Raw genomic sequence first — 287,256 nt, 5'->3', positions numbered from 1 at the left:
ACAACCCCAGAAACAGGGACAGGTATTTTAATAAGTTTACTAATATTAATTCATTTCTCTGTTTCATCTCTATGTTTCACTAGCTGACCTATAAAAAGAATTCTTGCGTACTTGATATGAGTCATATTAAAATGTATTAAAGTTATTACACCTACATATTAAGTTATTTTCATAACATCACATAAACACTTACCTGACATTCCTATATTCTATTCTAGCTAGAATATTATTTTCATTCAGCGCTAATATAAAGCGCAGACACCAGGTATAACCTAATGTAGCTTACTTTAAGCTACAGACTACAATTTACTATAGAAAAACCACAAAGAGGCCGAGTCCTCGTTTTTTTTTACACTGATGCTCGAGTTCAGAAGAACTCAGTGAACCCAAATTGCCATCCAAGAGCTCATGTGGGGACACAGTCTCTTTCTCGTTCTCAAGGATGATCAGTGAGGGTTTTGTTGACGATTCCTCGTACATACATGACCCAATAAGAATATCAATGTGAATATGCTGATATGCTGACTTTTCTTAGGTGTTGACATACAGTGCAAGTCTGGAGGGTTTTCCTAGAATTTATGCAAGCACATGCTTCTAGTCATGTTCCTGTTTTGCGAGAACAGAACATACCTGCCGGTGTGAATAACAGCTATAAGAAAGATGGTAATCTGCTATCAGTGGAATGCTGAGTTGTTTACAAATCAAGTGAAATTTCAGTTTTGCAATGATAACTTATAAAAGAGTGAATATGTAAAAAAAAAAAAAAAAAGATCAAAGGAACAAAAGATCTGTAAACTGCATATTGGCATGTACTTGTATGCATGCCCGTGTATCATTGTGTTTGAACCTGAGATGTTATCTAAGTGTGTTTCAGTGTGAATGATGTGTGAGGAAAGAATGAATCAACTATGGTTCATTTGCCTCTTTTGTTTAAGAAGTACTGGATGTGATCGAGTTACACTAGTAAGCTGAAGTTCGATTTAATTATCAGATGAAGAATGATGTGAGGATGCATCACCATGACGCAGGTGGAATTCATATAGGTGTATAATTTGGACATATGAGTTAGTAGTATGTCTAAGCAGAGGGACAGACAGGGACAGAAATGTCTCTGTATGGTGCTTGAAACAGGGAGAGAAGGAGCAGACAGAAACAGACTACTTACCTGTTTAAAAAATATTTAGAAATATAATAGTATAATTCCATAGATTATTAGCCGTGATATTAATTGTGGTGTAGGTTTGGCATAATCCTGTAGAAATAGAAGAATTCAATTATTTTTAATTATTTAGAGGCAAACATATATATATATATATATATATATATATATATAATGGTGATTGTTAATTATTCAAAAATGATTTCCACAAACATAATATTGTAAGTGTTTTATTTCCTGTGTGTGTGTGTGTGTGTGTAGATAAACAAGTTCTTTGAGTGCAGTCCTTGAGTAATAGTGTGTATCTCACTGGACTCAATGTTCTCTTCTCTGATTTGGTTTTGGTCTTGTATCTTTTCCGTCATTCTTCTGACTTTAGATGTCTGAGACACATATCTTTACTGTCTACAAGCCTTATTGCCATCCAAACAGTGTCTTTATCTAAAACAATGAGTGCAGTTTGTTTCTTGCTTTGTGTGATATGGTATGGATATTATGGTACAGTGATATATGATTTTCATATTTGGTAATGTATAATTTTATAGTTAAATATATGAATGGTTATGAATTGAGAATTATGTTTGGTTTAATATTTGGAACTGAAATGACAGAAAGTGGTCTCTGAGACCCAGTGTGAAGATAGAAATTTGGTATACGCCACTGGATTGTGCCAGGAACTGTGAATAGAGGGAACATGGTGTTCCCCAGCACACACTCATGAGAGTACACTCACACACACCTCCTCTTACCAGGGACACACACACACACCCACGCAGAGAGTGAGACAAAGTGCCTCTGGATAAACATATATACAGATTGGAGAAAATCAGATAGAAGACAAAGACACTATGCCACTCTGTCTCTGTGTTTCTCTGTCTTACATAAACATATGCAGATGCTTAATTGAAAATCTGATCAGATCATGAAGAGGCTCCTTGTGTGTGTGTGTGTGTGTGTGTGTGAGAGAGAGAGGGAGAGAGAGAGAGAGATTAAAAAAAATCTATAATTAAAAATGAATGGTTTGAAGAGTTTTTGTTATAAATAATTTGGGGGAAAATCAGTAGGAAAACAGTACAATCTGTACAATGAGGACCGATAACAGAAATTATTGATCCATTTTCACAGTCTGAAGCTGATGTGGAATTACAAGATGCTGTAGATGTTAATGTTTAGAAGCCCTATTAATTAATTAATTCATTCATTCAGTCACTCATGAATTAATCTAGTCATTCAATAATTTATTCCTTCATTCTCTTTTCTGTATTGTAGGATCCTTTCAACTGTAGGTTGAATTAAAGACAGACATTTGGCTATTCCACTGCATTTATTAGTGTTTTTTACGAGTGTTTTAAAACAGAAAGCCAAACAGGAAGCTGTAAAACGTTATGAAGATTGGGTATGCTACAATGATAGTATAAAATGCAATTGCAGCTGTTCTCTACATAGTTTGCAGCCTTATACAAGTTTAAAAATAAAAGGTTTCAGACTGTGTAAGCAAGAAACTCTACAGTCACTCAGGGTTTTTTGAGAAAACACATTTTGCTAAACCCCTGTATACAACAGGATACAACAGGATACAACAGGAAGCAAACCTTTGTGTAATAGGTACAGTTGTGTATCTGTTGTTACACACTCGGAATGATGCCAAATAAAACGTGCTTTACTCTGCGTCATACAGATGAAGTCAGGCTTGTTACCAGAAGAGGGAAGAGTAACAAGCGAACAATGTGACATTTAGTCATTGGTAACTTTTAGTAGCCTGGTAACGACTACATCTTAATCTCATAGATAATGACTTAAGTTGTATAAAATGTGCAGTATATATTAATAGAGATTCTGGTCAAAACAAAATCTCCCAAATACCATACTATATATTTTTATATTGTACATTAATTTTGTTTGGTTTTACACAATGGCCTATTTTATAATCACATCAGTTCACTATACAATATAGTGGTAAGGAGGCATTATACTGTTATAGTACATATGAGAGCATTTCATACTGCCTGTAAAGGTTATGTGTTTGTATGTGTATTTGTTTTTTTTAGGGGAACAAGGGCCTGTCTTGAGGAGATGGCCAAATCTCAGGATGTGTGTCCAACTGCCCAGTCTCTTATTGCCCTATTCGCCTCACAGGGTTTAGACATCACTCCAAACAAAGACCGGGGAGTGTGCAAGGCCAGTAAAACTGTATTATATCACTAGCACTCTTTCTGTCCATCTCAGTCAGGATTTCTCAACTGACATAATATTTTCATTGTGCCCAAATGATGACTCAGTCTCTAAGAAACGAACTGAGAAATTATTTCTTTTGATTTGGAAGGTTTTTTTTTTTTAATTGATTTTTTCCTGTATATAGGCACAAAATGACTGTATGTAGCTTGTCGCTGATATTGATGCTGATAAACATCCACCACAACCAAATATGTGGTTTGGGGATTTATAGAATTGTCAGATTAATAAGGCTTGATATTATTAATCCACGTGAAATGTGCTATTTAACCAGTGTGCATTATGCATTTAATTTAGAGTGGAATGTCGTGATTACTGTGTTGGTGTTGGTAGAATGCACAATTAAAGCATAATTTTTTACATATTATTTAACCAATAATATCAATATTTTCCAGTCAATTTTGGAAAAAAAAATCTTTTAAGTTAACATCCCTACATCCCAGCTTTTGAAAAGTAAGAAATATAGAGAGCCCCAAAAGGTGGTGTTTACAAGGTGTTTTAAAAGAACCCTCCAATTCAAATCTGTGAAAAACATGAATGAGAAATAAATAGTGGTGAAATATCTCTTTAGCCAATATGTCTGTTTTCTCTACAGCAGTTAAGTCAACACAGTGACTTATTTTCAGGCATCAGATTTTACCTTGCTGGTTCAACTAAAGTGCTCAGATCTGAATTACCTGATTTCTTAAATGAACAGTGATGATGAGGTCTCTCTTTCACAACCTCAACAGATTGTGAAGCGGCATGGTACAGAGGGAGAGAAGCCTATGATTGGGGACAAGGTGCATGTCCACTACACTGGAAAATTGCTTAATGGGAAGAAGTTTGACTCCAGTTTTGACCATAAGGAGCCTTTTGTCTTCAACGTAGGCAAAGGTATTGCAGTTATATTGAGCAGTTTCTCTTAAACTCACTAGCTAATAATTTAGCTATGATATTGTTTTTGTGTATGTGTGTTTTTTTTAATAGCAACAAGGATTTAAAAATCCCCAATATGCAATTATATTAATAATCATGTAATTATAAGCATAAACCATAAATTGCCACAAAATATAAAATATTGTTTATACATGAGCCTTTATCCAACTTTTTTCTTTTTCCACAAACGTAACTGATACAGATGTCACATAGTAGAAACATTTCAACAGAGATGTTGAAATGTTTACATCAGTGATAATTTAACTCCTAAACTATTGGCTTGTGTCCATATACATATTGCATATTAGTACTGTGGAGAACTAGCCTACCTCAATGTCATGACATGTTTCTGCTCAGTACTTCTGGGAATCGTATGTTCTCTTTGGTCTGGGAAGCTAAGCCTTATTTTTTCTTATTTTTTTGTAGTTTTGTAGTTTAGTTTTAAACACCCACACATTTGTACTAGGAATTAAGACAGAGTTGAATTTCCTGTGACCTCATAAGCCAATGCACTTAGTCATATGCCACATAGAACCTAGTATTATTACGCCATAAGCAGTTTCTCCCATATAAAATGATGCTGCTGGCATACAGTGTTCTAACTGTTTCAGTTGCACCTCCCTGGACAGCATCTGTTTATGTCCAAGTGCAAGTTTATTTTACATGTTCATTCTTTGAAAGAAGCATTACAGAAGGGTACAATACTTATGTCTGGAACACTAATGGCACACAGGAATGTCTTTTATGATGGCATTATTGCCGTCAGATAGCACTAGCTGTTCATGGTGTCCTCTCTGTTGCTATCTTAAAGGTCAGGTGATCAAAGCATGGGATATTGGTGTGTGCTCCATGCAGAAAGGAGAGGTGTGTCTGCTGATGTGTAAGCCAGAATATGCCTATGGCTCTGTTGGCAGCCCCCCAAAGATCCCTCCAAACTCTACACTATTGTTTGAGGTGGGCAATTTGTAGAGAAAGGCTTTTCATTTTGTTCATTCTTTTCTGTGTGGCTAGACAGGGTGAGATTTGTTGCATATATTCTCTAGAAGATTGTTTTTATGCTGGAACGTGTTAACAGTAGTTGGCTAATGTATTTAACCCCCCTTGCTTTTCAGGTAGAGCTGTTGAGCTTTAGAGGGGAGGAGCTTACAGAGGATGGTGGAATCTTAAGGAGAATAAAGGTCAAAGGGGAAGGCTACAGTAATCCTAATGAAGGAGCCACAGTTCATGGTATATATTTAATTAGAAGTCTGGAATTCTTGATTTATGTATTTTTGGATATATGTTCATTTAAGACAAATCTGTAATTTTTTTATGTGCTACAGTGCACTTGGAGGGAAGGTGTTGTGGCCGTTTATTTGATTCACGGGACGTCACATTTGTGGTGGGAGAATCTGAGGACATGGGTGTTCCTCTGGGAGTGGATCGGGCCATGGAGAAGATGCAGAAAGGGGAATGTTGTCTACTATACTTAAAACCCAAGTAGGTTCCAAACATGGTGATTCACCTTAAGTCCTCATGAATGCAACCAAAATTATATATATATATGTATGTATGTGTGTATATATATATATATATATATATATATATATATATATATATATATATATATATATATATATATATATACAGTGATCAGCCATAACATTAACACCACTGACAGGTGAAAGGAATAACGTTGTCTTGTTACAATGGCACCTGTCAAGGGGTGGGATATATTAGGCAGCAAGTGAACAGTCAGTTCTCGAAGTTGATGTGTTGGAAGCAGGAAGAATAGGCAGGTGTAAGGATCTTTCCAAAGAAGAGCTACTATAGCACAAATTGCTGCAAAGGTTTATGCTGACTATGATAGAAAGGTGTCAGAACACACAGTGCATCGCAGCTTGCTGCATATGGGGCCGCATAGTCGCAGACCGGTCAGAGTGCCAGAGCTGACCCTGTCCACCGCTGAAAGTGCCTACAATGGGCATGTGAGCATCAGAACTGGACCATAGAGCAATGGAAGAAGGTAGCCTGGTCGATGAATCACATTTTCTTTTACATTATGTGGATGGCCGGGTGTGTGTGTCGCTTATCTGGGGAAGAGATGGCACCAGGATGCACTATGGGAAGAAGGCAAGCTGGCGGAGGCAGTGTGATGCTCTGGGCAATGCTCTGCTGGGAAACCTTGGGTCCTGGCCTTACCTACACAATATTAAGCAGGTGGTTTTAATGTTATGGCTGAGTGGTGCGTATGTATTTTTTCATGTATGATAAACAGTATATTGTAATATAATCATGTGTGCCTTTTTATCTATTTGCAGTTCACATGTCTAGTGTTGACATGATGTGTACTGTATTTTGCAGATATGGCTATGGTAAAGAAGGAAAACCAGAATTGGACATTGGACCAAATGCAGAACTTTTGTATGAAGTGACACTCAAAGATTTTCAAAAGGTGAGGCCTTGAACCAAATAACCTCTATTTAGGTTATTTATCGAAAGTTTAATGAGTTCATATCAATAGCATCTTGAACAGTGTATCAAGTTACTTGCAAAGTAATCCAACAGAACGTTATCTAAACTTACACTCCATATTAGCCCAAAATGGCAAATATAAAGCTTTTAATGGTCTTAACAACAAATCATTGGTCAGAAAATTTGCAAGAATTAAAAAAATGTACTCCTGAGACCTCCTGTGCCACCACTTGCTCGTTTACTTTTGCTGCAGTGAACTGTTTGTGGAAAAGCTAGAAACAGGGAAAATTCACTTATATAGTCTTCTTGTGTGCAAAGGTAAAATCAGGATAACGATTAAAATGTTTGATGCAAAGTTCACATGTCAGGGTGTACAAATTGTTCCAAAAATAATCTTCTGGGATGTTTTTTTTTTTTCTTAAAAGATTAGTCATTTGGTTATCTGCCACACCTGATGCAGTCTATCAACGGCCACAAGGCTTAGACATTTAAAGAAATCAAGCAGAAAAGTTTTCCCAAACTAAGTTCTTTTCCACAAACAGTTCACTGCGGCAAAAGTAAACGAGCAAGTGGTGGCACAGGAGGTCTCAGGAGTACATTTTTTTAATTCTTGCTTATTTTCTGACCAAGGATTTGTTGTTAAGACCTTTAAAAGCTTAATATTTTGCCATTTTTGCTTGGCCCATATTTTTTTTTTGCCCAGGAGTGTACACCATAGGGGTTTGCATGTAAGCAAGTATTAATGTAGATCAAATTCCAGGACCTCTATTTGTACTTGTATGGAATTAAAATTGTTATTTAATATAGAACAATAGCAGTGCTGTGGGGCAATCAAAGAGAAATCACTCCCTCTAGTGTTCATAGAATAAAGGTTTAGAAAGCTGACATTTTTCTCCTCAGGCCAAAGAATCCTGGGAAATGGACTTGAGCGAGAAACTAGAGCAAGCAGTTTTGGTCAAACAGAAGGGAACACAGTACTTCAAGGTGAGAAGTCTTTTGTTAACCCTTCGGTTTACTGTATGTGTGGCAGCCTGGAACAAACCCTTCCCATGGAGAAACTTTGACATTTTCTACTATATATAGTTCTGAAAACTACAGGCGTTCCTGAACTGAAATTTTTCGCTTTTGCCTGTACCTCAACCACAAGTATAGCATTTTAATATCTGGTTACCCCCAAAAGTGAAAAGAGAGAAAATTGAAATCATGATCATTTAAAGACTCCATTCCAATTACACTGAAAGATGTGAAAACCAATTGCCCAAAATAAATGTTATTTAGTAATTTCATTTGGATTTAATATGTAATAAATAAGATTAGAAATTACAATAACTATGAAAATTATTTTTATATTCATACAAGCATTTATTTGTAGAGTACTGCCTGAGAGGCTTTTTCAGATATCCTGCCTATCCAGCAGTCAATTCTTGTTTAATAATAATATCCTTTATTGTACATAAAAAGCAAACAAAATTTGTAGATTATAGAAATCATTATATTTACATCATAAACAATTTTATGAATAACTCAATAACTGTCATCTCAAAATTATCTCAGTTGGAAGTTCTCTCTCTCTTGCTATATATATATATATATATATATATATATATATATATATATATATATATATATATATATATATACTTTATTAGGAACACTATACTAATAGGGCCCAACTGCATCACGTAATTCCTGCAGATTTTTCAGATGCACTTTCATTCTGTGAATCTTCCATTCTACCACATCCCAAAGGTGTTCTATTTGAATTCAGATCTGATGACTGGGAAGGCCACTGAAGAACACTGAACTCATTGTCATGTTCATGAAACCAGACTGAGATGACGTTTGCTTTGTGACTTGGTGCAAGTAGCCATTAGAAGATGGGTAAATTGTGGCAATGAAGGGATGCACATGGTCAGCAGCAATACTCAAATAGACTATGGCATTCAAGAGATGATCGATTGGTGTTAATGGGCCTAAAGTGTCCCAAGAAAACATTTCACTACACCACCTCCACCAGCCTGGACTGTTGATACAAGGCAGGTTGGGTTCATAGATTCATGCTGTTGGCACCAAATTCTGACCCTACCATCTGTGTGCTTCAGCAGAAATCGAGATTCATTAGACCAGGCTATGTTTTTCCAGTCTTCACCTGTCCACTTTTGTTAAGCCTGTGCCCACTGCACCCTCACCTTTCTGTTCTTGGCTGACAGAAGTGGAACCCGTCTTCTGCTGTTGTAACTCATCCACCTCAAGTTTTGATGTGTTGTGCATTCTGAGATGCTTTTCTGCTCACCATAATTGTACAGAGTGGTTATCTGAGTTACTGTAGCCTTTCTGTCAGCTCAAACCAGTCTGGCCATTCTCCGTTGACCTCTCTCATCAAAAAGGTGTTTCCGTCCACAGAACTGACGCTCACTGGATGTTTTTTCTTTATTGCACCATTTTGACTAAAAACAGTGCAGTGCTGCAGTGCAGGGCAGTGGTACAGGGCAGTGGTAGCTCACTGCTTAACATGCTGGACTACTAATGGGAAGGTTGTGAGTTCAAATCTGAACCCTGCCACTGCTGGGCCATTGAACAAGGGCCTTAACCCTCAACTGCTCAGTTGTATAAATGAGATAATATGTAAGTCGCACTGGTAAGGGTGTTTACCATAAATGGTGTAAAATGTCAACTCTAGAGTCCATTGTGTGTGAAAATCCCGGGAGATCAGCAGTTATAGAAATACTCAAACAAGCACATCTGACACCACCAATCATGCCCCAGTTAAAATCACTGAGATCACATTTTTCCATTCTGATAGTTGATGTGAACATTACTGGAAGCTGCTGGCCCGTATCGGCATGATTTTATGCATTGCACTGGTGCCACACGATTGGCTGATTAGATAATTAAAATATGTGTATATATATATATATATATATATATATATATATATATATATATATATATATATATATATATATATATATATATATCATTAAGATGACCGCAGCACACTACCCCATCAATGATTGTTTTCCTATAACAGCACGTCCCATTGTGTTTTATTTCTTAATTACGTGTTGATCTGGTCTGTCATGTGACGCTACTTAAAAATGTGCCAGAATGTAACCTCAGTACTTAATAGATGATCATTGTTATGAGTCATGGATTCACTATATTGATTATGATGTTGATTTTTAGATTTTTCGTAATATCACTGTACATGCATGTCAGTGTGGCTTTTGCACAAATTGTGACATTTGTGAATATGCCTGCGTTGTTGTTTCAGGCTGGGCGATACTACCAGGCTGTCATTCAGTATCAGCGTATTGTAACATGGCTGGAGATGGAGTGTGGGGTTGGAAAGGAGCAACAGCAGGCCATTCAGGCCCTCCTGCTTGTTGCCCATTTAAACCTGGCTCTGTGTTACTTACGCCTCCGGGAGTACTCTCAAACTGTGGAAAGCTGCAACAAGGTATAGCATTGGATAGCCCTCTATACATAGCTCAACATCAGATTAGCTGTACAATGAAGATTTAACTGTATCACTCTGTGAATGTGTACTGTTTGAACTGCTTTGGCCTTTGCTAGGTGATGGAGCTGGACTCTGCGAATGAGAAGGCGCTGTATCGGCGCGGAGAGGCTCATCTGTTGAGGAATGAATTCAGTCTGGCCCTAGTGGACTTCCGGCAAGTTCTTCAGGTCAATCCCACCAACCGTGCAGCCCATTGCCAGATCGCTGTCTGCCAACGCAAGATACGTGAACACCATGAGCGTGATAAAAAGATCTATGCCAACATGTTCCAGAGGTTTGCTGAACATGATGCCAAGGTACATAAACTGTCATGATCTCTATTTCTTTATAACTTGTCACAGAGCTGTTAAAATGGATAGTTAAGTTAAGTTATTTTGCTGTTCACTTCTACTGAAATTAAATAGTAAGCAAATAATTTCAGCCAAAAGTACCAAGGTTAAACTCTTAAAGTATGTGTCTGAAAAGTACAAGACAATTTCAAATAACACTAAAGATACTTGATTTTATGACTTGACATTATGCTTGGCGTGACCAGTTAAAAAATGATCTGGCTGCATTGAAAGCACTGTAAAAATCTATATCATGCTGAGATGTCTTTACATCTTTAAATAATCACCTGGGACTAGAATTATTTTCTGAATATTCATGATATAATATGTTTGTGCTGCCACAGGTGAGCCGATTAAAAAGGAGTAAAGAAGATTGTGGAGTGCTAGATCAAAACTGCAAGGCTATGAAGAGGCCACGGAGGAGTCAGGACTGCCCCTAATGGTCCACAGTCCTCCCCACAATGCCTGTAAAGCTGTGCAGATGCAGGCTGGTTCTGACTTTATGTACTTTGTGCTGAGTGCAGTACCGATACGCATGGACAGCCCCTTTTCACACACCGTGACATGACTGCTATCTCTCAGAACCCAAAAGACGAAGGCTCGGAAAAGACTAAGTATAAGAGCAAGGGTCTCTGAAGAAGTTATAAACTTAAATGGCATTCCAACAGACAAAATGCACACATGACCACTGGTATTCAACATCTAACCTCCATCACATACATCGTGATCCAAAAGTCTAAGACCACACTGAATATCTGGGATTTTTTTTACATTTAAAATTGGAGTAATAAACAGAAATATTCAAAACAAACAAAGTAAGTGTTCAATATCTTGAATATTTAACATTAACATTTAAATAATATCCCTATTTAAATGTAAGCCAATTTGTGATATTGACCATGTTATCTGCTTTGTACAAAAGCTCAGATTTTCCTCATGCATAATCTCTTCTGTTGAACCATGTGTTCAGACGACACTCTGATGGATTTTATCTAAAATGGATCATAAGGTTTTGCACAAACTTGTAGAGTCCATGCCAGCCTGAGTGCCCAATGTCATTAAAGCAAAAACGGGACATAACAAATACTAAGAAACTCTGAAATTCATGTCAGTATTCCAAAGATTCTGCCCTTCATTCAAGCTGTTGTCAATAATATAATTGTAATCACTGTATGAAATTAGAAAAGAATGCAAAATATAAGTATTTTCACTAGTGGTCTCAGACTATTGGACCCCACTGTACATCTGAACCTAGCAAGGCATTTGTATAATGTAAAGATCACTGATAAGAATAAAAGTTGGTACTGTATAATGTGTATTCTGTAATGTGGTAAAACATTAGTGGCTTTGAATGATTTCAATATTAGTCTTGAGATAGATGTTGTGGGGAGGTTTGTCAGCATGTTTAGACAGTTAACTACATTGTATAGCTGGACTCAAATACTGTACTGCCTGTCTAGCCAGCTTTATCTTTCCTAATCAGTTGACACAAAATGCAACCTTCCCTATGGGAACATGGACTAGTGACTATCTGGCCAACTGAAAGGCCGTGACTTTAACCTTTTTTTTTTTTTTTGCACACTCCCTGTTCAATGAATAAAATGTCTGAAAGTCTCCATGCTTTGAATCTCCCTGTCTGGCATTTCATACCAGGAAATGCCAATCAGGATCTGGGACTGTATTCACAAAGAATCTTTGTAAGGGGAGAAATTCTTAAAAATTGATGTTAATTATAATATTGAGACTTAACACAGTACCAGGCACCAGGCACATACACATCCACACCTAGGGGCAATTTAGCATAGCCAATCCACCTACCTGCATATTTTGGGGTGGGAGGAAACGCACAGATACACCTGGATCAAACTGGGGATCCTGGAGCTGTGAAGTTGCAACAATATCTATCACACCACTATGCCACCCTCTGAAGTGTACAGTATATTTATGGGTAACAGACAGATAACTCTTAGTCAATAGAGGGCAGTATCTGCACAATCTGGAGAAAAACACTGGTTGTCATGCAAATAACCCTTCAAGCACCAGAGAGGAATCAGAAGACAAAAATGTGGTCCACTTCAGACATTGCAGACCTCATCATTTCTATTCTAATTTTTTCCCCACTTTATTTGATTTTCCTCATTTTTATGAAACAATTTCATTAAAATTGAAATGACCCTGAATATTTTTAAAAATATTATCTTTAATATTAATATCATTATTGAATGAGAGATTTCTGAGAGACTACTTTCTGTATATTTCAGCCCTTTAGAGTGCTTTTTTGTCCATTAATTTAGACACTGCTGTTAACACAATGTTGATAAAACATCAAACAGAATACTCTAAATTTAGCATATTAAAACTGCATTCAGGCTGACAAACAATCATTTACATGATATGACATACTGCCTACTGCCAAGCTTATCAAAAGACAAAATCATATATACTGGACTCTTAAGACAACAAGTCATAGTTAAAATCGTTGGAGAAAAACAGTACCTTTAATTACATAACAGTGTTACTATGTACATCTTACTACATTAAGGACAGTGTAATGCACCTATAATTTAGATCAATACAAAACTCTATAATACAATACAGCACAATAAAGTAAATAGCATAATAACCATCATTACACAAAATCTGCCAAATACTAAATGGAAATCTAAACATTTGTCATTGATATCGGATATTTTAGCAATCATGTACATCACAATTTACAACAAATACTTATTTTCAAAAACCTATTTTTTCAAAACATCTCTAAGATTTAATGTTTCAAAAATAATTCCACATAGTCATTATATATATATAAAATAATATAAATATATTTTAGCATAGAAGCATCATCGTTCCAGTTAGACTGCATTGTGATGAATCACACTGGCCACATTGTGTCACATTTCTCATGTGCTTTTTGAGGTGCTCCAAGGATGTGTACTAGTGAAATTTCCAATGGGCAACAATCAACACCTAGCTAGACTTCTCACAATTCTATACGAGCAAAGACATTTACAAAGTACATATTACAAATTACATTCAACTGCATATATGAGTTTTTGAGGGTTGCACTGAATTACTTCACAGAGACGGACTGGCCACTGGGACTGCTGGTACAATTCTCCCTGTGCTGTGCAAGCACAATTTTAGCAACACTAGTCAATCACACAATTCAACCAATAACCAAGCTTATTTTACTTTTTAATGATTTTAGATTTTTGTCCCCAGTTAACTTTAATGAAAAACACCTATCAGGCATTCTTTAATGTCAAAGACAGTGCTAGTAGTGTTATAATAAAAACGCTACTCCAATCAGTTCACTTGTCACTGTCTAACATCAAACAGTGCTGCCTAAAATTTGTTAGTGTGCCATTAAAAACAATATTAAAAAAAAGAGTCATACAGTTCACACAATTTAGGAGGTGGATTTGGTGGAGCAGTTTGAGCTTTCCTCAATGGGCCACTGATTTCTACGCTTACCTCTTTGTGTACTGTAAACTATAGTTCCAAAATGATTTGGTGTTATTTTGTGAAATTAGGTTCAGAAGTTTCATCATCTGCATTGTTTTCAAAGTTTCACAGTGTTTCTAAATCACATCCAGCCTTCTGATTAAGTAACAATGGAAAGTTTGCATATCAATACACTGTATTATATAGTTATTCAGTCATACTCAGTTCTCAGTTCATAACATGAATAGCTGTGGTGTTCTATAATTTTTTAGATAGACAATCAACATTTTTCAATTATGACCCAAAACGTAGGAACTAGAAACCGTACAATAATGAGGTAACACAACTTCTGAATTTGAATCTTTATATGAGAAAACACATTCTCAGTAAAGATTAGCAAGCACCAAAAATGCCAAATATGGCTGGAATTCTCTTGTGAAATCGCTGCATAAAATCTGTCTGGAATGGTTGATATATTACTAAAGAAGTTCTGCTCTTTGTAATCTGGTTATACAGATTCCCTAAAAGGCACTTTGAATCTCAGTAATATTGCTATTTGCATTTCTATAACTGAGTAGGTTATTAAAGAGCTCTGAACTGTTACAGAGCATAGGTTTTGTTATTAGTGATTTGTCTACAATTCATGTTTCATTTTACAGACTGATAGTTACAATTGTGCGTATATACACCAACTTCACAGCATGTCCATTTGAGGAGAGGCCAAAGGCCAATATAAAAGTGCATTTTTAAAATATGCATGGTCGACTTTATTATTGCCCTTTGTGATTCAGGGACGTCCTTGCTGTTGCAATAGGGCAAGAAGTCCTCCATAGCTTCCAGTTGCAAAGTGTTTACCTAAGGTCACTTGCTGGGGTGCAGAGAGCACGTAGTCTCTAAGGAAGGTCAAATGTTACAATAGGTCAAAAAATTTCAATATACAGAGAACCAGGCAGGTTATTGTATGCATAGACAAAGTTATTGTTATTTTAACTGTCTACCACAGTATATTGGAGATGAAATTAAATAATGAATATAATAATTTTCAGCTTTAATTTGAGGGTATTTACATCCAAATCGGGTGAAAGGCGTACGAATTACAGCACTTTTATATGTAGGTCCCCCGATTTTAAAGGACCAAAAGTAATTGGACAATTGGCTGCTCAGCTGTCCCATGGCCAAATGTGCATCATTCCCTCATTATTTCACTTACAAATAAGCATATAAAAGCTCTAGAGTTCAAGTGTGGCATTTGCATTTGGAATCTGTTGCTGGTAAATCTCATCAGACCTATCAGAGAGATTCAAAAACATTAGGTGTGGCCAAGTCAACTATTTGGTCTTAAAAAGAAAGAATGCACTGGTGAGCTCAGAAACACCAAAAGCACACCCAGAACACCATGGAAAACAACTGTGGTAGATGAGAGAAGAATTCTTTCCCTGGTGAAGAAAAACCCCTTCATAACATTTGGCCAGATCAAGAACACCCTCCCTGAGGTAGGCGTATTAGTGTCAAAGTCAACAATCAGCTGAAGCCTTCACCAGAGTAATTATAGAGGGTTTACCACAAGATGTAAACCATTGGTAAGCCTCAAAAACAGGGCCAGCAAGTTTGCCAAAGAACATCTAAAAAGGCCCGGAAAGTTCAAGAACAACATTCTACGAACAGATGAGAAAAATATGAATTTGTACCAAAATGATGAGAAGAGAAAAGTATGAAAAGGGAAACATACCATCTTATCTTATGGCATGGGCATGTATGGCTGCCAATCGAACTGGTTGCCTTGTATTTATTAATGATGTGATGGCTGACTAAAGCAGCAGGATGAATTCTGAAGTGTATAGGGCTATATTATTGGCTCAGATTCAACCAAATGGTTCAACACTCATTGGACGGTGCTTCAGAATGCAGATGGACAATGACATGAAGCATACTTCAAAAGCAACCCAAGGCAAAAAATTGGAATGTTCTGCAATGGCCAAGTCAAATCACCTGACCTAAATCCAACTGAACATGAAGACGGAAGGTAAAATGTCCCAAGAACACAACGGAACTGAAGATAGCTACAATAGCAGCCTGGCAGAATATCACCAGGGAAGAAACCCTGCATCTGGTGATGTCTATGGGTTCCAGACTTCAGGCAGTCATCGACAGCATAGCATTTGAATTAAGAATGACAATTTAATTTATGATTATGGTAGTTTGTTCAATTACTTGCGGTCCCTTAAAAAGGGGATATATACAAACTGCTGTAATTCCTACACCATTCACCATTCATATTTCATTTCAACTCCAATATATTGTGGTAGTGTGTGTGTATATGACTAATTACTATAACATGATCTGGAATGGCAGTAAAGCCTTACATTTCAGTTTTGTTCTTTTAGTGGTAAAAACCACTTTTAATAGTAAATCATGCAGCATTCTGTCTGGAATGGTACATACCTGTCTCAGCGAGCCACTGGAAGTGAGCAGCACATAGATCATCCAAAGAGGAACCAACAGAGTTGAAGAGAGTGTGAACCACCAACCAATAGCGTAGCCCCACCAGGGGTATTCAATAACATTGTTATACTTCAGAGGAGTGAATTTGATCAGAGAGAAGACAAATGTACCCTAAAGAAAAAAAGAAACCTTGAAAAAGGGGTTCTTCAAGGGTTCATAAAATTGTTAAGGTTCCAAAAAAGGTTGTATTTGGAAATCTTTCTTGTAGGGAAACTTTGCCATACGATCTACTTAGAACCTTTAAGGGTTTAAGGACAATCCAAAGAGTGTAACATTGCATATGTAACTTATAAATTTGTACAATTTTATTATCTTTACAAATAACACAAATGAAGTACTTTAAAAATAAAGCATATTATGCAATAACAGCTGTGAAGAGCAGTAAAACTAACAGAGCATTAAGTTTACTAGTGTAAGTAAATCTGGATCCATTAATGGGTCCCTGTAACTTTCAGAAGATCGTAATAAGTCATATTATCGGAATTACAAACAATATATATTTAGTAGCAGATGTGCTGAGTCAGATTTGTTCAGTAACCAAAATGTAAGAACCCATGTTGTGTTACAGAGATACTCACAGCGCAGAATAGAGGGGTGAGGTACTTCCAACAATACTTTATTAAGAACAGTGGCTTATATCCAATCATGTCCTCAATATTATCATAAAGACGATCAGCACCTACGAGAAATGAATAGGACTTTAACATGTTTCACAAAACTACAGCAATATACCAGGGGTGTCCAATCTTATCCACAAAGGGCCAGTGTGGGTGCAGGTTTTCATTCCAATCAAGCAGGAGCCACACCTGATTCCATCTGTTTAATCAGCTGACCTTGGCTTTCAGTAGACTCGAGTGTGACTTCTGCTTGGGTGGAATGAAAACCTGCACCCACACTGGCAATTTCCAGAGAAGACTGAACACCTCTGATATACACCCTACCATAGTGTAGGCCCCTGGTTCTCTGGTTGCCAAAGTGGAGCCTGCGGATAAATATTGAGGGGTCCCTAATTGCATTGCTTTAAAAAAAAAAAGAAAAAGGAAAAAAAAAAAAAAGTATAATGGTTATAATTTCATTATCATGATTATAATCCTATGACTGGTCACATGAAATGAAAGGGGTTAATCTAAAACTCAGTAACTAAATAACAAGTATAAATAATTTTAATTAAATTTAACTGCAATTTTAAAACCAGAAAGTGCTGCTAATATGGTATACAGTGTTTCAAATTATTGGAACATTAAGGAGTAAAAAGATCTAATGGCTCAAATAAAATGATATGCAGATAATATGAGGATACATATTTGCTCTATATTGTAATATCAAGTTTGCACTGTGTACAAGGTCCTTGGAACTTATTTTACTCTGGAAAAAGTTTGAGAATCCCTGCTGTGTGCAGTATACATATAACATATCTCCAAAAGTATTCAGACATTGCTTCTAGAAAGTGGATTTGGCTCATTAGTCAGCCTAAGTTTTTAGAGCCAGGCTCACGCACCCCACAAAGTCTTTTTTACCATGCTGAAATGCCAAATAGTGAAAATCACTGTTAGACAAGTGACTGAAAGAATAATGGTAACCAACTGTGAACTTCAGCCTGATAAAATGTGTGTACAAGTAGTTATGAACTACAGTCTGAATTTTGTAAAATATTCTGAGATAAATGACAGGCAAAGGATCTAAATATAAAAGTATATGTCATTTAGTTGTCAGTAAAATGGTTTGATGATTTTACAGTTGGCAGTTTGTAGATCAATTTGTTTTGTGATCACTAATGGTGAAAAACCCATGCATTTAAGGGTTGAAGCACATTCGTTGTTGACACAGTGTTAAACTGTTTGTGCAGCTACATAATCTCCAGGAAGGCACCTTTTTAGTAATCTTGTTCATCAAATTTCAGCATTAACCTGCAAGTAATGTCATTATGAAGTATAAATGTCTTATTGCACAACTCCACTGCCAAATGGTATGACACGACATGCAAACCCAGAGTTTAGGGCCACAGTATGTAGTGTATAAAGATCAGTTGAAACAACTGCCTCTGACAAAAAAGTCAGAGGTAGGAAATTTGCTATCAGAGTAAATCACATCACACCTGACAGAACCTTGCATTTTGTGAATACCTTGAGAACACTGCATGCCTGGATATGCAAAGGCAACTGATGAGGAAGGCTTTTAATGGTTTGGCATTCATTGCTACATGCTTTGCTTCTCCTACTATGTGGGACCAGACCCTGTCTGGACATTTTATGACGAACTGGAATGCTGTTTGACAACCAGAAAAGTTTCTGACCAACAAGATATTTGAAGTCGGCGGGAATGCAGTGTGATCCCTTGGGTCTGGGTGTGTGGTAATTTCAGACACTCACTCTCTATATGTAACAAAAAAAGGGGTCAAAGGTTTTGAACTCTCTTCAAGTTGTTTCAATATTGTTTCTGCTGGTATTTATCAGATTACTTACAAGCTCCATTTTACAGAGTCGACTATTTTGCCTTGACTACCTCTCATTTGAACCTCTCTCTTTTTCTCTCTATTTTGGCCTGTCCATCCTACTCTTTCATCATACTCTGATTTGTGTCACTCTCTCACACACTTCACTTTTCTATTTTTGCATTTTTACATGTAAGGGGGCAATCTCTCTGTTCTTATGCAATGCTACATGCAATACTGTCTATTTTTCCAACATACACATATAACCTATTTGCATAGTGACCTGTTTCTTAAAAGTTAAGCTGGTTACTAGTCAGCAGTAGTTAAGCTAATGGTACTAAAGGAGTAAAACTACTTTAGGGTGAACTCATATATATAAAATGCATAACTTTTATCTTTAGAGAATAATTATTGATATGCTGGCAAGTAGCTTACGTCTAATACATCCATATAAATTCCACCTCTCCTGCACTTCAGATTTCTGCCACACCTGATTTTGTCTTGCTGTGTTTTGGCGTGCTGTGTGGCCTCATAAGATCAGCAAAGCTCAAATAAACACATGAGTATAGCTGCTGTGTTACGTTTAGCCAAGTACTAGATGCTTTAGTTTAGTTCAAACCAAGCAATATGTAGTGGAGAGGTCTTTACAATACTTCTTTTATAACTAGAAATTGTAATTATTTTATGTGGAGTACTCACCATACACCCACCCTATACACACTGACTGCAGAATGGCGAATAACAGAAGTGTCATCCCACTGCAGCAATAGTAATCAAACAACTGGAAAATATACAAGCCGCCCTAGAGGACGAAGCCGAGAGTCAGAATATTCAAAATTTACTTTTTTAAAAAGTACTTTCACTATTCAACAGTTATGGGACCTGTCTTAAAAAGGTTATTGGCATAAAAGAAATTCACTTTCATGTTAATCTAATGTTATTCACTTTCATGTTAATCTAATGTTACTGCAATGTGCTTTTATATTGACTGTTAAAATACAATGCTAAGAGTTTTATAATAAGTCTACATTTGTCTATGAAAATGAAACGTAATTTCAAGATGACTTCTGAGCCCAGGGCAGGAATGCATAATCACCTCCGTTACCATAACCAGGCCAATCAGGAAACACCCAGAACAAATGATGAGCAGGAATCCTTTGCGACGATGACCAAAGAGGAAGAATGAGGGGTACATGTCAGTTACAGCAGTCATCAGTGCCTCCAAACATACAAACTGAGGAGTGTTAGACAGAACAAAAGTGTTCATGTGAATTTACACTCCGATGAACTGAAGTTAACAATGGTAAGATGTGCATAGGACTGCTTTTAATTGCCTTTTTTGCACTCACCTCACTGTCCAGTCCTAGCAGAATAATCATAATGAAGAAACAAATGGCCCATAGTTGTGGAACAGGCATCATTGCAACTGCCCGGGGGTATGCAATGAAGGCCAAGCCTGGACCTGGGAAAACAAACTACATTTTTTAGGGACGATACTTTGTCACCACATCAAACTTAGCAGATAGGTTAGATCTTCAGTCACCTGACTCTGCCACTGTTGAGATGTCTGTCTTCTGCTCATAGGCCATAAAGCCCAGCACAGAGAAGATGGCAAATCCAGCCACAAAACTGGTTCCACTGTTCAACAGGCACAGATAAATACAGTCCCTGCAAAGATACATACATACATATATATTATATGTGTATGTGTATATACTGTGTGTGTGTGTGTATACATATACACATACAGACATACACCTATCAGCCATAACATTAAAAACACCTGCCTAATATCATGTAAGTCCCCCTTGTGCCACCAAAACAGCTCTGACCTGTCAAGGCATGGACACCACAAGACCTCTGAAGGTGTGCTGTGGTATCTGGCACCAAGACGTTAGCAGCAAGTCCTGTAAGTTGCAAGGTGTTGCCTCCATGGATCGGACTTGTTTGTCCAGCACATCCTGCAGATGCTTGATCGGATTGAGATCTGGCCCCATACGCAGCAAACTCTGTGTTCTGACACCTTTCTATATTAGCCAGCATTAATCAGCAAATTGTGCTATAGGAGCTCTTCTGTGGGATCGGAACAGACTAGCCTTCGCTCCCCATGCGCAACAGGTGAGCCTTGAGCGCCCGTGATCCTGTCGCTGGTTCACCGGTTGTCCTTCCTTGGTAGGTACTAACCCCTGCATACTGGAAACACCCCCACAAGACCTGCAGTTTTGGAGATGCTCTGACCCAGTCGTCCAGCCATCACAATCTGGCCCTTGTCAAAGTTGCTCAGATCCTTATACTTGCCCATTTTACCTGCTTCCAACACATCAGCTTTGAGAACTGACTGTTCACTTGCTGCCTAATATATCCCACCCCTTGACAAGTGCCATTGTAACAAGATAATCAATGTTATTCACTTCACCTGTCAGTGGTTTTAATATTATGGCTGATGTGTGTATACACACACATATATATACATACACACACACACACACACACACACGGTGTGCGTATGTATGTGTGTGTACTGTGTACACGCATGCATGTATATACACTCAAACACTTTATTAGGAACACTATACTAATACTGGGTAGGGCCTCCCTAACGGGCCAAAGTGTCCCAAGAAAACATTCTCCACTCCATTACACCACCTCCACCAGCCTGGACTGCTAATAAAATGCAGGTTGGGTTCATAGATTCATGCTATTGGCGCCAAATTCTAACCCTAGCATCTTTGTGCCTCAGCGGAAACCAAGATTCATTAGACCAAACTACATTTTTCCAGTCTTCAACTGTCCAATTTTGGTGAGCCTTTGCCCACTGCAGCCTCAGCTTTCTGTTCTTGGCTGAAAGAAGTGGAACCCGACTGTTGTAGCCCACCTGCCTCAAAGTTTGATGTGTTGTGCATTCTGAGATACTTTTGTACAGAGTGGTTATCTGAGTTATTGTTGCCTTTCTGTCAGCTCTAACCAGTCTGGCTATTCTCCTTTGACCTCTCTCATCAACAAGGCATTTCTGTCCACAGAACTGCCACTCACTGAATGTTTTTTCTTTATTGCACTATTCTGAGTAAACTCTAGAGACTGTAATGCGTGAAAATACCATGAGATCAGCAGTTATAGAAATATTCAAATCAGCCCATCTGGCTCCAACAATCATGCCACGGTCAAAATCACAGAGATCACAATTTTCTCCCATTCTGATGGTTGAGGTGAACACTGCCAAAAGCTGCTGGCCCATATCTGAATGATTTTGTGTACTGCACTGCTGCCAGACAGTTGACTGATTAGATAATTGCATGAATGAGTAGGTGTACAGGTGTTCCTAATAAAGTGCTTGGTGAGTGTATATATTCATTTTATTTTATTTTTTTCCTATTAACTTAGTTCACTCACTTGTAGCAGTTATTATTGTACTTGTTGTAGCTTCCCAGAGCAGTGAGGCACCCAATGCAGAGAGCGTAGGAGTAAAAAATCTGCGTTCCAGCATCCATCCACACCTACATACCATGAAAGAAAGAAAGAGTCTTCAGTACTCAGTGACCATCTGACAAAGCAACAGCTGCAAACTCTTTAATGATGCAATGAATCCCTAATCATTAAGGATTAATTTTATGTACATTTGGAGTCCAAACCCTTCTTATTCATAAATTCTCCACAAAATAGCCTTAGCTTATACAACTATAATAACAATACTCTTTTTAATGAAATGTTAATTGCTGGTAATAGTAAGAGAGGGAATATTTATGTTTCTCCCCATCCAGTCTATTTTATATCTAACTCAGTGTCTCCACATACCTGTGGGTCTGTGAGGCGTGTAGGATCTGGGTAGAGGTAAAAAATGATGCCATCGACAGCCCCAGGCAACGTGAGTCCACGCACCAAAAGCACTGCCAATATTACATAAGGAAAGGTAGCAGTGAAATAGACCACCTGAGAAAGTAAGAGATATCAGTCAAAGTAAGTAAAAGAACATGCCACAAATTTATAAAAAGTTACTAAAGCCATAATGAACATCTGAATTTTCTGAATAAGTCTCTTGAGGCTCTCACCTTGCCTGTAGACTTCACTCCCTTCCACACACAGAAGTAGCAGATGATCCAAGCCAAGAGGAGACACAGAGCCAGCTCCCACCTCACATTGCCCAGCTCATACACACTACCTGTGAGATTTAGCACTCTCCTCCTGGAAAACACAAACCATACTTGGGCGATTACCTTCTGATACATGTAATAATACAATAGATTTATTGTAAATAAAGTATAAAATAACTCACTCCCAGAACTCTTTAACAGGTGAAGTTGCATTCTCTGGTATACTCGAGTTGCATAAATCGTCCATTTTGTCAAATTCAGTGCATGTTTCTGTTGATGAGAGAAGACACAACCAACCATTCATGACTTTTTTCTAATACAGCACATGCACATAGGGCAATATTCAAAAAAATATGGAAAGACATTTAAGGGGCAATATTAATATTATTAGAAATAAATTAGAAATATGACGTTATGAATTTATATTTATATGAATTGTCTTCAAAGTGCGGGGGTTCTTAAATGTTTTGCAGCCAGGTATCCTTTTAACTGTTAAACTAGACCCCCTCAGTACAGATTTTATTTCATTAACATACTCCAAATGTTTAAATATTAGGCATATTATTTACATGTGTACAGTTATAATTCCAGTTTCTTATTGGAGCCAGAATTTTTTTTTAAAATTAAAATAATAATTATATTGTAATTTGCAGCCTAACTTACGACATCAGAATACAAAATTAAAAGAAAAGAAAGCTTTGTGTGATCTCTTCTGTCACTTCTCCTGCAACTCAACAGAAGATATAGCACTTTTCACACCTATTATACAAATATTAGGCTATTTCTACTTCATCATGTTAAAAACAATGTGCTGTATAAAATGCATTTTTGTCAAAGTTGTCAGCCAACTAATGTTTGTGGAATATACATTGTTAAACTGACAAATATGCAGTGAAATAACATGATAATCATGACCAGGCTCTTTTGCAAATCCAAACTGCCAACTCCTAATATAGCCCACAGTTATTTTATTTGTACCAGTTGTATTAATTATGAGTGGTATATGTTAATAATATAAAATACCGGTATTCCAGGTATTGCTGCAGGTAGCCCATGGCACCTCAGCACTAAAGGAAGAAAAAAGATAGAAGAATGCCCAGGCCAAAATGATGATGTAGTAGATGCTGGAGTACAACACGACCACTTGAGTACCATAGCCCAATCCTACAAAAAGAAAAAAAAAAGCATCATCTGACATTTATTTTTTCTACCACCCTACATACAATGGAGGTAAAAAGTCCACACACCCCTGTTAAAACAACAGGTTTTTGTGATGTAAAAAATGAAACAAAGATAAATCATATCAGAACTTTTCCACCATTAATGTAAAAATTACAACCTGTACAATGCCACTGAAAACCAAACTGACACATTTCAGTGAAAAAAGATAAAAATAAAAGACTTAGAATAACCTCATTGCACAAGTGTGCACACCCCTGAACTAATACTTAGTTGTAAATGTAGCACCCTTTAGTCTTATTACATCACTCGGTCTGTTTGGATAAGAGTCCATCAGCGTGGCACATCTTGACTTGGCAATATTTTCCACTCTTTCTTGCAAAAACATTCTAGATCTGTCAAACTGTGAGTGCATCTCCTGTGCACAGCTCACAGGTCACCCCACAGATCTTCAGTTGAATTCAGGTCTTGGCTCTGGCTAGGTCATTAAAAAACATTAATTGTGCACAGCAATACAGTCAGTAATTGTACACTTACACACTGCACGTCTATAAAGCATCTTCAAGCTTATCCATAGTGGGGCTGCAGGCTATCATTCCAACAAAATCAGAGCCACACTTTCTCACTGACTGAAGATGAAGACCAGCATGTACAGTCAGGCTTCTGTACGGTTTGAATGCAAACCTGCAGCCAAGTTGCAGTCCTTTGAAGATATGGTTCCCTGATCTATATGTATGTTAAATATGCTGATAAAATGGCCAATGAGGTTCACTGTATTGTATTTATTCATTGTAGGTTTTCGATAATTGTTTTTGAGGATTTTCTATGTTTAAGTAATAAAGGGGCCAATGAGTGGTCACTAGAATGTACAAAGTGACATACAATAAACTTAATAACTACTAAAATATTTCAGGTTTCAAGTTGATGACTTCTGAATAATAGTATGCATGAGTAAAAGGTACTCACGTATACTACCCCTTAATACATTAGAATACTCATTTATATTGTTATTACTTATTTTCTATCCACTAACACAAGACTGTATTTGACCAGATGCCTTAATAAGAACTATAGCAAAATATTTTGTAAAAATACAGTTTCCTTTAGTTCTACAGTTTCCTTTAGTTTTTGTGGGTCTGGAAGTAGATGCCAATTAATCCTATATTTAAGGAAAAAGCTAAAAAAATATTCATACACTCATACACACATACATTCATACATTTTAGACCAGATTTATTTAAGGCTCATTTTTTTTAAAAGCATAAAGCCTCACCTTCAAACAAGGGGCAGATTTTCCTCCAGCAGGTGATGCTACCCTGACTGGTGTACTGACCCAATGATATCTCCATGAGGAACAGTGGAATGCCACAAGCAAACAGGAAGACCAAATATGGAATGAAAAACACTCCTGAAGAGCAAAGTAACAATTTTAGGCAAGGCAAGTTTATTTATATGGCACATTTCATAAACAAAGGCATTTCAAAGTGCTTTACATAACTAAAAGCAAAATAAAAGAGGATATGGAGGGCTTACAAGAGATACATAAATAACTAAAAAGAAGTTTGAGGTATGGGAAAAGAAAAGTGTTTCATGTTTGGCCATGCTCTCTACCCTGTCAATCACAGTGACACTAGTCAGTCGTGTGATCTCACATATGCAGTAGAGGGCAGATAGGGCTTTCCTCCGAATGTGTTACGCTGCCCTCTGATGCAGCATAAACGGCAGTTCAAAAAGATGCGGTTGGCTCTAAAAAAGCTCCTGTATGATAGAGGAGAGCTGACTGGTGAATGGGAATTTGCAGGTGATCAAAATGGGGAAAAAAGGCCAAATCTGTCATATCTGAGATCATCTGGAAACTAGTTAACCAGTCCCTAGTGAGTCTTCAAGTAGATCTGAGATTTTGGTCCTAAGTGATTGCATGATTTATCCTATCAAATCAGCTCAAGGAATTTGAAAAGGAAACAATGTCACTTTGGGGTGGCTGGAGGATTCCCGAACTGACATTCACGCCATGCTGCATGCCACCTGTGTACATTGCCACAAATGCCCGACAAATAGAAATGGATCATGAGGTGGAATAGCATTTCCTTGTGGGAAATGATCTAGTCTCTGTTTTTCCACTAGGAGGCAAAATTGAGCAATAATCTCATGGCCATAAATTAAGTTACTGGCAAAATGTCCTAATCATGCACATTTGCAACTAATGCAATTCTTCATTAGTAAGCTAAAAATATGACCATGTATCTTTCCAAAAGAAATAATTTAGAGGTTTCAGAGCCAAGGAGGATGATATGGGATGATAATGCTTATGCAATCAAATAATGACCAAAGATTTTTTCACCACTTTAATATTATGGCAATAGCAATAATAATTTAATAATAATAATAATGATCTGGCCCATTTGAAATCGGACCAAGTTTAATGTGGTATGTTACCTAAAATATGTTTTACACTCATGGTCTAAGATTATTTTATGATCTATGGTGTTGAATGCAGCACTGAGACCAGTAGCACCAGCACTGGTGTCTTGCCAAATATGGTTCACAGAGATATAATTTTGAACCTTTTATAAAGGTAGCAGTTTCAGTTGTTAAAAAAGTTCAAAGTGTAGAAGAAAAGGGAATTCGTTTATTAATTAAATCAAAAAGTTATGTGATGTATTTCAGCTATGTATTATACACTTTATATCATAAAGGAACTACTTTCTGATTTCTTGATGATCTGAATATTGCACAAAGAATTGTTAATTCTGTACACTTACCGCCTCCATTCTTGTAGCACAGGTATGGGAACCTCCACACATTTCCTAGACCGATGATTTGCCCAGCGACAGCCAGGAGAAATTCAACCTTATTTGACCACTGGCCTCTCTCTTGAGTTTTGCTCTTTCTATTAACTCCTGATTCTGGACAAGACAATTTTAACTGCACCTCTGGATCATAATTCATCTCCATATCTCTGAAAGAAGGTAAAACATTAGATATCTCCATTGTTATGGCTACACAAGCATATAAATTAAAACAAAATAGAGGAAAGAGAATCCCCAGTGACTGAACTCTCTCAGGTTGCAATCATTTCATGCTTCTTAGGTGGAGTTAAGCCTTTTAGCTGTTGAGTTACCTTTAAGAAAAAAAAAACACTGCTGAAACTCCTCAAAAGTTAATATTAACTTGAGCGATGTTTGAAGACTTCAGCGGATGATGCGAATTAAACCATGAACAAACCTTTGTCTTTATAAGCAGCTCCCTACACTGTCCCTGTGTACAGCTTTATATAAGAAAGCATTCATCAGATTTTTTCTTAGGTTTTCTAAGAAAAGTCTTTGATACTACATTTAAATGTTTTTTAAGTAATGCTGTTTTATGTAAAGAGTCTATTCAATGACACAGATTGCCTGCCGACCAAATTACACCCTGCTTTAGCAGTATGTGGTTGGAGTAGCAGCCAGTATTTTAGACTCCGATCCAAATATTTGCCACATTAGTGCAGGGCTACAGATGACAAATTCAGCAAGAAAACAGTACAGAATTTGATGTGCATAAGGTTTTTTTTATAGCTCTGCAAAATGCACAGCAATATGACCTTTGCTTTTTATATTGTGGTAATTTTAATATAGATTATGGAGACAATCATAAAGCCAGAGGTCAGCTTGTCCAACTCCTTAAACATCTTTTATAGGTCAAATAGACTGCTTCTTCTTGAACTTCAGCACTCAGTGCAATTTGTTAATAATTCATTCATAGCCAAACTGTATATTATTTATTAACAGATTTCTGTTTTAAATAAGGTTTCATAGGTTTCATTTCAAACAAAACCTTGACAATGTGTAATAATCTGTGTTATACCTTATGTGTTCCACTGATATGCAACATACAAATATCTCGTAATTGTGGGTCTAGATAATTTTCTTGGCTTACAGCCACACAATATTTTAACACTTAATTACACCAAGCTTCCATTTAAATTGGTTGTATCTTTGGAAACAAAATGGTATATTTAGGAACATTACTACTGGCATTCCTTTAACTAGCAGAATCATGAGAACACTATTAAACATAGTCTGCCTTAACTATTCACTATCACCAGACCATTTTCTAATGTTTCCCTCTCTGTAATGACCCACTCAGTTGCACTCTCTAAATACTGTTGCAGAATATACATGCTAGCACAAAACAAAAAATACCTACACACATACACAAGAGAAACCAACAGGAGAATCAGCACAACATTGCAGGAATGTATACTTTTGGTTTGGATGCTATTGGTTTTGGTTTGGTTTCACACTGCACATAATTAAATGAACCAAAAAAAGGAAAAATACACAGGCTGAGGGTGTGTGCTTCTAAAAACATATTTGTAAAATTCTTTCATTTATCAGAAACATGGTGATAGAAAAAAGGTAATCAAATATTTGCCTTTGCACATAGAGGTAAGAAGAATCACCTGAGCATGGAGAACACAGAACTGCCACTCAAAAAAATTACTAGATCATTGTATAAATAACTAGTTTAAAAAATGTTGCATTTTGTATCCATTGTTTATATTCTCTTTTTGTTTGCTGGCCCAAATATCCAGAACACATCACATTTCTGCAGTGCTACAGCTCTGTCCTTTGACTCAGTTTACACCTTGTGGATCAGTTCAGCAGCTTTCATCTGCAAAATATTGCACACAATCCAAAATACACTGCATGTTTGGTTCTCCTCCTCCAGGTGGTTTGACTCAAAGTCAAATTGCCTTCTCAATACAACCATGACTGAGTGCTTTGTTCTCATCTGCCTGAAGGAACCACACCAGAGGGAAACACATCAGGGTTTTAATCAAAAAGACAAACCTCTGCATATGAGAAAGCACCCTAAGAAATTTGATAACTCATAAGCCCTACTGTGATTTGGAAGTATTTTTAGTCACATTTGATTGCTTTTCACTCTGGCACTGACATGAAAGCATTCAAAAACTGCACCCTCACTGAATGTGTGTAATGACAATCACTGCTGCACTTCCGGTCAGGGGTGTTTTAGAGGTCCTACAGGCTTTGTCATTAGCAAAATTGACATAGCAAACAGCCAATCCTACGTAAGGAATAAACCACAACGGGGAGTGGTGTTATAGGAAAATAATCCATGATGGGGTGGTGTGATGCCCAATGCAAAGCAGAGCTTCTGTTACCATTTTGAAGTTGATAATAGCAACTCCTGAAGTGCTTTATTACTCTTATACCACAGCAATTTCACAACTATATATAGGTGTCAAATTGCTGTGGTGTAAGAGTAATAAAACACTAATTAATATATATATATATATATATATATATATATATATATAATAACCTCCTCGAAGTAAGTTATAACACCAGCCTCCCACTCCCTTTAGTTAAGAAAAACAAAACAAAACAAAACAAACAAACAAAAAAACAAAAAACCCTCAGCCTGTCACTTCACGTAGAAACCACAGAAATGTGCCTTGGAACAACACTGAAACCCAAGATTCCTTCTGCCTTCCATAAACAAGCTTCTTTTTTTAAATTCATTAAATAACTTTTTATAACATAAACGGATTTAAAAAAAAAAAAAAAGACTTGGGCTGTGGACCCAATTAATTGTGGGTCATTACAGAAAGAAAGTAAACTTCATCAAACTTCAGCGATTAGTGGTTAACAGCTTTATGTAAGGTGAAATAATAATCATTATATGACGCATTTCCATTATTACTTGTCATTATTATTGCCCACTATTCAGGCAGCACTAAACTAGCTGGCGAGGCGTTTCAGTGATAAATGGTACTAGGATGATGTCATAGCTGACTTGTTATCTAATGTGACACTCGCATGTCGTTGTACAGTTTGTGCAGGAAGGACGTGGAATTGTCCGAATCACAACTAAACACAATGTCGGATTTACAAAGAGACTTTTTCCTCCTGGTGAGAGGTACACGGTTATCAAACGACCCACTCGAAATCAACTACGTGACTCTTAACAACACGCTATTTAGATAAAGTGTAATTTGCTGTCAGTTTACGTTTGATAGAGGCACTATAAAAGCCAGGAAGAAACACAATGAGTAACAGCGCCTTCCCCGTGCCCTTTAGCCTACATATTCGGGGCATAGGGACACACACACACACACACACACCACAATAGGCTACAATTCACTTCCTTAAGTGACGCAGTGCAAAAGCAAATGCCCCCAAATGTACGCTACATACTTACAGCTAACGGTGAGAACCGAGAGAAAGCGAAAGAATAGTGCTACCTGATGGAAGCAGTTGTACAGAAGTTGAAGAAGCCACTGCTGGACGAGTTTGGCTGGGCATGAAAAAGCTGAAATAACAGCTGAATTGATCTGGTATAGTCGCATGAACAGCCTGTCTCTCTTTTCTGCTCTGACCTCGAGTTAGTTCATAGTCAAGCTTGCGAGAGCGGCATAACACGTGCGTCTATTTGAAGATGCATTTGCGCCTGGCTGAGGCGGGGCTTATTCAGAGGCTGCGGTCTCGCCATCAGAGGTCCCTGGTCTCAGTGTGATCTCCGTAGGAAAACAAGCTATTAAAAGATATTAAACATTTCCACTGAATTGTTTTATAGGGATGCTCAGATATCCTGAGGAGAGCTGTATTTGTGTCGCAGGGCTACCTTTCGGCCAGATACCGGTGTAAATTATAGGAAGTAGCGTACGCGAAGCGAACCTGTGACTATGGAAAGCCAAAAGGGTCAAATAGAAACCCTTCAGGTTTATGGCTCAATTACTGACTCAGCCTGGCACCGTAAACTGACTACACAACCATACTTGTTTATAACTGTAATGAATATTATATAATAGAGGAGATCCAGGACTGTTTCCATAATTCATTTTAGACCATTTGGTTGTCAACAGTCAGACTTTAAACACTGGCTTTATTGCTTAATTACATACATCTACAACCAGTTTTGGGTATATCTAGGGTAAGATTAATTTCAAATTCCATATTCAGACAGCACTAAACTAACTGGCAATGCATTTGAAGTGAAGTGACTTGTGGCCAAGTATGGTGATCCATACTCAGAATTTGTGCTCTGCATTTAACCCATCCAAGTGAACACACACACACACACACACACACACACACACACACACCCGGAGCAGTGGGCAGCCTTTTTTTGCTGCAGCGCCCAGGGAGCAGTTGGGGGTTCGGTGCCTTGCTCAAGGGTCTCACCTCAGTCGTGGTATTGAGGGTGGGAGAGAGCGCTGGTCATTCACTCCCACCACTTACAATCCCTGCCGGCCTGAGACTCAAACCCACAACCTTCAGGTTCACTTTCAGGTTGCAAGTCCGACTCTCTATCCACGACTGCCCCAATTATTGCTTAATTATTGTAATTTTGGAGAAATTGCACCATAAACTATGGCTAGATTACTGGCCCAGTAAGTCATGAATGGCTGTAGTTAGCAAATTTTGCATACCTTATGAACACAGTGAACAAGGTGTGGTACACAGCTTAAAATTCCATCCCATGATCACATTATTTGGTCATCTACATCATATCTGAGTCTCTTTTAAGAAACCTTGGAAGAGACGACTTATTTATGAATATATGAACATTGAATTTTTTTTTTTTTATGGCTGAATCATTCCCTGACATTGTTTTTTCTACCATTAATATTTGCTATTTGTTCGTTTTGTATCCTACCTGTTGAATATTCAAAATACACTTTGTACCAAATGTATTTTCTCTAGTGTTTACCATAGCTTGTCTAGTCTTGTGATTTTGCAATCCTGTATAATCCTGTATTGATTGTTGCTAGTGATTTTAATTGGCTGGTGTGGCAAATGTTCTAACCAGAGGCGCAGCTACAGGAAAACATCAGGCACAACTAGTTTTGTGTGGATCCCCTGAAGGCTGAAACTAAGTCCATGAAAATTTTGCCTAAAAGAGTTCTTAAGATCCTTTCTGCATTTTAGGGTTTTACACAGAACATTTAAAGATCCTAAAGGTGGTTCTACATGTTACTGAATTATAGGGTGCACTTATTCCTTGCCATCTGATTTCTGATTGTTAGTTTACTTTTTGGAAATAATGACTACATATTGAAATCTTTTGTGTTTTTTTTTGTTCCCACATGCAGGTATTTGTTTGTTCATAGAAGTTGGTGACGACCACATAAGTGTTATTTAGGCCTTGATAAATAAAAACATAGAATTGAAGAAGGGTGTACTTTCTTTTTCCCATGACTGCATATGCTTTTATTTATAGAGCCACTGCTCCATATAGCCCATGCAGACCACATGCTGTACTTAAAGGAGCATTTCTTTGCTGGAGCCTCCATAAATTAATCATTTAATTACTTTAAAAATATTATTCATTCATTGCATATGATTTTTCATTTTATCATTATTAAAAGAAAAATCTTCCTGGAAAATCACACATGCATTATAATGAAAAGGGCCCCATTTTGACTAGCAGCAGCACTGCATTGCAATTTTGTAGTGGATTCTGATAGTGTGTCCAGCACACCTTTTTGATATATAGCAAACCCAAAAACTAAGTTGATTCCACAGGGTGTCTGGTTACAACCAGTTATGAACCTGAATTAAGCATCTAAGGAACTGTACAGGTAATTGTAACTGTACAGGTGTTGCAGAAATTATGCAAATTTCTTTTCAGTGTTTTCCAGTTTTTCTGGGGACATAGGGTTTGGACTCAGAAAAACAGAATTCTTTCTATCTTTCGTAAGTAGGAAGCACTGTCACATCACCATATAGCCTAAAGCTACAGTGCCTTGTGAAATTATTTACCCCCTTCGTGATTTTTTTTTTCTGTTTTGTCGAATTACAACCTGGAATTAAAATTTGGTTTTTATTTGGATTTTATGTATTGGACCTAACAAAATAGTCCAAATTGTTGAAGTGGAATGAAAAAAAATACCTTGTTAAAAAAAATTAAAAACTCAAAAGTTGTGAGTGTATATGGATTCACCCCTTTACTATGAAAGTCCTAAATAAGATCTGGTCAATTAACTTCAGAAGTCATATAATTAGCTGATTAAAGTTCATCTGTGTGTAATCAAAGTGTCACATGGTCTGTCACATGAGTTATAAAAAAAATAAATCCCAAACTTTGAACATTCCAAGGAGCACCACTTTAATCCATTATAACAAAATGGAAAGAATATGGCACCACTACATATTCTTGTATTTTGGTGTGTTCTGGGAAATTGAGTTCATCGATATAGTTGGCCTAAACTTCACAATCCGCCAGGAACAGGGAGTGAAATTACAGGTACAGATTAGCCACAAATGGAAAAAATGATTTAAGCTATTGGTCATAATGGGCAGTCTCAATATTTCAATATTAAGATAGTGAGCTTGCACTAAGTAAATGCCATGGTTTGATTTAGCATTGTTGCTTAAGACCTTATTTGCTTTGTGTTGTTGTGGCTTCTGCAAACTGCAGTACTGCAGTCATAGTTTGGATAGAATAAGGGAGCTGAGATTAAATCAGGTGTAGAATAGTAGTTACTATTAGAATTGCACACAAAAAAGGAACAATGGTATTTCACAACATTCATTTTATTGTTGTGAATACTAATGCAACTCGTGTTTCTTTTGAGATACTCACCAACCAAATTATTAGGAACTCCATTCTAAAACTGGGTAAAATTGTGTGTTCAGAGATGCTTTTCTGCTCACAGCTATTGTAAAGAGTGGTTATATGAGTTACTGCAGCCTTCCAGTCTGTCCAGTCTGTCCAGTCTGTCCGGTCTGTCCATTCTCCTTTAACCTCTCATTAACAAGATGTTTCCACTCACAGAACTACTGCTCACTAATTCTTGTCCCAGTCTGGCACTGGATGGAGGGCTTTGTCCAGCCAATGCCTAATCTCCTCCATTTTCACAGCAAGGAGTTCCCAGTTGCCAAGATCACAATTCCTCTCAGATGATGTAAGCTTCTTGGAGTAGAATGCAACCAGTTGGAGTTTTGGAGGGCTTCCATGCTGTTGTGACACAATGGCCACAAGGACAGCTGAGAAAATCATTGGGGTCTCTCTTCCGTCCATCTCGGACATTTACACCTCTCGCTGCATCCGCAAAGCCACCAGCATTGTGGATGACCCCACACACCCCTCTCACACACTCTTCACCCTCCTGCCGTCTGGTAAACGGTACCGGAGCATTTGGGCCCTCACAACCAGACTGTGCAATAGTTTCTTCCCTCATGCCATCAGACTCCTTAATACCTAGAACTGGACTGAAGGAAGGAACACACATACATATATACACATACACACAACTGAACATCCTCCATGCACATGTTTTATTCTGCTGCTGCTACTATTATGTTTACACATAATACAATACCATTATGTTTACATTACTTCAGCTATTTATATCAAACTCTGTATTATTTGCACTATTGTCACTTGGCCACTTTCAAACAGAACTGCGTACTGGTCGGCGTTGTAGTTATTGTACTGTCTTGTTCTGTCTTGTGCATCCGCACGTTTGCACTTGTGCACTTTATGTTTAATTTATGTAGTCCCCGTAGTTCTGTGTTGTTCTGTGTTGTTTTATGTAGCACCTTGGTCCTGGAGAAACGTTGTTTCGTTTCACTATGTACTTGTATATGGTTGAAATGACAATAAACTCCACTTGACCTGACTTGACAAAAAGTAGCTCAGAGTCTGGCTGACATAAGAGATGGTCATGGGAAAATGCATGTTTGAGATTGGTGAACACCTCATCGGCAGTTGTGACCCAGAAAGCCTATGTGGAGTGCTTCTGAGAAGCACGGAGGCGGAATGCTAGCGTGCCGAAACCTCTGATGAAGCAATGATAGAAGTTGTGAATCTTGCTGGCTCAAGGCCAGTCCAGTACAGCTTGCACATTTTGTCCCTCCATGCAAAGCACTCGGAGGATAAGATATATAAATAACAAAATGGCATTCAAATGATCATTTAATAAGAGTCTAGTATATTTCCAATACGTTGCTGCATGAATAGTACTTGTAATTATAATATTAATCAAAGCAAATTAGTCTTAATTTAACAATATGGCTTCCCTTATTATTTGGTAGTTTTAAAAGAGAAGTAAATGTACAGCAGTAGAAAACATGAAGCTTAGCAAATATGCAGAAGAAGACTAAACAGAACTCAGTGATTTAATCTGCATTTTGGTGTGAGATATAAATATTCAGCTGACGTGACAATATAGTCCTCTCTTCTCCCCCACAATAATGTCTTTTGTGAAAATAGTGCAAAACAGCCTTCATAATCGTTGTTAATATATCTGAGTAGTTTTCCACAGAACTAGGGGTTGGGCAGTAATGGGTGAGTCATTTTGAAGTAGCAGTTCCATGCCAAATAAAATGCCAAGTGAGGAGAGAACAATGAGGCTTGTGTTTAAATGCAGTAAGTGACTTTTACCTCAGATATTGGGACAAAGGCTGATGAGGCTGATCATCAAAGTAATTTCTGAGTGAGACCTTTCCTATGATTACCTTGGAATTATTTGATAATGTATCTATCTTGTTTGGCTGTTTGATATGTCATTAAAACTGGAACATCTAGTGAATACTGAATGAATAAAAGCTGATATAAAGATAGACTCTTTTTAAATTGTCATTATTATCATCTGTATGTTATTTATTACATACTAATTTAAATGCAAATGAAATCAAATAAGAGTTGATTTTAGACACTCAATGTTTTGGTGTCTTTCAGTGGAGTTGAGAATCTTAAAAAGTAATTTTCTCTTTTGTCACTTTTAGGGATAACCAGAGTTTAAAATGTTCTTACTTCATTGTGGTTGAGATATGTGCAAAAGAGAAACATTTCAGTTCAGGGAAGCTTGTAGTTTTCAGAGCTTGATATATAGCAGAACATGTGAGGTGTTTATGACAGGGAAAGGGAGAGAGAGAGAGAGAGAGGTTGTATGTCTTGCCTCCCCAATCCTACTTAAATTTGCTAAAATAGCTCAGAGTAGGTGACAAGAGGCAATCGGCACTTTCCTCTATCATTGTGTCCTAAAAAAGGGTCGCTTATGGCTCTAATGTGGAATCACTGATATACAAACCATGTGGGTCTGGTCAGGAAAGGGATGATATTTGACTTTCAAAGAAGGTAAAGGAGGAAATATCTGTTTATTCCTAGATAGTCATGGGAATAGAGTAATATGTAGAGTCGTTTTCTTCATTTACCCCTTTGTACTCTGGAATAAACGTGATAAACTGTATTTCCAGAATTAATCGAACTGTTTGGAAACTGGTAAATAACACAACAATAATGTTTCTTGTGGAAATAATAAAACAGCATTGATAACTGTTGCTCATATACTGTATATTGCCCAGTAGTTTTCCACTTTCAGAACTATGGGTTGGAGTCTAATGTGTGTCGTGTTTAAGCAGTGGTTTCATGCCACATACAATTATTTATAGTTTTTCTAATAGTAAAATTTTATTTATGGCACAGAACATATGGGTAGAAGCGACTAAGTCAGAAGCAGAATTATTAAAAGTTTTTCCTAAAGAATAAATCCTTCACATCCATCTAGGAAAGCTTTTCTATTAGCTGACGTTAAGCGATGTGTTTACACTGACCAAGAGATTGTTGATGTATTTTCTTTTGGAAAACACATCAAGTTTAGTTACTCAGGAAAAGTATGGAAAGTAACAGAGGTTATGTAGTGACCTACATGGAATTTTCCTGACTTGTTTTAAGCAAAGTCTTAAAAATCCTGTCGCATTCTGAGTCTTAAGCAGAGTGTCATTTGGGACTACCTTAGAGCAGCTCATCATCACTTTGCACTTCACTAACAAAAAACACAGTAATAATATGATATTGTGTGTGAAAAAACCTCTAGAAATAAAGTCAAATTAGAAACACTAAAGATGGAACTAATGAGTAGATACAGTGGATATAAAACACACACCCCTGTTAAAAATGTATGTTTTTGTGATGTACAAAAATGAAATGATGATAAATCATGTCAGATCTTTTCCCACCTTTAATGTGATACAGCAACCAACAAAATTCTATCAATTTTGTTGGTTCTATAAAAAGATCTATCACACTGTGAAGGGAGCTCCTGTGCACAGCCCTCTTCAAGCCATCCCGTGGGTTTTCGATAAGATTTACACTCACTTTATTAGGAACACCTGTACACCCAACTACCAAGTTGTCAGAAAATTTCTGAAGGTGGCAGAGATCTGACCTGTACTTTAAGTCTGTGATGTATAGAGTTGAAGGGGAAAGGGGAGAGCACAGATCTCTGTGGCAGAAATCCAACCTGTACTGAAAGTCTGTGGTGTATAGGGTGAAGTGGAAGGGGGAGAGCACAGTTCCCTGTGATGCTCCAGTGCTGCTCACACAGGCAGGTTCCCAGCCACACAAACTGGGGTTTGTCCAACAGGTAGTCTGTGACCCAGGAGATCCTGGACATAGCCACCTGCATTCTTCTCATCTTCTCTCTCAGCAGGAGAGGTTGGATGGTTTTAAATGTACTCGAGAAATCAAAGAAAGTGATTCTCAGTGTGGTTTTGTTGTAGTCCAGATGTGAGTGGGCCTTTTGCTGTAGATATATCTCTGCATCAGCCACACCTACCAGTGGGTGGTAGGCAAACTTCAGTGGGTCCAGAAAAGAGCTGACCTGAGGTCTCCAGGACCTTCATGATATGCGTCATGCTGAATCTATTGAAAAACAAGTTCAGCTCGTTAGCTCTTTCTAGACTGCCCCCACAGGTTGCTGCTTTGCTTTGAAGCTGGTGATCTGCTTCATGACAGCCTACAGCTCCTTTGCATTGCATAATTCTTTTGTACTCCTCTGTTGGTTGATACCTTTTGACAATGAGATACCAAACATGCTTTGTAAGCTCTTTGAGGACCATGGCTTCAGCAGTCAGATGAAACCAAGAAAATGTCAAGAAAATCCACAATATTTATATCATTTACCAAGGTATGACACTAGATGGTGTACTGAAGCTATGGGACTGAAAGTAATACATACATGACTCAGTACCATATTTATATTTGGGCATCAAAAATGAAGAATTTAAGATGTTAAATTAAAATAATAAAATTATAACTATAAGATTATACATATATATACATATATGCTGCCAACAGAAAACCTATTTTACCTAGTAACAAGTATAAGAGCAGTAAAGGAAAAAAAAAAAAAAAAGGGGAAGTGTGTATGGTTATGTAGTTTAAAAATAGTAAAATGGAACATTTAACCAGTAATTTAACCAAGGCAGAATTTTCCTACATTAACCTGGGCAATGATCTTAAGCCTCTCATGCCCAGGTTATGAATTTATTTGTCAGTCCACAATCTGTTTCAAAGTTATAAGATAAGATAAGATAAGATAAGATAAGATAAGACAAGATATCATATGATAAGTTATGATGTGATAGGATAGGATAAGTTAAACTTTATTGACCTCAAAAGAATTTATTGTGCCTGTTAAATTTAATGGTACAAATAAAGTGTCAGTAAAATAAAATAGAGATGTAAGTGTAGAAATAGTAGTAAATAATATAAAAAAATGAGGCATCATTAAAATTGCATTTTTTTAAAATTTAGTACTGCCCTGAATAAGCTATTTCACATAACAGATGTTACATATAGTCCACATGACAAAATTATAACTGAATTTACACAAATGAACCAGTTCAAAAGTTTACATACGCTTGATTAGTAATACCGTGTGTTGTTACCTGGATGATCAATGACTACTTTTATGTTTTGTGACAGTTGTTCACGAGACCCTTGTTTGTCTTGAGCAGTTAAACTGCCCACTTTTCTTCAGAAAAATCCTCCAGGTACTGCACAATATTTGGTTTTCCAGCATCGTCTGCAAATTTAACCCCTTTCCAACAGTGGCTGTATGATGTTGAGATCCATCTTTTCACACTTAGGACAACTGAGGGACTCCTACACAACTATTACAAAAGGTGCAAACATTCACTGATGCTCAAGAAGGCAACACGATACATTCAGACCCAGGGGGATGTAAACTTTTGAACAGGATGATCGGTGTAAATTGTTATTATTTTGTCTTCTGGGAAACATGTAAATCTAATGTAGCTTCTGAAGGCCAGTACTAAATGAAAAAATAAGATCTTTACAAAATACTTAATAACATTTTTCAGACTCTGCAAGGCGTATGTAAACCACAACTGTATATGTGTAAATAAAAATGTAAATGAAAATATAAAAAAAAAACTGTACATGTGTGGAGAAAAAGACTGCCTTATCAGTGAGCAGCATTAAGGCTTTAGAGAGCCCCTCCCTGCAGATGGCAGAGGAGTTGTACAGTCCAATTGCAACTGGGAGGGAAGATCTTCTGTGGCATTCAGCATTGCTCTTTGGTGGTCTGAGTCTCTTGCTGAAAGTTCTGTTGTGGCTGTTCTGTGGTTCAGTAGGTGAGTGGTGTTGTGATGGTGCACACCCAATATGGATCAGACTTTCTGATGAGATTGTTTCCCCCTGTTGCCATCAGCTGCCCTGATCTTGCTGCTCCAGCACACTACTGTATCGGAGACCACTGGCCACTACAGATTGGTAGAACATTCAGAGCATAGCAGTGCAGACATTGAAGGATCATAACCTCCGCAGAAGGTAGAGTCTACTCTACTTTCTTGTAGATAGCCTGCCCAGTATAGTTGTGTGCTGAGACTGGGGATTCCACATCAACCCTGTAAAAAAAACTGGTTTAGCTCATTTTCCTCATCTAGATCTTTCAAAACCACATTGTCTGTGGTCTGCCCATGGCATGTGATGGACCTCAGACCTCTCCATACTGCCCTTATGTTGTTTTGCTGAAGTTTCCTCTCTAGTAGTCCTTTCCCTGAGCAGTCGTCACCAGCTATCTCTGTACATGTCTCATCTCCTCCCTTTCCCTATCTTTGAAGGCCGGCTGTAATAATAAATGACATCAATCTAGCTAGAAATGACATCTTTTCAATCAGTCAAAATAAGATTAATAAGATTGCCTTCTTGAGCATCAGTGAATGTTTGCACCTTTTGTAATAGTTGTGTAGGAGTCCCTCAGTTGTCCTAAGTGTGAAAAGATGGATCTCAACATCATACAGCCACTGTTGGAAAGGGGTTAAATTTGCAGACGATGCTGGAAAACCAAATATTGTGCAGTACCTGGAGGATTTTTCTGAAGAAAAGTGGGCAGTTTAACTGCTCAAGACAAACAAGGGTCTCGTGAACAACTGTCACAAAACATAAAAGTAGTCATTGATCATCCAGGTAACAACACACGGTATTACTAATCAAGCGTATGTAAACTTTTGAACTGGTTCATTTGTGTAAATTCAGTTATAATTTTGTCATGTGGACTATATGTAACATCTGTTATGTGAAATAGCTTATTCAGGGCAGTACTAAATTTAAAAAAAATGCAATTTTAATGATCCCTCTTATTTTTTTTATATTATTTACTACTATTTCTACACTTACATCTCTATTTTATTTTACTGACACTTTATTTGTACCGTTAAATTTCATTGTTTTGTATTGTCTTGAGTAATGACTTGCTTCTGAAAAGATAAGTTACTAGTTAATCTAATATGCTACACCTGTCTAGAAGGCAAGTGACTGTTTGGTAATAAAGGAGTAAAACTCTTTTAGGGTGAACTCAAATTAGTGCGGACAGCACACATGCTGTTTTTATACACCTATCAGATATGTTCATTTTCTTACCATTAATTAAATAATGATAACATTACTCTAAGTTGCAGTGTGGGCTGGATGACTGTACCTAGACTGTTGGTCAGAATCGTAGGTCAGTTCTTTTTGATCTCTGTGCACACAGATGATATGACAGTATAATTGGATATTGATGATATCTAACACGTAATTAACACTAATCATTGACAGCCAATGATATCGCTCCTTTTGGAAATGAATAGGGAGCAAGAGAATTGTGATTTTAAATAGTTTGTGTGAATGTTGTTAAAATGGGCTAATATTTCCTAAATATTTATTTATTTATTAATTTACTGATTAATTTTCTATTAATAGTAATAGTAATAGTAATTCTGATAATAGTTTTAGCTGCAGGTTTATATTAATGAGCTTATTCTAATTCATTATCATTTCTATAGCAACAATTTACACAAATTACAAAACATTGTAGTGTTCTGTAAGGAGACATTTATTGAGTGTTTTTGAAAGGAACAAGGTAAAGCTGTAATTTTCTGACAATGTAAAGTCTTACGGACAGAGGCTATGAGGTTTTCAGTAACATAAGAAGCTTTTATTTTTTTTTAACTTCAGGAGAGAGAGAAAAAAGGAGATCCTGGTGAAGGAATGAATGTTTATAGCTGTTATAAGGTAAGTGATAACAGGAACTAACTTGTTGTGCAAATGCTCCTTATCATTAAATGTAACTATAAATGAATACAAAGTATGACATTATTTACCATCAGTTTGCTGCAGTAATAAAGGAACAAGACACTTCGAGAAATGCTGTTACTGGAAATGAGTCTTCGGGGTGGTAATGGCCCTCTGCGCTATGTCGGCCTGCGTCACACTACCCTGTCATTGATTATTTTCCTATAACAGCATTGCCTATTGTTTTTCCCTTTTGACAATAGTCCTGGCTGTAATTCAATTCACAGTTTTATATTAATGTACTTCTGCTAACATGTTACCATTTCTATAGTAACTCATTCACAGGGACTTGTATGGCAGATGACCCACATAATCTAAGCTTGCTAATACCTGGATTTAAAAACCAAATAAGTGTTAATATAATGCATAGCTTTTTGAAAGGAGATGTTTATTCAACATTTAAGGAAGCAGTATTGACTGTGCAGTGCTTTGTGTCCATTAGTATCTTAAAGTTTTAGTTTTAGCTTTCTGCCACAGGAGAATCTTCAGGACAGATGAAGATTCAAGCGTTCCAAGCTGCATTTTTGTTTTACCTTCAAGAGGGAGGCAAATTCGGACAAATTGGACTTCTCATCAGAAGGTTGTGAGTTCAAATCCCAGCACCACCAAACTGCCACTGTTGGGCCCTTGAGCAAGGCCCTTAACCCTCAACTGCTCAGTTGTATAAATGAGATAATTGTAAGTCGCTCTGGATAAGGGCGTCTACCAAATGCTGTAAATGTAAATGAATGATGGTTTATAGCTGCTATAACAGAAACTAATTTGTCTTATGGATGTTCCTTTTAATCATGCATTCAGATGGGCTTCCTCATGTTCTTGACAGTTCAGATACACTGCAAAAATGATACCTTAGCAAGTGAAGATATCTTCAGTAAAGAAAAACCTATCTAATATTTTTCATTTATTTATCATATAACCTATTTCTAGACATATTCCCATGCTTAAATTGGTCTTATTCTATCAGCAAATAATTTCTTTTAAAAATAAATGCTTGAAATAAACAAAAAGGTCTGGCAATAGAATAAGATATATTCAAACATGAAATGAGTAAAACTAACTTGAAATAAACTTAATAATCAATCTAATCAATATAAAACAATTTAATAACAATTTAATAAAATAAAATTTATTTAATTCGTTTTAAAGCAATCTAATAAAGAGGATTATTAGGGGAATTTGTCTATATTCAAAATATTTGAAATAAACTCTGCAATTACTACAGGTTGCAATGTCTATGATCTCACTGGTCTTTCAGCGTGTAGAAAAGAACCGAGTAACGTCACTGCTAGCCACAAGTCAACACACGAACTCCATTTCCCAAGATACGCAGCTGGTTAATGAACTGCAGCCCTGACCAATCACGTGACACACATCCCCGTGCCTGGCCTTTTGGCCAAGCCAATTTGTCACACGCACGTCTTCAAATAACACAGACAGGGTTATTTTTTTGCGGAATAACGTTCCTACAGTTTACCAGTGACGAGTCTGAGAGTTTAATTAAACTTTCTGAGGTTTCCTCTGAACTGTTTCGAAAAGAGTTCATTACTCGAAGCTTTTCAATACAGGGCACGCTAGTGACATCTGGTGGTTAAACGGATGAAGTGCAGATAGTAATCTACTGACTGCTAGAGCAGATTGCAGAATCTGTGCATGCCAGTGCTCGAAAAGGTGAATACAGCAGCACAACGACTGAATGACACATTTCATAGCCTCCTGTGAAAAATAGTATTTTTTATTATATGTGAGCACATGTATTTGTAGTATAATTTTAGTGATTAAAAGAACCAACTAACCCTTACTAACCAAGTCCAGTTAATTTAACCTTCAGCATATGACCTCAGAATCTTGTCCTGTACATGTCTTTTTTTTTTTTTTGATAATTATTGAGTTTTACACTCTGCTGAGTAGTTTGACACCAAATTTGAGAAGATAGGCCAAAAATCCTAGGACTAGTTTGCAAAAGTAGGTTTTGCATATTATGCAAATAAGCAATAATCCATTTTTTTCAGCAATCTGCTGATTTTTTTTTTGCCTGTCAGATGTCTGATCTGCACTAAACAACATTTTTAGCTTTTTTTTTTTTTTTTTTTTTTTTTTTTTTAAAGCATAGCTTTAGCATAACCCTCATTATTACATTTTCTTCTCTAGATATTTTTATAGTATTCCAGTATTCCAGGAAACAGTGCAACCTGTTGAAAAACAAACTTAAATTTACATGAAATGTGCAGTTTTCTTCTTCACAATAACATTAAGTAAACATTAATTTTCTCAACAAATGATTATAATGTTCTTCACTCTGGCCACAGTTTAGCGGTACTCAAAAGTTCATTCAGTAACTTACATTCAGTAGGTTTATTTAATATAATTTTTGCTATTCCTGGAAAAGTAAAGCAGTTTAATGCATCACAGTAAGTATCTAAATTTTATGGTCTTTCCCATGCAGTCTATGGTTTTATACATTTATGCTTCAGTCTTCTCAGGAATAAGCTGAGCCTTGTCAGGAATGTCCTGGTGGTTCTTGGAATGTCTTCCTGTGACTGATGATTTGCCAGGGTCTCCTTGTTGTACATTAATATAGCCGGCTCTTATGTGAGGATCCACATACATGACTTGCTCAGACGTTCAAACAGTTCCTTCTGAACTTATATTTGAGTTTAAGTTTAGCAGCCTTATCAAAAACCAAAGTAAGACTTTATTTCAAATTACATTTAATAAAAACCACAAATTATCTGGCTAATATCTTGAGATGAAATAGAAGGATCTCAGAATTCAGTAGAGGGTGCCCTCTGATGGTGTGGTTGTGAATTTTCTGGGGGGTATGACAGTATATGTCCTGCAATGGTCAAACCACTGAAACCTGCTAATACATTAAACGAGGTATTTCTTCAGGATGACGTTAATTAATTACTAAAAACAATACCCATTTTTTATGTGCAAGTAATTCTTCTTAAAGTCCAAGTCAAGTATATGATACAAGAAGATTAAAATAAAATGTAACAAAATAAAATAGTAAGGATTTCTTGTTTTCTATTTTGTCCTTTTTCTGTTCCTTACTGTTCAGCATGAGGGGTTAATTCCATGCCTGGACAGACATTTAGGCCATACCCAGACAGAGTGATGTAATCAGCAAATTCTGAGTAGTGTTTTCACATATTTTACACGATGTTCCCTGTATTTTACACTATGTACCCATCAAGTTTCATGTCAAGTGACTAATTGAAAAGAAAGTTCAGGGACATACAATGCAAATACCTGGTGAGGACAAGATCATTATAATAGCACATACTAAAAATACAGTGTATCAACACAAATTGCTGACAAACAAACAAATAAAAAACCAGCACCCACAGAACCAAAATAAAATGGCTTACTAATGTCACTATAAGCCACTTCAAAGCGCCTTTGCACAGATTCTACAAGTCTCTGGAACTGTACTGGAATACCATTTTTCAAAACACTAATTGAGGGAATATCTTTTTGAAAAATGGTATTCCCTCAACTAGTGTTTTGATGATGCTATAAAAGATGTTGGTCTCCCATAGGTGTTCTGCTGGGGTGAGATCTGGTGACTGTGAAAGCCATATCATATTACTATTGGCCACAGAAATGTCAGGAGGCACTGTGCCTGTGTGAAGACAAGTCTCCAAATGTAGTATTCAAATTTTTGATTATATACTGGATTTTGGTATTTGTATTTTTAGGTGGTGTCAGAAATTGTGTGCTGAACTGGACAGATCAGTGCACTCAGGAATGTGAGTCAGAATGTTCCCTCATTAAAGGATTAAATCTGATAATTTGCATTTATGTTATACTAGTATACTGTATGTCCCAGTCATGTTTATTGCCATTTTAACATGTTTCATGGTGAACAATTTGGCAATTTCAATAGTAATATTCAATAAATAGTTGACACACACACACACACACACACACACAACATATATGCATAGCAGATTCATCTGGTGTGCCCAAAAGTGCTATTCCCTTTATTGACTGTTATCTCTACTTGGAGTTTTGTGCAGACTTCCACTTAGAGATACTTTACCATTCAAGCTCAGCTAAGACACTATTTCCATCTGTCTCTTATGCCATTCCACTTGCATCCTATGCTTGTTTTGGGTTGGTACATACCATTGGTCTTGTAGGGTTTTTCTGCATTAAACTTATTACTTGCAGTGGTTTACACAGTACATGCTTTACATTAAATAAAAGTCTCTGGATCATGTTTACACATTATATGTTTAAAGTTAAATAAATATTTCTGAGTCTGATTTACACAGTATATGCTTAAAGTTAAATAAAAGCCTCCTAGTCAGGTTTATACAGTACATGATTAAAGTTAAATAAAAATCTGTGAGATTGGTTTGTACAGTAAATGCTTAAAGATAAATAAAAGCCTCTGAATCTGTTAAGAAATATTTTAGTGAAAAGCTCCTTATTAGATTTATATAAAACTGGGCATATATTAACAATTAAGAGGGAGAACATTTTAACTACAGTTAGTTGTTTGTAATCACTTACATTAACCTTTTAAATTGAATTTATTCAGTCACAGGGTGGCACAGTGGTGCAGAAGGTAATGCTGCTGTCTCACAGCTCCAGAAACACCCAAAACATGACAGGGGGGAGTGTGTGTGTGTGTGTGTATAGCATTATGTATCTCCATGTGTTGAAATCACCACAGGTGAACACACAGATGTCTTCTCCTAGGGCACCCCTAAGGTATGGGAGCGAGATCAACCAGCAAATAATGATACTCTATTCATTTGTGGCAGAGATGCTTATCATGTGTTACCTGCTAATTGGACAAGGGGATAAGTATTGACAGCCCTGAGACATACCCCAAATCCTATACATCTTAGAGCAAGACGTGATCTGTTTGTAATGAAGAAGCCATAGCCAGCCCAGCTCAAAGTTTTTTGCAGCTTTACTTACACAGTATGGCATAACAGTAGCCCTAGATAGATAGATAGATAGATAGATAGAGATCCAAAGAGTTGTTCATACTATGCGACACATTGGAAATTACATTGCTAGTGAAGTGAAGAATAATTATGATTTTTCATTATTGCTCTTCTTACTTTTTGATATTATCAGTGCAGTATAGAATTTAATTTTCAGACTTACTGGAGCATGTTAAACATTTCTCAGGACTTATGTATTAATGAACACCTCACTGGACATACACTGTGTGCAGGAATGTGTTTGTCAGCACCTAAGAGACAGTTTTATCTTTGTGGTGACCTTGGGTTTGAAGCATAGGCAGGATGTTTTGAGAAAGGGCTTTTTGGTATGTAGGCAGTTGAGGACTGAAACTAGAAGAGACAACACCTGTATATGCACATGAAGCTTCAATAAAAACTGTTCTTCTTATTATTTTTTCAGGTTTTTGCCTGCTTGCATCTTTATTAAGGAAAATAGAAAAATACTAAACAATACATCATTCCCAACTATGGTGTATTTCTGCTTTGCGGCCAGTGTTTCCCAGGATAGGCTCCGGATTCACCATATAGACCCCTTTGGTGTGGCCAAAATGCAGGATTGTTAAAGAAATATATTTATTTATTTATATTTATTTTATTTTATCATTGGATTGTTTCTAAAAATATTAAAAATTTGTACAAGTGGTATTTTAATTAAATACTTCAAAATATACTTTAAATGCATTCTTAGGACCATTATGTTTCAGAAAAGCCTCAGACTTGCAGACTGTTTTTAAATTAACCTGTGTGGCTAGTCATGCACATTCACAACTCTCTCACTAATGTAACTTCACTTGCACATTCTGGAGTCAAGGTTTGTATAAGGTATATATATTATATAACATAATATAAGGTCAGAATATGCTAGGGATCCACGGCTGAAAAAAGGTTGAGAACCACCGTGTTAGTTCACAGGTGAAAAGGTTTCATGTTTTATTTGATTGGCACCTCACATTTGTTCAGCAAATCAATTCTGTGAATAGACTTAGCCATTTATTTCTTTTCAGGAAAAATTTATTCATGGTATAATCTTTAGATTATTGTAATTCACTGTATTTTGGTATCAGCAAGGCTTCGGTAAATCACTTACAGTTAAATGTGCTTTATAAATAAAATTAGTTTTACTTTATTTCTCCTCCGACACATCTGAAATTTCAAACTGGACAATTACATCAATAATAGCCCTGTAAGATGCAGTTTTGCTAAGTGGAGATTTGACCATCTATTAACTGTAGTTAATATTAACTATAGAGCAGATTTAAAGCAGGATATCCCTCTGTCACATCCTCCGGCAAGTGGGGGCCTGATGTATTAAAGTGAGATGGGCAGTTAATGTTTTCATACCAAGGAAGCTAAGCATTGCCTTAGCAATAACTGACCCTAGTTTTGGCATTTAATTTCAGGGAAACCTGTCCAACAGCGGCTTCTTTAACTTCTGAACGCCTCCATCAGGTAGCCTAAACTAATCTTTATCACTTTCTCTCTTTAATCATATAAATGAAATGACATAGAAAATATGCTCAACTATAATAATAATAATAATAATAATAATAACAATAATAATAATAGTAATAATAATAATAATTTTTTGTAAACACTTTTTCTACATTAAGGTCTTGACTAACAATTTTTTAACCATTCATTATGGTACAGTTCATATTTAATGTTTTATGTGTAATCATATGTCTGCACATATGCCTGTTTATACACACTGACTTTAGATTGAAAAAAACATCATAATAGATCTGCATTTTGTCAGTAGAATGCAAACTTAGAGGACAAGCAAGATCACGGGTACTTTTCCAGTCAAAATGTTTGAGGGAAACTGACAGTTTCATTTTTGTAGAACAAATAAGTTATGTGGTAGCAAAAACTGTACAGTGCAGCTGAGAAGATTTAACTGATTGTGCTTTTTATTTAGTGCATGGTGGTAAAGTTACTGATTTTATTTTATTGAATAGTCATTATCAGACTTCAGTGCTTTCAGGCTGCAGTTCTGACAAGAGGTTCTGCCTTAGCTTTGGGCCAGGGTCAGAAATCTGGAGAAAAGAAGAGATAGAGATATTGGAGCAAATAAAGCCTAGCCAGTTCCCGATAATAATTTGTGTTATATGACATTGGGACAGCTGGTGGATCTCGGGAATTATACATGGCTTAGTTTTAGTCCCATAACAAATTCTGCTTGTTGCTTTCATTGTGACTATCGAACGGAACACATGGTGGGTTAATCTAATCCAGCAAGATGTGTTGTTCATTAATCCAAAATATGGGGTTGATCATTGTTCATTTTACATTCATTTTATGTTGGATTGACTATTAAACCCAAATTTTGTTTTATATTTAGCAAACTGCTGGGTCAGTTTTATCCTACATATGGGTTATGCATTAAACACACTTTAAGAATGAAAAACTTCTAAACTTACACCGATAAGTCATAACATTAAAACCACCTGCCTAATATTGTGTAGGTCCCCCTTGTGCCACCAAAACAGCTCTGACCCATCAAGACATGGACTCCACAAGACCTCTGAAGGTGTGCTGTGGTATCTGGCACCAATACATTAGCAGCAGATCCTTTAAGTCCTGTAAGTTGCGAGGTAGGGCCTCCATGGATCGGACTTTTTTTTCCAGCACATCCCACAGATGCTTGATCGGATTGAGCTCTGAGGAATTTAGAGGCCAAGTCAACACCTTGAACTCTTTGTCATGTTTCTCAAACCATTCCTGAACAATTTTTGCAGCGTGGCAGGGCACATTATCCTGCTGAAAGAGGCCCCTGCCATTAGGGAATACCGTGGCCATGAAGGGGTGTACTTGGTCTGCAACAATGTTTAGTTAGGTGGTACTTGTTAAAGTAACAGCCACTTGAATGCCAGGACCCAAGGTTTCCTAGCAGAATATTGCCCAGAGCATCACACTGCCTCCGCCAGTTTGCCTTCTTCCCATAGTGCATCCTGGTGCCATCTCTTCCCCAGGTAAGTTATGCACATACACCCGGCCGTCCTCATGATGTAAAAGAAAACATGATTCATCAGACCAGGCCACCTTCTTCCATAGCTCCATGGTCCAGTTATGATACTCATGTGACCATTGTAGACACTTTCGGGAGTGGACAGGGGTCAGCATGGGCACTCTGACTGGTCTGCGGAAATGCAGCCCCATACGCAGCAAGCTGTGATGCACTGTGTGTTCTGACACCTTTCTATCATAGCCAGCATTAATTTTTTCAGCAATTTGTGCTACATTAGCTCTTCTGTGGGATTGGACCAGACGGGCTAGCATTTGCTCTCCACACACATCAATGAGCCTTGGTCGCCCATGACCATGTCACCGGTTCACCAGTTGTCCATTCCTTGGACAACTTTTGGTAGGTGCTAACCACTGCATACAAGGAACACCCCACAAGACCTGCTGTTTTGGAGATGCTCTGATCCAGTCGTCTAGCCATCACAATTTGGCCCTTGTCGTAAGTTGCCTTACGCTTGCCCATTTTTCCTGATTCCAACACATAAACTTCAAGAACTGACTGCTCACTTGCTGCCTAATATACTCCACCCCTTGACAGGTGCCATTGTAACGAGACAATCAATGTTATTCTCTTCACCTGTCAATGGTTTACGGCTGATTGGTGTGTTTAAACATTATATAATTATAAAAAAAGTCTTAGACATAATTAAATTTAAAATTGGTGTTACCAAGCATTATGATAAAACTTTAATAAAATACACTTATGTATTAGACAGTTCCTAAATACAACCTTTAACTATTAAAAGCTTGAAGTGGCACCATCATTGGCTATGGCAGCTTCCATCAAATTTCATTTTTGGCATCTGTACATGCAGAACCCTTAAAGTCCTTTGGTTGTCCCTCTAGGGAATACTTAAAGGTTCTATGTAGAGCCATACAACAGAGAGTTTCCCTATCAGAAAGAGTTTGAAATGAAACTATTTTTTGGAACTTAATTATCTGAGGAACCTTAAAAGTCTCAAACTTCATCTTGTACTCATATTGTCTCTGATTATCTATCTACCCATCACTCTGGACATAACCTATGGTTAAAAAACCTCTAGGGTTTTTTGTGGAGGTGCATATAAAAGATTTAAGCAGAATCCATCGTAAAAAGAATGGTAACATGGATTATTAACTGTAACGTATTTGAAGGCCAAAGATGTTCAAGGACTAGAACTGCATAAGGTAAAATGTGTAAATCTGTATGTTACTTATTCCTTATACAGAAACTCAGAGTCAGGATTGAACCCTGCACCCCAAAGCTGTGAAATTCAGTTTCAATAAAAGATAAAATAAATAACCAAATAAAAGGATTAAAAAAGGAATTAATGTTTTTTTTCATTCAGGCTGTCTTTTTATTTACTATTTTGTTCTTATTTGTATTTTATTTCAAATCATTTTATTTTAATTTCTGACATTTATCTCTAAATGTGTTACATGAATAATAATGACCTAAAAATAACAGCTGAAGTAATACTCATTTAATAACACTGCCAAACTCTGTGATCTCACTTCTGTTTTTCATTTGTGTCCCCGTGTTAGTAATGTAGATGCTTAAATAGATGCTTTTACCTCCTTCCAGTGATATGGTGATACATAATGATCCAGAAGCTGACTTGTCTTATCCAGAGTCAAACTCAAACTCAGGAAGAATTAACACAAAGGCCAAAACTAAGGAGAGAGGCCAGTGGTCAAGTAAAGCTGAATTTCTCCTGGCTGTTGCTGGACAAATCATTGGCCTAGGAAATGTGTGGAGGTTTCCTTACTTGTGCTACAAGAATGGAGGTGGTAGGTTTACAGAATGAACAAGTTATTTCTTATTAAAGATCCTTATCAAATTCAAATAAGTAAGAAATCAGTAAGTCCTGTTTGTGTCGAAAATTATATAATTGTATACTGTAATGCCTCAGTATGCAACACTGGTAAAATCAGAACTCTTTTGGAACAAAAGATGAAACAAAAAAAAACATCTCTTTTGACTTAATCCAGTTTTTAACATTTGGCAGAAGAAGGATTTGCATAATCTGATTTTAAGAATATCATACCCAGAGTGAAGTACATTAATGGAGTGCTGTCCCAGGACATATTAGAAAAGAATTTAATCTCATTGGCCAAAAAATGGAATCTGGGGAAAAGATGAATTTTTCAACAAGACAATGACCCCAAACAGCCAAGAAGGCCTTGCATGGCCTAGCCAATAAACTGACTTGAATCCCTTTGACAATTTATGGAGGATTTTGAATTTGTCAGCTCATCTGAGAGACCCACATAATCTTGGTGAAATGAAAATGATTTGCCAAGAGGAATGAGCCAAAATTGAACCACAATGCTGCAAAAACCTAATTACTTCTTACAATAGACCTCTCAAAGCTGTAATTGTCACAAACAATTTCCTCTCCGGGGGATTGCCACCTTGTCATGGTGGAGAGGCTTGCGTGGTCCTGTGATCCCAAGAGCAATGCCGTCTGGAGCTATTCTCCTGGTAGGGTCACCCATGGCAGTAAGGTCAAGGGGGAGGTTCCCTGAAAAAGAGCAATCCAACCAAGACCTCAACGGCAGTGCAGGCGGAGGACGATGGCTGGCCTTACAGGAGCATCACAATGGCTGTGAAGGCGGATGAAGGCTGCAGCAGAAAAGGGCCCCCAGTCCTCTTGGACTACATGCCACTGGATTCTGACCCATTTCTGTCAAGGACCGTGTGGTGACTGTCTGTGTACCAGTCTCCCCACATTAAACAAAATCATGCACAGGCGTCCTCCTTGGGAAACCACCTTAACATCCTGGTTAATGTCCTATGGCGACCAGAGAGTGGCAACGGGGGCAGGATTTCGAGATCTAGAAGCCCCTAGTCATAAACTGGCACATTAGGCAGTGAGTGCTAGACTCAGTCACTGGGCTCTTGGAACGAGGCAGAAAGAGTCCTTCGGCAGCTGCACCCATGACTGAGCAGCCCTCTTTAGGATCCACTCTGCTCACCTTCTATGCCTACTTAGATGAGACACTGTCGAGAATCCCCAAGGAAGATAAGATTATTCTCCTTGGAGACTTCAATGCCTGGGTTGGCAGGGATCAACACCACTGGAAGGGCACTATAGGAAAGGAAGGCATCGGAAACATCAACACTAGTGGAGGTATGCTTCTCAGCAATTGTGTTAAGCATGATCTCATCATCACTAATACTCTCTTTTGCCAGAAAAACAAATTTAAGGCATCTTGGAGACATCCCTGCTCCAAACAGTGGCATCTCATTGACTATGTCATTGTACGAGCCAGGGACCGCCGTGACGTGAACATCACAAGGGCCATGGTCGATGCAGATGACTGCTGGACAGATCATCGCCGCATCCGCTCCACAATGTCAATCAAACTTAAGAGGAAGAGGAGAATTCAAAAAAAGCAGATCCAACCAAGACTGAACCTTGACTGCCTTGATGAAACTGCCACCCAGCAGCAACTTCAGGCCTCTCTTGGGGAAAGCCTCCAACAAGAATACCCTGATGACATCGAAGGGCACTGGAGTCTGTTAAAGTCTACCAGCCTTGCTACCTGCAAAACCATTCTTCCAAGTCCAGAAAACATCAGGACTGGTTTGATGAGAATGACACAGAGATAGAACAACTCATCTCCAAGAAAAGGAAAGCCTTCTGTGCCTGGCAAAATGATGTAACCTGCAAGGCCGTAAGGCTGGATGGGATCCCAGCTGAGATCCTAAAGGAAGGCGGATTGGAGCTCCTGTACCACATTCATACCCTACTCCTCAAAGTCTGGGAAAAAGAAGAACTTCGCTCAGAGCTTAGGGATGCTCTAATAGTGACCATATTTAAGAAGGGGGACAAGGCTGAATATGGAAATTACAGGGGCATCTCGCTCCTGTCAACAACAGGCAAAGTTCTACCGACTACTACCACTGTCTGAGGAAGTACTCCCAGTATCACAATGTGGCTTCCGCCCATTCAGAGGTACAGCAGACATGATATTCACAGCACGACAACTGCAGGAAAAATGCCTGTGTACAAAGGCAGCCTTTGTACATGGCCTTTATAGACCTGACAAAGGCTTTTGACACTGTAGACCGCCAAGCCCTGTGGAGCATACTATCAAGGTATGGCTGTCATGACAAGTATATTAGAATACTGAGGCTCCTACATGACAGCATGTCAGTCACAGTGCTCAGCAACGGTGGCTCTGAGTCTGAGCCTTTTACAGTGGAAACAGGGGTCAAACAGGGATGCATCCTATTTGCCATCTTCATTGCAGCCATACTCCACCTCATTGGTGAAGAGCTGCCACAGGGAATTCCAATCATGTATAGAACTGATAGCAGACTCTTCAACCTTAACAGGTTTAAGGCCAAGAGTAAAGTCAACTGCACCACAATTACAGAGTTACAGTACGCGGATGATAATGTCATTGCTGCACACTCCGCAGAAGACCTCCAGGGCATTCTGAACGCTTTTGCCAGAGCTCTGGGCCTAAAATTAAACATCAAGAAGACCCAGGTCCTATATCAATCTCCACCTAACCAGCCAACTATCCAGCCAAACATAAAAGTGGACAATACCACTCTTGAAAATGTGGACCACTTCCCTTACCTCGGCAGCCTTCTTTCCTCAAAAGCTGACATAGACTCTGAGGTTAACCATCGCCTGAGTTGTGCCAGTGGAGCCTACGCCAGGCTCAGGAAAAGAGTCTTCGAAGATCGAGACTTATCAGTCCAAACAAAACTCCTGGTTTATAGAGCTGCTGTCCTCCCAACCCTGCTGTATGGAGCCGAGTCATGGACCACCTACAGCAGGCATCTGAGAGCCATGGAACAATACCATCAAAGATCCTTACGAAAGATTCTGAGGATCAGCTGGGAGGACAGACGCACCAACATCAGCATCTTGGAGGAAGCCAACATGACCAGCATCACCACTGGTGGACAAATGAAACATTATAAGGACAACATCAAGGCCATTCTGAAGAAATTCCATATTACTTCGAGCAACTGGGAACACATTGCACTGGACAGAAGCTCCTGGAAGAAATCCGTGCAGGATGGTGCAGCACATCATGAAATAGAACTCCGCTGTGCCACAGAGATAAAGTGACAGCTTCGCAAGGAGAAAGATAAAAAGGCTCAATCATCATCAACGATTACAACTCTCTCCTGTCCACATTGCACCAAAGTATGCGGGTCGCGGATTGGCCTCTACAGCCATCTGAAGTCCCACAAGTAGACCCAAAAGAGAGGACAGTCATACTTGTTTCGAGTGACCGCCGATGATGATGATGTCACAAAGTTTTTTGTCACAAAGTAATTGCAGCAAAGTACTAATGTTGGTAAATTGTGGTATCTGAATACAAATAAATACAAACAAGTTTATTTCCCCTCACTATATAGTATAGTATATTATAATATACTATACTATATAGTATATTATAATATACTATACTATATAGTATAGTATATTATAATATGTAGTATATTATGCTGCTGTAAATATAAATCATTTGGGACCAAAGGGTTAAAAATTGTCTCTATCTTCCTCAGGTGTGTTTTTAATACCATATTTGGTCTTCTTGTTTGCTTGTGGCATTCCACTGTTCCTCCTGGAGATATCATTGGGTCAGTACACCAGTCAGGGCAGCATCACATGCTGGAGGAAAATCTGCCCTTTGTTTCAAGGTGAGCTTTTACCCATTTAATGTATTTACAAAAAATAGCATGTCTGTTTTCCAAAGGAAATGTAGGATAACTTAATAGTGGAGTTGCAGGGGGCCAGCCACCATAGGAGATGATGGTATGTCACCCTCCTAATGTTTTGCGTGATTATGAAAAGTCTGATGCAGTGGGTAAAAAGCATCTTATAGAAGAAGTGGAGGTATATAGCTTTATTTTGCCTTAATCTCATGTGTATTATTCTATTCTGACTAGCTGTATTTTCAAAAAGGTATCTTACTTATAATGTAGTTGACAGCAATGACTGATTCATATTGGAGGTGACTATCAGTTTGCCATTATAAGTCAGGATTGTCCTCCCCTGATTCTATTTTCCAATACCTCTAAACAAGAAATCTGATTTGATGGAGCAGTGGCTCCACTCAGAGGCTCTTCCTGACTGCTGAGAGTAAGCAAAATACCCTACAGAGAAACCACATTGTACCCATAGATTCATTGTTTTAGTCATCAGCCAAAACCTCAACACACATCAATGCAAGGTACAGAAGCAAAAGCATTTTCTTCTCTAATCAGGGTCATTGGGACCTCTGCAGCCAGGTGAATACCTGGTGACCTGCCCACTCCCATAAGCTGGTTGGGCTCAGCCTAAAACAGCAGTGTGGATCCATGCTGTGAGTGACTGTGCAACGCCAGTTTGGAAGCAGTCATAAAAAATATGATTGATTCATTCTCCACAGTACTGTGTATTCAAAGACAAAATGGACAGACGGTATTACTAGGAAAATTCTTATCAGAAATCATTAGTAAACCATCTGCCATGTGGCAAACTATTAAGCAGGTTGTCCTGTTGAAAATCAAATTCCTGGCCAATTGTTAGCATTCATATGAGAGAATTAGTTTGTTTGATGAGTGTATTTTTGACTTTTATTAGTTTGATATCTTTTCCACTTTTATTCTACAGGATTAGGCTATGGAACTGTAGTGGTCCTGCTGTATTCCAGCATCTACTACCTTATCATTATGGCCTGGGCATTCTTCTATCTCTTTTCCTCTTTTAGTACTGAGCTACCATGGGCTACCTGCAGCAATGCCTGGAACACTGGTACAAATTTTTATATTATTAATACAAACCACACAAAATTCAGACTTAACTAGTACATTGACTATGTGCATGTGCTGTATTAGAAACAAGTCTTGAATGTTCAGCTGTGTCTTCTGTCCTTAACAGAAATGTGTGTTGACTTTGATAAAAAGGACAATTTTAGCAACTTCAGTATATCAGAGAATGCAACTTCACCTGTTAAAGAGTTCTGGGAGTGAGTTGTTTTATACTGTCTTTACAATAAATCTATTGTATTATTACATGTATCAGAAGGTAATAGCCAAAATATTGTTTGTGTTTTCCAGGAGGAGAGTGCTAAATCTCACAGGCAGTGTGTATGAGCTGGGCAATGTGAGGTGGGAGCTGGCTCTATGTCTCCTTTTAGCTTGGATCATTTGCTATTTCTGTGTGTGGAAGGGAGTGAAGTCTACAGGCAAGGTGAGAGCCTCATGAGACTTATTCAGAAGGTATCGATGATTGACATAGTAACCAATGGATGTCCTCTTTTATTAGTTCATGGAAAGTTCTTTTTTCTGGCCTTGACTGAGAGACCTCTTTCTTTCTCAGGTGGTCTATTTCACTGCTACATTTCCTTATGCGATGTTGGTGGTGCTGTTGTTGCGTGGACTCACATTGCCTGGGGCCACTGATGGCATCAGATTTTACCTCTACCCAGATCCTACACGTCTCACGGACCCACAGGTAGAAATACAAGCAAGTTTTAGTTAAAAATATAGGACTCTTCATTGGATGAAGCATATTCACACTTTACTATTGTCAGCTGTTACTTTGTTACAAAGCTGTTGATGGCAATTATAGCTTGGAAATGTCTACAGTAAGAACTAAATACCTTTTTTTTGCTGCATTTTGTTCCAATTTTGGCCTTTCCTCTGGCAAATCACCTTCAATGAGGTACGAGGGACTCTCTGATGGATTCACAATTTCATAATCCTCCATAAATAACACCCAATGCAAGCACCTTCAACTTCTTTTTTAGAAACCAGTTGAGTTATTTTGGCTGTTTGTTTGGAGTCATTGTCTTGCTGATACATCCATCCCAGTATATTGCTTCAATCATGTTTCCTGCACTGATGTCAAGTGAGAAGGCCTTCCAAAGTTGGTATTCCAATTCATCCCAAAGGTGGGGTTGAAGTCAGGACTCAGGCCATTCGTGTTCTTCCACATCAACCTTGACAAACCATGTCTTTATGGACCTTGCTTTGTGCACAGGAGCACTGTCATGCTGGAACAGGTTTGGGCACCTTAGTTCCAGTGAAGGGAAATCTTAATGCTACAGCATACAAAGACATTCTAGACAATTGTGTGGCAAAAGTTTGGGGAAGGCCCACATATGGGTGTTATGGTCAGGTGTCCACAAACCTTTTGGTGATATACCATACTTCACTGTGTTATTGGGATCATACACACAACCTTTCTTTCTCCAAACATGATGAGCCAAAATATTGCCAAAGGGATCTATTTTTGTTTCCTCTTTTGCTCCAAACGAGTTCTGATTTGTCTAAATGCTTGTGTACAAATTTTGACACACATCTATGTGCTTCTTTTTAGCATAGGAGTTTGTTCTCTGTGTATTGTTCTCTTATTCCAACTGTTTTCAGGTCATCCTGCAACTTTTTTCAAGTGACTGGTAGCTTCTCTCTTACCTTCCTTATCATTAGTGTAAAAGTGCTTTGTGAATTTTTATGTTAACACACAACACACACATTTTTTTTTCCAATGTAGTGTCCAAATACAGTGTCTTTGTTTATGTTTATGAATACACGTTTTTTAAAAAAAATATATATATATTTATGAGTACAAAGTCAAAAAACAATGTATGTAAATTTGCAGTGGGTGCACTGGAAGTATATTAAACAACAACTACAACAACAACAATGAAAAGTCTCAGAATACTTACTTCTGTAAGAATAGAGTAAGAACACTTACACTAATTTATCAGTCACTTGTTTTAGCTTAATTGGATCAATAAAGAGTTTTCTGCTGCTTCTGTGTTATACTACAAATGCCTACTGAGTAATTTTTCTTTCATGGTATGTAGGTGTGGATGGATGCTGGAACTCAAATCTTTTACTCCTATGCTCTCTGCATGGGCTGTCTCGCTGCTCTTGGAAGCTACAACAAGTACAACAACAACTGCTACAAGTGAGGGAAATAAGTTCATTTCAGGAGAGAGAGCACTACAGGGCTAGGGTTGGGATCTTATTGGGCCTTATTGTATCAAATGATCTCACACACACACACACACACACACACACACACACACACACACACACACACACACACACACACAAGCAGATCCCTTGATCTCTAAATTAACACATATATGGTTCTAGAGTACTTGGTCCCCAGAAAATAACTAGGGCACAGAGTATGTATAACAATGTAAATTATTCTTTCCAACTGTTCCCAAACCAAAAGTCCAACCAACAGTCCCGAGGAGAAGATGTTTTCTGGGAATTACAGTGTTCAATTCCTGGCTATCTTTACTATCAGATAGCTGGGATGGTCAGTGATAGCTTGTTGTATCTTTGCTTTGCAGGGACTGTATTTATCTATGCCTGTTGAACAGTGGGACCAGTTTTGTGTCTGGATTTGCCATCTTCTCTGTGCTGGGCTTCATGGCTTATGAGCAGGAGACAGACATCTCAAAAGTGGCAGAGTCAGGTGACTGGAGTTCTAAACTATCTGCCAAGTTCCAAATCAGTACACATATTCAGGAAGTTTGATGTGTTGAGCAGTGTGTTTGAAGTGTTAAGTTAGCTTGATTTCCCAGGTCCAGGGTTGGCCTTCATTGCATACCCCAGGGCAGTTGCGATGATGCCTGTTCCACAACTATGGGCCATTTGTTTTTTCATCATGATAGTATTGCTGGGCTTGGACACGGAGGTCAGCAGAAAAAAACTCAGTTAAACGCAGTCTTATTTAGGACTGTCCATGTTTTAGTGTACAAAACATGTGATGTGAGTATAAATTCTTATATGTCTTTTCTGTCCTGCACCCTTCTGTTTAGTTTGTGGGGTTGGAGACATTAATGACAGCTATAACTGACCTGTACCCTTCTTACTTACTCCGTGGATATCGGCGTGAACTCACCCTGCTCTTCATCTGTGTTGGGAGTTTCCTCATTGGCCTGGTTATGGTAACAGAGGTCATTATGCTTTCTTTATCACCCTAGATTAAATGTCATCCTGCACTCTATTAGAATTCCCTATTGAAATCCCCTTCAACTTTAAAATAATTCATGTAAATGATATATTACAAAGATACTAGTTTGAAACATTTCTTGTCATTTCTTGTGGTCTATATTCCAGAAGTTTGTAAACGTTCCTGTCAACATAATATAGTCAAAAATATTTTAACAGACAGTACTTCACCATGGTCTCATTTTTCCTTAACTCAAGCCTCATATTCTGACTCTCTGTTTCGTCCTCCAGGGCGGCTTGTATATTTTCCAGTTGTTTGATTACTATTCCTGCAGTGGGATGACACTTCTGTTATTCGCCATTCTGCAGTCAGTGTGTATAGGGTGGGTGTATGGTGAGTAATCCACATGAAACATTTACAGTTTGAGATGAGTGCACATTTGTGGGCTGCAGATTCAGTTTCCAGAAAGGTGAGTATATAGTGAGTACAACATATTTAGTAGGTTAATGATGGTTATGACAATGTGTTATTCATTTTTCATAGGGGCTAATCGCCTGTATGATAATATTGAGGACATGATTGGCTATCGACCATTGTTCTTAATAAAGTACTCTTGGAAATACATCACTCCTCTAGTCTGCACTGTAAGTACCTGAAAATATGTTCTGACTTTTTTGGTTACATTAAATAAAATTACTGACTCACCACATCTGCTCCTGATAATAGATCCAGGGCCATAAATTGTGGTGATCATGGCTTCATGTACAGTAGCTCTGCTGCCCAACACTGCATGCATGTGCTTCATGACATTTGAAATAAGAAAATGTTTGTCTCATAGACTAATCATTAATTTAAGGTCATGTTCATTTTCAAGCCATTGAGTTGTCATACAAACTGCAGACTATTTGGACAAAGTAGCCTGAGACAAATTTTTCTGATAGGTTAGGAAAGTTAGATAAATATGACCATAAATGTGTGATACAGCTAGAAAACCAGATAGGTTTCACAAACTCAATACACAGCATTTAATAAGCATGATTCAAACAGGTACATTGCAGTTCCACTGTTTCTCACATTGACCACAAACAAATGATTAGAAATCCGAAATATTACTCACAGGGCTTGCCTGTGGTATAGGTGACATAGGCGTTCCCCTAGGGCGCAAAATGACAGAGGGGCGCCGCACGAAAGTTTTTTTTTTTTTTTTAAACTTATGAGTTGACAACATGTCATTTTGGACTAATTTAAACACTGCCTACATCATTACACGATTATGATACATCACCATAATGCGTTAGTTAGGCATGCCGGCGCTGTTACCATATGCATTAGTTATGCCGTTAGTGCTACACAATTATACACGATGCATAATAGGATCCTCATCATATGTTGAAAAATTGAGTGAAAAAAGAACAAAATTATCGGGTTCACAAGGCAGGGAGTGGCGCAAAGAAGAGGAGCAAAAAAAAGAGCACTATAGAGGTAAGAATCACAAGTTAATAACTGCTCTTGTCAGCCATTGATGCTTCTTTACTATTTTGAAATAGCATATTTAGAACCTCTTAACTGACATGGACACTGTGTGCCATTTTTGTTTGTTTTATTTAAGTTCAGTGCAAGTTTAGTGCAGTGTATTTTCTTTAAAATAAACTTAAGCTTAATTTATTTATAATTTTTTCCGTTATAGTGCTGCTTGCTTTCACTTCACCAAAAAACTCCTAAGTGTCTTCTTTTGAAAGAGACCATGGTTAGGCCTGTAGTCTAAAGCATTCATGAATTGCAATCATTTAAGTTTAGGTATGTCATTTTCCAGTCTATGCTCAAAAATGGGAATGAAAGAAAGAGGCTAATTAGGCTAACTAGCTGGCTAACATCTACAGATACATTGAAGTATACCACCAAATATTGACCAGCATGGAGATTCTGGACTTCTGGACACATGAAAAGTGACTGAACAAATCTACCCAAACATGTGGTGGCACTGAGGATATCTTTGACTATCCCGGTGACCGTGGCAGCTGCGGAGAGGAGCTTTTCAAAGCTCAAAACATACTTGAGGTCTACCATGGCCCAAGAGCATCTCATTGTACTTGCAGTGATCAGCATCAATCACAGTGTGTCTCAAAATTTGTCTTGTGATGCAATCATTGATGACTTTGCTGCAAAGAAGTCAAGGTGTGTGCAGATTTGAAACAATTCTCAAATTCAGAACAGATTCTCAAATTTTTTGCAAAAAAGTGACTACTCAAACAATAACCTCCAAATTTTGCACTGTAGTGTGCCGGAATGTATCATGTATCTATAGTTTTTTGCACTTTTTTGCCTGTTTGTATTTTGTTTAATTCTTGTGTGTTTTTTTTTTATTTTTAAACAATCAGAATGTAATTTGAAACAGGTTTGTTACTCAGATTTGGGATTAATTATCACTAGTTACTTCATATTTATGTTATGTAATAGTAAATTCGTGTTCATTTGAAAAATAAGTGTTTTCAATGTTTTCTTGGTTGGTGGTGGTGGTGGTGGTGGGGGGGGGGGGGGTTATGTCATGAGGCCCCTGCATAGGGCAGGGGTGTCCAATCTTATCCACAAGTGCGGATACACTTTTTCATTCCAATCAAGCAGTAGCCACACCTGATTCCACCTGTTTAATCAGCTGACCTTGGCTTTCAGTAGACTCTAGTGTGGCTTCTGCTTGGTTGGAAGGAAAACCTGCACCCAAATAGTCTGAGTGTGTGAGTGTGCATGTGTGATTGAACTCAGATGTGCATGATCAGTAATTGGGTGACTGTGAACGTGACAATGGGTGTGAGTGACAGGAGTTGCAGTCCACCCTGTTTGTAGGCTGTGGTTTTCTCTGGGAAACTGAGTCCAAGTCAGATTCCGGTGTTGACATGACACCCTACAGCAAGTGTGAAAACTGGTTTGGGTTTGAATGCTTACGTTAAGAGGTGTGGTTAGGCAACCAACTGTGATTTTCATTAAAATCAACTGCTTTCATTTCTGTTAAGAACCTGTATGCAAATGTATGCAGTGCAGCACAGGGATGTTTTTCATTTTTACATATAGCTAGACTTCTCATACTGATCCATATAATAATAATCCATTTAATTAATTAATTAGTTAATTATGTTGAATTTCAAGAGTCCAAAATTCGCAAAAACATGATTAAGGGGCTAAATACACAGACATTATGTTAATACAAAGAGCAAAAGAATGCTTGGCATGTTTTCCATAGACACTATAAAGTACAGAATTCATGCTAAGCTGTGCAGTCTAGGATTAAACAACTGAAACAGTACATGAGCTATGTTTGAAGGGCTTTTTTCAAAATAAGATAAATGTTAAAATGTATATGATAAGAATTCTCACTTGTTTTTTCAATGTCATTATATACTTAAAAATATATTGTTGAACCGAAAACTGTATAACATAAAAATACATGTGCTACAGAATATATCAGATTGATTATTTGAGAAGTCTAATATTTGAGATCTCATAATATTTATTTTTTCTCTTTTTATACATTATTTGTAAAAATAATAAAAGGTACAGACAATATTATCTTGAATTTAACAATTATCTTTTTGTTTAGGGTACATTTGTCTTCTCTCTGGTCAAATTCAGTCCTCTGAAGTTCAACAATATAATTGAATACCCCTGGTGGGGCTATGCTATTGGCTGGTGGTTCACACTCTCTTCAACTCTGTTGGTTCCTCTTTGGATGATCTATGCTCTCCTCACATCCAGTGGCTCATTCAGACAGGTGTGTTCTATTCCAGGCTAAATGTGAGAACACTGAAGATTAATGCTCATATATCTTTCTTTATTTATGTACTTGACACAGGAAACTTACTGAATGAAACTGATTACTTATTGTTATTACTTACAGTTACTTATAGTAACTTCTATCCTTTGTCCATCCTTAGAGATTACATGTTCTCTGCACCCCAAAAAGAAACCTTCCTCTGAACTCAAGGAAAAGAAAAAAATGTCCAACTTTTATTGGCTTTACAGCTGTACCACAAGGGCAAGAACATCCTTGAAGCAAAAGTATTCGGTTACCTTTGGGGTACTTGTCTACTGTGGGTTTTTTGTCTATTTGTCTTAGTGTACATCAGCTCCTGAAAATAACTTTTACACACTGTGATTTGTTAATCAGTTTCATGCAAAATTTTTCATCTACAGTATTCGAGTATTTCATGTTACTCTGTGTACAGCAAGATCAGATAGCCTTTTGCATGGAATTAATTATGTTTTTTGTTCTTGCTAAATGAACATTTATTACTTATTGCAAAAGACTGATGTATGCAATAAAGGGCAATACTCCAGGGTGTCCCAAAAGTCTCCATACATAGGGGACAATGTATGCCAGCACCACGTTGGTTGTGCCTTCGTATATATATATATATAAACTGAATGAAAATTCTGAAAAATTTTGGAAGACATTTTGATAAAAAGTGTTAATTTCCCCTATTTATGGAGACTTTTGGGACACCCTGTAGATCACATCATCACTCCATACATAAAGTATATTTGATAGAATGACAGTAGAGGCAATGTTTTTTCTTTAGAATTGATGCTTGTTTCATGACAGTGCACTAGCCAGTGCTTCTTTAAATAAATTTCTCTGTGTTCTGACAACACGCACTAAAGGGCCCTCCAGAATCATTGGCACCCTTGATAAAGATAAGCACAAATAAAAATCTTTGTTGTCTATCATTGTTTAAAAAAAATCTCAAGCATTTTTTAATCAAAAACCCTGTCACAATTATTGCCATTCCTATAATTTCTCATGAACAAAATCCATATGATATATAGCCTACTTTTGACAGCAATGCTATGTCCCTGCTAAGACTTGGCTCTGTCTTACAAGGTTAGTAACATGGGCTGAATTTAGGTGTTATAGTGCTGTGTAGGTGGAGAAGGAAGAGACTAAGAACTTATTACAGTTAGCAGAATTAATTAAAAAAAAAAACTCAATAAAGGCAATTTTAAAACAATTGATTATAAACAAATTTCATTAGGCTTCAATTTACTATATCAGAATTCCAGTGGGTCATGGGTCAAGTTATATACAAGGTTATAATAAGTTGATTGTACCACGAACATCTGTGCAAACAACTGCTAATATAAAAATCTTGGGACCACACAGACACTGCATCATTCAGGAAAATTAACTCCAAAGGATGAACGAACTTGATCCGAAAGGTTCAGCGGAACCCCAGAGCAACAACAACGGAACTGGTGAAAGATTTGGAGGAATCGGGTACCAAAGTTCAGACCTGAATTATAACAGGGGCTAGGTGGAGAGAAGCCTTAAGGCCTGAGCTCAGAGGTTGGATGTCTTTGCACGATTGACAGGTAATAAGTAGCCTAATTATAGCACAAGAAAGTGGGAATACAAAAGAAAGTCATGAAGTGCCTGCATGCTGATATTGATCTGCTTTCCATGCATAATGAGATTTTTGAATAATTTTTCCAAATGTGGATATATAGCCCTGTTACCAGTTGCGTAAGGAGAACACTTCTTTTCTAGACTACCTTTAAATTAAAATAAAAATGGCTTGACAGGAGAGAATGAGCCACCTGATGTGTATGTCCCTGTAATGTGTTATGGTTAGAGATATGGTTTATCAAAGATTTTGCCTCTTGTAAGGCCAGGAAGAAGAGCATCTAATGGTAAGATACTCTAAAGCACGTGTCAAACTCAAGGCACTCTGCCAAACACAGCCTGCTGTGCATATATATGTGTATATATAAATGGATGGTAGTACACTACTACTGAACTACTAATGAACTGAAATACTACTGAACACACTATCTAACATTCACAGCAGATCCATACCTGCAGTGACCTCTTGCGTTCTGCACAGGCCACTGTACCACCCTGTTTTATCTCACAGCATTAAAACACTGGTTAAAACTCCACCTGAAGCACAATTTAGAAACGTGTTTAAATCGTGAGTGTCGGAAAAATGAGGAAATATACTGATTAAAATCACCATGTGATCTTTACCATTCAGTTGAAAAATGTGATGTGCTCATATTTGTTTTAATCATTCTGTGCACGAGATATTGTCAGCCAATTTTACCCTAAAATAAAATCAAATAAAAACATGTTAGTAATAGCAGAACATGATATCTCATTTATTTGATGTGTGCTTAAATATGGAAATAAAGATGACTTTGCTGACCTTTTATGAACATCATCACAGCGCAGCTATTGTGCAAAACCATGTTATTCATACAGGTGAATAATTTCTGCTATATCTTTTTTCATATCTACATCATATTAATAGTAGTAGTGTATGTAGTTTCAGAACCTAGGGTATCAGTTTTGAGTGGCAGAATAGATAATAATTCTATAAAAATTAACAGCTGAGTTGGGGGACCCTTGGTGTTAACATAGTCGAGAGCCCTGTGTGGTCTTAATCCGGCCTGCAAAGTATGTACAGCTACCGTTAAGGGAGTCATACATTGTCATGGCCTCAAAAGCTGTTGTGTCTTTTACCTTTTACCTAGTGTAAAAATTATTTACACTAAGAATTTGTCTAAAAATAGAGATCTGTTAGTATTATATTACAAAACAAAGCTGCCATGTTTTTCAAATGAATTTCTTTTTTTCAGTGTTGCCTTCCTCAAAAAGTGTTACTATGTGTCAGGCGGCAGAGGTGGCAACAGTTGCAGTGAATGTGTTTATTAAAGGAGACAAACAAATCCAAATGGTAATATCAAGATCAGAATCCAAAAACATGCAAAAGGTCAGGCAATGTACAACAGATTATCAAGGAATGAGGCTATAATAACAAAATGAGATAACAAATGTGGGTCAAAACCAGAATAAGCAAACATGGAACAAAGGCTTGGTATATCCAGGTGTGTGTATGTTTGGAGTGTGCTTATATGCTGTGGTGTGTGATTGAGTTCAGGTGTCTGTGATTAGTATTCAGGTGAACTTGAGTGTGTGAACTGGGAGGTGGAGTCCATGGTGGTCATGTTTGTAGGCGGCGGTGCATTCTGGAAAATGGAGTCCAAAGTCAAATTCGTCATTGAAATGACAGAACCCCCCTTCAAGGAGCTCAGTTCTTTCTGGGTCGGCCCCTGGGATGAGGCTTAGGTTTCTCTGGAACTCCTTATTGCCCTGCACCACCTATTCTAGGCACTGGTGCATAGTCTCCCACACTTGTTCACTCTGTCAGAACCACTTGTTGACTGCAGGTGAATATATGTGGGGTTGGAATCCCACTGGAACAAATGAGGTTGGTAACTGAGGACGCACTGGAAAGGGGTGAGCTGGGTGGCTGAATGCCTCGGTGAATTTTGGGCATACTCGGCCCATGGGAGGAAGTGGGCCCAATCCTCCTGACTGTTGGCACAAAAGGATTGCAGAAATTTGCCTACATCCTGGGTGGCCTGTTCCACTTGGCCATTGGCCTGGGGATGGTAGCCGAGGTGAGGCTGACAGTCACTCGCAGGAAAATGGATCAATGATGACCAGTATGACTGTTTTCTCTTGGGAGGCAGGGAGATCAGTCATGAAGTCCAGAGCAAGGTGGGACCATGGGCGTTGTGGAGTAGGTAGTGGCATTAACTTCTCTGCAGGCAGGGTTAGTGGGACTGGATTATGCACACACTGTACAGGATGAAATTAATAGGTGGATGTTAGTAAGCATGTAGGGCCACCAGTATCTCTTGCAGAGAAGGTCGTGGGTGTATGGTGGGTATGGACGCCTAAGTGTCCAGTGGCATGTGAAGTGTGGGCCCAAGTGATGAGTTTGGTCTATAGATTAGGGGATACAAAGGTTTTATCTTGGGGGCATGTGCTTGGAGAGTGGAGGTGGTTGGCATGGTTAATCTCTTGATTGAGATCCCAGGTCAGTGCACCCATGAAGCATGATTCGGGGAGAATGGGTTCTTGGCTTGATTCTCGTGGCATGGCTGGGTGTATATGGCGAGCATCTGGTTAACAATTCTTGGAGCCTGGTCAGAATGAGATGGTAAACTGGAACCAGGTGAAGAATAGGGCCCATCTGGCTTGGTGAGAATTAAGTTGGTTCGCAGTTCTTAGATATTCAAGGTTCTTATGATCGATGAATATGAAGGGATGCAGGATGCCCTTGAGCCAGTGTAACTTTGGGAGAAACTTTAGGAGTGGCCAAATCAACAATTTGGTACATTCTTAAAAAGAAGGAATGCACTGGTGACCAACACCAAAAGGCCTGAAAGACCATGGAAGACAAATAAAGTGGATGAATGTAGAATTCTTTCCTTGTTGAAGAAAAACCCCTTCACAACATCTAGCTAAGTCAAGAACACTCTCGAGGAGGTAGGCGTGTCATTGTCAAAGTTTACAATCAAGATGTGCCTACATGAATGTAAATACAGACAGTTTACCTTAAGATTCTAACCACTGGTAACACTCAAGAACAGAAAGACCAGACTTGCTAAAAAACCTTTAAAAAAGCCTGCCCAGTTCTGGAACAAGATTAACTTGTGCCAGAATGATGGGAAGAGAAGACTATGGAGAAGGAAAGGAAAGGCTTATGATCCAAAGCATACCACATCATCTGTCAAACATATAGAGGCAGTGTTATGGCATGGGCATGTATGGTTACCAATGGAACTGGGTCACTGGTGTTTATTGATGATGTGATTGTTGATAGAAGTAGCAGGATGAATTATGAAGTGTATAGAGCTATACTTTCTGCTCATATTCAGTCAAATGCTGCAAAATTGATAGGACAGCTCTTCACAGTACGGACGGATAATGACCCAAAACATACCGCAAAAGCAAACCAAGAGCTTCTTAAGGCAAAGAAATTGAATGTTCTTTAAATGACCGAGTCAGTAACCTGACCTTAACCCAATTGAGCACGCTTTTCACTTACTGAAGACAAAATTGAAGACAGAAAGACTGACAAACAAGCAGCAACTCAACGTGGCTGCAGTAAAGGCCTGGCAAAGCATCTCAAGGGAAGAAACTCAACATTTGGTGATGTCCAATCTGTTCCAGATTTTAGACAGTCATTGACTGCTAAGGATTTGCATCCAAGTGTTAAAAATAATCCTACTTTTTATGATTATGTTAGTTTGTCCAATTACTTTTGAGACTGTGAAAATGGATGGTTTAGGGCTGTAATCCCTAAATGGTTAATGCAATATTTTTGTGAAACCCCTTGAATTAATGTCCACATCTTGACTGCTTAATTTTAAATCCATTGTGGTGGTGTACAGAGGCAAAATTACAAAAATTTAGTCACTGTCCAAATACTTATGGACCTGAATGTATCGGGTATGGCAATACTGTTTTTATACTGTACATCTCTGGCAACCACAGCTGCCAGCTTTTTGTCATAAAATACACAGAAAAATTATGCTGAATGTACAGCAATACTGCATATTTAACAGTATTTCTATAAAAGCAAACACAAAGTTTGGCTGTTAATTTTACAGCAATAATCTGATCTTCAGTTTATGGTTGTGCTTTTACTTTTAAATAAACAATGGTCTTTTACTATTTAACTGTATTGCAATAATATAATATATATTTATCAGTATTTTCCCTTTAATCTTTTTAGTTTACACACACACACACACACGTCCACTCCTGTGTCAGCCAAGAATAAGAGGTTATCATGGGCACAGGCTCACCCAAACCGGATGGTTGAAGATTAGAAAGATTAGATTAGAAGATTAGAATATTAAAAAGAAGATAAGAAAAAAAAATCACCTGGTCTTTTTCCAGGCTTCAACTGTTGTAAAGAGTGCTTATTTGAATTAATATAGACTTCCTGTCAGCTCAACCCATTGTGGCCATTCTCCTCTGATCTCTCTCATCAGCAAGGTGTTCCATCCTGCAGACCCTCTGCTCACACGATGTATTTTGTTTTTCCACACCATTCTATGTAAACTCTAGAGACTGACTGAAATTCCCAGGAGATCAGCAATTTCTGAAATACTCAAACCAACCCATCTGGTACCAACAACCATGCCACAATCAAAGTCACAGAGATCACACCTTTTTCCCATTCTGATGTTCGATGTGAACATTATCTGAAGCTCTTGATCTGTATTTGCATGATTATTTGCATTGTGCTGCCACCACATGATTGGTTGATTATATAACTGCATGAATGTGCAAGTGTACAGGTGTTACTAATAAAGTGAACAGTGAGTGTATATATCCCTCACGACTGAGTTCTTAGTAGCTGTTTTGCATTTTTCTTGCTGACTGCAAAGTTTTCTCTCAACATCCATTTCATATGCAATCTCAGTGCTTTTATCTGATGCATAATGGCAACCTCCTTTTTGCCCAAGGCTGTGAGGGAGCAACACTACCTGCTGCTGTCTCCCAAAAATCTATATTGGGGCCTATCTGTTTTTCACTGTACATGTACATTATATGTTATAATATCTGTTCATAATATAATATAATATAATATAATATAATATAATATAATGTAATATAATATAATATAATATAATATAATATAATATAATATAATATAATAATTTAACATCTACCTTCTTTATATAATTTAATTTAGAATAATAACAAATTAATACCTTTTAACTGGTTTTGCAGATAACACTCTGCTCTCTACAGCATCTCTATGCATGCACTTTGGTCAACTTTTGTTGTTTTAAATGTGCTTTATAACTTTCATTTCCTTTCCTTTCATTTACTTTACTTCATGTCTCTCACAGAACTGAAACTGAAAAATCACATCAATAATAGCCCTTTAAGAGTTGCAGTTTTTCTAAGTGGAGATGTTTAGCAAATATTAACTGCAGTACATATATAAAGTAGCATATCTGAAAGATACTGACATTAAGTTCGAGTGTAAACAACACAATTTGTTTTGTCAAATAGACATCTACAATATCATGAATTCAGTGTATGGAAAACAAAAAAGAAAGGATGTTCTGCTAGCAGCACAAAAAAAAAACATTATTTGATAATATTGCTCTCCTCCTCCCCTCCTCCTCCTATCTCCTACTAATAATAATTTTAATTTTGAAATTTGTCACCATTGAAATTGTAAATTGCTTTGGATAAAAGTTGCAGCCAAATGAGCAAATGCAAATACCTCACAGAGGAAATGCTGTACAACCAGCTGCACCCACCTACTCCAACAACTGGGGGCCTGATATAAAAAGAGTGATGGGCAGCTAAAGATTTTTATACCAAGGAAGTTAAGCAGAACTTTTTAATAATTCACCCAAGTTTTAGTATTTAGATCCAGGGAAACTTGTCCAACTTCTTAAACTACTGACTGCTTCCATCAGGTAGCCTGAACTAATCTTTATTACTTTCTCTCTTTAGTCTTACATTTTAAAATGCCATAGAGATTATGCTCAGTGACTATTTTAGCAACAAAATAAAAAAAGATATTGTATTGTATTATATTATTTTTTGATCAAGATATTAATCAAAGCAAATACTTTGCTTCATGCTTCTTCTTCTTATTATTATTATTAGTAGTAGTATATAGCAGTGTTTGTAAACTATTTAATTACAATCCTGCCTAACCTAATTTTCCAACCACTGAATCATTGCACTCAAAGATGCCTGTTTATGAACACTTGCAGTGAAGCAAGTTTATAGATTAGAGATCAGAATAGATATGTATTTTGTCAAGAAAATGCTAAGAATTGACAAGAATTAAATCATCAGATCCTCAGTTAAGATTGTGAAGACTAAGTTTACTGGAAAGTAAAAAGTGATTTATTCTGTCATGTCATGTGAGTTATTTTTCATGTGTTTCTTTAATTAGGTTAATAAAATAGGTTATTAAATTCAATTAATTTTGTTTTAAAACTCTGTAGGCAGCACCATTACTAGCAAGCAGTTTGCAACCAAATTCCTTTTTGGTATCTGTGCATTCTTACAAAATTTAGAACCATTCTTCAGTCGTCCCTGTAGGGAATCCTTATTTTATGAATAAATTAGATTGAGTCTGAAAAAAAAGCTTGTTAAGAAGAATGAACTTTATACCTTCAGTTTACAAAGTGGCAAAACACTCTATATGGTATACTGTATACCTGTGATAGTGGGGAGCTGGAGGGGTTGAATTTTCATTGTCTCAAATTCCATAGGACTCATACTTGATTATCTAAGTATCCAACACTGTGGAAATAACTCAAAAACATAACCCAATAGTATAATTCCAGTGTTTTGGTAGAAAAAATAATCCAGCATTTTAAAAGAGCATTAATGTAAGTTGACATGTATGTGGATGAAATTTTCCACTATATTCCACCCAAAAGAAAGTTAGTGAACTTATTCAGTCTTCGGTTTGAATTGTGGAAGTGCATTTAATGGATTTAAGCAGAGTCCATCTAATAAAGAATGAATACATGGATTGTCAATTGTAGCAGAAGTGAAGGCCAAAGATGTTCAAAGACTAGAACTGCATGAGGTAAAATGTGTAGGTCTATACATGTTACTTATTCCTTATACAGAAACTCAAGCTCATGATCAAACCCCAAACCCCAAAGCTCTGAAATCCAGTTTAGATAAAAGATAAACAAATAAATAAAGAGATTTTTTAAAATGATTTTTTATTCAGGCTGTCTTTTTATTTACTACTTTGCTCTTATTCGTATTTTATTTCAAATCATTTGATTAAATGTGCTACTTAAATAATAATGACCTAAAAATAACAGCTGAAGTTTGTGTCCCCAAGTTAGTAATGTAGATGCTTAAAAATAATCTTTTACCTCCTTCCAGTGATATGGCGATACATAATGATCCAGAGGCTGACTTGTCTTATCCAGAGTCAAACTCAAACTCAGGAAGAATTACTACAAAGGCCAAAACTAAGGAGAGAGGCCAGTGGTCAAGTAAAGTTGAATTTCTCCTGGCTGTTGCTGGACAAATCATTGGCCTAGGAAATGTGTGGAGGTTTCCTTACTTGTGCTACAAGAATGGAGGTGGTAGGTGTACAGAATGAACAAGTTATTTCTTATTAAAGATCCTTACCAAATGATTAACAAATCAATAAGTCATGTTTGTGTTAATATTATATAAATGCATCCAGCAATGCCTCAATGTATTGCACATAGCTAAATTTCATTAACAAATGTGCTTGATCAGCAAAATAGTTATAACTGTGAGAGAAGTTTATCATAAATAACTTCTTGGCCCTACACACCTCATGTGAAATGGAAGGCATGTACACTTTTGCAATTTTAGAAGCAGAGAGTTGAACGATGGTCCTGAGGTGACTATTTACATTTACAGCATTTGGCAAACAACCTTGTCCAGAGTGACTTACATTTATCTCATTTATACAATTCAAGGGCCCAGCAATGGCAGCTTGGTGGTACTTTGATTTGAATTCATGATCTTTCAATCAGAAGCCCAATGTCTTAACTACTGGGCTACCACTGCCAGCTACCACAAATCCAAAAACGATAAGCAAAGACAAAGTCAAAAACAGGCAAAATTTCAGGCGTTCAGCAAACAGAATGTATGTGGCAAAACCTCAAACACAAATCCAGGGGACAGAGAACAAGATCATTACCCAGATAGCAAACACAAGTACAAAGGCTTGGAATCAGGTATTACTAGAAGGCTAAAGTTGGCTTGAAAGAGCCTGTTTACAGGTTTACAAAGAGCAATTGTTTATAGGTTATACGTAAAGAATAAAATGTTAAAAATTCTGAAGCATGTTTAAAGGTTATAAATGTTAAAACAGTGCTATAATATTCCAAGTGGTTGCTTAAGTGTTGCAAGGTGATTGTTGCCAGATGACTTAGAGGCAGGGGTCTGGGAACTTTGGCTTGTGCACATGACGAACAAGAGGAAACAAACTTGTACTAAAGAGTGGGTGGCCCATAGGTTACCTGTGGGGCAGGAGACTGGCACCTGTTAATCTCGGGATTTGACTATCTCCCCACCAATATCCCACGAGAGTTCGGCATTGACGTGACATGTTATAAAGAGCACATTAAAAATTATCCTGTGATCTGAATTGCAGCCCTCACTACTGACAGAGCTGCTGTTATAGAAATTTAATCAACACCTTCTGACCAATCATATTCAAGAATTCAACACCACTGTGGTGTAAATGACAATAATGTAGGTTTATTAACTTGTTATTAACTTATTAGAATAAACAAAATTGCATTTTTCTTTCTAATAATATAATACAGAATCCAGGGTGTTTCAAACACAACACTCTGCAAAGCTATATAATGACTAATATTAATTATTGTATGTGACCCAACAATTTTTGCATTATTAGTACAAAGCAATCGATTATCAGTAAACTGACAAAGATAAAACTGACATTTGCATGCCTGCAGGACAGCCTCCAAACTTGAGCAAACTTGATACAGCGCCCATTTTTTAACTCCTAGTGCTGCAAGTCTTAGGATATTTAATGCTTAGTCAAGCTTCTCCTCATGCCAATGATTGTTTAATTATTATAAATATATAATAATTATATATAAACTAACTGTTTATTCAGAACTTCAGGGGCAGAGCTCATAGCAAAGAGAGGTTCAAATATCACTTCAGAGATATGGAATTGGTACAGGTCTGAAAGGTCAGATGAACAAGTTTATGTAAAATATAATGCTGCATTACATCCTAAGTGGTAATTCACCGGTCGGAATTACGTTATTTTCAACCTCGGCAGGTTCAACAGACAAAGTGGGAAAACTGACGCCCCCATGTTTGTATTTTGTTAGCAACAACCTAGGCAGCTAACGTGGATGAGTGATGTACATTTTCTTTATCAGACGGCGAACTGTGTAGTCAGTGTTTTAGATTTAACAAATGAATATGTCTATGTTCATTAATCTAAAGCTAATACTTGTATATACAGCCCAGGAAATTGCTTTCAAATGGCTCCCCAACATTTGTCCAAACTAACATATTCTAAATACATATAAGTGCCTCAATTAGTGTTACGACATAGAGCAACACTGCTGCACTGCTGTTTCTGTTCTGCTTCCCACATGTTTTACTTGTTTTTGCCTGGATTTCTGGTAGATAAACAGGGATAAAAATGAATATTTCATCAGGCAGAACCATTGCTCCCATTTCAGAAATTGAAGAGCACCAGCACTAGGGAGATTCTAGGGTCTCACAAAGAGTCTCATTGGGGCACTAATAAATCAGATCTTACAATGTAGCTAACAGTGTATACATACTATCTATATCTAAAAATATAGTATATCTATATCTATTTATATTTCATTACTTCATAGGTTAGTTTTTTTTTTTCTAGCTTGTGCCTGTTTTTTATCTTGTGCCTTTTGACACTGTCAGTAGACGATAACAGAACTAGAAGGTAAAAAAAAAAAATTCACAAATACACTGACAAGAAAAACATATAAGATAAACTAAAATGTTTTATTATTTTCCATAAACATGCAACTAAACATGGAAACAAGCCTTCTGAAAGCAGTCTAAAACAATGTTTTAGTTAAAATGAGATGGTTTCCTTCCTTGATTTCACTCTGTTTGGAAAATACACCCATAAAATGGGAAAATTAAGCATGGAGGTCCAGAGGATACTTATACTGCTTTTTCTTTGATATATTAAAAACGAATAGAAATGTTCGAGGAAATGTTTTTTCACATTCAGTCTACACTAAAGCTGCCTATAATGTGACATCACTATAACCCATCAAAGCACAATTGTTTCTGACTCTTGATTGTTATCAACAGTTATTTAGTAAGAACTCTGACAAAAGATAGCTGGCAAAGTCATCATCAACAGTGGATGCATTTACATCTTGTAAACGCATGTATCATTCAGAATCCAGAGTATCCCATGACATTGTTGGCCGCTTAAATATAATTTGTATTTGTATTAATCACATTCTCCTGAGTGGGGTGTGGCGCACCATGTGTGCTGCAGACAAGTAGGTTTTGTGGAACAATCACTATGCTACTGTAAGTATAATTCATTTTGGCTCAAAGGTTAAAGGTTGTGTCTATCTTCTTCAGGAGTGTTTTTAATACCATATTTGATCTTCCTGTTTGCCTGTGGCATTCCACTGTTTCTCCTGGAGATATCATTGGGCCAGTACACCAGTCAGGGCAGCATCACCTGCTGGAGGAAAATCTGCCCTTTGTTTCAAGGTGATTCTTTATGCTTTTAACCTAAAAAACAAGTAACATGGCTGTTTTCCAAAGGTACCTTAAGATAACTCAGGAGTGGAGCATGCAGCGGGCCAGGCACTATAGGCCAGAGGATGATTAATTATGGCTTCTTGTATGTGGGCAAAGCCCCCGACTTCTTCACTGTGGTGAAAGCAGCCCATCCACTGCTGAATCCTTGCCTCTACTGGGGAGCCAAGTAAATGAGGGTGGAGGTAGATTGTAATTTGAAGGGAATTTAGAAGGATTTGCTGTATGCAACTATCAAAGATCTATTTTATACCTGGCAGCCAAATCATATGGTTGAATTCCCAAATGATAAATTGAACAATTTTGCACAATTAGCAAATGAAGGTGAACATCATAACAATGCATGATTATCAACCTCAATGTATTTTCATAATATCAGGATACTATTAGATCTTTATTTGATTCTTTGCACTATTCTCATGTGCATATTATTCTACTTTGAGTAGTTTTTTTTTTTTTTTTAAATCTTGACAGCAATGACTACATCATATTGCAGTTGATTTGATCAGTCTGTCTTTTCCTTCCCGATTCTCAGTTACCTCTAAACAAGAAATTTGATTTGATGGCTCCACTCAGAGTTTCTTCCTAATTCCCAAGAGTAAGCCCAGACACCTTTAATAGAAACCACACTGTACCCATAAATGTATTCATTTAGGATAGGAATGTAAATTTACACAGTGAAATAAACACCATTGCAAGGCACAAAAACATTAAGCATTTCCTGTCCTAATCAGGGTTACTAGAACCCACCTCCTCAGCCAGGCCCAGGGATAATGTCCTCAGCTGAATGCCTACTGATTTGCCCACACACAGCCCATTTCATCTCAGCCTGAAACAGCAATATGGAGCCATGCCCTAGGCTTACCAGCTACAAAGAATAGTATGGGTGACTGCTGCAATGCCAGTTGGGAAGCAGTTATGAAATACAATATACACAATATATGCAAAGATAACATGGTGGGACAGTAGTGCTGGGCGATTTTCATGATTAATTTGGTTAATTCAAATTCATGTTTTAATGTGATTTCCAAAATGTTCTAATCGAGAATGAATATATACATATATACACTGCTCAAAAAAATTAAGGGAACACTTTTTAATCAGAGTATAGCATCAAGTCAATTAAACTCCTGGGATATTGATCTGGTCAGTTAAGTAGCAGAGGGCGTTGTTAATCGGTTTCAGCTGCTTTGGTGTTAATGAAATTAACAACAGGTGCACTAGATGGGCAACAATGAGACGACCCCCAAAACAGGAATGGTTTTACAGGTGGAGGCCACTGACATTTTTTGCCCTACTCATCTTTTCTGACTGTTTTTCACTAGTTTTGCATTTGGCTAGGGTCACTGTCACTACTGGTAGCATGAGGCGATACCTGGACCCTACAGAGGTTGCACAGGCAGTCCAACTCCTCCAGGATGGCACATCAATACGTGCCATTGCCAGAAGGTTTGCTGTGTCTCCCAGCACAGTCTCAAGAGCATGGAGGAGATTCCAGGAGACAGGCAGTGACTCTAGGAGAGCTGGACAGGGCCGTAGAAGGTCCTTAACCCATCAGCAGGACCGGTATCTGATCCTTTGTGCAAGGAGGAACAGGATGAGCACTGCCAGAACCCTACAAAATGACCTCCAGCAGGCCACTGGTGTGAATGTCTCTGACCAAACAATCAGAAACAGACTTCATGAGGGTGGCCTGAGGGCCCGACGTCCTCTAGTGGGCCCTGTGCTCACTGCCCGGCACCGTGGAGCTCGACTGGCATTTGCCATTGAACACCAGAATTGGCAGGTCCACCACTGGCGCCCTGTGCTTTTCACAGATGAGAGCAGGTTCACCTGAGCACATGTGACAGACGTGAAAGGGTTTGGAGAAGCCGTGGAGAACGTTATGCTGCCTGTAACATTGATCAGTATGACCGGTTTGGTGGTGGGTCAGTGATGGTCTGGGGAGGCATATCCATGGAGGGACGCAAAAACCTCTGCAGGCTAGACAATGGCACCCTGACTGCCATTAGGTATCAGGATGAAATCCTTGGACCCATTGTCAGACCCTACGCTGGTACAGTGGGTCCTGGGTTCCTCCTGGTGCACGACAATATCCGGCCTCATGTGGCGAGAGTATTCCGGCAGTTCCTGGAGGATGAAGGAATTGATACCATTCAATGGCCCCCATGCTCGCCTGACCTAAATCCAATAGAACACCTCTGGGACATTATGTTTCGGTCCATCTGACGCCGCCAGGTTGCACCTCAGACTGTCCAGGAGCTCAGTGATGCCCTGGTCCAGATCTGGGAGGAAATACCATAGGACACCATCCGTTGTCTCATTAGGAGCATGCCCCAACGTTGTCAGGCATGCATACAAGCACGTGGGGGCCATACAAACTACTGAGTACCATTTTGAGTTGCTGCAATGAAATTTCAGCAAAATGGACTAGCCTGCTGCATCATTTTTTCACTTTGATTTTCGGGGTGCCTTTGAATTCAGTTCTCTGTAGGTTGATAATTTTCATTTCCATCAAACGATGTGGCATCCTTTCATTCCTAACAAATTACCCAGTCCATATCAGTATAGATATCCAGCATGATATTTTTCCCCATTGAGATCTGATGTGTTTCCGAAGTGTTCCTTTAATTTTTTGAGCAGTGTATACACACACACACACATTTTATATATATATATATATACTGCGTTACTCCCAAACACTGCACGCTTAGATTTTGAAAAAAAAAAAAAAAAAGATAAACAGGCAGCACTTTGCCAAGGACTGAGCTCATAGCAAAGAGAGGTTCAAATATCACTTCAGAGATATGGAATTGGTACAGGTCTGAAAAGTCAGATGAACAAGTTTATGTAAAATATAATGCTGCATTACATCCTAAGTGGTAATTCACCGGTCGGAATTACGTCATTTTCAACCTCGGCAGGTTCAACAGACAAAGTGGGAAAACTGACGCCCCCATGTTTGTATTTTGTTAGCAACTACCTAGGCAGCTAATGCGGATGAGTGATGTACATTTTCTTTATCAGACGGCGAACTGTGTAGTCAGTGTTTTAGATTTAACAAATGAATATGTCTATGTTCATTAATCTAAAGCTAATACTTGTATATACAGTATAACTCACTTAAAGGTAAGAAGTTTTACTTTCTTTGTTTCTGATGCTGAGCGCAGCCATGTTGATTCGACGTCATTCCGTAACTGGGGAAGGAACCCGGATTTGAGAAGAATACCCCAAGTTGACTTCTCAGTTGCGGTGGCATTTCATGTAATGAAAGACATGGTCCCCTTTTTCTCTGTTGAGAAAGAAGGGCTCTCTAAGTTTTGCAAAAAATATTACCAGCGCCATCTATAGAAAAGTACAAAATACAAAAAAAAAAAAAAAGTACAAGAAGTACATAGAAAAGTACAAGAAATGTTTTTATTTATTTATTTTATTTTTTTTTTAAATATCTTTTATTTTAATATCCTTTACTTAAAAGAACCATTGTTTGCACTATCTGCCATAGACGATGCTGTTATTATTTTTGCACATTTACATTTTACAAATTCCATTCTAATAAATACTTTATACTTTATAAATAAATTGCATAATTTTTCAGTTATATTATTTAAGAACAAAAATTTGAAATCATAATTGAGAATCATTCATAAAGTAGAAAAAAATCACTTTTTTTTTTTTTTTTTTGGAGTATCACCCAGCCCTAGGGGATAGTATGGCTATGAAAATTATCAGAAATTATTAATAAAACATCTGCCTTTTGCCAAACTATTGAGCAGGTTGTCCTGCTGAAGGAATTACGAGGTTCTTGGTAACTTGTTAACATTCATATGAGAGGTTCAGGAATGAGGCTGTTTGATGAGTGTACATTTGACTTTTATTAGTTTATTATTTTTTCCACTTTTATTCTGCAGGATTAGGCTATGGAAATGTAGTGGTCCTGCTGTATTGCTGCATCTACTACATTATCATCATGGCCTGGGCATTCTTCTATCTCTTTTCCTCTTTTAGTACTGAGCTACCATGGGCTAACTGCAGCAATGCCTGGAACACTGGTACACTTTTATATTATAAGATAAACCACACAAAATTCAGGCTTAACTAGTACGTTGACTATGTGCATGTGCTGTATTAGAAACAAGTCTTGAATGTTCAGCTGTGTCTTCTGTCCTTAACAGAAATGTGTGTTGACTTTGATAAAAAGGACAATTTTAGCAACTTCAGTATACCTGAGAATGCAACTTCACCTGTTAAAGAGTTCTGGGAGTGAGTTGTTTTATACTGTCTTTACAATAAATCTATTGTATTATTACATGTATCAGAAGGTAATAGCCAAAATATGGTTTGTGTTTTCCAGGAGGAGAGTGCTAAATCTCACAGGCAGTGTGTATGAGCTGGGCAATGTGAGGTGGGAGCTGGCTCTGTGTCTCCTCTTGGCTTGGATCATCTGCTACTTCTGTGTGTGGAAGGGAGTGAAGTCTGCAGGCAAGGTGAGAGCCTCATGAGACTTATTCAGGAGGTATTGATCATGGACTTCGAAACTGATGGATGTCCTCTTTTATTAGTTCACTGAGTTCATTTTCATTTGAGATTCTCATTAGCGTGATATCTCAGGAGCGAGTGGTTGAGCGAGTGGTTTAAGCTTTATATGGAATTATCATTGTAAGCAGCAGATGAATTAGATTTCGTAATTGATCCAAACAGGGTTAAGGTCATAGCAAGGTGAAATGTGAAATGTTTTTCTTCAATAGTTTCCTTCATGATCGAAGTATATTTTAAGAGCATTTCTGGAATACAAATTAGTAGAAAGAAGGAGTAGACTTCTTGGTAGCAGAGGCATTGATGCAGTTGGCATTGAGTTTGACTTGTTTTCTGGTCTTGACTGAGAACTCTCTTTCTCAGGTGGTCTATTTCACTGCTACTTTTCCTTATGTGATGTTGGTGGTGCTGTTGGTGCGTGGACTCACATTGCCTGGAGCCGTTGATGGCATCAGATTTTACCTCTACCCAGATCCTACACGTCTCACAGACACACAGGTAGAAACATATAGAAATCTGACCAAGCTTAAAATATAGGACACACCACTGTATGGGAAGAAGCATATTCACGGTTTTACCATTGTCAGCTGTTAATATGAATAGTGCACTAATGTTTTTTTTTTTTTTTTTAGATGAGAGTATGCTTTCCAGATGTAGTTCATCACTCACTTGTTTGAGCTCAGTAACTCAATACAATCAATAAGATAATATGATCAAGAAGAGTTTTCTGCTGTTTCTATGTTATACTGCAAATGACTACTGAGTTTTCTTTCATGGCATTTAGGTGTGGATGGATGCTGGAACTCAAATTTTTTACTCCTATACTCTTTGTATGGGCACCCTCACTGCTCTAGGAAGCTACAACAAGTACAACAACGACTGCTACAAGTGAGGGAAACAAGTTCATTAAAATGCAAAACACATTATTGTAGACTCATTTTAAGCATTTTCATAAGTCTTACTAAATGTACATTAGACCTTTAGGGATTGCCAATATAACAGGAAAAATGTAGTTCCTTTAGCTGAATTTCTGCAGGGCGTACCATTTAATGAAGTTCATGAAAATTCCACATAACTGTAATTCTAATATATGCTAGGCATCAATTAAAACTTTCCTCCCTCATTACAATAAATTTTGATACAATAACACACACACACACACATACGTGTTAGCTAGAGCACAGAGTATGTAAAAGAATGTAAATCATTCTTTCCAGCTGGTCACAAGGCAAGAGCCATTCCTGGCTATCTTTACACACAACCAGATAGCTGGAATGGTCAGTGATAGCTTGTTGTATCTTTGCTTTGCAGGGACTGTATTTATCTATGCCTGTTGAACAGTGGGACCAGTTTTGTGTCTGGATTTGCCATCTTCTCTGTGCTGGGCTTCATGGCTTATGAGCAGGAGACGGACATCTCAAACGTGGCAGAGTCAGGTGACTGAAGATCCAACCTACATGCTAAGTTCCAACCAATACACATATCTAGGAAGTTTAATGTATTGAACAAAGTATCATCCCTTTGTTTTTGTTTTTTTTCCCCAGGTCCAGGGTTGGCCTTCATTGCATACCCCAGGGCAGTTGCAATGATGCCTGTTCCACAACTATGGACCATTTGTTTTTTCATCATGATAGTATTGCTGGGCTTGGACTCAGAGGTCAGCAGAAAAAAAACTCAGTTAAAAGCAGTCTTATTTAGGACTGTCCTTGTTTTAGTGTATAAAACATGTGATGTGAGTATAAATTTTTATATGTCTTTTCTGTCCTGCACCCCTCTGTTTAGTTTGTGGGGTTGGAGACATTAATGACAGCTATAACTGACCTGTACCCTTCTTACTTACTCCGTGGTTATCGGCGTGAACTCACCCTGCTCTTCATCTGTGTTGGGAGTTTCCTCATTGGCCTGGTTATGGTAACAGAGGTCATTATGCTTTATCACCCTAGATGAAGTGTCATCTTGCACTCTATTATCATTGCTAAACATGTGAGCTATAGCAAAAGCCTTAGAATTCCCTATTGAAATCCCCATCAGTTTTAAAATAATTCTAAATGATATATTACAAAGATACTAGTTTGAAACATTTCTTGTCATTTCTTGTGGTCTATATTCCAGAAGTTTGTAAACGTTTCTGTCAACATAATATAGTCAAAATATTTTAACAGACAGTACTTCACCATGGTCTCATTTTTCCTTAACCCAAGCCTCATATTTTGACTCTCGGTTTCATCCTCCAGGGCGGCTTGTATATTTTCCATTTGTTTGATTACTATTGCTGCAGTGGGATGACACTTCTGTTATTCGCCATTCTGCAGTCAGTGTGTATAGGGTGGGTGTATGGTGAGTAATCCACATGAAACATTTACAATTTGAGATGAGTGCACATTTATGGGCTGCAGATTCAGTTTCCAGAAAGGTGAGTATATAGTGTGTACAACATTTTCAGTAGGTCAATGATGGTTATGACAATGTGTTATTCATTTTTCATAGGGGCTAATCGCTTGTATGATAATATTGAGGACATGATTGGTTATCGACCAATGTTCTTAATAAAGTATTCTTGGAAATACATCACTCCTGTAGTCTGCACTGTAAGTTCCTGAAAATATGTTCTGACTTTTTCGGTTATTTTAAATAAAATTACTGACTCACCACATCTGCTCCTGATAATAGATCCAGGGCTCATAAATCTCATGATCAAGGCTTCATGTAGAAAAAAGGTATAAGATTGCAGCAAGATGTATTCCCTGTATTTTTGTGACCATCAGCACAAGTAGTGGCATTAAGCAGTGCAAATTAGGGCTAAAATTAAGATTACTTTGCCAACTGATTAATTTGTCGATACTTCATCAGAGTAATATTAGATACCAAAAATATTTAATGAAAAATATTTATTTGCACCATTTCATTCAATTAATACTCCTACAGAACTCTTAACTAGGCTCAATTAAAGCAAATAGCTTTGCTGCCCAACACTGCATGCATGTGCTTCATGACTTTTGAAATAAGAAAATATCTCGTAGACAAATCATTCATTTGAGATCATGTTCATTTTCAAGCCATCGAGTTGTCAAGTTGAGACAACGTTTTCTGATAGTTAGATAAATATGGCCATAAATGCGTGATACCACTAGAAAACCGGATATGTTTCAACAACTCAATACACACTGCTTAATAAGTATGATTCAAACAGGTACATTGCACTTCCACAGTGAGGGAAAAGGGGGAGGATGGGAGTGTAAAAGTTGTGTGAGGTGCTGTTTCCAGGGGCCGTGGGCTGTGTTGGGCATGCTGGGGAGGCACGGGGCAGTGTGTGCCATGGGCCAGGTGTAGTAGCATGGTGCGGTGTTGGTGAGGGGCCCAGGGCTTTCCCGTGGTTCCCGGGGATGAGGTCTCTTAGTGTGTCGCAGGGGGTGGACATAGCTGTTGTAACCGTCATCGATATCTGCAACATAGAGAAAATGGATCAGCGTAGTCTGGGAGACAGAAACTGCTCACCCTGCTGAGGCAGCGGCACCCTTTTATCCTCTCAGTCTTCTCTGTGAGGGTGAGGAGCTGCAGTCATTATCAGCCACCAGCCGTGCTGTATTCCTCCGCCTCGCCCTGTGGCCATATGCTCTCTCGCAGTCCACAACAGTAGTGCTGAAGTGGCACTGTCCTTTCAGCACCTGGGCGGCAGTCATGTGAGGAGCGTTCAGTGGTTTGTCTGCCAGGTAGAGGTAGTAACACGGCTCCTCCATGGCCCATTTTTTGGCCAGGGCTTCTTGTTCCATGCCGGCATACTGCTGTTCTGTGGGAGTCAGTTTTCTACTCACGTATAGAACCAGGTGTTCTTCCCCATCGATGGTCTGGGAGAGCACAGTGCCCAGGCCTGTCTCTGAAATATGCACAGTGAAGGGCCGATCAAAATCTGGGTCCCTAAGCACCAGCGAGCTTGGAAGCACCTGCTTCAGAGTCCGGAACACCTGCAGTGCCACCTTGGACCATCGTAACCGGTCTGTTTGTCCCTTCCTTGTTAGATCTGAGAGGGGGGAGGCTAGAGAGGAAACATTAGGGACGAACCTCCTGTAATACCCTGCCGATCCCAAGAAGGCATGTACCTGTCGGTTGAAGGTGGGTCATGGGTATTCTTTGACTGCCTCAATTTTCTTCTCTTGTGGTTCCAGCATTCCCTGGCCGATGTGGTGACCCAGATACTGTGCCTCTGTCTGCCCCAGGTGACACTTCCATGGGTTTGCTGTTAACCCAGCCCTTCGGAGCTGGCTCAGGGCCTCCATGAGCTGGTGCACGTGGTCCGCTCATGTGTTCAAGTGGATAACGACATTGTCCAAATAGGCTGCTGCAAAATGCCAGTGTGGATGTAGGACGATGTCCATGAGCTGCTGGAATGTTGTGGGTGCTCTGTGGAGCCCAAAGGGGAGAACCTGGTATTGCCAGTGGCCAGTGGAGGTGCTGAACGCTGTCTTGGGTTTGGCGTCCAGGGCTAGGGCTACCTGCCAGTGCCCTTTTGTGGGGTCTAGGGTTGAGATAAAGTATGCTCTCCCCAGGCGCTCCACCAGGTTGTTCCCCCAGGGAAGGGTGTAGCTGTCAAACTCTGATACTTGCTTCAGTCTCCGGAAGTCAATACAGAGCCTGAGACTTTCATTGGGTTTCAGGCCAACACAATGGGGCTGAACCAGGGGCTGGCAGATTCTTCTATGATGCCATCTACTTTGATGGTGATGGTGGGGGCTCGGGGTTGGGAGCGAGCATAGAGGAAACAGCCAGCCAGCCAGGGTTTGTTGGCACAGGGAGGGAGTGGCGGGTCTGGCTCAGTGGGCATGGGTTCATCCGGCAGTGTGGCGTACTTGTGGTGGCTTCTCTGGGCTCTCTTCTCCCCGCTGCTACCAGGGTCCTGGCACTGGTGGGGGGGTATCCCGGCGGGGACCGGGAAGAACTTTTTTTGCTCCCCTCTGCCGATTGCCAGTGTGGCCAGGGCGCATGAGTCATTTCTTTGGGGGTGCAGCGGGACTGCCCTGCACTCTTCTGGTGGCAGGGACCTCAGGAATTTGTCCATAGCCTTTCAGCATCCAGGCGGCAGTCGTATGAGGAGCATGCAGTGGTTTGTGTGCATGGTCTGGAGGCCTGTGGTCACAGTTGTTTGTTCCTATTTCGTACCAAGAAAATCCATTAGTAAGTTATTAACTATATTTGACATAAGTAGTGTATTCATTCTCAAAATCGGTTTGTGCCAAACTGGACAGGACTTTTAAGCTTCCATGTGAAGTAAGGAAAATGTTTGTTTCTGCATCTATGCTAAGACAGGGGTCTCAGGAATAGGCAGTTTTAGTGACCTCGAAAATAGGAATCAAGATCTTGAATGTCACACCCCCTGTTGTGCCACTCAACCCACATCAATGGAGGCACATTCATTTCTGAACAGAAAAATAGCTACTGGGCACAAACACAAGAAAATTGGCACCCAAACATTATGTATTATATACAGTATACTTTATTTGTAAAAATACTAATAGTTACAGAATATATGATCTTGAATTTTATGAGTATCTTTTTCTTTAGGGTACATTTGTCTTCTCTCTGGTCAAATTCACTCCTCTGAAGTTTAACAATATAATTGAATACCCCTGGTGGGGCTATGCTATTGGCTGGTGGTTCACACTCTCTTCAACTCTATTGGTTCCTCTTTGGATGATCTATGCTCTCCTCGCTTCCAGTGGCTCAATAAGACAGGTATGTTCCATTCCAGGCTAAATGTGAGAACACTGAATGATTAATGCTTGTATATTCTTCCTTATTTATGTATCTGACACAGGAAACTTACGGAATGAAACTGACTACTTATTGTTATTCCTTATATTTACTTATTGTAACTTCTAACCTTTGCCCATCCTTAGAGATTACATGTTCTCTGCACCCCAGAAAGAAACCTTCTTCTGAACTCCAGCAAAACAAAAAACTGTTCAACGTTTATTGGCTTCACAGCTGTACCACAAGGGCAAGAACAACCTTGAAGCAAAAGCATTGTGTTTACATTGGGGTACTTGTCTACTGTGGGGGTAACTGTCTATTTGTCTCATTGTACATCAGCTCCTGAACATAACTGTTACACACTGTGATTTGATAAACAGTTTCATGCAAAATTTATAATCTACAATATTAGAGTATTTCATGTTACTCCGTGTGCATCAAGACCACATAGCCTATTGCATGGAATTATGTTTTTTGTCCTTGCTAAATGAACATTCATTACTTTGATATTGCAAAAGACTGATGTATGCAGTGAAGGCCAATACTAGATCAAATCATCACTCCATACATAAAGTATATTTGATAAAATGACAGTAGAGGCAATGTTTTTTTTTTCCAGCTGCTTGTTTTGTTGACAGTGCAATAACCAGTGCTTGTTTAATAAATTTCTGTGTTCTGACAACACAGACTATCTAAAGGGCCCTCCTGAATCATTGGCACCCTTGATAAAGCACAAAGAAAAATCTTTGTTGTCAATCATCTTGTTGTCTGTCATTCTTACACTTAAAGTATAACAGAAATTTAACCTTTCAGTGAGGTAACATTGTTAAAAATCTCAAGCATTTTTATCCAGGCAAAAGGTATTATTGGTACATTTTATTTCACAAGTATTATACTTGATCAAAGATCACTTGTGTCCACAAGAAAGCAATGTGGAAAAGACTTGGAGACTTCTACTCCAGACAAGATATGGAACCTGGTTTTTAAGAGAATAAGATTGTACACCACCTTCACTGGTGCAAGGAAAAATGAGCTCAAATAGACGCCAAAGTAAACCCAACATGCGACAAGTGTAAACAAGCCACCACCAGTCTCTTGACATGTTCTGGACCTGCACAAAGCTGACTCAGTTCTGGAAATCAATTTTTGAGACTTTGGCCACAATCTGTGAATGCCATTTTTGTAGTCATTCCACCAGGTGTACATTTAAGTGCTGCTCAGGGAAATGTATTAGCCTAGACCACTCTACTAGCAAGTACAATAATACTTTTCAAGTGGAAGGAGGCTTCCCCTCCCTCTTATGCATGCTGGATAACAGAGGTTATGCATACATTAAAGCTAGAAAAGATCAGGTCCACTCTGAATGGATCTACATCCAAATTTTATTTAATGTGGTATTCCTTTTTAGAGTTTGTGAAGGAAATGGATGCCAATCTAATGGCTAAATTTGTCCAGCCTACAAGAATGCATAAATATCATTTATTTTTATATATTTTCAGTATTTTCCCTTTTTATATATTTATTTACTCATTTGTTTACTTAATTGTATTTAGTGATTTTCCCCCCCTTTTCCTGTTGTATTTTGAAATAGTTTTTTTTATAGCTTGTTTCTTTCTTTAAAAATATAAAATAAACCTTGTTAAGGTGAAAAAGTGAAAGCCTCAATTGAGCATCAGAGTAAATAGGTGTGTATATATAACTAGGACCCTGAAAAGACAAATATTTCTATAACATATAATAGTATATCAGTTTAAGCCATAAAATCATTACAATTACATGAACAAATACAAGTAAAATAAACAATATACTAAAGATACAGAAAACCAGCTAACAAATTATTACTGATATTGTTGCTGCTGTTTCTATTGACAATTCATTCTTTGTGATCAGTAACAAAATAATTTCTTGTAAGTGCTCCGACAGATGTTCCAAGATTCTTTTCCTAGTTACTGCTGGAAAAAAGAAACACACACATATGTATATATACATACACAGATATACTGTCAGGTCCATAAATATTGGGACAGTGACACAGTTTTGGTAATTTTGCCTCTGTACACCACCACAGTGGATTTGAAATGAAGCAGTCAAGATGTGACTGAAGCGTAGACTTTCAGCTTTAATTCAAGGGGTTTAACAAAAATATTGCATTAACCGTTTAGGAATTACAGCCATTTTTTACAGAGTTCCTCCATTTTCACAGGCACAAAAGTAATGGGACAAACTAATATAATCATAAATATTAGGATTATTTTTATTACTTGGAAGTAAATCCTTTGCCGTCAATGACTACCTGAAGTCTGGACCCCATGGACATCACCAAATGCTGAGTTTCCTCCCTTGAGATGATTTGCCAGGTCTTTACTGCAGCCATCTTCAGTTGCTGCTTGTTTGTGGGTCATTCTGCCTTCAGATTTGTCTTCAGTAAGTGAAAAGCAGCTCAGTTGGGCTGAGGTCAGGTGACTGACTCTGCCATTTAAGAACATTTAATTTCCAAGCTCTTGGGCTGCTTTCACAGTATGTTTTGGGTTGTTATCCATCTGTACTGTGAAGCACTGTCCTATCAGTTTTGCAGCATTTGACTGAATCTGAGCAGAAAGTATAGCTCTGTACACTTCAGAATTCATCCTGCTACTTCTATCAACAGTCACATTATCAATAAACCCCAGTGACCCAGTTCCATTGGCAGCCAAACATGCCCATGCCATAACACTGCCTCCACATGTTTGACGGATGATGTGGTATGCTTTGGATCATGAGCCCTTCCTTTCCTTCTCCATACTTTTCTCTTCCCATCATTCTGGTACAAGTTAATCTTGCATCAGAACTGGTCAGGCTTTTTTTAGAGGTTTTTTAGCAAAGTCTAATCTGGCCTTTGTGTTCTTGAGTGTTACCAGCGGTTTGCATCTTGAGGTAAACCGTCTGTATTTACATTCATGAAGGTGGCTCTTGATTGTAGACTTTGACAATGATAGGCCTACCTCCTCCAGAGTGTTCCTGACTTGGCTAGATGTTGTGAAGGGGTTGTTCTTCAATAAGAAAAGAATTCTGCAATCATCCACTTTAGTTGTTTTCTGTGGTCTCCCAGGCCTTTTGGTGTTGCTGAGCTCGCCAGTGCATTCCTTCTTTTTTAAGAATGTACCAAATTGTTGATTTGGCCCTCCTAAAGTTTCTGCTGTCTCTCTGATAGGTCTGTTTTGGTTTTTCAGCCTATTGATGGCCTCCTTCACTTGCATCAACACCTCTTTGGACGGCATATTGAGAGTTCCCATGAACAGCTACCAAATGCAAATTCAACACTTGGAATCAGCTCCAGACCTTTTATCTCCTTAATTTATCATGATATAAGGAGGAAACAGGCCACAGCTGGCCATGAAACTGCTTATCAGTCAATTGTCCCATTACTTTTGTGCCTGTGAAAATGGAGGAACTCTGTAAAAATGGCTGTAATTCCTAAACGGTTAATGCAATATTTTTGTTAAACCCCTTGAATTAAAGCTGAAAGTCTATGCTTCAGTCACATCTTGACTGCTTCATTTCAAATCCACTGTGGTGGTGTACAGAGGCAAAATTACCAAAACTGTGTCACTGTCCCAATATTTATGGACCTGACTGTATATATATATATATATATATATATACACACACAGTCAGGTCCATAAATATTAGGACATCGACACAATTCTAACATTTTTGGCTCTATACACCACCACAATGGATTTCAAATGAAACGAACAAGATGTGCTTTAACTGCAGACTGTCAGCTTTACTTTGAGGATATTTACATCCAAATCAGGTGAACGGTGTAGGAATTACAACAGTTTGCATATGTGCCTCCCACTTGTTAAGGGACCAAAAGTAATGGGACAGAATCATAATAATCATAAATCAAACTTTCACTTTTTAATACTTGGTTGCAAATCCTTTGCAGTAAATTACAGCCCGAAGTCTGGAACGCATAGACATCACCAGACGCTGGGTTTCATCCCTGGTGATGCTCTGCCAGGCCTCTACTGCAACTGTCTGCAACTGTCAGTTCCTGCTTGTTCTTGGGGCATTTTCCCTTCAGTTTTGTCTTCAGCAAGTGAAATGCATGCTCAATCGGATTCAGGTCAGGTGATTGACTTGGCCATTACATAACAGTCCACTTCTTTCCCTTCAAAAACTCTTTGGTTGCTTTTGCAGTATGCTTTGGGTCATTGTCCATCTGCACTGTGAAGCGCCGTCCAATGAGTTCTGAAGCATTTGGCTGAATATGAGCAGATAATATTGCCCGAAACACTTCAGAATTCATCCTGCTGCTTTTGTCAGCAGTCACATCATCAATAAATACAAGAGAACCAGTTCCATTGGCAGCCATACATGCCCACACCATGACACTACCACCACCATGCTTCACTGATGAGGTGGTATGCTTAGGATCATGAGCAGTTCCGTTCCTTCTCCATACTCTTCTCTTCCCATCACTCTGGTACAAGTTGATCTTGGTCTCATCTGTCCATAGCATGTTGTTCCAGAACTGTGAAGGCTTTTTTAGATGTCGTTTGGCAAACTCTAATCTGGCCTTCCTGTTTTTGAGGCTCACCAATGGTTTACATCTTGTGGTGAACCCTCTGTATTCACTCTGGTGAAGTCTTCTCTTGATTGTTGACTTTGACACACATACACGTACCTCCTGGAGAGTGTTCTTGATCTGGCCAACTGTTGTGAAGGGTGTTTTCTTCACCAGGGAAAGAATTCTTCGGTCATCCACCACAGTTGTTTTCCGTGGTCTTCCGGGTCTTTTGGTGTTGCTGAGCTCACCGGTGCATTCCTTCTTTTTAAGAATGTTCCAAACAGTTGTTTTGGCCACGCCTAATGTTTTTGCTATCTCTCTGATGGGTTTGTTTTGTTTTTTCAGCCTAATGATGGCTTGCTTCACTGATAGTGACAGCTCTTTGGATCTCATCTTGAGAGTTGACAGCAACAGATTCCAAATGCAAATAGCACACTTGAAATGAACTCTGGACCTTTTATCTGCTCATTGTAATTGGGATAACGAGGGAATAACACACACCTGGCCATGGAACAGCTGAGAAGCCAATTGTCCCATCACTTTTGGTCCCTTAACAAGTGGGAGGCACATATGCAAACTGTTGTAATTCCTACACCGTTCACCTGATTTGGATGTAAATACCCTCAAATTAAAGCTGACAGTTTGCAGTTAAAGCACATCTTGTTCGTTTCATTTGAAATCCATTGTGGTGGTGTATAGAGCCAAAAATGTTAGAATTGTGTCAATGTCCCAATATTTATGGACCTGACTGTATATATATATATATATACTTCAGGGATGTCAGTCTGTCCAGTTAGGAAGCATAAGTGATTGTGAATCAGTTTCACATGCTTTGGTGCAAATGAAAGTAACAAGAGGTGCACTAGAGAGGCAACAGCAAGGCAACCCCCAAAAAGGGAATGCTTTTGCAGGTGGTGGCCACAGACAATTGCTCTCTCCTTATCCTTTCTGACTGATGTCTCTAGTTTTGTGTTTTGTTAGGGTCCTTGTCACTACTTGTAGCATGAGGCAGTACCTGCAACCCAATCAGGTTACACAGGTAGTCCAGCTCCTCCAGGATGGCCGTCGCAAGGAGGTTTGGTGTGTCTCCCAGCACAGTTTGAAGAGCATGGAGGAGATACCCAGAGATGGGTTGTTACATGAGGAGAGCTGGACAGGGCCGTAGAAGGGCAACAACCCAGCAGCCAGACCAGTATCTGCTCCTTTGTGTGAGAAACAGGAGGAGCACTGCCAGAGCCCTACAAAATGACCTCCAGCAGGCTACTGGTTTGCATGTTTCTGACCAAACTGTCAGAAACAGACTCCATAAGCGTGGCATGAGGACCCGATGTCCTCTAGTCGGACCTGTGCTCACAGCCCAGCACTGTGCAGCTCGATTGGCATTTGCCAGGGAACACCAGAATTGGCAGGTCTGCCATTGGCACCCCTTTCTCTTCATGGATGAGAGCAGGTTCACACTGAGCATATGTGAGTCTGGAGATGCTGTGGGGAGTGTTATGCTGCCTGCAACATCATCCAGCATGATGATGGCAGTGAGTTGATGTTCTGGGGAGGAATATTCTTGGAGGGTCGCACAGACCTCCACGTGCTAGCCAACGGTACCCGTACTGCTGTTAGGTACCGGGATGAAATCCTTAGAGCCATTGTCAGACCTTACACTGGTGAAGTGGGCCCTGGATTCCTCCTGGTGCATGACAATGCCCGGCCTCATGTGGCCAGAGTGTGTAGGCAGTGTCTGGATGACGAAGGCATTGATGCCATTGACTGGCCCTCATGTTCCCCAGACCTAAATCAAAATGAGAACCTCTGGGACGTTATGTATTGGAGCATCTGAAGCCGCCAGTAGCACCACAGACTGTCTAGGAGCTCACCGATGTCCTGATCCAGGTCTGGGAGGAGATCCCCAGAACACCATCCACCATCTCATCAAGAGCATGCCCAGACGTTGTCGGGAGTGTATACAGGCATGTGGGGGCCATACACACTACTGACTGACATAAGCTGCTGTGATGAAATTCATATAAGTTGGATCAGCCTGTAATTTCAACTTTTTACTTTGATGTTCGGTGTGATTTTCAATCCAGCCCTCAATGTGCTGATGACTTTGGCTTCCATTGACCATTGTGACATCATTTTGTTCTCAATAAAATAACACAATGTATGTAAGTAAAGATTTTTAACTTGAATATTTCGTTCATCGAGCTCCAACGTGTGATTTTAAGTATTCCCTTAATTTTTTTGAGCAGTATATATTGCAGTGCAATGCAAAACATCATGCAAATATAGATCAAGAGCTTCGGGTCATGTTCACATCAAACATCAGAATGAAGAAGTGTGATCTCTGTGTCTTTGATCTTGGCATGGTTGTTGGTACCAGATGGGCTGATTTGAGTATTTCAGAAACTGCTGATCTCCTGGGATTGTCACACACAACAGTCTCTAGAGTTTACACAGAATTATGCAAAAAACAAAAAACATCCTTTGTGCAGAGGGTCTGCAGGATGAAACACCTTGTTGACGCGAGAGATCAGAGAATGACCAGACTGGTTTGGACAGGAAGTCTAATGTAGCACCAACACCCATGCCCCCTTGTATTGGACATCAGATGTGCTCCCTATGTCATGATTTTTAAGTCAAGACTAAAACAAACTTTTACAGATTACCTTATAAATCTGTGTGCTTCTGTCATATATTTCTTATATAAAAGTGTTTTATGTGTTTAGTGTTTCTCATTTATTTTTCTCTTTATTATTCTTACCTATATATAGAACTTTGGTCAACTTTTGTTGTTTTAAATGTACTTTATAACTTTCATTTCCTTTCCTTTCATTTACTTTACTACACAGAACTGAAACTGAAAAATCACATCAATAATAGCCCTGTAAGTGGAGATGTTTAGCAAATGTTAACTGTTGTGCTAAAGTGAAGTAGGATATCTGAAAGATATTGACACTGAGCTGGAATGAGAACAACATACTTTGTTTTGTCAGAAAGACATCTACTATATCATGAATTCAGTGTATGGAAAACAAAAAACAGAAAGGATGTTCTGCTAGCAGCACAAAAAATGTTATTTGATGAAATAGCACTCCTCCTCCCCTCCTCCTACTAATTTTACATTTAAAATTTATCGCCTTTGAAATTGTAAATTGCTTTGGATAAAAGTGGCAGTCAAACGAGCAAATGCAAATGCCTCACAGAGGAAAGGCTGTACAACCAATTGCACCCACCTACTCCAGCAATTGCAGGCCTGATATAAAAAAGAATGATAGGCAGCTAATGTTTTATACCAAGGAAGTTAAGCAGAGCTTTTTAATAATTCACCTAAGATTTAGTATTTAGATCCAGGGAAACTTGTCCAACTTCTTAAACTACTGACTGCTTCCATCAGGTAGCCTGAACTAATCTTTATCACTTTCTCTCTTTAATCATACATTTGAAATGACAAAGAAAGTATTTGTTTATATGTTTATTTTATCATATGATTATTTTATCATCACAATTGTTAAAGATATTAATCAGAGAAAATAATTTAATCCATGCTTCTTCTTATATAGCAGTTTTTTGTAAACTATCTAAATTACAATCCTGACTGACCTAATTTTCCAACCATTGAAGTTTTAGATTGTTTGTGTGTGCGTGCACAGATGCCTGTTTATGAACACTTAAATATGTATTTTGTCAAGAAAATGCTAAGAGTTGACAAGAACTAAATCATCAGATTCTCAGTTAAGATTGTGAAGACTTAGTTTACTGAAAAGTGATTTATGCTGTCATGTCATGTGAGTTATTTTTCATGTGTTTCTTATATGAAGTTAATAAAATAGGTTATTAAATTCAAGTGGTTTTACTTTTAAAAATCTGGAGGTGGCACCATTACTAACTAGCAGTTTGCAACCAAACTTGTTTTTTCGTATTTTCATTCTCAGAAAATTTAGAACCATTCTCCAGTTGTCCCTGTAGGGAATCCTTATTTTATGAATAAATTAGATTGAGTTTGAAAAAAGAAGCTTTTGAGAAGAATTATTAGAAAAATTAATGTAATTTGACATGTATGTGGATGAAATTCTCCACTATATTCCACCAAAATAGTGAACTTTTTTAGTCTTAAGTTTGAATTGAAGAAGTGCATTTAATAGATTTAAGCGGAATCCATCTAATAAAGAATGATTACATGGATTGTTAATTGTAGCATATGTGAAGGCCAAAGATGGTCAAGGACTAGAACTACAGAAGGTGAAATGTGTAAGTCTATACATGTTACTAATTCCTTACTACTGAGCTACCACTGCCAGCTACCACAAATCCAAAAACGTGAAGCAAAGGCAAAATCAAAAACAGGCAAAATTACAGGCGATCAGCAAACAGAGTGTACGAGGCAAAACCAGAATCACAAAACCAGGGGACAAAGAGCAAGTTCATTAACCAGATAGCAAACACAAGAACAAAGGCTTGGAACATCAGGTATAACTAGAAGGCTATAAACTTCAAAAGCAAGGTTAATGTTGGCTTGAAAGAACCTGCTAAACGAGTAAAACAATATTACAGTCTTTTGTTGTCGCTGATTTTAAAATGTTAAAATGTTTAACAGCTAATCGTTTACAGGTTAAAAGGCTAAAATTTTTTAATATGTAAAGAGCAAAATGTTAAAAATGCTGCTATGATATTCCAGGTGGTTGCTAAAATGTTGCTAGGTGGTTGTTGTGCTAACCCAGTTGGCCGCTAGGGTATTGTTACTCGATTAGTATGAACAGTTAAGCGTGTAATGGTTAAAAGGCTAAAGGCTATGTTAAAACATTAAAATGTTTCTAGCATATTCAGGTTGGTTGCTATGCAAAATCATTTGGTACCTAGTGTTGCTAGGTGGTTGATAGGCTAAAGCAGGTGGTTGCTAGGGTGTTGCTAAGTGGTTGCTAGGCTAACCCAGTTGGTTGCGATGGATGTTTCTAGGTGGTTGCTAGGCTAACCCAGTTGGTTGGTAGGATTGTGCTAGGTGGTTGCTTTGACATTCCAATTTGTTGCTAAGGTGTTGCTAGATTCCCACTGTACTACATAATGATAATAATATTATCATTATCAAGCTATCATTTAGAAAGCTGTCATTATATTCTATATTCTCAAGGTTCTTCATATTCATTATTCACTGCCAGTTTCCACAAGTGTAGTTATGTAGATACTGATGTAAATCTGGTTAAATCTACAACTGTGTTCCATATCTGCACTACTACATTTAATTTAACTTATTGTATTTTATATGTTATATTTTGTGTGTACGTGTTGTATCTTTCTACTGACCATGCTGCTGTAACACAAGAATTTTCCTCATGGGATCAGTAAAGTCTATCTATCTATCTATCTATCTATCTATCTATCTATCTATCTATCTATCTATCTAATACTACAGTAATAGAGTTGAAAAAAATTAAATCCTTATATGTTGTCCTTTTTCATCTGTTGTTTTCCTGATTAATTCTAGTGTGTAACCCAACAGTTTTTGCATAATGAGTACAAAACAATCATTTATCAGTAAACTGACAAAGATAAAACTGACATTTGCATGCCTGCAGGACAGCCTCCAAACTTGAGCAAACTTGATACATTGCCCATTTATTAACTCTCAAAATGCAGCCTTGGGATATTTAGTGTTTAGTCAAGTTTCTCCTCTTTCTAATGCTTGTTTAATTGTTATATAAAATAATTGTTTATTCAGAACTATTTTCAGAGACAGACTTGAAAAATTCAACCAGGAAATTGCTTTCAAATGGCTCCCTAACATTTGTCCAAAATAACATATCCTAAACACATATACACCCATCAGCCATAACATTAAAACCACTAACAAGTGAAATGAATAACATTGATTATCTCATTACAGTGGCACCTGTCATGGGGTGGGATATATTAGGCAGCAAGTGAACAGTCAGTTCTTGAAGTCTCGATCCCATAGAATAGCTACTGTAGCACAAAGAACTGTTGCTGAAAAAGTTCATGCTGGCCATGATAGAAAGGTGTCAGAACACACAGTGCATTGCAGCTTGCTGTGTATGGGGCTGCATAGCCGCAGACCAGTCAGAGTGCCTATGCTAACCCCTGTTCACTGCCAAAAGCACCTACAATGGGCATGTGAGCATCAGAACTGGACCATGGATCAATGGAAGAAGGTAGCCTGGTCTTATGAATCACGTATTCTTTTACATCATGTGGAGGCAGTGTAATGCTCTGGGCAATGTTCTGCTGGGAAACCTTGGGTCCTGTGGGTTCATGTGGAAGTTACTTTGACATGTACCACCTACTTAAATGTGGCGGCGGAGGTGTGCTCGGACATCAGCTTTGAATGGAGTGGGGGCAGGTTGAGCTGGCAAGTAACGCGTGATGATTCTCACCTGTGTCATATTAGCCCGAATTTATTTATGCATGAGAGAGAGCTGAGCAGAGCAGAACTGCGAGGGTGTGTGTGTGTTTGTGTGTATGTGTGTGCACAGCGAAAGAATAAAGCATGGAAAATTGAAAGTTAGCGGGAATAAAGCACCTTTTGTGTTGTTCCAAGCCTGCTTCCTGTAACCTCATTCTCTTCCTGACCCAGGGGAAGTGTCACGCTGGTGCCGAAACCCGGGAGAAAGTGAGATAGATTCACCGGCATTAGCTGAGATCATAAAGTACTTTGACGGCATCCACCAAACCCAACATCAGGCCCTCCTTGAGGCACGGAACACGATCAGCATTTCTAGGCCCTGCTCCAAGCCCAGACAGAGGACCGGCCGGTGCTCTGTAGCCTGGTACAGCCTCCTGGTACTCCAGCAGCTGCCCCAACGACCGCCTCCACCATGGCCCACATCATGCTGTCCAATATGGGGCTGCAGGTCGACTCGGAAGCATTCCTGGATATCTTCAAGCATGCAGCAGCTGTTGGGGGAAGCCCAGATCACAGCCCAAAAGCTTCTGGGGGTGAATCTGCTGGAATATCCAGACTTGCGGCAGGCGATATTGCAACGGGTTGGCTGCACCCCGAACAGCATCATCAGTGCTTCCGCTTATTGCTCAACAGTGAGCTCGGCAGCCCGCTTGAATTTGCCCAACAGCTCCAGGGCATGAGGGCATCCAGGGATGAGGCGGTCTAGCTGGCTGAGGACCACTTGGTGGTGTATCTGGGGGCAGGCAAGCCCCTCCCTTCTCCTTCTCCCTTACTCTCTCTCTCGGTCTCCTGCTCCCCCCTTCCTCCCTGCCTTTTCCCTGTCCCTGCACCATGAAAAAGGGGGTCAATTCCCCTGAAACCAGCTGTACATACCTGGTTTCCTCCCTGTTGTTCCTATCCCCACCTCTGATGTCTCATCTAACTCCCTCTCTCTCTACACAGGTAGATCCCTCTGTGCCCCCCAGGACCAGGGCAAAACCTGGGCAGGTCTGCAGGTGCTGCGGGGAAGCCGGGCATATCCAGGATCAGCATTCCTTCATGAAAGTGGGAATACTGATCTGGATCCCTGATGCACCTTAGGCCTCCCCCGCCCAAGCAGGAAAATACTGCGTGTCAGTGAGTATACAGTGGGGTACACATCAGGCCTTGGTGGACTCAGGGTGTAACCAAATCACCGTCCATCAAAGCCTGATTTAATGCAGGGCATTGGGAAATGCATGATTGGTGAAGGTGAGGTGTGTGCACGGGGATGTTCACGAATATCCGCTGGTGCCCATCATTATTAAATTCCAGGGGCAAAAGCATAAAGTGGAGGCGGCGGTTAGTCCTCGCCTCACCCATCCACTAATTGTTGGGACAAATTGGCCAGGGTTTCAGGTTTTTAGTGAGAAATGGTTGTGGATGGGTCCTGCATGGTGTGGAATGTGTGCAGCGCATGGGTGGGGAGGCTGTGCCAGGGCCGTCAACATCAGCTTTGCGTCAGGGGGACACGGAGGATGGGGAGGGCTCCGCCCCTCCACCGCTGGCAAGTATTCCTCTTGGGGATTTCCCCTTGGAGCAGTTGTGTGACGAGAACCTGAGGGATGCCTTCGACTAAGTGAGAGTTATCGATGGTCAGCAAACACAGACGAATGTTATATTATTCCGCCCGTATTTTGCCATTATTAAAGATAGGTTATATCGAGTGACACAGGACACTCAAACAAAAGCAGAAACAACCCAATTGTTGGTCCCAAAGAGCCGTCAGGAATGGTTATTCCAGGTGGCTCACCATAATCCCACGGCCGGGCTTTTGGGCCAGGATAAGACACTAAACCATTCAATGGCTTGTTTTTATTAACTGGGCATTCGCAGCGATATTCACAGGTGATGTGCAGCATGTCGCAAATGTCAGCTGGTGAGTCCGCTGGCCACCCCAAAAGTGCCATTGTGCCCATTACCTTTAATCGAGGTCCCCTTCAAAAGGATTGGCATGGACCTCATTGGGCCATTAGAAAGCTTCTTACAAGGGTATTGCTTTGTGTTAGTCCTGGTGGATTATGCAACATGATACAGTATCAGGAAACTGTGCCTTGGCGCTCCATATCAGCACGTAGTGCTGCAGAGGCACTCTTCCATGTTATCTCCCGAGTCAGGATCCCAGAAGAGATCCTTACTGACCAGGGCACGATGTTTAGGTCATGGACACTATGTGAACTTGACAAATTATTTTGGATTAAATTGATTAGCACCAGCGTTTACTATCTGCAGACGAACAGGCTGGTCGAACGCTTTAACCAAACTCTTAAAAATATGATTCGGAATTTAATTCACGATGATGCGCAGAACTGGGATAAGTGGTTCAAGCCCCTGTTATTTGCAGTATGAGAGGTCCTGCAAGACTCAACCGGAGTCTTATTATACGGGTGCAAGCCTTGTAGTGTCTTAGCTGTCATTAGAGAAAATTGGGAGGAGGGACCATCTAATAGCAAAAGTGAAATTCAGTACATTCTTGACCTGAGAGCAACACAAAATTAACACAGGAGAATTTGCTACAGGCGCAAGAACATCAATCCTGGCTGTATAACAGGGGTACTCGGCAATGGGAATTTGCCCCGGGAGATAAAGTGCTCATTTTGCTACCCACATTGAGCTCTAAATTACTTGCAAAGTGGCAAGGACCCTTTGAGGTCACATGGCGAGTCAGAGAAGTCGACTTCTGAGGTCAGGCGAATGGATGGATTTGATGAACTTCAAATATACCACCTCAATCTCCTGAAACTGTGGAGAGAGGTGGTTCAAGTGGCTCTGGTAATGGTGGTTCCTGAAAGAGAGGAGCTGAGACCAGAGGTAAGTCAAAAAGAGCAGTCCAATTCACCCCAGTCCCCTGTGGAGACCACCTCTCACCGTCCCACAGAGCACAGGTTGCCAGGTTGCAGGAGGAATTTTCCAATGTGTTTTCAGCTCTACCTGGTCACACCAACCTCATAGAACACCACATTGAGACTCCTACAGGTGTGGTTGTATGCAGTCGCCCACACCGGTTGACTGAACACAAAAAATGTGGTTTGGGATGAACTCAAGACTATGCTCGATATCTAAATTTGACGCATATCCAATGCCTCGCATTGATGAAGTGCTCGATTGGTTAGGCACGGCTCGCTTTTATTTGACACTGGATTTAATTAAGGGGTATTGGTAAATTCTCTTGACTCCAATATCTTGGGGGAAAAGAACTGTTTTTTTCCACACCATTCGGATTACACCAATTTGTCACACTTCCTTTTAGGTTGTTTGGGACCCCAGCAACGTTTCAGTGTCTCATGGACAGAATCATATGCCGCTGCTTATTTAGGTGATATAATCATTTATAGAAATGATTGGAAGCAGCACATTCAACATCTGAGGGCTGTCCTGAGATCCTTGAGAAGGGCAGGACTCACAGCAAACCTAAAGAAGTGTGCAGTTTGGCAGGTGGAGGTATGGTCTATGGGCATCCACTTGGGCCATGGGCAGGTGTGTCCCCAAATTGATAAGACAGAAGCGATTGTTGCCTGTCCGAGATCCAAGACCAAAAAGGGGGTGGGTTCCTGGGGCTGCCTGGCTACTAGAGAAGGTTTGTACCTAATTTTTCAGACGTCACCAGCCTGCTGACTGACCTCACTAAAAGGGGGTGCCAGATCCAGTACAGTGGACAGACAGTACAGAGTCATGCGAGCTGGCTTTCTGCCAGGTAAAGGCGGTTTTGTGGGGGCGCCCACTGCTGCATTTTCCTGACTTTTCTCTCCCTATTATTCTGCAGACTGATGGGTCAGACAGAGGGCTGAGGGCTGTTTTGTCCCAGGTGGGGGTGGGAGAGGAGCACCCCGTGCTGTGCATCAGCCAGAAACTCTTGGTGAGGAAGAACAAGTACAGCACCATCAAGAAGGATTGTCTGGCCATCAATTGGGCGGTTCTCACCCTCCTGTACTACCTACTGGGGCGCCCTTTAACCCTGTGTTCTGACCATGCCCCACTCCAATGGCTCCACCACATGAAGGATGCCAACGCACGGATCACTTGTTGGTATCTGGCACTTCAACCATTCAATTTAGAGGTGGTCCACAGACCAGGGGCACAGATGGTGGTAGCAGATTACATCTCCTGCCAGGGGGGGAGTCAGCCGCAGGCCGTATGGCTCCCCGGGCCTGAGTCAGGCAGTGGGAGTATGTGGCAGCGGGGGTGTGGTCAAGCGTCAGCAGTGGACGGAAAGGGGGCAGGTTGAACTGGCAGGTAACGCGTGATTCTCACCTGTGTCATATTTGTTGTAATTAGTGTTACGGCATAGGGAACATTCCTGCAAAGTTTCTACTCTACTTTCCACATGTTTTGCTTGTTTTTTGTCACCTGGATTGTTGCTAAATAAATATGGATAAAAAATTATATTTCATAAGGTAGAATCGGTGCTCCCATTTCAGAAATTGAAGTGCACCAGCACTAACAAAAATCCCTTCTGGGATCTCACAAAAAATCTAAAGTAAAATAATAATTCAGGCCTTACAATGTCGCTAACAGCTGTAGTGTATAAATACTATATATATCTAAAAATACAGTATATCTATTTGTATTGCATTATTTTTATTGTGTAGGGTTTTTTTTAGCTTGTGCCTGTTTTATTTTATCTTGTGCCTTTTGACACTGTCAGTAGACAATAACAGAACGCAAAGGTAAAAAAAAAAATCACAAATACGCTTACAAGAAAAACATATAAAATGTTATATTATTTTTCATAAGCATGCAAGTAAACACAGAAACATGCCCTTTGTAAGCAGACTAAAACAATGTTTTAGTTAGAATTACATGGTTTCCTTCAGGGTGCAGGAATATGGGATGATAAACCAATAAATGTGATTTCAGTCTGTTTGGAAAATACACCCACAAAATGGGAAAATTAAGCATGGAGGTCCAGAGGATACTTAGACTGCTTTTTCTTTGATATATTAAAAACAAATATAAATGTTTGAGGAAACATTTTTTTTTCACATTTAGTCTACACTAAAGCTGCCTATAGTGGGAAGTCATGATAACCCACCAAAGCATAATTATATCTGACTCTATTGTTATCAACAGTCATTCAGAAAGATAAAAGATAGCTGGCAAAGTCATCATCAACAGTGGATAGATGCAAACTTGCATTTACATCTTGTAAACTCATGTATCATCCAGAATCCAGAATTTCCCATGTCACTGTTGGCCGCTTAAATACAATTTGTTTTAGCTAATAATATTATCATGAGTGGGGTATGGTGCGCCAAGTAGGTTTTGTGGAACAATCACCATGCTACTATATAATTCATTTTGGCCTAAAGGTCAAAAGTTGTGTCTATCTCCCTCAGGAGTGTTTTTAATACCATATTTGGTCTTCCTGTTTGCCTGTGGCATTCCACTGTTCCTCTTGGAGGCATCATTGGGTCAGTACACCAGTCAGGGCAGCATCACCTGCTGGAGAAAAATCTGCCCTTTGATTCAAGGTGATTCTTTATGCTTTTAAGCTAAAAACAAGTAACATGGCTGTTTTCCAACCATGTGGCCAAAGGTTTGTGGACACCTGACCATCACACTTATATGTGGTTCTTCCCCAAACTATTGCCACAAAGTTGGAAGGACAACTGTATAGGATGTCTTTGTATGCTGTAGTATTACAAATTCCCTTCACTGGAACTAAGAGGCCCAAACCTTTTCCAGCATGGCAGTGCCCCTGTACACAAAACGAGCTCCATGAAGAAACGGCTTCCCAAGTTTGGTGTGGAAGAACTCAAGTTGCCTATTAGAAAGCCCTGACCTTAACCCCACCTTTAGGATGAATTGGGATGCTGACTGCACCACAAACCTCCTCGCCTGACATGAGCACCTGATCTCACTAATGCTCTTGTGGCTGAAGGATCACAAATCTCCACAGCCACACTCCAAAATCTAGTAGAAAGCCTTCACAGAAGAGTGGAGGTTATTATAACAGCAAATGGGATTTTCAAAAAGCACATATGAGTGTGATGTTCAGGTGTCCACATACTTTTGGCCGTATAGTGTACCTTAAGATAACTCAAGAGTGGAGTGTGCAGGGGCCCAGGCACTATAGGCCTGAGGATGATTAATTATGACTTCTTGTATGTGGGCAAAGCCCCCATCTTCTTTAGTCACTACCCACCACTTGTTATAGATGGTGAGGATACGGATGTAAATTTACTGGTACACAGTGAACTAAACACCAAGGCAAGGCACAAAACCATTAAGCATTTCCTGCCCTAATAAGGGTTACTAGATCTTACCTCCTCAGCCAGGCCCAAGGCTAATGTTCTCAGCTGGCCTACTGACTGGCCCACACACACAACCCAGCCATGCTATAGGCTCACCACCTGCAATAGGCAAGCATAAGAATCTGAGTGACTTTGACAAGGGCCAAATTGTGATGGCTAGACGACTGGGTCAGAGCATCTCCAAAATGGCAGGTCTTGTGGGTGTTCCTAGTAAGTCTACACAATATTAGGCAGGTGGTTTTAATGTTATGGCTGATCCGTGTACACAATATAAGCAAAGATGACATGGGGGGACAGTATGGCTATGAAAATTAACAGAAATTATTTATAAAACATCTGCCTTGTGGCAAACTACTGAGCAGGCTGTCCTGCTAAAAGAAGAACCAAATTACTGGTCAATTGTCAGCATCCATAGGAGAGGTTCAAGAAAGAGTTTGTCTGATGAGTGTACATTTGACTTTTATTAGTTTGTTATCTTTTCCACTTTTATTCTACAGGATTTTGCTATGGAACTGTAGTGTTCCTGTTGTATACATGTACTGTGTACATGTGCTGTATGTAGGACAATTTTAGCAACTTCAGTATACCAGAGAATGCAACTTCTCTGGAGGTTCTGGGGGTGAGTTGTTTTATCCTCTTGTTACAATAAATCCATTGTATTATTACATATATTAAATATATAAATCTCACAGGTAGTGTGTATGAGCTAGGCAGTGTGAGGTGGGAGCTAGCTCTGTGTCTCCTCTTGGCTTGGATCATCTGCTACTTCTGTGTGTGGAAGGGAGTGAAGTCTACAGACAAGGTGAGAGCCTCTTGACACTTATTCAGGAGGTATTGATGATGGACATAGAAACTGATTGATGTCCTCTTTCAATAGTACACTCAGTGGGGGAGGCATTATGTTTCTGTGTTTTCCGTTTGTCCATCTGTCTGTTCATCCATCAGTCTGTTTGTTTGAGATTACTGTTAGCGTGATATCTCAAGTGCTTGTGGTTGAAAGTTTAAGATTTATATGGAATTATCATTGTAACCAGCAGATGAACTGATTAGATTTTGTAATTGATCCAAACAGGGTTAAGGTCGCATCAAGGTCAAATGTCTGGAATATTTTTTCTTCAATAGCTTCCTTCATGTTTGACGTATATTTTAAGGGTATTTCTGGTATATAAATTAGTAAAAAGAAGGAGTAGACTTCTTGGTAGCAGAGACATTTCCGTTGATGCAGTTGGCATAGAGTTTAACTTGTTTTCTAGTCTTGACTGAGAGACCTCTTTTTTCTCAGGTGCTCTATTTCACTACTACTTTTCCTTATGTGATGTTGGTGGTGCTGTTGGTGCATGGACTCACATTGCTTGGAGCTGTTTATGGCATAAGATTTTACTTCAACCCAGATCCTATACGTCTTTCAGACCCGCAGGTAGAGACATGAAGAAATCTGACCAAGCTTAAGATAGGACACGCCACTTTATCATTTTGTATCCATTTTTACTGTTACAAATAACTAGATGGCTTACAGAACCTACAGTTAATAACTTTTCTGTCTCTACTACTAGATTTTCTGTCAGTACTTTAGTGGTAGTGTTACAGATGCAGACACAACAAGTAAATATGTTTTTTATTTTTATTTTGAATGCCAAGAGTCCAAAATTCACAAACATTAAAAAACATGCAAGGGGTTAAAGACAGATATTAGGCTGATACAAGGAGTAAAAACATAAATGCTTTGCAATGTTTCCAGCTATAGACATTATTAAATACAGAATTCATGCTGTTGTTTTCAAAACAAGATACATGGCAAATTCGCACCTGTCTTTATCAGTGTTTTTATGTATTTAATAAAATACTGTCAAATATATTATTTTATGTGTTACTGTAGAGCATAAATTGTGCTACAGAATATACCAGATTCACTGATAACAAAACAGAACATTAACAAAACACTACATATAATTCCTGAGAGCTTAATTTAGCTAAGATGTGCTTCACAATACCTTTAAAAAATTTTTTCAGTTTTATTTATTTAGGTGTAATGCAAGAAAGAAAGAGATGGTACAACTTGGGAATGGTCGTTCTGGCCTAGTATGAAGTGCTATTTATAACAGCATTGATATTACTGACTATGTAAATAATCTGAGTGTTTCAATGGCATAATATTTTTTTTTCAGTTGATTTCTCTGGCCTTTACACTTCACTTAAATTTATGCACACATTTGTCCTTCATGTTGTTGCTGTGGATTTTAAAATCTGGATAAAATAGAAGTGTCTGTGTTCTGTGAGACCATGATCAATTTGTTTGTTCTTATTTGTTACCAATAAAAGTAGTTGTATTTGGTTAATAGTTGGATGAAGTCACTTATTTGTGTTGAATTGGGGTGACATAACCAGTGTATTCCCAAAACAAGCCTATGCTTGAAGCAAGAATTTTTTTTTGTTTTCTGCAATTGTGTTAAAAGCCTTTCTGTGAAGGCTGAGGAAAGCCCATCTCCCACCCCCCATCCTCACCATATTCTACAGAGGGACTATCGAGAGCATCCTGAGCAGCTGTATCACTGCCTGGTTTGGGAATTGCACGGTCTCGGACCCTGCAGCAGATAGTGAGGACAGCTGAGAAGATCATCAGGGTCTCTCTTCCCTCCATCACAGACATTTACACTACACACTGCATCTGCAAAACCACCAGCATTGTGGAAGACCCCACACACTCTTCACCCTCCTGCCATCTAGCAAATGGTACAGAAGCATTTGGGCCCTCACGGCCAGACTGAACAACAGTTTCTTCCCCCAAGCCATCAGACTCCTCAAAACTCAGAAACTGGACTGAAAACACACACACACATACAAAAACTGAACACCATCCCATTCTCTTTGCAATTTTTGCACATCTCTGTATTCACTACCTGCATTTTTGCTGCCACAATATTTATAAAATACTGTATATAATTTTTTATACTCTCTACCTGGCTTCTACCCCTTATGTTTACATTTACAGCAACTTATATTGTTACTCTGTTGCACTACTGTCATCTGACTCACTTTCTTACTAGAACTGTCTAATAGTTGGCGTTGCATTGTATCTTACTGTGTCTGTTGTCCTGTTGGTAGTCGTTGTTCTGTCTCGTGCTGTCTACACATGTCTGCATGTGCACTTTATGTAAAAAATATGTAGTCTCTTGTAGTTCTGTGTTGGTCTGTGTTGTTTTATGTAGCACCATGGTCCTGGAGGAACCCAGTTGTTTCGTTTCACTGTGTACTGACTAGCTGTATATGACTGAAATGACAATAAAGCCACTTGACATGACTTGACTTGACTTGAAGTGGGTCTCAGCAGCTAGTAACACAATGTAGTTTTAGACCAAAGTGGGGTCAAAAATAGAAATCCAGATTTTAAATTTCACAACCCCTGCTGTGCCGGTCCACCCACATTGACTGAGGCACATTTATTTCTGGAACCAAAACTAGCAACTGAGTGCAAGTGCATTAAAAATTGTCTTAAACTCAAACTAAATAACAATACACCAGACACAAAATATGTGCTATGTGCTACTTGATTTATTAATTTCTAACTGCATCTTTTTTTAGGGTACATGTGTCTTCTCTCCTCTGAATTGAATACCCCTGGTGGGGCTACGCTCTTGGCTGGTGGTTCACACTGTCTTCAACTCTGTTGGTTCCTCTTTGGATAATCTATACTCTCCTCACTTCTAAATGTGAGAACAATGAATGATTAATGCTCTTATACCCTTCCTTATTTACTTTTTAAAACTGTTATTACTTAGAAATACTTATTGTAACTTCTTCCCTTTGACATCCCTTAGAGATTACATGTTTTCTGTACCCCAGAAAGAAACCTTCCTCTGAACTCAAGCAAAAGGAAAAACTGTTCAGCATTTATTGGCTTTACAGCTGTACTACAGCTGTACAACAATGATTTGGGGTACTTGTACACTGTGAATTGTACCTCAATTCCTGAAAACGACATTTACACATTGTAATTTGTTAAGCAAAATATTTTCTAGTAAATCTAAAATATTAGAGTACTCTGTGTAGCTTCCCACGACACCAGTGTCACACCATGGCTGTCATGAGGTTAATACGAACTCAGGTGGCAGTGTCAGAGAGAGTGTGGATCGGTTTATTTTCTTGTATCTGCTCTATTTAGCCTGGAAATACTTCAACAGAAAATAAATTGGTATATTCCCATGGACACACACAAACACACACACGCATACAAAACGTATTTTTGATATAATGACAGTAAAGGCAATGGTTTCCTCTTTACAGTTGCTGATTGCAGTTGCAGTTTTATGACATGATTATCTCTGTAGCTATATTACACTACATTGTGCTTCAACAACTAGTAACACGAAACAAGTAGCAAAAAGCCGTCATCAATTCAGCTAAACATTGCATCAAAAATATGTGAACATCAAGAAATTGAATGTGCCAAAATAAGCAAGTCCTGAAGCCCTGTCTCTCTGCGGCTGCTGACTATAAACAGGAGGCTCCTTCCCTTCCGGAAGCATCTCAGCATTTGATTGGCCTGGTGGTAATGATGACTGATGCCCCCGGTCCACCAATCAGGCAGAGAGAGAGAGAGAGCAGGCGTCTATCACTTACATAGGGTGAATTCAGATACAGATATATTCATCCAGTTTTGGAATTTCCACTTTGTCTAAGCTTTCTTGCTATTAAAAAACGTGATACATTACTGAAATCCTCAAGGTGTTGTTACTGTATAAATGTGAAGGAAATTGTGAATTAGGAATTACAGAAGCTGCTTGCCCTCACATGTCTGGTACGGCAATAACTGGCATACATAAACTTCACTGACAGTTTTATATATACTCCTTGGTATATGATACTGACAAAGACACGCAGAGATGATGTACTTCTTGATGGATTGATGTCAGATTTATTAAAATCAGCCTTCAAAATCAGTATTCAAAATCAGCCTTCCCCTTCTGGGAACCCCAACTAGCCTGACAATGATACTACAGTGCAGGTTTGTACATTTTGGCCCATATTGCTTGAACCATTGACAGGGCCCTTGTCTTTTGGGTGTACGAAGACAGCAGAGAAATTAGATGTCCTTTAGAATGCACATTTCTTGTAGCAGGGTTGATGTGTCAACTTTGTAAACAGGTGACCTAACAGACTTAATTAATCTTTTTTTAAGTTTTAAATCAGATCAATCCTTTTTTTTTTTTTTTAACTTTGATCTTTGAGTACACAGAACACTTTAGAGTACTCTGACACCAGAGTGGACAAAAGTTAATATTCTCAAACATGTTACAACACCAGAGCAACACTAGTGGGCAGGATTTAGTGCTGTTTGTACACACCATTACCTGTAGATCTCACTGATGTCAGTAATTCTGTCATTTGAAAACAAAAACAAAAAGTGCTTTTCCCATGATTGTTGGTCACCAGTACGTTTCTGTCATTTTATACACTAGGTAGACAGATTAGCATATGACTGGGCAGTTTCATTCTGGTAGTGTATGAACTTAAACACTACCTTATACCTACTGAATGCTCCAGTGAAAAAAGAAAAAAGCAGGTTTTGCAAGTTTAAATAGGGGGACTGAGGGAGTGGTGATCATATCAGGTTTCGGCTAATTCAATAGATGAATAGGTTTTGAGTAAGAAAAGGAAGTGGGTCTGTGTTGTTAAATCAGAAACATAATGGGAGAAAGAGAGAAAAGAAGGGGGAAACAGAAGTGCACAGAGAAACACAGATAGTCCTTTTTCACAATCCAGAGGACTGCGGATAAAATATGTCTTGCATCTCTCAGAAACAAAAAGTTAAAAAGGACAGTAAGCGAGAGAATGTACACCAAGGGTGCATAACCCCAGTTCTAGAGGGCAACACAAAATATCCAACTCACCAGTTAATTACCAAGTTTTACCAGCAGGAAATCATTAAACTGTGCTAGACACTGACCCTTCAGGACTGGAAGGCCCTGAAGCGTACACCTTGTCCACACAGGTTTAATTTAAGCTTTCCTATAATAGTGACCTCAAACTGCTGATTTAAGGTCAACATGTCTTTTCTATATGCATACCTTTATCATGGGTAAAGAAAAGGCAAGACCAGTTTCAGATCAGTGGCTCAAAACTACCTCTGTCTTCAGAGCTCTTGGCTCCGCCTTTAATTCCACTCATTCCTGCTGTTTCAACATATCATTCGGAACTGCTGCTTCAAATGGACACAGTCACATTCAGAGACAGACCAGCAAGACAAATATCTGCAGAATCTCAGGTAAACTTTGATTACTCTTTTGCTATTTGTCAGTGAATTGCAGTGGAAGAAAAGGAACAGAAATATTGCATTTAGTTACTGACACAATTTTCTTTTATAATTTAAAATTTAATTAAATACGTAGATGAATATGTTAAACACAAATCTTGCAGTTTACTTCATTAGTATAAAGAAGATGTATGCTATTGATTTATAGCAGAACTAACTAGTGTTCTGCTTTGTGAATCTCTCCCTCATACTGTATTTGAATTGATTAATAGTGTTTTTAATGACACCTGTTAATGTGGCATCATTCATATACAAAACATGTGGGTCTGGTCAGGAAAGGGATGCCATTTGACTCTCAAAGGAAGTACAGCAGGTCATGACCCTGTGTGGCTGTGCAATGAGGTTAGGTGTGCAGAGTACAGTGTACAAGGTACCGAGTATTTAATTTATTTACTTTATTTTTTCAATTAAATTTTCTAATGGGAAAATTAATCCCAATTATGATAGAACTGACAACAACCTGAGACAAGTAAATGTACTGGATGAAATTTTGCAGCGTACTGGACATTTGACATTTGCCAAGTTTGGCCGATTAGTTATGACTCCCTTTTAGTATGACTAATTAAAAATGATAGACAATGATAAGCTTCATTGGGTTCAGTATAACTTCCTTTAATGATCAAGAGCAGTATCAGAAAATATTTATCCTAATAGGGCAACATTAAAGTTTAAAAGTGTTTTTTTTTTGTTTGGGGAAAACACATGGAAGATATTTATGTAACACCATATTGCATGTGACCTTTGCCCAGTGAAGGACAATTTTACTGTTATCATGCTCCCCAGATCTGCTCACAGCATATATGGGCCCCATTTCACATCAAGTTCCCAAGGTTACATAACAACAACATATGTAATTACTACTGTACATGCTGTTCCTTTGTTTTAAGTAGCCAAACGTACTGGATTTAAAAGGGGTATATTTACAGAGTGATTAATGCTACAACTACATTCCATAATTTAATAGTTGCATTTAGATTTCCCTTGAAACATTAGCAATTAAGTAAAATATGTTAATAAAAGGAATAATCATTATTAATTTTTCTTTTTTATGGAAGAATATTTATTAATTAATTAATTTGTTAATTCTTTAATTCATTTGGGTTTTCTTCTCTCAGCTGCATCATGAAGGACAGCTTTGAGCCCACAGTCAAATTAAAGCTGGTGAATGTAGCTGGCTCCATGGCACAACCCCAGGGCAAACCACAGCAGAGAGAACAGTGGGCCAGTAAGATGGATTTTTTTCTGGCTGTTGCAGGACATATCGTTGGTCTGGGAAATGTGTGGAGGTTTCCTTATCTGTGTTACAAAAATGGAGGGGGTAAGTTCCTTTACTTACCAAACCACAGCTTCTTTAATGCTTACTTATACTACAGTTCTTTCTGCATGTACTCTATCAACACATGTATAATAAGGCTACAATTTTTATTCTGCTTTAATAAAGTGTATAAGATCAAATATTTTAAATGTGAAACTTATAAGACTACATTTGTTGTTTACAAAATGGAGGTACACCACAAAGCAGAACACTTGAGTTAGTGAGCTAGCTTTCAGTTTAACTTAGGCTTCACAGTGTCAGAGCAGCTAAATCTATCTCAGACATAGATGCAGATGAAGACAGTTTAAATCAGAAAAAACATATAATATGAGAGTATTCTCCCTGGCACACTGTTGAGAAAATTCTCTCAATATAGTGAGGGACAATTTATTATTAGGGTTTAAACCGAAATGGCCTCTAACTGTTCAGCACTGATTTCTAATCTCCTTTCTCTCAGAGCCATTCCTCTTTTTCTTAAATGCAGAGAACCCATTTGAAGAGCAGCAATCCATTTGAATGGCCCATATAAATACTTTGCTTAGGTTGTTTTTTTTTAGTAGTAGGTCTTTAAATGTTATAGTTGTTTGTTGTTTTTATGGTCACCAATACAGGTTCTCTGATTTTGAAATAAATCTAAAAATAATTGGATTGGAGCTACATTTGCCTCATGAATTGCCTTTTAAGGAAAAGGGGGCTCTGTTTTTGTAAGAGGTGAAGGCTGGAAAAAGGGAAAAAGGCAACATTGCAAATCCTAACTTGAATCCTAACTAGATCTATATAGAAATCACATACACTGATATAACTGGGAAAGTTAGCATCAGGCACTTTGGTAATACAAAATATAGCCAAAGTTCTGTGGCCACCTGACCATCACACCCATATGTGCTTGTTGAACGTCCCATTCCAAACTTGGTCCTCCCATTGCTGTTATAGTAACCTCCATTCTTCTGGGAAGGCTTTACACTAGATTTTAGAGCATGGCTGTGGGGATTTGTGATTATTCAGCCAGAAGAGCATTAGTGAGGTCAGGCACTGATGGGAGGCCTGGGGCACGGTAAGCGTCCCAGTTCAACCCAAAGGTGTTCAGTGGGGTTGAGGTCAGGGCTCTGTGCAGGCCTCTCAAGTTCTTCCACACCAACCTTAACTCTGTCTTCATGGAGCTTGCTTTGTTCCAGTGAAGAGAAATCTTAAAGTTACAGCATTCAAAGACATTCTAGACAATTGTGTGCTTTCAACTTTGTGGCAACAGTTTGGGAAAGGCCCACATATGGGTGTGATGGTCATATGTGCACAAATGTTTGAGCATATAATTCATTCCTATAAAAACAGAATAAAAATGCCTACTGTATGTGGTGCTGTTTCCCTAGGACAGGGGCTGCATGAGGTGGTGGGTGAAGTTGTATACTCGGTTTTGTGGTAAGACATGTAGTGACCTTAGTGAACAGAAATGTACAATAGTTTACACGCTTCCCTCTTTCTCAAATAATCTGCATGATGCTTAAACAAAGCAAGGGTGTGCATGAGAATAACAGAAATGTCACTTTATATAGTTTGTCACTTTATATAACATTATAAGTAGATTAGCTGAAGTCACTTTTAGGTATTGTGTATTCAATATTATTTGTCTGTCTCAAAGGAGCTTTCTTTGTGCCATACATACTGTTCCTATTTTCCTGTGGCATACCCCTCTTCTTCTTGGAGACATCATTGGGCCAGTACACTAGCCAGGGTGGCATCACATGCTGGAGGAAAATCTGCCCTCTTTTTGAAGGTAAACACAAAAAAATAACCCATTGACAATCAGCAGTATTCCAAAAATGTTAGAAATAGGCAGCTGCAAAAGAGTTACACATGATCAAATAAATGCATATACGTAGATGTTTGTTTGTTTGTATTTATTTTCATTAAAATACCATCATTTAATTGGGAATTACTACAGTATATTCTTAATTTTTCTGTATATTCTTAATTTTTCCCCCCTCAGGGCTGGGCTATGGTAGTCAGATTGTGATCCTGTACACTGGAGTTTATTACATCATTATTCTGGCCTGGGCACTTCTCTACCTTTTCTTCTCATTCAGCTCAGAGCTCCCATGGGCTAACTGCAAGAATAGCTGGAACACAGGTAATACTGCTGCCATTGTCACTAACTGCCCATACAGCTGTCTAGAGTTACACTGTGTGCTTTTCTAACACTCCAGTTAAACTAATGATAAGCTTCACACAAATATCTCTTAGTGAAAGTCTAATGGAATGCAAATCCTTTTGTTGCTGATCATTTGTTATAATTCTCAACAGCAGTTTACTTGCATCAAATAACTTTAGAACAAGTTTGTTTTCTGTCTTACAGAGTACTGCATGGAATTTAGCAAGAACAACATGACCGATAATATTCCAGACAAAATTACATCGCCAGTTGTGGAATTCTGGGAGTGAGTTTTGGGAATTAGAACGGGAAAGAGAACTACATGTACATATGTGCCAAAATACTGTACATGTCTCAGCTTTATTATGAAAGTCAGTGTCATAGTTCACATAATTTAGGAGAAAGCACAGATGATTAGAGATCAACTATTTTCTGTGCTTACAGGAAGAGGATTCTGGGTTTGTCTGGTGGCATAGAAGAAATAGGTAATGTGAGGTGGGAGCTGGCTTTGTGTCTCCTGCTGGCTTGGACCATCTGCTTCTTCTGTGTGTTTAATGGCGTGAAGTCTACAGGCAAGGTAGGTGCTTAAAATTCACAGTATTCTAGTCTGTGTTGGCCACTGCCAGATAACGATAAAATGATGGGAGATGACAGGAATATGGGTACCTAGCTTAGGGTGAGAGTATCGTGTCTCACAGGTGGTCTATTTCACTGCTACCTTTCCTTACTTGATGTTGATGGTGCTGCTGGTACGTGGACTGACGTTGCCTGGAGCAAGTAGTGGTATCACATTTTATCTCTACCCAGATCCTACTCGCCTCACAGACCCTCAGGTAGCAAACATTAATTTAGACGTGGCTGAAAAAAGCTAACTGCAAAATGATGATATTTTGCGTTTTAAACATATCACACGCACATCATATATTTAGGTGTTATGTTCCTTTCAGGTGTGGATGGATGCAGGTAGCCAGATATTTTACTCCTATGGAGTTTGCACAGGGACTCTGACAGCTTTAGGAAGCTATAATAAATATGACAACAACTGTTACAGGTGAATAAATTTGTCTATTAAAAACCTATTGTTTTCTAATGCTTGATTAGACTTGAGATTGTATAGTATATGCATGGGAATAGAGAATGTGATATTTCATGCTATCCAGTTTGTTGCATCTTATATTTTAATTTTTTTTTCAGAGACTGTCTGTATTTGTGCCTGCTAAACAGTATGACTAGCTTTGTGGCTGGATTTGCCATTTTTTCTGTGCTGGGCTTCATGGCAGATGAACAGGGAATGGATATTTCAATGGTGGCAGAGTCAGGTATGGCAACAATATTGATTCAGAGTCAATTTACCTTTCAAAGAAAATACAGGGAGTAAATATTAATATTACATTGATATTAATATTAATATTACATTACTCTTTCTTTGAAAACAAGACTACAAGAAAAGAACACCATCCATTTAGGGACATAAACAGTTATCATTGCCATGACAAGTGACAAATGAGCATGTAAAACCTGCTGACCACTAATTATTTAAAAATCACAAGTGTGTGAAATCTCTAAACACTCTCTCAGAAACATATTAATCATTTTGCATGTCTAACTCCTCTAGGTCCTGGGCTGGCATTTATTGCTTACCCACGTGCAGTGGCCTTAATGCCTCTCCCTCAGTTATGGGCAGTTTTCTTCTTCATTATGATCCTTTTCCTTGGACTAGATAGTGAGGCAAGTGTGCTTTGACAAAGTTTATTGTTGCCTTTATTCCTCTTTATTATTTTCATCAGTGAGAAAAATTCCTTTATATAACCCTGAAATCCACATATTATCATATAAATGTACTGCTTGATAAACAGTGGATTCAATGGATTCAGAAAGTATTCAGACACTTTGATATGCTGTGGATCTGATTTTGACAAGGATATAATTGACATTTTTAACCCATCAATCTACACTTAATCGCCCATAATAATGAAATGAAAACATGTTTTAAGAGATTTTCGAAAATTAATTAAAAATAAAAAAAACTGAAATTTTTTTCAATACTTTGTAGAAGCCCCTTTGTCAGCAATTATAGCTACAAGTCTTCTTGGATACATCTCTACAAGCTTTGCATACCTGGATTTGGGCAGTTTATCCCATTCTTCATGGCAGATCCTCTCAAGCTCCATCAGATTGGATGGCGAGCGTCTTCCAGTCTCTCCACAGATGTTTGAGAGGTTTAAGAGAATCTTTTTTCCACATGTTGCCAGATTCCTTTGTGCTTTCGTATCCCTTTTACTTAACAGTGGCTCGCATCTTGCTTCTCTGACATGAAGGCCTGACTTATAGAGCTCTGCAGAGATGGTTGTCCATCCAACAGGTTCTCCCATCTCTGCACAGGCCTTTTGGAGTTCTTTTAGCGTGACTGTTGGGTTCCTTCTTACCTCCCTGATCAAGACCCTTCTTTCTCGGATGCCCAATTTGGCTGGATGGCCAACACTAGAGAGGTTCAAGATTGTGCCAAGCTTCTTCCATTTCAAAATTATCGCGGCCACTGTGGTCCTGAGAACCCTCAAAGCCTTAGTAATTGTTTTATATCCTTGCCCTGATCTATGCCTTGCCACAATTTGATCGCAGAGATTCACAGACAGTTCCTTGGACTTCATGGCTTGGTTTTTGTCCAGACAATGTAGTGTAAATTGTGGGCCCTTATGTGTGCCTTTCCAAACTATGTCCAGTCAATTCAAATTGCAATAGGTGGACTCCAATTGTGTTCGAGACACATCTCAAGCATAATTAAAGCAAACAGGATGCACCTGACCACAGTTTGGAGTGCCACAGTGAAGGGCCTGAAAAAGTTTGTGAATATGAGATTTCTAATTTAGATTTTTAATTAATTAAAATCTCTAAAAATATGTTTTCACTTCATCATTATGGGCAATTAAGCATAATCAGATCCACAACAAAATAAAGAGTGCAACAAGTAAATGGGTCTGAATACTTTCTGAGTCCACTTTAGCTTAATGCAAATTGCTAATAGAGGAACACTATATTTTTGTGCAGTTTGTATATCATGAAGCCCTGGTAACAGCAATCTCAGACATGTACCCCTCATTCTTCCAAAATGGACACCGACGTAAAATCCTGCTTCTCCTAATCTGTGTAGTCAGCTTCCTTATTGGTCTTCTGATGGTAACAGAGGTGAGAGCTCAGATTTATTGGATGAGAATTTGGATTTTCTTGTTCATTACATTCAACATTCAACTGGTGCTAGTGTTAAATGAATGCCTGTATAACCTGTTGAGATATATAGCTTATTCACTCTCTCTCTCTCTCTCTCTCTCTCTCTGTGTTTGTTTTTCTTTTTTCTCTTTTTAAAGGGCGGACTGTATGTCTTCCAGTTATTTGATTATTACGCTTGCAGTGGAATGACTTTGCTGGCCTTTGCCATTCTTCAGTCCATCTGTGTTGGATGGGTTTATGGTAGAGAGTTTTGTCATATCTTATTGGGATTGATGAAAACAAGGAATGTCCAAAATGTTTTTAAACAAGGCCATAGTGTATATTCTTAGTAGTACTTACAAGTAGTAAATACAATAGTGTTTACTAATACTAGTATCTATAATTATTTGATAAGTTTTACTCATTAGGATTGTATGGAAACACTGATGCTGTGCATTGACAGCTACTTAGTAGTAACAAAAATCAATCACAGATGCAAAGTATTAGTTTTGGTTGCATACATTTGCTTTCTGTTTTCTCATCGCCCTTTGTTTAGATGCCGCTGTTGCCTTGATAACTATACACAGAGATAAGGTTTTTAAGGAGGAAGAGGAGGAGAATTACATGATAATGAAGGTTTTATGCAGTTTTACTGTATGGTAAAACTGCACACATAGATGGCCAATTTAGTTGTTTGGACACCCCAGAAACACATTAATAGTGGTATTTCATACAGCTTTGATGTCCCTGTCTACATGATCTCAAAATAACACAGTAATAATTAAAAACAATGATCAATCATCTACTTTTTTTTTTTTAAAAAATCTCTCTCTTCTAGGTGCAGACCGTCTGTATGACAACATTGAAGACATGATTGGTTATCGTCCCTGGCCCCATATGAAGCTCTGCTGGAAATATGTGACCCCTATTATTTGCATAGTAAGTTATATGGAGAGAAACATTTCTGTAGCTACAAGTGAAGGTGATGTAAATGTTGACACTTTTTAACATTGCATGAGGGTTTTAGTCAATGTAAAAAAAAGCAGTGTTGAACTATGTTATCTAATATCTTCCACTTCAGCATCATGTAATGTATGAAATCAATGCATAGTCATCTTGCTGTGCATTGGATCAGCCATCTCTTAGTCAGTATGTCTTAGTAAGTCTGTTTGTGACACCTGTCACCAGCGCCTGTCTTTCTGGAAAAGACAGACGAGAGTTTCACCTACTGTAGAACCTTGAGCCTATGTTAAAGTCTGCCTCTTTAAACCCCATATTCATCTTCCTTATCCTCATCATTGTCCCCTCCTGTGCCACCCCTTTATGTTTTCCTGCAGGGGACATTTGTATTCTCCTTGGTTAAGTACACTCCTCTCAAGTTGAATAACCTATATGAGTACCCCTGGTGGGGTTACGCTCTCGGAGGCTTCTTCACACTCTCCTCCACTATGTTGGTCCCTTTATGGATGGTGTATGCATTTTGCAAGACCCCTGGCTCAATAAGTCAGGTAAGATTGAAGCACACTCACTCTTTCTCAAAACAGGGGGCTGCTTTGAGTTCAGTAGAGCAATTTGTTATTTTTTTGTTAGCAAAAAAAAATGGCTATATTGCTACTGATAAAAGTAAGTATTACATATAAGTTAACAGTAAATGTCAGGAATTCATTTTGTTTGATTTGATTATTGGTTGTCTTTAAAAAAATACTTTAAGTAGATGCCTGGCCATTCATAATTTTCAATTCATGATTTCAGAATTCATGATTTTCAGAATTCTCACTTTAATAATGTGTATATAAATGATATATAATAATTTGATGCTTATAAAACTGAGAGTGAATGAAATACATATATATATTTCCAGAGAATGAAAACCCTATGTACTCCTGCTGAAGATCTGTCTAATCCTAAGTCACCCAAAGGTGTCCTCGCCTCTCGCACTTTTGAGACCTTCACAGATCTGCAGACTTTGCGTCAACACTCTCCAGTAGATGTATGACCTTTCTGCATTATCAAAACACACACACACACACACACACACACACACACTGCAACAGGCTGCCTATCACAGATCATGGCTATGTGCATTTATTTATTTACATTTAATCTGTATCTCTTGTATACTGTTTAACTAATATGTTGGTATAAATAATCTATGTGAACAGAAGAGCAGAGATACTAGTTTTACTCAATACTGACATTGCATAACATTTATTATTCAAAGCAAAGCTTTGTGAGAACCATAATTAATCTATTTGTTTAGTATTTATGATTGTTAAGTTTTAAGCAATGGCTGTATGACCGTGGATGGATTTATATGGATGATTTTGCTGCACAAGGATAGTTGTTTTAGATTTGTGTGTTTTTACTCATAATGTATTTTTATGAGATTGTATACATTTGTTGTAAATAGGTGTGGTCCGCAATCATGTTAGCACTGTTAGCCTATTTTCCTATAAACCTATTTTTAAAAGCTTGTTTCAAGACCTCTCAGGTTTACAAATACTGCGTGTCTGCACCTGATACTCATGCATTATTAGAAAGTTTAGAAACATTAAGTGCCTCAAAAATGGATATATACAAAAAAAAAAAACATTGTATGTCATGAGCCCACTTATTTGCTACTGATTATCTGAGATGCATTCCAATATTTCTTACAAACTGTAAACAACCATTTGCGTATGAGTTAATCTTTAAACTTCAATAATTAATTACAACTTCAGGCACAACTTCAGTCCAAGTCATTTATTGTGCCTGCCACTGCATTTCATTACTTTCTTAATAGTCCATTGTTGATTCCTTTAAGTAGGCACTCACAGCACAAAGTGAGGAGTGGAGTTTTCAGCCAAAGTACAGTAGGTACAGTTAATGTGCTTTCTGAGTTGTATGATCTATTTTATTTGAACTAGGTCAGATCAGCTTGCTACTTACTAAGCTAGCCAATTATCTAGCAGAACAGAAGTATTATATATAGTGCAGTGCAATATCTTCTCTTCTGTCAGGGGAAATAGTTCCATCTAATGGACAAATTCTATAATTGTCAGTTTCACAAAGTTTACTTGCTTTTAAGATATCAATGTGAAGTGCAAAAACTGTGCAAAGTTTGAACATTACATGTTTAATATGTTCAAATAAAAAATACTAAAATGTTGGATGTTTGCATTTATACTGCTATTCCTTGAACAGTTCTCTGTTGTTGCATAATTTGGGTGGATTAAGTACCTCTTATAATTTTAAGAAATTGTACTTATTTAAAAAAAATTCAATAACTGAGCCCAAAGATGATATTATTTAGAAGTTCATATTCTAGAACCACCATATAGTCAATGAGTCTTGTAATGTATTTTACTGTATACTTTATATTATTAATAAAATTGTTATATTTTATATTATCAATAATAATTATTCATTACAGATTTAATAATTAAACTTAACTATTGCATTATCCCAAAAGTTGTGATTTTAGCAAAGGGCAAGAGCAAAACATTAGCAAATATTAATGTTTGAGGTTTGAATACCACCAACATAGTTCTTTATCTGGAAAAAACAAAAACAAAACTTATTTTGGCTTTGACAGTTTTGTGAGACAGCATACAAGTTTGAAATATAGAATATAGTACAAATTTAAAAATATAAAAAAGTTTATAACATTCAAGAGGTTTAAATATTTTTCTTATACACTGTGTGAGAAGTGTGTTGCGAAGATTGAGACAAGGAGGATACAGACTCTGCTGATGGTAAGGGTATAACAGTATGAATGACAGTAAATTGAAAGATTATTCTCTACCCACTTAGCAAATATAATCTGAACTTTCAAAAGGCACACAATATTATTCATTATTATTCATTATTGAGCTACCTTGTGGGGCTAATTTACAAGCCATTTAAAAATAAATACCACTTACATTGTTTTGGGGCTCAATTCAGGTTGGGATTATGGGTAGGACTGTGGTGGACAAGAGTATATTGATGATGTGGCATGTCTGCCAGCTTGTTGAACATGTTCTTGATCTACTTTAACTCACCAAGGATCATGCCTTAGATACAAAAAACAATACTGGGAATATTGCATGTGCACTAATGATCAGACTTTAAGAAAAATGCCTTATACAGGTTAAACATTCATCTGAACTTGCATGGCACAAAATCACTGTGGCAATAAGAAAGACCTAAAATCATATAAACATAATTTTTGTTCTTTATTTGCCGAGGAGATCACTAACAAAAGGGATATAAAACCCATCAAAAAATAAAAGTTAATTAATAATTTGTAATTTGCCATTTAATTTAGAGGATATATTTGATCATCTTGCAATAATTATTATTTTTATTTATTGTAATTATTGCTTTGAAGAAATTGAGCCAATTGTTTCAGAAGAAGACTCTACTATTTCCCTTCTCTTTTCATTTTGGCAAAAATAACAAGCACGTTCACACAACCCTTCATTTCATGAATCATAGGTTAATGAACCACCATGGACCAGAATTCATGGCTCCACATTTTCTAATGACACATGATCTCAAATAATAATGTAAGCTATCGTCATATAATTCAATCTTTATTCTCTGCCTTTTGAAAAAGAATTATAATTAATATTAGAGAAAGGACTCCTATAAGCATTTAAGAATTTCAGGACAATTAACATAGTCTACTATAGGTTAACATATAGGTATTATAGATTACTATTCTATAAAAGAGTACTTTTCCTGCTCTCTCGCCGCCGCTGGCCAGGTTTGATTCCAGGGCAGGGAGCCAACCCTGCCACTGGGAGTGTACTTTCAGTGCCGGTCCCAAGCCCGGATAAAATAGGACGGTTGCATCAGGAAGGGCATCCGGCGTAAAACCTGTGCCAAATCAAACATACGGACCAACGATCCGCTGTGGTGACCCCTAACGGGAGCAGCTGAAAGCACAACAACATAGCTCAGCTCTACAGGAATCTTGGTTTCCTATTTTATTACTACAGCTCTTTTTATGTTGGGGTAAATTAACACAATATTTATGGCATAAATTAATTCTATTAACTTAATGCATCAATATTTTAAAAGGCAACATTCGGCATAATTGATGCAGCCAGTTAATCTGTGATTGCAGTTTACATTTATACTTCAATTCTGACCACATGTTGGTGGTCCAGAGAACATGAACCTCATATGAACATACACAGTGTGTCATATTGTAGATTTACACACTTGCAAGTTGTGCAAACAGACGGCTAGTACCACCATGCTTGGAACCTGACACTGAGCATCTGGCATAATGCTACTGTTAATTAGCTAATTATTAAAGCCTCTGCCAAATTATTTTTAAAAATTATTCTATAAAATTATTTTATATTAAAAAATTGTGTTGTCTATGTGTTTTTCTTATTATATTTCCTCCCCAACAGAGTTTTTCGACTGATGGTATTCTTAGTCCTTGACCTAGTGAACCAGTAACAGGATGTATTTAGTGATAGAGACTTCAGAGCACTTCTGTAAATTGCTCTGGATAAGGGCATCTGCCAAATGTCATATGTAAATGTAATTAGTTTTTATGATTATCTGTAGCTTCTGTGTTGAAAATACCACAGAAAGCAAAAATAAACTCAAAGAATTCAGATTGTTTTTTTCTCTGATGTTTTCTTCTGTCCAGTTTCACTTGGGTGGGACTATATTTGGTAAAGGTGATGTCAGGTACCGGAATTCAAAATCAGTCATCTGTTTATTCAGCTTTGCCCCACCACAGATATTTCAGTGAGGTCTTTCCTGCTTACTCAGCCTTTTTGTTTCTGAGTGTACACAGAACTGCATATACAAAATTTCATATACACTATTTTAGTGTACTAGGTTCTGCATGGTAATAGCTCCCTCACGTTTTAAATAGTGAAAGAAAGTAGTTGCAATACAGGTAGGTAAATCTATTAAACCCATTTTTATAATGCTTATTACTCACAAGTGGGTGTCACGAGGCAGAAGAGGATGCAAGTGCAGGTAAACAGCAGCTTTACTGAAGACACAGGCAGACAATTCCAAAACGTAAGGCAGGAGTACAGTAAAAAAAAAAAAAAAAAAAAACAGGCAGAGGTCAAGCGATATCAAACAATGTGAACTAGGCAAGACTTAAGGCAAAACATGTAAACAAGATCTATAACTGGGTAGACTATGGAAATACAAAGGCTTGGTAATGAACTGGAGAGAATCACATAGTGTATACTAGGCAAGGTGAGTATGGACCGAGAGGCCTTTTATACTGTGGTCTGTGATTGCGAACAGATGTGTGTAATCAGTAAGATGGTGAACTTGAATGTGACAGTCTCCATTGGTGCTGAGTGTTGGGCCATGTTTGGGTAGTGTCTTTGAACACCATTTCCAGCCTTGACATGACAGTGGGCATGATAAAATGCCAAAACTACAGTCTCTGACAATGGATTTTGTGTTTGTACAATTTCACAATATTATAAATAAAAATAATTGTAAAATTATTAATGTAAAGTTAATTTGATCTTGCCGAGCTTCACCACCAAAAGTCTGGGCTCCAAATGATTAATAAGCCACTCTCTGCCCTGTAATAGTAGCCAGTTAAAGAAGAAGACAGTATAAGAAGAAGACAAATTTGAATCCATTTTATTAAACTAGGCATGATATGAGTACTGCCTTTACACATTACAGTGGTCATGCTCTGTTGATCAGTGTAGCTCTTTAATCTAGCTAGAAGGGGGAAGTAGCAGTGGAGTGTGCACAGACTGCAGTCTTATTCTGCGAGCACTATGCTGCTGGAAATATGAACAAAATACATTAAGTTGACATGCACATCTTTTTTCACTTCTTACCCAACTGCATATAAAGATGTCAGTACAAAGAACTCAATTACTTATGTCTACAGCAATAAATTGGCTGTGTTACCAGTAGAAACTGTAGACCCCCTGACAGCTTAATGCCCTGGAGCAATTTTTCTCCTCCTGAACAATTTTCATTCCCTAAGATCCCCTTGGGCCCCCTATCTGCTCAGGGTCCTTGAAAGCATTCCCACTTTCTCTGCCTTCATGACACCCCTAGCCAATCATGACTGACTCACTGGTATATATGACCATAATGTGAAAGTATGTCTGATGTTACAAAAAAATAGTAATTTGAAATGTGCAAAGTTAATATTTAGCATTTGGTTGAATATAGCCTGATTAAACAACATGATTGGTAATAGTACCATTTGTTAAACCTTTAATCACAAAATGAGTCATATGCCATAAGCATTGTCTTTCTCTAAGTTCCATCTAAGGTTAAATTAAACCTACATTACTGATCAGTACCAACTCAGTGGATAGCACTTTACACTTCAGCAAAATTAGAATCCTTAAATTGTGTTAAAAAAAATTAAATTGCTGAATATTTGTGTACTTATTTGTGTATGGATTCTTGAGACAGACTTCTCAAGCTCCATAATGTCAAAAAAGGTGTATTGATACCAAAGGAGTGCAATGAGATACAGTACAGTACAAATACCTGGACAGTGACACAGGCTCAGTTGTGATCTTTTCCAAATCTCTGTTCCAAGATTTACTTTTTTCCCCAAAAAATGTTTAGCTGATATTTGTAGAGAACACATTTGGCTCCTGTTTATGAACATCCATCTACTGAGCCAATAGGTAGCCATTATTATCACTCAGATGTTCAAAATTGCATGAATGCCATATCTTAAAATATCAAATATTGCATGCCAATGTAATCCTTATCCTGTGTGAAACATAAAACATGTACAAATTACATATAGTGTCCATTAGCAGAGTAAAAGCTGACAACTCACCTCCTATACACTGTTTTCTCTCTGTAAGGTAGATGTCATGTAAACTCCAGTTTTTTCGACAGCACCAAATGATCACAGAACAAGGTTTTTAATGAGATAGCTAATGGATAAACATGGCATTATAAACAATCAAAGCTGTTGCTGTAAATGTGGATCAGACAACAGAGGGCAGTCAATTCCATAAGCTGCTTGCTTCCCTGCAGGCTCCACAGTGTTGTGGTTTTATGTTAGCTCAACATATCTATCTGAATATTTCATCATACAAAAAGTACAGCGTATTTGGACATAGTTAGCACTGGTGGAGAAACATAAAAATGTCACTAAAAGGTTTGGGAGTTGGACAGAGACAGTGTGCTTTTATACCTCTGATAAGTGCAGAAGAGTCCAGTCATGCCAGAGCCTATGGTCCTGATGGACTACAGTTTACACTCATTAAATGTATGACCTAATTAAAAGTGATGAGTGTTGATCTGGAATACAGTATATTGTAAATGGAAATATAGGTAATGTTAGGCTACTCAGAAGTCCTGTAACATATTCATGAATTTTAACCGATTTACCTAAAAGTATTCAACATTTGTTAACTGCGTAGGTCCTAGGCTAATTTTACATAATATAGTTTTTTTTTTAATACAAGTGTAAGATCATAATGCCTGTATACATGTTTGTATTCATATGTTATGACATGTTTCTCTACAGAATAACTGCCGTACAGGCTCTCATTTCTAATCAGTCAGGGATTTTAATATTCCTGGTCTGGGTACATGGTAGGCAACAACCCAAAAATTAAAATACATCTTCCAAGGCATTCTATTTACCCAGGGAACACTTCTCTTCACTGTGTAAGATTGCCTAATATTTATTTTCTTTATGTTTTTCATGTTATGCAGGCAATTTTAAGGCAATGTACATTAAATGCATTTACTACTAACTGTGTGGTATAGATTATTTGATATATAATCTGCTATAGACATGTTATGGGCTATGATACCTTACAAATATTTCTGAAATGTGATTTACCACCAAGAATTCTACAGTACACAATAGTAGAATCAAATCTGAAAGCTATATCATAAGCTATATCATTTTTTTTTATTCATGAGACACGGTGAGCAAAACACTGTCAAAGGGCCAGGAGGACAGATGGATGAACAGAATGAGGAGGGAGAAGAGGGGAAGGCAGAGTCACCCTCACCTCCCCATTACATACACTTGTACCAGCAAATCACTAACAACATGATGTCTTATCATCCACTCAGCTGAGTCTGGGATTAACTTTTATACTCAACTCTCTGTAGCTGAATTGAAAGGTCTCCTTGCTGCACCATGGTAATTCTGCCTTGCTGGAATTAACTGCCAGCCCAAATAATCAAACCTGTCTTTTTCAGAGAATGTCTAACACACGTTTAATGATTTTTTCAATTCCTCCAGCTGAACTTAGAGAACTTTCCATTTAAATAAGTACATACCTTGGCAAGGTGGTAATGATGCATACATTACTTGATCCAGAGAAGGAAGCATTCACATTTACTTCACTTGATTTTTTGACATATGGCTAAAGCCTATCAATAGACTGCTGATTATATCATCATCAGCTTGGAACAACACTGTTCATTATTCAAGAACACTGCAATTATTGCTCACAGGCTTCCTTTCTCTTTTTTTCTTATATTTTTTTCTTATTCTCTCTCTCTCTCTCTCTCTCTCTCACACACACACACACACACACACACACACACAGAATTCATGTTCTGTAATTGGACCCTACTAACAGCTGAAGACAGTTCTTAAGTTGTAACCTTTCATTTCCTGTTATAAGCTAAATGGCATCAGCTAAAGACTTATAGCCACCTAAAGCTGCAATTTCAGGGGCTGGGCACCTGCAGGCAGTTAGCTTCACTGCAGTGGGTCGGAGAATGCTAAACAGTCTGTAGCCATGAAGACAGGCCAGGACTCTGACAGACCTAGAGATCTTAATTGTACCCTGATACCCTCTCATTAACAAGGCTTCGTGAGGAAAAACGAGTATCTTCACCATCCCTTTGTCCGGAGCTGAGAAGAAACAGATTTATTTACAAGGGAAGATGCAATGAATATACAAAACAACAGAACAGAAGAAAATGAAGAAAATGTTCTGGAGTGAAGCAATAAAAGCTCTTGATTAATGGCTGCAAAAAGTAGAAACCACAATATGTCACATAGTGCAATCCTTACAAGATACTGCATCCTATTTGTAATCTTGTAATGGTGCATACATTCTCAGCATGATATATTGCAACTTGCACAAACACAAATGATTCAGAGATTAAATCTTATGTTTATATTTCAACATTACTGATCTCTGGTGAAAGCCACATAAACCCAAATAAAAAGATGTATGATAAAAATATGCCTAAATAATCAGAGCCTTTCTTATGTTATATTCATTTAACAGTAATCACGGCCAGTTGATGGAATTTGTAATATTTTTATTCCCTATGTTGACAAGGTTAGATCAGAGAGATCAACATTAAACTTTGCAAGTTACAACATGATTGCATCACTTGCATAGACTCTGACACACTTTCTGCACTGCACTGAACACTGTGAAGAGACTGAGTCATTAATAATACAGCCCTCAGATCAGTCGTTTAACATCTTCAGACACCTCCCAACTTCAGACTGTTTTTACCTCTAATTTTAAGCCCTATAAGGTAACAATATCAATAAAGTACAAGAAGCAATTATTACATATACATTATACCTTTGAAAATGTACATGAGAAAAATACCAGAGACAACATTTACAGTGGCAGAACACAAATAAATAATGGTATATATTGTTACATCTATCTATATCCATTTATATTCACTGACCACTTTAATAGGAACATCTGCCCAAGGTTCAATGTGTTGTGGGTTCTGAGATGCTTTTCTGCTCACTATGGTTGTAAAGAGTGAGTTACTATAGCCTTCCTGTCAGCTTGGACCATTCTCCTCTGAGCTATCTGACCATTCTGTATAAACTCTGCAGACTGTTGTGTGAGAAAATCCCAGGAGATCAGCAGTTTTTGAAATATTCAGGCTAGCCTGTCTGGCACTTAGAGCACATTTTCCCCCGTTCTGATGTTTCATGTTTCATATCTGCATGATTTTATGCATTGCACTGTTGTTACATGATTGGCCGACTGGATAATTGCATGCATGGGTAGTGGTACAGGTGTTCCTATTAAAGTAGGCAGTGAATGTATGTAAGATTATACACTAAATATTTTTTATTAGAATTTGAGAAAAATCTCACAGAAAGTATACATCATTTTATTTAAACCACATTTAATAATAATTAAATTTAACAAAAAATAGAAAAATCACCAAACTAATCTAAATGAAACACTTATATTTCCTGCCTCTTCTGCCAATGAGCACAATTTACACATATAGTGTCTTGTGTTCATTCCTTTTCTGTCTTTTTTTTTCCACTTTCATAGGACATACTCTTTTCAGAATCTGAGAGGATATTTTATCATTTCTCTATTACTTTCCTCATTCTTCTCTCCAGACTATCTCCCTCATACAGTATAACCACTCTGCATTCTCTTATCTCACTGACTTTCATTGACAAATATGAGCGGTCCTCTAGAGGTGGGACTGCCCATCTGTCTGTAAACATTAGGTTGTCCCAGATTGGTCTGCAGTAGGCTGAGTCCTCCACCTGATAGGTCAAAACTTGGCTGGCTGTAGAGCCTCTGTCCAAAGCCTGTTCCGGATTGGTCAAAACTGCTTTGACTGTGCTGCCTGAAGCTACCGCTGCGTTTCTCAGAGGGCGTTCTGGAGGGGTAACGCTGACCGGACTTGTGTAAGCCTGTTTCTTTGTAGGCAAACCAAATGTTACCAGCCCACAGGGAGAAATTCAGAAAGCCAAACGCCTGGGGGAGAAAGAAGGGATGGTTCACAGCCAAAAATATAAATATGAGATAAGGAGTAATGCAGTTAATTTGTTTTAAATATTCATAAATTTTAATTGGCTTTGTCACACTTCATATACTTTTCTTTGAGGTTTTCTTGATAGCTGATGGTCATATTTCTGTAGTAATATTAAACCTGATACAATGGAACAGGCCTATTAAAAAATCATGTCCTTGAATTGGTACTTCATAAAATTGCCACAATTTTGCTTTGTGATTTGAAGAATTTACTAAACCGCATAATCCAAAATATTCAGGGCATCAAGACTGGACAATATAACTCAGTACCCCACGAGAGCTTATTCTCAGCATCAGACACAGTCTCAGTATAGCCTAATGGCATTTGTTCTAAAATTTTATTTAAACTCAACTAAAAGATACACTTAGTGCTTTTTATTTCAGACTGTCTTTAGACATCACAAAATGCCTGTAAAATCCCTTGTTTGTCCCTGGCACAATTTAAGACTATCAGAGATTCTTGACTCTGATATTAGCAAGGGTTTAGCAAAAGCTTGCACAACAGTGAATTAGTGAATAGTGAATAGATTCAAGATCTGTTGTAATAGCCTGCAAACTTTGTTACTATATTCATACTGTAGTCTCAAAACACGTACCACTGATACATTAAGACTGGTCCAGGTAGGCTCCTCTAGTGTCTCACACAGGTTCTCCTCATCTCTGCAGGCAGTCATTAGCATCTGTATCAGACTCACATCCGTGGCTGTCTTCACTCCGGAGAGAGTTTTAGCCCAGGCTATTGAGCTCACGAGCCACAGACCTGAGAAAATCACAGTCACCAGGCAATCCTGTGGAGAATTTAAAATGTAATTATTACACTTTTGTGAAATGCTAGTTTTCCCAAATCAAACTGTGCTTTATTTGTTTGTTATATATTTATCGATAAGCACTTTCCTTACATCTCATACAGAGGAGTCACTTGAACTTTACATGGTTTTTAAACATCACAAATTACACATCACACATTTTTCATATGTAGTGGACTTTCAACATGTAGTGCAGGTGTATTTATTTTAAAAAATTCTGATTATTTTTCAAATTTATTTTCATGTGTTTTTTCACATGACATTTATTTTCATATGTTAATTTTTTGTATGTAGGGCAATGTGGTTTAAACTGAGTTATGATATCAATTATAGATGAGTTATGACATCAATTATATGAATTATTTTTAAGATGAATTCTCACATGAATAATTCTTTTGACGTGAAACATGTGCGATTTCCGATCAAACGATATTGAAATTAACAATCTTTTTTTTTTTTTAGATAGAATAGAATAGATAGAATAGGATGTGATCACATGTTATTCACATAAGTCCATGTTTAAAATAACATAACAACATGTAAAATATATGTGATTTTTATGTAAGGGATCCTGTCAATCCTTTCATTCTAAAAAAACAGCACTCACCACTAGAGGACCTCTGTTCTTCTCTCTGTACTTGTTCTGGTAGAAAATGTAGACTACTGTAGCTAGGAGCGAGTAGAGAAATGCTAACACAGACACAGTAACAAAGAATTGTGCTGAAGAAGAGTAGTCTCCCTCGAGGAAAATCGTCTCATACCTCTTACGCTCACAGAGAGGCACGTTGAAGTGCACCTGCTGCAGTCTGGAGGAACAGCATACGAGAAATTTCAGCATGTTGTATAACATGCCATAATAGACTCATACTATACATATTCATAAAATATTAATTCTGCCATTTACAAGCCAATGTATTGTCTGCCCTTTGTCTTCACAGACTCATACCACACTGTGAAGCTGATATAATCCCTGTGTGACCTTGTGGATCTCTACATCAATAATTCATGTTTTTACATACTTATATAAAAGACCACTAAATATGCATTTATGTTCAAGTCACCTTGTCTTCACTACTTGTTAGACTGCAAATTATACTTGAGGGAGAAGAACATAGATATCGTGCATTATAAAAATACTGAAGACAGAAAAACATGAAAATTACATGCCTAGTATGATTAGCATGATTTCTTTATGCTTTGCTTTTCTTAATTCTTAATTTGTGATAGCAAGGCCTATTTTTTTTTATTTTTTGATTAGTTGATCGCTTTATTTCTGACTAATCTTTAAACAATGTCAACTTACAGAATAACACTGAAAATGACCAGGTCAAGATACAATCAGATGTATCAAACTGAAGAAACAGAGATCAACAGCAGTTCAGGTTTAAAGTGAAAATCAGGCCGTGGTTAGAAAAATGCCAAATTATCAAATTACCAAATATATAAAATCAAAATATATACTTTATATACACACACACATGTATATGTATTGTTTAATTAAAACAATATTATATGTTTAATTAAAAAATTCATTTGACTAACTTCAATTATTATTTATTTTATGGTGAAAGATCTTTCTTTACGTGGTTGCTTTCTCTAAATTTATCCTTTCTCACTAAATTTAGTCATCAGCCCTTGCAGCTGTCACTTTGTATCACAAGACAATGTGAGTGTGGGAGGGCAAAAACTTCACACACTTCCTCTGAGGCATTTGATGTTATGGACATATTTTTGAGACCCCAGGGATTGCAAACCACTGCTTTATTGAGAGCGGTTTGCTCAAGTGTTCAAACCACTGTTCACTACGGTACATTTTAATTTTAGGTTTATACTACCACAGAAATGTCCATCATCTGTTGATCTGTGACTTTAAGGACATGAAGAGAAATAATTACACTCACCTGAATGGATAGCCAAAACTGATGCTGATGTTTCTTTGGGTTTTATCCATACATTCCACTTTAACCGTTATCTGGCCAGAATATCCCCCACATGTTGCAAATGCACAGACAGCAAAAAGCTGTAGAAGCAAAGTGAATGAATCAAAGAATCAAATAAAAACCCTAGTACATAATTCTCAGTGTCCCCCCTCTCTCTCTCTCTTTCTATCCCTCTCTTTCTCTTAAGTGCTGCTTTTCTAATATGCGCTCCACAAGCCTTTATTATTAAGTAGAAGAGAAGTAGAAGTGGTTTTGTGAGTATGTCCAAGAAATACCCCAGTCCTTACAATACATATGTTGAAAACAAATCTAAAAAAATAACATGGTTAAAACTTATAATAAAGTGTAAATTAAAGGCATAGATACAACACCAGAATAATGGAACTTGTTTGAAAGAATGAACTAAATACTGCACATGAAATGTTCAATAGTTTCCTATAGAAAATGAGAATCATACTAATAAAGCACAAATATTCATATATATAGAAATACTATACACAGTATAATACTGATTAGCGATTAGCATCGATCTTTCAGTAAGAGCAGATAAATTATTCAGAAAGGAAAAACTACAGCAGAGACAGATGCTGGGACCACTCACAGTGATTAAATCTGATTAAATAATCAAACCTTTTCTCAGACATTCACACAAACACGACAAAAGATAATTACTGAATGCACTTTTTAATATATGTATGTATATAATTATTTATACCACTTATACAACAAACACAAAATTATTTGAAAGAAAAAAAAATCTCAAGATATCCTTTTAAGTAAACTTATGTAGTCTTACCGGAGCAAATATGACCATACACATTGAGGAGGATGACTGATCATCAGTTAGTATATCTCTCAGTAAAGGAGTGAAAGCTCGCTCCCATGTAAAGCCTCAGATAGTGACTGAGAACTCACTACACAGACGCTTCGACACAGGAACCAAGCAGAGTATGTGTTGTGTGTATGAGAGAGAAACAGAGAGGTAGAGACACAGAGAGAGAGAGAGAGAGAGAGAGAGGGATGAATTTTGCAATTCATTATGATGGAATATTTGGCATGTCCACATACACTGACTCACATATATGGACATAATACTTCTCAAATGAAGCTCTGAATGACATTTATAATAACATTTTAATCCATTTTATTCCATAATTAACTGTTTTGATCATTTCACACTGCACATGTTAGTATTGCATGTTACTCTGACATGCAACAAAATAAACCAATAAACACATTATTACTGATACTTTTTGCATGAGCCACAACCATACTATAAATATTTCATCTGCAAAAACAATTCTCTGACACTCACTTGCCATGCCAGTGTAGATTACGCAGTTTTAAAAATCTCATATTTCAAGTAAAAGAATGTATATTGACATGGTATTTTGTCATACTGTTCTCCATAGAGATATAAAACAGTATATCTAGATTCTTTAACACAATATACATTATTCAATGACTGTCCCAACTCAAGCCCAGATGATTGCATGGCTTGAGATATGAAGTGATCATCAATCTCATACATTATAGGGAAGCCACGCTTTCACTTCAGCCACAGATGTCAAGCTGTGTCAACAGTGAAATGGATTAGATTTATGTAGTGGCTTGAGAGACAAGGATCATTTGAACTTCAGAGGAAACACCAACAAGTTACTGCTTTAAGTTAATACAGTATTGGTTAAAATTATTTTATTGTTTATGTGGCAAGTGTGTGAATGGTGCCCTGTGTTGGACTGGTGTCCTATCCATTTTTCTTGCCTCGTATCCAGTGTTCCTGAGATAGCCTCTGGATGCACTGCAAGCCTGACCAAGATAAAGTGGTTACTGAAGATTAAAGAATGACTGAATGAATGAATGAACATTTTTTCAGTAGAAAGATATGTGTCACTGTAATTGGTGGTCTTGAATTTAGTAGGCTTAAGTAGAATTCCAATAATAGTCTTACTCAAAAAAAAAAAAAATTGACAAAAGCTTTGAAAGAACTTTAACAAAGGTTCTGAAGGAAGGCATTCATACACTGTCCAACTGGAAGAACTGACAATGAATCCTTGAAGAAGTGACCAGATTTGGTCTAATATGTACTGGCTTATTCTTCTGCTGTGTACTGTAACAAGGTTTCCAGGGTTTCCCAAAGCAAAACAGCAATGCACCATAGCATAATTGTATTTCATGCTGAGGATTGGGTTATCTTCTTCATCACCATTCTTTCTCTTTTCATATTAAACCCATATTCTAAGTTCCTGGTTAGCCAACTCCTGTAATTCTCCACCTGGGAGGTTTTTCTCTCCAATTAACCTTATAATTGCTTATGTGGTCTTTTCAGCTCACTAATGATTGCCAGTTAGCAGAGATGTGTACTGACCTTTTTCAAGTCAACAAACTGCAAAACAATTGTCTCATTTATGTGCTTTTGATATGCTCTTTGAACATGTGGATGGATAAATAAGAGTTTGTGTCCCCTTATATTTATATTTCGTTTAATTGTTTAAAAAAAAAGGTGGATGGTTTAATGAAAAAACGATTCTCTCACTGATTAGTATTGTTTTGTTTATTATTCGACATTTGTATGTAATTTCCAGGATACAGTATGCAAATAGTTCAGCTAATTGGAGAAGGAGAGCGTGTTATAAATGCAACATCAATTTCTTTTTTGCGAACGAATAATCATCAGATATAATTAGATGTCACTTACTCATCCTGTGCCTTTACAAATGTCACAGGCAGTCATTCAAACTCACTCTCCCTTAGTTTCACAGTGAAAGCTGTAGTAATAAATCGACTGATTCTGTTTTGAATCCAAATGATGTATCTTTTTGTTTAGTACTGAAACAGTGAGTCATTAATTGTGCATGTCAATATGTTTTCAGTTTTTGTTGATGTCCATCACTTTAATAAAGACAACAATAAACCATTGCAAAATTTACTGACTTGTTGAAGCTTTATTTAAATTGAATGCATCACTAAAATGGCTGAATACTGAGCCCTGAAGATGACAAACTGAGTGTTTTATTTTCAGATTAGATATGATCTCCCTCTTCTGGGCAGACATACGAATCACAGCATATGTTGTAAATAGTGCTTGTTAGTTTGGTTTACACTGATCTTTCTCAACCTGACCGGCTATATAGCAGTTTATAACATGACCCAACAAAAAGCATATACTGATGTGGACTTATTTATTGTATTGTTTATGTTCAGTAGACGTTCACAGGAAAGACAACCTGGTAACTAAATTTAAAATATCTTATTAATTGTTAGCAAATTAGTATAAGTTGATTAGTATTTCTTAGAAATTCTTATGTTTAATGCATAGCCTTTAAACACATTAAATCAGTTTTCAAGAATCCCGTGATCTATACACACTATATGTCTAAATGTTTGTGGACAACTGACCGTCACACCAACATGTGACTAAATCTGGAATGGGATGTGCTTTTTGCACATCCCATTCTAGATTTAGTCCCCCTTTGCTGTTATATTAACCTCCACTCTTCTTGGAACGCTTTCCACTAGAATTTGGAGCATGGATTTGGCCCATTCTGCCACAAAAGCATTAGTGAGGTCAGGCATTGATGTCAGGAGGCCTGGGGTGCAAGTCATCCTCTCAGTTCATCCCAAAGGTGTTCAGTGAGGTTGAGGTCAGGGCTTTGTGCGGGCCATTCATGTTCTTCCACTCCAACCTTGGCAAACCATGTTTTCATGGACCATGATTTGTGCACAGTGGGCAATGTTGTGTTGGAACATGTTTGGTCTAGGACCCTTAACTCCAGTGAAGGGAAACTGTAATGGTGTATGATGCCAATTATATGATGATAAATTATATGATGCCAGACCTTTTGTGTAAGTTATAGGCAAACCAACAAGACCCATGAGAGCCAATGGAAATAAAGTTGTCTTCAGATTCAGCTGATCAAAGTCAGCTTTAAAGTGTGTATGACGAAGTATAACTTCAAAGTAAAGATAGGATAACTCTAAAGTAACCCTAAAGCAACAAAGAAAATTACACTGAGGTGAAAGTCTTCAAGTAAATTTGTCCACTATTACATTTACATGTAACTTTCTAACTGTTTTGATTCAGAACTCACTTGTGGCCTGGAGACTTAAAGTACTAGCTTTTATTATGTACACTACCTTTTTTGGATATTACCATCAGTTACCATCACATCAGTTGCCATCACAAACAAACTGCAGTGATAAAACAGGAGATTGAGTGAGGTGGTTTCAATGTTTAGTACCTACTGTGTACTGGTGCACAATATCTCCTGCAATATTAAAAACATCAAAGAGCAGTTTACTGTATATTGTATATTGCAGTATAAGTGTATGTATGTAAATGTTACTTATTGTACATTGCTAATCGGACACTCATTCATGTGTATTCTACACATAAAAATAAATAAATAAACAAGCAAACAAACAAATAAATAAATAAAAATACATTTTCTGATTCCTGATTTAGCTTTTTTAACATTCTAAACCTGGTATTGTAGCAGGGGAACGTTCTCTAAGCCTACAGTGCATTACACTCTGCTACCATCTACTGTTCCAAACTGTATAGGACATGATGCCTGTCCTTCAGTAACATCATCATATCCTGATGTGATTTGGTGCTCTGCAGAACCAAATGTGTACAACTATCTTCCTTAATGCCAGTTACACTTAAAGCACATACCTTATAAAGGTTGTTTTATACATTTCAAATTAATGTGCTCAGCAATTTGTCATTAATCTTCCTGCGTGTATGCAAATAACGTGCTACCATAAGTCTCCACTGGAGGAGCAATTGAGCTTTGTGAGACTGAGTATGAACAATCCAAGGCTTAGTATGGAGCCTTTCTATTCTCCCTCAATACCCGCTCTCTCAGTGAGGTAATATCCTCACGTGGTTTTTCATACCACTGTTATGCTACTGACACCAAATTCATCATCTTATTTCCTTCCTCAGACACTGATTCTGAATGAACCTCAGCATGCCTGGCAGACATCATCATAGATGGCAGCTCATCAGCTGAAACTAAATCCCAGCAAGAATGAGCTGCTTAATATCCCTGGAGATGCATCTTCATATCAAGATATCAACATCTTGTGATTTCCCTGGACAACTTTCAGATCACACTGAGAATTCTGGACAACTAACTATCCTACTCTTGCTATTTCAAAACACTGTCGCTTCCGTAAAAAGCCATGAACAGCTAACTCTCAGCTACCTGAAGGCACTTATCACACCCTGCTCTGCACCGCATTCCCTTCAAGCCTCCAGCATGGTTTGATTGGACCTACCAAGGTACAAGGTACAAGGTAGATATGCATCAAGATGTTTCTCTGTCCTGGCACTCAGGTGGTGGAATGAACTTGCCCTGGCTGTCGAAACAGCTGAATCACTGTCTGTCTTCAGATGAAGACTAAAGACCTACATTTTCACCAAGCACTTAAAAGGGCACTAATTTTAAATCTTGTGGGGGTTTGGTTTTTTGTTTGTTTGTTTGTTTGTTTGTACTAGCTCCTGTCTGACAGGGCTTTAGCTTGATGTTATTCTGTGACCCTGACCTATTGAACTCTCATGAAGATATGTTTCCGACAGAGACTACAGAACTATTCTGTAAGACCCTCTGGATAATGATGTCTGCTAAATGCTGTATATGTAAATTAATCATCAAGTAAACACAATTCACTATTTATAGAGACTACGGTAAACTTGTGTGTATGTTTTGCATGTATGTACAATAAAGCATTTTTACAGTTTTAATGCTTAAATGTGTCATAAACATTCAAACCTATATTTGTGGTAGAAAAATGCCAGTGCATGCAGGGGCTTGGCCATCTGTCTCAAAATAGGTGGAATCAGCTTCTTTATTAATTTTGTTGTTGCTGTCACCTGACAGAATTAACTTTAAAAAGCTATTGCTGTGTATATCTGTGTTGAAGAAGACATTTTACTAGACCTGTACCCAGCAACGCAATGAACTGATAGATTGCTGCTTGAAATATCAAGTGGTAATTGGACTGCAGATGTCATTTATCTTTGCAAAAACGTAATTAACTTTAATTGAGAATACAAAGTTACAGAACTGCACACTTGCTTGTATTTTATTGGGATTCTTTAATTATTGCTGGTCTCTGTGTTCTCTGCAGGCCTTTTCTTTAAAACACCAATCACCGCCATGACTCTCTTTCCCTCTTGCCAGAAACCACTTAAACCTAATTTCATTTTGACTCACTCCTGTGCACATGCCAGAGAGATTTTTTATTAGCGAAGACAGCCACTAGATTTTCTAGGGTAGACTGAAGCCAGTCTTGTCTTTGTGCACTGGCAAAGCTGAGTGTACTAACAATAGCTACATGAGAATTATTGTCTGTATTCATTACTATGACCAGGAGAGGCTTATAAATACACTTTTCACTGTTTTATATGCGTGTTACAGTGTCAGTGCCAGCACATTTGACTCAATACACTAATCTGCAGGTGGTCTCAGCCAAAATTGATCCATCCATACCGCTTATCCTACACAGGGTTGTGGGGAGCCTCGAGCCTATCCCAGGGAACTTGAGGCACAAGGCGGGGGTGCCAACCCATCACAGGGCACAAACGTGCACACATTCACACACCCATTCACACACTACAGACAATCTGGAAATGCCAATCAGCCTACAACGCATGTCTTTGAACTGTGGGAGGAAACTGGAGTACCCAGAGGAAACCCCCAAAGTACGGGGAAAACTTGCAAACTCTGTGCACACAAGGCAGAGGCAGGCCCAGCCAAAATATTGCTAATTATTTATTTTCTTCAGTATTCAAGAACTGACCTATCCCTTACATAAGAAAACACTTTAGGAGAGATTGCTTAAAGCACATTCTCTCTGTATAGGCATTTCTACAGATCAAGGCTTGTTTTCTCTCATTAAGATAGAAAGCAGGTATAATTTCCATTAGGCTCTGGCTTATTGATGCTTTTGCTGAGGGGGTTTATTTGAGTAGACTGCTTAGTGGTTATGTGTTAGGAAGAAGGAAAGGTTGGTATGTCCCCAAGGAGAGTGAGCCTGACACTTTGACACAACAAGGTTTTCACCAAGCTGAAGTTAGGAAGGCTACTGTTCAACACTGCATAATTAATGATTCTTTTTCTGGCCTCCATCTTGCTTCTCCATCTCCCTCAACCCTGAGAAGCAGGACATGAGAAAAAGAGTGACAATACAGAAGCAGCTGTGATGCTCTAATCAGTTTGAATGTTCAGGAGGTTCAGTATTAGTGTTCAGTAATACAGTAATTCCTGGAGTTTTGACCAGCAACTCATTTTCTTTTTCTGCTTCAAGAGGGGAACTGTTCTTAGATATAAATTCGAGCATTTATAAAGCCAAAGAACTGGCTCAGAATGGAGCAAAAATACACTTCACAGCCAGTGCTGTTCTGCCTGGTACAGCTCTATATATAGAAATGATGGCACTATTCAAACCCAGCACTGTTTCTCACTGAGGGAGGGAGAGAGACAGGTAACAACTTCCCAAGGCATCCAAATTATCTGTGAAAAGCTGTGATACAAGCATAAGTAAAATAACTTCTACAGAATGTGAAGTATTATACGCTCACGGCCACTTTATTAGGAACACATGTACACTTATTCACTCATGCATTTATCCAATCAAGCCATCATGTGATAGCAGCACAGTGCATAAAATCATGCAGATACAGCTGTGGTACATGCATAGGTAAAATAACTTCTACAGAATGTGAAGTATTATACACTCACGGCCATTTTATTAGGAACACATTTACACGTATTCATTCTTGCATTTATCCAATCAGACCATTATGTGGCAGCAGCACAGCACAGTGCATAAAAATCATGCAGATACAGTTTCAGATAACGTTCATATCAAATGTCAGAATGAGGAATAATGTGATCTCACTGACTTTGACTGTGGCATAGCTGTTAGTGCCAGACATTCTGGTTTGAGGATTTTTAGAAACTGCAACTCTCTCTAGAGTTTACACAGACAACAACAACAAAAAAAAACATTCAGTGAAAGGCAGTTCTGGGGGTGGAAACACCTTGCTGATGAGACAGTGTTCAGAGGAGAATGGCCAGACAGGTTTGAGGTAACAGGAGGTCTATGGTAACTTAAATAACCACTCTGAGAAGGAAAGCATCTCAGTCATACACATATACAATCACTGGCCAAACATGTCCACTGTATGTTTATATGTAAGTTTAATATATGCATGTGCATGTGACCAATACAACATTAGCTGCATTTCAGTAGTGTTGAGATCCAGCATTGATAAATCACTGTACTCTGCACTGACCTTATTCCATCAATCTCATATTTGCAGAGAGAGGGGGGAGAGAAATAGAGAGGGGGGGGATGAATCAGTCACTGTGTTTTAATATTTCAAAGAGCCACTTGCTTTGTGACTGTGAGCTTTCAGACTCACATCCTGCCTTTTTTCATCGACCTTTCATTCTTGCAGTCAGTGTCAGTGCCCAATGTATGACCTCTATCACTCAAAACATTGGTGTTAAGCACACAAACACACACGCACACACACACAGACAGACAGAGAGAGAGATTACACAATTTACAATTATTCCTACAATTATCATTGTACCTTTATACAAATATTCAAGTGTTTATTTTCAGTATTAATTACAACATTACACTTTTTCCTTATTCAATATTTGAAATATTTATACGTAAAAGGGGTACAAATGAAAGATTTAAGTCATACATGTTGGTAACAGCATAGTGTTTGTTCATTTTGCCCACACATGCACATAGTCCCCTAGCTGATGTTTGCAATGGATTGTAAGGCGGCTTCATGAATATGCAAATATGGTTGTTTCTGTGATTGATTACCAGTGAAGTAATTTTCCCTGCTTTTTGTTTTCCTAAAGATCTATTGGCCTTTCACAGAGAAGGGGAGAGCAGAAACAATGTGCTTGTAGGAGAACATGCACAATACTGCATATCTGAGCTACAGCCACATATGCGGCCTTACACTCTTGAATTTGTTCAAGGTTGGGTTGTTCTTAGATGACTGAGTGAATTCAGTGTATATGTGCATATGTCCTCTTAATATGTGAATATTCCATTTCGAGGGAGAAGACTCCAGTGCAAGCCCCTGTGTATCTTCCTTTTTCATCAAAGATTAGGGTTATTATTATTATTATTATTATTATTATTATTATCATTATTACAGTGTATTTGGCAATTTTCAGTTTATGATAGCAATTCTTTTTGTTGTGTCTAATAATCAAGGTTAATGATAATCAAACTCTAGACTAGCCCTGCAAATTAGAGCTTTAGTCACAACTGAGAAAGTTGATATTAAACTATCTCAAGCATGGGATTGGGGTATGTCTCTATTTCAGCTGCAGACATGAGAGATTGGCACACAAGGTAAGGGTATTAAACTGTCATTACTGAGACTCTATTAATTATTAATGGTTAAGATGCAAAGAGAGTGCTTCTGCAGATGAAGCAAGGGAAATCTGGAGAACTCCTCTGGGCCAACATCCACTGGAAAGATAAGAGAGTTATAAAACAGGGCTAGAGTAGCAGAACAACTACTACACTGCAATACATTCTGTGCAACATACAGTACTGAAATTATTTTTTTAAATATTTGATTTAGAATTTGAGGTATATTAAAGAGATATGTAGGCTCTGATAATATAATCTGAAGTAAATTCCATTATTCTCAAACCAGTACTGTTTTAGTTTTTATTTTCCATCTCAAATAGAAACTATTAATAGAAACTCTTTTCAGAACCATAAAGATAATGTTTCTTACTGATACTAAAACATTCTCAAAACTCTATCTCAACTGTGGAAATGTGATGCTGCGTTGTTCATTGCAACTTGGTTACATCTATGACCTTAAAATAGAAAATAACAACAGGGATATCAGAATGTGCATGTGTTTCACTTTAAATCATAGTTTTGTGGTGTAGAATGACAGATTGCCACAAGAGAAATCACAGCTTTCAGAAAGGTTCACAGAGATAGTAAAAAAAAACATAGGTGTAAATAAAAAATAGATGTTAAACAAATATTCGCTACAGCATACAACAGAATTCTCTTTTATTGTACCCCTCTGATAACTCTCTCCTGCTCTAAACAGAGCTTTAGTAAACTTTCCAGAATGACTAAACAAGTACAATGGCAATAAAGCTTGGTATTATATGCACTCAACAAATTTGTATGTTCTGTATGTTACTTCTTCTTCTATCTAATCGTGACCCTGTGTAGGATAAGTGATACAGAAGATAGATGGATTGCCAGAAATTTGTTATTTTTATACTCAAACAGAATTGTACATTTATACCACAGTGCTGTTGAAGACCCAATTCTGACTGATGAAAAGGCGTTGATTAATTTTCTATAACAGCAGCTCTGACAATAGTCCTGGCTGCAGGATTCACAGGTTTATATTAGCGTGCTTCTTCTAATATATTATCTTTCTACAGTAACAACATAGATGGGACTTGGATGGTGGATTCGCACATAAAACAATTAAAAAAAAAACATGTAATTGTTGATATGGTGACGTGTTCTGTGAAGCGATGTGTCTTTAAAGTGCCCAATGTTATCACTTTGTAACACTCAGAGATAAAGCTGCAACTTTTCCTGAAAGTGGAATGATTTTATAACCGAGGGCTTTGCAGATTTATTCCTTACATATCCATATTTATGGATGCAGTCCAGCAAATATAAATAAATTATGTATATTTGTATTATGTACTATTGTGTAGGTAGAACATCAATCATACCTTAACAGACTAATAGATCTAATAGTATATTATGGATGCCTTTTCCCTCTTAATCACTTTCTCTTAGGTTTATTTATACATTACACTAAAGCAATAAAATGCTGTCATTTGCCTAATATTTTAGTCTTTTTCCTTTCCATCAATTATGCGGAAGACCTTAAAATTTGTAAAATATGAAATATGGACAGCGAGGTGTTGCAGTTGATAGTGTTGCTGCCTCACAGCTCCAGGGTCCCTGATTCAATCCTGAGCTCAGGTTGCTGCCTGTGCAGAGTTTTTCCATGTGTTCTCCCTGTGTTTGCGTGTATTTCCTTCAGGTTTTCTGCTTTCCTCTCACTGTCCAAAAACATGCAGTTAGGTGGGAATGAGTGTGTGAATGTGTGTGTGAATAGTGCCCTGTGATGGACTCACATCCCATTCAAGGTAAATTCTCCCTCCTTGTGCCTAGTGTTACTTGGATAGGCTCTGGATCCACTGTGACCTTGACCAGGATAAAGCAGTTACTGAAGATGAATGAATGAATGAATGAATGAAGGAATGAATATGAAATACTTCACAAATATATTCAAAATCCATCCTGGCTATGTTGTGCTCAGTTAGTCTGTACTTAGTCTAGAAGTTTCACTGCTTAGTATCAAAGACATATGGAGCCAGTGGGTAGATTTTCTCCCAAGGCTCAATAACAAAATTTGTTTTGCTTTTTTTTAGTGTTTTCTCAATATTGAAGATATTGGTTTTCATAATTTATTGAAACAGGTCTATGAATGCTAAGCAGATGTGGTCTGAGCTTCAAGTGCTACCTTTTTACTGAACAGCTGCTGCAGTATCTTGAGCTGTCAGACGACTATATTTATAGTCTTAAGTGCAATACCTTCCTGGAGTCCCTTACTACCTAATGTGTTATATTCAAGAATCACTGGCAATGCTAGCTTTCGCATAAGAATTCCTCATTAAGCTCCTATCTCTGTCTCTCAATATTATAAAAAAAATCTTGTATAAACTGAATTCAAACAAAACACAAATACAACTTCACTTCAGACCATAGTAAGTCTTATCTGAGGATCCTAAAACACTGCTTATGGAGCATTTCAGAGATATGGGGTACAAAAACTGGAGTTCCCTCCATTCTTGTCAGCCTAAAAACCAGACCTATTGGTGGAAACAGACAAACAAAAAAAATCATGATGTTACAGCCACATCAATGTAGTTTTTGTTTAAACCAGTACCCAAATAGCTAAAACAATAAAAGGGGCTGTTCATTATTAAATTTTTATAAAATCTACACTATTGGTGCAATTGTTCCACTCTTTGTCAGTTCCGCTGGATAAAACCTCTTGCCAAGAGACATTAAGTGTGTGGTACATTTATGAGTGAGTTTCACGTTTGAACAATTTTGCATTTACTTTTGAGGACGATAAATTATGCGTATTGGCATTTATGCTCAGATCACTATTAATAACCTGGCATGTTGCAGTGTGTGTGTATGTGTGTGTGTGTGTGTGAGAGAGAGAGAGAGAGAGAGAGAGAGAGAAAGGAGAGAAATGAGAGAATTGGAGGGGGAGCAGATGAGACGCCATATGTGGAGAAGGAAGAGCAAAAAAGCACACTGAGATAAAGGTTGTAGCTTGGCCTGATTTTTTAGATAGAAATTTTGAATTTCACGAATGGAATTAGGTTTTGAAATTGTGATAACCTTTAAAATAACGAGGCACCTTTAGTAAATTGAAGTGATTCAGTGTGCTAGGCCTGTGATCTGGTATGTGTCATCTTTCCATAGAGGTATATAATTTGGAGAGTTTTCTATTCTAGCTGGCTGCCACATAATCTGACCTCAGAATGACCTTTAGAAATGTCACTTTAGCCACAGAGGCAGACATTGTATTGTATTGTGTTGTATTGTGTTGTATTGTGCAGTATGGAAAGTATCTTCCCCTACAGGGAAAATGTGGAACTTCAGTCCCTGTATTGGGTTGCGGTGCATGAACAGGTGTAACAGCGCCATTTCGTCTTGTATTTGAAAGCATGACCTTGTTTACTGATTTTCATCTGTCCTTAGAATAAACAATGGGTTTATTACATTTATATGGGTTTATTACATTTATATGGTCGTTTTAAAAAAAAAAACTGTCGACCTGTTTTTTTAAATAGCAGGTTAATGCCAGGTGCTTGCAGCAGCAATTCGCTTTTCATGTCCAGTGATAATAAGCAATGCTTTTGCTGGCTGGCTTTAATTCAGTCTGTATGTCTCAGAGCACGCTGCTTTAATAACTCTAGAAATACACCCTTCCCCATTCAGACAGCCTGCTTTCTGACGGCGGCGACCCTGCAGCCCGTTCAGCACCACGGACAGCTGCTCGGCAGGAAGTGGCCGTCGGCGCTCGTTCATTTCATTGAGAGAGATCCGCCGCGCTCGGCCCCGCCTGCGCGCCCCCGCCACTGCCTCGCGCGCGCTCTTTCTCCCACCACTCCGGCGCCCCCCCCTCCCCCCCCCTCCCCCCCCCTCCTCTTCTGCGCGCCGTGATTGGCCAACCGGAGCCACGGCAGGGCGCGTCACATCGTCGCTCTGCCCGTGCGGAGAGATTGCGGTGTCTGTCTCATCCGGAGTCCGCTGCCTCTTCGCTGGGACGTAAGACTCTCTCCACCGCTCCGCACCTCCATCCACTACTTCACCAATAAGCCGAACTCGGTTCCTCTGGTTTTACTTTTTAGCAGGGTGTCGTTTTTTCTTTTCAGTCGAGTGCCTGCATCGAAGCAAGCATGTTGGATCCGTCATCCAGCGAGGAGGAATCGGACGGGATAGTAGAGGAGGAGAGCAAAGAGACGCTGGCGCCGCAGTCCGGAGGTTCTCGCGTGTCGCCGAGCAGAGGCAGCGAGAGCTCGGAGCGGCTGCAGCCCGGGGGCCGTGGGAGCAGCGCCCGCCCCAGCAGCCCGAGCCCGTCCGCCGCCAGCGAGCACGAGAAGGAGGACGCCGAGAAGCTGCAGCGGGAGGAAGAGGAGAGAAAGAAGCGCCTGCAGCTCTACGTCTTCGTCATGCGATGCATCGCGTATCCGTTCAACGCCAAGCAGCCGACCGACATGGCGAGGAGGCAGCTCAAGGTAAGAGAATGAAAGCAGAGGTGCAGCCTCCTTTCATCTCACCTTGAGGGACACATGCTTGTCTTTTATTCCTCTAAATAATAACAAGCCTTTCGGTCGGGTTCGGGACATGCTGGCACCGTGTATAATCGAATCCAGTGCTCATGTTTTGTGTGTGTGTGTGTGTGTGTGTGTGTGTGTGTGTGTGTATATATATATATATATATATATATATATATGTATACACACACACACACACACACACACACACACAAAAGGCAGCGCATTAGCAGTGATAAATGTATGAGGTCACCACAGTCCGCTGTTTTGTGGGACAAGTGGGGGGAGGTGTGTGATCACACGGGGCTAACGGGACTGCAGATTTACAAAGATTCTGGCATTCGGGATTCAGATGCTAGGCTGCGAGTGACCCCAAAAAGCAGCCCGTCCCACATCCATGCACGCGCAAGACGACTTCCAGTGAAGTGCTCATTCCCCGAAAGGGCGACGGAGCAGCCGGACCAAAATAAAGCGCTGTCATGGCCTCAGGAGAGTCACGTGACCCGCGCACTCTCGCGTACAAGCTATTCCCCAAATCGCTTACTACCGTTCTAAATTGTATCCCAAAATAGGTTACTACACCTCGTATGCCAAAAGATGGCGTACCACTTAGACAAGCCATTAGTAACATGCTGTTTGGGACCGAGCTCCTCCATGTCTCTCCACACTGGCTCTTAGATCTACCAGTATGACCTTAGGTGTCAGATGTTAATGTGAGATCGTATGTATTTTTCCCCAGTGTATAGTCTTGAATCTAAACCATGAAACTTGAATTAAAGCTCTTGCAATTGACCCAAATTATACTACCACTACTCTGCATGACAGGCCTGATGTATTGGGCCTTTTAGTTGCAGCTGTCATGCTTTCAATCCATCCTCACACAGGAACTCGCAAACATTCTGAGTAAAAACTAAAAGCAGACCTACTAGTGTTTCTACTTTCCAACATCTCTGCATTTGCCTGTTTTCCCTGTAAATCTTTTCTTTTTTCAAATCTAGAACAACCAAACATGGTATTAAGTTCCAGCATATTTGCTCAATATATTGCTCTTCTCTTCTCTTCTCTTCTCTGCACAGAGATTGCATTTTCTTTATCATCCAGCTATCGTTTTTCTTTCTTCTTTCCCTCCAGAGCCATCGGGTTTAGTGTAAAGCTTCAGGCTATTGATCACAGTATGCTGCAGTGTTTCATACTGTTTCCACTCTTTGTATCTGATCCTGATCCTGCATGGGCGCACAACCGCTCCCATCTAATTCTACTCAGTTATTGATCGAGGTTGATCATTTACAATTTACAACAAGCTCTCAACAGCTTGAGGTCACCAGCCATCGCTGTCAGATAATTAAAACCAGTTGTTCCATCTTTATTTTAATATAACCTTTCAAATAACTGTGGCTCAATGTTCATGTATTTTACAGCACATGAGCAACCATTATAGTCTACATGGAATATCATGTTTGCAAGAAGACCTTTATGGTCCTAATTATGGTAACAAAGTGACAACTTTATGACAACATTATACAACATTATACAAATACAAAGACACAACATGAAAAGCACATATTAGTCCTGTGTAGTACAACGTGAACTTTGACCATTTCACTTTCATACAAGAAACAAGGCTCTGATTCTCCCTTTGGGAGTCAGTTGAGTTTAGTGAGTCATGGCTGGTGATATTTGGGTCATAGAAATTAATTTTAGTGTTGAGTCACTCCTGAGGTCCTTAAAGTGCAAAAGAGACATTTCAATCAATCACCATGCAATCTGAATCATTCCCATGAAGGACGTTCATCGAGTGCAAGGAGTAAAGGACTGATAGCTTGGCTAATGTATGCCTTAAATATCACGCAATTGAATTTGGAGTAAGGTAAATATTACTAGCTAGAAGGATTCAGTTCATTCCTTTTCAGATTCAACTAAGAACATTTCCAGTTCACCAATTTGCTGAAATCACAGAGACATGAGGATTTGCTGTGCATGAGGATTTGCCATTGCAGGCATAAATATTTAACTGAAATTAATTAAAAATGTTGTTAATTATTAGCATGAATAGCGCTGTGAAAAACTACTTATTGTAGACATGTTATCACTATAATGGTGTGCTTTTTACAAAAAGACATTTCTTTATTCAGAAAGAAAATGGTGCAATCTTTAATTAAAATATCATTAATCATGTCATTTCATTAAAGACATTTCTGTGTTAAGGCTTGGGTCATTTACTATTGCCATGATAATTTAAGATGTATGTTGAACAAAGACATAGCATCTGACCTGGAGTTTTGATTTACAGCATCTAGATTTTGTAAATGGGTGCAGTATGCAAAACTGTATTCAGTTTTGCATTTCAAAAAAATTGTATAAAACTACTTGTATAAAATCTTTTAAGATATAGTTAAAAAACATTATTGAAATGTTGTAAAATCCTCTTTGTTTTCACCAAATTGATATCCTGGACAGAACTGTGGAGAGATCTGAGCCTGGTTAAGAGCTCTGTATAAATCAGTGCTTTATTCACAGTTGTATTTTTTGACAGCATATACCTTAATTGTCTATTGGTCAAATGGAGCAACAAGTCCTCTGTCCTTAGCCCTGCACCACTTAGTGAACTGTGGCATTTTACCCGAATTGGCAGACCAAACAAAAACAGCACATATCAATATCCTGGAATTGGAGCTGGATATCTACTGTATGTAATTATGTTTGTCATACAGGTGTAGTAGTCAGCTAATCAGCTAAGCAAACCTCTCTTGTAAAAGTGGTGGAAGCAAAGGACAAATGAAAGGTTCACAGAATTCCAAAAGTTAATGCAGCAAATTTCACAAAAGGTCATACAGACAGGTGACCAATTATAGAGAAAATGAACAAAAAAGTGTCTTACTGAGACAGCTTTTTAAGGCATACCGCTAGCCACCAAAACTGCCTCAGTGCACAGATTCTGCAAGGCTGTGGAACTCTACTGAAAAGATGAACACCATCCAAATTTGCCTGTCTAAATGTGTACACTTTTTATGATTTTCATGCTGTAGGAATCATATGATGAATGCTCAGAGGACTTTTTCAAACATGAAGACCTTTAGTGGATGTGTAATGAGTAACTCAATCAGGCTTTGCACTTCTGACTGGTAAATGGGTAGTGATGAAGCCTGACTGCACTGCCCTCCTCTGCAGTCAGAACCCAGAGCTGCAGGCCACATGATTACCTCTTTCTTCACAAGAGGATGCAAATCAGGGCATTATTGTGTGATTGTGTGGTTAAGAGTGTGTGAATATATTCGAGTGGCCAGTGTGGGAAATTCACCTGCTTTCTTCTCTGATTTTCCCTTCTGATCTTTTTATTGAGGTGTGTATGTGTGTGTCTGAGGGAGCACAGACATCTTCAGCCCTTTGCTACATTTTAAAATGATAAATATCACCATTTAATCATATGGGAGCACAGAAAAGACAGAAATGTCATTACAGAACCGTCTGTTTTTGTGGGATCTCAGCAATTAGAAAGGCAAATATAAACACCTGACTTAAGAAGAGGACGATGACAAGCTTCACTCAACGCTCATTCTGTCAAGTTAAGCAGAGTCTGAGATTAGGACAGAGCTGACAGCACAGTATGCACAAACTATATACTGACATTACTAGCTTCTGCATATAAAGATAGGAGATGAACCAGAATTCTTATTGAATACTGCCTTTGGTCATGTAGACATTCAGACAAGGTTCCTTTCAAAATAAAAATGATACTGTCTAAGATGCCACGTAGTCTATAGAAGACACGTCTCAGCAACAACAGCTGAGGCTGAGTTTGTGATCTAAAACAAGATGATCGTGCCACGAGAGGAAATTTGATTAGATAAAGAAGGCAGATAAAGAAGAGGCTAAAAGAGATGATGTTTAGGAAGATGATAATAGAATGGCAAATGCAGTAACAGAGAGCAATATAACCTGGATATAACGTGTGTGTGTGTGTGTGTGTGTGTGTGTGTGTGTGGTGTTCTGTTGGGGTTGATATGTAGTATTTTAAAGCAGATTGTGAGAAGGCAGAACAGACTAAAGAGACAGAATACATCTAAGTCCTGATAAAAGCTGGCAGTGCTTACTTCCAGTATAAATATATACGACATATACATATTCTTGTGCCATACATGAGGAATTAAACACGATGGGGTGTGCTCTCATAGGAAAATAATCAATGATGATAATCCATGATGATCAATTGCTGTGGCCTTGTATGGCAGTGGAGTTACTGTTGCCACCCCAAACTTAGTTATTTTCATAACAGCACATCATGAAGTATTATTTACTCACTGCCGGTTACAAAGTGCAAACACCCGAGACTCCTTCCATAAATTTAAAAAGTTAAAAATAACTTCCCTATATCAACAATAATATATTTTTGTTTGCTTAATAAATGTTGTAATTCGCATCTGCCATGCAGGTCCCCATGTATGAGCTGTTACTATAAATACAATAATGTATTAGAACGTGCACATTCATATAAATGTATTATAGGTATACACTATATAGATAGATATCTAAAATGTTCTGTTTTTCTGGAAATGTGAGTACTACTCTTAATTTTTACTACTATGTTATTACTGAAGTATACAGTACATATCACTTACACCTTCATCAGGCTGCTACTGATGTCCTATCAGTGTAAACAGGACAAATAAGCGTTTCAATCTTTGAGGCTAAATTAGAATCAAGACAAGATCAAAGATCCTATCTACTAGTTACAGTGGACATTAAAATGAAAGCCATTATGTTAAGGAGAATGGAAGAATTTGTATTAAATCTGTGAATAGGAGTGGAAAGTGAATCTTGACCTACGAGGCATTTGATTGGTTCTATTATCAGGAATGAATTTGAAATGCTGAGTAATTCGTGGCCTTGCCACCGATTACTGTCAAAGTACCATTTAGTATAATATTGGTAGTAAAAAATTTTTAACCCATTTCCTCAGAAATACAAAAAGGGTTAATGGAAAAGTCATAGAATTTGTTACATAAGAAATAGGAGGTGGACTGCGCCCTCTCATCATTAAGCGCAACGGCATACCAGCTGTTTTAGGATCAATAAAAGCACACACATGCAAGCATAACATGAGATTGCCTTATTCTAAAGACCAGTGGCTATTTCACTCCATCCTCCCATCCACACCCACTCACACACACCCTCATGTATTATCACAGACACTACATTCCATCTCCCTTTCCCACATCTCATTATCCATTAAGCAACACCTCCCCCTCTCCCACTCAAGCCCAATTGGCATAGGCTTGCATGACCTTCCCTCTTCCTCAAGGTTGAATAGCATGCAGCTTTCCTCTCATGATCTCTCTTGCTGTAGGAAACAGTAGAAAAAAGCATCAGACAATGGTCACACACATGTTCACTATAAAGTTCTCCTCAGAGACATGCGGTGAGAGAGAGAAGGCACTGATTTCTAGACGACATGCTTTCCTCTCTGTCTGCCGTCTCTTTGGTCACAGGAAGCCATTTTGCTGAGTGTGCCATGTCATATGTCTCAATTCCTTATTTTTAGCTGGAATTGGAGAGTTCCAGGCAAATGCTCACACCCCCACACGCTCTTTAGCTCTCCCTTGCAGATACACACATTATCTTGTGTGCAGGCATTTACACACAAACACACACAAACACACACACACACAATTAACATTTGTCTAAGAACAGCATATAATTGAGAATGTATACAGCACACATAGATACTCTCTTGTTTGATGATATATAAATATGTCTTCTTATCTACAACTGTGGTTGTTTTTCTCTCAGTCTTTATCACACACACACACACACACACACACACACACAAAGCTCTCCCTAGAAGGAAGTAAGAATAAAAAAATATTATATTGTATTATTAATCTTATATACAGTATGTTGAAAGATCAGTGTGATTTCAGTAACGTGTAGAAATCTCTCCCTCATAAATGCTTTAAAGTTCCTCAAATACTCATTAGTGTAAAATCCAAAGACACATGCACTTTCACGCATGCATTTAACCAGGCACACTCACACACGCACCTACGTACAGCCTACACAAATGCATACACTATATAAGCTTCCAAACATTACGACTATGCTGTTAGATGATGAGCTAAGGCTTTTTGTTTGCATAGGCAATGCAGTCATGCATTAAATAAACAAAAGCTTGTTTCAGATGCAACAATCTACTGCAGCTTTTTATGACTTGGTGGAAAAGGCTGCCAGAACATGTGAATAATTCATAAGATTTTTCCCCACATTTTGGAAAGTTGATTTGTTCATCCGCGTAATCGCTTATCTATCAGGCCATTTGAATGGTCCAGTTTCACAAAAAGGACAATAAAATGTTCTTTTATTTTTGGCATAAGAAAATCTTTTGACATCCACCCAATTAACCTGCTCTGAAATCCATAGAAATTCACACATCTGTTTGCTTTAGGTCAGTGTGCAGGTCTATGCTTGTATCTGCTGTAATCCCATTAGCTATGATAAATTTCAAAGATTGTAACTTATACTTTAGGTGCTGTGAAAGGAACTGATAAAATCACACAGTAGACAGATGATACCCTATAGTATATCACTGATGAGAGATTGACTGGACCATTAAACTGGACCATTGAGGTCAGGAGAGGTGAAGCAAGAACAAATGCTTTGAAATGAGCTATACTCATTGGATATTGCTCAGAAGGCCCACAGCAAATTTGATAGATATTTCTCTCACTAGAGCACACATTTGCTCAGTGGTACCATTTATGATTACAGATACCTGATTTCAGTGTAATGGAAAAACTGCATAATGGAATGCAATAAATATGGCCATTCATGACTAGCTAATTACATATTGTGATTGATTTTGATATATTATTAATTGCATTAATGCACAGTGCACATTATGAAGCTGGATGTGGCACTACTCTACATTTTTACTATTTAAAAAGGCTGGTTATTCTGAGTGCATACAGTATGCAAAACAAGGTTTATAAATGTTTTAAAATGAAAATGTGTGAAAAGGTGAAATTTACAGGCTGAAAGATGCATTCAGATAGCATAAAATTATTACTGACCTCTCTCAAAACATTTACATTTACAGCGTTTAGCAGACACCCTTATCCAGTGCAACATTACAGAAGTGCTTTACAGTCTCTATCAAAACCTCCAAAAACATGCTAGCACAAAAAGGTCAGTGTCTAAGAATATTATTAAGCTCAAACCCTGTTAGAGAGGAGATAATATTCAGGGTTTTTTTTTCTTATTTTTTAATTATGAAGAGGTGGGTGTTCAGTCTTCGTTTGAAGACAGCCAAAAGAAATCCCTTGATTATGGTGGCCCAAAAAAAGCCAACGCAATGCAAATGGAAAGATGTGCTGCGAAATCACAAACCACTTTCACGAAAATGACAACGTGTACAGTACAGTGGCATTTTAGAAATGCACTGCAAATTCATAGGTGCAATTCAAGCACAGCAAACACATATCTGCTCTGGAAGTGCATAAGACCCTTTATACAATATCACAATATCAGTATCAAAACTAGGGGCAGTTTAGTGAAGCCAATCCAATCCACCTGCTGGCATGTTTCTGGAAGGAAACCAGCAAACCCAGAGGAAACCCACACAAGAGAACATGCAAATAAACTCCTCACTGATAGTAACCTGAGCTCAGGATTTGTTTTAGGGGCAGTGGTGGCTCAGCGGTTAAGGCTCTGGGTTACTGATCAGAAGGTCACATTGCTGTGCTGTAATGTATATGTGCCAAAATAAAGGCTGCTGCTTCATTTGATTTTGCATTGCATCTATGCATTTGCAGTGCATTTCTAAAATGCTTCATATGTTGTGATTTTGATAAAAGTGCTCTGCAGTGCATCTTTCAGTTTGCAGTGCACTGGGGTTTGACAGCCACCATAATCAAAACATCATTTACAAAATAAATTGTTTAATGAGGAAAAGGACAAAATACGAAACAGTACAAATATTGATTTCGTTGACTACTCTGCTACTCTGCTACATGTTTCTGTGAGTAACAGTGAGTGCTGCAAAAGTAGTGACAATACCTGCAATACAAATACTCTAAAACCATATCTGAGGGAATTTATCACAATGTTGATATTAAAGGTTTTAGTTAATATTACCACATCACACCAGGAATGCATAATCGCCTGATTTTTGAAGAAAACCGAGAGGTGAAAAATCCGGTGTGACAGCTGCCTGAGAATACCAGGAAGCAGGTTTACACTGTTTCTCTTTGAAAAGCTGCACAGAGTCATAGACGCTGAGGTCTTTCTTTTGGCTCAGTGTGTGCTGAAACCGCTTCAGCAGTTGGTCTGCGAACTTTCAGAGCACTTTCATCATAAGGAGAGAGAAATAATGGTAGGTGCAGGGAGGGAAGGTGCACAGGGAGCTGAGGAGTAACTGGAACGCGGTGTTCCTTTCTTGGTACAGTTGTTCCAGAGATCCAGAGTTAGCCTGCTAGGTTGTTTAGCACATTGGGCATCTATTTGATGTTTGTTCTATCTTGATTATCTTGGTGGAAATAAATTAGATGCAGATGATGATCTACCGATCTACTGTTGTGTGTACACACAAAGGGATTGTCTGTTTGCTCTGGTCACTGTGTGTGGAATTGTGTATTTGGCGTGTTTTTTTGTGGCTGAAATATCCTTAAGTAAATATTGCAAAAACCTGCAGAACCTGCATGCAGGAGGAGATTTTTTTTTTGTATTATTTATTCAAGGGCATTGTTTTTTGTGTGGCTGAGTGTATGATTCTTTTATGAGTTCCAAGTACTCTGTGCTTTCGACTCTTGCTCCTGGTTTTAACGGAAAACTCTACCCTGAAACACCATTATGTTTATATTGAAATATATGTGATGTGCTTAGCTATTCTGGTGCTAAATTGTTGGTAGGTGCTGTATTTTCATTATTCCTGTGAGACGTGTGCAGCTGTGGTGTCAGAGGGGACATTTCTAGCACAAAGGTGTGTAATAGGAGAAGAAAAATCAATCTTAAACATAAGGGAGAATCGATCAGGTTTTGCTGTTAGGTTCTAAAAACAAAAGGGCAAGGGCTTCTTTTCTCACTCATCATGTTCAAGCAACAGACTCATAGTTCCACAATGCAGTGCAGCAACTGGGATTGGCTAGGGAGCAATCTACAATATGACAAGCACAATTGACAGCATTGACAGCGGTATTAGTGTAATGGCTGAGGTTTTGGAACCTTATCTATTTCAGCAGAGTGTACGGATAAGTAAGTGAGAGAGCTGGGGAGAATAAAGAACCAAAGCGCTGCTGCACCAGTCTCTTTAGGTAGAGATGAAATAAGGGCTAAATCTCACTGGCGCTACTATCAGTGTGTAGCTGAAAAGCATTGTGGGTAATGTTAAAAGTGAAATTCCATTACAAAATAAATCCTGGATGCTGTTGTAGATCACATGTTAATTATAAAGATTAATATGCAATTCATTTAGGGTGGGTTTTTTTGTTTAAATATCCACATGAACATGCTGTACATGCTTTACAGTACACACCAACATAACCAAGCACTACCTACACTATGTCACATCACATTTCAATGTGCAGGTGTTTATGGACACTCCTATGGCTTGCTATTTAAACAGCAACTCCAAACCAGACAACTGACACTATTCATTATGTCTTCCTGGATGCAACATCACAACAACACAAAATATGTGTCTTTGCATGTACAGTCAAATGTACGGCAACTCCTCAAACTCAGAATGACAAGTAGAGCGTGATATAAGGCAAACTTCATGTTAAATTCTGTGTATATTAAAAAAAACACACACACAGCGATTGTGAGCCAGCACAAGGTTGACTACCTCTTTGATGAAACGTGTGTGTGTCATGCTCATAAAATCTCCCCCTCATTTCTTTTTCAGCTTCTTCAGCTCTAAATTTGGCAAGCAGCTTCATTTTTCATTACCCATTGAGTACTTACATAATATCTAGCAAAGGTCTTTTTTCTTCCTTTGTCTCGTTCTCTATCTGTGTTGACGAGCCAGTATGAAAGTCTAATCTTAGACGCATCCAAACCCTGTGTAATTTAGTTGCAGTTTTAATTGTTCTAGGTAAATGTGGATTTTATTCAAATGTATGACAACAACCATTAACATGCATGCTTTAAAATGTAACTATCATATATCTCTCTCGTGCATCATCTTCTAACCCTTAGTGAAAATTCCTGACCTCATGCAATTATTATGATTACAAATGACTCTTCTTCTGCTGAATATTCACACACACACACACACACACACACAGACACTAAAGTGCTCTGAAATAAAGCACTTTTTCTCACTTCCCTTAAGAAAAGTGCTTTGCATACGTAACACATATCCTATTGAAATGTATATTATAAATCAAACACTGATTGGAAAACTGACATACATACACATGTGATGTTGTGAGTAATATGAAATCATGTGGGAAAAACATGAGAAGGTGCCTTTAACCATGTTATGATAAGTAAACACAAATTACATCACATGTGAAAAATAAAACTACATGAATGCCATCTGAAAATAAATAAATCACGTGAGAAAATCACCTGTGGAAAACTAAAAACATGTAAGTAGGCCGCATGTGAAACAACAAGTAAAGTGTCTAAAAACCACAGATGTAAAGTCATCACTTGGTTGTGATTATTCACATGTGAAGTTTGTGGGACTTTTCTGAAAGCATCATATCAGGGGGGAAATGTTTAAAAGCAGTACTCATGCATGTGTGTAAGAAACATCTAGAAATCAAATATGTATACAAGAATAGCCTGATGAGAGCGAAAATGCAGTGAAGCTTTTTTGCCAGAACTCAAACCTTTAATCTGAGCATTTTCACTGACTGACTGGCTGACCGATCCCCACTGTTGAAGTGTGTGTGCCCAGGAGCTGCTTGCGACACTGGGTGGTGAAATATAACTAAAATGTGACCCAGCAAAACAAAGAAGAGGAGAGAGAAACTCTGTGAGCACATTTTGCACTGCATTCGTTTACAGATTCAGAGTAAAGTCAGTTTGGCATTTGTACAAAAGGAGACGTGAACTTTGACCACTGTTCCTTACTAGCCTGTGGCTAGCGTCGGCAGATTAAAGACAATAAGGTATGTCAAAAACTGTCCAAAATACAAGAACACACGAAAAAGGGTAACTATGAGTGTGCTTTCTGGTGATGATGCATATGCAAATGAAAATCATTTTACAGGCTCTCTTTAAATTCTGGTGGTGTCTGAGGTGCAATTGTGCAGCGAATATCAAATGTAAACCAACTTTAAAACCACAGCTATAATTCTGAGAAACTGTCTCATTATTTGGACACTAAGTCATAATTCTAGGAACCGTTCTTGTTATTGTGACTTAATAAATGTATTTATTTTTCCTTCAAGTGGCAGAAACGGGCTTCCATAGTCTGCTGGTTGAATAATTGGAAAGGCAGATTGTGAAAAAATGAAGATGAATATCCAGCAAAGGAGGTTTTTTTGGAATATGGATAGGGAAGAATTAGTATTCCTCAGATGCTTCTTAAGGCAGATTGTGGTCTGGCAAAAGCTTGGCTTGACTAGTCTTGTTTCCAGTCCAAGAGATATAAAAGAAATGAAAAGAAATAAATATGTGTGAGTGAAAACTTATGCTTGGTTACATAAAGAAATATGGGGTGCCTAGTGTATGTTGGATCAAAATAGAATTTCCGACTCAACTAAAGGACCGTCTTCATAGTCAGACTTTTAGCAAAAAATTGGTGATGGTAAGTCACACTTTCTCAGTGTACTTCACACTAACAGAGACTGGCCATCTGTACAAGTGTGCATGTGTGTGTATGTGTTCTCTGCCCTTGCGCTGAAATATCAAGGCTGATTTATGTGTTTGTCCTTTCTAGTCTTCTCTAGTGAATCTGGCTACCGTAGAGCAATCCTTAATAAGGGTGCTTTGAAAAAAGAATCGATGCGTAGGTTAGATATAGGCGGAGATGCAGCATGAGCAATGCCGCAATGCCAGACATAAGGAATGAGTGAAACCAGTGACTGAAAAATCATTAACTAAATAGGATTCAAGTGCTTTTAATGCAATTAAGAAAGGAACCTGTATGACCTATGCTTCCTTTCTGACTCATTGCATCCCTCTACACTTCCCAATGAGACCCACACACAGATAGATACATTACAATTGCTGGTTTTAATAAATAAGATATTTTTCAACAGATGTTTTTTGGGAAGTATAACATGCACTATATGGCCAAAATTTATACAGTTATATGACCATCACATCCATATGTGCTTTTTGAACATCCCATTCCAGATTTAGTCCCCCTTTGCTGTTATAATAACTTCCACTCTTTTGGGAAGGCTTTCCACTAGACTTTGGAGCATGGCTGTGGGGATTTGTGCTCATTCAGCCACAAGAGCATTACTGAGATCGGGCACTGATGTTGGACAAGGAGGCCTGGTGTGCAATCAGCATTCCAGTTCATCCCAAAGGTGTTCAGTGGGGTTGAGGTCAGGGTTCTGTGCAGGACACTCGAGTTCTTCCACACCAGGCTTGGCAAACCATGTCTTCATGGACTTTCGCTTTGTGCACAGGGGCATTGTCATGCTGGAACAGGTTTGGGCCTCTTAGTTCCAGCGAAGAGAATTTGTAATGCTACAGCATACAAAGACATCCTATTCAATTGTGTGCTTCCATCTTCATGGCAATGGTTTAGGGAAGAACCACATATGGGTGAGATGGTCAGGTGTCCACATACTTTTGGCCGTAGATAACTGTATATAGTGTAGATCATTTCTACTATACTACTACTGTAGATAATATCTATAGGGTGTCCCAAAAGTCTCCATACATTGGGGAAATGAACACTTTTTAGCAAAATACAATTTATTTACAAAAATCCTCTACATCATTGGCATTTCATTGTAAACACACACAGAATCATCTCTCACACTCATGATGAACTCGTGTTAACACATCTTCTGTTATGCATATAACTGCATGTCCATCGCAACCTTGCGACAGCGTCACGATCCAGCCTTTAGAATGAATTCAATACGTTTTTCTTTTGTCAAAGGCATTCTTAAAGGCTATCTGAAAAAAAAGTATAAAAAATTTTGGAAGACATTTTGTTAAAAAGTGTTCATTTCCCCTATGTATGGAGACTTTTGGGACCCCCTGTACATATGGTGTACATAATTTCATTAAAAGAGCAAGAAATACTTTGGGAATTTGGAGAATCATCAAGGGTGCGAATGAGCAAGTACAAAAACACCCTACTAATCCTTGCTTTAAAAGTCAGGAAAATCTTTTTTTCATGGTGAAACACACCAGCACGCCTGTCCTATAGTAGGAAACCAAGGTGACTGAATTTGTGCTGTAATCCTGAATCCGCAGAGCAGCAGTTTCACCAAGCAGCAGTGGATGAGCAATGAATCATCTTCGAGATGTACAAGTCCAGTTACTTAGTAGACATTCAAAAAAAAAAACCCTGTCACTCACATACAAAAGCCTGTATTTCTCCCTTTCAGAACTCTCAGAACGAAAACATACCTGAAAACACTGATTACATTTTGCTTTTGCTTATCTCCACTGTTCACATCATAAAGACAGGTTCAGTAACTCTGAAAGGACTAATAATGCATGTGTGTCCATTTCTATGCGAGAGAGAGAGAGAGAGAGAGAGAGAGAGAGAGAGCGAGGACATTAGCAAAGAGATGAACACACAGATGGTGCTGTAATGCCTCACAGGCACACTCTACATGGTACTTTTCCACCTTCCTCCCACACCAGAATCTATCTCACATGCATGCAAACTCTCTCACACACACTCACATTCTTTCCTGTTCTCCTACACACAAATACCCCCCCCCCCCCCCCCCCCCCCCCCCCCCGAATGTTTATTTCTCTAGAGAACAGTAGACCACAACCAATTAAACATCGAGTCGCTTCAGGCACCATAATGGATGATTCTGAGTCTCCTATTTCTGACACCCAAGACAGTTTCCTTTCCCTCTCTTATTAGAACAATTTTTATTTCCCTTTATTCATATATAATTCCAAATATTTTAAACATATCTCATGTCATACAACAGAGCCACCCATCTGAGAGAGCAAAACAGTGTCCTTTGGTGAATAGAAAACCAGGCAGTGGTCTGTGTCAGTTCTGTGTCAGTCAGTCGGTTGTACAACTAAGTGTCCAGAATGTCACATAACGATTATTATTATTATTATTGTTGTTGTTGTTGTTTTATTTATTCATTTCTATTATTACAGAACTGACTGCCAATATAGCCAAATCGAACTATTTCTGTTCATTTAATAATACAGATATGGAGCTAGTTAAATCTATAAATGTTAAAAAAGAAGAAAATATCAGTGTAAACATATTTAGAGATATTTATGTGTGTTTTTATTTAGAGAGTTATGTAGAATGGGGGAGTTTTCATGTTTTTCCCAACACACCTGATCCAGCTGATGAGAGGTCTGGTAATCAGTTCATCAGCTGGCTCACTGTGTGTTTATTACATGATTTATTATGAACATTCTTATAATTTCACCTAATAACTTTCTCTTCCATTTTTGCAGCAATTTATTTTTCATATTTATTCATGCTTTTCGTAATAAGCACAGTTAATGAACTTCTGTTAATGAACCAATCTCACACGAGCTTCTGTTAATGAACCTGTTCACTCTAAGACCAGATAGATGAGCTTAACTGTGTCATTAGCGGTTGTCAGTTTCCTTCATTAGCATTTCCTTTCTGTTTGTCAGGATAGTAAATATATGAATACTGACTTTTGGGAGTAGTGCGAATTGTTAGCAGCACTTAAAAATCTCGTTTGAGTTGATTTTGACTAGTTAGCATGTTAACCAGCTTAACTGTCTAGCCAAGTGACAAATACAGCTATAGCTACCAGTGTCACTTATTTAGGTTAATTAGCTAGTTAACCTATTTGTATGGCAACTGAGTTTGCAAATGATGCTGTGCTGTGGCAGTTTAGCTGGCCTAGCATAGCATAGCATAGCATAGCATAGCATGCAGTGATTGAACAGATACATGAATGGATTGTATTCTGTTGCATTCTGTACTTGCTGGCTGCTTTTTCTGGAACTCCTGTCCCTTGGTGGCACATAGCACTGCTGTACATCTTACAAAGAGTTTTGGCTTCTAGTCGCTTCTTTAGATCCCTCATTAGTGTATTCTTGTTTTTAGGGCAATTACATATTACAGAAGAACTTCCTGTAATTCGAAATGGTTTCAGGCAATCTGCAGCAGTCTGGCATGCATAACAGCTACTTGGTTTACATAAAACTTTTGGCACGAACAGAATAGTTTAATTATAATCTTGGTGTCTTGGGGTAATACATGCAGCCGATTTGCTGCCGGATGTAATTTTCTTCTTTTGGAGCAAGGATTAGATGTTGATGGTCCTGAACATTCACTAGTTTCTTTTTAACAGGAATGCTGTTTACATTGTCTTGCTGTCAAGCTGTCATCTGCATAACACCTGTGTAACTGCATTATTTTGTGAATGTCTCTTTTGCTGCTGCTAATTGGTAAGGGTGAGCCATTTATGTTATCTTCAGCCCTGTCATTGAAAATCCACAATGCATTCATGTTTTAACTTTGTTCCAACTCACTACACACCTGATCCAGGTAAACAAATGGAACTGGGATTAGCTGGCTCAGGTGTGTCAGGCGCTCAAATAGAAAACTGTGGACTGACTGGAGGCCCTGGAGAACTAAGCTGAGAACCCCTCATTTATGTTTTCCACACCGGCAGAGAAGAATGCCTGAGAGAAAAGGCAGGATTTTGTGGAGTGGAGAGAAGATTCTTGAGTTAGGAGCTAAAGCGTGTGTTTTTTTTTTTAAGATCCAAAATGAATAGAAGAACATGTCGGTAGCAAACAAGACAATGTATTTTGTTTTAGAGAAATACGACATGCATTATTATAAAGAGACTGAAATGATTAAGAGCATCTGGACTTAATAGCATCCCTTGATTCATCACTGAATTATCCTTTATTGTGTGTATATATATATATATATATATATATATATATATATATATATATATATATATATATATATATATATATATACATATATATATATTCTTTAAATTCATTGGTGCTGGGGCCACATGGGACTTCTCAGATTTGAAAACTTTATAGCAAATCATTAAAAATGATCTTCCATATCAAGGGAAATATAAATGAAATTTACAGTAGCAGACAGAACAAATCAATGAAAACACTGAGGAATATTTACGCATTTTGTTATTTGGCCTACACTCATCTTCTCTCCAGTCCTCTCTCTCACACATTGTGTGGTTGTGTTATCATAGCTTAGCCACTGAGGCAGTTTTGTTTTCTCTCCCTCTCTAGATCTCCAAGCAGCAGCTTCAGACCACCAAGGATCGCTTTGAGTCTTTCCTCAAAGGAGACACTCAGATTGTGGCAGATGAGGCCTTCATCAATGCAGTTCAGAGCTACTATGAGGTACAGACAGAATCCACCATTTTGTTTCCCTTTACATGCTAACTAATTACTAAAAACATTTTCAATTTTTATATTTCTTTCACTACAGTGTGGTAGTAAAAATACGCCCTGTGATATTAGTATGGTAATAAAATGTGGTAGATGTTTTAATCTAAAATGACATTTTATTATAGCCTTTTACTGGCAGCTTAAATGGGCCATAATGCTGCAGTGCAAGATGATATATAATTAAAAAACAGCCCTTGGACATTTTATAATACTATAAAATAACTCATAGTGTTATTATGTTTAGAATTGCATTTCATTTTGTTATCTCATAGCAGCAAACACTTGGGTAATGACATCTCACTGTATAAGAACATGAACATTGAGGTGACAGCTCTAAACAGCCCTCATGGGACACAAATAACTCTTTTTAGTTTGTATATATGCATACACTCTAACAGACACACAAACGACAGTGAGGAAATTTGTATGCTAATGGTTTCACTCATAAAGTATTGGTGTGGTAAAGTCACTATGTCATTATGTCATTATCTGGCATTGCTATGGTGTGGGCTTCTGCAGTTGCTAATTATCTTCTGCTGATAAATACAATGCGGAATCATACGCTGAGTAACTAAGACCAAGATTCTTGGTGATTTCCTTGCTGAGTACCTAAGACTAAAATCAACGTTATATTCCAGTGCTTGCTAACTGATGAAGATACTGCATCAATTTTTTTGTGCGCATCATTATTCCAAAGTGCTTGGAACTTCCTCGCTTCATTTATTTATTTATTTATTTTTATTTTATTTATCTTATTTATTATCAGTCCCAAAAACCATTTAGCTCCACCCACTTAGATTTTTAGCTAATTTGCATAATTTGCCAAACCTGCATTTGTGAACTAGTCCTATGATTCATGGCATATATCTTCACTAAAATCATGGCCACCATCAGCCAATCAGGTTTTAGCAGGCATTTGACAAGGTTAGCAATGAGCTACTGTCACAAAACTGTGTGTAAACTGTGTAAATAAACATAGACCATATGTTCATTTATGGTCTAGCGTATATGCACTACAACTGGCCAAATATGACATATGACAAATATGACAAATTTACAAATTTTACATGAAAAATTTATAAGGACATACACATACACGTAGATACTGATGCATTTAAAATCAAAGGGCTTTCCAATGTGAATTGAATCATTAAGAAAGAGTGGTTACATTAAAATACAACTGAAAACCTTTGGTCTCTTTGGAACACAGTAGGGGTAGGATGTAGGACTGAAGCCTTATCAACACCCTGCACTCTGCTGGTGATGGACTCATTGTTGAGTTTAAACAGACACACACACACACCAGCTACACACACTGCGATCATGACAGATCGGCCATCACTTCACAGCATCACTGTACACAAAGTGTGTGTGTGTGTGTGTGTGTGTGTGTCTGCGTCAGTGGAAGCACAGTGTTAACATGCAAACCATTTGGTTTTTGTGACGAGTGTTCAAAAGCAACCACAGTAATGACACAAATGGTTTGATAGATTTTAATGTTATTACTAGTTTTGTATCTCATACTAGTAATCATAATCAAACAATCCCTCATGATCTGTATGTCAAACTTGTATTAACTGATAATAATTCAACATTTTAACCCAGTACCATGGTCATCTTCATCCAGAAACAGTTAATTTTCATTAAAGAAGTTTGTAACTGTATGCGCAGGTAGAAAAGGCATGTGTCAAATTAGCGTTTGGATTGGTACCAGACAGCAATTTAGACCCCAATCCGTCTTCCTGAATACAGCAGTGGAGAGGGACTTCTAAAGTAGGGAAAAGCAGCTGCCAGCTCTAGCAGACCTTCCCAGTGTGGAAAAAACTCAACATAAATCACATTTTACTCGCAAGTCCATATAACTCAATTTGAGACATGGGTAGGAGACAGACTGTGTGTGTACGAGTGTGTGTTTGTGTGTGTGTGTGTGTGTGTGTGTTAGGGGGGGTTAGGTTGGAGGAGGGAGAAGGAGGGGAGGTTCCGGATGTTAGTCAGACCCTTTAAACCTCACTTGACTGCCACTGCAGCAAGAGCAGAGAACAAATCACACTTTTTTCTCTGCCTGTTTTCAGAAAGGAAAGAGAGTCTAAATAATTCAGAGAACAAAAGAGATGGAGAAAGGTGGAGAATTTGTGGCTTTATGAATGCAACATTTCTGCTTTCACTAGCCCCATCATTTCAAAGCTATGAAATTTTACAGTTTCAATTTCTTCCCATGGCTGTAATGACCTTGCTATATTATTTCAATATATTACTACAGATGGAGGCAAATCCATCATATTGTAGAATATTAAACCAAAGTCCAGAGACACTGTTTTCCCAAGCATATTGCAGTTGGATTCATTATTGATTTAAATCATTATGGAGATTACACACTGACTCAAGTGCACTTTCTAGAGAAGCAGCACTCAGAGGTTCATTCAAGTGCAAGAAAATAATTCCATGACACTCGATTTTGCTAAGTATTTTTTACTAAGTATTTATTTTCTTCTAATACCCTCAGTACATCATGTGATTAACATGCAAACAATAAGACCAGATAGCTTAACATGTCAGGAGTTTACCTGCAAATATTTTAACAGCATTATTTCTTTTTGAATAAACAGTAATTCAGTTAGAATATAACTGGAAGAATTAATGTGCCACTCACTGGCAGCTTGTCCAAACAGACCACCATATACAGTATATCTGCTGTTCCACAACTGTTAATCCTCAGAAAGTCCTAATTCATTCCACACATTTTAGATTTTGCTGAAATACTAATTATGACCAACTTTTTAAAAATGTTGCTATTTGACAGATGATTCGGTCACCTTTCTAGATGTTGCGCAATCGTGGGGCCACGTGCTCATTGTCCGATTTAGCTCCATAGAGTTATTATTACACCTAGTGGTCAAAAATGTGAAATGCAACAAGCACTATTAGAGGCCCACTGGGATAGAAGTCACACTGTGAATATTTTCAGTGGAGGAGGAGCAGCCAACAGGACAATTAATGACAGAGTTGCCAGAGTTGGGATTTTTTTTTTTTTTTGCCAAAATGAGCCAATTTAAAAATACTCTATGGCTGCCAAGATGGTGTTTTATAGCAAATAACTGGAATTAAATCTAATACATTTACACAAACAAAGGCAAAGTGTAAGTGCAGACAGTGTATCTATGATGTACAGAACCATTTCTACTGTAAGACATATTGCAAAGATTGAGAGAGGAAAAGGGGACTGTGGCGTGGATAATGTCCATACATCCATGTTTCTCACATAAAGGAGAAAAATGTGTCCTTTTCCAGTGCTTGACATTTTTATGGCTAGTTTAAGGGCTTTTGTGTGTTTTTTGAGAAGTAGTTGGGCTGGAAATTTTGCTGAAACCTGGCAACCATGGTTAATGTTATTAGCTCTTCTGTGTGCCTCACACACAGAGACAGGAACACACCTTCTGTATCAAACACAGCTGACCAAAGGTACATCTAAAACCACTCAAAACAAGCTGTTAGACTGTGTGCTGGATGACTGTATGTTGTCAAATCTCAATTGCCTGTTGTGGAATTCCTCTAATAATTCACGAGACAGTAGCTTATAGCATAGTGATAGCCTCTTGACTTAATTTTGTTTGATTTCGTTATTAATGTTGTCCTGCCCCACCAAAATCTATGGTCAGGAGCCACTGATGGTGCTACTATTAGTGTTATGTAATACTATTACTAGTACTATTATGGTGCCACTGTTAAATAATACAGAATATGTTATCTGGGCTGTTTCTATATGCTATGAGTGGTGTACGCATTCACCAGGGGGCCCCATTAGATACAGGATTTTTCAGGGGCGGGGTGGTCCAAGTAGGATGTTGCTTAGGGCACCCAAAGGTTTATAGTTAATGTTTATCCATGTAATCAGCCTTTTCAGACCGCTCTGATGAGTCTAGGCATTTGGAAGCACTGTTGCGCTGTTCATTTTCACAAACAGAAGGTGATGGCTTTCAAAAATAATTACCTCAAGCAAAAAAATTCTTGCTGTAAAGCAGCTCTCTTGCTATTTCACCTGCTCTGCAATCTACTAGAATCACATGAGACACTACATATTTCAGTTTTTGTGGTGTCACTGTACATTTTGAAAATATAAAAATACAGTACATGAAAGTATTTTAATACTTTATAAGTTATATTAAGTTACATTTACATTTATAGTGAGATACCTAAAGAATGCATTAAAAAGTTCTCTTGGAACGTGTGACTCCTAGGTGTTTCTGAAGAGCGATCGCGTGGCTAAGATGGTCCAGACTGGAGGTTTTTCTGCTGTGGACTGCCGTGAAGTGTTCAAGCGCCACATTGAGAAGCGCGTCCGCAGTCTGCCTGAGATTGACGGCTTGAGTAAAGAGACGGTCCTGAGCTCCTGGATGGCCAAGTTTGATACCATCTACCGCGGGGACGAGGACCCACGCAAGGCTCAGCAGCGCATGACGGCCAGTGCCGCATCCGAGCTCATCCTCAGCAAAGACCAGCTCTATGAGATGTTCCAGCAGATCCTTGGCATCAAGAAATTTGAGCACCAGCTGCTGTACCAGGCCTGTCAGGTGAGTGTACGGTTAGAGCCACAGTAGAGGGGCAGAGAAGTGTTAGGTCAGTTATACTATATATTATGCAAACTTGCATAAAGAGATTTCAGGCTTTTGACACTGATATTTGATTTCTTTTTATTGTATAAAGAATAAAGTCCTCCATACATGCAAGGAAAACATGCTGGGTATTCTCAGGACAGGGACACCACATGAATATATACAGTTGGATAGGGACACATTCTGAAGTATGTAGTACAGGGGTGGACAAATCATAAATTCATTAACTAGCCCAACTGGTAAGTCAATGTGCTTGCCCATTCCCATGTTTCTGATGCCGGGAAGTCCAATTATTTAGGCCAAAAAGTGGTAACTAACGTAATTTACCTCAAAAGTTTGACAATAACACAGATTGTAGAAAAAAGAGTACTTGATTCCCTGGGAGGGGAAACTTTATGTAGCCTTAGTCTTTGTCCTCTGCACTGTACTGGAATCTGTTCAGAATCTGTTCAGAATCTGAACTGAATTTAGTGATTGTTTCTGAAAATATTGCCTTGCAATATTCATACTAAAAATAGTGCTTACAGCCAGACCTTGGTTCTTGGTTCTTGGTTCTCATGCAGCAAGTGGAGGAATTTGGAAAATGTAGTGCTTGCCACAGCACTGCTGAGAAAAAGTATGAACCCTTTGGGATGTGTTATGTTCAAGAATATCAAATGAAAAGTTTCTTTTGCAAAAGTCAATAGGAAATAGAGTTTTTCGTTCTCTGGTTGTTGGATGAGTGAACATTGGTTACTGATATATCACCAGCCTACTGAAACCGCTTGTCTGCCAGGCAACTGTGAATGAAAAATGAGTAGCCTGAATACGTAATCTTCTTGTCCTGAGTGCTGTGCTTGTGATTTGTCCACCCTTGTAGATGCACAGGGATGCTTGGTGAATATATAGTGATATACAACAGTAACACACATAGTTTTAGTGTCACAGAGTTCATAATTAATTGATTCTGCTTATACCACAATTTACAGCATTTAAAATGAGGTCTGTTAATAAAAAGTATTAATATATTCTACTGTGGCTTTGATTAGAAGCCGTGCCAAATGGTGATGAAACAAGAAGCCAAGACAAATTTACATTTCATTAACAGTGTAATGCATTTGAGCACACTTTTCTTGAAATACCAGTCAAGTGCCACTGATACGCTCAGCCGTCTAAAAATTTGTTGAGTCAGCTAAAAGATCAGGTGGAATCTTTTGCAGTCTAAAAGGTATCCACACTGGATATGTTTTCATCCTTAGACCCTTGAAGCATGAAACAATCCAGATGTCTATTTTTGTCTTCCATCGGACAAAGCAGGCAGACATCAGGGATGAGTCAGAGGCTTAGCTGTCACCATCACTCTGCCAGTTAGTGACAGCAGAAGCATTTTGCATCATAAAACTATAATGACTACACTATAGAGAAAAATCCTCAGTGTTGAATTAAGTCTAAAAGTGTTCACTTGAGTGATGCAAACAACAGAACACAGTAAGATTAAATTTAACACTGTAGGTTTTAGTTCAGCACTATTTTATTATAGTTAGGGAACCATCAGTCTTGGTTTGAGATTTTAAGGAAGTCTGCCTTAAAATGCTTTCTTGCTGAAACTCGGTGCGATGTCCTGTGCTTTAAGACGTATCTATAATATCAGCTATTCACTAGAATGGTGGGTAAAAATCAATCTATGTACATGACCCCACTGTTAAACTAAACACAGTTTAACCTGAGCACCTTTGTTTAGTCAACAGCTTGCCACTGTCATACATTGTACTCATATCACTCAAAAATTAATTAAAACACATCAAACATGTCTGTGAACCTTATACATCAAACTGTGCGCTACACATCAAACCAAGCTTGTTTACTTTTTGTGAGTGGAAAACAGCTCACTCACTCTCTTTTTTTTTCTCGCTCCTATGTTGGTCTGAAGGCCATGCGTAGGAGGATTTTTCTCTCTGCCAGCCAATAGACGACTCATACACCACCTGGAGTGTATTTAATGAAAGCACAATCACATGTAATTGGCAGAAATTGTCTGGCACTACGCACACACAGCCAGAGCGACTGCGCTGATGCCTGCCCCCTCACAAGCTAACACACACATTCACATCATCACAAATAAAACAAGTGGTCCATCATCTTACATTAACAAGCTCTTCATCCAACAGGAATTTCAGTTTCCGAGTGCGAAAGAGAGATAGTGATAAAGAGAGAGAGAGAGAGAGAGAGAGAGAGAGATGCTGGAGCCAAGTTTTGTATTATTGTTGACTCTGCATATTTTGGTATTGAATATTGCAAGACGCACCCTTAGTGAGCCACTGCATCGGGGAAACAGTATTGTATAACAATGATGACCTACATACGCAGCTAATTAGACCACCAAGACACAAACAGATCTTGATGATCCTGCAGATCTGTATGGCATTTATTACCGAGACATAATACGCAACTACTGACCAAGCAGAATGCCTTTTACCTGAGCTTTATTAATGAATTGGTTGTCAATGGTTAATTGACATTCTGAAGTTCCTGAGTCGAGGCTTTTTATATAAGTACGGCACTGAATATATCCATGTAATTCAGTTATTTAGCCCCTTAATGTTTCAGCATATTATTCAAGTACTCATCCTAAATCATATTATTCATTAACAATTATGAATTATTCAGTCACTACAGCGAAATTAATAGTAAAGGTATGTAGTTAGGTGGAACAGTGGTTCAGTGTATAGGGTCACCGGGTCAATCCTGTGCTCAGGTTACTGTCTGTGCAGAGTTTTGCAAGTTCTTCACGTCTTCATGTGGGGTTCATCCGGCTAGTCTGGTTTCCTCCCATAAACCTGCTGGTAGATGGAGTGGCTACTCTAAATTGCCCCTAGGTGTAAATGTGTGTGTGTGTGTGTGTGTGTGTGCATGGTGCCCTGCGATGGTGATTTCCCACTTCATGCCCAGTGTTCCTGAAATAGTCTCTGTTCCTACCACAACCCTGACCAGGATGGCAAGTGGCATTACTGAAGAGGAATGAATAAAACAGGTGTGTAGTTGTAGGAGAGAGTGTAAGTCTGGACTCACCAATAGTCTTGTGCATTTAACCATTTATTGATAACTACATAAATCTGTCTCACTGCTTTATCCTGTCCCTGGCACTTTCACTTCACACTTGGGCTTTCTACTAGAGGGAGATTTTTGCTCTTTCTTGGTTTGCACACTTCAGGAATGAGATCAATGCGGTCTGCATTTTTGGAACCTGTTAGAGCCATTCCCTGCTTGGTTTGCACACCCTGGAGCAAGCCTCTGTCACAACCTGGGCTTTTTTCCCATGTCCTTTCTAGATCCCTTTTATTCCTTCTAATGTTAATATCACTTGCGATTATCATTTCTATAAACAATGCTGTTTTCTGCATCTTATAAGCCATCACTGTACCTGGTTGGCTCACTATTACTTGTTTATTTGTCCAGAACTGGTAGTCCCACTGGATTATGGGTTTTTATTTTTTGGGGGGGGGGTTTGAGTTTTTCCCACCACTCCCACTTCCCATCACTGTAGTTTTACATATGAGTGATTCCTGTCTGTTGATCCTGCTTGCATCTTGAAACCTGCCATAAGGTGCTGCATTATCTCAAAGACTTCTGTACACAGTCTGATATTATACAGCACTGTTACAATTGATCCACCATACAGCAGCTGATAAGATATATGGTATTGTGCAAATGTCTGAGGCACAGGTAAAAAAAAAAAAATCTGTAAAGCAAAGATGCCTTCAGAAGACAATAAAAGGAAATCAAGGAAATAAAAAGTTTTAAATTTAACAATACTATAAAGAGTAGTGAACAGTAAAAAATGAATTAAATCAATAATTTCATTGTATAAACACATCATTAAAACTTCATCAGTTTTCTTAGGAACACTGTTAAACAGTTTTATAAGGAAACCAGCAGGTAGGTTGTTACACACATCTATAAGAACTTCTTCTGCAGACCTGTTATCTTTTTAATCATGCACTGGGTCATATACCTACAAAGCTATCCAGTTTTTATCTAGAAAGGAATGTATGCTATTTTCTTTAACAATGTACATCCTATTACATCCTCAACCTCCTTCAACATCTTTTCTACTGATTCTCTAATACAAAATAAACATCTAACGTATATACTCAGCAACCACTTTATTAGGAACACCCATACACCTGCTCATTAATGCAATTATCCAATCAGCCAATCATGTGGCAGCAGTGCAATGCATAAAATCATGCAAATACAGGTCAAGAACTTCAGTTAATGTTCATCAAACATCAAAATGGGGGAAAAAATGTAAGCCCATCTGGCACCAATAAACATACCAGGGTCAACGTCATTGAGATCACATTTTCTCCCCCATCCTGATGTTTGATTTGAACATTAGATGAAGCTCTTGACGTGTATCTGCATGATTTATGCATTGCACTGCTGTGACATGATTGCCTGATATAATTGGCTGGATAATTGCATATATGTGCAGGTGTACAGGGTTCCTAATAAAGTGGACAATGAGTGTGTCTATTTAAATAAAACTAGAATGTGTAAGACTTTTGCACAGTACTATATCTCTTCTAAGTCCGGTTGTTATTGATATATCTGTTAAAACTCTTTCAGGTATCATAAACCAATGCCTTCCTATCAGGCATCATATCCTTCATAAAACTTTAACCTTGTTCTTTTGGTTCTTCTGTTTTTGAATAAACTTGTAAAAAAAAACCTGACAGTTATATAGTATAGTTTTTGAGATAGAAAATCCAAAACATTTTCGAACACCATATGTATTATTATACACTGAGTATGTGCAGTTATTTTTTTTATATCTTGGTGGAATAGTGTGTAAATGATCGATTCACGTTAATATCCCTGCTGTCATGAATATTTTCCCCCAAGATCTGCTTTGCAACTCACTTCTCTCTGCAGTGCTCTTGTGCTGATTGCATTAGTTAACGACCATCAACGGAGCACGAGAGCAATGAACACGTCAGTCTCTTACTGTACGTGAAGAGGCATTAGGATAATGTGTGCCAGCACTGAATCCAGGATGCACAAGGCTCTCTCTCTCTCTCTCTCTCTCTCTCTCTCTCTCATCACAGCTCCTTCATCACAGGTCAATAAATCATTCAGGTTGCTGGGTCACCACCCATGTTATTAAAAACACTCACTATCCCTTTAGGAGTATGAGGGAACTGCTGAGCTGCTTAAGAATGTGTTTACACATTAATGTTGCAGAGGATTAATAACTCAAGAAAGTCAGGATGGTACGAGTGTGTGTGTGGGATCCTTCTGATTCCCCAGAAAGAGGCTCAACGTGATGGACAGGAGAAATGTTTGTGTGTGTGTTTGTGCAAGTGAGAAATGCTGGGAAGAATCAATGTAGTCTTGATAGAAGATAGAAAAAAGGAGAGTGGCTTTGTGCAGCTGGTGGCTGGAGCTAATTACGTGCTCCACTAACCAACAGCTCAGAGAGGACCACAGGGTTACAGCATACACACACGCACACACATACACACACACACACACACACACACACACACACACACACTCATTGTTAGGATTCTTCTCTATAGTGTAGCATCTCTGTGAATCTGTCAATGATTCACTGTAGTTTGGATACTATGGTAGCTACTACTCACTTAATTATTAATGTGGAAGCCATTAGTGACTTCTGGGAGCTGTCTATCTCTGTCTCTAGCCCTCTGCCTATCTTTCTCTTTGTCCTTATCCATTTCTCCTTGCACTGATCTCTCTCTGTCTACCTCTCCCACCTCTCCCAATATGTCAGATAATAATTATGAAAGAGATATCAAACAGATTTTCAGCCTGTCACCACTTCACACAGTGACAGCCAAAATGTTTAGGGACAGGTTGGGAACCAAATGCTCTGTTAAAGGGACCATTTCATCCATATGTTGGCTTTCTAGTACAAAAACAGGTCTCTGATCAGCTAGCTAGGTAGCAGTTTAATGTTGCCCACTTAAGTATAAGTGTAAGTACCATATTTAAAAACCATCAGCTAGCTTAATCATTTCCAAAATGCAACCTAAACAGTGAGCTGGGATTTAATTTTCTAAGGAAAGTCCTTTATTTCCTTTTAGTGCTGCAAGACGGTCGCAGCTTCTGGGTTTCTTTTTCACACTGGAAGTAAACGCCCCCGTGTTAAAGGGTCTGCCTAACCGCAACTTTTGTGTTCTGTTATGTTGTGCAATTACATAAAGCAGTTAGGCTATTTTAGATTTCTGGGGGGTTCAAGTGGGAGGCGGTGTTTTTAATCTTGTAACTACTGGGACACTGGTTTTCTCTAGAGCCCTCGCTGGTGACAGTACTTCACAAAAATATAGCATTACCTGTCCACCTGTATCTCAGATTCTGGAAATGAGGAAAATTTAAGTCACTGCTTAAAACCTTTGAGACATCATGCATCTGGTTTGCAAGTAGCTTACTGCTACATATGTGACATGCTATATTTCTAAGCTACAAATCATTGTTTGGGAGGGTGTAAGCAAAATAATAGATGCCTGATCAGCTATACTGTGGCTCATACTGTGTGTTTCCAGTTTGACACCATATTAAGTTATAGGAATTGCCAGATATCACCAGATGCAACCACCTGTGACAGCTTCCCTCTCTTCCTCTCATACACCCAGACATTTCTTCTGGCGAGTCAGACAAGTAGGTGGAAAAAACGGATTTTCTCCTAGTGAGAGTCACAGAGATAGAGCGAGACAGCAGTTTTTGTGATCTGTTGTCTCTTTCCTCACGTTTACGACTGCTGTCAGCAAATCTAAATCTGTGCATCCATTATTAATGCATAGGGGCCTTGCCGCTCTCCATTACCATGTGGATGAAACTAGGCTAACAGCTGCCAGGAGCTCCCTCTGGTGACAGTCAGCTACTGTACCAGCTCACTTCTAATAAAGTAGTGAGCCGTACAGTCAAACTCAGCATAGGGATGCCACTGTACTGATGCCCACTGCAACCTAGGTTCCCTTAGGCCTTTCAGATATTCCCTGATTTTATAAAACATTCCAGGACTGGGAGCTCAAACATCAAACTGTGTAGTACAAGCTTTTATAAACTTTTTTATAAACCATTACACAGAGACTAAGAAGGCAGAGAGAACATTATAATGAATTCTGCTTTTATGTTAATGCATATAGGTCTAGAACACGGCCCGGCTTCACCGTTCATGGATTATCTCCATAGAAACAGCAGCTGGGTCTATGAATTGAGCAAGCCAAGTGATGGCTCCTTCAGGTACACTACAGGAGCAGTGCTGCAAAACTTCAGCTTGCCATACCGCTGCACTGCAGGCCACCTGTCAGAACCATGGCCAAGTGGAAAAATCATGCCAGTCATGCAGCAAACAAAATGGAGTCATGCCAAGAGCAGAGAGAAAGTGGAACATTTTTTTTCATCTGCAGCGTAATTAAGTCACACAGTAGTTTTAAATTTGTTGTGGCTTCCATCTCATGTAAATCTCTTATTGGCATATAGACATAGCTCTTATTGGCATATAAACATCTGCAAAATGTCTATGTGCCAATAAGAGATATGTCTATATGCCAATAAGAGATTTACATCATCATCTGGTGCTCTCTGTTAAAATCTAAATGTCACATGTTTGATGTTCTCTGCTAGGCAAACTCGTAAAGCTGTTTGTGATTTTGATGATATCGTTGACGTTTTGTCTTTTAACATGTTCTAACTCCATCCGCAGGCCCTGGCTGATGTGCATTATATGACCTAAAAAATTAAGGGCACTCAAGGTTACAGGCAGTGTTTGTTACACACTATTGCTTTACTCATGTTACAAGATTACAGAAATAGATTTCACATTAAGGCAAAGACTTCAGAAGTGTTTGCCACAAGTGATGTTCCTGTTTAACAGAGCTCAGCCACCCACTCACTGACAGCACTGTCCTTTCCTTCACTGGAGCATTAGCCACACACACACACACATACTCACAAGGTTCCCGTAGATGCCGTGCCATGTTTAATTAGAGCAGAGCCCCAGGAGAGCAGGCCACAGAGGGCGGGCTCTGGGGACACGATTATGTTCTGCTGCCGGTGATGGGGTATCCCGCTCCACAGTGACAGTTGCCACAGCACGGGGTTGCTGCAGTGCTGTAGCCCCTAGATGCTGCGTGGGTGAGAGCAAGACAGTGACATGCACAGGAAGTGATGGCTGACTGGGCAAGAGGGATGTGCTAGATAATACAATGTGCACATACTGTAAATTCAGTTCGAAGTAGGTACATGATGATGCACACATATCCACACATACTCCTGTTTTCCTTGCATACTATGCATATGGACACACACACTCTCCTTTTCATTGTTGAAAGAGTCAACAATGAAAAGGAGAGGATGACACTATTACTATAATTATCACTATTTTAAACACTATTCCATGAGCTAGTGAGGTAACAATTTGGAAACTTTGCATTTAGGTCAGAAGAAAATAAAAGCATCCAAGCAGGAATTAGCAAGATTTATCAACTTCAGGAATGTTAATAGGATTCAAATTCCAGACCGTGGGGTGCTGGAACATGTGTACAGTGCACTAAGCACAGATGGTGTTAAATGATATTGTTGAATGTTTCATTACACTAAATGATTAAAGTTCAATAATAAGATGAAACTTACTTGGCTACAGCAGCGTTTTTGATTATCTCATTCTTGCCTCCGTTCTTTCTAGTTGCTTGTATGCAGAAATTGTGCTGACATAATATACTGATGCTGAATTTCCAAAGCCTTATATCACATCTGATTGCTTAAAGAACATCTGCAGTGAGCGTAATAATTGCAGGAATTGTAATTCTGTTTGAAATTGGGTATCAAAATCTTTTAGTTGAAAAGGCTCTGTTTTTTAGAACAGAGCTATACAATTATGTTTTGACTTTGAGAACGGTGTGGTTTACAGGAAACTGATCTTTTGAGTTTTTGAAATAAAAAAAAATAAAAAAAAGCCGTGGGGTGGGGGGTTGGGGGGAGGGTGGCTGGGTCGGGGACATATAACCATGTGCTCTCAATGTATCTTCATCAGACCTGCTGCCATCTTTTAATTCATAACACTCCAGTTTAAACTGACCTAATTAGAAATTAAGCTCTGTAATTGCCCTTTGACCCTTTTATCTCTTTCTGAAAACAGCAGACCTGCTGTCTCTTGTTTAAGAATGAAGGGTGACCTTTACTGACCCCAATTGTGTTATAAATGGATGTGAAAACTTAGAATTAGAACAGATTGATTCACGCTGAAAGAACAAGAATTATTCAATGTGTGTGTGTGTGTGTGTGTGTGTGTGTGTGTGTGATTTATAGTTGGATAATCTGGATGAACAGGCTGCTCAGATCAGGAGGGAGTTGGATGGGCGTCTGCAGATGGCTGATCAGATTGCCAGGGTGAGTTTCATTTATGGATCAGACCATAGCCACACAACTTTGACACATGTTTATCTACCTGCACTCTAAATATGATAATTACTAATGCTTACACTTTAATTTATGATGTGGGGAGTACTGAGGTAGTTAATTTTTATGTTATATCACATTATCTGATGAGAGCTTATCATTTACAATGGCCTGTGTATAATATTGCCTTGAAATTTTAATACATCACTTCTATTTCTCGGTACTTGTTTATGTTAGACACCATCTGTTTCATCTGTATTTCGTCTGTATGTTATGCTAGCTACAGAAACACCATGCATTGTAAATCTTAATATCTGAATGATATTTACATTTGTTCTTTCAAATTTTAAGGATTTTACAGGGCTTTGTATCCAGAGATCTTTAACTGAAACTGCCTCTTTTTTTAAACAACAGGCAGGCAAGTTTCCCAAGTTTGTGTCAAAGGAGATGGAGGCCATGTACATTGAGGAGCTGAAGTCATCTGTAAATCAGCTGATGGCTAACCTTGAGAGCATGCCTGTGTCCAAGGGAGGAGAGTTCAAACTTCAGAAACTGAAAAGAGGACACAATACATCTATCATTGACATGGGCCAGGAGGATGAGAACCAGCTCTCCAAGTCAGATGTGGTTCTCTCCTTTACACTAGAGGTACAGAATGTTGAGATTTTGAAATCTCCCAGGTTTTTTACAAAGAGTTCTTCTGCTTAACCCAATACTTCTGTCTCTATTTAGGTTTCAGAGATATCAAATCCTCAGAGAACATAGCAGAGTATGAGTTTTCTAGTTTATTTTAAAATATCTCCTTGCACAAAGGCGAATGTTAAGTGTACAGTTACATGATCAGCTTAGTAAGACAGGAGATATTAGTTTTAAATTTTTGTTCTTAGCAGAAGTATTTTTGGTCCCAGATGTCCACTCTTGCTGATATTCATTCTGTAGTTTAGTTATGCGTTTCCTTTGTTCATCAAAAGTACTGGGTTACGTTTCAAATCAGATACTGAGACTAGATACTGCATTCTCTGGCCATATATTACATATGTGGCTACACTCCCAGAAAAAATGATACTAAACAGCACCTGCCCTTGTCACTGGGGTGGTGCCCTTTAATATACATCTTTCAACTGGAAATGTGGATATAGTGGAATTTTAAAATGTTTTAATGTACATAATCAGATTATAAATGGCTATATAGAATACAGTTTTAAATGTATACTACATGCACCTTTCTAGGTAAAAGATACTAGAGATATATACTAAAAACATAGCTCTTGTTTAGACATGAATGTTATAGACATTTACAAGAATTGATAACTTCATGCCTCTTCCTAGGGGAAAAAGGATTAGGGTATGTTAAGGAGGCAAAGAAAATGGAAGGAAGGTGGGATTGAAATCTTTTCTCTGTTTACCGCAGCACTGCTGAATTCTTGCATCTGATTGGTCAGAAGGTGTTGATTAATTTTCTGTAAGAGCACAGCTCTGACCATGTTTCCGGCTGCAAGAAAGATCACAGGTTTATATTAATGCGCTCATTCTAATGCGTTATTCTTTCTATAGTAACAACCTATTCACATGGACATGTATGGTGGTTGCTCCAAATAATCTAAGTCTAATAATAAAAGGTTGTTATTTAACAAAGAAAATATAGAATCATTGATGTGGTGAAGTTTCTCTAAGGAAATGGTTATTTAACATTTATGGAAGGAATCTAGGGACTTTGAGCTTTGTAATAGTCAGTAAGTTTTCTGGCAAGGAAGAGTGTTCAAGACAGAAGCTGGGGTTTTTATTCTTAATAACTTCGACAGAAAAATTAAAGGCTGGTGAGATAATAATGGTTTATATCTGCTATAACATAAGTGATAAGAGTACCTAGCTTTCTCGTGGCCATTCTACAACATAAAAGTAACAGTTAAACAGTAGCTGCCATTGATTAATACATTAAAAGTAGTCACTGATAAAGTCATTGGCAAACTGCTGTGGTGTAAGAGGAATAAAATACTTTGGGACATACTGTTATTGGAAAATATATTATATATTATATTTTCCTATAACAGCACCTACAGTACTGTGTTTTATTCCTTACTTAACCAACACTGCTGTTTTGTTAGGACTTACTGAACATATTGTTTATTTTTTATGAAGTGAAGACACCTTACCTCAACATATCCTCTTCATTTATTGTGTGGTTGCTGCACGTAATCAATTATAATCTTTTCTGAGCGTATTTTTGATGCAGGTTCAATTTGGAAGGATATTGCATTGCTTGTGGATTAACTGTAAATGGGGATGTTTCTAAGAAGCCCTGCAACAATGATGGATTAGATTATCATTTATGTATCAGCAGTAATTCATTCTAAAATAAAATCGGCCTGTTCTGAAAAAATAAATCGTTAACATACACCGATCAGCCATAACATTAAAACCACCTGCTTAATATTGTGTTCATCCCCCTTGTGATGCCAAAACAGCTCTGACCCGTTGAGGCATGGACTCCACAAGACCTCTGAAGCTGTGCTGTGGTATCTGGCACCAAGACGTTAGCAGCAGATCCTTTAAGTCCTGTAAGTTGCGAGGTGTTGCCTCCATGGATTGGACTTGTTTGTCCAGCACATCCCACAGATGCTCAGTCGGACTGAGGTCTGGGAAACCTTTTTCCATTGCTCCATGGTCCAGTTCTGATGCTCATGTGCCCATTGTAGGCACTTTCACCGCTGAAAGTGCCTACAATGGGCACATGAGCATCAGAACAGGGGTCAGCATGGGCACTCTGACTGGTCTGCGGCTACACAAGCCCATTTGCAGCAAGCTGCGATGCACTGTGTGTTCTGACACCTTGCTATCATAGCCAGCATAAACTTTTGCAGCAATTTGTGCTACAGTAGCTCTTCTATGGGATTGGACCAGATGGGCTACCCTTCGCTCTCCACGCTCATCAGTGACTCTTGGCTGCCCATAACCCTGTTGCCAGTTCACCAGTTGTCCTTTCTTGGACCACTTTTGGTAGGTACTAACCACTGCATACCGGGAACACCCCACGAGACCTGCTGTTTTGGAGATGCTCTGACCAAGTCATCTAGCCATCACAATTTGACCCTTGTCAAAGTCACTCAGATCCTTACGCTTGTCCATTTTTCCTTCTTCCAACACATTAACTTTGAGAACTGACTGCTCACTTGCTGCCTGATATATCCGACCCCTTCACAGGTGCCATTGTAACGAGATAATCAATGTTATTCACGTCACCTGTCAGTGGTTTTAATGTTATGGCTGATCGGTGTATACAGAGTCACATTGCAGTCGTTGCCCAATGGATGGCATATGAACAACACTATTTACCACATAGAGTGTTCTTGGTACAGAGCCTAATAGCGTTGTCTCCCTGTGTCACTGTCAGTGACCACTTTATATAAATATTCCATTACTCACAGCCCACAATGCTGCTTTTCTGGCAAGCAGAAATGTGCTTTTAATGTCACTGGGAAAGATCAGCTAAATGTGCTTTTAATGTTGTTCCTATTATACAGTGTGTCTTCCAGATACATAAGGGAATGAGATTTAGTGATTTGCTTCAAAATCTGATTTATAAGTAGAATGCAAATCAATATTTGCTGTGATGGGTGCATCTGATGAGATTTTCTTTCCATACTATATACAGTATTGTGCTATTTTTAAATATCCAGTCTTTGCTTCATTTACATAAAATGTCCTCTGCCAGCTTTTAAGGTTGGACTCTGCTCATTAGGAATTCATGAAGAGCCTAGTTGTGATAGAGAATCTGAGACCGTTATAGATTTAGCAGCATTGGCAGCGACAGTGTTAGTTTAAGGCTTTGATTTTCAGAAGATTTCCACACTTGAGTGTTGTAGATTTACAGGCACACTCTAAGGAGACAAGAGACAGGACTGCAGTGTATTAAAAAGAGTAATACTTTTTTTGATGAATGATCTTGGAGAATATTGAATACCCAGAAGCATCTTCCCCCAAAATTTGTGCTAAATTTAAAGCATCTTCTGCTGGATTGTCCTTTTGGTTGCTTATTATAATACAGCAGGACTGCAGTCATTATAGTTCTTGGCAACAGGGTTGAGACATGAGATGTCTGTTTTGTGTCGGTGCTCTGATTTTGTGGGTTCTAAGAGTGGAGGAATTGATTTTTGTCAAGCTGATTTCAGCAGTGAAGTGAGCAGCACTTATTCAGGGATATGCTGAAACAGCATGAGGATCTGATAAAAAGGAGGCTGGATAGAAAATTGTCACACGCTGCATGTTCAGGTTTCTGAGTAAAAAGAAACAAGCTTAAATACCACAGTATAACCCTTTTTAACCCAAGGTGAAAAATGATGATTCCTATAATCTGCTCATTTCTTAAAGGAAAACTCCACCTTGAAACACATTAAATATGTTTATATTGAAATATTTGCCATGTGCTTGGCGATTCTGGTGCTAGTTTGTTTGTTAATGCTGTATTTTCATTATTCCTGTGAGATGTTAGCGGTTGTGTGCTGCTCTGATGTCACAGGCGGACATTGCTGCAGCACAGTTACAATAGTGTTTAATAGGAAAACAAAATCAGTGATCTTAAACATAAGTGATAACATTCAAGTTTCGTGGTTAGCTCCTAAAAAACAAAAGTGCAAGAGCTGCTTTTCACATTCACAATTTTCCAGCAATGTCCAGTACATCTTAATGAAAAATCAAATGTAGAAGCAGAAGTGGAGACAGCAAAAGTTGAACTCAGAGTTCCACGATGCAATGTGGCTAAACGACAGTTATGCAGGTTTACAGCAGAGATTCGGCCAGTTAGCGATCTACAAGATAATGAGTACAATGACGGTGATGGCGGTATTAGCAATAAAGCTGGAGCCTTGGAACCTGATCTGTTTGAACAGAGTGTACAGAGGAGGAGGTGAGTGAGCTGGATAGACTAAAGGACTAAAGCACTACTGCACCGCTATATTTTTGGTAGAGATGATGTAAGAGCTATGTCCTACTGGCACCACTATCAATAACGTTGTGGATAGTGTAGGAAACCATTAACAAAAGTGATCATGTGTTAAAAGTGGTCAAGGGTGGATTTTTCCTTTAGTGCTGTTGCTGCGTTATTTTATAATCAGAATCAATTTTCACAAACTGTCACTTCAATCAAACAAAAGCTTGTATAGGACTATAATTCATACTTCTGTTGCCTATGAGTGCTACTCTGACATGAAAAAATGTGTTGGATTTCAAGAACAAGGCCTTACTATATTGAATTCTGTTCTGAAAGGGGATGTTGAAAGGGTTTCAGAAAGCTTGTCAGAAATATATTACATTTTGTATATTGTAACAGGTGTGTGTTTGGGACATAAGGGAGACAGCGTGTTTGTTGAATTTGAAATATATGTAATTATTTTAAACTTAAAGAAATGGTAATGCGCATTTGGGATTTTTATACACATTTTATTACTTTAACTTGTAATTCTAAAATATAATGCTAAAGTTATTAGTAGAGAGCTTTTTAGTAAGTCATTTTAGTGCTCATATGAATTATCCTGCTCAATATGCTTATCTTCTCATGAAATTGTTTTTCTGCCTCAGTGGAGCAATAAAACACAATAACGGCAACTCATATTGACATGGAAATGCGATAATTACAGTGCAGTATTACTTGAGAAACCATTTTAAAAAATATTTTACTATATTTAAATAAAATAAATACAATATTTTACTATATTTTACTATACTTTAAAATATTTGTTTATATCATTTTAAATGTTGGTTAAAGAATTTAAATATCATTTGCAATAACAATTGATAACCCCCGTACTTTACTTTCAGCAGGTTCAAATCCACAAGATGTGATAAAATCAATGATAAATGACATTTTTTACTAAGTGTTTTGAGATTACGGAAGATGTACACCAAAAAGGGACCAACTGTTCTTCTGTGGCATATATAGAGATGCTCAGGAAGCTGGTTAAGGATGATTATTCTGACCAAGAATTCACAATTGCTGTGTGGCCCCATTTCATCATGAGGTATGAGTGGGGTACTGAGGCATGCACCTCAGTAAGGGCTTTTACCTACTCATCAGTCAGAATTGCTATTAAGTGTTAAATGTGGCTGTCCTGTGTAGGTAGTGATCATGGAGGTGCAGGGGCTGAAATCTCTGGCCCCAAACCGCATCGTGTACTGTACTATGGAGGTGGAGGGAGGAGAGAAGCTACAGACTGACCAGGCTGAGGCTTCCAAACCAACGTAAGATTCTCTTATTGCTATTTACACCCTCACTCTGTACCAGCTGAGAATATTTCATTTAAATTCCAATTTCTTAACAAAAATGTTGAGCAATGAATTAAGTTACATCCTCTGATTAAGAAGTGCTACAGACTACATAAACCAACTACATATATCATCATAGTTCTTAACAATGCATTTAAAATACATTCTTTAGCATGAATGCTTTTATCGCATTTTCAATACATTATATAACAGTGATCCAGTGGTGCCCACCGTTCGAACAAAAAAGCTTCTAGTAGGCAGAGAGAAAAAGCAGAATTTTAGCACAAAATCTCAGCGTATGTTGGTGGAAAAGAAGGATAATTTTTCCCAGATGTACACCAATGTCTGATGTGACCGCTACTTAATAAACAGCTTTCCATTTTTTACAGACCAAAGAACCCACAGTCCCATCTTCTTGGTTTGTGTTGACTCACAGGATTGAAATTCATGAATTCACAGGTCAAATTCCACAAAGTCCTGCGTCCTTTCCCCTTCAGTGAATTGCCTTTTCTGCTGAGCCAGTTTTATTTGTGTTTGTTCTGACCACTGTTTTAGCTGAAAAGGGAGAAGGGTATAGCTTTCTGGTGTCCCTTGTGTTGCTGTAGCAAGAAGTCAAAAGTCATACTGTAAATGCTCCAGGTGAAGTATAGATATTGCCACCTCTTCAGGGTACCAGTAGTATTTTGTAGTGTGTCCTGTGAAGTAGCTGAACTGTAGAGTGGAATTCACAGACCATGTTGTGCAGACTGGATTCAGAAACAAACAATCTAGTGTAAACTCTGACGCAGACAACTCCTTACTGACAAATTATAGGCTCATTATCTCTGAGAAATAAAATCTGCATCACTAGGCTTGAACAATCTGACAATGTTTCAATCAGGAATCAGTTATTTTTTTACTGCCAGAAAAATTTGCTATTATGCTATTATAACTGATGCTGTTGTGCTATTATGACTTTCTGATAGTAATGTTCACATCACTTTAAAAATATGATGAGAATATAAAATATGAAATGTTTGTTCATTTTTAATTGTAATATAATATGACCATTTTCCCTAAATGTTTGTGGTGCAGACACTCATAAAGTCTAATCTAGATTACTGCAAAATATTAAAAATCAACACTATAATGTGTCTTTCAAAGCTGCAATTAGTGTACCAGGTTGTGGTATTAGAATTCTCCGGAGTGCTGCTTATCCCAGCCTGGAGGTGTGTGTACGTCACGGCAGTGCTGCTTCAGGTGCTGTGTGTTCCAGCCTGCACTCGTTTGGACACTCAGATGCTCTGGGGAGGAGCACATGATTTTGAGCTATTTTGGGGCTCCCTATTCTGTCACTGGATCAGGTGCCAATTTATAATGAACTGAAAAGGGGGTGAGGAGGAAGAGAAGGAAAGAGAAAGAAAAAGAGAACTGAGAAAGAAAACGGAAGGAGGAAAGAGAGAGTGCAGCCTCTTTTACCCCTCACAAGTGCAGTCAGCTGTGGAGAAACTGATTAAAAACAAGGAAAGAGAGAGAGTGGGAAAGACAGACAGAGGGAGTGTGAAAAGAGAGAGAGAGTTGAGGGAATGGAAAATAGATTGAGAGTGAAAATGAGCAATCCTCCAGGACTGAAGTATAATGACATCACAGGAGAATTAGTTTGATCCATCATCACATGCAGCGCATAGTTTCACATATATATATATATATAACTAACTGCCTCATACAAAAGACACACAAATTTGAGGATGTTGTATCTTATAAAATATATGTATTTTTTCCCTACACTTTTTCTTTGATGCACAAGGTCACCTTCATGGTCTGCAGCATTGATGACAAAACTCAGCATGAAGTAGCACCAAGGACACTCTCTCCTCTATTCCTCCCATTTTCTCTCTCTCTGCTCAGAGAAACAGAGAGAAAAGGAGAGAGACAGAAAGAGAGAAGGCTGAGGTGGGGGTCCAGACAGTGATTTAGGCTATATATGCCTGCAGTTTATATTTAAACATAACTGTAATCTATCCGAATAAGCTAGCAAAAGAAAGAAAGAAAGAAACCACAGTGTTATTCAATAAGGTGCACCCACACACACACACACACACACACACACACACACACAGAGTAGTGTGATGCACAGTGTATTGCAGTGTCAGCACCCTCGCTGCCAGAATGTTAACCACCCCATCACAAGAGAAACCAAACAAACTGGACCAGGAATGAACACCACCTGACCAGCAGCAGAGAGAAAGCCAAAAAAACTGGGTGATAATGAGAGGCACACACACACACACACACACACACACACTCGCGTACGTTTCTATCCTTTTGAGGACCTTCCATTGACATAATTATTAATGCAGCTAACCAATTCTGTGTCTACACCTAAACCTAACCATTACCTTAACCTCATTAAACAAAATTTGAGCTTTTTTAGTTCCTTTTTTTTAGTAAGTGCTGCATTTTTTTGTATAAAAAGCAGTTTTACTGGTGGGGAACTGCCAAATGTCCCCACAATGTCAAAACTGTCCCATATAGATATAAAAACATGCCCATACACACACACACACACATACACACACACACACCTGGAGCTCTATTCATACACACAGGCTTCAATGATTTAGCATAGATTTCTATTATTTAGACACAGTTATGTTAATGTTGTTGTAGTGTCCACCTGCCCATTAAAGCTTTTTATAGTTTTACCTTCATTGTCTTTATGGACTCCTTCCAATAGAGTTCTTTGTGATTTGAAGGTCGACCGGGGATGTTGTCTTTACTGACTGCCCTCTCTCCACGCAGACTCTAAATTTGTCAATATACTACTCTCCTGATTCTCACAATGGCGTTTCTTCATATTTTCTGTCTTTCACACACTTACTCAGTCTCATTTGACTGCTGCCTCTGACACGTGCAGCCTGTTTCCACGGCAGCAGATGAGGTCACGTGTTCATTTCTTTACTGGGCCAGTTCAGCTCCTCATCAAGGCTGTGGAAGTGTATGCATTGGGAGATGGATGATTGCTCAGGGGAACATACTAAGCATGTGATTTTATGCGTATATTTATTAAATCTTTTTCAATGCTGTAACTTAAATTCATTCACATGAATTTGGTGCTTCACATTAAAAAAAAGCACTGTATTGTTGGTTTGTCTCACTCCATTCTGTGTGCATGTATGATAGCATGTGATAGTTTAGTGGATTTTCTGTCTACATTCAGCCTGATATTATTGTATTTATAACAAAATCAGTGCTGCATAGTTTATCAGTAACAGCAAGGTCTATACATGTTTCTTTCTCTCCCTCTCACCTTCTCTCTTCTCACACTAGCTGTGCCGTTGCAGTATCTCACATTCATATAAGTGTTAGAAATGATGCAAGTCGAGCTTGCAGCAGAGCGGAGACGTAGTGCCTGTCTACCTTTTATTGTGCTCCTCCTCTTGTGATGGCTTTGCTCAGACTCAGGGTGAATCTGCTAAGGGAGAGAAGAGAATGTGAGCTAGGAAGAGAGCAGAAAGAAAGACAGAACTGCAACAGGAGTTAGATATCAGAAGGAAGAAAACGGGAAAGGGGGAGGGGAGTGAAAAAATGGATTATCATGTCTGTAGTGTTATGAAGTACTTTATAAAATCTTGGAAGGGTTTAAAATATTTAAGAAAAACAGCAGCTCTGACAACAGTAATTCAAATGACACGTTTATATTAATGTGCTTCTTCTACTAGTTGTTCCTATAGTAACAGCTCATTCATAGGAACTTGAAAGGCATAATAATAAATGATTTTTAAAAAGCGTTGTTATTTAACAAAAAACGAAGAAACTAATAATTGTTATCATAAAGTTTTCTGTAAGGAGTCATTTATTCAACATTTACGGAAGGAGTCTTGGGTGTCAACAAGCTTTCCGCCACAGGAGAGTCTTCAGGACGCAGGACTGGAATAAAACACTTCCAGACATGCTGTTATACAAAAATAACCAACTTCGTGGCAACAGCTATTCGCTTTGCATAGGGCGGCATCAGGCCACCCTGGTGTTGATTATTTTTCTAAAACAGCATGGCCCATTATGTTTAATTTATTACTTATTCTCTAAACCATGTTACTAATCACTTATCAATAGATTATGTTCAGTGAGTTTGTTGCAAAAATATTTCATAAATCCTGCAGTCCAAATATGAAAAGTTCACCAGCTAGGTTTTTTTTTTTTTTTTTGGTTCTATGATAACTCAAGCAAGGTGGACAGTTGTGACTATTGTGTGTGTATGTGTGTTACAGATGGGGGACTCAAGGAGACTTCACCACTACACACCCTCTGCCAGCAGTGAAGGTCAAACTGTTCACTGAGAGTACAGGGGTGTTGGCCCTGGAGGACAAGGAGCTGGGCAGGGTACGAATCTCCTTCTTTTATTAGCTCCTCAGCTTCTGCTGCTGATTCTACCAGTTCCGGCTTACAGAAATGGGTCAGTCAGGTCATTCTTGGTCTTGGCCCATGATAACAGACAAAAACACCAGCCTTATTCATTGTGTGCAAAATATTGTAAAATGCTGCAGACGATCATGTAATTTGATTACGTATCTGACATTTATGTAATCTGACATTGCAGCATATACAAGTAATTATGTAATTAAAGCATTCCTGTGAGAAAACCATGCTCCTGAGCAATTTGAAAACCTTACAACATTAGGTGTGCAAACATTTCTAGCTTACCCCTGACAGCGCCTAATTACAAAAGAAGCTTGAGTAGGTAACTGTGTAGTGGTGTAATATTAACTTTATTACTGTCAGTTTCTCTAGAGACAGAATTATCTTGTTAACTATTCCAAGGATCCCTCAGTGCATGCACACATTTTTCATTCTTGAACCTACATAACTTTGGTATTAGTATCACTGTAGTAACTGAACAATTGAGTGTGTTCCAGTGTTTCCATGGGTATAGTGGTAGGGTTCATATTAAATTAAAAAAAAAAAAAAAGTGGCATTGCTTTGCACCCCTAATATAAACAGGTGAATGTAGCGGAGACGTGTAGTGTCACCTATTCTTCAGTTCTAAGACAATTTCTTTCTCCCTTAAGACTTTTAATACAGGAGTCCCAAAGGTCTCCATACATAGGGGAAAATAGCACTTTTTAGCAAAATGTAACTTTATTTACAAAACAGCCTCTACATTTCTTTGTAAACAAACACGGAGTCGTTTCTCCCACTCATAAGGAACTGATGTTAACACATCTGCTGTTATGCATATAATTGCATGTCCATCGCAACCTTGCAACAGCGTCACGATCCAGCCTTGAGAAGGAATTTAATATGTTCTTCTTTTGTCAAAGGCATTCTTAAAGACTATCTGGAAAAAAGGTCCGGAAGTATTTGGACAATGACAGAGTTTTTGTGATTTTGCCTTTATACACCACCACAATGGATTTGAAATAATACAATCAAGATGTGATCGAAGTGTAGACTTTAGGCTACATCTAGGCTTTATTTTAAGAGGTTCCACAAAAATATGGCATTTACCATTTAGGAATTACAGCCATTTTCAACAAAGTACCTCCATTTTTAGGGGCTCAAAGGTATTTGGACAATTGACTGACAAGAAGTTAATTGACCAGGTGCGGTCCATTCCCTCGTTACTTCAAGACAAATGAAGCAGGTAAAAGGTCTGGAGTTGATATCAGGTGTTGAGTTGGCATTTGGCAGCTGTTCGACTAGAGCTACCAATATGAAGTCCAAGGAGATCTCAATGCAAATGAAGGAGGCCATCATTAGGCTGAAAAAACAAAAGAGACCTATCAGAGAGATAGAAAAAAACTTTAAGAGTGGCCAAATCAACAATTTGGTACATTCTTAAAAAGAAGGAATGCACTGGCGAGCTCAGCAACACCAAAAGGCCTGGAAGACCACGGAAGACAACTAAAGTGGATGATCGCAGAATCCTTTCCTTGGTGAAGAAAAACCCCTTCACAACATCAAAAGACATCAAGAATACTCTGGAGAAGGTACGCGTATCATTGTCAAAATCTACAATCAAGAGACACCTTCATGAATGTAAATACAGAGGGTTTACAACAAGGTGCAAACCACTGGGAACATTCAAGAACAGGAAAGCCAGATTAGACTTTGCCAGAAAACATCTAAAAAAGCCTCCCATGTTCTGGAATAAGATTCTTTGGACTGATGAAACCAAGATTGACTTGTACCAGAATGATGGGAAGAGAAAAGTATGGCGAAAGGAAGGAACAGCTCATGATCCAAAGTATACCACATCATGTGTCAAACATGGTGGAGACAGTGTTATGGCATGGGCATGTATGGCTGCCAATGGAACGGGCTCACTGGTGTTTATTGATGATGTGACTGCTGACAGAAGAAGCAAGATGAATTCTGAGGTGTATAGGGCTATACTCTCTGTTCACATTCAGCCAAATGCTACAAAACTGATAGGACGCTGCTTCACAGTGCAGGTGGATAATGACCCTAAACATACTGCGAAAGCAACTCAAGACTTTTTGAAGGCAAAGAAATGGAATATTCTTCAATGGCCAAGTCAGTCGCCTGATCTCAACCCAATAGAGCATGCTTTTCACTTACTGAAGACAAGACTGAAGGCAGAAAGACCCACAAGTGAAGGCCTGGCAAAGCATCTCCAGGGAGGAAACTCAGTGGAAACTTGGTGATGTCCATGGGCTCCAGACTTCAGGCAGTCATTGACTGCAAAGGATTTTCATCCAAGTATTAAAATTATGGTTATATTTACAATTATGTCACTTTGTCCAAATACCTTTGAGCCCCTGAAAATGGAAGTAATTTGCTTAAAATGGCTGTAATTCCTAAATGGTAGATGCCATATTTTTGTGGAACCTCTTAAAATAAAGCTGAAAGTCTACACTTTGATCACATCTTGATTGTTTTATCCATTGTGGTGGTGTATAAAGGCAAAATCACAAACTGTCATTGTCCAAATACTTCCGGACCTAACTGTATGTATATTTATATATATATATTTTTTCAGATAGCCTTTAAGAATGCTTTTAGATTAGATTAGATGCCTGCAGATTAGATTAGATTAAATTAGATTTGGTTTGTCATTATACAGAGTACAGGTTCTAGTGCAAGGTTAGCAGCTTAGAATTTAACCAAATAGTAGTAAAGTGCAGAGTAAGCCGTGAGATGGATATATACAGATACAAGCAATATGTACAGCATAAATATGAACAGTATGAAACCAGTGCAATAGAAAATGGAAAGTTAGAAATGTACAGTGAGATAAATGGGTATATACAGAGTAAAGAATTTGTACAATATAAACACGAGCGATATTTTAAAAGTGTATAAAGGTATATGTGGAAAAAAGATTATGTGCAGAAAAATGGGTGTGTGCAATATGAATAAATGTGATAATGAATTAGGACAATAAATCCTTAGCCATTTTAGATTTACAGATTTGTATTGATTTTAAGAGATTTCTGTGGGAAAATGTTGGTCTTATAAGGCTAATGCACACTGCAGTTTTAGGATCATTTCAGCAGTGATGGTTAGCTTCTTCTAGCTCCCTTTGATCTGAAAGCATCTGTAGGAAAAATGAAACTGTTTAGTTCGAACAGAAAGCCTAGCCATCCTGTCCATTTTCTCATTTCACTTTGTCTTTTTTATGCTCCCTGCTGACATACACACAAACACCCACACAGTAGAAAGGTCTATTTCAGACTCAGTTAACCTCCCTGTGGAGAGACATGTCCAGTTCATACTTTATGCCCAAACCCCCTGTATGATAAAATCACAAAACTGCTATCAAACACTATTTGTTTTGGCTGGTTGTTTGTATTAGATATCAATATTTATCAGTGACCATTTTTTAATTAAAAAATACATCTGGATATGTAAACAACCTGATACTGTTACGATGTTTAAGATAAAGCAAGTATCAAACACCGATTTCACCGATTTTTGGTTAGATGTGTAGTTCAGCCTCAGCTCAAATTAATATTAGACTGTGTGTAGGTTGAAGTTGGTCTAGATGTTAGCTTGTGCAGTTTGGCCTTGCCTGTTAACAGGGCTGTGTGATGTGTTTCCTCCAAGGAGCAAGCCAGCTCAAAGCTCTTTAAACTTTGCAAAGTCGAAGATTACGCTAACTCATCAGTGAGAGGCAGAAGGTGGGGTGAGTTGGGAGTCAGACAGGATTGAGAAAGACGACACAAGATATGATAAGAAAGAAGCTTGCTCCCTTCTGATAAGGTGCCATAGGAGCAGCAACACATTCAACATTCAACTCCCTCCTGTTCAGGAGGATGAGTGAAAATTAATTGAATGTTAAGAGTTTTTCCAAAAAAAAAAGTGCTGACTGGAAATTTCATCTTATACAGAGACCTGATGATAATCTGTGTCCTTCAAAGTGTTTATCCTGTTAATGATGCATATGTGAAAACACATTGAACGGAAAATATTGGCAACATGATGGTCCTTATGGTGGTCGCTCAGTGGTTAAGAGGTTGGACTACTGATCAAAAAGCTGCGAGTTCAAATCCCTGGACTGCCAAGCTGCCACTGTTGGGCCCTTGAGCAAGGCCCTTAAACCTCAGTTGTAGAAATGAGATAAATGTAAGTTGCTCTGGGTGTCTGCAAAATGCCATAGATGTAAATCCTCTAGTCTTGTTTGAGTGGGCAAAATTTCATGCAATCATAACCAATAGCAATTTCCTCTCTGATTGTTGATTAGGTTGTCCTTCACCCGACCCCTAACAGTCCAAAGCAGTCTGAGCTGCATAAGATGACCGTGACCAAGGCCTGCCCAGACCAAGACCTGAAGATCAAACTGGCTGTTCGCATGGACAAGCCCCAGAACATGAAGGCTTGCGGGTATGGATAGAACTGATGATCCAAACCAGAGTACTGCTTTGTTGTTGCTCTTTTTAAATTTCCTCTAAATAGCAGAACAAACAATAACAGAGTTTTTATAGTGCACCAAGAGGTCAACTACAGCTCTTCATTGCTCTGTAGTGTACCATAACACAGATTGTGCTTTCTGTATTGTGTATGCTCTCCTTTGCAATAGCATGAATTGTCCTTCAGGCTCATTCACATTTTATCTGTTTTACTGCATAGGTACTTATGGGCTTTTGGGAAGAATGTTTGGAAGCGCTGGAAGAAGCGCTTCTTTGTTCTGGTCCAGGTCAGTCATCTGAGTTGTCTGCTGTGTGAGTCATGCAGTGGAAAAAATGTCTAGAGAAATGGATGATGAATGAAGATATGACATATGACTCAGAATAGGATGTTCCTTTACAGGAATAACAAACGTTGGTGTCAATCTGTTCCAAAGACTCAAATCCTTGAATTGAGAATGTATGCATATATGTGTGTGTGTGTGTGTGTGTCTGTGTGTATGTGTGTGTTAAATCTGTGTTGCAGGTGAGCCAGTACACTTTTGCCATGTGCAGCTATCGGGAGAAGAAGTCAGAGCCACAGGAGCTGCTACAGCTGGATGGGTATACTGTGGATTATACTGACCCACAGCCAGGTATACATAAAAACACACACACACACACACACACACACACACACAAATATCAAAATTGTGCATATCAGTATTCAGACCTCAAACATAACTACAGACGTAAGCACGATTAACAGAGTTGTGTGAGATTTGCTTAGGACAGAGTATGCCTAAAATAGAGGTGAGTCTCAGTTACAATTCTGACCTTGAACTGAAGCCTGTTTTTTCTTGCACAGTATTAGCTTGAGCAAGGAGCAGCATCAACATCTGACATTTAAAGGTATCCTCGAGACATTGCTTATCTCGAGGACTGGATTTTTATAGATAAAAGTATGAACTACGTTTATTTAAAGTGAGCTGTAAGCGCAGCAAATTAGTGCTTGGTCAGCTTGTCCTTTAAACCATAGCCACGTTTTCTTCTCTGACACCTCTAATCAAGAAATCTGGCAATCTTAGAGGTGTAAAGTACATGCAGATATCTTGCATAATCTGAACGGGGCACCCAGAAAACTGACTTAAGCAGCTGTGTAGCTGTGTCGTTCATTAATTCACTCATCTTAAGTAACCACTTTATTGAATTTTATTTTATAAAACATGTAGGAGTTTTGTAGAATCACTGAGCATTTGAGTCACAGTTTAAATGGTATGTTATCCGTTGTCATGTGTAGGTTTGGACGGAGGCCGTGCTTTTTTTAACGCCGTCAAGGAGGGCGACACTGTGATCTTCGCCAGCGATGATGAGCAGGACCGCATCCTATGGGTGCAGGCCATGTACCGGGCTACCGGCCAATCACACAAGCCAGTCCCGCCCACCCAGGTCCAGAAACTCAACTCCAAGGGCGGGGCATCGGCACAGATGGATGCACCCATTTCTCAGTTCTGTAAGTTCTGTTACACAAACGTACATTCTCACACACTATTTAGTAAAAATGTAAAGTATATTTCATTTCAAGCTTTTAAGGAAAAAATAGTACACATTCTGATACTGATGGCAAAGACAGAAATATAACCTAGTGTAAACTAACTTAATCCTCAGCAGTGACCAGCTAGTTTACTGTTCATTTGAAAGCGGCAACATCATTGACACTGTGACACATACAGCCACACACACACACACACACACACACACACACACACACACACACACATACTTTACGTATTCTAAATCTATCCCAATATTCACCCCAGTGATCCGTTATGAATAATTTGAGAAACTCTGGTCAACACTGAGAATCTAATGTCTCACCTGTAAAATAGCTTGCATTCTTAACAGATTGCAGCAGTAGCAAAAGGTAAGAAAAGAGTGTGTAGTGTGGAGTGTGTGTTGATTCTAAGGTATCCTTTTCTGTGTTAGGTTTTAGCCTGCGTGCCAAAAACAAAAAGATGGAGCCACTTTCAGAATATATACACTATACTGCATGCTTTGAATGATTATAAACAATTCCTTAGTTCTTGACATCCATTCTTGACATAAATGTTAAGCTATTTTGAGAGAAGTCTGACTTTGTTATGAATATGACAATCAAATTTCTGCCAAAGAGTAGTACCTGACCTTTGTTTTTGTTAGTTTTTACATTTTTTAATTGTACATTATGCACATTTAGAGAGCTCTCTGGTGAACTAAATGTGGACAGTGAATCAAAACATTCAAGAAACACAGCCTCTAAATGATCAAAGCCTCAAGCTGACCTGACTGCAATAATCTGAAAGTGCTCTATCTTTTAACATGAAACTTTATATAAGCATCATATATATATAAGCAATTGTTTTTAGCTTTAAATAACAGTTTAGCAGTTTAACAGAATTACAGTTTAGCTACTCTGCAATAGAATATGTTATTAATAAGTAACTCTGAGATGATATGCAAATGAAATATTTTCAAAGAGACAATAGAGTGTCTAAACAAAACAAAATAGATCCTGCTATTCAGAACCGAATCCATGTTTTTGGTGTGCACCTTACAACCTCAGCCTCTATTCAGATTGAGGTTTTTAAGTCCTAAAACTTCTTTTAAAATGTACTGAGTACTGAGATATTACCATCTTTGCACTTTTCATGTAAGCAAACGGCTCTTTTTAAAAGGTTGTTTTTGAGGAATTATGTAAAAGTAAATCATGTAAAAGTCATGTTTTTTATTCTTCTTTAAGTGAACTCATACAGCTATGGAAATATTAAGGTTATTAAACAATCCAGCAGGTTTTTGCTGTTTCTCTATCAGTTATTATTATTCAGTATGTAAATGTTTCTTATGGTCAGTTCTTATGAAATTTAGCTGATGTCATTCAGATTCTTCACTATAAAACAGATCGTAGCTCTTCCCTTTGAAATGCAGTCACATGCTGTAGATGTTTCACACTCTCACCTTCTACACGTGGTGGGTTTGAAATGCACAGAGAACTAACATGCACCACTTACAGCCCTCACACTGCCCTCGCACGGAGAAAACACCTCAATTTCGGTTGCAGTTGATTCGAACAGATTCTAGAATGCTATGAAGGTTCTGACTTTTTCTGATGATTAATATAAAACATGTTGTAAAATTAAAGGAAAAACTCACCCTGAAGCACTTGCATATCTTCAGTGGTGTATTTTGTAATAAAGTTCTGAGTTGACTTTTTTAATTTAAAAAAAAATTTCTTTCATCAACATGTTGGTCTATGTTCACTTTAGCCAACGATTTCCTATATTATCCTCAATGCCGTTCGACTACCAGCTAATACTGGCAGCAGTAGGAATTAACTCTCACTTCATCTCTACTTAAAGAGAGCAGTGCAGCAGAGCTTTAATCATTTAATCTGTCCAGCTCTCTCACCTCCTCATCTGTACACTTTGCTCAAAGAGATCAGGTTCCAAAGCTTCAAATTTCAGCCTCCTGTGTGATAAAATAATACCACCGTCAGTGCCATTGCGCTCATCGTCTTGTAGATCGCTCACTAGCCAAGCTGAATTTGTGCCATAACTCGGCGCAACTGAGTATAGCTGCAGTGCAATCTGGAACTTCATGTCTAGCGGTTGCTGACTCCAATAAGTTTGGATTTCTCATTATTATAACATTAGATATCACTGAATAATGATGAGTGAGAAAAGAAGCTGTTGCTGTTTTGTTTTTAGGAGCTAACAGCGAAACCTGACCATTATACCTTATGTTTGAGATTGAGATTGAAATTTCTCATGGGAATAACAAAAATACCAACCAAAGAATTAGCACCAGAATCACATATATAATTTGAGTATATGAGTATATATATATATATATATATATATATATATAATTTGAGTATAATGAGTATATATATATATATATATATATATATGTGTATATATATATATATATATATATATATATATATATATATATATATATAGTGTTTTAGGGTGGTATTTTCCTTTATACAACATTAAAATTGCGATTAAACCTAAACATATGAGACGATTAAAAAAAAAAAATGTGATTTTGTCGATTTTTGAATTGCAGTATTCTCAATAGTTTTTCTGTTATTGGTTGAATAAGAAAGTCAAGGGAAAATTTATAACCAGGCATATCCGTTTTTAACTAATGCAGTGCCTTCATAGAATCCTTATAGTTGCTGCTACTGGCATAACATATACATTTTACAACTATTTCAATGCGGACCTCTAAAAGGTAAGATTATTTGCCAGTACAGTATTACAGAACACGTATATAGATTATACATTGAAGAATCCTGTTAAAACCAACTGCATCATAGCAATGAATAAAAAAAATTAAAAAAAAACACAAGACACACCAATCTTTATCTTTCTCCCCATCTCCCCCTCCCCCTCCTTGTCTATCTGTCTTTCTCTGACATTGTCCTACACCAGCTCAGACTGCACTATCATGTTGGTACAGGTCGTCGTTTTTACATTGTGTTTTTCTTCCTTCATGCTTTGCTTGTACCCTTCTTTAGTCGTGCAGCTGTAGTGGGGTCAGGGTTTTCGTGTCTGCATTTTTTCCTTCAGCCTTGTTGCTAGTCTTTATGTTATTCTGATTTGTCCCTTCTTACCCTGCTGTCTTCTAGCTGGACTTAAGGGTAAGTGCTTCCCTGTTAGCTAGCACCAGTCAGATAATCCTAAAACCATTATCTGACCAATACAATGTGCTTTTTTTACTCTTCATTTTCCTTCCTCTTTTCTTTTCCCTTTTTCTCTCAAATCTTTTCATGCTTTAGACCAAAGTAGATTATTTTATTTAATGGATGTAGGTCTATTAATATACACTTTTATTATTTTTGCCAGATTAGGATGCATGAATTTCTAATTCGTCTCTTGTTATTTCAAAGCACAGATATTATGACTGATTTGTTTGCATAATTGCCTTCTCTACCGTATGTAGTGTCGCTGGTGTGAGAAGACCCCTCAGAGTAAAGATGAAAGATGGATAAATAAGACATGTCAAGAGGCTTTCATTCTAGATGTTAATTTTCAATTATATTAGATACTGGGGAAAGAAGCCTAACTGGAGAACATATACAGTAGTTATCATACTTATCATGTCTCTGAACTGTAAAAATCAGATAACATGTCTATAAACAGAACTCTGGAGCTACAGTTATCTATTATTAAATGTATTTAGCTCAATTTCAAATCAACGTTTGACTAATTAAATCATCAGCTGATGCCAGCAGAATCTGTAGCACTTTACTCTTGAGGGTTCATTTATGTTTAGGCTGATTTATTTCATTTTGGTTTTGGTTCACAAGAGTTGGCAAATATGTAAGTGGAGTATTCTGAATGTCAATGCCAAGGACTAGGTATTGCCATCTTTCCTTTCCATGAAATACTCCCAATTTTGTCATATTTATCAGATTTTCTGGGTCTGTTATAGATAGCTGCTAGGCCCAGCTTAACTTCTTTAGCAGTGAGAGACATTTTGAATTTGTGTTCTGATTGCCCATTTATTGCTTGAGTAGGTGAGCACTCAGATGTGATGTAGTTCATTTAGATGGTGGCAAAAGGGCAAGATTTTTTGTTTCTTTTTGTTTTGTTATTGCCCATTTTCCCAGAGAATGAATGACCCACTTTTAGCCTCTGTTGGCTTCATGCTAAACCTATATACTTGCAACAGAACTGTAATGCTAGCCTGTTAGCGTGCCACCATGGTGGCTTGCTTGCTAGTGTGCTCAGCAATTGTTGCGAACACACTGAAATATCCTCAAGTATTGTCAACTTGCAAATGCTGATTTAAAAAAAAAAGACAGAGTGCAACTAGTCAGCCTTTAGTGGAAAATGTATCAACAGTTCTTTTCTTGCATGTCACTGAAAAGCATAGTGGTTTGACTCATTGTCTTCCCGCATGTGATTCTAGATCATCATGGAGCATTTACATACACTCATGTTCAAAGGAAATTAATATCAATTAATGTAACCAATAATGTAATCTGCTTCTCCTACTAAGTAGGCTTTAACAGAGATATTAAAATATACTGGCATATGCTGGTATAATACATATTGAGATAACCAGATTAACACTTTATTTTAAAGCACAGCTGTTAGTAGATACACATTTACAGCAAAATAACATGGTTAAAGTGCTGTTATACATCTTTGCCCGATATTAAGCCCCTCTCTCAAGCCCTGGATCCTTTCTTCCTCATTTCTTATTATTCTGTTGTCCAAATCCTTCGTTCTCTTCCCCATAGATGCTTTACTGTTGTTGTTTTTTTAACACTTTTTGTAAACTTCTCACATATTATGTACTTTACTGACCCATGCTATATTATACTTTCCACAGTTTCATCATAGTTACCAGTTTAATGTATTTTATGTTCACACTTTCTTTTCTGTCATGACTCTCTTCCTCATTACTTTTCTACCCCACAAGTTCTCTTTCTCTTTCTGCATCATTTTATCCATTAAGGAATGCTCCCTTCCTATTCCTTTTTTTTTGCCACTTCTGAATAATTCTGCTGATTGAGATAATGGTTTATTTTACACACAAATGATTATTGACAGGCTGCAATACCCCACAAAACCCCATAAATCCAGCAAGACTAAATGAAAAAGGAAGATAACCTTTTACAGATCTGTCCTTTCTCTATGTAAAAAGTCATTATCCTGTCCCGTCACCACATTCATAACCATTTTCACCTGTTTATGTGTTTAAAAAAAGACATGGTGAGCTGCCACTTAGAGACTTCAGCTCAAAGACACTGCACACATTGTTCACACAACCATCACAGCACTAGTTTGGATTCTATCATCCCTTTCTGTAGCTCTTTGAATAATTTTGTCATGTATATATTATTAAGGCTTTTTTCTAAATAGAAACTAATAGCTAATAATAGATCATTATAATACTGATAGACTTCAATTTTAACAGAAGTTTAACTATGCAGGAATAATTGTACATAATTATACTTCAAAAGCATTATCAGACAATAATGTTATGCTAAGGTAAGAGACAGACATGTTAAGGAATATCGCATTGCCACTTTTCATAGAACAATGTTTTTAAAGATCTGTTGGGAAGGACTGTGTCATATGACATCAAATGGTTTTTTTGCCCCCAAAAACGTTGGAATTTTTAACCCCATAAAGTGTGTATCCACAACAGGAAAAATATAAAACTATTAAACAAGCTTATCAAAATCCCCCGGTTTTTCTGACATCTCCATTTTTACAAGCACACAATCCATCATTTCTCTCTAAATGAATGACATTAACCAGTTGCGAATGGCAGAATCTATTATATTCATGTGAATGAAAAAGCATTACAATTCATCATTAAGAATTCCTCCACTATCCACTTTCCCTTGAGTTTTAATTAGGGGTCTTTGCAAGACGAAAACCTAGCGAGAGTTTGGAGAAACTGCACCCAGATCTGTCCATGCATGCCCATCCAGTCTGAATGTGGGTTGATGAGTTGAACTTGAGCATTGCCTAGTTCCACATTGCTAGGTCTGATTGAACTCTCCTTGACTTCTGCTGCAAGTTGACAATGTGAAAGCTGAAAGTCTTTGGTTTGCTGTAGAGTAGATGAATAAGATGCAGTTTTATTTTGAAGGAATACGGGCCTTTGTGTAGACTGTTTTGCTAACTTCCTCTTCCTTACGACACCCCCACCCTCCCTCCTTGCGGCTTGTGTGACTGGCTGGACAGACGCTGATAGGGCACAGAAACACGGCATGGATGAGTTTATCTCGGCTAACCCGTGTAATTTTGACCACGCCTCGCTGTTCGAGATGGTGCAGAGGCTCACGCTGGACCACAGGCTCAATGACAACTTTGCATGCCTGGTAAGTGAGACAGACGTACAGAAGGGTCCAAACATCTGGGTCCACTATCAAGAGCTGTTTTTTTTATTAGCCATTCATAGCTCAGGGAGCTCAGGGAGCAAAATTGGCCATGCTCTCTGGTTGGGATGGATGACATATTCGCTCTCCCTTGTCAATTACAGTGACAATGACAGTCATGGGTGTCTGTTAGCTCATGTATGTGGAAAAGAGCAGATAGTGCTTTCCTCTGAGTGGGGAAAAAAAGTTTTTGGCTGGCTTCACGTGTGTGTCGGTGGAAATGTGTTAGCCTTCACCTTCCTCGGAACCTGTAGCTGAGTGAATGAATGAATAAATGAATGAATGAGTGGGTGGGTGGATGGATTTTTAAATATAGTAAAAAAAAAAAACTTCAACCAATTAACTTATAATAACTGCATTATCATTAGAAAAATTTCAAACTGAAACAGTCCACTTGATAGAGGACACCCTACTCAGAAGACAGCATGTGGGCTCTTTCACAGCGTTGCAGAGTGTCTCTGCCTGACTTACAGTGTTTCTGTGTGAATGCTGAATGACTGAATGACCAATCATTACTCCACATGGCATGTGACACCCTTTTCCTTTTGCAGCATTACCAGACCCTCAGCCTCTTTTCTACTCCGTTCTGCTTGCAGGGTTGGTTTAGCCCAGGTCAGGTCTTTGTTCTGGATGAGTACTGTGCTCGAAATGGTGTGAGAGGATGCCACAGGCACTTGTGCTACCTTAGGGACCTGCTGGAGCGAGCAGACACAGGTCACATGATTGACCCAACACTGCTGCACTACAGCTTCGCTTTCTGTGCCTCCCATGTCCATGGCAACAGGTATCAGAATGGTCCATGATGATAGTACTGGGGTGGTTAAAGAAAAATCTGGAAAAGAATGAAGGACTCGAGGGTCATCAAAGCTTTTTTCCATCACTTTTTGATTTAGTGTTTGTCCTTTTAATTAATATTTTTAAGTTTTTTTGCTTTCGTATGCCATGTATGTTTTCTTTTGTTGATTTTCAAGTGATTATTTCTGCTTTGTTTCTCACATTAATACATTTATTTCCCCATCTTAATCGTTTTCATTAACTCATAAAGACACCATATCTTTTCATTCATTGTTTTTATTCCTGAATATTATTGCTTCACTGCTGCTCACCTCATCATATGTTCCGGATAGTCAGAGGGGGTCTGAGTTACAAGGGGCTGGCTCTAAGCCGGAAGGGAAAACGGAGTCTAAAAAAAAGAGGAGCTTTAAATCTCAGCAAGTCCCAGTGTTCCAAAGGTAAGAGGGCTTTTAATGCAAGGAAATAACCATTACATTACATTTTAAACCTTTATTCAATCAGTAAATATGCAGAACATACCCAGAAAATAGAAAAATCAATTAAATACAGAATTACATCAGTGATGTAAAAGTGACATCATGTCAAGAGCAATTTCAGTCCTACATGGAATTATACATTTGGAACAATAAAAAAATGACCTTTTTTTAAAAAAAAAATAGGACTGATTTTGAGTTATTAAAAGAAAATAATGTAGGTTTAAGGCTCCCCTTGGCTTTCAAAAATGATTGAAATTAAAATGACTGTATTACTTTTAGGACTGATATGAAATTATATATTTATTCTGGTTGAAATTTCATGGTTTTTAAAAATGAATATTTTTTTGTTGGTCTTTAGTGATTAGAGGGTATAGCATGTGTTTGGTTATGATGAAGCTCAGTTAAAGGTTAAATGGACAGTTTTGCTAAAGAGTCTGTACAGGCAAATGAAACTGATGCACTTCTTCATGTCAAACTTAATTTAATGCTGCGGTTCACCAAAGAATTATTAATTAATTGAACATTCCTCTACGTCCAGAGTCAGTCTCAGATAAGGACGTGTCTCTGCTGCCACCTCCAGGATAGGTTTGCCTTAACCTATATTCAAATGAAAGTAGTTTTATTCCAATACATTTGTAATTAAACACGGTAAAGGTGATTCAGGATACAAAACACAATCCCTTGAACATTAGAAACAGAGACACATTCATGAAATTGGTTCACAAAAAAAATCTAAACTGAGCCAAAGGATGAATTAAATCACAGCCTAGAGTATGCAGGTGAAGGGTGCACCACTGGTACATGATCCACACGCTGAAATAATCACATTGATACCTGTACACAACATGCCCCAGGTATGTGAAGGAGGCATCCTATTTCCCGGCATGAGTGATGCCTGATTGTTAAAGGCGCTTGTTTCAGTATCCCATTACTTGAAGGAACTCAGTTGAATTCTGTATAATTCCTTCATTTAAAGTAGACCTGCTCCTCATATTATGCAAAATAAGGTCTCTGATTATCATCTCATGTAATGTTAATATCTTGCAGGATTTGTTTAATAATTAAGGGCACATTCTTCATATTGAGGGAGTTTTGTCCCTTTATTCATTCCCAACTACTCCATTTTTTTTATTTCCTGTAAATTTTCAAAATCTCATGGAGATCAGATAATAAGTCCTGAAAAAGTCATTGTACTGTGAATTTGTGTGACAGCCTGGGAAAACCCTTCGCGTGGACAAATTTTGACATGTTCTACTACGTGCGGAAAACTACAAGTTTTCTTAAACTGAAATTTTCCTTTTGCACACATTTGGCCTCATTTGTCACCATTTTATGGCCAGCTATACAAGTTTCTTTGTTTCTTTGTAATCATGTAATGTTATTAAATGCCAATCACCTGTAAAAATGCAAAGTATTTAGTGACATGCACAAAACTCCATAAAAGGCTAAGCTCACAGAGAGCTGAAAGCACAAAATGAGGACAAAACAGCCAGAGAAAAGAAATATCTCAGCGCCAGAATTGGAAGGTATTTTGAGTCATGACTACACCAATAAAAAAAATATTATTTATCAGCACAACAGCGCCTAAAAAGGCTAAGCTCTGGGGGCAAATTATAGAGCAGATCAATTAGGTATGAATTAAGTGAGATGAATGGAAAATGGTTTGACTTAGAAATGGAGAAAAAAGATATCTTCACTGAACAGGTGATCAAGGACACCAAGTACATCACACAGGGAAACTGCTATTTTTAAGTGCCTCTACAACTGTCAGCTAGAACTGTATCACGCTGACACTCTCACACATGAATGCACCCTCCCTGATGCTGTCTTGGAAAAGCAGGAGGGCATATGTTGTATAAGGAAACCTGAAGTATTTGAGAAGAAACCCAATCAGCACACTGGGGAGTATTTCAATTATTCACTGTTCTCCCTTACATTGGTACTCAAACAAATCTGTTTTGATGATGTGATGGTGCAGGGCATCACAAATACACCAAGATTATAAAGTAAATAAAAATGTCATTGACATATATTTATGTTTTTATGTATATATGTAAGCATAAACAGTATATATAAGTGTGTCTTAAAGTAGAGGTATCAAAATATGTTATAGGGTTAGAAAACAAATTTTGTCCAAAATCAAATTTTTCGTCACAAAATTCAGCCGCTGCGACATCCGATGGGTTTTCCCAGGCTGCCACACATATATGATCTGATAACCTAATCCTGTGAAAGTTGACTGATGTCTACAGAGCAGAATTTTTTTTCTGAAATAGACCTGATGGTCTCGGAACCGTGATAGTGGAAGAAAAAGATCGCTTTGAGGACATCAAAGAACGGTTACGTGTTCTGCTGGAGAACCAGATCACAAACTTTAGGTGAGTAGATGCTTTTAGGATACATGGCATGCTTATAAGGGCAGTTTATTCAGCTGTCTTTAATGTTTTATTAGTTTTGTATCACACAAATATACCACCCACACTATTACTCACTGTAGTTTTCTTCCTGCCATAGGTATTGTTTTCCGTTCGGGCGTCCTGAGGGAGCACTGAAAGCCACTCTGTCTCTGCTGGAGAGGGTAATGATACCATTGTTTTCAGCTGACACATTGCTCTGTGTCTCTGTATATGTGAGCAGAGAAAGAGAAAAGGGGAAATGGTTTCTTATTAAAGCATTTCCTGTTAAAGCGCACAGCAATAGTAAATATATGACCTGTTTTTGTGGCTACTATTTATCCCCAGGTTCTGATGAAGGACATTGTGACCCCAGTGCCACAGGAAGACGTGAAGGCTGTCATCCGTAAATGCCTGGAGCAGGCAGCTCAAATCAACTACCAGCGCATTACTGACTACGCCAGAGTGGAAGGTGACTACCAACGCCCTTATATTTCCCACCATTATGTCTTTAACCTCCTTATCCTCCAGATTAATCTATGCAGTAAAAAAGAGCAGCTGATTGCCCTGTACTGTGACCTCTCTCTCTCTCTCTGTGTCTCTTTCTCTGTCTCTCTCTCTCTAAATCACTCTGAACCTCAAAGATATGTTCACAGTTCATGGTCTGTTTAAATGTACTGTATATAATATATTCACACACAGCATATATAGTATATATGCATAATAAAGCACATTGTTTTATAGTCCACCTGTATGTCAAGATAATCAGATGAACTGTGAAGGAATGTTTATTAAGGTCCGTCTCAATTCCTGCTGATATTTAGCTATAAATGCTGTGTGTACCTAATTAAACTGTAAGCATGTTAGCCATAAATATACGTTTTCGTTTAGACACATCTTAAATGAATCATATATTCACAAATTACTGAATTGGAGTAAAGTTTATTTAAAATGTCTGTAGGTCGGTGCCTGCTGGAAGCCTGTGGGAAATTTATTTTTCTACTTAAAATAATTTTCCAAAAGATTTCTATAGATACCAGTCCATGTCAAGACGCTGTGGAAAAAAAGGTTTTGCACAAATGATGTAACATCCCTTTAATCAGAAATTATTACCTACTGTACTGTATTTTTTTTATTTTCAGAGACCATCATGGTTGACTTCAGAACAAATATCAAGCTATTTAGTCATAGCTTAGATGGTTTTGTGCACATTACCTTGTGAGTAAAAATGCATTCAAATTCGTAGAGTAAAGAGCTTCTGATCCCTTCCATTCACTTGAGGTGACATGGAAAATGAAGCATAGGGACTTGATATAAAGACGCAAAATATCCTCCATTACCCTGCACCTTTCTGTTTCTTTGTGTACAGTTCTGCCCAATTCTAAAGCCAAGATCTATCCTTTCGACCATTCTTGCAATGGCTGGATTAAAGTAAATCTTCCAAGATCTCTGATTGGCCTTATGGAGTTTCCTTCCATTCAGGTCTTCAGGCCATGTCAGAGACTAGGGAATTGGGAAGAGACTTGAGGAAGGGGCTTAAGGTAAGCAAGGAAGATACAAAAAAAAAAGATCTAGGCTAGGGAAAGTGTTAAAAGGGAAAAAGTTGGTACAGAATTTGGGGGGAAATGATGGCGTTACTTTAAGCAATAGACATAAATTAATACAAATCAAGAAATAGGACAAGATGAAAGAATAGCGCGTGATGGCAGGTAATTAAATGTCCTAGGACAGGAAGGACAGGGATGAAGGATTGTTTTTTCAGGTAAACCAGCTGTAAGAAGATGACAGGAAGATGATGATGGTCTATTTGGAATTGGGCTTTTTTCCCTTCAAAAAGACATGGGGTCCTGTACAACTGAGTATACCCCTGTCTTTTGATCCCACCTCACACCTCACCCCCCTACCCCTCTACTGGTCGTCTTATTCCATATATCATTGACTCTTTCCTGTTAATATTTTTGTCCCTTATAATTTGTGATATTTGAGGGTTACAAATGGTGAACTAAAAGTATGCAAACAGGAGCATTGTCTGCTCGTTCCCTTTTCAAAATGATTTTGGTGCCATTATATTAAAAATGAGTTTGCATAAAGACCACCAGACATGCCCTTCACCATCTTTAGCCCTTAACCCCCGGATTTCTGACCCCAAACTCTTGCATGCCCAAATCCTCTTTTTCTTCAGGAAAAAAGAGGGAAATGTATGATCACCCTGTCTACTCCTTGGCAACACAAGTGATGGATTTAACCATCCGTGAGTAATTTCTTCTCATCCTATTCATCGCTCTTTCTTCACTCCTGCACACCCCATCTTTCATGATATTTTCAGTCCTTTTATTCTTTTTAGAGATAGAAGGTAAAAGTACAAACAAGAAACAAGAATGAACATTTATGAATGTGTACCATGTACATTGTCTAGTACTGTAGGAAGCATCCATTGTAAACAGATGAATAATTTGCAGTCTAGGTCAGTAGTGGTAGTCATGTAGGCAGACCAGGTGAGGTACCTATCAAACTAGCAAGATGTCCATCTATACATTATCTATGTGACTTTATTTAGTAATTATTCTTGGAGAAGTTCCAGTGCAAAAAGTAACCACACTGCTGAAAAGTAGGAAATGCAATTCACAAACGGTATTGCTTTCATTGGTGACATGCAGAAAATGTCACACCCTGAAAAGCAAAAGCTTGCATTGCTCTTATGTTACTTGATATCTTCAGTGAAAAACAATCAGCAGGTCTTGGTTTTATCAGGAATTAATCGCTGTGTCAGAATTGCACATAATTCCCTGTTGCATTGCATTTCACTTTCATCAGTGTGTTGCAGTCATGATGCACTGAAATGCAATCAGTCCTACCACAGCGCTATGGCATATTCGGAGCATGGTTATAATTAGAGAAGGTGAGATGTTGCAGTATAACAAAACACACGTTATAATTCCTTATTGGCTCATTGTTACTTCATTCTTTCTGCAGCGATTGTTGAACCGGTGTGATTGCTTTTTGCGCTGGCATGGAATCTTTTTTAGTGGAGAAAAGCACCAATAACAAATTCTAATAAGTTGGTTTCTGAAATATTTTCCTTATATAAACAATCAGCTTGCTGCACACATGCATATATTAGGCTCAAGTTGGAATAAACTAGTACAATAGAATCAACCAATAGGTTTTTATCATTACCATCTATGATTTACTAGGCAATCCATTGTAATTCCATGGAGTGGACAGGAAGTTGCGCTGGTTATGGCCACATCTGTTTGTGACATAACACAATTACACATCTGTTCAGCTTCTTCTTGTCCTTTTCTTTGGTTTGAAGCTCATGCTCATGACTTGAATGCATTTTTGCTTTTCTCACTTGTTATCTCCCTCAGTCGTCTGCTCGTGTGTCTGTGCTGTAGTGTACTAGCTGGTTTCACTGGGGATTCCAGATCACTTCAGCAGCTGACTCAGATTCCAGGAGAACTGGACTAGAGCAATGGAGCAATGAGTCATGTGTGTTTAAACCGGTGTCATACGTTTGTTCTGTTCATGACTATGCGAGCTGTTGTCAATGTTTTGTGCGGGTCAACAATTCTGTGTTCTGTTTGTCAAGTGTGTCTTTTTTCACTGCAAGTTTTTTTCTGCCAAGTAAATGTGTGTCACTGTGTGTTGGAATTATTTTATATTTGTCTGCATATTTTATATTCGTCTTGTTAGCATCAGCAGTATCAACTTGGGTGCTTTTTTTCACTGTTTGATGTCTGTCCTTGTTTGTCACTGTGTGTTTTAATTATTTGAAAGAGATTTGTCTGCATAATAATACGTGAAAATCCTTTGGAGTGCACAGAAGATTCAGCTTACAAAAGATGATGCCTATCACTGACTTAAACGCTGCACTATGCCAAATAATTCTTAATGACCCCTCTTTGTTTTCTTTCTTTTTATTTTCGTTTTTTTTTATCTCTCTCTCTCTCCCTCTCTCTCTTTCAAGTTGAGAAAACTCTAAAGGATCAAAGGGATCCAGGTGACGCTATATTTGACACTGACCTGTGACCTTTCCCCTCTAACATTTATCTTAACACACATTGTATATAACACGTAGATACAAGCATACTGTTTAAACCCCAACCACTTCCCTCGACACAAATATTTCCCTTGTGCAGTTATGGCATGGTCTGTCTTTCTCCTTGCACCGTACTGAATGCTGAAAACTGTATGTGAAGATAGTATACTTTTCAAAGCTTGCACAACATTTGTGTTGCTGTATTGTTATTTTAAAGGTATGAACAAAGGATCCTAATGATTCTTTGTGACTGATCAGTTGTGCAATACTATCTATCACAAATATAACAATGACTGCTTTTTCAGTGTGTTAAAGTGTGATAAAATGTTTCTTCAATAAGTGAGTTTATTATTTGACCCTACCTGCACAATACACTATACCCTAGGTAACTCCACAGACAAACTTTTGAGAAGTAAAAACAATTTAACACACTGAATATGGATGAAGTATGAACCTGGATTATGATAATCCTTGATTATCATTATAGCCACTATCATTACTTCATCATCTTGTGTTGATTGCATCGTGACTTTAGAATACTATTAGCTTTAATTGATCAGAAATCACTGATCAGTAGTATTATAGTAGTGTTAACATGCATAGATTTATTCTGAAGTAACTCCTTATGAAATTAATTTAAAACATTTGGACAATTTCCCAATTCAGCCCCCACCACACCCTTCTAATCCTCCCGCCCCACACCACCAGGCCAGGCGATGTAAATGCAGTGACAGCAGTGAATAATTAACAACCGGTCAACGTTTCCATGGAAACAAAGACTTTGCTGCTTATCATTACTTTGTATTCTGTTATCCTGTCTTTTTAAAGTTGTTGTGTTCAGACAATGTTTTACTATATGTGAAAACCTGAAGCATTGTTTGTCCTGCATTCATTTCATTGAATCAAATGTCTGACAGTTTGTTTGTCTCGGTTGTGGCATTACAACTCAGAATAACATGTTCAGGATTGCTAGTCTCTTATTAGTTTAGATTCCTAAAACAAAAATCCAGTGTAATTTGTAAACGAGGCTTTAGCTGTTCTTACATTAGGAATTATTTTAATATTTAACTCCAGCCATGCTGTACAACACCAATTAGTTGAGCCCCTTAGTTGAACTAATTTGTTGACTCAGAAAAGGCATGTTAGTTGGAATATAAGCATTACAGACTTTATACAGAAATCTTTGCTCAAAATATTGTACATCATCAACCATATTACTGTTCTTGCATGCAGAATGAGGCAGTTTGATGTTATATCCCTACTTAATGTGGCCAAAAGGTTACACTGCACTGCTGTTGATCTGTGTCCTGTCTGACTATTCTGCTCCAGAGAATGTAGCAAACCTAGCTACTCCTGCCAAAAAACTGGAGCATGTCATCCGCCTGGCAGAGTTAGTCATTGAGGTTCTACAGCAGAATCAGGACCATCATGCTGAGGTGAGCAAAGCCATCATTACTGTCTTTTATCCAGCTAATTTGTCACACGTTATGCTGTGAATAGTGTCTTGCTTTTCAAGATGCGCATTTCTTTTTAACTTTGTTAAATAGTATTTGACAGATTTGACACTCACTTATTTTCCAGTCTCTTTTACCCTCTGTCTGCATCCGCTCTTTAAAAACACCCCAGTTTTATTTTTTTTTTCTCTGGAAAAACATACCACATGTAAAATGAAAAGTGGCCAATTCAGGAAAACAAATCAGTCACTTATAATATTTTGCATGATTCATTAGCTATTTACATCCACCAGCTGGTGAGAGATATCCATGCTTGGCATGCCTACGCTACATGGAGTTTATATTTAGATAATCCGTGGTCTTCCTGAGTTCTATAGATTTATTCTATTTTTTTGAATATGCTTAACAGGCTGCGGTCACAAGTACAGGAGACCAGTCGGTACAGTATCCATGTTTCCTTTCTTCTCAAGTCCTCATCACATATTGTACCTTTCCCCTCAAGCATGCCAAGTCACGCAAGAGGCTTTACTGTCATTTTGGGGTGGGCAGATGGGGCGGTTCAGTAAAGTACCTAGACATGGGCTGGAACTGATGAGGTGAAATCTAGCATTTAACTTATTCAGGAGGGTGTGCAACCAATGTGAACTTCACCTCACAAATTATGACTCCACAATATCCCTTTGAATGATCCAAATAAATCTGAGTTCATCCCTATATCTTACCTGCTAAGCAATATTTCCATGTTTTTCTTACCACTCAATCCATCCAATGTTCTTGGGCAGGGAAAAGAGGTACGTGAGCAATCTGAATGCAATCAAGCAGCCCCTTTCTTCCCCAGTAATGGTTTGTGCATGAGTTGTGTGGGGCCTCCTGTAATTCCCTCTTCCTCTCAGTATGGGGAATTTAAGCATTATGTCTGCCTATGGTGCGTCTCAGTTCGTTAGCACTGTCTCTGTCCAGTCTCTCTTGAAGGAAGTGATTGTAAGGCTTGCATTCCCACTTTCAGGGGTTGGTCTAATGGAAAGTTTATGTTTTTTTCCAAAGCGAATGTGTATGTACTCGCGCCACCCCACCCCTTAGTTTTGTCATCCTAAGCGTGTCAGAGTTTGCCATGTCAGTTTGCCCCTTCCTGCTAATGTTTCCAAAGTTGAAGTCTTCTTTCTCTCTATACATCATAATCCAAAGTCATAGCCTAGCTCCCTCCCCTCGGCTTTGTCTTGCCAATTTTAAATATGATGGTCATTTTTCAAAGACCAAACTGTTTAACATCTTCCCATATTTCTTGGATCAACCAGTATAGCTCTGCAAGAAAGGACTTGGGGAAGGATCTTGGAGTTGTTTGGATTTGACATTGCTACCCTACTATCTATCTCTTCCTCTTTCTATCTGTGTGTCTGGTTAAGCTCGGCCATACACATGCTTTGTTTTCTGTCCCTAACCTGAGACATTATGCTCTGTGTAGTGTACTCAGAGCGTAGCCAAACGGTAAGTTCACCATCAGCTACATTATGTCAGAAAAAGTGGGTTGACAGGGTATGACATCAGAACAGCATACTGCTGAAGAGAAGGATAAACCATCTCCAATGCTGATCAGTTCCCTGAACGATTTTGACACTATCCAGTTTTGTTTATGTATATAGGTGAAATGTAAATGATACACACAAGGTGGTTCATCTAGGAAAGCAAATCAGAACCTCTTTTTGCATTTTCTACCATCCCACCATATGTCTGAAACTGAGCAGCACTCTTGGAGAAAAGATAAAAAAAAATAGAAATAACTAAACATCATAGAAAAATAATTGCCTTTTTAAGAAGCTTGTTGCATGCTTGCAGCCTTAGGCATGCCAGGGATTGCAAGGTTGCATGATAATGAGTCACATCCCCATCCTGATGGCAGGGATGCAGTGATGTGAATGGTTGAACAAATACATCTTCCATTTGGAGAGCAAAAGCATGCAGCGATTTACTTCCACCTGCATGAGAACTGCACCTCTTCTGGCATCTTGACTCCACTGGCTATAGATTTAAATGAAGGAAAGGTTGTAATAAAATGGAGTAATCTCCCCCTGTGCAAGGATGTTTGCAACACAATATTAAATATTGATTTATATCTGCTATTTTGACACATATGTCATATGTAGGCTGATTAATAATAATAATAATAATAATAATAATAATAATAATAATAATAATAATAGTCTTTAAAGGGACATCAAAACAATCCAGATAATTGTAACTTCAGCATATTTATGATAGATATTGTTAATTCAGTGGGTCTGAAGGCTATTTTGAGGTACATAATGTATCTAATGTAAGATGAATACAACCTAATTTAAGACTTTAAGCATATGTGAAGTATTTTGCACAGTACAAAAACAGTTTGTAGAAGGGTAATAAAGAGACTTTCAGGCCCTGATTTACTAATATCCCAAAGAAAGCACCAAAGCACCAAAGAGCTACTTTGGATGTGCAATCAGATATATTGTGAGTACAGTTAGTTAGCATATTGCAGGTTATTTACAGGTTAATTGCCTGATATTGTCTTCTCCCAATGCAAAGTAGGGGGAGAAGACAATATTTAAAATGGATTTGCATGTTCTTATTGTTCTCAACAGCTGCAGCAGATTTCAGATAGACTCCTGTGAGTAAACAGAAACTTGCCACAGATACATAATACAGAAACTTGCAAGATACATAATAACATGTCAAGTATTACACCAGTAAAAGGCAGTGAGACAAGAGCTTGGTGCATTTGGTATGCCAGGTGTAAAGAAAACATTTTCACAGGCTTAATATGAATGTTATTAATATAGGAGGAATGCATGTGCGGTGAATAATAAATATGAAACAACTCCAACTTTCAGGCTTAGTGAAAGCACACTGCAAGTGCTAAATTATTCTGTTTACACAGACACCAATCTGTATTATGCATTTTAGGCAGAAATATTCATTTAAGCAACATGCAAAAGTAGCAAGATGTGCTATTATGTACAGTTCTCTAGACCCTGTTAGTAAATCAGCTTTTTTTGCAGGTGTTATCAAGTTTGTACATCTTTAGTAAATCAGGGCCTCTGCTGCTAAATTTGGTTTTGTTGGTTTTGTCACCCAGACTAAACATATTATCCATTATCACTTCACTGGGTAAACGAGTGCAGTATTTTCTTACTAATGAATAGTTTTTTTTTTCATCCAAAATGGTAAATGCTGCAAAATCGATATGGAATGCTTGTACAGTGTAATTGAGTTTATTTAATGCTTTAGTCTTTAGGTGAAAAAAAGTCATTTAACATAGGTGATATAGCACCACCAGCCAATTTTGTGAAGCTGCAACACCACATGGCAGGAACCAGCTTGCTTCCTTTCTCTCAGTTAGATCACTTAATTTTGCTCCAAAAGTCTCTCAATCTGTCCTTTTTTCCTTTTCACTACCTCCTTTCCTGGTAATCAAGGCCTTTGCCTGGTGGTCAGATCTGATGGTGGAGCATGCCGAGCACTTCCTGTCCCTTTACGGCGTCGATATGGATGCGGCTCTTGAGATCCAGTCTCCTGAAAGCTGGGACAGTTTCCCTCTCTTCCAGCTCCTCAATGACTTCTTACGGACTGACTGTAAGCACTGTTTTTATAAGTAACAATTAAACAATTAAAGGCAACATAGCAGTTGCAGTGAGTGAGCATGGAAAACAGCTACGGGTCTTTGATGGGAATAGCCTTGATTTCATGTTTTCTCTTCCTGTTTTAGACCATCTGTGCAATGGGAAGTTTCACAAGCACTTGCAGGACCTGTACGCGCCGCTGGTGGTGCGATACGTCGATCTAATGGAGTCCTCCATCGCTCAGTCCATTCACAGGGGCTTTGAGCGCGAGTCCTGGGAACCTGTGAAGTAAGACACCACTTCCTGCTGAGTCCACAGGGCTGGGAGCGATTGTAACACAGGGCATTGTGTGACATAAATAATCATTTAGAGCCACTATTGCTGCAGCAAGCAGTGAGGACACATTTAGGCTGGTAGATGTCCACTGTCTGGAGGCATCAGAGATAATGCAATTAAGCATTAAGCAACTTTACTTAAGTTTTCACTAAAGAAAAAAATTCAGCCACCTCAGTTTTGCCTTATGATCACAGTTTTAGAATATTTAAACAATGTTTTATATCTGACAGTAGAATTACAGAATGAATTCCAAGAACTTTAAGCTTTTTCATTGATCTGTTCATCATAAGTGGTGGTTTACAATAGATAGCTTCAGGCCAAAAGAAAACTCGCTCTTTCAGACACCAGTCAATGCCTTTCATGTTTTCATCTTTTTGTTTTGTAAACTAACCCTCATGTTGCACGCTTGAAGGAAATAGGATGCCTTTTATGTGCTAATCAGTTCTGTCTTTCCTGCCTCTGATTTTTCTTTGCATATTGATTTTACCATTTCCCAGATAGGGATAATCTTATTTAGATGAAGGGCTGTCAAGCTTTCTCCTTAATAATCTTATTTTATCAATATTTTTCAACTATACAGATGTACCATAGAGATTATCAGCTTAGAGCTTTGTAAGCTTGTATAAAAAGGGTTTTGATCCCCTTGATGGAGCTCTTACCGAGTCCCCTTCAACTAGTACAATAGAAAATGGCTTCTTTTGTTCGTTTGTCGTCTGTCTTGTGTTTTCAATTTCCCACCACTTCATGTTTTACCTTCCAATCTGCTGTTTGTTCCTGCTGCTGAAATATGCCGCTTCTGTTCCTTTGTTTATCTGTATATGTGTGCTCTTGTCTCTATTATCAACCATGTTTCAGTTTTACTGTAGGTCCTCTGTTTAAGTGTTTTAGAGACCTTCCCTACATTTAACAACTGATTCTTTATGTCTGCTGTTTTCGAATGTCTAAGACATTTCCTTTACAACTTTTCTTACTTGTTACTTTTTTACTGTATGTCTTACATTGCTTTTTTGCAGCATTCCACATTGCCACTGTTATGGATTTTTTTGTTTCTTTTTGTCTGTTTCTGCAGGAGTTTAACAAGTAATCTACCCAATGTGAATCTACCAAATGTGAACCTCCAAATTCCCAAAGTACCAAATCTTCCTGTGCCAGTAGCAGGACTATCTGTTAACCTTCCACAAATGCCTAGCTTTTCCACTCCATCCTGGATGACTGCTATTTATGACTCTGAGTGTGTATTCAATGAGTTTACCTCAGATCTAATTAATTCAAACATATCCTTGGCATGAAGATGTTCTCTTGAAGCTGCTTGTTATCTCTGGAGCAAAACGTAGACACAAGAATGTTTGAAGGCAAAAACAGTAGTGTCTTGACAAACATTATTAAAAACACATTGGAATTTCATACCCTAAAGACAGATGGCACATGTAGTAGACATTAGTGAAAGGAGTCATTTGGGCAGACGGGCATTTTAATTCTATACCGATACACAACTGAGTCTGCTAAATATGATTCTACTCATTTTCAAAAATAAGATACAAAATATAAAAGAACTATTATATGAACTGCCCTTTGGCTTACAATGATAAAGCTTAATCTATCTTCAAACATCTAACTTCAAACTCTCCCATGTGTAACCTCACTTGGGATTGGTTGAAGCTGGGTGTTTGATGTTCATTAAGCTTTGATGTGAAAGTCAAAATGATTTGTCAAGAATATTAAAAAAAGATTTAAAAATGTTTGTCAAGATGGCATAATTAGGCTCCAGTGTGCTATACAATATTCATACAAAGACATAAAGTATGTATTGGCCTCTCAACGAAGGATTTTAAAAAATGTTGGTATGTCAACTAATTAAGCAGATTTGAATTGTATAAAAATGACCACAAGCAAAGCAGTTATTGGCTTTCAAGTCATTTTCATGCCAAGTAGATTGCAAGGGATTTGGGACAATCCCAAGTTGTTTGTTTACTTGAAATGAGAACTGAAAAGCTTTTCATTTTCCTCAATGTGCATGCCATTGAGGTAGGACTGAGGTGGTGAGATCTGGATTGCAACCCAAACCTACGATCAGTCAGTCTTAAGTCTCCCAACGAAGGAAAATTTCCCCATTTAAAATTGCGTCTGAGGGTAGGAATGCAGTTTTAGTTGCCTGCCTGTGTTCAGGGAGCTCTTTGAGGTGATGATGATGACGAATCTTAATGACCTATAATGGCCCTAAAGTTTTTTTTAAAGAGTTAAATAGTTGGCTTTGACGTCTGAGGTAAGAAATCCATTACTTTGAAGTGGAGGGGTTTTCTAATGGGCCAACACTGATTTCAGGTCTGCCTGAAAGGTTTTAGTGGGTGTGGGTTGGTGGACCTCCCTGCCTGGTCTTTGCTTTAGAAAAAATCACTCTGAAGCACTAATTAGCTCTTGTGGAGTTTAAACATCAGAGTGGGCTTCAGATCGTCATACCTGTATGCCTAAAAGCATACTCAATTCAGTGATCAAGGCAGTAAGATCATTGACGATCCTAGACCAGTAAATTCCATCCAAACATTTCTAACACTACAATGTGATATAGGACATATTCTGTTTCAAGGCTTTCACCCTACCAAGATGGCTGCAGTTCAATACTCTCAGAAACTCCAGTCACTCTTATGTTTCAACTCTATGGTAGGCTACCACCCCCTCCCTGACCCTTACAACACTCCTCCTCCTCCTCCTCCTCCTCCTCCTGCCCCATCTATCTCCACTCAGGATGGCAACGTCTTCAGAGTTGACTGCATGGTGTGTGTTGACCTCTGGAACTCCGTCAGCCTCGTCGGGCATGGGTGGTGAGAGAGAGCCTGATATTTGTGTTTCTGTCTCTCATCTGGACTTGTCCTCTAGCTCCCGTAGCTTCTTCTTTAACTCGAAATTGCAGTCTATGCAAATCATATTGTTTGGGCTCTCAGAAAGGTGTCCATTACTAACAAGTAATATGTGTAGCACTAACAAGATAATGGTAGGGTTTTAGAGTATTAAAATACAATTTTGCTCAGCTTGTGTAGGTATGCAGCTGACTGATGTATATTTGAAAGCACCTGAAGAGTTCCTGAAAAGCAATAGTGCCAGGTTTTAGTGACCCAGTAATATTTAAAATCAGTGGTATAGCTCTCTTACACGCCTTCTCTCACCATGACATTCCCAAGCCCTCTTGCCCTTTTAGAGAAGTGTGACTGATTAACGTGTGCATGATTTCAGACCCTCTCGAGGGTGGAATAACCACGCAACTGTGCGAGGTTATTGATGTGTCTCTATTTTACCATACACTGACTGAACATGTGAAAGCTGTCCCTGGGTATTAACCAGATGTATACTACCAGTCAGTGTATGCGTAAAATAATCAAAAAAACCTATGATGTACTGAGTAGAGTCATAGATATAGTGCCATCCTTTTGCCTATTAACAAAGGCTCTGACCCTTGACCTCTGATGTGTCAATGTGCCTGGCAGTAATGGCTCGGGGACATCAGAGGATCTGTTCTGGAAGCTGGACGCCTTGCAGACATTCATCAGAGATCTGCACTGGCCTGAGGAGGAGTTTGCCAAGCACCTAGAAAACCGGATGAAGCTCATGTCCAGCGACATGATTGAGTCCTGTGTTAAACGGTACATGCATGCTGAGTATGAAAATGAATGATGCAAAGACGTGATATCCACTATGTCATTATCTGAACAGTTAATTAAATAAGTCTATAAGTGACATAAGTCTATCACAACTGCCACACACTACACTTACCACAAAGCGTTAAGTCTCCTCCAACCAATCATGGATGCACACTTGCCTTCATTCTGTGGTGTAAAAATTACTAATACCCTTCTGGCCAACTCTTTGCATGTCTTTAGCACCAGGGCAGCATTTGAGTCCAAGCTGTCCAAGAGTAGCCGCTCTACAGATTTCCGCATCCCACTCTCCTTATGCACCATGTTCAACGTGATGGTGGATGCCAAGGACCAGTCAGCTAAACTGTGTGCCATGGAGATGGGCCAGGAGGTAATAAAAAGGTCTAATCTAATAAAATAGATCTATCTGATTGATCTGTCTGGCAGAAAAATGCAATGGACCAAGATTAAATTTACAGTACTATAGTAAGTAAGTAGATTTTATTTCTAAAGTATGTAAAAGAAAAAGCTGGTGTTGAACCATTTACAGTGTCATTCACAACAGTGATTTACAACATTATAACATACATCCACAACCATTCCATTCATACACACAGTATCAGTGGTCTCCAACTGCTAATGAATAAAAATATGTTTTGAATTTGTTAAAAAAAAAAAAGAGAGATGTGCATCTAATATTGAGAGATAGACTAATACAGTATATACCAAGTTCTAAAATGGACAGGAAGCCAATGAAGTAACAGTGAGATTGAGATTATGCATACAGTAGCATTCAAAATGAATTGCAGATAAATTTAAAAATAGTTCTAAGTTGCTCAAAGTTGCATTTGACTGCATATATTTTTAGCAAAATTAAGGTTTGGGTCAATACTTTAACAGATGGATCTATCCCTGAGATAAAGGCTAAACCACTGATATTAGATCATCTGTTATCAAAAGTTCACTATGCAGTGATTTATTTTAAGCTTGCAAATGTGTTGTTGCTTTTTCAGAAACAGTATCACTCTAAAATCGACGACCTCATTGAAGAGAGTGTGAAGGATATGATTTCACTTTTGGTGGCTAAGGTAAATGTTTCAGTTGCCAACAAGAGTGTTATATGGTAAATGTTTTATAATGCAAATTGTGTTGGTGTGTGGTCACTGACCTGTTTTTGGGTTATATGGTGTTTTTGTGTCACGTGTGCAGTTTGTGGCGATTCTGGAAAGTGTTCTAGCCAAGATCTCTAGGTATGATGAAGGAACTCTCTTCTCCTCCTTCCTTTCCTTCACGGTGAGAATTAATAACATGTTACTAAATGACTATTTATTAACATGATTATCTGTCTATCTATCTATCTATCTATCTATCTATCTATCTTCTGTTATTATTATTATTATTATTATTATTACTATTATTATTATCCCAGTAGGTCTGCTACTGACCTGTTTTATTTTTCAGGTGAAAGCAGCATCAAAATATGTGGATGTCCCTGTAAGTATTAAACAGTTTTGGTGTAAATTATTTACTAACTGTCTCTTTTTTGTCAGAGGAGTGTCTAACTAACTTTCTCTGCAATCTGTCTTCTACAGAAGCCAGGAATGGATGTTGCTGATGGCTATGTGACCTTTGTTCGTCACTCTCAGGACATACTGCGAGATAAGGTCAATGAGGAGGTGTATATAGAGAGGTTATTTGATGTAAGTAAGATGCCGTCTCCTCCATGCCTGACAAGGGAGGTTCCATCCAAAATGTGGCAAAACAATGGGGCATATGAGGGATAAGTCACATTTTGAGTGCTGAGCTCTGAATTCTTTCATCATGACAAAAAAAAAAGGCCAGCCTTATCGCGAAGCTCTCAGTCTCTCACTTCTCAGTGTCTCATTACTGTGAATTCCTGTTCGGCACTCTGTGCTCCGGCGTTGCATTAAACACAACCAGTTGCACCTTTGTGCTCTAGTGTTGCATTAGCTGTTTGTTGGACCTTTGTGCTTAGAACTCACAAGGCAAAGTGTCACTACCACCACCAAGTGGATTATTTACGACAGTGCTCTCAAACAGTCAATGGGATCTTTGAATAATTCTTTTCCATATTTCCAATTATGTTACTATTGAATCATATTTGTGGTGCAATATGTACATATAATGTAATGCAGTACTAGATATTAGATGATAAACGTTATGTACATGATGATGCCAACTGTAGAGCACTGTTAAATTTAGAAATAATCCTTTGTGAATCATTTTCTGACTTCCAGTGTTGCACAGTGTTCTATGTGTGTAGTGGGAGGTGACTTCTTGTGTGTCCAGTAGATTTGTGCTATTTATATGTGCGGAACTTGCTGCTGAGTGTGTGCACATGTGCGTGTGTGTAAGTGTGTTTAGGGTTGTATTGAGTTCGTGGTTGCGTTTTTGACACAGTGCAGCACAGTGCTTTTAGGCACACACAGCATGTGTCTGTGGTGGAGAGCAGTGTGTCTGACTTTGTTTGTGTGTCTGAGTTTGGTGTGTCTTAAAGAGGTTCAGTGTGCTTCCTCTGCTGCTTCTTCTGCTGTGTTTTCTGTATATTTAATAAGCACTCTTTGCTAATGCCTGACTGTTGGCTTGTAGTTTCTCAATCATTTACAAGCCATTGTCATTTTGTTATTTTGTTTTACAATTTCATTAGTCTGGGGGCATTCAGATGAGAGGCTGTATGTCCTAGGTGAATTCTCTAACCAAACGAACCTGATCTCATGAACAACATTCAAATAAACAAGAATGATGTGGGCGGATTTTATTCCATGTTATTTAATATGAAAAAAATGAAGAAAAAGAAGAAAAGTACCTTTTCATATTAATTTGTTATAAAGTTGCATGTTGAACCAATCACAGATATACTGACAAATAAGTTTTCTTAAAGGATACAGAACTTACACAAATGATTTATGGCTATACTCCTAGAGAAAAGTGTTCTTCCAGGGTTCTTTATGGGTTCTATCAGAGGGACATACAGCCTTCCATGTTCCAGTTTAAGTATCACCATGGATTTTGTTTGTTTGTTTGTTTGTTTGTTTGTACAAGTTGTTTCATAATCTGCGTACTTGCTTGCTCCTCAAAACACAGATGGATTATTTTTAGATGCACTTTAATTTACATCCCAACCCCTTTAATATATAATATATTAAGCTATATCAGATAATTAAATAAGTGCTATAAAAGTCTTGCTTATGCCAGAATTGTGGGTCATCACTACTGCTACTTAAAGCAACGCTATTGCCAAGAATATTTAACGCATTTAAACCCACACATAAGTGTTAAAATATATTTAGCATAAGCTTAAAAGTCTGTGCTCAAAAGGATGCAGGAAGCAAGAACGCATTTGTGATAAACTAGCGTCTTAAAGACAAGTCCGGTCTTACTCATCTGGACTTCCCAGTCTTTCTCTGTCTCTTCTTTCTTCACTTTTTAACTCCATCCTTTTCTGTTCTACACTCTTCTTTGTACCCTAAGGACACCACCACCACGCTCTCTTTTTATAACAAAGTGAAACTTATCTCTAGATGTCCTACTGTTTGATCACATTCTGTTGAGTGGCATGATTTCTAATCAAATAATCTTCCTGTGTACATCTACTAGCATGACCACCTCCTAAAATTCTCACATCATACACACACACACACACACACACACACACACACACACACTGGCCCACTGACTCACCTGCTCCTTCTGCATGCACTGCACGCTCGGACCAACTGACTGCTTGAAGCGGACCAACCAAAACACCTAACCCTAATTAACTCAACTAATCACGTATTTAATCATTATTCAAATCAGCAAATGCCAGCATAGGTTTTCTTTTTACTGGTCAAAGCAGTCATTGATCACTCAAACGATCCACTCATTGAAATAGCCTACCATTGCTGAGTTCATGTGTTTTGGAATTGCTGGAAATAAGACTGACTTTTCAGTAGAATTAAAAAAATCTGAACAGTTAAAAATTATTTAGCCACATTTCGAGGTTGTAAAGAGTAGAGCCCTTACAGATGTGCTTCTGTAAGCAATATCCAGGCAATATACAATATATATTATGAAAAGAGATGGCACAATACCCTCTTTCTTTTCCGACACAGATATTGAAGTCTGGAGTATCAGCTGATACCGATACCCATCTGATATTCTTTTCTTTAAAAACTACTTTAAAATGATTTTAAAAACTGTAACAAAACTGATTTTTTTAAGTAAAATACATAGCTAAAAACACAACTTATTCAAAACCATAGATACCAGACAAAAATCACTTACACTGCAAATATAATAAATATAATAAACTATAAATTCTAAAAATACTAAAAATCAATCCTAGTGAAAAAAATCAGGTCTCTTTATATGTAAACACATTTTCTATATGTTACAGGATCAGACCAAATTAATTCTTTCTACTGGCCATCATTTTTTTTGCCGGTATTCGCCCGATACCAATCCTGGGTATCAGATCGGTGCCATCTCTAGTTATGAAGAAATATTTCAATTTCAAATCTTTCGAAACCCACTGCATCAGACACCAGCAAAAACAGAACAATCATGTTTGCATTTCAGTCTATCTGATCTGAACTTTGAATTCATCATTTCAAAACAGCAGCTGTAAAAAAAAATAGGAGTTTCCAAGAGGCAGCTGAATGCAGCATTAATATGGAAAGCTACCTGGACTTAGTGATGAGAGTTAATGCGATTTAAACTAGGTCACGTAGGTATTATATGTTGATTGGCAAGAGACAGTAACTTGACTAGACTTAAATCCTACAAGGAAAAAAACATCACAATTCCCAAATATACCAAGTCACTCCACAGGATCCTGCTATTGACTCTTTCTTTCACTGTAAGAGATTATCACTTCATCCATTACACAAAACCTGTGCTGTTCTCTTTGAACTATACGTAAGATGTTTGCTATGCGATTTCGAATACACCTGGGTTTTCAGATTTGCAGTATACATATTTTGATATTTTAAAAGCATAGAAATGGTTTAAGATAACAGTACAAATCGCCTTGCCTGCAGATTCGTTTCATTCCCACTTTTATATATTGATTTCCAAGTTTTCTGGTTATGATCATACTGAAGTTTGCTGCTTTGACTTGAAGAATGTTTTGTTGAATTTGGGGGTGTTTGTAGAATATTTGAGTTGAAAGTTGATAGCATGGGCAAATAATTTCATTTCAAGGTTTTGTTTCACACATTCAGCATAGTTCTGTTAGCACAGGCCAAAAATGATCAGAAAACAAACAGATTTTCACATTTTAACAATTCCCTCAGATCAGAATCTGAATAATTTAGGCCTTATTTTAATCATCTTAAGAATTCTGATCTAAACTTTTTAGATCTCAGACTATGCTGTATATATACTAAGAATAATACGAGTTAGCATTTTGTTTTGTTATTAATTATGCAACTAATTAATGCATGATTTATGTACTTTTTTGCAGATGGTCATATTGCTGCCTCTGTAAATTAATTTTAAATTGCCTGACTAACCTAGTGCTAAGTGAGGGTGTGACTGTGTCTATGTTGGTATGCATTCTGTGTATTTTGTGTGTGTGCCTGTATATTTGTCTCTGCATGTGTTGTCTGTGTGTGAGGTGCGTGTGTGTAGGTGTGTGTATATGTGTATGTATCTGAGAGGGAGCATACATGTACAGTCATGAGTACTGTAGTGTGACTACATCTATGCGTATGTATGCAACGTTAATGGATATATATGTCTAGACAGTCTAGTCTCTCGCATGGGTTCGTTTGTGTGTGTGAGTGTGTGTGTTGCTGGAGAATGCTGTGTTTGTGTGCATTACAGCAATGGTATACAGCCACCATGAATCTGCTGGGGACTTGGCTCACTGACCGAATGGACCAACAGCTCCATGTGTACCAGCTCAAAATCCTCATCAGGATTGTAAAGGTACTGTGTACATGGGAATGAATAAAATAAAACTGCTCATACACCAAGTGTGGAAGCTAAGAATCCTCCTCTGCTTTATTTAATATTAATTTTACTTATTACATATTCATAATGCCTGGAATTACTGGCATCTTGGCAAAAGATTAGCAAAATGGTCATAGAGAATAAATATATTAATTCCAAATTATTACTCAAATAATAGCAAAAAAACTTATCTTCTCTCTTCTCTAACATCAGTCTTATGAGAACTTCAATTTTAAATAATCGTATTAACTCTAAAAAAAAAAAAAAAAAAAGTGGCAATAAGACACCCCTTTATTTAAAAATAAATTCAAACAAATTGTCATCCTTAAAAAAAAAATTTTTTTTTTGATTATTTTCAAATTGCTCTCAGGCACCAGAAACTCTATTTCTGCCTCTGACCATTTCCTGGGGCATAAATGTGAAATCCCTTTATCATCCATCATCATCGGTACAGCCAACACTATAAAGACATATGGTTGGTGGAAGCTGGGTAATGGATATTGGATAAAAAAAATAAAAAAAACATTAGTAGTTATGAAAGCATCATAAATTCTGCATTGTATATTTCAGTCTAAACCTGGTTGCCTCTGCCAGGATGTTAGGTGATAAGCATGTTCATCCCAAACACATAAATCAACACACAAATTGTTAAAGGATCACGATAGCTCTGTGTGTGTGTGTCCTCATACAGTATACTTAAGCTCAAAATATCACTCACACACTGCTATTCTTTTCATATATTTTCATTAAAGGCACTGTAAATAAATAAATATATATATGAAATATTTGTATTAGTATATTAGCATTAAACATCTGTCTTGTTCAGCATGTTCAGTAGTATTTGACTTTTTTGTGCTTTGTAGAAAAAATATCGAGATTTTAGGCTGCAAGGCGTTCTTGACTCAACGCTGAACAGCAAGATGTACGAGACGGTACGGAACCGGCTCACGCTGGAAGAGGCCACTGCCTCGGTCCGAGAGGGTGGCATGCAGGGCATTTCCATGAAGGACAGCGATGAAGAGGACGAGGAGGATGATTAGAGCACCAAGCCACGTGGTGTGCTCTAAACCTGAGTCTCTCTGACCCCTACACCACCCTACCCTTTCCCCATAGCCTGGTAACAGAAGATGCATGTACCCACTCTGATTACTCCAGTTAGCCATCCTAGGACCTCCCGTCATCTGCTCGATATGCCCACAAACAGAGCTAAAGTCAAGAAAAAGCTAGTAAATATAATGAGTAAAAAGAAATGTTAAAAAGAGTTACAAAGAATATGACTGACAGTTTTAGCTGTGTTATGATATATAATAAAGAATGGGAAAAAAAAAAAACAAAGATTTTTTTGGACTAATTTATTTGGGGATTTATTTCTATGTGTTCCTAAGCAATATGGAGTACCATTTGTTTGACAATGTCGAGTGAGATTATTAGGTGTGTCCCTGTCCAATGCGATAACATATATGGCGCTTCTTTGACGTACTCTTACATACATTAATGGTACATTGTCGTAAAAGATGAGTGTATGGATCCTTTTCTTTGTCTTGTCTGTTTCTAAAGTGGATGCCAACTGCTTCAAAACTGAAAATGAACCTCTGTACTTAAGTTAAAAGTTGTTAACTGTAAATGTCCTCTGTGTCTGCACATTCTCATTAAAAAAATGTAACGATTTTTTTCTTTACTTGTGCTGAGCCTCTGTGACTCTTACGAGAATCTTGTGTTGCATTTCACCACCAAGACATTGTCTCAACTTCATCTTAAAACTAATATGAATTGGTATTCTAGAAAGGCAATATTCTCTTAGCTCCATTTTGATATCTCATTGGAGACGTCTTTTATTTAGATGTCAGAAATGACTACCAAATAATATATTTTTGTTCAGTTTAACTTTTACAAAGTAAAGTGATTCTTGCCTTTTTTGGTTTTTATGTTCTATTCAAAGCAATCTTTCAGGTTATTACTTACATAGCCAGAGATATGTGCCATTCTGGGAGGTCTCACTATTGATTTGTATATACACAGCTGTACATTGCACTCTGAGCCATCACTGCATGCTTGTGGGTTCCACCTTCTCCAAAAGCTCTATGTTTTTCTTTTCTGTGTCAGTTAGCTGGTGGATTCATTCTTGCGTTTGCCTTATCAAAGCCAACAGTTGTTATATGCAAGAGCTGTGGCCTCTCAATAAATATAACTGTACAAATATGCTCAGTGCCTCTGTTTGCATGATTTAAAACAGTTTTACATTTTATTGTCACGCCATTCAGTCTGATGATAACATACACAAGCTCCAACATGAAAGGCAAATAGCATTGCAGGCAGGTTTATGCACCGTGTGTATACAGTCCCCTCCAAAAGTATTGGAACAGCAAAACCAATTCTTTTGTTTTTGCTACACACTGAAGACATTTTGGTTTGAGATCAGAAGATGAATATGAGATGATAGATCAGAATTTCAGCTTTCATTCCTTGATATTTACATCTAGATGTGTTAAACAACTTAGAACATGGCACCTTTTGTTTGAACCCACCCATTTTTCAGGTGATCAAACAGACAGTGACATCACCAACAACCTCCACAGGGCAGGGGTGAAGGGATCACAATCCACTATTCGAAGAAGACTTGGAAAGCAGAAATAAAGAGGCCATACCACAAGATGCAAACCACTCATCAGCAGTAAAAATCAAAAGACCGGTTTCAGAATTCACAAAGAAATACAGAGATGAGCCACAAAAACTGTAGAACCAAGATTATCCTCTACCAAAGTGATGGAAAGGCCAAAGTGTGGAGAACGAAAGGATCTGCTCATGATCCAAAACATACAAGCTCATCGGTCAAGCACGGTGGAGGTAGTGTCATGGCTTGGGCTTGCATGACTGCTTCTGGAACAGACTCACTTTATTTTTATTATCTTTATTGATGATGTAACTCATGATGGTAGCAGCAGAATGAATTCACAAGTCTGCAGAAATATTCAGTCTGCCACTTTACAGAGAAATACATCCAATCTAATTGGGAGCAACTTCATCATGCTGCAAGAACGAAGCATTTCATCAGGGGAAAAAGTGGAAGTACTGGTGAGTATATATATATATATATATATATATATATATATATATATATATATATATATATATATATATATATGTTGAAGTATAAAATTACGCTGCCATAGTAGTGAGTAGTAATGCGCATTCCTTCAATGATGAACATTTTTAATGCATATTAGGACTTTTATTTTGATATATAATATAAGAGTGCTTAAAGTGGCTTCCTTTCCAACGTAGAGCGCTTCCTCGGGCGTCCTGGTTGAGTTTGTAGGGTGATTTCTTAGCTGTTTTAGGACTGAAATGGCGTGTGTAGCTGCAGGGTCGATAATGGTGTCAGACTGGCACCGAAACCCTGAAAGCCGAGAATTTTTCAGCAGGATACTGCACAAGAAAAAGCGGAGAAAATTCGGTACGTTATCTTCGTGTTATCTCCATGGATACCACGAAGACGGCTCGATTATTGGTCTGTACGTATGTCACGTGATTTTTCAGGCTTCAGGCTTCTCGTTTTTAGTTTGAATGCATCTAGTTGTAATACATCTGTGTCTGAGGCATTTGACTAAAAAGAACTGGAGAGAACCTCGTTTTTTTGTGTGTGTATGTGTGTGTGTTTTATTTTATTTTATTTTATCTATCTATCTATCTATCTATCTGTCTATCTATTGGTCTGTCTCTCTGTCTATACACTATATGGCCAAAAGTTTGTGAACACCTGACCATCACACCCACATGTGCTTGTTAAACATATCATTCCAGATTCAGTTCCCCTTTGCCGTTATAATAACCTCCACTCTTCTGGGAAGGCTTTCCACTAGACTTTGGATATCATGGGTAGGAGGCCTGGTGTGCAGTCGACGTTTCAATTCATCCCAAAGGTGTTCAGTGAGGTTGAGGTCAGGGTTCTGTGCAGGACACTCAAGTTTTTAGACTCCAACCTTGGCAAACCCTGTCTTCATGGAGCTCGCTTTGTGCACAGGGGCATTGTCATGCTGGAACTGGTTTGGGCCTCTTAGTTCCAGTAAAGGGAATCTTAAATTTACAACGTACAAAGACATTCTATTGTGTGATTTCAAGTCACATAGGTGTGGGTGTGATGGTCAGGTGTCCACAAACTTTTGGCCATATAGTCTGTCTGTCTGTCTATCTATCTATCTATCTAGCTAGCTAGCTAGCTAGCTAATGAAGCACATTATCCCAGCTTCAGATTCATCCAACTAAAGGATGAATTTTCACCTTTTCTTTTTTACAGTATGTCACCACCTCCTGAATGAGAATAGATAGGTAATGGTGATTTTGATGTTGATGTCAGTTTCATGTCACTCCATTATTGCACTGGTTTACAAAGGTGTGATATGGTGGCACAGTGGGTCATGTTGTTGTCTCTGTGTTAATACCGTTCCTATGTCTGCATGGTTCTTCCTCCGGGTTCTCTAGTTTCCTCTCACCTCCCAAAAGCATGCTGGTTTGGCTACACCAAATTATGTGTGTGGTGCCCTGCAATGGACTGCCCTCTAATCCAGGGTATATTCCCATCTAGCTCCCACATTTCTTAATCATTTTAACCTGGCCAGGGTCACGGCTAATCTTCTGGATATTAATTAAGCAATGGCATTTACTCAGTTTTCTTGTATGTGGTAACCTACAGATAAACTGTGTGAAGTTTATTAGAAATTTTTATTTATTCATTCATCTTCAGTAACCCGAGGAAAGCCATGTAAACATGCACAGAAATTCCAGCAGCCAGGCTCAGGATTGAACCCTGGAGCTGTGTGACCGCAGCGTTACACAATGCAGCGGTGTGCTGCCCACTCACAATCTCACAATAACTAATAGATCACTGGAGAGTGTTTGGTAACATTCATATTTCATTTTAGGTCTGTTGGAAGCTCCAGTGATGCCTCCACATTTGAAAGCAGACATAGTTCGCTATAAAGTGTTCCTGTCAGGTAAAAGTGGAGTGGGGAAAACGACTCTAGCTGCTCGCCTTGCTGGTCTAGACATGCCCAACATACACTATGAAACCACAGGTACATGTCTTTAGTGCCAAATTTTATAAGTTTAAACCTCACAGTTGTGAATACATTTGAAATATGGCAGAGCGCCAGTTGAGAAACAGTATCCATAGAAATGATTTAATAAATTATAGGATACTATTATTGGAAGACTTGCATCACTCTTGAATTCTTATGTTGTAATACACCATTAATTCTGAAAATAATTCATACTTGTGGTTACTGGACCAGTGTAATGAAATGATAACCTCTTTAGGCATGGAGACGTGTGTGGCGTTTTGGCCTGTGAAGCTGAGGGAGAGTGGCCGCATGCTTTTCTTCCACTTCCAGCTCTGGGACTGCGGCGAGAATGCCATGCGCAGATTTGATCACATGCTGCCGGTGACAGTATCTTTTAGTACCTGATCCCTGTAGTCAGCTTTTCCATCCCTGTCATCCAGCATATACTGTGTTTACTTTTGTGACCTAACTTTTAATCACTGATTTTCTAACAGTCCTGTAAGGAACATGTGGATGCCATTCTCTTCCTGTTCTCCTTCACTGACCGTGGATCTTTTGAGGATCTTTCCAATCAAATGTCTCGGATCACAGAGCCATCAGACAGACTCGTCAGATTGGTGGTTGGGACCAAGTATCCTTTTTTTGTTTGTTTGTTTCTGTTAACTGTTTTTAAAGAAGATTAAAGACATTTTTTTTAAAAGTTAAATGACCAACCTGAGCCCAGTATCTCAGAATCATTGTGGTGTTAAGAAATGTTTATTATAATTCAATTTTAAACCATGCTTAAATGTGTTAATCACATTGATATCAATTTTGTGATAGCTAGGGTTTTAATTTTATTCCTATAGTATATGCTGAGAAATTGAGCATTCACTACAATCCATTAGTGTCATCTTAATGAAACGCTTATACTTCTGTAACTAACAGTGCTGATGAATGTGTAGTGCTCATTTATACCTCTGCATGTTCTGATATGCTTTGGGTTGCACATATGGACCTTAACTGTATAGATTTGACTTGTTTATGCACACAGATGTAACAGAGAGTGACATCACACGCTTTCAGGAGGTGTGGGGTGTGCCAGTGTTTCGGGTTGGAGGCGATGTGAGTGGAGGCTTCGGTGAAATCGCACCGCTTTTAAACGCCTTGGCAGAAAACCTGTGGCATCAGGACTGTATGCACGCCTCCACTTCAGTACCATCTTACCCAGGACACATAATTGGCCCAGAAATTATTGTATAAGCTCACATATTTAACAGCACACTGATCGCCTTCATGTTAGACACGGAATCCATTATAGACTTTGTAGAAATTCAACTCAACAAATTCAACAAAGACCTTCACTATATTATTATATAGCTCACTCATACATGCTTTGCACTTGTATAAAATTAAACAAAACTCTGTCAACTTTAGTAGAATCATGTATTCATTGCATTTATCTTCAGTAACGGTGTTACTGGTCAGGGTCACAAAGGATCTGGAGCCTATCCGGAAAACCCTGGGCATGAGGTGGGAATATGGATCTGACACCAGTCTATCGCAGGGCACCGTGCACACACACACACCTTCACACCTAGGGGCAATTTACTGTAGCCAGTCCACCTTCTGGTATGTTTTGGGAGGTGGGGGGAAACTGGAGCACCTGGAGGAAACCCACATGGACACAGGGACAATATGCGAAGCTTCACAAACAATAAAGAACAAATCGGGAAGCCTGGAGTGTGAACCTGCAGCATTACCTGCTGCACTATCGTGCCCTCCTTAAGTAATATTATTTTCAATTTAATCACTGCTAGACCATGTTAAGGGGGAAGTGGGAAGTCAGAATTATGTCATTCTCTATGCATTCAAGCTACAAAGTGGGAAACAGCGATAATCTAGCCAGCTTATGTTAGTGATATGAGTGATGTATTACCTCCTCAAAACAGCGAACTGTATAGTCAGTGTCATAGATTTAACAAACTAATGTGTCTCTCTGTTGACTGTTCTAAAGAAAATACTAGTATATACTGTATAACTCATTTAAAAGTATTGCTTATTTGTTTACTGTTGATGCTGTGAGCGGCCATGTTGATTTGATGTCATGAGCTGAACTCGGGGTTTATCAGACCTCCCCGACTAGGAATTCCAAGTTTTCTTTGTTTTGTTTTTTTTTTTTCCCAAGTCAGACATTGCAAATTTTGAGTCGAATTTAGTTGAACGCAGTATAAGCTTAACTGATAAAGATGCAGTTCAAATTACGGTTAATAATAAAAGTTGACAGTGCAATAAACAATATTATGAATTTAAAAAAAAAAAAAGCTACCTCAACTAATTCTGACATCTGACCATGAAGACAAGTATTGATGAATGGGTCTAATTTTTTTGTTCATTTTCCCAATCAATTCCAATAATAAAGTTGTCTATGTTGAACAAAAGATATTTACTTATCATTTGAAATATCGAAAGAATGTATATAAACTTCACACATTTATAGCTTACATATTACATAAGAGTAACAATGTTATAAATAAACATACATTAAATATGTAACCTTTTATTAGTACAGCCAAAACCCAAGAGATAATAATGCATAATTAATTTAATTGTCTAGATTACCTAGATAACCATATAAAGCTAGATCTAAATCAGCTAAAGAAAAAAGAACAAACAAAAATGCGAGAAATACATTTGCATAAAGTATTCACTAATCACAAAAAGAGAACACTTAATTGTGGTATGCAGGAAAAAAAAAATCTGCAGATGCTGTAGGGACCAATGCTGTCCTCACTTCTGTATTTGAATTGTTTGTTGTCTAAACTTTAGCTTTCTGTTTCCAAGCTCTAACTGTCAGCGCACCGCTGTTCCCCAAGGACGAAGTCACTGACATGGGGTCTACGTCTGCTGGAAACTGCCATTTGTGTGAAAATGTGTCCACGATTGTCCCGTCTGATTCCAACTAGTTCCCAGAGACAAGTGATTTAGAAAAAACAGAACACAAGACAGTGAATGGTGCACAGGTCAGGAAGTACTCCCAAACACTGACCTTAAACACAGCACACGGTTCCATCAGGGGTTTATACACAACTGAAGTGCAGATGCCGTACTATAGATATATTTACTTACCTTCTCAGCAGAAATGTGGATGAGGTTATTCGAAGAGGTAATGATCACTTGCTCTGGTGAGAACGCACTTAGATCCACGGTGAATGTGTACATGTCTCCTACGGCACACACCTTCCCCTTTAACACAAAGATATGAGCAAACTTTGGCTATTCAAGAGAAAATTAATAAAACTGTGATTTGTAATAGGCTAACCTGCTTATAACAGGATGTGCTATTAAAGGAAAATCATCAGCATTGGGATGATGTGATGTCATTAACATCTCAAAGTTGATTATTTTTCAATAGCAGCATGTTCTGAAGTGTGTTATTCGTCTTATACCACAGCAATTAATTCATTTTAATTACCAGACACGTCATGCTCTTGAACTGCAGGATTTATACTTATATTAATGTTGTGGAACATCCATCAGACAAGTTAGTTCCTGTTATTACGTACAGTCATGGGAAAAAGAAAGTACACCCTCCTTCAATTCTATGTTTTTATTTATCAGGGGCCAAATAACAATTGTGTGGTCCTCACCAACTTCTATTAAAAAAAAAAAAATAATAATAACCTCAGGCAACAAAAAAAAAAACACAACATATGTAGTCATTTTTCCCCAAAAAGTAAACCAACATTCAGAAACCTGGTGTCCACCACACAAGTGAATTAGCTGTTACTATAGAAACAATAACGTATTAGAATGAGCGCAGAAATATAAACCTGTGATTTGAATTACAGCCGGCACTACTGTCCGAGCTTCTGCTATAAATAATTAATCACCACCTTCTAACCAATCAGAACAGAGAATTCAGCAGCTCTGCTGTGTAAAATACATTAATAACTTTACTAGACATAAGGCTGGATTCATTACTGACCCTCTACACGCATCTGAGGTTTCTAGTAGCCTGAGAGGATTTAGAAATTTTGGATGAATGGCAAAATCAGTGTTACAAATCCAGTCACTTCGAATTAGTAATGTAAGATGTATGTTATTTAGTTTTTACTGTTAAGATCAGCAAAACTGAAATACTTTCTCTAGACACTGCAATATGTAATCATAGTGAGAAAAGTCTCCTGAACTCACCTTTGATTCTTTGCTTGACATGATGTTTCTGGATAGAAAGTACAGGTTTTGCCTTATACTTTACACAAAAAATCTGAAAAGCAGTTCAATTGCCTCACATTCTAGACTATAGTAGTGTTTTCACTCTTTTACTGCCTGAGTGAGTGAGTGAGTGAGTTATATTATGGGCTGTGGCTGATTTGGTTGTGGGTTTATATGGCTGAGGTTCATATCATGTCCATGTGTAGTATTTATCATGTAGGAGAGAAAATGAACTTAAGTAACTAATAATATCCAGCTGCTCCAGCTGTATCTGTCCCTTGAGTTTGTGTAGTCAGTTTGGGAGTGATACATGGTGCACTAATCACAAAGAGGGCATTACTGAAATTACTGAGTTAAGCTATAGGCCTAATTTCTGAATGTGTTCAGGATAGCAACACAGCATAAATACAATTGTGCAATAGCTAGAGAATGAATATGATGTGACATGACTAAAGTTTTCACAAGTGTTATTTATCACACCAGCTCTAATTAAGCATTACTCTGGGCTTGTTTCGTAAACCGAATGGAATGGTCAGTGTACTAGAGAGATGTGTCATTTCTAAAGTGGATTATGCAAGAGCTTTTATTCTGAAGGTATGTTTTAGTGTTGCAACCATTTTGTATGTTGTCACTATGGTTGTTTACGAAATGGCATACTAGGCATACCACTAATATGAAACCATAAAAGAAGTATATAGTATGCAGTACATCAAAGATACCCCGATGATGTACTGCTCGGGTCGAATGTCCTACTTTGTGCTGGACTGCACACTACAAAGCAATGTGGTTTCTTCATTTTCAAAATAAAAGCCAGGAAGAAGTACGAAGGCAACGGCAGCAGCATCAAAATGTTATAGGTAACCAAAAAATTAATTTCAGATTTTTTTTTTTTTTTTACACTAACTGACTACTGTTAGTGACAGCTAAATAGCTTTCTACCTTTTTTATTTGTTGTGTTTATCAGTTATCAATTCTAAACTGGCTATGAGGCTTATAGATGTCTTACATCTAAACAAATGTTTATTTGTCCAGAAAAACAGTCATCACTTTCAAACATATTATCCTCAGTAGGACGTGCAGACATGAATTTTGTCCTGTGGTGATTTATGTCTATGTCATCTGAAGTGGAACTTTTTGCACGATAACCAATGTATATAAGGGTGGATGGCATAACAGGGATTCAAAAGAGAAGCCAAAATGTCTCTGAAGTCCTCTAATGGCGGGCTGCAATACAATTTTTAACCTCGCCCATTCCCATGTTAGTGAACGGAGAAGGAGCCAAACTTACATTTTAAGTTACATCTTCAGGAACTATATTAGGGTATAGTGTTCTGTCATTTTTACAAGTTCAGTTTATGATAAATGCATCTTCTAGGAGTTATTTGATGATAAATAAAGTCGAATCTCATTAACGCACATGCACTTACCTGAAGCTCTTGGCATTCTGTAGCAAAGCCATGTCTTGTACTGATGTAAACTGTTCTAACAGACCCTCAGTGGGGAGTTCTTTGCAGTTTTTCTGATATGTTGCTCATTTTGATGTCTAAGCTATCTTGTTGTATTGATATTATAACTAGACAAGCAACTTGAATGAACAAAGTGATTAGCCAGGGTCAGCTAGCTCATACTCAAGTTCCTTCTAACACAACAAAAGCACTATACAAATAAAACTGAATTGAATTGTTTTGATTTGAATGGGTGGGCGAGACTGTCCACTGTCCAACCGGCCAAATCTATTGCGACTCTGGCTCCAATTTTCATCTACTGCACAAACTGAGTCAATATGGCAACTTTAAATTTGACCAAAAGGCTTCATAGCCACACAATGTGAATAAATGGCGTTCTGTTCTCCACTTATATATACAGTCATTGGTGAAGGCATACAAATGGATCTCGGAATGGCATGAAACAATCTAAAACAGTTTTTACAGGTTAGATTCAATAAACACATTTTCCATATCTTATCCTTGATATCTTCACATCAAGCATGATATTGCTGTGTGGCAAACAAAAGTGGAAAACAAAGCTGATTTACAAGTCACAAACCAACACTGACTTAATAATAATAATAATTGTGAGTTTATCGGGTACAATTATCAATTATGCTTAATTTTAGGTATACAGTTACTGACTAATGGTGCCATGGTGGCACAGTGGTAGTATTGCTGGTTCAATCCTGAGCCCAGATTACTGTCTGTGTGGAGTTTCGCATGTTCTCTCCATGTTTGCATGGGTTTCCTCCAGGTTCTCTGGTTTCTTCCCACCTCCCAAAAACATGCCAGTACGTGGAATAGTTACACTAAATCGCACCTAGGTGTGAATGTATATGTGCACAGTGCTCTCTGATAGACTGGCAGTGTTCTTGGGAGAAGCTCAAGACCTGATCCTAACCAGAATTAGTTGGTTACTGAAGATGTATGAATGAATTACTGACTGTAGCCCATCTGTTGCTGTGAATCGTTTACCAGACCCCTCTACCGTCAGTGGAAAAGGACCACAATAGGACCACCACGGAATAGATATTATTTTGGAGGTGGCATACTTAGGACAGTGTCGTGGCAAATACTTCTGCAAATCAGAATAAGAAAAATGAGTTACAAAGACAAGGAGTTCTGGATGCCAAAAATCTATAGACTTTATTGAATCAAACAACAAAGCCGAGATGGTCTGCAGAGCATCTGATTTACATAATCGTGGCCCATGCTTTTATACAATTCTTAAACAATGATCTCATCGGATGGAGTTTTCTCTTCTTTCTCTTAATCACACACCTGCCTCTTGCCCCAATTATTTCACTTTCCCCTTATCTCAGTTTTATCTGTGGTGAGAGTTCAGTCAGTTTATGTTTTCAAAAACAACATTAGCCTTCACCTTAAAAAAACACCACCTACAAGGTCACACCAGTCCGTTCTCACAGAAACATCTCTGCAGGATCACAGGCTCAAAGTCACCCTTCCAAATGCACCAGAAATGGTATAGTGTAGTGTATAAATAAAGCTCTGAGAGTTAATACGTGAGGTGATTAAAGGTCACTTTTCAATACTGTTGCATGGATACTGATATAATACTGATTAACAAATGATATTGATATAGATAACAGGAAATTCCTCCAGAACAGCACTGACACTAACACTGACACTGGGTCTATTGAGTCTGTTATAATACACTATATGGCCAAAAAATGTTTGTTGACACCTGACCATCACACCAATATGTGGTTCTTCCCCAAACTGTTGCCACAAAGTTGGAAGCACACAACTGTCTAGAATGTCTTTGTGTGCTGTAGATTTACAATATCTTTTCACTGGAACTAAGAGTCCCAAAAATGTTCCAGTATGACAATGCTCCTGTGCACAAAGTGATCTGCATGAATACGTGGTTTGCCAAGGCTGGAGTGCACAGAACCCTGACCTCAACTCCACTGAACACAACTGGAACACCGACTGCACACCAGACCTCCCTACTGACCTCACTAATGCTCTTGTGGCTGAATGAGCACAAATCCCCACAGCCACACTGCAAAATCTAGTGGAAAGCCTTCTCAGAAGAGTGGAGGTTATTATAAGAGCTAAGTGGGACTAAATCTGGAATGGGATGTTCAAAAAGCACATAGTGGCAGTGGTAGGTCAGTGGTTAAGATGTTGGCTTACTGATTGGAAGGTTGTGCATTCAAATCCCAGTACTGCCAAGCTGCCACTGCTGGGAGCTTGAGCAAACTCAACTGCTCAGTTGTATAAATGAGATAAATGTAAGTTGCTCTGGATAAGGTTGTTGAAAATGTAAATAATGGTGTGATGGTCAGGTGTCCACAAACTTTTGTCCATACAGCGTATATTCTAGGTATTATTTAGTTCATCTTTTGTATTGTCTTTATCCTGCTCAGTGTCACAGTGGATCCAGAGCCTATCCTGGGAACACTGGGTGTGAGGCGGGAATACGCCCTGGATGGGACACCAGTCCATCACAGGGCACCGTCCACACACACATCCACACACACATTCACACCTGGGGCAGTTTATTATAGCTGATCCACCATCTGGCATGTTTTTGGGAGGTGGGAGGAAACCAGAGAACCTGGAGGAAACACACAAGCATAGAACAGGGAGCCTGTGGCTACGCACTGTGCCACATATCTATCATCATATACTGTACATACAATACATATAATACATACTACATAATACATTCATATCTTATAAAGTATAATACATAGTAAATTATGGACTATAAAATTAAACTATATTATTATATTTCTATTGCCAATCCAGAACAGTATGGAACAAATAATTTTTTTTACTACCTGTATTTACATCCTGTTCCTAAGATCTAAAAACAAGGAATAATGTGTTTTTTGGGTACAGTCACTGTGAAAATATTCAGCACAAAAATAAAGCAGTCTCACGCAATTCTGATGTAACTATACCAAATGATTCTTGTGGATAGTGCGCACTACCAGGAGAAACAGTATGCATGTGTTAATACAGCGCAGGCCCTGGACTGCATACTAAAGACATTCTCACGCACTGTGTAGTACTGTAGTATGCGCCTTGCCACCTACCTCACGCTCAGACCACTTCCGGTACCGAGTTCACAGGCTTGTACGGCGGGCTTTTATTTAGATTATGAAATATATAGGTTAGGGCGCTTTATTTTCTCCAGAACGTAACCGGGCAGTAGTTGTAAATAAATCCCAAACAGGCGCTGGTCTGTTGGCGTTGGTGGTGAGAGGAAAGCCTGCGCCTGGCCAGGCATAAAGCGAGCGCGGCATCATGAAGCTAACAGACAATGTGCTGCGGAGTTTCAGGGTCGCGAAGGTTTTCCGAGAGAATTCGGACAAAATCAACTGCTTTGACTTCAGTTCAAATGGCGAGACGGTGATATCGAGTAGCGACGACGACTCTATCGTCTTATATGACTGCCAGGAGGGGAAGTGAGTGAACAGCGTTTTGTTATTAATTATGAGCAGCTTTGAGGCCTGGCTGTATGAAAAGCCTCGGGCTCGAGTAGTTCTCACTACCCGCCCCCGCTAGCTCATAGCTAACCTACAGCTAGCAGGCGAGGGGTAGGGAGAAAAAGCGATAACAATATATTGTAGGTTCAGTTTAATCTGGTTTCTGTGCAAAAGACTGTCGCCTTTGATAGGGGTTTTATTATTTTTAATAACATTGCCAGTTAAATTGTTAATAATCAGAGCTAATAGTCAGCAGACAGGGGCTCATAAGGCGCCTCGTTTGGAAAACTGGTCCTTTACAGTAGCGTCTGCGATTAATATCGACTTCATTCCCGAGGTTGAATATGCGTTAATGGCCTGTAATAGAAACACAATTAGGGTTTTTTTGTTTGTTTGTTTGTTTTGTTTTTTTGCTTGCAGTTATTTCTCAGTGAATTTAAATACCACATTTTAAAATTTATTTATTTAAGACAAGGAGCTACAGGTGAATAGGGTCATTTTTTAATCTGTAGATTTCACAATCAGTCTTTTTCCAGGACTGTGCAATTTATTTAAGCAAATGAGGCTTCATTAAGTCAAATATGTGTACATTTGCATACTTTATAAATCCAAAAATCAAGTCTTTTGCTGATGTTATGATTAAATTTATTCAAGGTTCATTTTACTGTGAAGACACACTTCAGAGAAAGACTTTTACAGAATTTGGACATTGACATATTTATCATTTAATCAAGACAATAACATGTATTGTTATAAAAAAAATTGTTTATTTTTTTTTTAAATACTATGTTTTTAAGTAAAAAAAAATCTCTGAGAATGAACAGAGAAACTGAATTTTTATACTAGTATATAGAAGAAAATTTTTAGTATATGCTAGTGTATATATAAAAAAAAATATTGTACTAGTACATGTGTTTTCTAAAGGAAATATTATTTATATATAAAAATATAAATAAAATTAGTGTGGGGGGTGTCTGTCTTAATGACACGCAAGTTGATGTTTAGCAGGAAACAGGTTTTTCAGTGATATAAGACATGATGTGATTTTCCAAGTGGGCAGAACTTCCACCTTCTTCTATGATTCAGGTTTATGCAGTGGTTGTAAGTGGACAAAACCAGTGAAATATACATTACTGCTGAGATTTGGCGGTTATATTACTGCAGTTTAAGAGTAGACATGTTATACATGCAGTTTATCTGAAAATCTGCAAAATTGACAAATCGTTGTTTCTGCCTGTAGCGTCATCCCTTAAATGCAACAGAGACCAAGTTACAAAAAAGTTGAAAACAGGAAAAAGAATGATAGAAATACAGTATATAAGCAAATATAAATGTGTGTAACTACCTAAGGTCAAAATATCATCATTGTACTAACATTATACATTTTAACAGTCCTTAAGCTTTTCTTACTTAGTTATTTACCAATTTACAGGTTCTTATTAGTGAAGCAGACTCTACTAGAAAGTGAACATTTTGCAGTTATCATAAAAACATAATATTCACAATGTATTTTATCTGTGTAAAGGCCACTATGGACTAGGCAAGTCTGTGCAATTAAACCTTCTTTGCTTTCCCCACCTTCTTTTGTTGTAACACAGACCCAAGCGAACTCTCTACAGTAAAAAGTATGGCGTGGACCTCATCAGATACACACACGCCGCCAATACAGTCGTCTACAGCTCCAACAAGATTGATGGTAAGCTTATTTCATTAAAGCCAAATACATTCCAGTGGACTTTGTAGCTGTGGTATTATAATCTGACTTATAATAATGGGCAATGTGATAAAAATGCAGTTATACTTTAAAAAAAAAAAAAAAAAAAAAAAAAAGGTTTCTATGCTACACAATCTGTGTTGAGAGATTTATTTTTAGCTTGCATTAAAATTGGAAGACACAGACCTCACAATGTGAATATGAATATGTATAAACCCACTGATTTCTTGTATTAAAAATGAGAAAAATGTTTAATGTTCAATCAGGTGATTGTTACTCTGAGTAATATCTGGTGTTATTCAGTGTTTTAGAATTACTATGAATAACAATGATGCTGAAAAGTGTGATATAATTTATCACAATAACGATATTATATTATCGATATTATATTATCACAATGCTCATTTTTCATTCAGGGATGCCTGGCTGTGCCCACTCTGGCTTGAGGTAGTTGTTTGTACAGTTTGAGGGTCTGTGATTCTGCCCTTTCAAGGAGCTAACTGTACAGACTACTGCCTTGCCCAGGGTGGTGCTCGCTCGTCTCGGACCCTTACCTGGACATCTGCACCAACAGAAGTGCTCATAGTAGTTATTTTGATTTGTTTTTAATTAAGTTCCATAACTAGTAATATTGCTTGGTGTGACCTGATAATGATAAAATGATAAATGCTGTCAAAATATATAAATATTTATAGCAGTATAAAAGTCTCTGTATCTTTTATGGGCTTTCGCACGATTGGCAGCTGTGTCGGGAGTAAATTTTCTAGTTCTGACCCTCTTCACTTTTGCTGTGTTATTACAGATACTATACGGTACTTGTCTCTTCATGACAATAAGTACATTCGTTATTTTCCTGGGCACAACAAGAGGTAAGGACTCGTCATATGTTGCTTATGCAGCAGTTATTGTGAACTATCTACATTTGGACTGACATCCTAGTTTTCTGCGTTATATTTGTTTTCATGCTTGCTGATTTTATGGCTTTTGTCTCAAATTAACCAGGGTTGTTGCTCTGTCCATGTCTCCTGTTGATGACACATTCATCTCTGGCTCCTTGGATAAAACAATCCGGCTATGGGATCTTCGCTCTCCCAATTGTCAGGTAAGCAATATGCTGGCTGTTTGCTTTTGCTGTTGTCAGATTTTCTGTTTAGGCTTCATATCAGTCTGGAGCTTGATCTGAATCCTCTCTTGTCACAGGGTCTAATGCATCTGCAGGGGAAGCCAGTGTGTTCGTTTGATCCTGAGGGTCTTATATTTGCTGCAGGAGTCAATTCAGAGATGGTCAAACTCTACGACTTGCGCTCATTTGACAAAGTAAGAGAGACTAGCGTAAAATCCACTTTCTGGAATTTTGACAAGCCATGTTAGATGTTTATAGTGCGTAACTTTTTAGATAACCTATTTGCCAATGGAAAATGTAATTACACACAAGGACAGGCATGTTCAGTTATATATTTAGCCATGTGAAGAGTTATTAAATATCCACTCTTACATTTATTTAAACATAAACTCAGTGCTGGGGCCATCAGCTCCATGTTCTCAGATGTTTGGTTGTAGCTTTTAGGAATTTGTGTAACAGTTAGTTCTGTGCAGTTCCGTTCTGCTCTTTAAGACAGTTTCATAGTCTCAATGTCCTCTTTTAGGGCCCGTTTGCTACATTTAAGCTGCAGTATGAGCGTTCATGTGAGTGGACCGGCCTCAAGTTCAGCAACGATGGCAAACTCATCCTGATCTCCAGCAACGGTGGAACACTCAGGCTGCTCGACGCTTTCAAAGGGGCTGTGCTACATTCATTTGCGGTGAGATTGCAGTGATGATATGTTTATGGATTCACTGAAGGCAATCCCTTCCAATGAGGAAAACAGGAAAAGCAATCAGTGGTTGCTCCACAATTTGGAGTGCGTATAAATTTATGCTGATTAGTTAAGTAAATGTTTCTGATCTTTGCAGCAGAAGAAATAAATAAATAAATATTTATACCTTCAAATGCATAAAAATTATTTATGTAGTTGGCTTAATTGCACTTAATTGTGAATCATTGCTTCTGTTAATGCTTACCATCACAAACACAAGCTATAAACTGTAGACTATGCTTATGGTGCATTTTTCAGTTCATAACATTTAAACAAAAAAAAGCTTGATTAATTAATTAAGATGTAAGCTAGCACTTTCACAAACGTGGGAGATTATCAGAAATACATAACTCATTTTTGAGTCTGGAATTAATGTGGAAAATGACTGGATCTCTCATCCAAATTACTTTAAATATATTTGTTGTTATATACACAAATACCTTTTCATATTTTTATGAAACATTTTGGAGTTCTATTACCTTTAAGTCTTTTAGTCCTTTTAAGTATTTTAGTCAGACTGCGTTGTACTGTTCTGCTCTGCAGGGCTACAACAACAGTAAAGGTGTGGTTCTGGAAGCCTCCTTCACCCCAGACTCTCAGTTTGTCATGATAGGTAAGTCCAAACCAAACTTTTACTGTTTGTAGTATTCACGAAGTCAAGGACATCTCAGCACTTACCCAGTTTGGAGAAATACATGAAGGCTGTGGTTTAAATGGTTTGTTGTCTAGGTTCGGAGGATGGGAAAATCCATGTATGGAATGCTGAGAGTGGAATGAAAGTAGCAGTGTTGGATGGGAAGCACACAGGGCCTGTCACCTGCCTGCAGTTTAACCCAAAATTCATGACCTTTGCCAGCGCCTGTTCTAACATGGTGAGATGCTGCTCTAGTGTACTAGATCACAACTTGAATTAGGTGTCTTTCTGATGTCCTTAATTTATACTTAATGTTCACTTCATCAGGAAAAAGTGAACATGCAGGTATGAGAACTAGTGTTTACCAAAGAAAGATTTCATGAACTTCAGATTTAGTGGTTTACATAATTTTAATGGGTTGTCTTAATGTTTGATTATTATTATTATTATTATTATTATTATTATTATAGTTGTAATAATAATAATAATAATAATAAGTCAAAAGTTTAATGACTATGGAACTACAGATAGCTTGTTTGTTCTGTAAACAAATGGATAATCCACTCACAGTGTAACATTGAAAAAGACATTTTGCCCTGAGCTAAAAGATGAGTATTCTTCCCATTTAAGGGTTACTCATTACCAGTATCTGTCATAAATACCCATTATTCGCTTTAAAATTATTTTAGAATTCAGCCATATAAAGGACACCCTTTCCTGTTGCTATTAATGTTGCATTAATAGTGAATATTAGGCTTAATGCCCTATGAAAACTGAAATATGCCATTTTCCCCCTAACCACTCCAGTCAGTTTAAATTACTGTGTTTCAACATCTCATTTCAATATTTGATGCAATTTCCATTGTTGTACTTTAGTGTTTTGTTTCTTGAATTCATTTATTTTAATATAGGAACCTTGCTCCAGGATCAGTAACTTACCTACTTAAAATAGATACGTTGTGTGTTGAACAAAGCGTTTGACTTGCTTCCACTTCCCCACCTCCACAGGCATTCTGGCTACCAACAATCGATGACTGATGAAGCTGTGCATTAAACAAGAATTTGAATTTGAATTTGACGGGTTGTTGTGATCCAGCAGATGGCAGCGTTTACATTGCCTCTGGATCTCTGGGACTGCTTTTTGTGGACTGTAAATAGGCTGACCATGAGGCCATGTTCTAATTTCTTTTTCATTTTATACCTGTATCATTAAATCATGTTCTTTTGTAAAGTGGTTTTTCTGTGATGTGCGTTCATTTATGATGCTCTTGTTTGCCCTCAGAAAAGGTCTTGAGTTAGTTTAGCATTTTGATTTATGTCAGAAATGAGTGCCACCTGAATATGTAGTTCATGCAGTCTGAAGAACTGTCTGTGGGACATGTGCTCAATAAATATTTATCTAGTTTAATGGTGAAAATGATCAGAATGTTGGTTTTGAAAAGTATATTCTATACCAGAATCAGCAACAGCTAAAAATTAATTGAATAAATGAGTTATAAGGATTAGTGTCACTTTTCTTTACCAAGTCTTGATCAAGAGAAATGACTATTATTAACTAGGAGTGAAACCATCAGATGATTTGGATCAAGGTAATGATTGAATTTAGGCAAGGCAAAAATCGTAAGTCAGTTATAATCGAGTCTAAATTGATTATCAAAAAGAAAGACAACTGGTATGTGTATGTATAAATAAATAAATAAATAAATTCTAATGTTTAAATAGGCCAGCAAAGTGATTTGCTCATAACTGATAGTTAAAATAGTCCTCCTCTACATCATAATTTGCGAATTAACGGTGGGCCTACCCTGGATTCTGAACAAAGTTCAGTCAGGCTACTAAATCGAATCATAGTAGATTAGGTGGTTTGTTGAATATCGAATCATTGCCTTAAGAATCAAAATTGTGTTGTGTGAGTTTGAACCCATGATGGAGATGATAATGTCCCTGTCCTGCTGGCCTTCTCTTATTGACTTGACCTTCAAAACCAAGAGTTATTATTGTTGTTGTTCTTCTGGCTGCTCCTGTTAGGGCTTGCCACAGCAGATCATCATCCGCATATTTGATTTGGCGCAGTTTTTACACCGGATTCCTTTCCTGACACAACCCTCCCCAATTTTATCTTGTGCAACCCCAGTGGCTGGGGTTGGTTCCCTGGCCAGGAATTGAACCCGGCCTGCGGCAGTGAGAGCCTAACCACTAGTCCTCCAGGGACCCCTTTAAAACCAAGAGTTCACTGCCCCATATGTGTTTTTAATGGAAATTTCAGTATGCAGTCTTCCTGTTCTAAGACACAAATCAATGGCTAAACATCTATACATTTTTTGATAGATTATAGTAAGCTGTTATTTTGAATTACTAGTATACCTGTGTAGAAATACTAAAATACGGCAGCTGGTGTTTTGCCTATGCTGGCTCCTTTATCATCACTCATGCACTGTCCTTACAGCTAGCTATTAAGAACAAGAACACAAATAGTTATGGTTGTTGGAGTGAGGGAATTTGTTCAAAGTATAAATTTTCAATAAATGGTGACCAGAAGTTACAATCTCAAGACCCTTAAATCTGAACTGCTCCAGTGATGTTTCACGCTGACCCTGTGCTCTGACCTCAGATTCCTTCTGAAGGGGGATATGCACAAAATCAGGAATTTCTGTTTGTATTAATAAAATATATTAAAGGAAAACATTTCCATGAAATACATTAAATGTCTATACTGATTTTTTTATGTGCTTAGTGATTCTGGTGTAAAGAAGTTGGTTGGTGCTGTATTTTTGTTATTCCTATGAGAAGTTAGAGGTTGTGGACCATTCCAGTGCAGTTACAAAGGCATTTAATAGTAGATAAGCTCCTAAAAACAAAAGCGCAAGAGTTTATTTTCTCACTCACCATTTTTCACTGTTGTTAAATGTCATATTACTGAGTAAACCCTGGACTCGAGAACGCAATGCAGCTATATGACGCAGTTGCGCTGAGCTACTCAACTCAGCTAAATGGTGATCTACGAGATGACAAGCACAATGACACTGATAGCGGTATTAACTTGAAGGTTAAATCTTTAGCATATACAGATGAGGATGTGAGAGAGTTGGAGAGACTAAAGGATTAAAGTGATCCTGCATCTCTCTTTCTCTCTGCATTTCTCTTTAGGTTGAGATGATGGAAGGGCTAAATCCCGCTGGCGCTACTATCAGCAGGTAGTTAAATGATATTGTGGGTGGTAAACAGTTAACCAAAATGAAAACAGACCAACATGCTGATGAAAGTAAAACAACTTATAAAATAAATCTTGGATACCATTGGCGATCGCATGTTATTTATAAAGAATAGCATGCAAGTTGTTCATGGTTGATTTGTCGTTAAGAATTTCAGTAAGTCATTGGGAATTCAGAGTAATTAAAAAAAAACTGCTGTACTCAAAGATGGAAGATAAACCTATATGAGTATTTGAAATAGATGAGATATTCTAAAATCCCGTTTAATACATGAGTCACATTTCAGCAGCATTATCATGTTTCTAGTCCAGTGTAATGCTGAATGTTACATGGTTTAGAGTGTGAGATGAACCTTCAGTGGATCTCAGGTGAGCGCTCTCTTTGGCGCCTCCTCTCTGATTGCTCACTGTGTAAAGTCTGCTGGATCTGTTACCCAAGGCCAGACACACCGAGCCTGTGACTGCTAAATTTGGGGCCAACAGGATCAGGTTCCTTCTGACCAGTACACACAATCCTGCCCTAGTTACAAGACCCCTCTCCCTCAGTCACACACATTGCTCTCATGCTGCAAACGTGAAACTCTCTTGCTTCATACCGGTCTCTTGAGAGCAGTCTTGTTCTTGTTCTTACATTTGCTTCCACTGAAGATCTTCCAGGTGGCCTTCACCTGATTCGACAGTTTTTTTTTTCCACCTTCCATACGCGCAGCTCCTTGGCGGGTAGAAGTGCTGACCCGCCATGTTTCTGGTTCTGGTGGTAACAGATGAGTTGAGGCAGCTCCTGGCCAGGGCAAGGAACGGGACTGGCCGTCTCATCCAGGTGCTGATCCGAGACGGTGAGTGAGCTGTGGATTCAGACAGAATATTTACCATGAACCCTAACAGTTAAGTACCATCTCCAGGTGTAATGTGGTTTAAGCTACCAGTCAATTTTACATCTACAACCTCTAACTAAGACTTACCAGTTAGCTGAAAGTAAACCTTGGAGCAATTTCTTTTTTCAAAACTCAATTTCATGTTATGTATATTTAAACTAAATCTTACTCTTAGAGATCTACAAAGTGAAACTTTTTAAAAATGGTAAATTTGGTACAATGGCAAATTTAGGCCTGAAGTCCTTAATTGAACTGTTCATCGTGTGTCTGTGCTAAATGTGTAGTATAATGCTCTTTTACAGTATCTTCAGATTAAAGATATTTTACACACAAGTATAATATAGTTTCTGTCTGATGCTATAGTGGCATGTTCTTGAGTTACAGCTTTTCAGTAAGCATGACACGGCACATTCCCACACACACACCACTTAACTAAGTCGATAGCAGTTAAGAAGCGTTTCACTATTTCGTATTAAGGCCTGAACAAATATAACCTTGTTTAATAACTCCACTAAAAATAACTCCACTAGGTCAAAATGAAAAATTCCACCACCTTATTAACTTCACGCTTGTGAGAGATGTGGAAAAAGTAGAGAACTTGTCTGAATGTATGTTCATTAGACATACAATCAGTTAATTAGTAACACCATATTAGTTGAATTAACACAGCATTTGTGCAGTATTTTCTTACTCACTGAATTTTATTTTCTTCCCTGTCACGACTGAATGATTTTCATTTGTTGTTTACTTGTTTGGATTGTTTGTGGACCTGAGATGATGTAATATGTGGCAAGGGACAAACATATATTGGTGTATTTTGATTGTGAAAGGTCAGGTCAGGTGACACAACAGTTGACACTGAGGTTGACATGTCCAAACCTGATTTATTCCCTATTAGAGTGAGTATGGCAAGATGTGCCTGTGCCTGTGTGTGTGTGTGTGTGTGTGTATATGCGAAATACAGAAAAAAATCCTAAATTATCATCAAATTACGTGACCCTCTTTCTGAGATAGTTACATTAGGCTGAGGTCATCCTACTTGAGTCACGTGTGGTAACTGTGTATTTTTGTCCACTGATTCACGTGGATAATTTTAAGAGAGTGTAATATTGCCTATTACATGAATTAAGAATGCGAATGTCTGACACCAGAGGACCTTTCTCTCTCTCTCTCTCACTCTCTCTCTCTCTCTCTCTCTCTCTGTGTGTGTGTGTGTGTGTGCTTGCATGCAGGTGAAGTGCCAATCAAGTAGAGTATAAGAGGATAAAATGTCTTTCTAACTGAATGCCATGTGTCAGACTTTTCTACTGAGTGTCATTCTGTGTATCTCATATGTTGTATGGTATCAAGCTTGTGTCCTGCACATCTACTGGACTGATTATATATCATAGGCCACTATCATATTGCTTGGACACCATGATAGTCAGACAGTTTATTCAGAATGATCAGATAACTAGGCACTGAAATGCAGGAGGTCTTATCAGACTCATGTGCTTGCCTGTATTGTCCTACCTTCAGACAAGTACGATTTGGAACACGCCGTCTCTTCCATGTCCCTTTGACACACCATGACTGTGCCTGTGTGTGAGAGTTGGTGTGAGATGTACACGGTTGGACTTTTGTGTTTTGTGTGTGTTGTCCGGGACTTGTTTTTCTGTCACTCGTTCATCGTGTGTCATTTAGTGGACTGCCATTTGGTGGCAGATAGTTTCAGGGTGATTCAGAAGGAGATTTAGACCAAAACAGTCACAACGCTTACAATTCGCTGAGCTCTTGAGTCATATGTGTAGCTGGTGTCTGATTGGCTGCGACATGGGAAACAGAGTACACTGTTGTTTGGCGTCCGTAGTATAGGGCTTTGCTAACTTGTGACATAAAGCAGAAAGAATGCCAGGATCGTTCAGCACATTGTGTTTATGACATAGCAGGCTTATTCTAAATGATTAATGTAGGAGAGGGGTGTGTGGATGACTTTATAAATGTGTGGGTGCCAGCATGTGCTCATGGGTAAGTGAATGACTGATGGAAAGTATGCATCTGTACCGATAATTGGAATGTGGGCAGGCTTAGAATAGAAGTTGCTGCAAGAGACATTCAGGAAATCCCCCACCAAGGTCATACTGCTGTCTATGTGTGCATATGACAAGAATACTTATTGACATGCTATGACACCTCTCTGACAGCGTCCTTAATCTCTGGTTATTTTAGTGCAAGTGCAAATTCTCCCATTCAGGCTACGCAATTTTCAGATGCTTTGCATTATGAGGTCTTTACACCAAGGATGGAAAATACATGAGTAATTGTTCTTTGTTACCGTATTTAAGTATTATTTATAGTATATTTATAATTTATTTGAGTATTGCTGAAATTGAATATATGAACACTTACTTAATTACATTTTCAAGAAGAAAAACATACTTTACTCCTTGAAGGTCTCTTGACTGTACACTATACATCATTAGAATGGGCTCAGTTTTGGAGCCAATCATTTCAGTTTAGATTTCAATCAGGTTCATTGATATTGTCATCGATTGTGTATGAGCAGGTAACTGGCCATGACCTTCTCATAAACAATGTAGTTAGAGCTATAGCAATCTGAGTGCGTTTAAAATTGCCTAAGCCACCATACCTTAGTGTGAAACTTGAGGATGCGAACCCCGACCCTACATCAGTAACATATTTCAATATGCTGGAGTAAGCAAATACTCATATAAAACAAGGTTTCTTCTTTGCCTCCCTAAAAGGCATGAACTCCATCTAATTTGAAAAAGCATATTGAGGTTATTTTCGCTAATTTGCTAACATTAACTACCTATATTTAACTAAGTTAGCCTGTTTTCTTTGTTAATGCCAGGTTAGACTAGCATTGATACCGCTGGCTAGACAGAAAGTCTGATTCTAGCTAATGGAAAATATTGCAAACTTACAGAGTTTGATGCTTGATGATGCTTTCAGGCAAAACAGTATAGCTGCTTTAAAACAAAAAGCATCTTCTAACACTTTTAGATTGTAAATTGTATACACGATTCCCCTATTTTATGGGACCAAAAGTAATTTGAGATATTAAAATAATTGTAACTATGTGGCCCCACTAAAGCATACGTAAATGATCTTGAATTCAAGCAGTAACGAGACAAATTGAGAGATTATGAAATCACTTTACACTATTTATTAAATGCTACTTTGGCTGTAATGTAGCTGTTTTTTCCTATGTCTTCCTATAATGTGGTAGTATGAATGCTGTTGTAAGTATATATATATATATATATATATATATATATATATATATATATATATATATATATATACGTCTGGGAATATATATATATATATATATATATATATATATATATATATATATATATATATACATATACATATACATATATATATATATATATATTTGTTTTTATTACACCAGGTGTGTGATATGAGCTTTTATGTTTCTGTTTCAGAGCAGTTGGTTCTGGGTGCATACCGTGAGCCATCTCAGTCCTGGGAGAAAGATTATGACCACTTCCTGCTTCCCCTACTTGATCCCCAGGAACCTTGCTACATCCTGTATCGCCTTGACTCCCACAATGCACAGGGATATGAGTGGATCTTTCTTTCTTGGTCACCTGACCAGTCTCCAGTATGTAATATACATTTACGTCCAAAAATATTTTACATATATGTAGATATATGTGTGAATATATCACACTACTGTTCAGTGAAGACAGTTTTGATCTCAACTGTATTTGTCATTATGTTTGTACCTCACTTTAGACCAGACAGAAGATGCTGTATGCTGCCACTCGTGCAACAGTGAAGAAAGAATTTGGTGGAGGGCATGTAAAAGATGAGCTCTTTGGCAATGTGGTGGTATGTCCTCTACATTATTTTATTACCTCTACAGAGCACACAGTGTACAGAGCCTTTGAGGTGACAGGGTGGTTATTTTTAATAAGGTGTGGCCACAAATTAATATACTGAGGCCACAAGTTAAGCTTCTCAAGATCTTTTATGGCCAAAGGTACTATATGTGGACACCTGACCATCACGTCCACATGTGCTTGTTAAACATCCCCTTCCAGATTTAGTCCCCCTTTGATGTTATAATAACCTCCACTCTTCTGGGAATGCTTTCCACTAGATTTTGGAACATGGTTGTGGGGATTTGTGCTCATTCAGCCACAAGAGATTTAATGATGTCAGGCACTGATGTCAGGTGAGGAGGCCTGGGGTGCAGTCAGCGTTCCAGTTCATCCCAAAGGTGTTCAGTGGGGTTGAGGTCAGGGCTCTGTGCAGGCCACTCGAGTTCTTCCACTCCAGGCTTGGAAAACCATGTCTTTATGGAGCTCACTTCGAGCACAGGGGCACTGTCATGCTGGAACTGGTTTGGGCCTCTTTTATTATACCTTTTTATATTACGCCTTTTTTGGAATTGGAATTGATGATGACCTTTACAGTGTTCCATGGTACATCTAATGTTTTGGAAATTCTTTTGTACCCCTCTCCTGATCGATAGCTTTCAACAAGTGAGATACTGTACATGCTTTGTAAGCTCTTTGTGGACCATGGCTTCAGCGGTCAGATGAAACTAAGAAGATGTGAAGAAAATCGTACAGGAACAGCTGGACTTTATTTGGGGTTAATCAGAATAATTTCATTGATGACAGCTGTATGATAATTATTTTTGAACATGAGACTGAATTTGATTGGTTCATTCTGAGCACAGCCACATCCCCAATTATAAAAGGGTGTGTACACTTATGCAACCAGGTTACTGTAACTTTTTTGTATTCCTATTTATTTCCTAAAATGTTTCTGATTGCTTTTCACTTAATTTTTATATGTCGTAATTTCACCATTGAGGGTGGAAAAAGTTTTAAAAAGAGAGAGAGACAGAGAGAGGTGGGGGTCTGAGATCACTAATGAATATACTTCAATTTTGCATTTTTTGCATTCTTTGCTAATTTGATACATTTTTTTATGACAAATTATTACCAGCAATAAATACCTGAGTGAAAAGTAGAATCTTAGAAATATGTTCCTGAATTTTAAAATTTCTTAGTATTTGATATGTCCCCTTTTTATTTTAATGACAGCGTGCACTCGAGACTCCACAAGTTTGTGTAAAACCTGATGATCCATGTTAGATCATATCCACTGAGTCTTGTTTGAACATGTGCTTCAATGGAAGAGATAAGACAAGGAAAAGCTGACCCTTAGCACAAAGGAGTGAACATGGTCAATATCACAAATTTGCTTACATTTAAAGAGTGACCTAGAAATAGTGAAGAATCTTAATTATTCTTGATATTGAACATTACTTTGCTTTGTTTTTACATTTTTCAAAATTCTAAAACTTTCTGGTTTAAATGAAAAAAACATGATATTTGGTCCATCAGTATCAGAGCTGAATAAGGCTTTGACATGAGTGTGGTTTGTGTTTCCATCACCATTAGGAGGATGTTTGTCTTCAGGGTTACCTTCGTCATGTATCATCAATCTCCGCTCCTGCTCCTCTCACACTCGCTGAGCAGGAGCTGCAGAGAATCAAAACCACGGAGGTAAGAAGTCTTGAGTTTTAAACTAATCCAAGCATTATTGAAGCTTGTTGAAATAATAACAATGCATTTGTTCGTGGCATTTCTTTAGACTTTATTACACTTAACTAATAAGAAATTTTTAATTGTAATGTTTTTAATTTGATTATTCCAGTGCAAAGTTAAGCAGGTGAGTAGCTGTAAAGTCCTGACCAGGCTTTAGTGGTGTGTGTTCAGTTCACTGTGCACTTTCTAGTGTGAAAGACAAGGCAGTGTGTGCATGGCATGTACACCTGTTAAATGTGTTTTCATTAAACACTTTATTTGAAGGACAATCCATCAACTTATTAATAAGCAGAAATCGCTTTTCAGCTTTTACATATGTTTAATGTGTGATATGCCAAAGACTAATATTATCACAGTGAGAAAAATATTATTTATTATTAAATAAACATTAAAATTAAATAAACATTATTATTATATTTGAGTTTTCCCTGGAAGACTAGTGGTTAGGCCACAGCGCTCTCACCGCTGCACCGCTGGGTTCGATTCCTGGCACCAACCCCAAGCTACTGAGGCTGCGTGCAGCAATGCGCTGTCAGTGCCGGTCCCAAGCCCAGATAAAATTGGGGAGGGTGGCTTCAGGAAGGGCATCCAGTGTAAAAACTGTGCCAAATCAAATAAGTGGACCAATGATCCGCTGTGGCGACCCCTAATGGGAGCAGCCGAAAGAAGAATAACAACATATTATATTTTAGTAGCTTGCAAAAAGGAACTTTATACCAAACCATGGTTTAATCAAAGCTGTTGATGCAACTGCATTTGTACTAGTGAAATGTTTGCATGGGTTTGCTGATGCTGCCATGCTTGCTTTTCTGAAATTCTGATGCATTAGTCTGGTATCCTTGTTCTGTCCTGCAAATAAAGTGCACTCTGAGTGTAAATACTGTGCAAAAAGTCATGCATACATTCATAAACACAGGAATGTTCCTACATATAGTACAGCATTCTTTCAGCGGTCATGCCGTCATTAGAGATCAGTGAGGATGAATGATTCTCACATACTGCCTCCATGCTGTGCTTGTGCTTGTGTGTGTGTGTGTGTGTGTGTGTGTGTTCCTCTGCAGGTTATTACAGAGATGAGTGTGGAAACTAAGCCTCAGACCTTACAGGGTCTGGCCTTTCCGCTACAGCCAGAGGCTAAACACGCTTTACAGCAACTCGCTAAGAAACACATTAACTACATCCAGCTGGTGAGACTGCAACACACAGGCACAGCAATACACACTTTCTGTATAACTATGTTCACATACACTAGTCCAGAGGTTCCCAAACATTCGGGCAAATGACTCCAAATAGACATGAATTTGATATGAAAGGATATGAAGGGTGAGCTTGCATTTCTTCACACAGCTTTTCTGAACAAGAGTCAGAAGGTGTGTTTGAATCATTTCTGCTGTCACATCCAAACATCCTTATGTTTGAACAAAACATAAGGAAATAAAATATGACCCTGGGGTGGTGTGATACAGGGTGGAGTTACTGTGGATTATTTTCCTACAGCAGCACAGCCCAAAGTGTGTTATTCCTCTTACACCATGATGGCCTGTTGTGTGTTATTCCTTTCTTTATGCAGGCAAGAACACTTAATCCAGCCTCATACAGAGAGGAGCTTGCAAATGGACACATCATTTTCAGTGCACGCAAAGAAACATCTGGCTACTCTGTTTTGCAGTGCATCAAAACTCTGCCACAAATGAACCATTTTGGTTTCTCCTCATTCTTTACAGTCATGTTTGTAAATCTATATTCAATATATGTTTCAGCATATATTCTGTTCCACTGAATAGACTCACTCGATGTTGTTGAGGAACTAGAGGAGGTAGATGGACAGAGAAATCAGTCTGTTTTATTGCTGAACTCCTGTGCTAGTGCACCGTGTCAGGATAGCGAAAAAAATATATATTAAAATAGCACATACACTCTTACTTTAAATCTGGTTTGTTTGAATGCGACTCCTAGGCTACCTTCACAGAGCAAATAAATGTGGCCCAAATCCGATCTTTTTCTTCCAGTGTGACACAGAGTTGTTACTTGCATAGCTGTGTGAACAACAAAAAACACACTGAATCTGACATTTTCAATTCCAAGTTGGGCCACATTCATTTGTGGTACTGAAATCCAGCACGTATCCGATACATGGCAATGAGACCCCTGTCTGAATAGGCAGATCGGAATTCATGCCACTTTTGAGTTAATCCCACTCGACATTCGTCATAATTTTGCACTACTAGGAAGGAATGCTGGAGGATAACAGTGAAGGAGGATAGTGAGATAACGAACCTCATAAACATTTGGGGTGATGTTGCTGTACAAGCAAAATTAGATGGCACTTATTGCAACTGCTTCGTGTTTGAAGAAATTTCAAGAGAAATGGCCATATGCAGCCAGAAGAGAACGTGGCTGCAGGGCCAAAGGGAAGTTAAAAGTTTAAAAGCAAAATTTTAAGAAACCAAGGACGTGAAAGTGGCCGTGGCTGAATAACATTCCCTTTTAACAGTGAGCATCACGTGACACAGTGCTCCTTTTTGCATGTGGGTTAGTGTAGGAACATGATCTGTTCAGGCTGATGTCAGATATAGGCCACACTGAAAACATAGTGGGAACAGCCTAATAAAAAAAATCTGATTTGGTCAGTAAATTGGATTTGGCCCATTTTTGCCAACTGTGAATGTAGCCCTAGTAACATTTCAAAATAGTAGCACATAAACTCCTTCTTCACAGTTAGAGTAATTAATTTGTAAAATAATTGAATAAAACAAAAGAGGAGGTTACGAGTGTCTCTCACAAACCTATTTGTAAATCAAGCAACCCCAAGTGGGATTCATGACCACTAGTTTGGGAACCGCTGCACTAGTCACATACTGAACAATACACTGATCTACACAGATGTTCTGAGATATGTTGCATTGATTTGGGAGAATTCAGTGGAGTTAAGTGTCTCGTTATAAGCTCAGTGTTTATGCATAGCCCTATACCTCTGAAATACAATTACTTAATCAGTCTCCTAATGCATGGCAGAAACATAATAACAATTGTGAAGTGTTTTACAAGTAAGCTTTTTGTTCAAAAGGGGTCAAGATCATTCCAATATTAATTATGGTCTAGCTACCTAAATTGTTAGTTGTGACTATATCTCACCACCTTCCCATGATGAAGGCACAAATTCATTCTATTTGAATGCATGAATAAATTAGATTCTTATTAAAATGCAGATCATGTAAATAACCTGAGTTGGTGAAGTAGTTATTATGGCAATGAAATGATCTGTTCTTGTTTCCAGACCAGCAGCATTTAAGTGCTGAAACAGAACCATTTTTCTTTATCAAGTACTGATTCATCTTCTGTGGTAAAGTGTGGACTGGTTCTAGATTAGGCACTGACACGGACACCAGCACTGACACTGGCTCAACCCTTGTGAAATTTCACCATCACTGCTGTAACACATTTCCGTTTCATGTAATGGTGTTTTGTGTATGTGTATGTGTACTATGTCAGAGGTTGGACACTGAGAAAGAGACCATTGAGCTGGTGCACACTCGGCCCACAGAGACACATGATCTTCGTAGCAGGATCCCAACAGACACACCACGCTATCACTTCTTCCTCTATAAGCACTCACACGAAGGAGTCTACCTAGAGTCTGTTGGTCAGTATCAGTGTGTTTTATTTACCTGCCTTATACACTTTCCCTCAAATACCTGTGTGATGCTACCAAGCAGCACAACTTCATCTGGATTTGAATTTGCAGCTGCCGTAGGCATCTTTTATTAATAGGCTTAACATGTTTACCCTGCAAGTTCACTGGTCTTTAATATAGCACTCATTTAGAGTTCATTAGGATCCGAGAGTGACCAGTTAATGAGTTCCACAAAGAGTTAGCCTTCCTTATTTAATTGCTATCTTTTTTTTTTTTGTTTTTTTTGGTTTGGTCCATGACAATAATAGTGATTAAACATAATAAAGGAAACTCTAGGTGTTTTACAGATTTATTTTACCATGCCAATTTTACCATGTAAATAGAAAGGTAGGTTTTTATGCTACTGTAAATATGTTAAAAAACTACAACTGCCATTCTTAACTTATAATAGGTGTGTGTTGATGCACTCAAGTCAAAATAATTAGAGGTTTTCCCATCTTTGTAAAGTCTGCTACATGATATGAATGCAGTATTGTGCTTCATCCTCACAGCTAAAGACTCAGCTAGTGGGGGGGAATTAGCTAGAGCTTAATTGTGTGTAAACTGAGTAAGAATGAATACCTGCGTGATGATTATTTCTCCTTTATTTCACCCCTCTCTATTGGACATACATCAGTGTTCATCTACTCGATGCCGGGCTACCGCTGCAGCGTTAAGGAGAGGATGCTGTATTCCAGCTGTAAGAGTCGGCTGCTGGAACAGGTGGAGAGGGACTACCATATAGAGGTGGTCAAAAAGGTACAAGGCCACTGTGCAACAATCAAATGCACCATTTTTTTTTTTTTTAAGATAAAGGCCAAGCCTTTTGTTTTTAAAATGTGGATAACTGTACAGCTAAAACTCAAATCTGAAAATTTGACCTCACTCTGAATTTAACAATGAAGCTTTTGGACTAGAAATACTAGCAGAGCAGTTTTAGCATACTTGAGTCTAGTGACTGGAAACAGTGGTGATGTAAATGTACACTAGGACAGAAATGATCATAAACCACAACCTGCCAGTGTTGACCGAGTGTTTTCCTGCTATTTATATTTTTAAGTCTACTACACACTTATTAAGAATAACTATTATGATAATGTAGATAATGTTGTCAATAATTCATATAACAGGAATCACCAATAACCAGATTACATAAAATTTTACCTGAAAGTAAAAATTCTAGATAAAAAACAGTTACACAATGATGTTAACGTAACAGACACTTCAAGTTAGCATAGATACATTATGATTAGTAATCATGATGGTCAGCTGATGTTTTTTCAGTGGTTGATGCTGATATTTTTTTAAATTGGAAACCAATAACTGATATGTTGCTGATTTGGCCCACAGATACCAAGGAAAAGACAATACATTTGCTTAATTTTTGAACATTTCTGCTGCATTAAACATCATTTTTTCTGCATTAAACATCTCTCATTCTCCCATCCTTTTTGTGAGAGAATGAATCAGCACAAATTAAAAGATTATGGTAAACCATTCAGACAGGACATGCATTTGATGCCATGTGAAGAGTGCATGCAAGTTCATGCAAAACCAGTAATCGTAAACATCAAATTAGATTAAATTCAGTTAAATTTCAGTTAAATTCAGTTTTTACATGGACTAAATACACTATATGGCCTAAAGCATGTGGACGCCTGACCATCACACCCATATGTGGGTCTTCCCCAGACTGTTGCCACAAAGTTGGAAGCAGACAATGATATAGGATGTCTTGTATCTGTATGCTGTAGCATTAATATTTCCTTTATTAGAACTAAGGCGTCAAGCCCAAACCTGTTCCATCGTGACAGTGTGCACAAAGCGAGCTCCATGAAGACATGGTTTGCCAAGCCTGGACTGGAAGAACTCGAGTGGCCTGCACACAGCCCTGACCTCAACTCCACTGAACACCTCTGACTGCACCCCAGGCCTCTTCGCCCTACACTGGTGTCTGACCTCACTAATGCTCTTGTGGCTGAATGAGCACAAATCCCCACAGCCACGCTTCAAAATCTAGTGGAAAGCCTTCCCAGAAGAGTGGAGGTTATTGTAACAGCAAAAGGAGGACTACATCTGGAATGGGATGTTCAAAAAGCACATATGGATGTGATGGCCAGGTGTCCACAAACTTTCGGCCATATAGTGTATCACCCTACCTTATAACTCCCTCATAAAGTCCCTTATAAAATAAAAGCACATACTGTCAGACCTGGGGAATGTAATTCCTTGTTTTCTTGTTTTAAGGTGTCAGTAAAGATATGCACATGCTGCACAGTGATACAGGAATTTTTGTGGCCACTCTGAATTAATTTCAATTCACTTGGGACAATCTGGAAAGTCGAACTCACCGAGATGGAGACACTTTTTAGTTAGCAGTCCTGAGTGATAATAAAGTAACTACAAGTCTTTATTACAGTAGCACAGCTAATGCTGTGAAGAGTCTGATAAAATAGAGTCAAACTGTTCTTCAGTAGACCCTGCACTGTGTGTGCATGCATTTGTGTATGTGTTTGTGTATGATCTGATCTGATATTTGTTGATTCAAATGTTGTGGAGATATTTCCTGGTATCTAAAAGGAAAGATGCATCAGAGGGAACAGAGTCTTCCTGTTTTTATATCATGGGTAGAGCAAAAATAGCAAAGTACAATACAAAGTATTATTTATAGCTTAATAAATAACTTCACTCTTTTAACAAAAGCAAAAAAGCATTTTCTATTAAATTTAATATGAGAGTTTACATTTACCCACAGGAACACTTAGCTATTCTACTAATCAGAAATTAGAAACAAGGCGTTTTTTTCCTTTGTGAGTATTTTTTCAATGCTAGAATTTTTAATGCTTATGCATATAAATCATTTTCTATAATAATGAACAGATACACTTCATTTTTAACCAATAACAGAAAACATCCAGAAATGTAGTAACGTACTTGTGTGTGTGTGTGTGTGTGTGTGTGTGTGTGTGTATAGTTGGAGATAGACAGCGGGGATGAGTTGACGGAGCAGTACTTGTATGAGGAAATCCACCCTAAGCAGCATGCTCACAAGGAGGCATTCGCCAAACCTCGCGGTCCTGCAGGGAAAAGAGGAAATAAACGGCTGATTAAAGGAGTGGGAGAGAATGGTGTGAACAGCTAGAGAGGAAAGAACATGGGAAACAGGTCCCTGTTCTGCCCTCCAAGAATCTGAGGATTTTGCTGTTAAGGCATGACAGGATGAAAGAGGTTGAAATGTGGTGTCCAGTTGTTTTTATTCTTATTAATTGTGATGCTTTTTTTTTTTTTTAAACTTTATTAGCTTGGGTTTCATAAGTCATAAATAACTCATTCTTTTATTCAAATTTGTGTACACATTCATAAAGAAAAAAAAAGGAAACTCAGGAATTCATTCTGTACCTATAAATTGTCTGCTCACACTTTTTATTCATTCAGAATTCGAGACATAACTTGACAGTCATGTTTCATGCACAAATTCAGTTAGTGTCAGTAATTGAAGTGGACTAGTGGACAGTTCATATTTAAATTTGTTTCTTGATTTTATTTCACAACACTACCATACATTACCATTACCAAACATAGCAGATCTAGCCTCAGTAGAATGTGAATTTTGTATGAGTAAGAAACACTTTATAGGTCACTGATGTTCCAGTTGTGATTTTAGATCTGTGTTTTATAACTGATTGGATTGGCGCTAATTTGCTTTACAACATTAGATTGAAAACCTAACTGTTTATGCATAAGCATTTACTTCAGTGACACTAATGTAAATCTTTCTCACTGTTTTCTGTCATATCAAGTTGTGAAAATAGCTGTTCTTAATGAAAATAAGAACTCAGAATAAATTATTTTTATGAATATTGAATACAGTCATTTCCAAAATGGAGAACAGCATGGGGGTGGGCATATGCTGATCTGTGAATTAATTTAATAGAGCTTATATTGTAATAATAGAAGCAGATGTGAAGAGGATGTATAAGTGTGAGAATGAACACCTGTAAGATACTTACTTGACTCACAGTATATGAATATCTTCAGTGCAAAACAATGATTCATTGCATTTCCAGGAAGATCTGTCATCACTATTGATGTGATAATGGGATGAACTTTCACCAGATGCCTATACGTTTGGAAGCAGTTTTCAAACCCTGGTCCTACAATGCTTTAAGACTACACAGGAATCCCAGCTTCCCCAAAAATTTCATTAAAATGCAGCAATGAAATGTTTACCAAAGTATCTATATTATTCATCAGGCATGGTAGAAGAATTCAAAATCTAGCGACTCTAATGATCAAATATCTCACTGCAATATCACGCTATCAAAAAATTCGTTCATTTAACTCAAACTGTTTTCGGTGGACAGCGCAGCCTGCATGAAAATCTCCTCTGAAACCCCAGACACAGTGCTAATAGACACTCAGTGAAGCCTGTGCATTGCTTGGTGTTTATTACAGATTCAAGTGCACAGTGTTTTAATGGGACAAAAGATTAACAGTCATTGGACACCAGGATTTTTAACACATTATTCTGAGCCACCCCTGGAGGCATGCTTCACTGGGAGTGAATGCAGTGTGCACAAAAAAAATTCTCAGTGTTTATTGGACGGTAAATTCTTGGCTTATCCTGCCTCTGGATGCGCAGCTTTTCCGTATGATGTCTGTTAGACCTCCCAAAGCCGCGGAACCACATAAACAATTGCCAATCACTGAAATGGGAATGAATATGACCGACATCTCAAACTTATAAACTTACAAATATATTGGCACTAGTTGGATTTGCTTGGAGCCTGTGGTAGTGATGTAATTTGTAACGAGTGCAATATATTAATATAAACCCATCATTCATGGGTTTATCGTGTCATGCAGAGCCTGATTCAACTAGTGGGTGTGTTAGAGCAGGGGAAACACTAAAATGTACAGGACTGGGGGTATTCCAAGACCAAGGTTGGGAACTTGTGCCTTGGGAGATGCCTAATCTAAGACTAAGTATTATTTACATTACTAAGCACTATACTTTTTTAATATCTGTTAAAAACGCCAATTTTGGGATTTTTTAAAATATTAAGTATTTCTGTACTTCTAATTCAGTATGTAATTTATCTAATATTGCATATGTCATGCTATTGCTAGGTTCCATAATATCCTGGAACCTAGAAGTGAAATACAACAAATTAAAAAAAAAAAAAAAAAACACTAATGCTGGAGCATAGGGTTGAAATATTTACCATAGATTTTTAACAATCCTAAGGCTGGAGCTTACCTCATGATAGCTACTAATAGCTAGCACTATATTAGTAGTTAGTAATAGCTAGAAAAAGGATGGAAATGGAAAGGATTGTAATGGAAAGAATTCCAGCCAGGTCTAGAATTATGCTGGAAATCCTGATGAAGACAAGAAGGACATAAGGCACACCAGCTACACTATTCTGATGTGGCATGTTCTCATACATTGGAGTTTCTTCATCAGAATCCACATACTGCCTTCTCCTCATCCCCCAGAAACGCTCCCTCCTGGAGGAAGCATCTATAGTGGGAATGCACTCCAAAGTAGGGGATAAGCTCCACAAAGAGGATGCGCACCTCTCCAAATTAGTGAGCTCACACACCTCATACTCATCATCCTTGCTTTCTTCTAGGAGGGGCCTCTTCATCGTTGTCCTCTTCATCGGCCATCTGCTCCCTCTTTCTCCTCCTCCTCATCCACCAGAAATGCTCACTGCTAGAGTGCACATCTTCCACAGCGACACAATATCTATATAGCTGATCAGGACTGTAGTCCTCATCGTCATCATCATCATCATCATCATCATCATCATTCTCTATGGTGTTGTAGTGGAGCTCACTGGCAGGTAGCAGGTCAGACAGAGTTTCCTCCCTCACTGTTCCTGTGTCAAAGGCGATGAAGAGGAAGTAAGACACTTCTGCACATTTCGTAAAAAAAGAGTCAGAAAAAATCTTTCATTTTATAACAGAGCATCTGTTCTGTACAGCAGGAATTCCTCATTCTAAACAAACTTTTACACAGTATTTACACTAGTTATATTACTGTAATCTACCTCAGTAGTTACGTTATAGCTGCATGTATAGATAAATAGGGGTGTTATGGTATCATGGCTTCACAGTTAGTCATGGCTTATGATCGGAGAGTTACATCACTGTTGACTTTTTCAAAATTCAGATTAAAATGCATTTATATCTATTATCTGTCTTTTTTTTTTTTACCTGATCAAGTTCTTTACTCCAGTGGGTCTCATCCCGTTTGTGTCCATTTCTGCCTCCCCAAACATCCTGCAACCTCCTCTCTCTGGACTCGCCCTAAATCACACTACTCCTTACTTTATCACACACAGTGGCTATCAATACCATGATACTGCTGACCCATACTACACCAAACAACTTTCTACTTTTGACTAACCAGCACTGCACACTATGGAAGTATTTTTTCCAGACTATTTTCGAAACTAATTGCAAATTGTATTTGTATTGTTTTGTGTTTTCTATTTGTGGATGCATAAATTGTGACATAATTCAATTGAAAATGCAAATCACATACTACTGCTTGCATTTTCATTTACACGAACGTACAATGTCTGCCAAATTTCAAATGGAAAAGCAAAGTCCATTTTACAATTGCATTTCCCATGTCTTATGAGTTATGACCCTGTCATATCGAAATAGCAATTATCAATTACCCCATTTGCTACCCCACTTCCTTTGTGTCATGTGTGGAGCATGCCAAAATTCAAATGGAATCACAATTTCCTTTGCATTTCCTATGGCTTGCACAGAAACCTGCCTCAGGGTTGGGGGTGGGAGTATACTATGGGGTATGTTTGTATTTTGAAGTGATGTCAGTTAAGGAAGTGCTTAACTGAAAACGAAAAAACTTGGTAATTTACGGTTCCTGTCAGAGAGTCCACTCACTCTGATATGAGGCGCTTCCTCCTGGAGCTGCAGCACTTCGTCTCTCCTAAAGCTCATCGCTGAGAAGGCACAAGCGGTGCAGGAATTGATCACATATCACTGCAGATACATTATAGAATAAAATCGATGCAGAAATGATCATAAAGTAAAATCGATGCAGAAATGATCGTAATGTAAAATCGACTCAAAAATGACCGTAAAACCAATGCATAAATGATTGCAGATTAAATCAGTGCAGAAATGATCGTAGCATAAAAACGACGCAGAAAAGATCGTAGAGTAAATTCGATGCATAAATGATCGCAGATTAAATCTATGCAGAAATGATCATAAGGTAAAATCGATGCAGAAATGATCGCAGATTAAATCAGAGCAGGAATGATCGCAGAGTAAAATCGATGAAGAAATGATTGTGATGTAAAATCGATGCAGAAATGATCATAAAGTAAAATCAGTGCAGAAATTATCGTAGAGTAAAATCGATGCAGAAATGATTGTAATGATCGTAGAGTAAAATCGATGCAGAAATGATCCAGAGCTTGCGATCTTCAGAACTCAAGTTCGAATGCACTGGCGTTTTGAAAATAAACATTCTAAACATTTAAAAACAAACATTCTGAAGCCGTTCCCTGGCTTGTGACGTCACATCTAATAGTGGCATGCGCTGTTTCTTCAGGAATCAATTACTCATTCAGTCTCATAGATATTATCTTATATTATATTAAGAAAATAAAAATGATGGCTTTCTCGAATATTTTAGCAATTTTTTTTCATATATTATATATTTTTAATGTATAATTTATTCACATAATATAGTGTATTTTTATGTTTATATTTCAGTAATATATAAATAGTACTGTTGTACACGCTGAACACAACTTTATTTTGATACTAAATCAGGGTGTGAAGTCAATCCTAAACCATACATTGAAAGGAGCTCATTTAAAACCACTGATACTAATTTTAATTTTATACAAACTACCCTCGAAAAAAGACAGGAGCTCTGAAGAGTCTGGGTTTTGTGGCAGATTAGAGTGCCCCTTTTCCACAGCCATATCACTCATCCATATTTCATCCTCTCCTCTTCCTCCATCCTTTTATCCTGCTCTTCTCCATCACATCCTCCTGCATTATTGAAGCAGGCGATCCATTTGGGAAGCTGCTGTCTGATTCATTCCTGCCTGATTCATCTTTATGCTTTCTTCTGTCAGCCCTCATTAGTGGATTTGGTGGTTACTTTTAGGCATAGTGACTTACGATGAAAGAACCGAATCAAAGCTGAGCTGAGCTCAAACCCAGCTATCATATATCAGAGAACATTATGTAAGGAACAAAGCTCGCTTTTATACGAAAATAATCAAAGATCAGATGGTGTGATGGCACATCCCGAAGTGTATTATTCCCCTTATAGCTTTAGACTGTAACGTTATAAAAATAAATGTTCTTGGAACATTTCTCACACAACATTCCCAAATAATGTTAGTGAAGATGTCCCTATAACTAAAGGTGTTGCAGCAAAATTGTATAAATGTTTATAAATAAGATATATCTAGTTGGCTTGCTAGTCAGTTTGAGCTCCAAGTCTCAAGCACCAAAAGCACCAACTGTATAGGATATCTTTATATACTGTAGCAGTAAGCCCAAATCTGCTCCAGCACAACAATGCCCCTGCGCACAAAGTGAGCTCCATGAGGACATGGTTTGCCAAGGTTTGTGCGGAAGAATTTGATTGGTCTGCACAGAGACCTGACCTCAACCCCACTGAACACCATTTTGGGATGAAGTTGGGAATGCTGACTGCACCCCCGGCCTCCTCCTTGACATCACTGCCCAACCTCATTAATGCATCTGTGGGTGAACGGGCAGAAATTCCCACAGCCATGCTCCAAAATCTAACTGAAAGCCTTCCCAGAAGAGTGGAGGCTGTTATAACACCAAAGGGGGAACCAACTTCAACAAGCACATATGGACATGATGGTCAGGTGTCCACAAACCTTTGGCCATATAGTGTATAATGTGCTGAAGACCAATGTTTTAAAAGAATAGTAAAACTGTTGTTAGAGATAACCCATTCACAGCGATGTTAGTAAATTTCCATAGTGCTACCAATTCCCAAAACAGTGATGAGCCACTTGTGAATGAGCTGACTCTTTCAGCCCCAGCATCATCTTCCATTTACAAACCTGGAGCACTAGTTGCAGGTCTAGACTTCATGTAAACCCTATTAAATACTGTAACTCCTTTTTGAGCACTGCTGTTACTATCTGTCTGGCTAGGCATCTCAGCATGTCCTGAAAGTGCAGCTGCTCGTTTTCTCATGTTCTAGGTAGGCGCAGTTACACTTCAGACGCTAGGGGGCGTAAACTGGCAGCATGTCCTGGAGCAGCAGTAGCAGGTGCAGCTCTGCAGCAGGCGCTCCGGGGCTGCACATCGCCGTGTCTCTGTCTCCACTGAACAGTCCGGGTCGACTCGCACATCACAGGAGTCGTCTAATTTCACTGCTTTATTGATTGATTGATTGATTGATTGATTTATTAAGCAAAAGAAAAGACAAATAGTTTCTGTTCTGTTTTCATGATTCTCTAATCCTGCTAATCACATGACAACACTTAGTGCTCTAGCACAGTGTAGAGTGTAAACACACACACACTCACTCACACACACACATATATGTGTGTGTGTGTGTTTTATATATAATACACAAAGTTAAGTATTACGCTATTGTAGTTAATCAGAATGTATTTTGTTTATGAGATGGTAATATGACATTTCATTGTAAAGTTTAAGGCCAGAAAGTTTGGCCGGTTTAGAACAAAAAACAACAACAATAACAACTGGGAGTCGAAAGATTCGACTCTTATTGGTGAACTGAGCCGATTGCTCTGATTCACTGAAACAAGTCGGAATTCCCGTCACTAGTGAGCAGCAAACAGCGCCTAAGCCGCGGAGGCGGATCGCGCGCCGCTGATTGGCTGAAGTCAGCAGAGCGGAGGCGGGGCTTCAGAGAAACGACAAGCGCAGGGATTGGTCGGAGTCCCTAGAACGCTCGGTTTTTCCTGGAAAGTTCTTAGAATGGTTTTACGAGACGCTCCTAGGAAGGGCTTGTCGCTATGCAGTGTTTATGAGGGGGGAGAAAATGGAAACACGCACTACATTTTGCAATAAACCTATTTTATGACTCAACACATTCCACATTGCAAATGAAGCTGTTATGAAACGTGGTAAAACTGGTGTGATCCATGTGTTTGCTAAAACTGGCTAAAAATGGGAGTTGTACCGGGAATGATTGGGGGCGACTCTGAGAGAAAGTCACTGATGGCGTCAGAGGCGCTGAGACGCGCGCGCTGATTCGGAGAAAAGTCGTTCCTGGAACTCAGGCGGAATCAGCACACCAAAGCCCACAGTTGTTTCGGCTACACTTTTAGGCTGGTAACCGGCTGAAACACTATTCATTAGCGCAAATCGTACCGGATGCTGTTTCAGCTACATCTTTGCTCCTGGGTTATTCATTTCTAACGTCGGCGGATTTCACAAAGAGAGCTGCGATACTGTTAGAGAGGCTCGGGAGAAGGTTTTTAGATCGCGGCGACGCACCGAGTCCCAACAAACCCCAGCTCAAGCTCAGACCCAAGCTCAAACCCAAGCTCAAACCCAAGCTCAGGCTCAGGCTCAGGCTCAGGCTCAGGCTCAGGAGCGGCTGAGAAACTTTCAGAGGCGGTTGAGGAACCTGACTGAAGCCTTCACTCATACGATGATCCTCTGCGTTCAAGGGTGAGTCCTGATAGATCAACTGAATATATGGAAATTAAACAGAAAGTGTCCATTTGATCAACTGCATCCTCACCTCTCAGCTGCTTCTCTTTATTACAGTAATAATTCTGTATGAGATTAGTGGCTTCAGCAGATGGATTAACTGCAGGCTTTGAGTTTTATATATGTTTTACAGCGAGTCAGTGGGAGTGAACTCACTCTCATAAAAACAAACGCGGTCTTTCAGACAATTAATGTAAAAAAAAAAAAAAAACCTTTATCTTGCATGTATTACCAAAACTTCATTTGATTCAGTAATTTTTTTTCTTTAATGAATCAGATCTCTAACTAATCAGTAAGTGCTGTATTCGAGCCTCTGAGCTCAGCGACGCACTAAATCAACAGACAGGCAGCTCCAGAACAAAGAGCTTCTCTGCCTCTATGATCTACTGCCACATGTGATTCTTTCCATTTATAAAAATAGCAGCAGATGCAGTGGTGAATAATGCATATGCACCTCAGTGTCACTTTAAAGAAACCTTTACATCACTGCTGATGATTTGATGAGGTGATGATTTTGTGTGTTTTTTTTTTTCTTGTCCAGTCCCAGGGCTCTGTTAGGAGACTCGCAGTCTCAGGTGGTTCCTCTCGGGGTTTCAGACCTCTCTTCCTCATCAGCACGTTGTCTTCACAGCACCCCCAAGTTCTGGGACCCCAGCAAAGACTGGTGCACCATCACCAGCAACTTCTGTTACCTTGATGCATCAGGTAAACTCTTTAACAAGGTTTCAGGCATTCTTTACTGAGAATCGGGTGTAAATGTACATTGCATTGTTGCGATAAATATATCCAAGTATCCAAGATCACATTTAGAGCCATAGTCTAATGACTATATTAGTCATGGCTTTGGAATGAGCGCTACGTGTTCGTTCAGCTTAAAGAGTGTTACTCATAGGAAGTAGACAAAAAGGCAACTGCAGAGGACGTGTTGTAGCACACAGCTTGGATATGACGTAGGCCCGTTGAGTCATGAAAATTGTGTCTTAGTCTTCAGGCTTTCCTGCAAAAACTTACATTTACATTATTTATATTTATTCATTTGGCTGCTGCTTTTATCCAGAGTGTCTTACGAGCAAGGCTGAACACAATCCAAGCATAAAACTGAGCACCTGAGAGTCTTGCACAAGGGCCTAGAAGTCTCTCTGGCAGTTCTGCAATTTAAACTCCCAAATGTTCCAGTCGCTGGCACCTTAACCACCAAGTTAGCTGTTTTGAGACAGTTATCCTCAAACCTCATGGAATTTTTTTTACTCCTTTGTTTTTTTTAGGGTGGTACTGGGGCACCATCACAGCCAGTGAGGCCCATTCACTCCTTGAGGCGGCCCCAGAGGGCACGTTTCTCATTCGGGACAGCAGTCACCCTCTCTACATGCTGACGCTATCAGTCAAAACGGGACGCGGCCCCACTAATGTGCGCATTGAGTACAGTCACGGGCGCTTCCAGCTTGACTCGAGTTCACCGGCCCGAGCACGTCTGCTCTCTTTCCCTGACGTGCTGAGTCTGGTGCAGCACTATGCTACCTCAGCGAGGGGACGCGACACGGCTCAGGATGAGGAGTGTGATCCTGTAACTCCCCCGGTACCTAAGGAGTGTGCTGTGCTGCTTAAGCTGAAACGTCCACTCCGCCAGCCTCAGGCTTTTCCATCCCTACAGCATCTTGCACGCTTGGCTATTAATCAGTACACAGCCTGCCCAGCAAAGCTGCCCTTACCAAAGCCATTACTGCAGTACCTACAGAAGTACCCTTTCCAGCTCTGACATCACCATGGAAACACCAACTTGAACATAAAAGAGAGGAAGCTGATGTCATTAATGAAAATGATGCAGGTGAAAGCTCATTTCCAGGGGAATGGGACTTTGGCTCACTAACCAATGGTGGCTATATTTAAAGCTCTAGAACACTTTCTCTTTTGTTTGTTATGACTAATTTATGCTTTGGACTACCTTTTTTTTCTCCTGTGGGATAAATTAGATTTCCTGTTCCCAAATATAGACTAAAGTGGAAATTCACTGGAACCTGAAAGAATATCAAATGACAAATAGAAAGACGTTTGCAGCTAATCGATGTCAGCATTCAAATGATGTTTGTAGGATATGGTGTAACTAGTTTTATTACCCCACAACTTTGGATGAACCTTTAAAAAAAGACTTGGAGACTACTGTGGGTTTGATTCTCCCAAAACATAGCCTGTCCCTAAGGTCATATCACTTATTTTCAGTGATTGTTTGATTAAAAAAAAAATGAAAGCTACACAATTTTCCCCATGGCTTGAGCTACATGGCTAATGAAGCTAAGTTAAAGACGCATATAGAGCTGTTTTAGCATAGTTAAAACTCCATGCTTAAATCATCACACACTTGCCTAAAACTATGGTGTTATCTGAAGTAGAATTGTTATTGTGGTTTCGGACAGTGTATAACACTGTTATTTGCTATTTTTCTTGTTAAAAAAAGGTCAAAAATGACATTTTTCTTTCCTCAGAAACTATCACTCTGCACTATCAGCAAACTCAGACTAGCTACTTTAGCTAGCTACAGAGCGATCCATAGACTGGGATATAGCCAAAATAAACAATGTTTACTTCAGGTTCTTTGCTCAGAGGTAGATTTTATAGAAAAATGATAGTACAGCAGATTTAGGTGTGTTTTTATAATGATACTTTTTCTGATTTTTCACAGTTTTCTATGATTTATTTTCTTTTTGCATCCTAGAACACAAACACAGCTATTGTAGCTAGTTAACTTAGCCCAGCTAGTTATTGTTTACATTAGCAATATGCTCAGAGTATAGCTATCCGACAAAGTTTGAAAACTAATATTAATCGTTTTTCATTTTTAGCTTTTAATTTTTTTAAACATCAAGTTATGAAACAAATTGCTATTTTGAATAGGAATTGTTAATGGTATTACTTAGTCAGATGATATCCTTTATGACAAGCGTGTGATTATTTTGGAGTTCTGTTTGCACAGTGCTAAACTAGCAACTAGAAGCCTCCCTTACTTGTTAGCTACAAAACTCAAGGAGCAAACACCAGACTCCAAACATAATTTGGCCGACTAACAAGAATTATGGTTAGGGAAAATTTGTGTAAATTTCATTTTTGGACTGTTCTTAAATTCTTAATTTCTTACAGAGACAAACAAGGGTGAGGGGCTGCCAGTGAGCACACCAACATTAAGTCAAAGCCCTGTGTTGTCTCTCTTGCTTTCCTTTTTACTTTTTCTACGCAAAATTCGTTCTGGTACATATTACTATATAATCAGTCCAGAATAATTTATTTTTTCTGTCCCCACAATGTGGGTGTTTGTATATATTTATGGACAAAGATCCTTTTTATTTTGTAATAAAAGAAAAATACTGAACCGTTCAAGCTCTTTCATGTGATCTTATTAAATATATTTATGTTAATAAATATATTTATTTATTGACTTTGATCTGACTCTAGAAATGATTTTTTATATCTATATTTAGTGTAACATTTCATGCTTAATAAGGATGCATTAACAACAATAGGAGATATTAAGATTCTGTATATTTAATGTAGTGTTCAGTTTATCGCCATAGTTGAGTTCAGAGAACGGGCCCTGAGCTCGAGGACTGAAGTGTGAGGAGCTGCCCAGTGACAAACTAGGCTGTGTTTTTGTTCCTAGACCCAGCAGAGAGCTCTAGGAAAACAAGGCAAATCTGGGAAAGAGGATGAGCCGAACTGCATTAATAAATAACAGAATCTCAGCCAAATCACTTGTCTTCCGGGTACTAGATTCTCAGTATCTGCCTGCGGGGAAGTTCAAATTGGTTGTCCACACGCAGTAGGATTACTTTCATCAACGTGAACAAAACCAGCTTGACGAAGCTGAAACCATTAAAATGTAATGGAACTTATGGGATTAAACACTCAACGAATTACTCATAGGCATTTTTTATTATCACGCTGCAATCCTATTCACTTCTCTATTTCCAAACATGTCTGTTTCTTCAGAAGCCCATTAGATTTTTATTTATTTATTTTTAATAATGTGGCAATCAAATTCATGGAATAGTGGGACAATAGTTCGTTTGAGACAGAGGCAGAGAGAGACAGTGTGTGTGAGTGTGTGTGAGAAACAGAAAGGTTAAAAGATTACTGCGCTGGCAAAAAAAAAAAAAAAAAAAAAATCTATATATAAGTATATATATATATATATATATATATATATATATATATATATATATATATCCAAAAGATCTGAAGCTGGCCTATACTGTAATTGTATTCTGTATATTTAAGGAATTAACTTAATGGAAACACTTATTGTTCAAAAAAGTAAGGATTAAAGTGTTCATCTGTTTACTCTTAATCGATTTTTTTTTTTTTTTAGGAATTTAACCGAAACTGTTGACACTGATACAACATAATATGACAAGTATCTGATGTAAACATGAGTGTATTTACATCAGAAATATCAGCTACACTGGGTTTTAAACTGCTTTGTTCAAACCTGCTACAAGGCAATCAAGCGATTAACCTGCATGTCTGTGAGTCAGACAGTTAGACAAAACATAGTGTACACTTGAAACAGTATTGCAGGGAATATGTCTTTCTGTGTGTGTGCGTGTGTTTGTTCAGGAGCGGCAGGCTGCCAGCTGTTTCGCAGAATGCGCGCAGTGCTTCTAGGGAAAAGCTAGCGCAGCATCGGGAGGGGGAGTTCTCAGAAACTGCTACAATAATTACCTTCAGCCTACTGCACCCTTCCACACACATACACAAGCTCACAGAACACAGACTCAACCACAATAAACCATAACCACATGCAAGAACCCTCAGCCAGATATGCAAGTGTAAGACGCCGTGCACAAGTAGGTTTAGAAGGAAGAGAAAACGAAAACACAACAGTGGAAACAAACAAAGTTGTTTATCTGGGTTGCCAGGTATTCAACATGACGGAAGATTTCTAAAAGCACTCACACGCTTTCAGTTTTGCAGAGGTCCTGACTGTTTAGACATCTTCATGAGGGGTCACACTACAAGATTACTAAGAAACATAATTAAAAAGTTCACAGAGTTTTTGTCTTTCCGTCATCAAACTCTCCACACTATAAGATCAGTCCAGAATAAAACATCACACACTCAGGGTCCCAATCAATGATCCTGACTCTCAGAAGATGGGATTTCACAGAATTTCTCATGAACAAATGTGACTTCAGATCAAAACACCCACGGTAGATGAGTTCTGTGTGACCGTCACTGACTATAAATCTTTCGTGAATGATGTCAAGATTGTGTTTCAGCATTCAGTATTTTGCCATACTATTGAACATTTTTTACATTTACAAATTGAAATCAGTGCTCTGAGTAGATTGAAGAGGTTAAGATTGCATTTCACACACCACAAGATAATCGGGGGAGAAAATTGTTTAAGACCGGCCTTTTGAGATCATTAGGGAGGGACAACCTGACCTCAATACTGGCCTGATAATCCTATCGTGTAGCCAAGGTATTACTCAATCAGAGCATTGAGCAGGAAGTGCACCAAACCACACCATTTCCTTTAGGGAATAAATATAGATGTATAAACGTGTATTTAAAAAAACATGCAATTTTATCCTAAGTGCAACTGTTCTGCTATAAAAACTAAAATTACATTGTGTCTACACTGGAAATTTTGGCTGAAATGAGAAATGAGAGTAAATAGGTTTTAAATATATGTCTGAAAATATAACAACGTAAGGAAGAATAAATTCATTTTCCTTTAATGAAATGAAAATGAACTAATACTAATAGTGATACAATAAAATACAATGAAGTATTTATAGCATATTGGTAATAATGCTCCAACATAAATGGAAGCGCAGCTACAGCTAGTATGGTTTTTTTTTTTTTTCATGTCACTGGACTACACCATATTTTTGCTCAAGTGCATAACTGCAGTGGTCAGAAGTAATGGCGAAACTCTAGAGTCTCCTGTCACCTGATACTAATATTGGACTGGAATTTAGACCAGCAGCTCCAGTTCCTGGCATAGAGTCTTAAGCCACGACATGAACACGCCCCCAAATTCAAGACTGTTTTATTAAACAAATAATCCTACGTGCATGGTAACAACTTCAAAATGTAAAAAAAAAAAAAAAAAAAAAAAGCCAAACAGTTCACAATTTGTTATTTTAAGCATTATTATAACACTTTCATCTATCATTTATGGTCAGGTCTTCCGTCTAGAACACTGTGTGGATTAGTAACTGGTGAGAAGACAAAAGCTCAGCACCTTGGCAGGTCTGCCTTTCCATTATAATCCATTTCAGGATTAAAAATCACACCTTAAACACCCCTCAGAACCCCAGTAGGCTATGATATGAGGTGAGGTGTAAGCAATTCACTTTGGCAGAACGGTGCTGAATACGGTTCTTCATGTGTGTTGCTTGAGCCATCACTTCCATATCAACTTTCTCTCAAGCTATGTGCTGTCTATGTCCCTCTTTCTTGGCTTTTACCTCAAGTCACTCTCAAACCTCTTTTAGTTCATCCTCTCTTCTGTAGGATGCAGAACCGCAACCTGTAAAAGCAACAGAAAAACAGGAAAAAGTGCTGGTGCTCATTAAGACAAGCATTATCTGTATTTTGCTTATTCTACTGATGATTATGTAAGGAATAAAACATGACAGGGCAGTTGTTATTGGAAAATCAATGATGAGGTGGTGTGATGTGGTCAGACATGAACTGTTATCACAGTGAAGTTGATTATTTTCCTATAACAACATGTCACGAAGTGTTTTATTCCTCATTATACCACAGCAATTTTCTGTCACTTAAAATTTTTTATTAAATAAGGACATGCCATACTTTTGATCCAATTAAAGTTACGTTTAATGTTGTGCACTGTCCTGTTTGTTAGTTCCTGTTAACACTTGTGCACAGCTATAAATAGTTGTTTCCTAACCAGCCTCTCTTTTTCTCTCTCTTTATAAAAAAAAAAAAAAAAAAAAAAAAAAACACACAGCTTGTCACCTAACTGAGAAATCGCAATCTGCCTCAGAAGTCCTCCGTCCTGAAGATTTTCCCATGTCACTAAACCCAAAGTTACAGCTTTACCTCTGACTGTTACAAAGCACTGACACTGGAGACTCCTTCCAAATGCTAAATAAACATCTCCTCACAGAAGACCACTATATCAACAATTATTCTTTTTACGAAAATGATAGAAAATTAATCAACACCTTCGGACTAATCCGAATGGAGCACTCAGCAGTGCTGCGATATAATATATTCTCTGAAATATTTTAACAATAACAATGACCTTCAACTCCTATATATTACATGTATTTTTTTTAGTTTATTCTCTCCGGCTACACTGTACTCTTTTTATTTATTACCATGATTTATTTACTAGTTGGTTGCTACTTGTACTGCTGCTTATTTATACACCGTACTGGCTTTGGCTGCTGTAGGAATATAATCAAAAGTACATTATTTGGGACCAATGAAGTGTAGCTATATAGATCGATCAACCCATCTATCTATCCATTTAGCCAACACAGGATTTTATCTAGTATTGTTAAGTAGATCATTAGGAATTTCAGTATTACTTAACAGCACTGTAATAGATGACAAACGTGGTCAAGGTAGACAAATGATGATCCTAATTGTTCAGTGGAATCATGCACTAAGATGCTACTAAAAGTTAAAATCATCAGCGAAAGCTCGGTAAGAAACTCTGCTACTTTAAGGAGTTAATAAATTGTAGGACTGAGGCCTCATATTATACACTGCACTCATCACTGAGGGAACATTAAAGTCAACACATTAAAATAGCTTGTAAAAGATCTTAAGGCATTATTCATGAGCAGTAGCTTAAAATAGGACAAACATGCTTACTGCAGATATTCTGACCTGTTAGTGAAATCACAGTGTGATCCCAAATACTGCAACCCCAGCATGCTTTCCTCTACCAGACCCTTTATGCGTGGAGGATGGCGTGGATCCACCTCTAGATACATACGACTGAAATACAAGCAGACACAGAGCAAATGAACAACTGCAGGAAGCAGAGCTGAGAGGATGTGTAATAGTAGGAAGGAGATTTTTTCACAGTAACTGATAAGACCTTAAAACATTTCTAGCCACAAATACACCAGAGATTTTATGGAATTTGGATTTCACAGACATAGCACCATTTCTAGGAAAGGAATGTAGACTTCAGATTTAGTGGCCTCGACAGAGCCCGGTGATAATGTTTGTGAGACACTCGAGATGTTCAGAAGGATTCTTGAAACAAGAGAAATGTTCAGTACTGACACGTGCACACACTCTCGCAGACGCAAGCTATTATCTCCAAGTTTGTTGTGTATTAAATCTCCTGAGACAAGAAGGCGGCAAGTCAGACATCTGACTTATTTCTAAGGGCAAGTGACACAGTTCACCACCATGTGAATTATGGGGTGGATTACTGGAGAGGAGCCCTATAATCCTGGGAACACCAGTATCCGCTTCCATGAAAGTGTGGACGACCGTGACCGCGAGCAGATTCCCTGAAGCACTTAAGAAGTGCTGGTCAAGCTCCTTAGTGAGATTAGAGCATTCTATTTATACTCTGCTGAGTATACTCCGTCTCCTAGACCTCGGACATGAGATCATATTCCCTGAGCAATAGACGTACTGCAGGGGATCCATAAAGCTAACGCACATTTACACATTCAAACACACACACACACACACACACACACCCCTCCTCTTACCCTTCATCTGTTAGGAGTCTTGGTGCTAGAGTTAGAATCTGTCTGATTACTGACATGCCATCCAAACCCCCATCCAATGCTGAGTGGTCTTCAAACCTGCAGAGATGAAGATAAATAGTCAGTGTAAGAGTTACTGGCTCCCTTCAAGAAAACAGGCAAAAATTATTGTAATAAATTTTAAAAGCATTTATTCTTTTTTTTTTTTTTTTACCCAAACAGCTGATGAAACTTATATGATCTTTCTTATAAGAATTTTTTTTCTCTAATATATATATATATATATGATGATATATACATACACACACACACAGTCAGGTCCAGAAGTATTTGGAGAATTTGTGAAGTATTTGGAGTTTTTGTGATTTTGCCTTTATACACCACCACAATGGATTTGAAATAAAACAATCAAGATGTGATCGAAGTGTAGACTTTCAGCTTTATTTTAAGAGGTTCCACAAAATATGGCATTTACCATTTATATTCATACACACAATATATATGGCATTTACCATATATATTCATACACACACACACATACATATATATATATATAATATATATACACACACATATACATACACACACACACACTATATATATATATATATATATATATATATATATATATATATATATATATATATATATATATATATATATATCTCAACGTACAGTATTCGTCTGCACACATGCAAATATCCAAATCAGCCAATCATGTGGCTGCAGCCCAATGCATACAATCACACTGACACACGTCAAGTATCTTGGTCTTTTTTCCAATCTTTCAAACTACCCAGTTCACGTGAGGCTGTGCACATTGTAGCTCCAGAGTCCTGGTCTTGACCGAAGTGGGAACCCAATGTGGTCTTCTGCCGTCGTAGCCCATCCGCCTTATGGACGCCCCTGGATGCTTTTTCTTTTTCACACATTTCTGTGTGAACTCTACAGATTGTTGCGTGTGAAAATCAGCAGTTTAGATCAGTAGTTTCTGAAATACTCAAACCAGCCTGTGTGGCACCAACAACCTTGCTGAGGTCAAAGTAATTTTTTCCTCCATTTTGATGTCTGATGTGAACAATAAAACTCTTGCCCTGTATCTGCATGATAGCATGCATCATGCTGCTCCCACATGAGTGGCGGACTGGATAATTGCATGAGTGTGCGGATGTACAGATGTTTCTAATAAATTGATTGGAAATTAACATGTGAATATAGCTTTCTGTATCTATGTGTGCACTTTGGGTACCTGAGAATCTCTGCCTGCAGAGACTCCATATCCTGAGAAAACAGGTAAGGAGGGTTGCTAACAATTACATCAACAGGACTGCAGCTTCTTAGTGTCAAATCAGCATCTAAGAATAAGAGACACACACATTTGCCCAGTACATATTAGCAAATCTCTTAGCACTATAGCACCTCACTAACATGCCAACTGACCTTGCAAGCCCTGACAACACAATCAGCCTGAGCTTCCTGGTAATGAGGGCATTAACGGTGACAGAACAGAGTCTGCAGGAACAATATGCAATAACAGAAGCAGCTGCATATTTCTTTATCATTTCAGTGCTTTGGCAATACTGTAACTGCTATAACTGTCATTCCATTAAAGCCCACTGAATTCAGTTGAACTGCAGCCAGAGAGAAATACACAGGACGAGGCAAATAAAAGCACAATAGTATGTAAGACCAGTGCATTAGAGACTGTCTTCTTTGACAAAGAGACTGATTAAATAATACATGTTTAAAAATGATCAGATATAATACTTTTTTTTCAAATTCAACAAAATAGAATACTTCTATTTAAAACGAAATAAATATAAAATAAATAATTTAAAAAAAGTAAACACAGAAGTGTAGGGTCCATGCATACGGCACTCGTTCTTTTTTCATTTTGAAATAAAAATGGGAAAACAAGGAAACAGCTTTTTATTTTATTTGTTTTTCTTGGCCCACACTAAAATACAAATTTTTTTCCCCACATTTTTTTTTTAATTCAAACACTGACTCCTTTTTAATTCTTTCAAATTGTTTCACCACACAAAGTCTAGATCATCAAACATTCATGAATCCAAATCTGAAAAAAATGTCATATTTCAGCACGAACAAATCTGACCTAATAAATTTTGACTGGAGAACTGTTGCAAATGTGCCATTTAGCTAATATCACTGACACTGCCAGCCAGACACCCACGTTAACTGCAACACGATCTATCATCAGCTAACACATAGCTTTTAACAACTGCACTCAATAAATTTCGGGTGATTAAAATATGCTTAAATTGCAGCACCTGGAAAATCCTGCTGATATTCTCTGTCACCATGTCGTCACCCTCTTGTTATTTTTAAAAAGCACACAGTAATCCATTTTAGAAACACATCAGGCATACAGTATTTGCTGATATACAGTCTCCTCTGAAAGTTTTGGAACAGCAAGGCCAATCCTTTCGTTTTTGTCATACACTGAAGACATCTGGAAATAAAAGCTGAAATTCTGATCTATCGTCTTCATCTCAAACCTCCTCACCTCTGCACCGCTGCAGTCTGGTAGCAAATAAAGCATGTGACTGAGAATCTCTGTGATAAATTAAAAGGTTTGTGTTTTTCATGTTATTTAATGAATTAAATTAAGGATGTTTTGGGAATGAATGAATGATATGAATGTAATGTTTGGATCGAGAATCCTAGGAAACATTTCAGCATACAGGATCAGCCATGCTACCTCACTGTTGAATTCTACATATAGTCACTGCAAATGATAATTAATAGACAATATTCATTTCTTTCATGTGCAAACAGACAGGTCAACCTGATTTACAAGCTGTGTGTGTGTGTGTGTGTGTGTGTGTGGCCTATCGGTTCTATCTACATGGAAAAAAGTTACTATTCTTCCAAACCAATCAATTATTCAATTAGTAAAACATTTCAATAATCAAAATTTAACTGATTTTTAGACATCACTTACTTACCCTTCATAATATCTAAATGATAAACTTCCAGTCTGTCCAGGAGCCCCAGTCTATTACAAAAAAATCCAACCAAACAAAAAAAACTCATAAGCATTATTTGCATGAACGAAATACATTTTCTGTTACAGAAAATCCTATACAGTTTATTGTTTTACTAGTGTTCACTATGGTTTTACTGTGGTACATTGTGGTAACCTCTGAACCATGAAAGCATTGTGGTAACCTCTGAACCATGACATTAGCATGGTGTTAATGTGGTACGTACACTGATGGTTATGTTACTCTTATGACACTACCACAGGTTGGCTGAAGGTCATGATTTGATTTGATATTGGGTTGAAATTTGATATTTAAGAAACACCACTGTTCAGTTTCTCTCCCATCTTACCAATAGGGCTGGCTAGTATAAATGCACTCGCAAGGATAAGCCTTCGTCCTCTTACAAGGAGACAAGACTTCAATACAATGTTTCATTCTGGCATCCATATCAGCTTATCTGCTGTTAACAAACGCCTTGAATTTTTGTTGAATCAACAACACTAACGGTAGCAATAACCGCTTCACTGACACATCCATAACATAGGCAGTGTACGAGGAGGCATGTTTTCAATACAAGCAGGTGTAATAAACATGAAAGAGGTTTTTGTATTTCTTGATTTGAACAAAAGGGCTTGCTAACGGCAAGTATACCCAAGAACTGACATTTTCGGTTTGTAGAAAAGTTTTCCATTGTAGAATTTTTTTAGCCCTCCCACTGAATCACCAGCAGCCTCCAGAGCTTACCGTGGTCAAGGACTGCTCAGTAAAAATGCCTCTGTCTTAAATATGTAATTCTTACAGAATGAATAAAAATTATAGTAAACCAGGAAAGCCTAGAACTCCACTCATGCTACCGTCAAAGTTTAGCTGGTTTTGGTGTTTGCCATAAGTTATATGTATAGGTGCATTTTAGATCTAATAGAGATCCATTGTAGGAATAAAGCGTCTCTATGTCACAGCGCAGTGTTCGAGAATTAGTGCGTATATAACGGTCTCAATACCAGCAGTTCTTAAACAGGCTGCACTCACCTGTCTGCATTTTCCTTAGTGAGACACACTGCTTCCTGGCTTTGGTCCAATGCAAGTGCCTTGAGCTTAGAAACAACACAGCTTATTATCAGACACAGCAATATTAAGACACATTATAAATACCAGTAACTGAGATATGTTGTAGTAATTTAACTCTTTGGCTGCGTTAATAACAGCAGAGGTGCCAACATTGCTGACAAGAAAAAACATCAGCAGAATTTACCCGAGCATATGTCAGTGGAGAAAACAGCTTCATGCTAACAGCATAGCTGATTAAACATACTGGCTGAACTGATACTGAATTGTACGTATAAGCAACCAGCTGTGTGTGTAAGCTTACTCTAGGACTGTTAAAAAATGAACTTAAGTACAACTCCAGTCTGCTCTGGGCCATGTCCATATTAGTTTGTACATAAAATAGTCTACAACCGTAGTGAAAAAAAAATACTGTCAATTAATTATACTATATATAAACTGTTTTTTATACTTTTATTACTCACATAAAAGGAAAATATCAGTCAAATAACTCATCTGTCCAAACTTAATATACTCAAGATAAGAAAATATACTGAAAAAAATATTGAATCAGAATCAGAAACATTTTACTGCCTATAAGTCATGCTCACAGGAAATGGTTTTGGTTTGGCGCCAGCGTGCAACATGAAATAGTACGTAGTGCAACAAGCAAACAGTACAGCAGGATCAGACAGTGCAGCAGACACAAATGATTACATAGAGACACGACATGAGACACGAGACGTAAGACATGGTGTCAGTGTGTGGGAACTGCGATGCAAATAAACTGAGGTGGTTCAGTAAGAGTTGCTATGAACTGAGGCGGCTGAGTAACTGGATAGTGTCTGGAAAGAAACTGTGAAGGTGGCGTGTAATTCGGGAGATGACGGACCTGTAGCACCTCTCAGATTGACAAAGAGGGGTTTGCTTGGCTGTTTGGTGTCAGCAGCAATTTTCACTGCCCTCCTCTTTGCCCTGATGGTGAACAGGTTACTGTACAACACATCCTACACTGCGCTTTTCTTATTGAACAAAGGTGTCTGTTGCAGTTAAGCCATTTCCATTTTCCCCACTCAGACCCAGCCAGAGTTTTTTGTTAGCATGTAGACTAACAGACTGCACGAAACAATCGAGTAGCAATGGATCAACAGTACGTTGGTTTCTGGCGTGTGTGATTTTGGAGAGAATGTAGGGGTATCTACCTAATTTGTTTTTTTCCCCCTAGATGAGTGCCAAGCAACAGTAGAAAAAAAACAGCAAGCTGCTCCTCCACTTTTATACCTACCAAAAAGACCACAATCTTGTTTTCACCCTCTTGTTTTCAACTGTCTCACAAGACCAAGGCTTGTGAATTCACAGGTCAGAGTTTACCTAGCTAAAGTCTGTGCAAAGCGAACGTACTGGCTATTCAGGTCCTTTCCACTTCAGTGAATTGGTTTTTCAGACAAGTGAATTTTATTTTTGTAGAAAAGCCTAGTTTTTAGGTCTCTCTCGTATCGCCGGGGAAACAAACATCGTAAATGATTCGGCTAAACCTTAAATGTTGCCACCTCTGTAACAGTGTATGTACAACTGAAGTGATATAAATAAAGTGATCAGAGGCTAACCTGTGGTACACTGTGCAGTAGGCTCAGAGAGATGGCACCTGATCCACAGCCCACCTCCAAGCATCGCAAAGTTCTCACTCCCCACTGTGACCGCAGATCCTTTAACACCAAACTAACGAGTTCCTGCACACACACACAAACACAATGATCACTCATACCTGTATGCCCACATAGAGAGGATGTTTATCCAATAACTCACAGTTTCCTATGTGTCTAAATCATTAGAAGTTTGCACTCCTAAGTTTGCAAACACTGTAAAGGACACTGCGTCCTGTTGGGAAACGTTTGTGTGATGTCAGAGGATTGTGTATGCATATACCAGACCTCTGTCTCAGGGCGGGGAATAAACACTGGAGGTCTCATCTTCAGGGTCAGATCCCTGAAGTCCCACTCCTCAATCACATACTGCACCGGCATCCTGAACCACACAACACACACACACACAAACAAAGACGTTTTCTAAAGTTTATATCCTTTAAGCGTTACAAAGTGATACACAAAATACTGGCTTACAGCCTAACATCTGCATTCCAGGTTCACCTTCCATAACTTTTTATCTATGGACATCTTGCTAACAGAAACTGATCAAATTAGAGATGAATTGATACTAATAGCATGTGATACTGTGATGTAAGCCAGGAAATGACAGCGATCTGGACTTATTTCATGACTAATAATGGCAAACAAAGTAGACCGCAAACTGTGCTGTGTGAAAATACCAACAAGGAGTTACTACAACATCCTGCTAAAATACAAGTAACCTGATAAACAAACATCTTTAACATAAAAAAACTCAGCATGAGGAATTCTTTGCTAGCAGCATACAGCAACAATCAACACTGCAGCACTAGCTAGGCAAGAAAAAAAAACTAGCTAGGAAAGAAAAAAATTGTTTACAGAAAGCCTCGATGAGTAAAAATATCAGCACTTACCCAGTATATTGTTTTTCCCAAATTTACATAAAATGTGTTTATCAGGTTTACATTTAGTGTTTTGATTTTCTCAAAAATCATAACCCAGCATTTCACATTATTTGTTTTTAAAGATAAAAAGCGCCATAGATGCAAGCCTAGATAAAATAATCTGATACCAGGAAAAATCAGAAATTTAGCAGTAATTCATTGACATGTTTATGTACACTTGAGTTATCTGATAATGGGAAAACTTTGTGTCCATAGTCAGTCAATAATCATATTAGGTTTTAAATAACACATAATGTAACTCATTAATAAACCCACAGAAGAAGGATTTGACAAAGAACACCTTTGAGCTGTTGAGTTCGTGGTGTTTACTGCAGAGTGTTGCTCTTTTCTGTCTGGTGATTGTACACACATGGGCAATATCTATGCACTGAATGACCCAATTATTGTGCCAAAATCCAAGTGTGCCTATCAGATAACAGCTGTAATCTGATTAAAAGATCACAACATGCCATCTACCATGACCATTTGGATAATCAGGTAGCTGTCAAAATCCCATTGTGATCAGATTAATAGTGTGCATGTAAACACACTCATCAGTTGGCTTGTAAATTTTAAAAAAGACACTCGAGAGGCTGTACCTTGTCAGACGTTTGGAACATAGCGTCCACACCCTCTCTCTCTCTTTATCACTCAGTCTTTCTCGGAGCCTCCTCCTTTCCACACTTTGCATCTTTAACACATAGAGAGAGATGCTTTTTTTAAAGCTGAAAAACATGGAGGTGGTTGAGGCTGAAAACGTAATTTGATTCCTAGAAGTTCCTGCATAAACATGCAGTAATTGTGCGGGAGAAGGTCACAGTATGTTTGAAGAGAATGAAACACTGTCACTGTTTACCACACACACACACCAAGAAATGATGAAATAAAAACAGCCAATTACACACAAAGGAAGCTAATGGAGTTTATAAATAGAGAGTTGTCCACATACACAGTCCTGAATTGCGTCATTCACCTGTGTCCACAAAGCCCACAAGGTCATAGCGTGTCCTGCTTCTCATCTTGGTGCACTCTGATAACCTAGGTCATTTGATATTGAGCTCCCACATAAGCAATAAGTACCTTGTTTCATATTGATTGGCGTTCTTCTATTTTGGGAAGGGACCGGCAACGCTCATGTGTTTGCCATTTGACTAAGTAATAATACATCAAGTCTGTGTTACATTCTGTCCCAAATACTCACTTTTTAAACCCATTCACCTTTAAGAACTCAAGAACTAGCAAGGACTTGAAGGAGGACTGCAGTGCTTAGAGCTACTGCTCAAACCTAAGCTGTGTATCAAATGTAAATAGACTAGATGAAGTGGACTATTAATGCCAGGATGATGCAATAAAAACACCGAATAATGAAGTGCAGACTGTTAGACACTTTTTGCACTCAGCAGTCGCAATCTGCTCTATGAAGTGGATGGGAACAAGCCACCACAGGGAGCTGCTGATAAATTGTTTTGCCGAATAGCTGACAGTGTAAGAAAGTACATCGCTGCATCCACATTTGGGGAAAAAAAAAACACTTTGGGTTTTTAAATCAGCTGTTGCTCTTAGGGGTGGGTGATATGAAAAAACCAAACTGCCAGCAATACAGTACTGTTTCATTCTTATGATTTATATAATGTAAAATTATTGTATATTCATTTTTATAATACTTTTTATTTATAAAAAAAATTAATATCTGTACTGAATTTTACAATAAAATTTTAACATAAAATCAGATATAAAATATAAATAACATACATAAAATAAAATTTTACAATAAAAATTTAACATAAAATCAGCCACTTACAGTCAGTTTGTAATAAAATACATTAACATACTACACAGAGTACAGTAACATACAAGATTTTTTATTAAAAAAAGATATATCCACAATTTAAAAATCCACAAAAGCATATTGTGACTTAATTTATCACAATATCAATAAGTATATGGTCATATGGGACAGCCCTAGTTGCTCCTGTGGAGGCTACACTGTACCACACAGTTATCCGTCACCAGTTTACTGCAAACATCTGTGTTCAGTGTGAGATGTTTCTATCATACAAAAAGCAGTACATAGTGTTTAATATGTACTATAGAGTGCATAGTACACCATTTGAGACACAGCCCTACTCACCCACACTCCACAGTGTTTAATATGTACTATAGAGCACGTAGTACACCATTTGAGACACAGCCCTACTCACCCACACTCCACAGTGTTTAATATGTACTATAGAGCACGTAGTACACCATTTGAGACACAGCCCTACTCACCCACACTCCACAGTGTTTAATATGTACTATAGAGCACGTAGTACACCATTTGAGACACAGCCCTACTCACCCACACTCACCCACACTCTTAATATGTACTATAGAGTGCATAGTACACCATTTGAGACACAGCCCTACTCACCCACACTCTATAATGTTTAATATGTACTATAGAGCACGTAGTACACCATTTGAGACACAGTCCTACTCACCCACACTCCACAGTGTTTAATATGTACTATAGAGTGCATAGTACACCGTTTGAGACACAGCCCTACTCACCCACACACCAAACTTTCATACATAAAGCAAATTTGTATTGTGTTATATAACAAAATCCATTACACTATAGGAAGATGATTAGGAAAGATCAACAACTGAGACATGGAGGGTGTAAATAACAGGCAATAAGTTTTATTTTTTAGTGTAACAGTGAATGGCAACTGTATAGAATTGACACCACTGTGATAATGGAAGAACATTAAAAAACAGAAAGGAGCTCCATCATATCAATCTGTAAGATTCATCAGCTGTCATAAGTCTCCACTGACATCTAGCTTTTTGCTCCAGTCTTTTTAGCTTAATTAACCTTTTTTTATTCTGGTAACACACATAATCAGGGTCTTGATATGTATTATTACTTGTGATTCCTTTATGTTTCACCCCTTTATGTTTGAAAATTCCATCAAACAAAATCTGACATTCTGGACTTTATTCTCATAGCTTCATTACAGAGCAAATCAATAACAACTGTGTCATTATTCAGTGTTGTTTTCCTTACAGACTACACTGCAGATAAACACTGGACACAGTGCCACAGAGAAAGACAGAGAGCGCGACTCACAGTTTTCTTTCCCAGGACGTGAGCTATGATGTAGTTTGAGGAGAGGAGCGGCTCAGAGATTCCATGCTGCTGGAAGCACTGCGTCCACACGCTCACCGCCTGCTCTACTGTAACCCTGCAGTCTACAGGAGGAGCAAGAGCGCCACCTACACCTCCACACGTCAACCACCGCAGAGCCTGAAGAGAGAGAGGCTGCCATTATCCATACTTTCATTTACACTTCATTCTTATGCACCAAACACATGGCTATATAATTATTTGTATTTTAATCATCACAATATTTTCAAATTAATTATAAATTCATTAACCATAATGAACAAGCTGAAACAAATTAATAAAATGACTTAAAATAAAATAAGTAATGACTAATAACAGAAACTAATTTCCTAATTACATAACTATAAATCTTGTGTATTTCATTAGTAACTCCTGGCTGCTAATTACACTTTTAATGACTGTGGAAGTAGGAGGGGTGCACTTATTTTTTCTCACCTGGTTCCTGAATGTTTTTTGGGGAAAAAAAAGAGACTATATTATTGAAATCTGTTATGTTTTTTGTTGTCACCTGAGGTCATTTGTATGTTCATATAAGTTAGTGAAAACCACACAATTGTCATTTAGGCCCTGATAAATAAAAACTGTATATAATAATTATTATATATAATAAACAGATAGATAGACAGACAGACACTTGGTCACTTTACACCAAATTTAGAGCAATATTCTGCACCATATATAGCATTTCTTCTTCTTTCCCCACTATGTTTATTGTACCTTTTTTGTTTACTTGTGTATGCTTTTGCTCTGTGTGTCCGTGCACGTGTGTACGTGTCTGTGTGTATCATGTGTGTGTGTGTGTGTATATCATGTGTGTGAGAGTTTGTGTTTCTGGTGCCTATATATTCTGTTATGTGAGCAGCTTACTTGACCCTCATCAAAAGCATTTCAGTGTACATATGTCTTTGTATACTGTGCAAATAATAAATGAATCTGACTTGACTAGATAGAAATTAATTTATACGACCCAATTAATAGGCTTATTTAGATTAACTGATTTTTACACTATATGGACAAAAGTTTGTGGACATGTGACATATGTGCTTTTTGAACATCCCATTCCAGATTTAGTCCCCCTTTGCTGTTATAATAAACTCCACTCTTTTGGGAAGGCTTTCCACTAGATTTTGGAACATAGTTGTGGGGATTTGTGCTCATTCAGCCACAAGAGATTTCATGATGTCAGGCACTGATGTCGGGTGAGGAGGCCTGGTGTGCAGTCAGCGTTCCAGTTCATCCCAAAGGTGTTCAGTGGGGTTGAGGTCAGGGTTCTGTGCAGGCCACTCGAGTTCTTCCACACCAGGCTTGGCAAACCATGTCTTCATGGAGCTCGCTTTGTGCACAGGGGCATTGTCATGCTGGAACAGGTTTGGGCCTCTTAGTTCCAGCGAAGGGAAATTGTAAAGCTACAGCATACAAAGACATTTTATATGATTGTGTGCTTCCAGTTTTGTGGCAACACTTTGAACAAGACCCTCATACTGTAGGAGTTAAATTGTCAGGTGTCTACAAACTTTTGGCCATATAGTGTATGTGTGTGTGAAAACATATTGGTGATGCAAAGAAATAATGAAATGCAATAAAACTATTTTCTTCCCTTAAACTAATTAACTGTAACAAATGAGCATGATTTTTAATATACAGCAAAATAATCATGTTTTTTTTTTAACTGGAGCATATATTTGCTTATAATGTTACTTTATTGTTCCTGTTATAAACATCTGAAATTATTTTACTGTTTTAAGTTGCATTGTTCTCGCGATGATAAATTATAGATTATAAATTAATTCATATAGTTACTTCACAATTTATTACGGTTCTATGTACTCCATTGTGTAGTTCCTATACTTATAAGACTTGTAATGTACTTATTTGTTTACACTGTTTGTTAATTAATAACTACACAACTACATGAGTTTTTTATATATATATATTTACTTACTACTACTACTGATAATAATAATAATAATAATAATAATAATAATAATAATAATATTAACCATATTATGCAGGGAATAATATAAAGGAGACAAGCTCTGGAAATTGCCTAGTTATGATTTCATGTGTGATAAACACAAGTAAATAAATGGAAACAGACAGATGGAAAGGCATTAAAAGAGCTGATTGAACTCAGTGTCCCTGCACTTGTCCTCTGTCTCACCTGCTGCTGGGTTTTTCCTCTTCTTATCCGCTCAGTGAGGCTCCTGTGAGTGCAGACTGTCCTGCTGCTTACTGACATCAAACCTAACATCATTCTTCACTTGTAGAACAGCATCTTGATACAGAAATAAAAGCCAAACTCTCAGTACGAGCAGCTCATCAGAGAACCACGCTGCCCATGCTGTTTACCGGCTTCAGCTTAAACACGGAAGCTGCACTCCAGCAAGTTTCAAAATAAAAGCCTAAGACGTACACACATATTAAAGAATGTCTAGTCGAGAAAAATCGAGAGTGAAACGCCAATATGTAATAATGATATGAAATGAAAAAATAATTCAAATTAAATCAAATAAAATACAATAAAATAAAAGCCTCACTATAAGCTTCCTTATAGTTATAATGAGATTGAACGCCAGATGGCGCCAAAACATTTCCGCATCCATCTACTCCAAGTGTATCTGTCTGCGTCCTGCAGGACTACAAACCACGCCCCTTAGGAGACACTATTACAATTTACGCCCACGACAAATAAGTAAAACAGAGGTTAAGGGTTAGGCTTAGGGTTAGGGGAAGTGGGCGTGGAAGTGTTGTGTAGTGTGATTGGCTAGTAGGCGTTCCTTGTAATAGGCGTGGTTTGTAGTCTTGCAGGATGCAGACAGACCCTTTTCATTTGCTCTGCTCTTCCTTCGCGCCTTGTAAGTACATGTATAAGTGTATATAAATGTATAAAGGGGTGTGTGTGTGTGTGTGTGTGTGTGTGAGTGATAGCCGCAAGGATTGGAATATCTGACAGTTTGGACTTTGTGAGGGCATTTGTTTGGTTCCCACAAGGAAAACTCATAATTCATTCATCTTCAGGCGAGAGAATTCTCCCTGGACAGGACATGGATCCATCACAAGACACCATCCTTACATGCTTACAAATTCACACCCATTTAGAGTAACCTACGGGCCTGCTTGCATGTTATTGGACGGCGGGAAGAAACCCGGAGAACCTGGAGGAAACCCACACGACCACTGGGAGAAAACACAAAACTCAGCACAGAAGGTGACCTGAGCTCCTGATCGAACCCAGTGCCCTGGAGCTGTGAGGAGGCTCCAGGGCACTGGGTTCGATCAGGAGCTCAGGTCACCTACTGCACCACCAACAAGGAAATCTACTTTTTTTCACAGCTATTATTTAAAAAACTAAAAGAGCCAAGAGATTTTCTTTTGGCTCCTGAGGTTAGGGTTAGATTTAGGAGTAAGCATAGGATTAAGCTGCATTAATAATTATGTCAGTGGAAGGTCCTCACAACGACAGTAGGACAGACATTTGTCTGTGTTTGTGCGTGTGTGTGTGTGTGTGTGTGTGTGTGTGTGTAGCGTGAACTAAACTGAATCGATAAATGATGTTTAATAATAGGATGCATGACCCCATCAGCCAAACCTAACCTTTACTTCAAAATATAAGCTGAGGGACACTGTGTCAAACAAAATCATCATGAGAAGCAGTTAGGAGTCTAAATGACATGACATTTCATTCCTGGGCCCATTGTGTCAAGGCCAGATGAATACTAACAGTTCAGCTGCATGCACACAGACTGTTACTGCAGTCAAAACCAGCTGTAAAAACACGATCCTAAAATCAAGCACATCTTCACTGCAAATGACAAAATCTACATGCAGTATTGCATTGCAAGCTGAAAAAGTGGGGGAATCTGGGAAGACTTCCCTTTGTCTGTGGAGAAAACTATGAATGTCCTGACTGTGCTTGTGAGAGAAAAGAGTGAGAGAAAGAGCTAGACCAGATGGTACTAATTGTTGTTGTGAACTGGAAAGTGCAGTGTGGGTCTGTCAGAGATCTACTATAGTTCTAGTGTTTACTCCAAATACATCACATGCTGGAGCAGCCAGCCAGACTGAAAACACACACACACACACACACACACACACACACACAGAGGGAATGCGACAGATAAATAGACAGGGAGGAAAGGAAAGAACAAAGGAAATAAGCAGTAAAGTAAAGGAAGGAATGGGGAAAAGGAAGGAAGAAAGATGACAGGCTGAAGAAAATAATGAAAACAAGATGTTGAAAGAGCAGAATGGAAAAGACGATTTGAGGAAAGAGTGTCAATTAAGTGTGAAGTTTATTTGATATGCATCTCTCTCAGAGGCGTGCCTGGCTTTAATTCATATTGTGTTTGTAATTACAGTGAGGGAACCTGCTGATGCTCTCATATATATTTTCACTGATATGCTGGGCAGGAGTTGATTATTGCACACGGTCCTCAAACCAACAATTTACTACTCTGAAGAAATAACACAAAGATTTAAAACTACTCAATGTGACTGATGCTCTTCTAGTACTAAATACATAATGCATGATGGAGTAGACAGAAAAAAAAAATTAAACTAAAATGCATGAAAAGATCATGCTGACCTGAAGACTAATATGACAAAGGTGTATAATAAGACACACAAGCAGGCTGGAACACATTATTAACAGTGGTTTACTGTGCAGACGTTTGAATTAAATTAAGGTTTATTGTGTTTTCTATTAGTAATGTCCTTCTTTTTTCTTCTTCTTTACTTCCCAGAACACAGGACTGCTTGTCCTCGGTGACAATCACCAAAAATACACAAGTAATCTGAGATCTTACCTGCATGTGAAGTCTGAATAAATACTAGCACATTGTAAGAGCAGAGGACTAAACAGAATTATTGATCTCTATAGACTTTTACAAATGATTCTTTTACGAATGGGAACCTTTGCTTGCATGATGAGAGTGATGGTTTGAGTTCAATGTTTAACCTTTCTTTCTCTGAGAGTGAACTGAAGACGTGCTAGTATCGGTATAGAGCCACTGCAAACCAAATACAGAATTCCTCCGTTGCACTTCCTCAGGGTTTTGTAAATTTGACATTTCACTGGGATTCATACACACTCCTGGAGAAAAGGTTCTGTGTTAAACCTATAAAGGTTCTCAGTCCCTCTGGGGCTTGTAAAGACTCTACAACTGAGTGTTTCCCTATCAGATACGGCTCTAACCCTTGAAGAACCACTGACGGTTTTTTTTCTTTCTAAGACCGTACCTTGGTTATAAGATTCTGTTCATTAGATCTGTCTTTTTTCTACGTTTTGTTCAGTCAAGATCATTTCTGGTTTAACTGTTACAAATAATAAATGATTTCTGTAATTCCATACACAGCAAGCCACCTGACAGATTGCTTTCTTCTTGTTTTT

At 38.2% G+C, this 287,256-nt stretch overlaps 13 protein-coding genes and 2 long non-coding RNA genes across 39 annotated transcripts in view; 9 read left to right on the top strand and 6 right to left on the bottom strand.

Annotated features, from left to right (window-relative positions):
- The window catches only part of fkbp5 (FKBP prolyl isomerase 5), a 12,798-nt gene extending 572 nt beyond the window's left edge, over positions 1-12,226 (top strand). The window contains exons 2-11 of one of the 2 annotated variants that reach the window (XM_026913026.3): positions 3,208-3,337; positions 4,123-4,267; positions 5,121-5,263; positions 5,422-5,536; positions 5,632-5,788; positions 6,653-6,743; positions 7,664-7,747; positions 10,038-10,223; positions 10,340-10,579; positions 10,957-12,226. In XM_026913026.3, coding sequence (XP_026768827.1) covers positions 3,208-3,337; positions 4,123-4,267; positions 5,121-5,263; positions 5,422-5,536; positions 5,632-5,788; positions 6,653-6,743; positions 7,664-7,747; positions 10,038-10,223; positions 10,340-10,579; positions 10,957-11,052 — 1,387 coding nt within the window. In that variant the 3' untranslated portion in view covers positions 11,053-12,226. The remainder of the gene's footprint in view (positions 1-3,207; positions 3,338-4,122; positions 4,268-5,120; positions 5,264-5,421; positions 5,537-5,631; positions 5,789-6,652; positions 6,744-7,663; positions 7,748-10,037; positions 10,224-10,339; positions 10,580-10,956) is intronic. The other variant, XM_053227198.1, reaches the window with a different exon arrangement.
- An 865-nt stretch (positions 12,227-13,091) lies between these two features.
- Positions 13,092-31,042, bottom strand: LOC113527532 (sodium- and chloride-dependent GABA transporter 2-like). 3 transcript variants are annotated; one of them, XM_026915455.3, is made up of 15 exons: positions 30,513-31,039; positions 27,022-29,039; positions 25,533-25,667; positions 24,104-24,244; positions 23,263-23,350; positions 23,039-23,171; positions 22,785-22,919; positions 22,383-22,486; positions 20,536-20,660; positions 20,342-20,454; positions 20,089-20,226; positions 19,692-19,794; positions 17,140-17,240; positions 16,502-16,672; positions 13,092-14,952 (listed from the first exon to the last, which is right to left on the bottom strand). In XM_026915455.3, exons 2-15 carry the CDS (start codon positions 27,248-27,250, stop codon positions 14,911-14,913), a joined length of 1,758 nt encoding a protein of 585 aa, XP_026771256.1. In that variant the 5' UTR covers positions 27,251-29,039; positions 30,513-31,039; the 3' UTR covers positions 13,092-14,910. The 3 variants fall into 3 exon arrangements, with proteins under 3 accessions (XP_026771256.1, XP_026771264.1, XP_053083169.1); XM_026915463.3 differs by having other exon boundaries at positions 27,022-27,218; positions 30,513-31,036; XM_053227194.1 differs by lacking the exon at positions 27,022-29,039 and having other exon boundaries at positions 30,513-31,042.
- Positions 31,043-47,946: 16,904 nt separating this feature from the next.
- LOC113536636 (sodium- and chloride-dependent GABA transporter 2-like) lies at positions 47,947-64,277 on the top strand. The gene is made up of 15 exons (XM_026930718.3): positions 47,947-48,072; positions 51,212-51,417; positions 55,166-55,300; positions 56,256-56,396; positions 56,523-56,610; positions 56,702-56,834; positions 56,964-57,098; positions 58,456-58,559; positions 58,957-59,081; positions 59,191-59,303; positions 59,428-59,565; positions 59,852-59,954; positions 60,105-60,205; positions 63,154-63,324; positions 63,488-64,277. Exons 2-15 carry the CDS (start codon positions 51,216-51,218, stop codon positions 63,602-63,604), a joined length of 1,806 nt encoding a protein of 601 aa, XP_026786519.3. The 5' UTR covers positions 47,947-48,072; positions 51,212-51,215; the 3' UTR covers positions 63,605-64,277.
- Positions 63,224-79,194, bottom strand: LOC117599231 (uncharacterized). The gene is made up of 3 exons (XR_004579697.2): positions 78,835-79,194; positions 63,449-63,526; positions 63,224-63,341 (listed from the first exon to the last, which is right to left on the bottom strand). It is a non-coding gene; the product is annotated as an uncharacterized LOC117599231 (long non-coding RNA).
- Positions 72,228-86,685, top strand: LOC113536633 (sodium- and chloride-dependent GABA transporter 2). The gene is made up of 14 exons (XM_026930704.3): positions 72,228-72,500; positions 75,529-75,663; positions 79,623-79,763; positions 79,887-79,974; positions 80,066-80,198; positions 80,611-80,745; positions 81,032-81,135; positions 81,559-81,683; positions 81,792-81,904; positions 82,030-82,167; positions 82,482-82,584; positions 82,735-82,835; positions 85,804-85,974; positions 86,139-86,685. The coding sequence occupies exons 1-14, from the start codon at positions 72,263-72,265 to the stop codon at positions 86,253-86,255; spliced, it is 1,842 nt and encodes a 613-aa protein (XP_026786505.3). The 5' UTR covers positions 72,228-72,262; the 3' UTR covers positions 86,256-86,685.
- Positions 86,686-93,846: 7,161 nt separating this feature from the next.
- LOC113536620 (sodium- and chloride-dependent GABA transporter 2) lies at positions 93,847-119,357 on the top strand. Of its 5 annotated transcripts, none has more exons than XM_034311668.2 (18): positions 93,847-93,938; positions 106,811-106,938; positions 109,366-109,493; positions 109,816-109,911; positions 110,657-110,766; positions 112,493-112,627; positions 112,841-112,981; positions 113,207-113,288; positions 113,447-113,579; positions 113,701-113,835; positions 113,950-114,053; positions 114,197-114,321; positions 114,618-114,730; positions 116,048-116,185; positions 116,365-116,467; positions 117,045-117,145; positions 117,544-117,714; positions 118,068-119,357. In XM_034311668.2, exons 5-18 carry the CDS (start codon positions 110,664-110,666, stop codon positions 118,200-118,202), a joined length of 1,719 nt encoding a protein of 572 aa, XP_034167559.1. In that variant the 5' UTR covers positions 93,847-93,938; positions 106,811-106,938; positions 109,366-109,493; positions 109,816-109,911; positions 110,657-110,663; the 3' UTR covers positions 118,203-119,357. The 5 variants fall into 5 exon arrangements, with proteins under 5 accessions (XP_034167559.1, XP_053088043.1, XP_053088044.1 ...); XM_053232068.1 differs by having other exon boundaries at positions 110,657-110,859; XM_053232069.1 differs by lacking the exon at positions 109,816-109,911 and having other exon boundaries at positions 110,657-110,859.
- Positions 110,752-122,374, bottom strand: LOC113536643 (uncharacterized). The gene is made up of 4 exons (XR_003403691.2): positions 122,139-122,374; positions 112,517-112,617; positions 112,201-112,289; positions 110,752-110,837 (listed from the first exon to the last, which is right to left on the bottom strand). It is a non-coding gene; the product is annotated as an uncharacterized LOC113536643 (long non-coding RNA).
- A 3,653-nt stretch (positions 122,375-126,027) lies between these two features.
- Positions 126,028-131,636, bottom strand: synprb (synaptoporin b). The gene is made up of 5 exons (XM_026923932.3): positions 131,490-131,636; positions 130,655-130,773; positions 129,361-129,559; positions 128,544-128,735; positions 126,028-127,890 (listed from the first exon to the last, which is right to left on the bottom strand). Exons 1-5 carry the CDS (start codon positions 131,511-131,513, stop codon positions 127,567-127,569), a joined length of 858 nt encoding a protein of 285 aa, XP_026779733.3. The 5' UTR covers positions 131,514-131,636; the 3' UTR covers positions 126,028-127,566.
- Positions 131,637-144,032: 12,396 nt separating this feature from the next.
- On the top strand, positions 144,033-223,068 carry cadpsb (Ca2+-dependent activator protein for secretion b). 14 transcript variants are annotated; one of them, XM_053229591.1, is made up of 33 exons: positions 144,034-144,564; positions 160,984-161,097; positions 165,381-165,713; positions 175,071-175,151; positions 175,575-175,808; positions 181,273-181,394; positions 185,669-185,780; positions 190,105-190,244; positions 190,491-190,557; positions 190,794-190,902; positions 191,547-191,759; positions 194,919-194,930; positions 197,998-198,134; positions 198,788-198,975; positions 201,739-201,840; positions 201,977-202,040; positions 202,204-202,327; positions 204,038-204,106; positions 205,826-205,858; positions 207,227-207,333; positions 207,761-207,790; positions 208,134-208,142; positions 210,801-210,957; positions 211,091-211,232; positions 212,350-212,511; positions 214,760-214,915; positions 215,153-215,300; positions 215,923-215,997; positions 216,119-216,202; positions 216,371-216,403; positions 216,502-216,609; positions 220,739-220,843; positions 221,731-223,068. In XM_053229591.1, exons 1-33 carry the CDS (start codon positions 144,226-144,228, stop codon positions 221,905-221,907), a joined length of 4,086 nt encoding a protein of 1,361 aa, XP_053085566.1. In that variant the 5' UTR covers positions 144,034-144,225; the 3' UTR covers positions 221,908-223,068. The 14 variants fall into 14 exon arrangements, with proteins under 14 accessions (XP_053085555.1, XP_034167522.1, XP_053085566.1 ...); XM_053229566.1 differs by lacking the exons at positions 204,038-204,106; positions 208,134-208,142; XM_034311615.2 differs by lacking the exons at positions 205,826-205,858; positions 208,134-208,142.
- A 1,052-nt stretch (positions 223,069-224,120) lies between these two features.
- cplane2 (ciliogenesis and planar polarity effector 2) lies at positions 224,121-227,334 on the top strand. 2 transcript variants are annotated; one of them, XM_026942966.3, is made up of 5 exons: positions 224,121-224,321; positions 225,787-225,939; positions 226,181-226,305; positions 226,419-226,555; positions 226,935-227,334. In XM_026942966.3, the coding sequence occupies exons 1-5, from the start codon at positions 224,213-224,215 to the stop codon at positions 227,164-227,166; spliced, it is 756 nt and encodes a 251-aa protein (XP_026798767.1). In that variant the 5' UTR covers positions 224,121-224,212; the 3' UTR covers positions 227,167-227,334. The 2 variants fall into 2 exon arrangements, with proteins under 2 accessions (XP_026798767.1, XP_053083513.1); XM_053227538.1 differs by having other exon boundaries at positions 224,266-224,379.
- Positions 227,335-227,482: 148 nt separating this feature from the next.
- Positions 227,483-230,276, bottom strand: LOC113534559 (heat shock protein beta-7). The gene is made up of 3 exons (XM_026927452.3): positions 230,101-230,276; positions 229,033-229,149; positions 227,483-228,865 (listed from the first exon to the last, which is right to left on the bottom strand). The coding sequence occupies exons 1-3, from the start codon at positions 230,119-230,121 to the stop codon at positions 228,722-228,724; spliced, it is 282 nt and encodes a 93-aa protein (XP_026783253.3). The 5' UTR covers positions 230,122-230,276; the 3' UTR covers positions 227,483-228,721.
- Positions 230,277-234,665: 4,389 nt separating this feature from the next.
- wdr82 (WD repeat domain 82) lies at positions 234,666-240,507 on the top strand. The gene is made up of 9 exons (XM_026920652.3): positions 234,666-235,051; positions 236,671-236,768; positions 237,589-237,655; positions 237,789-237,888; positions 237,987-238,103; positions 238,433-238,588; positions 239,186-239,255; positions 239,372-239,514; positions 240,285-240,507. Exons 1-9 carry the CDS (start codon positions 234,891-234,893, stop codon positions 240,312-240,314), a joined length of 942 nt encoding a protein of 313 aa, XP_026776453.1. The 5' UTR covers positions 234,666-234,890; the 3' UTR covers positions 240,315-240,507.
- Positions 240,508-243,003: 2,496 nt separating this feature from the next.
- LOC113530515 (twinfilin-2) lies at positions 243,004-256,490 on the top strand. 3 transcript variants are annotated; one of them, XM_026920619.3, is made up of 9 exons: positions 243,005-243,323; positions 246,818-246,996; positions 247,131-247,226; positions 248,813-248,917; positions 249,069-249,083; positions 250,021-250,146; positions 252,452-252,602; positions 253,270-253,391; positions 255,607-256,490. In XM_026920619.3, the coding sequence occupies exons 1-9, from the start codon at positions 243,227-243,229 to the stop codon at positions 255,772-255,774; spliced, it is 1,059 nt and encodes a 352-aa protein (XP_026776420.1). In that variant the 5' UTR covers positions 243,005-243,226; the 3' UTR covers positions 255,775-256,490. The 3 variants fall into 3 exon arrangements, with proteins under 3 accessions (XP_026776429.1, XP_026776420.1, XP_053083490.1); XM_053227515.1 differs by having other exon boundaries at positions 243,231-243,371; XM_026920628.3 differs by lacking the exon at positions 249,069-249,083 and having other exon boundaries at positions 243,004-243,323.
- Positions 256,491-262,681: 6,191 nt separating this feature from the next.
- cish (cytokine inducible SH2-containing protein) lies at positions 262,682-266,802 on the top strand. Of its 2 annotated transcripts, XM_053227545.1 has the most exons (4): positions 262,682-263,199; positions 263,230-263,327; positions 263,911-264,074; positions 264,635-266,802. In XM_053227545.1, the coding sequence occupies exons 2-4, from the start codon at positions 263,308-263,310 to the stop codon at positions 265,123-265,125; spliced, it is 675 nt and encodes a 224-aa protein (XP_053083520.1). In that variant the 5' UTR covers positions 262,682-263,199; positions 263,230-263,307; the 3' UTR covers positions 265,126-266,802. The 2 variants fall into 2 exon arrangements, with proteins under 2 accessions (XP_053083520.1, XP_026785670.1); XM_026929869.3 differs by having other exon boundaries at positions 262,682-263,327.
- A 2,597-nt stretch (positions 266,803-269,399) lies between these two features.
- On the bottom strand, positions 269,400-284,223 carry hemk1 (HemK methyltransferase family member 1). Its single transcript, XM_026936877.3, has 11 exons — positions 284,029-284,223; positions 281,811-281,987; positions 279,295-279,386; positions 278,058-278,151; positions 277,734-277,856; positions 276,112-276,176; positions 275,044-275,093; positions 273,324-273,429; positions 272,078-272,173; positions 271,233-271,343; positions 269,400-269,898 (listed from the first exon to the last, which is right to left on the bottom strand). The coding sequence occupies exons 1-11, from the start codon at positions 284,119-284,121 to the stop codon at positions 269,865-269,867; spliced, it is 1,041 nt and encodes a 346-aa protein (XP_026792678.1). The 5' UTR covers positions 284,122-284,223; the 3' UTR covers positions 269,400-269,864.
- Positions 284,224-287,256: the final 3,033 nt, after the last annotated feature.

Source organism: Pangasianodon hypophthalmus, chromosome 2 (genome assembly GCF_027358585.1).
Source record: "Pangasianodon hypophthalmus isolate fPanHyp1 chromosome 2, fPanHyp1.pri, whole genome shotgun sequence".
In the NCBI taxonomy this organism is placed as follows: Eukaryota; Metazoa; Chordata; class Actinopteri; order Siluriformes; family Pangasiidae; genus Pangasianodon; species Pangasianodon hypophthalmus.
This window is presented reverse-complemented; position numbering and strand designations above follow the sequence as displayed.

Coding starts and splice junctions, on each gene's coding strand:
- cplane2 (XM_026942966.3), top strand. CDS start 224,213: ATGGCGTGTGTAGCTGCAGGGTCGATAATGGTGTCAGACTGGCACCGA. Junction 226,306..226,418: donor GATTTGATCACATGCTGCCG/GTGACAGTATCT, acceptor ATTTTCTAACAG/TCCTGTAAGGAACATGTGGA. Junction 226,556..226,934: donor AGATTGGTGGTTGGGACCAA/GTATCCTTTTTT, acceptor TTAACTGTATAG/ATTTGACTTGTTTATGCACA.
- LOC113534559 (XM_026927452.3), bottom strand. CDS start 230,121: ATGTCAAGCAAAGAATCAAAG. Junction 229,150..230,100: donor TGTCAAGCAAAGAATCAAAG/GTGAGTTCAGGA, acceptor TTTGTGTTAAAG/GGGAAGGTGTGTGCCGTAGG. Junction 228,866..229,032: donor TCCACATTTCTGCTGAGAAG/GTAAGTAAATAT, acceptor TCTGGGAACTAG/TTGGAATCAGACGGGACAAT.
- wdr82 (XM_026920652.3), top strand. CDS start 234,891: ATGAAGCTAACAGACAATGTGCTGCGGAGTTTCAGGGTCGCGAAGGTT. Junction 237,656..237,788: donor TTTCCTGGGCACAACAAGAG/GTAAGGACTCGT, acceptor CAAATTAACCAG/GGTTGTTGCTCTGTCCATGT. Junction 238,589..239,185: donor CTGTGCTACATTCATTTGCG/GTGAGATTGCAG, acceptor TCTGCTCTGCAG/GGCTACAACAACAGTAAAGG.
- synprb (XM_026923932.3), bottom strand. CDS start 131,513: ATGTGTATGGTCATATTTGCTCCG. Junction 129,560..130,654: donor AGTTTTGGCTATCCATTCAG/GTGAGTGTAATT, acceptor CTGTTCCTCCAG/ACTGCAGCAGGTGCACTTCA. Junction 127,891..128,543: donor CCAGTCTTAATGTATCAGTG/GTACGTGTTTTG, acceptor TTTCTCCCCCAG/GCGTTTGGCTTTCTGAATTT.
- cish (XM_053227545.1), top strand. CDS start 263,308: ATGATCCTCTGCGTTCAAGG. Junction 263,328..263,910: donor ATGATCCTCTGCGTTCAAGG/GTGAGTCCTGAT, acceptor TTTCTTGTCCAG/TCCCAGGGCTCTGTTAGGAG. Junction 264,075..264,634: donor CTGTTACCTTGATGCATCAG/GTAAACTCTTTA, acceptor TGTTTTTTTTAG/GGTGGTACTGGGGCACCATC.
- LOC113536636 (XM_026930718.3), top strand. CDS start 51,216: ATGGTGATACATAATGATCCAGAAGCTGACTTGTCTTATCCAGAGTCA. Junction 51,418..55,165: donor GTGCTACAAGAATGGAGGTG/GTAGGTTTACAG, acceptor TATCTTCCTCAG/GTGTGTTTTTAATACCATAT. Junction 59,082..59,190: donor CTCAAAAGTGGCAGAGTCAG/GTGACTGGAGTT, acceptor TTGATTTCCCAG/GTCCAGGGTTGGCCTTCATT.
- hemk1 (XM_026936877.3), bottom strand. CDS start 284,121: ATGATGTTAGGTTTGATGTCAGTAAGCAGCAGGACAGTCTGCACTCAC. Junction 279,387..281,810: donor ACGTCCTGGGAAAGAAAACT/GTGAGTCGCGCT, acceptor TATGTGTTAAAG/ATGCAAAGTGTGGAAAGGAG. Junction 269,899..271,232: donor CACTGTGATTTCACTAACAG/GTCAGAATATCT, acceptor TTGCTTTTACAG/GTTGCGGTTCTGCATCCTAC.
- LOC113527532 (XM_026915455.3), bottom strand. CDS start 27,250: ATGGAGATATCTAATGTTTTACCTTCTTTCAGAGATATGGAGATGAAT. Junction 23,172..23,262: donor CCTGTTAAAGAGTTCTGGGA/GTGAGTTATTTT, acceptor TGTGTTTTCCAG/GAGGAGAGTGCTAAATCTCA. Junction 14,953..16,501: donor CCAGTGGCTCGCTGAGACAG/GTATGTACCATT, acceptor GACCTTCCTTAG/AGACTACGTGCTCTCTGCAC.
- cadpsb (XM_053229591.1), top strand. CDS start 144,226: ATGTTGGATCCGTCATCCAGCGAGGAGGAATCGGACGGGATAGTAGAG. Junction 185,781..190,104: donor AGGACAAGGAGCTGGGCAGG/GTACGAATCTCC, acceptor ATTGTTGATTAG/GTTGTCCTTCACCCGACCCC. Junction 216,610..220,738: donor ATATAGAGAGGTTATTTGAT/GTAAGTAAGATG, acceptor TGTGCATTACAG/CAATGGTATACAGCCACCAT.
- LOC113530515 (XM_026920619.3), top strand. CDS start 243,227: ATGTTTCTGGTTCTGGTGGTAACAGATGAGTTGAGGCAGCTCCTGGCC. Junction 247,227..248,812: donor AGCTCTTTGGCAATGTGGTG/GTATGTCCTCTA, acceptor CATCACCATTAG/GAGGATGTTTGTCTTCAGGG. Junction 250,147..252,451: donor ACATTAACTACATCCAGCTG/GTGAGACTGCAA, acceptor GTACTATGTCAG/AGGTTGGACACTGAGAAAGA.
- LOC113536633 (XM_026930704.3), top strand. CDS start 72,263: ATGCTTAAAAATAATCTTTTACCTCCTTCCAGTGATATGGCGATACAT. Junction 81,136..81,558: donor TACAACAACGACTGCTACAA/GTGAGGGAAACA, acceptor TTTGCTTTGCAG/GGACTGTATTTATCTATGCC. Junction 82,585..82,734: donor GTGTATAGGGTGGGTGTATG/GTGAGTAATCCA, acceptor CATTTTTCATAG/GGGCTAATCGCTTGTATGAT.
- LOC113536620 (XM_053232069.1), top strand. CDS start 110,664: ATGAAGGACAGCTTTGAGCCCACAGTCAAATTAAAGCTGGTGAATGTA. Junction 110,860..112,492: donor GTGTTACAAAAATGGAGGGG/GTAAGTTCCTTT, acceptor TCTGTCTCAAAG/GAGCTTTCTTTGTGCCATAC. Junction 112,982..113,206: donor CAAGAATAGCTGGAACACAG/GTAATACTGCTG, acceptor TCTGTCTTACAG/AGTACTGCATGGAATTTAGC.